This window comes from Xenopus laevis, chromosome 1S, assembly GCF_017654675.1.
Source record: "Xenopus laevis strain J_2021 chromosome 1S, Xenopus_laevis_v10.1, whole genome shotgun sequence".
NCBI classification, from domain to species: Eukaryota; Metazoa; Chordata; class Amphibia; order Anura; family Pipidae; genus Xenopus; species Xenopus laevis.
Window position 1 is genome coordinate 57,707,775 of NC_054372.1, and position 288,358 is coordinate 57,996,132.

A 288,358-nucleotide genomic window follows, 5' to 3' on the forward strand; every position below is an offset into this window, starting at 1 on the left:
CAGTGTTCCCAATACATTTGCGGGAAAAAAAATCTAGATTTTGAGTTGTATTCACTTTTGTAAACACACTGCTTTATTCTAGACACAATTGTATATTATGAGGTAAGTTTTACCTGGGCAATTTACATAGGGAACCATTTAGGGCTGAACTCTACGGACGTTTTTTGTCGGATCGGCTCACAGTGAAAAAAACAGGCAACAAGTCGGATACAATCACAGACAGCAAAATATCATTCGACTCGACGAAGATTTGCAGGTAAAAACGACATTGCATGCGACACAACTGGTGGATGTGAACACAGAAAGCAGCATCTTCATCCAACAGTCTAACCCTGTAATTTTTACCTGCAACTTTTCATTGAGTCCCATTATATTTTGATGCCTGCGACTACATCCGACGAAAAACATCCGTGGCATTCAGCCCTTAAAAGTATTTTTCAAATACGGGTATGGGACCTGTTGTCCAGAATGTTTGGGACCTGGGATTTTCCAGATAATAGAACTTTCCATAATTTGGATCTTCATACCGTAGAAAATCCCAATCATTAAATACACCCAATAAGCTGGTTTTGCTTCCAATAAGGATTAATTATATCTTAGTTTAGATTAAGTACAAGGTACTGTTTGATTATTACAGAGAAAAAGAAAATCATTTTTAAAAATTTAGATTTTTTGGATAAAATGGAGTCTATGGAAGACGGCCTTTCTAGGAAGTCTGTTGGCTATGTGCAGCAAGATTTTTGAGCACAAAGTGCCCTTGCACTAGAAGTTAACAGGGGGCAGTATGACAGTTGGCCATTTCCCTTGCTAAAATACAGGATGGTTTCTCTACCAGCAGCATGTGCTATAAGTGTAGCAGCAGCATCATAGAAGCATGAGGGAGATTAAAATTTGAATGAGTGAATTTTGACACTCGAAAATTCCAATTCTAATTTACTATTCGTCCTTGATAAATCTTCCCCCTAGTAGTAGTAGTAGAGTAGGAGTAGAGATTTGTTGGTATTTATGTTTTTTTTTAGACTTTGATTCTATGAACTAGTATTTAAACTACAACAGAATATATCTTGAGCAAAAAGTACTGTGTATATGAATTTCTACAGGGAAAGAGAAAACGCTAGCACAACAACATCAGCTTAATCGACAATTTTATTGACATTTTAGTTATATCAATCTTTTTATGGCAGAAATATATACACTGTGCCCATTAGTATATTGCGACATTTCAAAGGATGATATATTCACCATGGTGCAGAGGCTTAATAATGGTTTCCTCACATGGCCGTGTGGAAGACAGATTTGGTCTACAGTACTATGTCAGCATTTCATGCTAGTTTTCTTAATTAAGTATATGAAGCTACCATAATAATTGGACATTGATATCAGCACACGATAACTAAATACTGACAGTGGAAGCACATCTAGATATACAGAAAACAAATTGCTTTAATTGAAATGTCACAGATTTCATTGGCAGGTTAAAATGGCTCAGCACATTCATTTGTTTATATAGTGTAGAAAATGGTGTGTTTATCCATTTGTTGTTAGCATTACTCAGCTCACGTCCACTACTGAACAACATGTAGAGTTGTAAAAGGATTGCTTGGAGATTCCCAAGGTTGGATTAATGCAAATGCAAACAACTTTTATTTTTTTTCCGGATGCAGACCAAGAAAAAATGCTCCACCATGCACGCACAGCACTAAAGTAACCAGCCCCTAAAGATGTTCAACAGAACGAAGATGCATCTAATGTTGAAGTGAAGTAAAGCCCCTCATTAGTAGCACAGATACATAATATGATCAATAGAAATCCATTTCACCAAGTTTCCATTAGAAAACATTGACAGACAACAATAGCATTCCCTGCATATAGTGCTGGAAGTTCCCTCTAGTTTATATATTTATATTTTAAAAAATATTTGTCGTTCATCCTAAAAGCTATCTTTTAACCAAAATCATATAGTATGAGCTGGGACACAACAAGTTAGCATCAGTAGAAAGTTGTTGGTAAAATGAAAGCAGTGTAGTAATAGATTTATTAATACCCATACACAAAAATGTAGTTATATTGTTCAACCCTATTATTATAACCCATATCCTTTACAACATACAGTACACAATAGTTTAAGTATTGTTTCAAGACTATACCGACACCAAAAATACATATATATCTTGTAAGCATTATATACCCTGAATGTAAAATTGTACTTTTTCTTAGGCTTATTTATCAAAAAGACTACCTATATTAGCCCCCAATTGTTACCAATGTACACTCGTTAAATATTTATCCGCCGAGTATATAAAAAAAAAATATATAAGAGATAGAGAAAACTACTCCAAAAATTTTTCAGACTATCTAAAGTATATTCAAATTATTTGGAAGGTAATTAACATACAGCGTTTACTGTATTTGATGGTTTAAAACAATGCATTTTGTGCTACACTAAGTTATTTCCCATGTTATGACACAATAGTCTGGAAATCAATCATTCACTGCCTATATATTTATATAGCTATACGGTTTGATTTTCGTAATGTTTGTTATGATCGAGTCTAACAGAAAAACCAGTGGTTGTCTGTGCGTACATTCATAGATACACCCAGATATAAGTTGATTTGCTTCAGAAAACAAACACTAAACCACTAAATGACACAATATTGTAACTGCCTTCTTAGTTTATTGAATCCACTTTAATCGGTATTCTTATTGGAACTGGAATATTATTGACTTGAGCAGGAGTCGACTGCAGAAAATCTATGAGAAGGGAGATGTTACTTATGCAAACACCCTGTTGTTGATAAACAAAGATAATAGAGTCCAAAATTTACCATCCAGTTGTCTTGAATATTTAGACTAAAGGCTTGCAAGGCTTATTAACTGAAAAAGAAAAATAAGGAAGAAAGAAAAAACACATTTTGTTAACTTTTATTAAATTAACAATATTTGTGACTGAATGTACAGTATGTTTGTTTTATTTATTAGTCTTTATCTAAATACAGGTATGGGACCTGTTATGCAGAAAGCTCAGGACCATGGGTTTTCCGGATAAGAGGTCTTTCCATAATTTGGATATCCATGACTACAAATATCATTTTAATATTAATTAAACCCAATAGGATTGTTTTGCCTCCAATAAGGATTAATTATATCTTAGTTTGGGTCAATTACAAGGTACTGTTTTATTATTACAGAAAAAAACAGCCTTCCTGTAATTCAGGGCTTTCTGGATAACAGGTTTCCGATAACTGATCCCCTACCTGTATTATTTTACAGTGGAATGTGATGAATAGATGTAAAGGCTGTGGCCCATGAGGTGCTCTGACCTCTGCCAAATACAGTTATACTTCTGAGGATCTCCTTTCATTCATGGCAATAGGGAGTGCAATATTTGTAGGTTTAATCCTATTTGAAGAGTTTCACATTAACTTGAATGGGAAGCATACTAGAAAAAATATGTGCCTTGTGATCTGAAGAGGCATAGATCTATAACGTAAATAATTTTTCAAAAATACGATTGGAACATAAAAAGACATAATGAAACACGTTTCAACCCACTGTCAGAGAATGGAAGCCTACAGTCGTTGCTACTGGATATTGCAACATGGAATTTGGAGGAACATTGCAACTACTTCATACTATATATGTATTTGATTATAGTCATCACAGAGACATGAAAACATGATGTAAGCACAGGAAAATTTAAGTTCAGGCAAGATTTGAATGATTGCCAACCCTTGGACTGGGGTTGTCTTGGTGAGGGACCTTTTTAAGATTTGAATATTGTCAGGCTTATTTGGAAGTTACAATGGCATAAATTGTCTAAAATATGAAGTCTAAGAATGCAAAATTGAGGATCGTCTGCAGCTACAGGTCTGGTCATTAAAGGTAAAATGTTATTATATCTGGCTCAAGGCAAGCCTTTGTGTTTCACAAGGCTAAAATCCCTATGATACCATTTTTCCTTAATTATCTTAAAATATTTTTAATTTTAAACTACTGTAAAAAAAGATTATATTAATTTATAGGTATGCATATTTGAACACTGAAGTAATCTGTTAGGAAATATAAAGCAGCAGCTTACTGGGACAGGCCTTACTTCGGTATTGTTGGTGAGCCAGAGCGGTGGAAGTGTACATTCTGCCATTTTCCATCACGACGGTGCCACACACGGGTCTCCTCTGACTGCATTGTTTTTGGCATACCAGCAGAATCCAAATACTGGGTGAGACGAATGTATGCTATGCATGCAGCATCTTCTCCAATCAAATGAACATGAGGATTCAAGATGATGGTGTGGACTGGCTTGTTGCTCTTGGATAGCGCTAAAAAGCAGCAATAGAAATGCACTGATTTACTGGAAAAATAGGCACATATTCGTGGAAATTATTTATTTTTAGACATTTTGTCAAGGGGAGCATTTTTTAATTCCTAAAAAAGATACAATCAGAAATAAGCAAACATACCATTTTCAAAATAAAATCGATGGAAGTCCATTCCTTCTACTAGATTTCCCAGAGCTTCTGGTTCAAATGATGTAAGGCCTGGGTCACAAATCTTTCTGTAAGCACATTTAAAGCACCAGTATAACACTTTTTCATTCTTTAAAGTTTATAATTTACAACATTTTGAAAAATATATTTTTTTTTAAAAAAAACTCAGTGCTTGAAATAAAAGATTATGGGAGCAATTAATTTTCTAGTTGCAAAAAAAAGATTTTCTGTAATTCAAGCATCACAGAAAAAATTTAAATTTGAAATTAATACATGTGGCCCACGTGTTGTTGCTGTATATGTTTTTGAAATAGCCAATAAATCAATGAAAATGAGGAATGTTTTTTAAATGACGTTGCAGAGTAGCCTACATCATATCACATATTGTTTGGACAAGAAGCCAAAAGGTGGCTGATCCTAGAAAACCTGTTAACACATGGAAATTTTTTTGATAAATCTGTATAGAAAGGCAGTGAACCTATAACCAATGTATCATATTAAGGACATATACTCTTGGGACCTGGGCTTTTCCACAATTCCCACATTTTTTTCTAGCTGCAATATTGGTGTGTAGGAAGCCAGCACTTCCCAATGGTATTGCTTTCAGATAAGCTACTGTTCTTACTACAACTGAAGGAATTGCAGGGGACTTTTACTACAGATTGCAATTCTCATATCTACCATTGAGCTGTTAACTTGTGTCAGGGAGCTGTTATTTGGTTACATTCCTACTGGTCTGTTGAGAGGCTGCTGGGGGGTGGGGGAGTTCAGTAGTAAAGAGTGGTTGAGTTTATCAGAGGATCCAAAAGAATTGGCACACAGGTATTGCCTGCAGGATAAACCTTGCTAGTTTATTAAGTAAATTGCAAATGCAACGTTTCGGGGTGACCCCGTTTATCTTGATGCTTGATAAAGGGGGTCACCCCGAAACGTTGCATGTTGCAATTCACTTAATAAACTAGAAAGGTTTATCCTGCAAGCAGTACCTGTGTGCCAGTGAATTCTTTTGGATCCATTGGAAGGGGGAACGCCAATTCCTCCATTGCTGTGCTCCAGGTGTTACAACCTGATTTCTCCCCAATGAGTTTATCAGAGTACATGCCTGAGGGAACCTGGAAAACTAACAACATGTCTAGCCCCATGTCAGATTCGAATCCAGGATTCGGTTCGGGATTCGGGTAGGATTCGGCCTTTTTCAGCAGGATTCGGATTCGGCTGAATACTTCCTGGCCGAAGCGAATCCTAATTTGCATATGCAAATTAGGGGTGGGGAGGGAAATCACGTGACTTTTGTCACAAAACAAGGAAGTAAAAAATGTTTTCCCCTTCCCACTCCTAATTTGCATATGCAAATTAGGATTCGGATTCGGCCAAATCTTTCGTGAAGGATTCAGGGGTTCGGCCGAATCCAAAATAGTGGATTCAGTGCATCCCTAAAAAAAATATTTTGCTCTTTTGAAAAATTTATTTCAGTGCACATTCTGCTGTAGCAGCACAATTAAATTTTGTGTTTTGAAAAAAAAAATCCCTTTAATATGTACTGTGTCTCACTATTCTTGTTGTTGAAATAGGACTCTGAGAAAAGTCAGTGCTCTATTTCTGACCTTTCTGGATAAGGAGCTTCCAAAAAAAATCCCATAGCTGAAAGTCATTTTAAGAAAGCATAATGGCAGGTCAGTCACATGGAACATTGAAGAGCACATGCTCATATTTTAATAAAGATATCTAAGTAGGAATGAAACACAATGAAAAAGATAGGTTCTATGTTACTGTATATGTGAAATTGTTATAAACTACATCCATATCTTTCCAAAACAGATTAATTTAACTGATTGTGTCCTAAACAAGGGATGAGTAAATATTGTTTTAAGAATTATTTCAGCACAGAATGTCAAGTTTTCAAAAATTTCTCTGGCAGAACATGACTGTATCCATTAGAATCCATCAGTCATGGAGTGCAATTGGATTTCATGCCCAGCGCAATTCAAACTAGACAAGGCTAAAAGGCAATTATTTCCTATGTTTTATCCATCTGCCAATTAGTGTTAAATAAAAACTGAAATCATCTTAGGTTATTAATGCCCACTTCAAGAACCAGACTGAGCTCTAGTAAACAAAAACCAGTACTAAGCAAGCATAAATACTAGCATCCTTATCGTTCTTAATGTAAATTTTTTTTTAGTAGAATAAATACACGATGATATGTTATGGAAATATCTGTTATAAATAAAATATCACACATTTATATGAAAAGATTTAGACCAATCTCAGCAATAGCACCTAACACTTGGTACAGAACTAAAATCACATACACATGAGTCAGTTCATTACGTCAGATTTTAAAAGTGTTTGAAATAAATATCTAGTAGAATTAAGTATAATTGGATTTGCTGAGGTTTCTTGAAAAAGTTTCACCACTCATCTGTGTGGCTTTCTCGGTTCAGCCGAGTGGTACTGAATTTCTGACATTTACACCCTAAAGGGTAGTTAAGTAGCAGACATCCAATCATAATAGTTCCACTGAATTGACTCAGCTGCAACTCACATGTGTGTGAATATGTGATCCAGTCACAACTGTACCATGATCCTCACTGAAATAGGTGTTTTTCAATGTACATGACTAAAGTGTAAATTGTTGTGCAACTGTCGGGGTGAGTATGTCAAAGTGGCATTGTATTTTTGCGGACAAAGTTGCAGGCTGCCTCCTCTGTTCAAGCATGTTTTTTCCAGTTTGGCATAAATGGCCTTCTTCACACTTCTATTATACCATATGTCTTCTCGTCTAAAACATGCACATTGCTGTCCTCAAGGCCGTCAGGCTGAGCCTAGTCCTGAGAAGTTAACATACTGGGCCATTCTCTTACTTAGCTGTGGTTTAGTCTCCCCACTGTATTGACCCCCTCAATCTTCACTACACTGGACAACATAGACCACATTACTATTTTTATGTGCTTTGGTGTTGGGCCTTTTGGATGAACCAACTTCTGAGTGTTGCTTGGTTTAAAAGACTCAGGAATGTGATGTTTATTTTAGTTTTTCTGATGTTCCAGTCACATATGGAGTGACTAGGTTGCTTCACCTGCTATGATCCTCCCTTCTGTTTGTTATGCTGGTGTCTGTGCTTGACCTTGATTTTGTTTTGACAAAGGTTCGGTCTGGGTTTCGGTCAAAGTTGATGGTGACAGAGAATTGCAAAATGGATTACTTTGTGCATTGTCCCACTGTCCCACTACCATGTGCAGAGGGTGCTGTGTGATATTGCCATTATGGTTAATATATATGTATAACCAACAGAGGGCGCTGTGTGATATTGCAGTCACTGTTATTCTTTCATATAACCAACAGAGGGCGCACTGTTATTCTTTCATATAACCAACAGAGGGCGCTGTGTGATATTGCAGTCACTGTTATTCTTTCATATAACCAACAGAGGGTGCACTGTTATTCTTTCATATAACCAACAGATGGCGCTGTGTGATATTGCAGTCACTGTTATTCTTTCATATAAACAACAGAGGGCGCAGTCTCTCCCCAATCGAACTGTTGGTATAGGAATAATTAAAAGTGATTGCAATCTCAGCTACTGCCCACTGACTCGAGTATAAGCCGAGGTAGACTTTTTCAGCACATTTTGGATGCTGAAAAACTCGGCTTATACTCAAGTATATACGGTCATTGGTAACCTCAGTTTCAGCCAGATAGTGTCAACCAAGTTTGTGTGTTCAGTGAAGGCTGGACCCAAATGTCATCCACATATCTAAACCAATGACTTGATGCTTTTCTCTTGTAAGTGTTCAGTGCTTTATTTTCCACTTCTTCCATTAAAGATTCACTCTGATGGGAAACACAGGCGAACCCCAGGCACAGCCATGTTTTATCTTTAAAATCATACTTATGCTTGAAGTAACTGGTATTAAAGCATAAAGAACACACTCTGGGGCAGATTTACATAGGGTCGAATACCGAGGGTTAATTAACCCTCGATATTCGACTGCCGAATGTAAATTCCTCGACTTCGAATATGGAAATCGAAGGATTTACCGCAAATAGTTCGATCGAACGAAAATCCTTCGAATCGTTCGATTCGAAGGATTTTAATCCATTGATCGAACGATTTTTCTTCGACCAAAAAATGGATAGAGAGCCTATGGGGACCTTCCCCATAGGCTAACATGGCACCTCGGTAGGTTTTAGGTGGCGAAGTAGGGGGTCGAAGTTTTTTTTAAAGAGACAGTACTTCAACTATCAAATGGTCGAATATTCGAACGATTTTTAGTTCGAATCGTTCGAAACTCGAAGTTTTTTTTGATGCCACTTCATAGGACACCATTGTCTCATCAGTCTTCAGTTTTATCTCATGCACTTTGTTGACAAAAGTCCATGGATTCTAAATGGGGTTTTCTTTGTTACCAACTAAAGAAGACGTTTGGATGAGTGGTGAAACAGTTAAGATACTACTAGATAATGTATATCATGACCTGAATTAATGAAAATCTTCATAAACATTTGAAACAAATATTAGATGCCTTCAAACCGTAAACCATTGATAAAATATATTAATGTATACTGTAGAATAATATCTATCCAAATGTATCTAATGCTAGAGAAAAGAGCAATGTGATATATGGCTTTCATTGCACTGAAATCTAAAGCCACAGTGCTAGTCTAAGATGCACATAAAATGTGGGATCCAGAAAGTTCACATTAAAAAACAAACAAAAAAAAAACAAAAATCCAACCCATAAATGCCCTCCTTAGGCCTTTCTCTAGTTCAACCTGAGTTTTGTCTTTTTTTGTTAACTAAAAATACAGTTATCAGAAAATTTGCATGCAGGTCAAATAACTTACGTATAGGCTTCAAAGTCTCCATTATTTATGGCTTCAATAAGCTGCTCTGTAACTTTGATGATTTCTTGTTTGCGGGCTAAAATAAAAGAGCTGGTTAACAAAATTAAATAAAACAATGACACTTTAGTAGCACACAAATTTAAATGCTAAGTAGCCTTTAAGATAGAATATGTATTATATTTAAAATGTTAAAATGCACAGCAGTAAAGAGGGAATCAGCGCATTCTAAAACACATTTGATATACATGCATTTTTCTGTAAGTTTCATATAGGTCAGCCCTGTATTTTTAGTGTTATGGGTCTTTTATGTCCTACTTTGTGCTCCCCCATTACAGCACCCCAATGCAAAAAAATGAGGTCCATACAGAATTACTTTACTGACATGGGTGTATAAGAACTTAAATGACCCCCACAAAGCCCTAATCTCAACCCAACTAAAGATCAGAAGGATAAATTGGAAAGCTCCAAGACAGACCTAACCAACACCACTGACCAACTCTTAAATGCTCTTGTGACTAAATAAAAGCAAGTCCCGCCAACACTGTCTTCGAAAATCTTCGAAAATACATGAGAAGTATTGGCTGTTATAGCAGCAAAACATGGGTCATAGTTGCATTAAAGGAAAACTATACCTCCAAAATACTTAAGTAACAGATAGTTTACATCATATTAAGTGGCATATTAAAGAATCCTATTGAACTGGAAAATACATTTAAGTAGCGATTTGCCTTTTAAATCTTTTCCATCTTTTCCCTTGGGCCCCCATTTTAGGATATTCTCTGTGCTGCCTCAGAAATCACCTGAGCCTTTCCTCGTGAGCAACTTCGGGCAACTTCGGAAAACGAAATGCTTCATGTCCCATCCCGCCAGCAATTTAGATTCTAGCCAGCAGGAAGGCTTTTTGGGAAGGATTAGTCGCCCGAAGAGGCAATTAGTCACCGGGCGACTAAATCTCCCCGAAGCTTCGCATGTTCCCGTGCCCTAACAGGGAGAAGTGAATTTTGTCCTTTAATTGGCTCATGCGACCTAACATGTATGGTTTGTTTGTGTGCACCGTGAAGTTCTTAAAATGGCAATTTTCTATTTAGGATTACCAAACGGCACAGACTAATAAAAAAGTATATTAATATGAACATGGTTTATATACACGAACAGGGGCACCACACCAATGAGGTGAGTTGAAAAACTTGCCTCAGGCAGCTGCGTCAAATAGTTTACCTGGGGTGGCAAAAAGCCGCTCCAGGTACCTTTAAAAGCCGAATTTCCGGTTTATAAAATGGAAATTCGGCTTTACTAGTGTGTGAGAGTGCAATTGTGCTCTCTGCACTAGTGTTGCGGCCTCCTCTCTCGTAGGAAAGGTGAAAGGGCGAAGTGGGCAGCACTGCAGGACTCGCTCAGAAATGTCTCTGTACACTAAGCAGTGTTTTACATATGAGCTGTTATGCAATACATTTTGAGAGAGGCCTACTTTGTTTGGGGGTATGGTTTTCCTTTAATGACCTTGCTTGCAGAATAAGATGTTGGAAAGGTAGTCTACATTTACTAATATGGTCTAATTCATATTATATTATATATGTTCAAGGGTCATATTAAGTTAAAGCAATGAAGTCTGTTGAGCCCATGGGCAGGCTAAGAGCTTGTATCTTGCTTAGATGTCTGCACAGTTCAAGGTGTTCCAGTGTTTTCTGAAAACACAAAGTCCAAAAGCTAATTGCATGATTCAGTGACATCAATTCTTTCTAAGGTTGCTGGACCTCTTTAAATAATATTTAGCACAGTTACATTTTATTATTAAAATGTAACTGTGCTAAATATTATTTAAAGAGGTCCAGCAACCCTAGAAAGAATTTCTTGCATTATAAAAGAAATCGTAATGTATTTTCCAGTACATACAGTGGTGTGAAAAACTATTTGCCCCTTCCTGATTTCTTATTCTTTTGCATGTTTGTCATACTTAAATGTTTCTGCTCATCAAAAACCGTTAACTATTAGTCAAAGATAACATAATTGAACACAAAATGCAGTTTTTAAATGAAGGTTTACGTTATTAAGGGAGAAAAAAAACTCCAAATCTACATGGGCCTGTGTGAAAAAGTGATTGCCCCCCTTGTTAAAAAATAACTTAACTGTGGTTTATCACACCTGAGTTCAATTTCAAAGGTTATAAAGCCATTTCTAAAGCTTTGGGACTCCAGCGAACCACAGTGAGAGCCATTATCCACAAATGGCAAAAACATGGAACAGTGGTGAACCTTCCCAGGAGTGGCCGGCCGACCAAAATTACCCCAAGAGCGCAGAGACAACTCATCCGAGAGGCCACAAAAGACCCCAGGACAACATCTAAAGAACTGCAGGCCTCACTTGCCTCAATTAAGGTCAGTGTTCACGACTCCACCATAAGAAAGAGACTGGGCAAAAACGGCCTGCATGGCAGATTTCCAAGGCGCAAACCACTTTTAAGCAAAAAGAACATTAAGGTTTGTCTCAATTTTGCTAAAAAACATCTCAATGATTGCCAAGACTTTTGGGAAAATACCTTGTGGACCGACGAGACAAAAGTTGAACTTTTTGGAAGATGCGCGTCCCGTTACATCTGGCGTAAAAGTAACACAGCATTTCAGAAAAAGAACATCATACCAACAGTAAAATATGGTGGTGGTAGTGTGATGGTCTGGGGTTGTTTTGCTGCTTCAGGACCTGGAAGACTTGCTGTGATAGATGGAACCATGAATTCTACTGTCTACCAAAAAATCCTGAAGGAGAATATCCGGCCATCTGTTCGTCAACTCAAGCTGAAGCGATCTTGGGTGCTGCAGCAGGACAATGACCCAAAACACACCAGCAAATCCACCTCTGAATGGCTGAAGAAAAACAAAATGAAGACTTTGGAGTGGCCTAGTCAAAGTCCTGACCTGAATCCTATTGAGATGTTGTGGCATGACCTTAAAAAGGCAGTTCATGCTAGAAAACCCTCAAATAAAGCTGAAAGATGAGTGGGCCAAAATTCCTCCAGAGCGCTGTAAAAGACTCGTTGCAAGTTATCGCAAACGCTTGATTGCAGTTATTGCTGCTAAGGGTGGCCCAACCAGTTATTAGGTTCAGGGGGCAATTACTTTTTCACACAGGTTTGGATTTCTTTTCTCCCTAAATAATAAAAACCCTCATTTAAAAACTGCATTTTGTGTTTACTTGTGTTATCTTTGACTAATAGTTAAATGTGTTTGATGATCAGAAACATTTTGTGTGACAAACATGCAAAAGAATAAGAAATCAGGAAGGGGGCAAATAGTTTTTCACACCACTGTATATGAATTAACAGTTTCAATGGTTTTAACATTGTACTTTTACACACAATTGCACCTGAAAGTGTTTGTTTATATCTTTCTGCTTCTTAAGTTTGCTTAACAGTAGTCCAGAATCCTCCAGCTTTGTTAATTAAATGGACTGCAATATTGTTTTAGACGTTAGAGGCTGCAGTGCAGAGACTGTAAACAGCCAGACATATACTGGATTCAATAGTGTGCACAATTACCCTCCGCCAAGGATGTACCTAAACCGAGTCAGCATATGCCTGAAACCCCAGGCCAGTGCTCCTTTAGCAGAAAACTGCACCAACTGCTTCTTCTTTATCCTTTTGAGCAGTAGATTGAAAATCCGAACTTCAACAACAATATGACTATGCAGATTTTCATTCATCCAGGTCATGGTATATCTACTATAGGTAAATCTAAAAACAACTGAACTTGCTGAGTAATCATTAAATACGTTTCACTACCGATCCAAGCAGATTCTTCAGTTCAACTGACTGGTGGGGGAAATTCTCGGCATATAAACTCTTCCATTAATCCAATCACAATGGCACATTGTAACTCTTCAAAGAGGTGACATCGGAAAAAATTCACCATGTCCCTGTGTTTTTCAAACCTAGTAACATACTGAGACAAAAACTGGTACACCCAAAGGATCCAACACCAAAAGAAAAATAAAGCAATGTGGTATACGGAGTCCAGTGTAGCGAGGAGTGCACTGATCTATACATTGGGGAGACAAAACAACAGCTCACCAAGCGAATGGCTCAGCATCGGAGGGCGAATTCTACAGGGCAAGACTTTGCTGTCTTTCTACACCTAAAAGACAAGGGACACTTCTTTGAAGATAGCAAGGTCCAAATCTTGGATAAAGAAGACCGATGGTTTGAACGAGGCGTGAAAGAGGCGATTCATGTCAAGGTGGAGAAACCATCCCCGAACAGACGTGGGGGCCTTCGACACCACCTGTCTGCTACATACAATGCTGTTCTAACATCTGTACCCCGGCGGTTTCAGAACACTTCACACATCCATTCATGCAACTCTCACAAGTAACACCTGTGTCTAGCAGTTGCATGACAGTCCAAATACAATTTTTCTTAAGCACACCACATACTTTTCCCAGGGTGCATCCACTCCCAAGCTGCCTCCAAGTCAGCCAAATTCCTTATCTTAAATAACAGGATATGAAGCACACTATCTTCAGGCTTTGCCTTTAAGACATTTTATTTCAGCGGAATTCACACACAAGCTTTCGGGGGAAAACCTGAGGAAGGGGTTCCCCCCGGAAGCTTGTGTGTGAATTCCGCTGAAATAAAATGTTTTAAAGGCAAAGCCTGAGGATGGTGTGCTTCATATCCTGTTATTTAAGATAGGAGTTGCATGATGCATTGGATAATCCTATTACAGTAACTACACAGAATCAAAACCTTAGACACCCCTTGTCAACAACATACGCTGATTTAGTATACACTAAAAATGACCATATATTACACTAGATGTCAAACAAAAGCCTAATTTCTTCTTTCATCATGTCACTCACATACTGCAATTCTCTATTGATGGACCTTTGTCTCTAGAAATTGCCACAGCTGCAGCACACTATAAATGAAGCTGCCAGGAGCAAACACCTCACCATATGCACCTCCTTCTCTACCATGCCACCTTACCATTCCCTACACTGGTTTCCACTACATTTCAGGATAATATTCAAACTACTAATCCTGACAATCAATGCAGTTCAAAACTATGCTCTACCCTACATCTCTGTACTAATGTCCAATTACGTATCAAACTGCTCATTATAAAAATTAGGGTGGGCTTTGGAAATTTTTAGAAAAAATTATCAAAACTGGCAAACAATATGTGCAACAAATTTACAGTATTGGTCATTGTGCGAAGCATTGCTTGTTCTATAATTTCATATTGTGTTGCAGGACAAACATTTAGGGGGTTATTTACTAAAATCAGATTTTTTTTTCTGGTCAGAGCTTTAAAGCGGAAGACCCTATTATTTTGTGGAATTTTTTTTTCCAGGATTTATGAAATCCTTAGGCTGCTAAAAGTCCAAATAAAAAAAGTACTCCATCTCAAACCTGCCGAGGTCATGTAGAAGTCAGTGGCAGATGTCCCTTTTACAATTGGAGGATATCATTATCTGTGCTGGATTGTATCAAGTTTTTTCTCGCATCAGGTTTTTCGAGTTAATTTCTTGATAAATGAGGTAAAAATCTGGATGGGAGTTTGGTCGAAGTGGTTTTACTAAAATAATAAGATATTTTCAGATTTTAGTAAATAACCCCATTAATGTAAATGTCTCATTGTGCAATTTTGGTTATGTAGACCCCAAGTTAACTTACACTGCACAGATGAAGTAGAGTAACGGGAAGGCTCAGATTTATGCAAATGAGTCTTTGAATGTGTGTTTTCTGTGCACTTTGTTGCTGAATTGATAGAAAGAAACACAACATATGAACAAATGAAAATAAAGATGTAGAGAATGACCAGAATCTTCAGCAGGAACTGCAGGTATGACCACTGGGACACTGTAAAGATGGAGCCCAATTAGGTGATGAGGAGGAAGGAACAGAAGAGGAGGAGAAGTAGCAGGAAGGCTTTTGAGCAGGATAGAAGCTTTTCTTGCTACATTCCTTTGTGAAGGCTGCACTTGGGGCATGCAAAAATGAAGAAGAAGAACAAACAATATAAAGCGCAAGAGAAATCACATGCAACACAAACACGTATGAAAAAAAGATGTGTAGAGAGCGAGAGATGAGCTGTAAAACAGAGATGATAGAATTAAATTATATATCTGTTCAAATGCCAGTGCTGTTTCCATGAAGTAATTACAAATTGTGCATCCTCCAGCTAACATAATGTAAATAGAATCACAAAGGAATGACTATGAATAAAACTGTGTAAGATGTGAAGGAAACGTAAACACGCATGGAATTCAAATTGAATAATAAGCACATTAGATAGAATTATTGCAGAAATTCCCCGTTTCTTCAGTGCAAACATTTAAAACCATAACATACATGAAAAACACAGTAGTACCCCAGCAGCATACTGGAGGGAACAGCACTTCTGCAATGAAGTATATGGAAGCTGCAGGGGGCAACAGGAACGGGATGGGCGTCCCATGTAAGATTAACCATACACTATTTAGTACAACTTAGTTTTACTTTCCTTAAGATTTCTAAGTTCACTGCTTTCAAGGCATCAAGTGCTCATCGCTATTAAGAATATCAGTCACACAGTTCCAGTAATATTGCAACTATGGTTCCATAAAGGAGGGCAATTGGCAGGGATACAACCAGAGGAAGAGTTGTTCCAATGAAAAATTTTGTGTAGGGCTCCTGATTTACATATACAAAACCTATGTGTGCCTGTAATTCTATATCCCCCTACACCTGACCCTTTCATTCTATAAATGTTTATATATATATATATATTCAACATGTCTACATTTTTCTCAATGAAATTTGCACCAGATGTCGGTAACAACCCAAGTAATCCACACATACGAAGAAATCAAAACAAGTCCATACATTATGTGTAATAATGTGGAATGGAACAGGGAATAAGTATTGAACACACGAAGAAAAGGAGGTGCAAAAAGGCATGGAAAACCAAGAAGCCTGCTGAAACCTGTCTGAAAGCAATCCTGTGCAAATTAATATCAGCTGGTTTAATCCTAATTGAGTCCTATTTGCAACTAGTTATTTAAACTCTTGTTCAGCAGCTCTGCAGTTTGAATTTCAACAACTATCTGGTTGCAAGGGTCCAGTATACCCTAGAAACCAAAGAAGTTTAAATGAGAAACCAGAATATAAATAGGAGATGGTCTGAATACAAAGATAAGAAATAAAATAATAATATTGTAGCTTCACATCACAACAGTATTTTGGCAGGTGGAGGTCAAAGAATTAGAAGACGACAATAAATTAATAAACTAAAAAAATTAAAACAAATTGGAAAGTTGCTAAGAAAAGGACATTCTATAAAATAGTAAAAGTCAAATGCAATGGCCACTCAAAAAAGCCGATTCTGAAGCAAACAGGTGGTGTCCAAAGTTAAATGAGCATAGCTAAAAACAGGAGACCACTGAACTGCACATCCAAACCCACTGCATGAGGGAAAAAAAAGGTTTAAGACAATCAAAACATAACTTCTATAAGTCCATTGTAAAGTACTAAAAACACCCAGCAAAATGGGCAAACTGTAGTGGGTAATCCCACTGAGCAACCCATAAAGGACACCTACACACCACACTGTGTTAATTTAGTGTCCTCCGTGTACCTAAAATGAATGATTAATTAAAGTAGAATCAAATGTAGTGAAATATGTGCCAAAAAATAAATATATAAAGTCCAAGCATGGAAGCAACCATATCAACAAGCAGAAGTTCCTAAAGTGGCAGTTAAGCATTCTTCAGCAAATTCTATTGCCCAAATGCAGAGGGTCTATTATATAGTGCCCATATTTAAATGAAATCCTAGCACCATGGGCCAGCTCAGTGGAATCGAATAAGGGTCTGGCAGTATGACCTTTCAAGGAGCCCATATCTGCACCAGTGCAATGGCATTAGGCGGATAAGAACAAACTGCAAAATTGTGTGACCGAATATTTACTAAATAAGAAGCCCATTTGGCACATGAAGAATACCCACTTTTTCTATTCCAATGTTTTTTTTGTTTTTGTTTTTATAATGCATTTTAATAAAAATCTAAAATGCAGGTTTTTGCTATAATTTATAAAGAAAAGAAAATTATCTTAAGAAAAAGTACACGTTACAAAATAGAGAAATACAATTTAATTTAAATAAGCTAGACACAGGCATCTGAACAGATAACTAAATAATTGAAGTGGACCCCTACGTTAATACAAATGACTGCTAGAATTCTGGCAAAATTTATGTTTTGGTGCACAGATTTGTCCAGATTTGACAAACTCAGGACACTCAGTTATTCAAGAATTACAGTATCCTACATACAAATCCACTTTCATAGTACAAGTATGGGACCTGTTATCCAGAATGTTCTGGACCTGGGGATTGGTAAGTGTGTTAGAAGTGAAATATTTAAGAAAAAGTATTTCCAAAGCAAGCACATCCGACATAAATTTGTATGGCTATAGTCACTTTGCATTATACAATTACATTATACCTAAAAGATGAAGACAGTTACCTATACTTCAGGTAAATAAAGAAGCAAAATGAAGATTTATTGTTGAGAAATTCTATTGCCAAAACGGTTTCCTCAATGTTCAGATTTTTTCAAATAAATTTTACACAAAGATAAAATAGTACAAAAATGGCCTATAAATAAAGCTGCAGTTTAACACACTTTCTAGCTTTTCTGTGCTTTTACCTTTTACATCTTCATCTTCAATGGTGGTGTTTGAGCTCTCTGTTGACTCCTGTTGGGAAAAGACAAAAGGATGAAAGAAAACAACACAATTTCAAAAATGAGAACAATGGAGATCTCACTCAGGTGAAATTCAGAACATATGCTTTCTCCATTGCAAAATAACAGAATGGTTGATTGCATACAAAAATACATTCTATATACATTATAATTTAAATACATTAAAATAATATTGTTTTTTTCATGTATAAACTGACAAACACCAATATATGTTAAAATGAAATTGTTTAAGCTTTTGATGTATGTTGTAGTTAGATACGATTTAGATAATAGCCACTATTCATGAATTAATGCAGCTAAACAAACAAACCATTGCAAAGTGAATAGGCATATATTTAAAGGTGTGTTATTTATTTTTTCCACTCCATACCTGGTGTAATCCATAGACACCATTGGGACAAATTCATGTAGCAAAGAATTTCTGTTTTAAAAATCAGCAGTACTCTGATATTTATGTGGCTTTTTCCATGACAATACATTGTACATAAAATGATTTACACAGCTTTATAGTAGCTTATAACACATCTGCTGAGAAGCAAGAAAAGTTGAATCGACAGTTTAAATAAGTCACAGAAGTTTTCTTTCTTGCTTCCTTTGGAGTACATATTTGGATGTACATTACACATGCATTTGTTGGTCTGCTCCTAACTTATTTTATGTGTTCTGCTGAACAAACATTAAAGGACCAGTAAATGACCAAAATATATATTTTCTATACATTAAACGCTGATGCACACATAAGCTGGCCATAAATGCTCAGATTTGATTGATTCACATTGATTATAGCCGTATTGCTCAACCATCTGGGCACACATGACAATTCTGCATTCTTGGTGGATTGTAACACAAAATTTTAGTTGGCTGACCAAAAGAAAATGAACAGGAGGACGAAGCTTCTCTGCATTTACTATGGTTCTGATTGTTTGTGAGCTCAGCCAGAACAATTAAAAAAATACGAACATGGCTATACATATTTATGGCCGCCCATTTGGACCCCAAATACCACACAAGTCAGCACATATAGGGTCACTTTTATCCTGCATTGATAAACATTGTGTTTGTTTCAGAAATATAGTTTGTATAAATAAATTGCAGTGTAGACATGAGGGCAGCCATGCTGAAGCTGCCAAACTAGGGTAAGGGCAAAAAAGATAATGTTTACATAGCAGATAACGTTTAAGCAGTGTAGAATATAGGCCAGTAAGTATGACATCTGTGGTGGGTAAATTATTTGGAAGCTTGTTAAGGGATCACATTTAAAATTGGTGAATTGCATTATGAGCTGTAATCAGCATGGATTTATGAAGGATACAGTGGCGGAACTACCGGGGGAGCAGGGGGTGCCCTCTAGTTACGGCACTGGAAGGATAGGTTATGTCAGACAAATTTGATTGCTTTTTATGATGAGGTAAGTAAGATGCTGGACAGCAGGAGAGTAGTAGATGTGAACTATTGGGATTTTGCCCCAGAAATGACTGCTTTCTAAACTAAGGGCTGTTATGAAGACATTTGCACATTGATAAGAAACGGGCTACAGGATTGGGTACAGAGGGTGGTTGTTAATGGTTCATTCTCTGCTTGGAATAAGGTCTCTTAATGGGGTCCATCAGAATTCTGTATTGGGTCCACTTTTATTTAACTTGTTCATCAATGACTTTGGGGAGGGTATTGTAAGTAGTGCATTGAGGTTTGCAAATGACACAAAACTATGCAGCCCAATTTATTCCATCCAGGATGCGGCATCCTTGCAAAAAACCTGACAAACTGGCAATCTGGGAGGTTAAGTGGCAGATGAGATTCAGTGTTGAGAAATGGAAAGTCATGCATCTGGGATGTAAAAATATGCATACCCGCATATAGACTGCACTAGGCATATCCATAACAAAAAAGGACCTTGGAGTCATTTTAAACTTGGCTGTAGTAAGAAATGCCAGTCAGCAGCTTCAAGAGCAAACAAGGTCTTGAGTTGTATGCAAAGGAGTATAGATTTGTGGGAGGAGGGGGTTATACTTCCACTATTCAGAGTGCTGGTAAGGCCCCATCTAAAATATGCAGTACAGTTTTGGTCTCCAGCGCTCAAACGGGGCATGAACTGGGACTGAATTAGAGAGTGTCCAGAGAAGGGCGACTAAACTGACAAAAAGTATGGGAAATCTATGAGGAAAGACTGGCCAAGTTGGGGTTGTTCATGCTGGAGAAGAGGCACTGGTGATACTATATAACTATGTATAAATATAAGGGGACCATATAATAACCTCTCTAATGCTTTATTTACCAGTAGCTCCTTCCAGCTGACACATGGGCACCCATTCCAATTAGAAGAGAGGAGGTTCAGGAGGGTTTTTTTTTTCAGTGAGAGCTGTGAGGTGTATAAATTTCACCCTAAATAAGTCGTGCTGGCTGATACATTAGATAGCTTTAAGAAGGGGTTGGATGGCTTATTAGCATGTGAGTGAATACAGGTTTATGAAAGGTAGCTCATAGTACAAGTTGATCCAGGGACTGGTTTAATTGCCATGTTGGAGTCAGGAAGGATTTTTTTTCCCCCATCTGAAGCACATTGGAGAGGCTTCAAATGTTTTTTTTTCTTCCTCTGAATCAACTAGCAGTTAGACAGGTTATATTGAGACTTTTAAGGTGAACTTGATGGATGTGTGGCTTTTTTCCTAACTTAACTTACTGTGATACATAGTGCTAGTTTTTCAGCATTCTAAAATCTAAAACAATAGCAATTCAAAATGTCACCATACATTTTTTTTATGCACAGATAATTTTTCGCCAGGGGAATTTCTATTTTGTCAACAACATGGTAAATAGGTTGAGGTTTGGAAAAGGATATTGCAAATTTTGTAAATCAACCCAATGTGTACATGCTTTGCAAGTAGAACACAGCAGATGAATACAGAAATGTATTATTTATGAACTATGACGTATTAGCAATAACTGAACCACCACTGGCCCTCCTATTTCTAACCATTTGTACTATTTTATGTTAATTTTCTGTATGAGAACAAAGATGCTGAATAGATGGAAGAACAGAGTATATCAAGTAAAGAAATATACTTTACAAAAATAAAGAGGTTGAAGGAGTGATGGAAGAAAAATAGCTTGAAGAATTGGCCCATAGCCTAAAGTTTTCTGGTGGGCCCTCGCATCCCATTTCGACCCAGCACACCATTAACCATCCATATTTATTTATGTTAGATATACAAATCCACAATAGATTATTTATTTAAAGGCTGTAGCACAGAAACACAAAATTATGTGAGGGAATTATAATAATAATGTTGTACTCTGTTTTCCAATAAAGTCTTATAGGGGCATTGTTCACTGATAGACTACTATATTGCATAATATACAATGAAGAATAGACCATCAAGTCAGTTCGTGGAAATGCTGCATTCTCCGACACCCTGGGCACAAGAGGAACCTGCAGCTTATAAAGATGCAATTAATCAGTAATTATACTTATGGAGGCATTTGCAGGAGGCACTTTGCACTGCCCTTAGAAAACCAGTGATTCACACATCAGTTCAGATTCACCTGCAGATTTAGCAGAAATATTTTACTGGTCACTCCATATCAGCATTACACCCGGGTAGGCCCCCTCCCATCCCTGCCACTAGACCAGAAAGTCCCTCCCTCTCCAAGACTTTTAAAGGTACCCTCCAGACTCACCTCCATTGTCTTTTTCTTTTCTGTTTCTGCCTTTAGCCTGGAGGGCCGGCTTGGGTTACTTGTTTAGGTGGCTAACCTTTACAGGAGAACATAGGGCAGAGTGAGGAACCCTTCCTCCTTTCCATGTGAGGGTTTGGAGAGTGATATAATAAGGGTTTTTTATGGCACAGAGTGTAACTGCATTGTCAAAATCACTCCTGTTCCTGGAGGTGTGTCAGGTGGGTGGCCTGGAGGTTGCCCATGACACAGAGGATCCTTGGTTGTAGTTGTTTTGCCGTGTGTCAGGAGGTTTCCCCCACCCACCCCTCCGCTTTCTCGAGCTGCCTTCCCTAGGCGTCGGTTAGCATTGATGGCGGGGTTTTAGGATGGAGCTGGGTCAGAGGCGCGAGTCTCAGACTCACTGTCTATCTACTGCCCCAGGCGTTGCATCTCCCTCCTCAGTGCAGCGCCGCACCATTCCTCCACTTCTGCCCCTGCCCTTCCTGTCGGTGCGATGGGGTTGAGGAAGTAGGGGAGGGAATACAGAGTGCAGATGTGTGGGGGGAAACTGCCACATCCATGGGAAACTGCCACATCCAAGGGACGGTCCCCGGTGGCCATTTTGGGGGTGTGGAGTTTATGGTGGTTCTTTTGTTCCTTTTCTTTTTGTTCCTTTTCTTTTCTTACTGTCTCTCTCTCTCTCTCTTCTTATTTTCTCTTGGGTCTTAGCTTGCCAGAAGACCTGCTTCATAAAAAGCTCAAGACCGTGGGGAATCAATTGCAAACGCCCCAATGTGTGGGATGCTTCAAGCTCCCTCTGGTGGGCAGGAAATTTTGTGACACCTGCTGGAAGGATCTTTGCAGGTCTGCTTCTGACTCCTCAGGAAGGTGCAGAGAAAATTTGGAGGAAGACCAGTTGCCTACTATGGAAACATGGGGCAAGAAAGAAGATTTATCAGAGGATATGGGTCTCTTCCCTGGTATTGCAGAGTCTGTTAGAGATTTGGATGAGGACTCTGAGGCCTTGAATGAGTCATTTGATTTTTCATTAGTGTCTCCCCTGATTAAAGCATTGCAACTTATTCTAGGAGTAGAGGAAGAAGTGGAATGTCCCAAAACTATTAAGGTTTTGCCTACTCCTTCCATAAATCGTCAGACCTTTCCCTTGGTCGGGGAGGTTGCAGATCTAATAAAAGCTGAGTGGCAGAAGGCAGCTAAGAAGGTCTCCTTTGTTTCTCCAGGCACTAGGTTTGCCAAGTTATATCCGTTTAAGGAGACAGAGGTAAAAGACTGGACAGTACCTCCTTCGGTTGATCCTGCTGTCATCCACCATGCAAAAAAAGACAACCTTACCTATTGATGATTGTTCTGCCTTAAAAGACCCCATGGACAGAAGGGTTGAATCTGACCTAAGAAAGACTTTTATGGTTGCAAGGGCAGCTTGTAAACTGGCGGTGGCCTTGATCTCCGTAGCCAAAGCCATGTCTTGTTGGATTGACTCCATTGACAAAGCTGTGAATGAGGGGGCAGATAAGAAAGAGGTCTCAGCAAGTCTAGCAGAATTGAAGGTGGCAGCATGTTTCATTTCAGAAGGAGCAGCAGATCGGCCTGCTCTATGGCTATTTCAGTGGCAGCCCTTTGGCTCAGGTCCTGGTCTGCGGACACCTCGTCTAAGATGAGTTTCTGCACTCTTCCTTTTGAGGGCTCTCGGCTCTTTGGAGCTAAACTAGATGAGGTTATAACCAAAGCCTCATGGGGTAAGAGCCAGTTCTTACCTCAAGAGAAAAAGAGACCAAGATTTAAACCTTTTAGGTCTTTCGGGTCCCGAGTAGGGGCGGTGGCAGGGTCCTCCCAACATGCTTCTAGGGGAGCTAGGGAGAACATCAAGGTCTTTGCCTGGAAGAGGGGGCATTATGCCTTTTCAAGTAATGACAAGACCAGGTCGACCCAATAGCGTAAGAAATCTTCCTGACTATCCCTCGGAAGAAGGAAGTGTGGGGGCAAGACTGGGGGAGTTCTATCGTGTTTGGAAAATGGGTTTTGGACAGTCTGACAAGAGTTTATTGTCTGGAGTTTGCTTCAGTTCCAGTAGGAGACAAATTTGTAGTGTCATCATACCCGGCTTTAAGAGAGAAGAGAAGGGTCTTGGATCAATATGTACAGTGGCTCGTAGATGTAAGAGCAGTGGTACCAGTTCCAACCAAGAGAGTTAAACAAAGGAATTTATTCAGTCCTGTTTCTAGTAGAGAAGACCTCGGGAGGTTGGAGACCAATTTTAAATCTCAAGGAGGTCAACAAATTTCTGAAGTCACAGAAATTCAAAATGGAATCCATCTTTTACATAATTGCAGCAGTACTGCCAGAAGATTGGTTCCCAAAACATAAAAAAGGAAGCAATGTATGGTATAGTATGTCTTATATAGATGTTATATAAGTAGTCAAAACCACTCACAATGTTGTCCCATAAATGTAGGCTCAAAAGTATTCTCTCTCCGAACGTTGTGAGTAAGGGATCGTTAGGGAGCGGAGTTGCGGTGTACTAGCGCACGCTGGCAGGCAGATTTCTATGAGGCCGGCTTCAGTGTAGTTCTACAAACAGAAAAGCTTCAAATGGTGATGTATTGCCAGAGCTACAGGAAGGCCCTGCGGGCCAATTAACTTACCAAGCGGTGATGAGAAGGAGCCGTTAATTAATTGCTGGTCTCTCTCTGGAGTTCACCGTTCTTCTATTTCCAGAGGATCAATGAAAAGCGGAGTTGTGCTGTGGATTAGCGCAGACAGACCTATGGAGCCAGCTTCAAGTTTGAATAATGGCGGCACCTCTGCAGGATACATCAGCGTGCTGTAGTTCCTTAATAATTTATCACAGTCTTCCAGTCATGTCGGCTCAGAGTTTCGGGGTAATTGTGGTAATTCAATAAGGCAGATGTTGCGGATTATATTTTAAAGAAATTTATTAAGGAATAATGAAGGCCCAACGCGTTTCGTATCTCTTGATACTTCCTCAGGGGCATCACACGTTACATCACGTTACAGGTTAAATAGGTTACTTAATCAACTTATTAGCCTAATTGGCAATTAACATTAATTTGTTTTTAAAAATGCAAAATTTCGTTTAAAAATACAAAGATGAACCTATTAACTCATATATAATAAATTAGTATATATTCGATAAAATCTATAATTAATTCAGTACTGTGTCATTAATCATTAAATACACTTAAAAGTAGTTAAAAAACAGTATTTTGCGAAACTCCGAATGTGCCCAGGGACAGTGGGCTTTCCAGCAGAAGGATGTTTCTTCCAGCATACTGGAGATCAGGGCAGCTAAGAATGCCCTGTTTTCGTTTGCCCGAGTACTTCAGGGCTCCTCAGTTAGAATGCTAATAGACAACACCTCGGCAGTAGCATATGTCAAGAAGCAGGGGGGAATCAGGAGCAGATTCTTGCTACAGGAGGTTCAGCCGATTGTTTCTTGGGCAGAGAAAAATGTAGTTCTTTTGACGGCAGCCTATCTTCCGGGAATAGAGAACCAGAAGGCGGATTTCCTTAGTCGGATCATACTGTCGATTCACGAGTCTTTGCATCAGGACGTATTTCAGATGCTGGTGGAGAGATGGGGACTACCAGAGATCGATCTGATGGCTTCAAGCAGCAACACCCAGTGTCCGATCTTCTGTCCCATAGCGCAGGCAGTGGATGCACTTCTGCAGGATTGAACTTTCAATCTGATGTATGCATTTCCTCCATTTCCACTCATTTTTCAGACACTTCAGAAAGTGATACAGGACAAGGCCGAGTTGATCTTGACCAAGTGGTCGCACAGACCATGGTACCCAGTCCTGCTAAAACTGGCAATTGCGCCACGATGGCCTCTTCCCTGGAAGAAGGATCTTTTAAATCAGGGGCCGGTCCAACATCCAAACCCTTATCTCTTCAGGCATGGAGACTGAGCGCAAGAGATTGGAGGCTTTATGGTTTTCAGAAGCGGTAGTTTAGACTCTTTTAAGGTCCAGGAAGCCTTCTACTTTTTCGACTTATTACAGAATTTGGGAAACATTTCTGGGATGGAGGCAACAAAAAGAAAAGTCAGAGGAGATTTCATTATCTCAGATTTTGGGCTTCCTGCAGGAGGGTTTGGAGAAAGGCCTTCAATACAGGACTCTAATGGTCCATGTATCTGCCATCTCGGCATTGTCAAATAGATCTTGGGCCAAGGATCCAATGATTAAAAGACTTTTCATGGCTGCTCTCAAATTACGTCCGCCAGAAAGAAGGGCATCAGTGGTTTGGAGTCTTCCCTTAGTGCTGAAAGCTTTGACCTTGGATCCGTTTAAACCGTTGGAGGCTATTTCCTTGTGGTTTTTAACTCTCAAGACCCTTTTCCTGGTGGCTCTAGCTTCCGCCTCAAGAGTAGGGGAACAACAGGCGCTTTCATGAGGCTCGGATAATATCCTGTTTTTACATGATAAGGTTGTGTTAAGACCAGATACATTTTTTTACCCAAGGTGGTGTCCTTGTTTCATCTGAAAAAGGAAATCACTTTCCCTTTATTCAATTCAGATAATGCTGAAGGAGAAGAGATGCGCAAAATTAGTACGTTATCTAGTCCGTTATTTGGAAGTTACAAGTTCCTTCAGGAAATCATAAAGACTCTTCATAGTCCCAGCAGGCTGTCACAAGGGACAGGTGGCTTCATCTTAGACCATCAGTAGATGGATTTGTCTGTGTATTTCCAAAGCATATCAGTCTCAGGGCAAGCTAGCTCCAGAAGGATTGAGGGCGCACTCTTCGAGGGCAATTGCTGCATCCTGGGCAGCATTGGCGGAGGTTCCAACTTCACAAATTTGCGAAGTAGCTTCCTGGTCTTCAGCTAAAACCTTCATTTGACATAATTCTTTAGATGTCTCGGTTTCCAGCAATCATGCATTTGCAGCAGGGACTCACCTTACTTGAGATGTGGACGCTTAGTTTTTGTTGTTTTTTCCCACCCTTAGTAATGGATGGCTTTCTTAAATCCAGGTGTAATGCTGATATGGAGTGACCAGTAAAGGGAGAATTGTTTTCATACATACTGTAATTCTCCTTTCCTGGTCACTCTCCATATCAGCATTCCCCACTCTTGTAGATAAACTTGGTATTAGATAATGGAGGGGAGTCTAGAGGGTACCTTTAAGAGTTTTGAAGAGGGAGGGGCTTTCTGGTCTAGGGGCAGGGATGGGAGGGGCCTACCCGGGTATCATGCTGATATGGAGAGTGAGAAGAAATTCACTGGCACACAGGAATATCAGCAGCAGGGCAAGCCCTTGCAATTTTATTAATGCAGTGTGGAACAAAGTGCTTTGGACTGATAAGACAAAAATGGAGTCATTTGGTCATAACAAAAAGCACTTTGCCTGGTGGAAGGACACCGCATTCCAAGAAAAACACCTGCTACCTACTGTCAAATTTGGTGGAGATTCCATCATGCTTTAAGGCCGTGTGGCTAGTTTACAGACTGGGGCCATTGTGAAAGTCGAGGGTCGGATGAATTCAACCCAATATCAACAAATTCTTCAGGATAATGTTCAAGCATCAGTCACAAAGTTGAAGTTAAAATAAACCTTGCAGCACAGTTTCTGCGCTTGTTTTCCACATACATCCGGATTTTGTTTGATTGACATACGCTTCATTTTGAGACAGAAGCAGTGGAACAGGCACCCTACGTGCTACTGGTGTAAACTGACTTGCTTTCAAAGATAAAGTTACGCAGGGGTTGGACATTCCAGCAAGACAATGACCCTAAACACACTTCGAAATCTACAAAGGCATTTATGCAGAGGGAGAAGTAGAATATTCCCTCGACTTGAATATCATTGAAAATCTATCTTATGATTTGAAGCAGGCTGTCCATGCTCGGCTCATCAAATTTAACTGAACTGGATAGATTTTGTAAGGACGAATGGTCAAAATACCACCATCCAGAATCCAGACACTCGTAACAGCCTCTAGCCTCCTATAGCCTTTAATATTTGCAAAAGGAGGCTCAACTAGTATTCATGTAATATCTCTGTTGGGGTGCCCAACTTTATGCACCTTTCTAATTTTGTTATGATGCATATTGCATATTTCTGTTAATCCAATAAACTTTATGTCACTGCTGAAATACTACTGTTTCCATAAGGCATATTGGGGCTCATTTATAAACAGTGGGCACATTTGCACCTGGGCAGTAACCCTTAGCAACCAATCAGTGATTAGCTTTTTTCAGCCAGCTGCAGGTTGAGCAGTGAAAGCAATCATCTGATTGGTTGCCATGGGTTACTGCCCAGGAGCAAATTTGCCCACTGTTTATAAATGAGCTCCATTATATTATAAAAGGAAGTTGTACTGAAAGCTCAGCCCATGACATACAAAACTCCAAAGAATTAAGAGGGGTTCCCAAACTTTTTCAAATGACTGTATATACATATTTTTCAAAGTTATAGTAATAGCTTACCTATCTTACATTTATGAAGCAATGTTTTGTTTAGCAAGTTTTTAGGTCATTATATTACTGTCATTTTACTAAAATTGCTCATTTAGACTAATAACAAAAGAATGTGCCTGTACTGACATGTAAAATGGCATTTTAAACTGAAGCCCATCCTAAAAAAAATACAAAACGAGCATATGTGCATATTCATATATTGTCATAGTATCTCCATGTGTTGTAACATGCACACAAATAAAAATGAGGAAAAATTGTAAAAATCCTGCAACTAAGTCTATGAATGTAAATTTGTTAAATTCAAAATAATAAGAATTTCAGGTTTCCATGCATAAATAATATATTAAAAAAAAAATTAGAATGAAAAAATGTGAATGCACATACAGAAATGTTCTACACATTGTTATTTCTACTAAATATTATTGGTACTGAGTGGCATAGTCATATGAAATCTAGTTATACAAGTTGCTTGAGGAGGACAGTCACTAAAGAGTAATGGCTCATGGCAACCATTTTATTTTATTCCAGTAAATAGAAAATGCTTTTACATTTTGAGAAGCTATTCTGTTTAGTGAATTTCTCCTTCTGCTTGTAGGAATGAATTTAGTTTTAGTTAGTTTTAAGTGCTTGTTGATGAAATATGCAGATTGTAAAGCAAGATGGAGTTGATTCGTTCTGAATACCTTATTTCCATCAGCAGGATTGTGGATTACTGTAGTTTGGGGCTCCTGAGCAAGAACAAAATGAGAGAGAAAAACAGTTCCTATTGGTGAAATTCAGTTGCACAGGTTGAAGGAGAGCATCAAGAGACAGCTATAGAGGAATGCAGACAGCCCTACAGCAAGGTCAACCTTTTGCATAAAATGCCTTCAACATTATGTCCAGAAAGCAAACTTATGGGACAGGTCTTCTACCTACAAGAACAGCATGCAAGGACCTTATTCATGATCACTATGCTACTAGCAAAAAAAGAGTGTCTCCTCAATATTGAACTGTCACAATTGAGATTCTTATTGATTTATATGCAAACACATCATGGGAAATGTCCATATTAAATTTATGCAAGATCCAAACTGACGTTCTCTGGAGTGAAAGGTTTGGAAATATTGAATTAGCTTGCATACTAACAGTTCTTTTAACGTACAATGTGCTGTATAAATAATACACTTATGCGTATAGCTTTCAGCAGTAAAAATGCCTATGTATAACTGACTTTAAATCATACAATTGAGTTGTATTTTGTTCTATAAAAAGGTAAGTGGCAGATAGATATAAAAAATTCTCTTTTTTAATTCATGTAATTCATACTTTGCATTTTTGTGGCAGTGACTGCCTAGTTTTGGCAAATTTGGTGACACAAGAAGAAATAGGTCAAGGACATGTTTTTCATTTTGTGTCAAAACATCCAATTCTACTGCATTTATTCATAATGTCTATATTGTTAATGATATTTAGTAACCAATATCCATAATGAAGATGTGCAGTATTTAAGAGACATACATGCCCTCGGAAATGCAGGGAAGAGCAAATCATTAATTGGTTTATGTCGCTAAAAATTAAGCACTATAATCTGAATAAGGTCATATTAGTGTTGCAGACTTATGTTAGCTCCCACTAATATCCACACAATGGTTAATCAAAATAAAACGGTTTCACTTTGGACATTTATTAAAAATTAGCTTAGTGCAACAAAAAGCACATTCTACTCACAATGGTAAAACATGCAAATGTCTCAGAAGCACTGAATGCCAATGTGCTTCTGCATTAACTGTACATTCTACTTACAATGGGACAAAACATGCAAATATTTTAGCAGAACTAGCAACCAATAAGCCAACTGCCTTTATTGAAACAGCAAAATACAACAATGTACAAAGAACCTTCCTCACAAAACCACAAAAATAACGGTTAAGAATTTTCAAAGTAAACAGAAAAGGCACAGAAGGCGAAAAGAAGCAAACAGAAACTACTATGCGTAATGGGGTTAAGAGAAGAACTTTTAATACCAGAGGCGGGGTAGGATCTTTAGGGCTGGTTATAACGTTGGCTTTGTTGTTGATCTGTGGTTTGCAGAGAAACAGAAATAGAAAAGGCATCTTACACTATTACTGAAGCCAGCTCACAAATAGGAAAATAAAGGAAAATAAATTCAGCAATTCTTGGTTCTTTGCCAGTCTATTCCAGGCAGTGAAAAGAGAACAGTATAAGCTCTGCTGACAATATACTTCATTATCACATTTATTTAAGCAGTTATATCACATATCTGAATCAAACAAACCAGATCTAAAAAAAAGACTCCCCTGCCCTAAACGGAAAACAAACAATCAAGGCATGTTCAGAACCGTGGTTTTATTCAAACCATTTTGCTGCAATAAAGATTTTTGGTGAGTATCTCATCGTTGATCAGGAATGTTGTAAAAATGTATCAGGACATTGAAAAGGAAGAAGGAGCAATACAGTGGATACAAAACACAGAGTATCATTAAAGAGGTGGTTCACCTTTAAGGTAACTCTTATTATGTCATAGAACAGCCAATTCTTAGCAACTTTTCAATTGTTTTTTTTATTTAGTTTATTTTTTTATACTTTTATAGGTATTTGCCTTTTTCTACTGACTCTCAAATGGGCGTCACGGACTCCCTTCTAAAAAACAAATGATCTGTAAGGCTACAAATGTATTGTTAAGGTTACTTTTTATTACTGATCCTTCTATTCTGGCCTCTCCTAATCATATTCCAGTCTCTTATTCAAATCAATGCATGGTTGCAATGGTAATTTGGACCCTAGTTACCAGATTGGTTAATATGCAAATTTAAGAGCTGCTGAATAAAAATCTAAAAAACTCAAAAATCTTAAATAATAAAAAATGAAAACCAATTGCAAATTATCTCACAATATCACTCTCACTTTATATCACTTTTCATGTCCAGTATGTATATAGTGCTGCTGAACACAGAACATAGAAACATAGGACAAGCAGGCAGCAATACAGTTATAAGATACCAAAGTTAGGACAGAGTAGTCCCCTTTTCCCAGCATGTAGGGTCCAAAGTGCATGGCAAGTGATATGAACAAAGGACTGCAGACCAAGCAGGTGATCCCCCATAAATGAGGAGTTGAAAGGGGATGCTATACCAATAACTTTTCCTAATTTACTGTTTAATTGCTAATGCAATAGCCCAGAGCTTTAATATTGCCCAAGTTTCTAAAATACTTTACTACCTATAATAAGAGCAGCTAGCTCTGATTGAAGTTATGAACTGCCACAGCCAATCAAATCCACAAGAAATCAGACAAACTCAATGGGTGGATTCTCTTTTATGTACCTCAGTTATTCAGTGTGTTATTTTACATGCCCTGAGTTTTCCCTCATTTTACATTGTTGTTTTGTGGTCCCACCTATATATTATGCATAATACATGTCTCTCATTTTACATTTTCCTGGATGTTACAACATTTTTTTTAATCCCCTGAAAAACATAAAGTGGGGGTTCTACTGTAATTATATAAAGGAGTCTAGGAGCTAACTGAAGTATTTGTGTGAAGGCCATAGGGTTCACCTGCCAAACCTTTTACTAAAGGCAATCCCAGACAGTATACTGTAACATTCAGGGCAGGATTTATATAATGGGCACCCCTAGGCCGCGGTCATTCGTGCCCCCGTCCCCTCCCTTTTATTTCCTCAAATTTACATCATCGGGACCAGAGCAAATGGGATTGATGCACTAGAAATGTAAAAAACTATTGTATCTCCTGCACATCCCCAGTGAACCAATGTGGGTGTGATTGGGCAGCATGCCGCCGCCTAAAATCCTGCAGCCCTAGGCCTGGGCCTTGGTGGCCTCTTCACAAATCTGGGCCTGCTAACATTGCAGTGTGTGTGTGGTCAAACTATAACTATATTTAAAAAAAAAAAAAAGAAACTATAACTAGCCTAAAAACATAATTGTACTGAGGTACATTAAGCAACAGTATGTAAACTGTTTATTTCCACATTGCAATTTACATAAAGGCCTATAACTGCAATAATGGGTACAAATGATCACAGCCAACCCCCTGGACAAGGACACAAAAGTGTGTGAAGAGGAAAGTCAATGAAATACTTTACACAAAGAAGAGAACAAACATACTGATCCATATTGCTCTTTAGTAAATGGATGACAAAGACAAAAGGAATGTGATGGCTAAAATGTATCTGGAAAATGATTATTGTCCATTGCAGACAACTGCCATTTTCTAGCTAATTTCTGCTCCTCGTTTATATTTTCTAGTGCCATAACACAAACATGTATTTAAATTTATTTTTTTGAATCATTCCATCCTAAATTTTCTGAAATTTAAAATGGTTTGTGTGCACAACAATAGTAGAAATGATATCAAAATACATCACTTTTGAATTAAGATTTTCCTCATGTATTACATTTCTGTATTCACAAAATAAAATATCTATTTTAGATAAAGGTTAGATTAAATTAGCATTGTCCCAAAACGCCCACTGTGGGGTTGCCCACCCTAGGGCGAACCAGAAAAGTGACTGGGTGTTAAGGTCCGGTGTGTTTAAGTTTTGTGAGAATGACAGTTTGCTTTCCTTGTAGCTCAACGTTAGGCTTAGGCTAATGTAAACACTTACTGTATTTGCTGACCTAGATATGTAAGTGCTCATACAACAATGGTTATTAAAAGGGGGCTGAAAAGTCAGAAACAACTGTTATAATGCACGGGCTGCATGATGGTGGCAATGGTTTGTTTTTCTTGCAAAAGCTCAGCTTCCATCTTGGACACGGTGTACCATCATTTGCATTTACAAGACATACTTCATTTTCAAAACATATACATGAGACTATTATCATAGCCAGACAGGACATTATCTTTATCAATAAAGCCACAGGGTCTGATTGAACCAAATACACAGTAATGGAATGTTTGGCGCCCCTTAGGATCCCCAATATATTGTTTAGAACTTCACTTCACACATGGTACATACTAACTGTGCATGAAACGGATTATATTTCCAGGGAAAGCAGAACTCAGTACAAATGCAATGGAAATGCAGGCTTGGATTAGTAGTGTACATACACTGCCTTGCAAAATTATTTACCCCCCTTGGCTTTTTGCCTATTTTGTTCCATTCCAACCTGTAATTTAAATGTTTCTTAATCTTCTTTTATGTGATGGATCTGCACAAAATAGTCTAAGTTGGTGAAGTGAAATGAGAAAAATATATATAAAAAAGAATTAAATAAAAAAAATGAAAATTGGCATGTGCATAAATATTCACATGAAGCCCCTAAAAAATCCTGGAGCAACCAATTACCTTCAAAAGTCACATAATCAGTGAAATGAAGTCTACCTGTATGCAATCTAAGTGTCACATGATCTGGGAGTGCTAGGCATATACCTCTTCTATATGCATACCCATATTTCAGGCCCTGGTTGAGAGTTTTTTTATGTGATGGGGACAAGGGTGTGGAAAGAAGCTCTGCTCTTTACTTCCCCCTATGTGTCACTCCTCCACACTCTCCAATACATGGGAGGGGGAGCAGGATTAAAAGAACAGTAACACCAAAGAATTAATGTTTGTTAAAAGACAAGACAAACCCAATAGAGATAAACTGTCAAAGCATTAGCCTACTTGTACTGAAGTCTACAACACTGCTGATTCATCTTAATCCTGCATAATTTCTCAGTAGCACAGTCATGCCTTTTAAATACCTATTACTTGCATGACATAAACTTCCTGTAATGCAGCAGTCTAACATCAAGACCAAAACCAGTGATTCTGCGCAATGAATCCAAGCTGGGATTTGCACATGTGCAGATGCTGCTGTAGTAACTTGTCGGCCACCTTTTGACTTCGTAAGGGGGAAAATGATGTGCTGCACTGGTAAAACTGATGTGTTTGATTAACAATAGTTAATATAAACAAACTGCTGTGTAGTAATGCCATTAACAGCTGAAACAGGAGAAAAGGCACAGGTTACACAGATAACAGTATACAATGGGATTCTTCAGACCTTATCTGTTATCTACTGTGCACCCTGTGCTTGAATGGCTGCCCCCATGGCTACATAACAGCTTATTAATATGATCTATAGTTGTGTTTCTGAAGCAAACACACCAGTTTTACCAGGACAAGGCAACACTACATTATATTGTCCTTCCTTTAAAACACTTTTTTGGTGTTACTGTTCCTTTAAGGAGGGCTTGCCTAGGGAGCTTTTCCAGCTTTTCCAGCTTGGCCCAGTACTGGGATGAACATTGTGATGTGAGGGCTCAGTATTGGGTCCACTTTTATTTAACTTGTTCATTAATGACTTAGGGGAGGGTGTTGTAAGTAATGTATCAGTGTTTGCAGATGACACAAAATTATCCAGCCCAATTAATTCCATCCAGGATGTGGCATCCTTGCAACATGATCTTGACAAACTGGCAATCTGGGCAGCTAAGTGGCAAATGAGATTCAATGTTGATAAATGTAAAGTCATGCACCTGGGATGTAAAACTATCCAAGCCACTTATACCCTTAATGGGACTGCACTAGGCAAATCCATTATGGAAAGGACCTTGGAGTCCTTGTAGATGATAAACTTGGCTGTAGCAAGCAATGCCAGTCAGCAGCATCAAGAGCAAATAAGGTCTTGAGTTGTATTAAAAGGGGCATAGAGTCAAGGGAGGAGGGGGTCATTCTTCCACTGTATAGAGCAATTGTAAGGCCCCATCTAGAATATGCCATACAGATTTGGTCTCCATCACTCAAACAGGACATTATTGTATTAGAGAGGGTACAGAGAAGGGCAACTAAGCTGGTAAAAGGTATTGCAAATCTTAGCTATGAGGAAAGCTGGCCAAATTGGGGATGTTCATGCTGGAGTAGAGGCACTTAAGCGGTGATATGATAACTATGTATAAATATATAAGGGATAAGGGGATCATATAATAATCTCTCTAATGCTTTATTTACCAGTAGGTCTTTCCAGCTGACACAAGGTCACCCATTCCTATTAGAAAAAAAGAGGTTCCTCCTAAATATTCGGAAGGGGTTTTTTTAGAGTGAGAGCTGCGAAGATGTGGAATTCTCTCCCTGAATCAGTTGTACAGGCTGATACATTAGATAGCTTTAAAGGATAAGGAAAGTTTAAAACTAAGTAAGCCTTAACAGAAAGGTCCATCTAAATATACCAGTAAACCCCCAAAGTAATGCTGCTCTGAGTCCCCTGTCAAAAGAAACACTGCATTTCTTTCCTTCTATTGTGTACACATGGGCTTCTGTATCAGACTTCCTGCCTTCAGCTTAAACCTCATTGCCCTGGGCAAAAGCATGCTCAGTTTGTTTCTCTTCCCCACCCCTCTCCCTTCTCTACTGTAATCTGAGCCCAGAGCAGAGAGAGACTCAGGCAGGAAGTGATGTCACACCATGTTAATACTGCAGCTCCTATCCTAAACAAACAAAGAGTTTCTAGAGCTTTTTACTCAGGTATGATAAAACATTCTACAGAATAAATATAGCATTCTAGCTTGCACTATTGCAGCTAATCTATTGGCAATAAAATGCATCCATAGCTTTCCTTCTCTTTAAGAAGGGGTTGGATAGCTTTTTAGCAAGTGAGGGAATACAGGGTTATGGAAGATAGCTCATAGTCCAAGTTGATCCAGGGACTAGTCCGATTGCCATTTTGGAGTCAGGAAGGAATTTTTCCCCCTCTGAGGCAAATTGGAGAGGCTTCAGATGGGTTTTTGCCTTCCTCTGGATCAACTGGCAGATAGGTAGTTAATAAAAAAAAAAAAAAAAAAAAAAAGGTTGAACTCGATGGCATGTGTCTTTTTTCAACCTTACTTACTATGTTACTATGTTACTATGACTGCATTATGAATTATATTATATCCTTTTTTATATTTGTAAAATGGGTAATTTTAGGCCTCAACATTTCATCTAAGAAAACAAAATCACAGTCACAATCTAGTGACAATATTTATCAGGGTGGTAATAAACATCTTACTGAAATTGATGCTATCTTCAAGTAGGTACTGGGTCTTAAAAAAAAGCACTGTGAGTAATAGGTTTAAATAATACATAATTACATTACTAATGTGTGTTCTTAACATTCTAATTATTTCACATTGTTTATTACATTTCCCCTTGAATCTGCATTCCTTAAGTGATATAACATCATGGAAATTGTCTGTACCAAGCCTGAAAGCTCTCATTAACAGCCAGCTCGGTATACATCATTCAGTATTATAGAATTAGATAATTATCTTACCTTGACTCCATCTGGTTTCTTCAGTAAACTCTTCGCTGCTGTAAACAAATAAAGAGCTTTTTTTAGTAAGTAGTAACCAATAAGCCTTTGCTGATACGATGAGTGAGGCAGAGGACTTTCTCTGCATACAGCATAGGATTTAATCATTTATTAATGCCCCCCTCTACATCCAACATAATACACCTAAAAAACATACAAGCTAATGCACATTGGATCTATTTTGTCCCTTGATAGGCAACACATTCCAAAATAAATTAATAATATCCACATGCTGGACTTATGGCTAAAATAACTAATTTTGAGTACTAAAAAATATCCTCAGCTGCTATAGCCACATTTGAAGGCTGTGGATGGGAAGTTGTGGATGAACTGGGCTATCATGGTAATTACAAGAAACATTCAGAACAGGATTAAAAACGGCACTGCTGTGCTCAGGAGAAAAGTTCCCTGGGTAAACTTGATTTTTAAAGACGAGGAACACCAACCTGGGGTAAAATATTTGCCCCAACCATTATAATTATATTCTGCTTTGCCTGTCCTTTAGATCTTTTTATCCTCAGAGGCCTCTTCCCTCTAACAGTCTCCAAAATATTCACTACCCTTTTAGCCCTTTTGTTTTCCATCTTGGCATTTAAGTAACATAAACTTAAATTAATCTAAAAAGTATGTAGCAGCATCGTACACCAGAAATGAGCGTATCTGTACACTGGTATTAAAAAGAGACAGAAGAATGTGTCAAGACCTAAATATTCACAACATAGGAAAGCATGCACTGATGCTCTGCATAGAAAAAAAATACTTATTCCAATGCTATCAACACATGCGCAGTATTGCCAAATGTTTATTTTACAGTCTAACTGCAATACTTCAAATCATCTTTTCCTTAGGCTTGCACTTATTCCTTTCCTTACTGGAACTTGATTTAACTCTGCCTTTATACTTTTTTACAGGAACATCCTAACTAATTCCTTTATTGTACAGAGCCCAGCTTCAAATCCTCTTGCTTTCTCAAAATGTTTAATATACCACCATAAAGGAGAATTCAACCATTTAGCCAAAAAACTCTTAACCCCCACCCCCTTAGAGCCCCCTCACTCCCTCCCCCCAGGCTAGCTGCCCCCCCTCCCGTGGAAATGCCCCCAACTTTAGCATTACCCCTCGGTGCAGATTCAGGCATCGGACTTCACCGCAGCCATTTTCCAGGTCTTTTGTAAGCTGAATGGGAGACCAGCAAAGCGGCTCATGTGCAGTTGGCGCAATTTACTGATTTGCGACAACTGTGCATGTGCTAAAATAGATGGAAATTGCAGAAGAGCCAAAGAAGACATGAAGACCCGGAAGATGGCTGCGGTGAAGTCCGATGCCCGAATCTGCACCGAGGGGTGTATAAAGTTAGGGGGCATTTGCCTGGGGGGGGGGAGGGGTCTACGCAGGGTAGGGGTTTTTGCCTAAATGGTTGAATTCTACTTTAATTTGATAAATAAGACTTCCAGTTCCCATACTGCTATTTTTACTATATTTGCTACTGTAAATCAAATTCATTTCCTACTGGCTTTATTATCTAAAAATCAGATTAATGTTATTGCTCAAGTCCAAAGAACTGCAAACAATGGTAGGGAGCTTCAGCTGTCAATATACCTGTTGGGTTTGAGGCCAGAGGAATTAAGAAAAGTACTAAGAGAGGTCTAACTCAGAGGCATAACTATAGAGGAAGGCAGGGTCTGCTTTCTCTATAGCTAACAAGAACCCCACCCCCTTCCCCAGCTGCTCTCTTACCTGTGGCGGGGAAGCAGAGCACAAGTCGGCATGAGGTGGAGAATGGGCAGTGTCTGGTGGGGAGTGGGTGGAGTCGGGGCGGGTGGTGGGCGGAAAGATGGGGATCGGAGTGCACTGGGCCCCTCTGAAGATTTTTTTACAAGGGGACCCAGCTTACTCTAGTTACGCCACTGGTCTAACTTGATGATTACAATATACAACTGATTTACCGAACTGATTTGCAGGGCTCAAGTAACTAAAACACTGGAAAAGCATCCCCAGTTTTAGAGAAAGGTGATTGGTATAACCAAGCAGAAAAGCTGTTGCTCACTTATACATGATATAGATCACACTGAAAATTCCACTACAGGCATTATAGGTGTAGTAATGTTTTCAAAAGTGAAACCGGTTTTAAAATTTGTAAAATGTTGAATTTAGAAACAGTCACTAAGTCTTGTAGCCAATATTATATTATGTTTGCCCTTACATATAGCACTTTCACTTTTTTAGATTCAAAAATACAAGTACTAGCACAAATTCCAGCAATAAATGCTATAAACAATTCAAACAAGTGACAGAAAAAGACAAAGCAGAAATCAAAATGGGCTAAGGATGAAAAAATATTACAGTTTATTGATCTTACCTCACATGAAAAACATTCCACATAAAAGAAAAAATAAGAAAAAGGAAAAATGAAAACAATTATAACCACAACAACATGAGTGAGTAATGTAAATGTCATGCACCTGCAAACAACAGAAGGGCCATATTCAGTGGAATCTCCATCTGGCAATATTGCCTTCATTAGAAGAAAAGCGTCTTAAATCATGTAGCTTCTTCCCATAATAAATACACTAAATAACTGCAGTATTGTGTTTATTAAGAACCACCTACACTACTGTTAAATCTGGCTATACTTGTAGCCATATTATAAGCAATTTAATGGCTTACAGAGCCTTTATTTATTAAGCATGTGGGTGGACAGCTGTGTCTAGGGAACAGTTATTGAATTCCTAAATTGGTCCTACGGGATTATGTTTAGCAAAAGACTTATTATCCATTGAATATGTCCACAATGAACAAATACATAAACTGAAAAGATATAAGTAACCCTAAAGAAAAAAAAAATAGTTTATTTCACTCTGTATGACCACACATTGCCAGATTTTGACAAAATTTGGTCCCAAAATAAAAGTTACCCAAAGCACATTTTGACAATCTCTTTCAACTAAATGCATAGCAGCTCTTTTGGTATGTGATCATCCAAGACATAAATACATGCTGTAAAGCAAACTGCATTGCTTTACTTAAGATGTTGTATGATCTTGATTAACACAAAATAGATCATCTTATTAAAGTAAGACTAGAAAGCACTGAAATGTAAAGATGGATAGAATATCTACAGGCTACTTATACTTGTTTTATTAATAGCACATTTTAAGGACAAAGGAAACAGTAATGTGAATAAAAATGTTTTTAATTAATATTTTCCCTGTGATCATACTATAAAGTCTAACAATCTTAAATGTAGCAATCACATTTTAATATTTCAAAAAGAAAAAAGTGCAGGCCAAATGTTTATGAAAATACAAGGGAGGTAACACATTTAAAGGCCCAATTAACAAGATTACCAAATCACTTTAAATATCAGACACATTGCTAGTAAGCGGGGTTGTTGTTTTTTTTCTTTTGCATCAATGTTGGACAAAAAAAGTAATCAATACTGTATGTGTAAGGGCCCTTACACACGTTCGAATGTGCATCTTTTGAAATGCATGCTAAATGCATCACCACACATATATTGCATTACTATCCTACTTTTTAAAGTGTGTTTTCCTGAGTTCAACATGCATTTCTTCATGTAATGTATAAAGAACATGCATTAGATGCATAAAAATGCAGCATGTTGCATATATAAACTGCCGGTACAACCAGGTACAATTAAAAGGAATCAATTATCTCATGCATTTAGGTGCACTCAAACCTGATTCTTAATCTCCCTTCTAATGTATGAAAAAACTGCCCATGTGCACTGGCCCTTTAAAAAAGATAAATAGAAAATAAAGTATTTGTATACTGACAAATATTAGCAGGCAGACTCTCTTTATAGGAACAGATTTGGGATCCTTTATCCAAAAACCCATTATCCACAGAGCTCTGAATTACAGTTGTGTGTCAATAAGCAAATAATTATATTTTTAAAAATGTTTTTAAAAGTATTTCCTTTTCCTCTAATAATAAAACACCATCAATGTTTTTAATATTTTTTGGCTTAAGGTATGGTGATTCTAATTAAGGAAATATCCCTAATGTGAAAACCAAAAGCATTCTAGATAATAACACCTATACTTGTGCCTACTTTTCATAACACCACAGCAGATTAGCAGAAACAGGAAACCAAACTGGTTTTATTTTAAATGAGCAAGTTGCCAAGTCTAATCACATTTCTCCTTAAGGTTTTTAGAGCTCTCCATGATGAGACACCCAAGTTTAAGGCTAGTGGCACAAGAGGTGTTTTGGCCACTGCCACTGTGCCAGTAGTCTAAGTGATTAGCCAGAGTTGGAAATGTACTTGGGTAGTGTTGTAAAATGTATTTTTATTTTGATAATCATGGGTATGGTCTAATTTGAGATGTATAATATTAAATAAAAAAATCTGTACGAAAAAAACAAGTAAGCTAAAAATGTTTTGGATTCAGCACGTGCATCATTAAAATGTTCAAAGTAATTTACTTGCTGATAAAACGGTCTGCCATTTCTGTTAAAAATTATTCTGTTTTAAAGTTCAAGACCTCAGTATTTTATATACCGCACAAACATGTGATAGACAACTTACTTTAACCTGCAAAAAGAGGTCTAGAACACAGCAATTGTGAGAAACCACTCAGATATTTAAAGAGTTGATTCAACCCTCTGCACACCTGTTACAATTCTGGAGTTTATGGTCTTTGCATTGTCTTTGCATTGTAAAAGTGTAATTTAGAACTAAAAACTACACCATAAAATCATGACAGAATCCCTTTAAGTATGTTCACAATTTTTTTCAGTTCAATTGATTTTAGACCAGAAATAAATACTTTTTTTTAGTGTTTTTCTAAAATTGAAATCTAAAGATTATTGTCCATGTCCCTGGTGTTTCAGCCTGGCAGCTCAGTAATCCAGGTGCAGATACTGAACTGTTACATCTAATTGTAGCAATTATTACAATTTGCTTTATTTAATTGATACATTTCTCAAATACCTCTGTGGAATATTAGCAACTACTGTATCAATTCTAACAGTTGCCTCTAATGAAACTCAAGGATTCAGCTCAGCAGGGTCAAAAATGGCAAATGTATCAACTTAATGTATCAGTTTAGAGCAGTTTACAGAGTTGGCGACCCCCTCCCAGAGCAGCTTCAGAAAGACATAAAAGGTGAAAAATTAAACTTCAATATTAGAAAAATGGTTGCAAATCAAATGTAATTGGAAAAAGTCTTTATTTCTGGTGAAGTATCTGAAACCAACTGAACAGAAAAAGGTGTTGGAAGGTGAACAACCCCTTTAAGTCCTTTCATCTAATTATGATAAACTTAAAATTATGTAATTCCGTATTCAAATCAAGTAACATTTGAATTTATTTGGTGCACATAATTTATTAAGCCTTATTAATCAATACATAAAAGACTGAATGTCTGTATTTTATATGAAAATACATTTTATGGATGGTGGGGGAAACAGCATTCATGGAGGCCTTAATACAACAAGACAGAATCTTCATCGTCTATAGAGTAAATTTTTCATAAAGCAAGTTATGCAATTGAAGGAACCCATAAAGGGACCCCTGACACAAGATATATATATAAGACACAAGTAAGTATACTGCCATTTTCCTGGAACATTTGTAGGGACAATGACATTTGGGAGGTGGCCTGCAATTTAAAGGGAACTAGTAGCATAGTAAAGTTGCACCTAATTGCCCAGATTAAGTCTAGCAATGAATAAATATATTATTATTATTTTACATACCTGAGAAGTTTCTGGTAGCCAGCATGGTAGTTAATATTGCCCCCTTTTGAAAGAAAGCGAAAAGGAGAGAAAAAAAGAGAAAATAGAATTGAAAGTAAAAAATTAAATATGTGCTACAGAACTGCCTCTCCCAATATTCCCTAAACAAAAAATAAGCACCCATATGCAGTGGTGCTTGAAAGTTTGTGAACCCGTAAACAATTTTTATATTTTTATATAACTGTGACCTAAAACATCATCTGATTTTCAAACAAGTCCTAAAAGTAGATAAAGAAAACCTAGTTAACCAAAAGAAACACAAATTATTATTTGGTGAGGTTACAAGACTCTCTCTAAAGAATTTGGACTCCACTAATCAACAGTCAAACAGATTGAGTACAAATGGAGGAAATTTAATTTTCAAAATTCAAGATCATTGTTAACCTACCCAGAAGTGGTCGACCATCAAAGTTAACTCCAACTGCAAGGTGTCTTGTAGTCCAAGAGGTTACAAAGGAACCCAGGGTAACTTCTAATCAACCGAAGGCCTGTCTCAAATTGATGAATGCTGATGTTCATAAGCCCACCATCAGGAGAACACTGAACAGTAATGGTATGTATGGCAGGGTAGCAAGGGCAAAGCCAGTGCTCTCCCCCAAAACATTGCTGATTGTCTACAGTTTGCTAAAGAAAAACACAGCATTCAAGTATAAGAACCTTATCCCATCGGTAAAACATGGTGGTGAGAGTGTTCTGGTGTGGGCCTGTTTTGCTGCATATGGGCCTGGACGGCTTACCATCATTGATGAAACAATGAATTCTGAACTATACCACAGAATTCTAAAGGAAAATCTCAATGCATCTGTCCGTGATTCTCAAGAAACAGTGGGTCATGCAGTAAGATAACAATCCTAAACATAAAAGTTGTCCTACCAAATAATGGTTAAAGAAGAATAAAGTGAATATTTTGGAATGGCCAAGTCCTGACCTTGATCCAATTGAAATGTTGTGGAAAGACCTAAAGCGAGCGGTTCATGCGAGGAAACCCACCAACATCCAAATGCTGAAGCTGTTCTTTATGGAGGAATGGGCTAAACATTCTTCCTAGTCAATGTGCAGGACTTATCAAAAACGACATCAACATTAAGGTTCAGTTATTGCTGCACATGGGGATCATGCCAAACACTGATACGGATTCCTTTTCTTTATACACACACACATATATATTATTGGATCATTTTTTCCAACAAATACATGACCAAATATAATAATTTATGTTTCATTTGTTTAACTAGGTTTTCTTCGTTTACTTTTAGGACTTGTTTGAAAATCAGATGATGTATTAGGTCACATTAATATAAAAATATAGAAAATTTTAAATGTTCACAAACGTTCAAGTATTTCAGCTTGGCTAGAAACAATCAGCACTCAAACCAAAATGCCTATGCACACTGCTGCAGATTAAGTACCCTATATACAAAGCAGCAAAACTATTTTGATTTTTCACTTTTTTTCCCCAATCTATTTATAGAATTATATCTTTAATATATTTACTTCCACCCCCTATGACTTTTACATACTTGCCAGTATTTCTTATCAGTATCACTTTTGATACTTTTAAAGACAAGGTGAATTCGCTGGGGGTGGCAATAATTTAGGTAGCCCAACCCACTTACAAAAAGTGTTTACCCTGGGGTGTTGCTCCTTCTATGGAAAAAAACAAACAGCCTGGGGGAAAAGTAGCACACGCTGCCATTTTACATTCCTGGACATCTCCAGAAGAGATATAGGACTCATGCATGTGCAGTAGATTAAAGCAATATCATGGTACTTCATAGATCTCATTATCACCCTACACAGCACAATTTAAGTCTGGGGCTAGTCTGTCATTTGAACTACAGTGCTTCATTTTGGAAACCGATTGTATATGAGTGTATTCCTATTATCAATAAAAATCAAACTAAATCAAATAACATTTACAACAGTTTTTATCTGAGCATATTCCAGATGTACTGATAGCAAAAGCTGACGATTTAAAGTACCGTAAGTACTACCATTAGTAGACTGTTATGGTTGGGGTTGGTTTCCCTGGAGAAAAGGCAATAGGGAGGGGACATGGGTTTTTAAGTAATTTGTAAATATAATTTCTGTTAAAGAAGTCTTGGCCAATTAGCTGCATTTTGTTCAGAAAAATTGCCATATTATTTGGGAAATAATCTCTATTACCATTAAATGACATTGTGCCAACTATAATAAAGCATTAATAGGTCAATGCAGCTTCTCGATCAACATCAGTTTGATGAACACAGATTGGTTTAAAAATACTTTTTTATTTATTATTTCTTGAGCTAAACAAGGAAAACAAAGATGTGACTGAGTAGGCTATTTACTGTACATGTCTAATTAAGCTAACACAGGCAATTATAGTAAAAGTAGCCAGTGATGGGTGAATCTGATCCATTTTGCTGCGCTGAAGATTTGCGAAACTGCAAAATATTCGTCAAATGCATTGAAGTCTATGGGCGACAAATTTCATTTGAGGTGCAACTATTTTTTTCACCCATTGGAGTCTATGGGCGTCTTTTTCACGGCGAATCTGGGTGAAAACTTTTGCTTATCACTAATGGTAGCAAAAGTGAAAGCAGAACTAATCTCTGTCACTGTTTTATAATAAAAAACTAAGAAAATATTGGGTTTTTTTTTCAATTAAATAAATAGGCAGAATGCATTTTTTATTCTTCTCATTTTGCTGAAAACATGCATATATATATATATATATATATATATATATATATATATATATATATAATTTTATAAATATATTAAATTTCTCATTTTAATTTTGTAAGTTATAATTTTGTCAAATGCTATCACTATGGATAAGTTGCATTGGCATAAAGTTGAGAGATATCCCTATAGAAAGGTCTACAGTTAATCTACATAGTGTGCTGTACCTGTGCGGATCCATTTTACACTTTACTCAAAGGGATATTGTTATTTAAAGTTTTCCAGCAGTTGTGGACATTTATAGGCTCCTTTAATAAAAACACGTGACATTCTAAGTAACTGGAATACATTGAACCGTTTCTTATAGCATTATAGGCAATGCAGAATATCCCAACGGATAAAAAATGACTTGCTTTGCAGTTTCTACATTACTTAAATGATATCCTGTCTTAACACAAACCACTTTCTCCTGTGTACCTTTAGCTTTCTTCTTGCATTGAATTTCTTCAAGCAATCCACAGTTTCCTGTCTGTGCATCATGGAGGCAACAGTAGACCGTTGCTGGAATGATAGAAAAATAGAAACATAGAAACATAAAATTAATTAAATGTAATGATGTTTTAAATCAGATATCTTATCTGAATGTCCCTGTTTTCACGAACCTTCTCAAACCACTCAGACAGGACCAGTGACAGTTACCCCCCCCCCAACATGTTTTCCAACATGTTTTTATTTTTTTAATTTTCTCACTTGGAGCTCTAGCCCATCATTAGCTAAAATCTGCCCCTACACTGTAGGGTTTACATGAAAGCTTGTGCTAAGTAGGTTCTATAACCATCAAACTATATGTAATCTGTAGGTCACTGCACACTGCTAGGATTCAACATTTATAAAATATGATCTAGTAGCCTTCCCTGAGTTGGATGCCAACTGTCCATAAAAGTACTTCACAGAATGTTCAGTGTGCTTGCAATTCTGGTCAAACTAAAGTGAACTTTTTGGACATTGCAGATTGAAGAAGCTGCTGCTGCTACCATTATGTAGTGCACAGCTGCAATCATTCTAGTTATTGCTTTTCTGTAATAGCAATGTAAACTTTTAAACCAGATTTAAAATGTTGGTAGTGACAATGATAAACTTGTAAGACCGTAGCAATAATATCTTCCAACATTTTGTCTGCAAAACTGTAAGCAACCTACAGAAAATATGTAGTAGTTATGAGATACAGCAGAAAAACTTACACAGATCCAAGGATGTCTGAGTGCTTCTGTAGCATTGATACGCTTGGCTGGATTGATTGTGAGCATCTTGTTTATAAGGTCTTTGGCTTCAGGAGTCACTGTATCCCACTCAGGAGATGGGAACTAAACATTGAAAAAATAAGCTGTGTAGTTAATAAAGGTTTCACTCTTGCATTTAAATAAAATCTTTTAAAAAATACCCACTTTTCTCAATTTGTCTAATTTTTTTTTGGCAAAAACTGGTGCACTTGCAATACCGAAATATTGGTGATTTTTGTGTAGAAATGTCCCTATAAATATAACATTTTCTACCTGTGAAAGATACAATCTTTAAGCACAAGATGTCGTGGAACCTTAAAACCCTAAAACAGCAACACAACTTCCTATCATTATATAAGTGTGTATAAGTCCAAAGGATGATAACAACCTGACCAACACAGTTCCAGTGTTGTATGCTTTATGCATATGGTTATTGCTAATGTTTTCTCTGGGTTTGGGAAATGAGCTGTAGACTTACATCATATGCACCAGCCTTAATCTGCTGATAAAGCCTGTGCTGGTCCTCATCCCAGAAAGGTGGATAGCCAACAAGAAGAATGTAGAGAATGACACCTGTATAGCAAACACAGTTTTCATTGTAAGAAAATATGCAACAAATTTCAGTAAATATTGTTACTGCCATTGCAGCGTGAGATATTCTTGTAGGATGATCAGTTACAGTGTACCGTATTAAACACATGAATGGATTTTAGGAGGATCGGAGGTAGAATTCGAGTGAGGACGGGTGGACTAGCTAGGTGATGCCATAACCAATAACGAGAGACCTGACTCCAAACAAGTGAAAGAACATTTGTCTTGCTTGGAATACACAGAAAAAGGAAATCGATAATTTATTGTAATAGCAGTGACCTTCCAGCACCACCGAGAGAGAGTTCATGCTACTGACCCAATCAGCAGATGTTGTGGTATGTGGATTACTTTTTATTTTTATTGTGCTCTGGTTTCCTCCCACACTGTAAAAACGTATAGGAAACATTATTGGCTCCTTATAAAATAGTGAGTTTAAATGTGACTGTAAGCTTCACTTGGGCAGGGACTGATGTAAATTATGTATATCTGTAAAGAGCTGCAGAATATGCCAGTGCTATGTAAATAAAGAATAATTTCTCTAAGAACTTTTTATAGGGAATTATCAGAGAAATGGGTAATACAGATATCCGGAATCCTGTTATCCAGAATGCTCCGATCCCATAGACTCCATTTTATCCAAACAATCTAATTTTTTAAAAAAAATGACTTCCTTTTTCCTATAATGATAAAACAGTACCTTGTACTTGACCCAAACTAAGATATTAATCCTTATTGGAAGCAAAACCAGCCTATTGAGTTTTTTAGGGTCAGATTTATTAAGGGTTGAAATAAAAAATTTAATTAGAATTTTAAAAAAAAAATTTATAGTCAAAACTGTCAAACTTTACTAGGGAATTATCCAAACCGGACTGATTTTTTTTTAAAAAAAACATGGAATTCAATTTTCGAGATTTATCATACTCTGGCCCTTTAAGAATTCGAATTTGACTATTCGCCACCTAAAACCTGCCGAATTGCTGTCAAGTCAATGAGAGAGGGTTCCAGTGAGTAATTTGGAGATGTTTGCAGCCTTCCTGACATTTGAGGTTTTTTTCGGACAAAAAATTTGAATCGAGTTTTATCTAATTTGAATTGATTCCAGTTTCCAACTGCAATTTGTCCGAGTTTAAGATATTCGATATTTATAATAAATAATCTAATATTCGAATTTCGAGTAAAATCAAATTCACATGAGTTAAAAAAACTCACAGGAATTCGAAGTTTGAATATTGATAAATGTGCCTCAAGGTTTACATGATTTTCTAGTACAGAAAGATCCATTATACAGAAAGCCCCAGACACTGAGCATTCTGGATAACAGGTCCCATACTTGTACTTATTACAGGTGTTATGGTAATTTTAAGGGAAAGTTGATTTTCGGCTGTCACAACCAGGAGCGGTCAGCAAAGCCAGCTTATAGATGGGTACAGGGTCATTATATCAGAATTGAATTACTATATTCATCTTTTTTGCAGGTTAGGCACCAGAAAAATGTAACAACCATAGAGCATCATAAACCCATTAAAAATATTTCTCTTTTAAAATTATGGTTTTAAACAATTCAGTCTTAAGAGAATATTTATTAAACGTTATATTGATTTTTCTTGGTGCATCTCATTCTAGATATGAACCCAGAAGAATGTTTTTTGGTATTTTTACATCACTGCATATTTAACATATGTTGCTTGAATTTTGTCAGACGTTAAAACACACAAGAACATTTGTCTTGCATATTATTATACTAGTTTCCCATAAAGTTTAATGATAAAGCAACTTGGGAATACTTGAGATCTCTTGACTAAGTAAGTGATAGAAATATATCTATTCAAACACTGTTGTGCACGTTGCTGAAATTAGATCATGGCAACTCAGGCAATATTATGCAGATCATTTGCTTAATATCTAAATTTCTCAGTCTGCAGGAGTAACTCGATTTGTCTTTAAGATCTGACTAGTTTCATTTTAAGAATAAAAAAGTTCAAAAAAGTAGAGCACTAAACAGGGCAATATATTTTTGGCACTGTTTCAGTCACTGTGACAAAATACACACACACACACACACACACACACATATATATACGATTTACGTGCTGTGTATATATATATATATATATATATATATATATATATATATATATATATATATATATATATATATATATATATATACACACATACACATATTTGTGGGTGTGAATGAATGGATGTGTGTCACAAAATTGTATAACTTAAACCTTATATTTGCAATACTTTCTTTTGCACTTTGCATTCCCATTGAATGCTTACCACATGCCCACATGTCCACTGGCTTGCCATAGGGATCCTTTCGTAAAACTTCTGGTGACAAATAACCTGGAGTGCCAGCAAAACCTAGACAATGAAAGGAAAAATTGGGGATTAGAAGAACTAACTGTTCTATATTGTTCTTGCATTAAAGGCAGGACCGATGATGTGCCCATTCTAGGAATATTCCAGGCCCCTATTCGGCAGTGGAAAAATAGTAAAGCACTTGACAATAGCAAAACAGTTAAAGGAGTCAGTGCCTTGCTGTGGATAGTTTTCCCATATAAATGGAGTTATTTAAGCTACCATTTCAGTTGAGGTGAAATTGGTTTTGTCAAAGACAATTACAAAGTATATCATGTCAATTAAAAGCAGTTAGAGCTAGCAAAAATAGACATATCTTGGGAGACATTTTAGATGGAATTAGATGGAACTGTAAGTTATAAATCAATAGTGAGATTTCAAATACTAATGAATGTATACTTCTTTTCTGGTTACACACAGGCCACAGGAAACCACAAGCAGCTTTCAGTGATTTGAAGTTAGAGAAATGAAAGCAAACATCTTGTTTGTGGCAATGAGTTTGTACATAAAAGCATAAAAGGTTTGAACCTGTGGTTCTATAGTACAGCCTTATCCACAACTTCATTTTGAAGCCTTTTAGCTGAAGCGGGTGCTTAGCTCAGGGAAAAACTACTAGGGATTATAAAAAAGTGGAGCATTCATAAACAGTTCAACTTTTCTTGGAATACATTTACACAAATAGCAGTGCTCTACTTGTACGTGGTATTATTGTTTGGCCATAGGCTGCATTGCATAATATATCAATAACATGAATAAATCATCCAAAATAATAAGAACACAGCTGCAATGATATGGAAGCACAAGGCCTTCTACCACAACTCAAATGAAGAAAAAACCCTGCTCAAATGTGCAGAGTATCCATAATTCTGCATCCAGTTACACTAGAAAAGATACCGTTTTCTCAATCAGTTTATTAATCCATGTCCCGGACACATATTCTGGTCTATTCAAGTACATTTATGTATTTCATTTTAGGGAAAATGGTTATGGGAATTAAAACCAAAACGTTCAGGATAAAATGAACTAGACACAAAATGAGAATTATTCAAGCTATGGCTTGAACGTGAGCTATGGGAGACACTGTCCAACTATAATATGTTATCAAATATGCTTTACATAAATTACATATCATACATACATATCATAAATTATATTAAAAGGGCAATGTAATTTAAAAAGTAGCATATAAATGGTTAAAACTAAGGTGCAAACCACCACTAGTCTTACTTTTTTTGAAACACATATAACATGCAACAATTTTATTACACCCCCCTTCAAAGTGTATAAAGGTAGGGATAAAATATCAATTGCTGCTTACCAAACCATGCCTGTTGGTCCCCTTGAACTTCAATGGCTAACCCAAAATCTGCCAGTTTCACTGCAGCACCTTTCAACTTGCTAGCTAACAGCAAATTTTCAGGCTTTTATTAAACAAGAGAGAGGGAAAGAAACACATTACAATGGGGTTTTTAAAATAGAAAACAGGTATAACAACAGTATTGTATTAAACAAAGAATACAGAATAAAAACATAACAACAAGCATTAAAAAACATAACCATGTAATAGTATCAAATGTATATTAGCAAAACACACCACTGAATAGAATATATTTCCATGCACATTGCCAGGAACATGTGTCACACAACACATACATACACATATATCTTAATAAATATATATAAATTAAATATGGAATCTAAACGTTTTCTTCAATTAATACTGTAAATATGGAAAATAGAAGGGTATATTTATAAAAAAAAGAAATCAGCCCCATAGTGTACCTTTGGCTGATTAGACAATGTTTGAGAAAAAGAAGGGAAGCTTAGCTGGGGCAAAGTAAAATCAATCTAATAGCTGGGGAAATGTTAATGGATGCATTAAATGTAAAAATAATATAAATACGTATAACCTTAAATGTAGCAGAGAGTAAAAGAACACTTTGTTTGTTAATTATATTATAACATGGGAGAGAATTCTGTGTTGTATAATTATGTTGTATCTAATTGCACGTATAGTCTTGTGCATTGCATTATACTGTACCATGCTCCCCATTACATTTGTACAACTTAGCAGAAAGCTTTCAATGAAAATACATTAGCTTTCCCAGCCTGCTGATTAACAATAGATAAAAATAGCACTAAGGTATAATTTTACATGCATCACTGAACATATATTGTGCTTTCGTGTAATAACAAGATATATTGCAACAATGTAGATCCTTTAAAATATTTCAGAAACAATTACTTGCAATAAATTAGCAATGTAGGCATTTTGACTTCTCTTGTCATCAATGGGGTGCCTTAAATAATTTTTTTTTTTTTTTGCATCATAAAAGCATGGTTGTAAAAAAAATACTAAGAATAGATAACCCAGTTTGATTCATTCAATAAAGAGCAGCTATAGGAGAAACAGATCTAGTATATCAAACGTCATATAAGTGGACCATAATAATTCTTTAAATGTTGTTTCAAGTGGACTTCAACAATATTGCCATTTTGTTGTTGGTCTAATCAATATATTTTTCTTGTAACTCCTTTTTCTCTAAATAGTTCAAACCCACAGCACAAGCACAGCATTGGCTAGCTTAAAGCTTACACTATCAGGAATAAACAAAAGGAAGTTTGGCCTTGCTACCAATAAACAAACTTCTACAGATGTGAATAATGTCTTAATCACTGTTAAGACCTGTATTGTCAAATCAAGCCTAGAAGAAGGTAAATAAACACTAGATATGATCTATGTGCTGTACAGAAAACTGATCAGAATCACATTTCTCTATTACCACTCACAAGATTTATTTTAGTAGCAGGGATATTAAACTGGATATCAATATCAGAATATACGTCTTAAAACTTTCAGGCTCTAAGTTCCATCTTGGCCAGGTGAAGTTGATTAAAAAACCCAAAAACAAAAAATAAATTTTTTCAAATTAACTCTAGATTATTTTAGAATATCAGTATATATTAATAGCCTCTTTCTACACATTTTCTGTTGTGTAAGAAATAAAGCAGTTACGGGCAATTAAGTACTATTAACTATCAATAAAAAGCATTATGGATTGTTACTTAATCATGTAACTGTAACTATTTGCAATGCACTGCAATACTAAAAGACACACATTTGTATGGACTGCTTCTCTCAGACTGTGGTTTTTAGGCACGCTTTTGCTTTTTTTCAGGTCAACCTCACACCCAATTTAGTTGCACTTTGTAACCCAATGCAGCACCTGTTAGTGCAGCTACACATAGAAACATATAGATATTTAGGTCTTGTGATGAGGGCCCTTATTTAATCTGTAACCTTTGTTTGTTCGTTATAAATGTATGCAAAGCATTGCTTAACTGCCTGGTGAAAGGAATGGATTCACTTTTCCCCACCTACCAAAAAAAAAAAAAAGTCTGCTGAGAAAAGCAAACCATACATACAATGTGCATTCTGCCTAGGGGCCCGGGCACAAGAAGCGTTGAATCCGCTGCTCTCAGCCTGCATTTTGTTTTTTTGCAATCTGAAAGAAGTGGACCAGCACCCTTTCCAAGCTCTTTTGATATCCACCGAAAAGTACAGCTTCCACTTAAGTGCAGGTACACAGAATGGAGTGGCGGTTGGCCTGAAAATGCCTAATTTCACGTTTATGAGCTGAAATCCACTCTGATCTACTCTGCTCAACTCAACTCTGCATACCTTCACTAAAGCAGAAAAAAAGCAGATTTAAAACAATGGTGTCAACATTCCATATGGCCCCCTGCTCTGTCAACATAAGACAAAAACTTTGGAATTGCTGGTAAATTGTAATATAGTAGCTGTACACTAACAACTTAGAATGCCTTTAATATAGATTACATTTTTTATATGTTCTCTATACATAACATATATCTAAACAATCTATGACCCACATCTCTAACTGTCTCTTAACTATTTCTGTGTGGAAGAGCCAACGCCACCTCAAACTGAACCTAGATTAAATGGGGCTCATGATCTTTCCACCCAAACCTAACCCTTCACTTGCCTTAACCATTGCCTAACCCTTCACTTGCCTTTACCATTACTGTTAACGGTATGACTATTAATACGGTTAATTCAGCATGCTGCCTGGGAGTTAAGCTGGACCAATCCCTCTCCTTTTTTACAATATTAATGCCAAAACCTGTTAGTCTTTCCAAGATACACCCCTTTATTAAAATACTAATACATGCATAGTTGGACTGGGCTGGGATACTGGGAAAATAACTCAGTGGGCCCTACCGAACCAGACTCAATTCTGTCCTCCTCCCACCACTCTACCCAATCTCAATCCTGGCCTCCGCCGAAGCCTTCCCTCCCTCCCTCCAGACCCTATCTGGCCTCCTCCATGCTCCCCCACTGCCCTCCCTCCCCAATCATGTCAAAAATTAAGTACTAAAGATGGTGCATGGGATGCGGGGAGGGCCTGTCGGTAGGTGAGCAGGCAGAGTTGGGGCCTAAGTGTGGGTGTGGGGGCCCCTGGAGTAGCATCCCCTGTGGGCCTCACATTGCCCAGTCCAACCATGAATGCATGCCCTTAGCTTATACCATTTAGACTACTCTTACTAACTGGTCTGGTCTCCCGGACTCCCACCTCTCTCCCCTGCAATCAAACTCTGCTGTTAGAATCCTCTGACTCTCTCCCAAGAGGAAACCTGTTCATCCACTGGTAAAATCGCTATCATGGCTGCCCCTTAAGCAAACAGGCACAGATTTGTGGCCACAATGGCATAGGTTTAGGGCGGCAGAATATCAGGGACGGCTTGCTTTGAAAATTGCCCGTGTGTCTCCAGTGTCAGACTAGTTGTACGTGTGCTCGTGCACACGTAAAGGAAGTCAACGGGTAGGGGACGGGTACGTGGAAGAGGAGGCGGGGAGGGGACAAGAAATAAACCGGGAAAAGGGGATGGGAGTAGAAGGGGAGGGGTGCCCTTTACTCCTCTGCTCGCCACTACATTTATTTACTTGCGTCATTGTACATTTTTGGCCATCTCCTCCACTCATCTCAGAGCCACCATCTTTTCACACCATCCATACAACTGCTGTATCTCATTTAAAACCTTCCTAACTTGTTTCACCATACCTCTTGAATGCTATCCCTAAATTCAGATGTAGTAAACCCTCTCTAAATTGCTTGAAAAAGAATGTCCAATTCTAACTTTTGAAACACTAGAACAAATTCTGTCTTGCCTTTTATTTGTGTATGTATGTCATTCAGCTCAATGGAACAGGGACCTTCTTCTTACTTTGTATTTAGCACATGGCACTTAATCTCTGTATATTTATAATTATTTATTACTTCCCTGCATTGGTCAGTAGACACTTAAAAAAAAGAGAGAAGGGAGTTTCCAGTCTACGAATTATAACCAGAGGTTATATGGATATAATCTGCCATGGTCAGCAATTGTATGACCATAAACATGTAGCTGTGGAAAATAAAAAATGTTTCCAATATAGTTTGTTAGCGAAAAAATGTAATCTATAAAAGCTTGAGTGACTGGATTTCTCACATAACACAACAGGACAGAACACTACGATCTGCTTTGCAGCTCTCTTCATTTCTACGGTGCACAAAATAACTTATTTTTGTGCATACGGGTGAAAAGAAATTAAGAGGTAATGTTGCATGCAATTGAAACCCCTTTACAATTTTTCACCAATCAATTGTAATTTTGTATTCCACTCACCATGAATAAGGAAACACATTATCTTACACATATATCTTTAGCGGATTGTTTTGATAAAAATATTGTTATAAACTGGTAAAGATGGCAATCCATCAAAATGCATTTTCTGCTTGCATTTCGTTCATCAGTCATGCATGCAGGACTTTTGCCAAACATTAGTATACTGTCATTTGCAGCAACTATTTCCACAGCAGCGGTCACTTACCTTCAGATCTCGATGAACCACCCCCATCTGATGACAGTGCAGCACAGCCTCCAGGATCTGCTGAATGCAATGACTGCATGCAAACACCAGGGGGGCTTGTGTTAGTTCCAAGCTTACACTCACTATCTGTACACCATCAGGCTGGGTTAGTGTGTATCACAAGCAAACAACTGGGTTTACATTTCTAGATCATTTCATTTTATATAACTGAATACCTGTTAAATCAAACTTGGCAATGCAGTTTCTGATTGTAGTTTCTATTTTGCAGATTTTGTAAGACTATTTTCCTTTCAGTAGCAATAATACAAATTAGATATACACTCTTAATAAATTAAGAGAAATTTAGAACCAGTTTTTATGCAAGTGTAACCCAACATATTAGGACAGAAGTGGTGTTGATGTCTACAGGCTTCATAGGCCACCATGGAAAACTTATCTCTGCAAGATAATGATCCTAGAAGCACATAAAATAGTAATACATAGTAATGTGTGCGACTCATTATGTGATTCCTACTTCCTTGACAGCCATAATGCATATGAAGCATGCAGACAAGCAAAATGGAAGTATCATGCATTGCTTTTGGTTATATTTTTGGGAGGGATGGTGGAGATGTAGCAAGGCATTCCTCTCCAACCACCTACTCCCACCCCTACCCCCGTTGTTTTAAGCTGCTCATGGGCAAAATATACTGACCTTTAGGTCCCTGTGTACTATGCCATTAAGGTGACAATGATTTACACTTTCTAGAATCTGCTGTATACAATGACTGTGAAGATACAAGGGCAAAATGGAAGGGAGAACATTTTAAAGGCAAATAATTACAGTACAATAAAACAGATGAAAACAAACAAAAATTATAACAGACATTTAAACACTGGCACATTTCAAAAAAATTAAGAGGCAAATTTTTGTACAATTTAACAGTAACAGATGCATGCAAACATTTTATATGTAACATCACAGGTGCTGTCATTTCTTCTCTGACAGAAAGGACCTTAAAATGTACATATTATTCATGGATGGCAATAAATATGAAGACACTCAGTTTTCATATTTTGCACTACACAGAGGGAGGCAGAAATAGTATGTACATTTTAAACACAGTGGAAGGCTGTCATTTAGAAAGAATCCAGGGTGAGCACAGGTGTTTAAACAGTAGGCATAAAATAAATTAGAACTCTGCATGAAAGAATAAAGAAAAAACAATGAAATGGATGCATTCCCTATTCTTCATTTGTTAAGCAAACAGAGATCCCAAAAGAACCAGCATGATTGGTGTTTAATAGCAAGTGGCTGTGACACAACTTTATTAAAGGAGAACTAAACTCTAAAAATGAATGTGGCTAAAAATGCCATATTTTACAAACTGAACTTATTGCACCAGCCTAAAGTGTCAGCTTCTCAATTGCAGCAGTGATCCAGGATTTCAAACTTGTCACAGGGAGTCACCATCTTGGAAAGTGTCTGCAACACTAACATGCTCAGTGGGCTCTGAACAGCTGTTGAGAAGCTAAGCTTAGGGGTCGTTGCAAATTATCAAACAGAAAAGGAAGTTGGCCTGTAAAATAAGATGATGCTAAAAAGCTGATAATAAAATGCTGATGCTAGTTGCACTAGCTTCTGTGCTGCCATGTAGTAATTATCTGGATTAATTACTAATCAGCCTTATATTGTGACATTTCTATTCTATGTGTACTGTATATTGTGAGTAGGTCCCTTAACTCAGTAACTGACAGCAGCACAGAGCATTTGCAGTGAATAAGCAGAAAAAGAAGATGGGAAGGTACTAGGGTTGCCACCTTTGTGCGGCTCATGATACGGGCAGGGGGTGGGGCCATGTCACAGTGTGGGTTAGTAGCGTTGCAGGCCGGTGTGCTATGTCACGTGGGCGGGGCCATGATGTGTCCATCAGCGTTTGGCTGATCACCATGTCAATCAGGGGGATCCTGCCCAGTTTTCCTTATTTGGAAAACCAGGCAGACTGTCTTTACCCAGGTAGCCCTTCTGAAAACCAGGCTGTCAGGGTCAAATCTGGATGGGTGCCAATGCAAAGAGCTACTGGGGCATCTTCAGAGACACAGATTTTCACTGCTAAGGGGCTGTGGTTGCCTTGGGCTGGTACAGAAGCCCACAACATAATGTACAACATTTCTAGCGTACTCCTTTAGTTATGCTTTAATTCTCCTTTACAAGGTTAAAAATTTGCAGATTAATAAAATTAGATGAATGCCTAGATAGACAGACAGATAATTAATAATAATAATCATAAATAAAGGTTCTGGAGATCTGTTCCCACAAATCGAATCATTCAAGCTAGACAGACCTCTCTTGATTCAAAACCTTGCTTCAATTGCTCAAGCAGAAAAGGAACTGGGGATAAAGTCAGTGTCATCATCATCATAATGGCAGCAATTAAACTAAGCAAAAAAACAATTGTGCCTTCCATCTTTAAAACACAACTGACTGCTAAATAGCATAGGGCAGTAGCTCAAAAATCTTCAATTTGGTGGAAAGTTTTCCAGTTTTATCACTTAATAAATACATTTATGTACTGTAGATCAGTCTTATAAACCAATTACTGCAGAAATCTCCTATTTCTTATAATGTACTGATTATGTATGTTATTCTAAGAAAGAAGAATGTACAATAATAGTAAAAATGTAATACATTTCTGGGAGGGGTGTATGTTTGACTAGTAGAGCCCTCTGGAAAATTTTCATGCATTCCTTTTAGGAAATTGCTCTTTGTGTATTCTTCTCCTTGTTGTTGCCAATACGCTGGCGTTCTACATGTGACAGTTGTATTTTGCCTTCTGCTACAGAACAACACAAATTTGTTAATATGTGTACTAAAGGCTTTCAAGCTCAATTTATCATACACAGCCCACTCTTCCTGGCGTTTCTGTTTTAGTAGGAGGATAACCCTGAAACAGAGCGATCTTGCCAATTATGTACTATAAGAGGGAAAATGGTTTGTCAGTGGTATATGTCAATATTTATTGGTTCCTTACAGAAAAGGTTTCCACTGTACACTGCTCTGTTTTAATCAGGTCATACTAAAGCAAATCAAGGGAAATCCAGGAAAAAGTTTTGATTCAATAATACTAATGAAAACCTGTTTTTTTTACTGTCCATGTTGCAGTGCCTGTAATTAGAAGTTTCTTTTGGATGTATACAAAATTGCTGGGAGTAGAGAAGAAGCAGTAATGGAAACAAAAAATAGACTTGTCGATGACCCTTTAGAGCTGCAGTGGGAGCTATGCAATTGGTACCTACAAAATACTGGCTCTGTACAATGTAAACTACATAAGCCTCTATGACAATTTCAACACCAAAGGATGGTGTAAGTTGGGTAACATGCTGCAGCAATGGAACATTTTTATTAATTGCAGTCTATAATATAGCTATGAACTCTTGACTCTTTTCAAACTCTTCAAAGCCCTTTCTCTGATTCTCGTGTAAAGTATCATTACTTACCTGGCATCTGCTTCACTATAGTATTCTCTTGCTACTATGTCTTCAAATAGTTCCCCACCTGTGACTCTGCCAAGATAAAAGTAGACGGTTAAAAAAAAAATGTAAAAATATATAAATGTAGTTATAATTTAGATATTCTGTATGTTGATGTTCCTCTTACTTTGAAGTCATTATGGATTTTTCAACCAAACAATGCCACAGTACAACAAAAGGCAGAAACTGTCAGCAGCTTCACCCATAAAACATTTATAAGTATATATTTTAATATATTATTCATATTATAATGTGCACCAAAAAAATCTTTTGTATATGTTAGTTTCCGTTTGAATGTTTAGGACTTACAGCACTATCCACATTGTGAAACAGCTACACTATATAATTATTGGTTTTGTAGCCACAGAAATTCAAACAAAATTAGTGGACCATTGTGGAAAGGTTACAGAGGTACCTGTAACATTTGTTATAGTAAGATTTACTTACAAGACAGTGTATCTATGTGTACCTATTAACACTCCAAGTATAAGAAACTGGAAAGTGCCCCATATTTAATGCACACGGCTCCATATCCTTCAAGGGAGTATTTTGGCACAGATTATTGTGTCTGACGTGACTTCAAGTGTGTTCAACAATGTGATTGTCATTCAATATTATATACAGTGATGCAGGCAGAGATGGGCACTTTGTCCTCCACTGGCAGAAAAAAACACCCAGTGTGCCACAAGCCTTAGTAGTCCACTCGGCTCAGCAATAAAAACCCTTTTACCACTACAGTAAACAGTGTTTCTCTGTGCCATGTTGCACTTTGTAATTATATACTGGATCATTAAAGACTAATTGCTTTTGTTTTAATGGAAAAGTAACACCAAAAAACGAAAGGGTTTAAAAGGAAAGCCAATATAATATACAGGTGCCCTGCACTGGCAAAACTGGTGTGTTTGCTTCAGAAAAACAACTATAGTTTATATATACAAGCTGCTGTGTAGCTATGGGGGCAGCAATTTAAGCCCAGAATATACAGTAGATAACAGATTAGTACTGTAGCATACAATGGGATTCTTTGGAATGTATCTGTTATCTGCTGTGTAGCCTGTACCTTTTCTCCTTTTTCAGCCTTGAATTGCTGCCCCCTGGCTACACAGCAGCTTGTTTATATAAACTATAGTTGAGTTTCTGAATCCAACATACCAGTTTTACCAATGCAGCACAGCAGTACATTATATTTTCATCACTTTGACATTTTTATTTTTTGGTGTTACTGTTTAAGTCTAGGAACCTCTCTTTTTTTCTTCTGGATCATTGGTACAGCATTATGTAGAACATGCTCACAACTACTAATTGGCCCACCAAAAAATATGGATATATTAATGGGTATTTAAGAGGAGTTAATACACATAGAATGATACACAAGTGAAAAAGTTTTTGCCCCCCGCCATGTAAAGGACAGCATGTGAGCAGCCCACGGACACCCACACGGAAGTCCATTAATGGTGTGCCACTAATGAGGCAATGTGTTATATCTACCACTCTCCCGCAACTCCTCTTCCACTGCAATGGTGGTGCTGGTCCTCCGTGGACCGTAGTGAATTCATGGATCCGCACATACACACACTATTATCTGCAGTCGAGGACGTGGCCCCTCTTTTTATTGTTATACCACCAGTAAGATCAACGTTTCAGGGGGTTTAACCGCCCTTCATCAGGGGAGATATATATATATATATATATATATATATATATATATATATATATATATATATATATATATATATATATATATATATATATATATATATATATAAAATGACAAACACGTTTTTGATTCACTATACATGGAATACTATATGATATACTTTGACACTGCACCCGCAATTAAACAATACCTGTTTTGTTTAAAGGGTAAAGCATTTTTTGGTAGCTTAAGGCACAAATGGGGGAATGTAATAAAAGTCGCAAAGAGCAAAATAATTAGCTAAAATAAGAATAAAACGTCTCATTTCGCAATGTAATACTCTTCCTTAAACTGTTATTACACTGCGAATTTTAATTGCAAATTTTTAATTGAGCATTGGCCTCTTTTAAGAAGTGCTTGAAGGTGTCGTAATCTTTTGGAGCAAACCTAACAACTTTTTCAGTAAGAAGTTTAATTACATTCACTGTGCACTGGCGCTAAGTATAACATTCGCAAACCTTCTTCCACTTTCGGAAGTGGTCACTAAAGGGTTTCCGGGTTCGCAAAAGCTATATTAAATTCACTTAAAGGCAAATTTGTTCGCACAGAGGCAGAACTTTTCGCATTGCGAATATTTTTTCCATTACCGACTTTTATTACATTATAATTATTATTACATGCAGATGCTATATTGTAACATTTATATTATATAAAGTATAAGTATATATGTGAGTAATTCGTGAAGCGGAAGTTACCCTTAACACAAGGATAATACACTATTGGGATTTCTTTTTTTTCCATTTAGGTATTTAAGTGAATCAATCCAACAGCGCACTGTCTCCTGCTTAATTTCCATTTATATTATATATACTCAGTATCTTGTATGCCAGTCTCTAAGTTAAGTTATAGACAGCAGCACAGAGCATATGCAGTGAATCAGCAGAAAAGAAGATGGGGAGCTACTGGGGCATCTTTGGAGGTACAGATCTTCTCTACTAAAGGACTGTTGTTGCCTTGTGTTGTTACTAAAGACCAAAACAGAATGCACATTTCTACCCTACTTCTTTAGTTATGCTTTAGGTCTCCTTGAAAAATAATGTAATTTTAATCACTTCTTTAAATGTGTACCTTTGCTTTACTTGATAAAGGTTAAAAGATCTTCGAACAGAGCTTTTATCTATTACAGTATTGATTTTGTTCTTAAAATAGGCACACTGAACAAGAGATTTTTAATCCTGTACTGACTAACAGTGAATATCCAGGAGACAATCTACATTGTAGTGCCTTGATTAATTGTTACTTAGTGTTAGAATCAATACACTGGTCCACACACACACACACACAAGAATGTATATACCATATACACAAACATTGTTTCCACTTTTATGAATAAAATGGCATTTAAATACTGTACAAACACATAGGCTGAATTACAATTTTTCTTATATCAATGAATATAAAAATGTGATTAAAACATATACTTATTAATGGACAATTAAACGTTTTTAAATTTACAAAGCCCATTAATAAGTTATAGACATGTGTAATATAACAATCACTCACACACATATATATATATATTCAAAAAATAAGGCTATTATACTGTAAGTCACAGGGGAGTTTCATGGCCATATAAAAGCACAAGGCTGAAGCCAAGTGATTTAATACAGGCCACGGAACTCTTGAGATGATTTCTAATATTCTTATATGTTTTAACACTCTTTTGGGATTATGTAATAAAAGGCACTAAGTTTGCCCAGGGGCAGTAACCCATAGCAACCAATCAGCAGGTAGAATTTACTGGTCACCTGTTAAAATGCAAACATCTTATTGGTTGCTATTGGTTATTGCTCCTGGGCAAACTTAGTGCCTTTTATTACATATGGGGGTATGTATTATAACTTAAGTGACTTGTGATATATCATCAATAAGCACTGATTATAAACCCCCGTTGATAGGGATATCAATTACAGGATATTCAGGAGCCATGTCTTGCATTCTTGCACATATATATATATATATATATATATATATATATATATATATATATATATATATATATATATATATATATATATATATATATATATATATATATATATATTGTTTTGTTCTTTTTTATAAGAACAGATTTCTTAAAATTACTATTAAGAGCCTGCAATAAGCTTATACAAGGCTTACATCTTGTGGTCAGCACCCCTTCAAATAATGGACCATCCCAATGCCTATTCTACTGAGCAGCAGTCCGGTTTAGCCCAGCCCCTTCCCTCTGTGAGAAGCTTCCTGCGCCTCAACTAAATGAGGAATGAGAGAATCACAGTAGAGAATCTCCTCCTGATGCACCAGCTTCTTTCCCAGGGCAGATGAGTGTGAATCTGTTGTGTTAGGGCTATTCCACACGGGGAGATAGCGACGCGTTTGCGGTCGCGGCGACAAAGCGCCGCGACAGTCGCCGCGACCGGCGACAGTTTTGTATGGGCGCCTATGTAAAAACGCCTGTGCTAACCACACGAGGCGATGCGCTTTTCAACAGTCGCCTGAAAATGCCTCGCCAGGCTTTTTCAGGCGACTGTTGAAAAGCGCATCGCCTCGTGTGGTTAGCACAGGCGTTTTTACATAGGCGCCCATACAAAACTGTCGCCTGCGCCGGTCGCGGCGCTTTGTCGCCGCGACCGCAAACGCGTCGCTATCTCCCCGTGTGGACTAGCCCTTAAGCTTAGAGTGTGAATGCCAGTGTATGTGTGTGTCATTGCCAGTGTATGTGTGTGTCTTTGTGTGTATCTATGTCTGTGTGTAAATTAACTGTTTGTGTTAATGTGTGTAAAGGCAACTGTGTTTTAAAAAGGTCTGACAAACCCTGTGTGTGTTATAGAGACTATAAATGAACCTGTGTATAGCTGTGTAACTACATTCATTATTGAATCTTATTGGTACAGGTTGGCTGTGGGTTTTGACTACAACCATTCTCTCGGTGCATTTGCAACAAAGCACATTAACCCCTACATTAACTCTATTCACTATCCTCTTTTACCCTTTCCCTTCTCATTCTGCTGAGTTACCCCCACATTCACCTATTTGTCACTTATAACCCTCGGCCTCACTATATATATCTGTATAAATCAAAATATCTATATCATCATAATATATACTTTTGCACCTCACCCCCTCTCCTGCTCCTGTCCTGCATCCACCCCATTGTTTATTTTTGGATGACTTATCTTTTAACCCTTCTGCCACTCTGGAAACAAAGCAACTTTCCCCTAGATTGAAACAGAATGAATAAACATACATTCTATTCTAGGGACATCTCATTGTGCACAACCTCTTCTGTTGTTATTCTACTTTATGTACAGTACAACCCCCTTTTTAAATTTTTCAGGCGACCAGAAAAAAATGGTGTCAAGTCAGGGAAATGTATTATGCGTTATATATGGGTGGGACCACAAAAAATGGTATAACATATGGAAAAACTTAAAATGAGGGTATGTAAAATGGAGGCTTCACTGTATGTATCCAGCTGTAACTAAAACTCTAGAGGGAATAACATTCTACAAACAGCAGGCAAGTAATTTTGTTAAGAAAGTAGAAAATACCAAGTGTTGTCCTGGCAAACAGTGTCACTAACAGAATGGCAATGCTATACATGTGCAACAGTTAATACTTTATGTATTTATAGAAAAGATGTTGTTGGGTTTGTGCGGAAACCAATATGTGGGTACAAGTAATTTGTGTAATATGTTTTCTTCCTTGCCGCCCCCCCCAGAAAATATCCTGCGACGCCCATGCTAGTAACAGTTATCCCTGGCAGCAATTCCATAGCAATCCAGAGCTACTGGTAAAATTCATTCATTAATTGAAGGATCCTTTTTTCTTAATATACGACATTAGAAGATACTCCTCTCTAACACAGTTAATTCCGGTAGATCCTAAAAGCAATGATTAAATCAGGAACAGTTGTATACAGGGGTGAAAGTGCAACACTGTCAATGCATCAGCATTAGAAAGAGCACTCCAGGAGTTGTATTCATAAGCAATAATTGCCTAGTTACATATATTTTCTATGTTGTCAAGTGTGACAATAGTTTTAGGAAAGCTTAATCCTACGTTGAATCTATAGGACACAGTTAAGATGAAACATTTTAGCACATTGTGTACCCATCCTACAATTTAAAGCAAAGGCATTAAGATGTCCAATTTATAAAGTTGCATCAATTTGTACTTCCACAAACATTTCCCTTTAGAGCAAATTCCATTTGTAAAGTTTCCGTGTTTATTATTTAGCAAATGTTTAAGCAATTACACAGTAATTTATGCCACAATTATACACTTAAATTCTCTTTTAAATGTATGAAGTGAAAAGGAATTGTCATGGTTAGTAAACCATGTAAACCAAATTTTACTAACCATACTATTTTTTTTTCCAACCATTTTAACACAGCTTTATAACTACTGGACTGTAACATGTCTCCGTCCTGGAAATTTCCCAGATTAAAATCTGCTGAACTAAGAGGTAACCCGCAATTGTAATGTACACCATGAAAAGCAACCTTGCTTAGCAAGAAACGCTGTAATGCAGCACTTCCACTGCATTAGTACCATACACATAGGAATGGTTAAAAACCGAACTACCAAAGGTCATTGTGTGTTTTATTTACTGAATACATTTTCAAATATATATATATATATATATATATATATATATATATATATATATATATATATATATATATATATATATATATATATATTGTTTGCAAAATATCAGTATCATAAAGCTAACAAGCAATGTTCAGCTTGAAATAAACATTTAGGTTGATGTCAACATTACTATTTTAAGACTTTCATTTTTCAGTTCTTTGTATTTTTGTAAAAACAATTATTCAGCTCTCTAGTTTGCAATTGAAACCAATATATGGTTACTGGGGCCCACTTACCCTAGCAAACAAGCTGAATTGCAGACTGGCAGATAAATATGGGAGAGTATAAACAGATAGGTACATGATTAATATTAACTATGAAAATACAGCCTCAAAGATGTATTTGTAACTGACTTACATCAACCAGATAACTCTTGAAATTACTTAGGAGGGCTTATATAATTTGCTAACGTCTACAAATATCACATCAAAACCAAACCCTTTTTTAACATATGTTTAATGAATAATACTTGTGCTGAATATACTTTTTGCCTGTTGTTTTAATTTATTGTGTTATTTCTTGAACAAAGCAAGGCAAATAGGGAAACTGGAAACACTCCCTGTATGGTTTGGAGTATGTCATGTGTTTTCTATTATCAACTTTGCAAGAACCAAACATGAATTACCTTGTTTAGGTATTGTTAAGCTCAAGATATTCATGATAGAAAAAGAACAAGAAGTTATTAAGGTAAACCCTTTAATAAATGTTTGACACAAGGCCTATGGCTTACAGTCAGTTTCTCTGGTGGATTAAATGCCCCCATTTCACCAATTGTGATAAATGAATCAATAAGAAGCACCCTGTCTGAGGCAGACCTCCATGCAAAGATGCTCAAGCACAGAAGTTCACCTATCGTTGCTCCATATGCATCAAACAGGACACTTTTCATCAGTATTAGTATGGCAGTGAAAGTCAAGTTCCCTTTGTGTCATTAGCATTCATCTGTATAACTGGATGCCAAGTAAACATTTTACTTACAAGTCAAAGACTAAATAATGGAATCCTTCCTCTGATATGCTGTCATGGAGTCGAACTGTCAAAAAAGGGAAAAAAATATTTTAATAAACAATATCAATTTTCTATACTTAATGGCAATAATTTAAGTGATATGTTTTAGACCAAAGCAGAAGATGCATTCCGCTCTTATTTTAGTATGACTGTTCCAGATTGCTAATAATAAATGGTTGGAAATATACTGGAAGTTGCCAGAATTTGGGAGTAATAGGGCAATGACTGGACATAAAAATATGTGGTCCTGCCATATCGGTGTGGGATGTGTGTGTTAAAATAGGAATGTTGGCTGGTATGCTAATGCACAAATCCACAGAAAGACATGCATACGTACATACCATGCTATATTAAAATGTAAGGATCATTATTACATTTGAAATGCTTAAATTGTATTTGTAGGGTAAATGCTATACAATTAGGGGTTTAGCAATACTTTTACATCATTAAATATTAAGTGCTGCCTGAGGACTACATCAATTTTGCTTTTCCAGTGAGACTGGACTGGCAACAATCTTTATCTTATTTTTTCAGGGGGAGCAGGTAACAAACACATTAAATGTATTGATAATTTTCGGCCCTAGCAAGAAAATCTGCAGTGCAAGCAAAGAGTGTGTATATATATATATTCTCATGGGAATCTTCCCAAAATTTAAAGCAGAATTTTGACTTTTGAGGTATCACAGAACAAATCTTGCTCTAGGCCTGGATTTAAGATGAAGTCTGCTGGAGCAGAACATTTCGAAGCAAATTACTGTAGTTATTTTATTTTAATAGCTAAATGATAATCATTCTGCTTAAAAATGAATACAACAATGCCCAAAATGTGTACTGAACTGTCTATTGAACCTTCGGTCTCTTTATGTAGTCTTAAAATGATCATGCTTATTAAATGTATGTCAGAGTATACTGCTTAATTACGGGGCAACAAACACTATTTTAAATTTTAAAAGAATTGTCCATTTAAACAAGGTAATGGCTTTCTTGGGCAGTAGACCAACTGTATAAAGACATTTCCATCTCTGTTTTCTGATGATTATCTCAAATTCTGGAACACCTATAACAGCAAAGTCAAATGAAGTTGCACGCTCAGCAACCTGCATCAGAAGATCATTTCTTTAAAGGGGAACTACAATGAAAATGAAAACATAATATAAGCTTCAGCATACTGACATAAGAAGTTTTCTAAATATAATCTATTAAAAATTCTGTACCGTTTCTGAAATAATTAAGTTTATCTTCACTATCCCTCTCTCAGCATCTGTTTCTCTTCATTCTGTCTTCATGCAGGAGTTGGGTGTCAGATAATCACTGTCAGTTATGGTGGCCATACACAGGCAGATTAAAGCTGCCGATATTGGTCCTTTAGACCTGTGTATGGGGCTTCCGTGTAATACGATCGTTCCAGACCCTAGGGCTGAACATTCAGAATATAGCCTTGCGTTGGTGGGCATATAAGGGTAGGGGCACACGGCGCGATTTCGCTGCGATTCTGCGCTAAGCGAGTTGTCGCTGCGTTTTTTAAGCCGAAATAGCTTTGCTAACTTTGGCGCTGGCGTCAATGCAAATCGCGGCGAAATCGCTGCGCTAATTCACACGCGGCGATTCGTTTTCTATTGTCGTCCGAAGTTGCCTCGCTGAGCGTTTCCGGGCGACAGTAGAAAAAGAATCGCCGCGTGTGAATTAGCGCAGCGATTTCGCCGCGATTTGCATTGACGCCAGCGCCAAAGTTAGCAAAGCTATTTCGGCTTAAAAAACGCAGCGACAACTCGCCCAGCGCAGAATCGCGGCGAAATCGCGCCGTGTGCCCCTACCCTAAGGGAAAGATCCGCTCGTTTGGCAAACTTTTGCCGAGTATCAAACTGTATCTTAAAGCAGCTTGAACACAACAAATATTTATCAGTGACATAAGGAGATCAATTTTCATGGACAAGCAGTTACATACACAGCTAATCACACCATGCACAATGCCAGAAGTCACTGGACTGGTGTAAAGGGAGCAACTCTTGGAATCTGGTACAGTGGAAATGATTCTCTGCAGGGATAAATCCTGTTTAACTATATCAGGTGGATGAATCAGGGTTTGCCAAATGCTAGTCAATGCTACTTGCTTGTATGAATAATTTCAAATGTAAATTTTAATGGACAGGCATAATGGTCTCTTACTCAACTAATAACAATTCCTTATGGTAGGTTAAACAAATCCTAAATTCTACAGAGTACAATTACATGTTGTGCAATTTCTAGAATATCCTTTCCTGCTTTGTCACAATGCAAAAATGCAATGTTTGTGTAGTTTGCGGAGATGGAACTACAAAAACTTAAGTGGCCTGTGCAGAGCCCTGACTGCTACCAAATTTAGGTCCTGTCCTGGGATAAACTGAACTGCCGACTGCGCTCAAGACACATGCCTAAACCTTACTAATGCTCTTGTGACTAAATGGAAGCAAATTCAGTGAAGAGCCTTTGCAGAAGAGTAAAGGCTGTTACAGCAGAAAAGGCCTAACTTGATATTAATAAAGTTAGGCCCATAAATCTTTGGACAGAGAACTTTTTTCTAATTTTGGTTCTGTACATTATCACAATGAATTTTAAATTAGACAACTCAGATGCAGCTGATCTGCAGACTTTCAGCTTTAATTCAGTGGGTTGAACAAAAAGATTGCATAAAAATGTGGGGAACAAAAATTCTTTGTGGTAATGTACAGAACCAAAATTAGAAAAAAATTGTCTCTGTCCAAAGATGTATGGGTCTAACTGTACCTTTGGTTTCAGAATGAGATGTTGGACATGCTCCATATATCATATATGCACACTAGATAAAGGGGCTGTTCACTTGCAAACACTTATTTCAGTTCTTGTTCACCAGAAACTCAATTACGTCCCATTTTTAATCTTTTACTGTTTTCTAATAAAATGGAAGCTTCAATTTTAAATGGAACCTGCTGGCAAAAAATATTATCCCCAACCAAAGGTGCGAGTTAATAGAGCCCGCACTCTGGTTGGGAGTAACAGTATTTTTTTTTTTAAATTGCCCCCTCCAGCGCTAGGACACTTGCACCGGGAGTGCATAATGCTTCTGATATCACGTGTATGTGCATAGTCAGCAAGTTGTGGCATTAGCAGGTCCCTTTCCGTTGCGTGGCCTAGCACTGGTGGGGGGGGGCAATAAAAAAATTGGAGTTTAGGCTCTATTAGCCTGCACCTTTAGTTGTGGATGATATTTTTTGACATCAGGTGCCCTTTAATGTTCCTGTCTCTTGCTAATTATTTGATAAATTTCTCAGCAGCACCTGTGGAATATTAGCAACTACTGTATCAATTCCAACAGCTGCCTGTAATGAAACTCAGCGATTCTGCTTGACAACTCTTTTACTGTTTTAAATTAAATTTAGTTGATACGTGTGTTATCTTTGGCCCTGATAAGCTGAATCCCTGAGTTTCATTAAAAGCAGCTGTTACAATTAATACAATAGTTGCTAATACTCCACAGATACATCTAATTGTAGCAAATTGTAACAGTTCAGAATGTTCCAGGATTACACCAAGCTTCCAAGAAAATATACTTTAAGTAAATGAGGTCCTGTTTATGGACCGGGTCGGACTGAGCCGGAACCTGGGTCCCCCCCCCCAGTGTCCAGCCAGCTAAGTCCGACCCTGTCCATAAAGAGGACCTCATATTCTTACAGTCTATTTTCCTAAACAAGTATCCAACATTGTCTTGAGGTGGAGTGTCTAGTTCTTGTTTGGTCATAAATAAGAACATATTTCCCTTTGCTGTTGATTTAATATTAACAAATGACCTTTGTCTGTCTGTGACTGGCTAAAAGTTCAAGGATATTCTCGCCAATACTTCTGAGAGAATTTTTTTTTTTTTTTAAAGGGTTTGCTCATTTTCCATACACTTCAGTTGTTTTCAGATTGTTTACGATAAACAAAGAGGGTTTCCCCTCCAGTCTGACCCTGTTTATAGCTAATTCAATGCTTATACTCTGTTTCACATTGCCTTTTATTTTGTGTAACCCCCATTAAAATAGAATTCTATAAATTTATTTCAAGAAAAAAAAAAGACACTGTGGGTGGATTTGAACATTGCCAGTGGTCAGCACAAAGTAAGTAAATATGTTAATCTATTTAAGAACTGGAAAGGAAGGCTATTGTAAAGAGCCCTTAAAGTAGAAAGCAAAAAACATGCATAGCATTTTTCAAAAGGGGTTTTCTTTTTACCACAACAATAATTAACTGAAAATACTACTGGACAGAATTATGAAAATGTCAAGTATTATTTGATTCAGCTCTACAATACTGCTGAAATAAATTAATTTTGTGGGTCTGTCAAGACTAATTTTTGGAACTGCAATATTTGAAGCTTGAAGTAAATGTGACCATCTGCAGGGTTGCTGGCTCCATTCATAGCACTGTCCATCTGTCTTTGGCTTGTAAATGTGATGAGAATAAGCCATTTACTTTTTTTAAAAATAATTAAATAAATTCATTATATGCTACGTTACTTAGTTTTTTCCTTTTTCACATTTCAAAGTTGTTTAACTACTTGAATCCATTCAGTTAAGTGGCCTTAGAAGGAAATGCAGTTCAGTGTTACAGGGCCAGTACTCTCAGTCACAATACTAAATCCTTGTCTTAAATAAGATGTCTGCCTTTTTTTTTTGCATAATAAAAGAATATGCAACTTTTCATCGTACATTAGTAGCCATATGTATAGTGTCCCTATTATCAACATTGATTCTTACCATTGAAACAATGCAGCAAAAAACAGCTGATTAACAACTCAAAGAAAAATAACTTTTCAGAGAACAGAAACAAAAATATATAAATGCTACTTTTAATAGCAATAGTTATTTATTAATGTATATTTGAAAGTTGCTTAGAACTGGTATTACTTAAGAGTGTCTGAAGAAAGTTCTGATGTAGGTCACAGTCATCTCATGCCCTGATGTGTCTCAATTTAATACAACTAGTACTAGTAGCATTTTGGGAGCTCTGTCAAAAGGAAAAAGGGGACCCAATGGAGAATTATGTATTATATGCAAACGTGCCTTGCATACAGTTTCAGCACCACTAAAAAAAGTGTAAAAAAAAAAAAAGCCAGTGTAAATAAGTAATACAGATAACACATGAAGTTTCTCAAAGTATAAAAATAACTTCTATATGTTGTAATACCAGAATTAAAAAACAAAAGAGGAAACCAGCCCCCTGACTGCAGAACAACTACATACTTCTCAGAAGAAAATTACACGTTTTCTCCCAAAACAACCAACCAAAATAAACCTTTCCAGAAGAGCAACTGACATATTCTGCACCTGGATCATAAAAACTTGAAATACACAACCTAATATTATAGTCCTTATGTGACATATTTAAAAATGAAAAGGAACAGCCTGTCCTCCATAGAAAATTTTCAAAAAAAGTTTTCATAATCAAGCCTTCAACACATTTTCTGCTTTCAAGAACCTATTCTGAGCTAGGACTCTCTAACAGTGATTTCCATTTTTTTAAATGCATGGGCATTCCCAAACAGGTCACGTGGGTGAAGGCAAACTAATTTTGCTTATTAAACATGTATCTCATATAAATGGATTAATGTGAAAAGGATTCAACTAATGACGTCTTAATATGTAGAGTTAAAAGTACAGCCATAACAATATTTGCTCACTCTGAAGGATAATAAAGCAGCAGTAAGAGGAACTTCAAACGTATAACCACTGTGCTTATTGTGTTAATGTGATCATCTAGGATGAGCAATTTCTCTATAAAACACTTAAAATTGTACAAAATAAACCTATGCAGTGGAATAACAACCATGGGGCCATGGGCAACTACACAATGGCTTGGCCCTCAGGGGCCCAGCAACTGTGGTGGTATTGCTATTGTTAAGGGGATAGTGGGTGGTGCATTGCAGAAAGGGGTCCAATTCTGCACCTGAGCCTGTGTGTGTGTTTAGTTTCACCACTGAACTTATGCCTAAACAGTGCTCCATAAAGTTCACATTTTTTCAAAATAACAGTAGCAGTAGTATACTGTTCATTTTGATGAGGCCAGTGGTACTTGCTCCAACTAACATTGGCACTTAACTGGTATTAACCAGTTTACTAGGATACAAGACCATTATTTTTCCATGAAAAGGCGGCACAGTGGTTAACAGCACTGGTAACAAGGAGTCATTTCTAACTAGGACTATGCAATACTCTCCCTGTGCTTTTACAGGTTTTCTCCCGGTACTTCAGTTAATTGATACAGAAAGATTAATTGACTAATGATTAAATTGACCATAATATGTTCTGTAACTGTGATAGGTGCCTTAGCTTGGGGCAGACTGCTAAGAATTAGGTATTATTTTTGCAGAATATGTATATAAATAACCAATAGTAATAATAGCCTTAACTACACAAGAACCTTAGCCCACTCACTGCCTTACAACAGACATGCATCAGCATGCCCTGCAAATCTATACAGAACAGCCTTCTTCCATGGAATTCTGTGAAGCTACACATTCTTTTGTAAGATATTTTACATAACTTTTAAGGTCAAATATTAAAAGTGGCTAGGTTAAAACGCTTTCCAGCTCTGCATAATGCAGCTGGAAACTGAGCAAGAAATCTGCAAACAGAGATAATAAAAGCCTACACAATCAATCAAACTGACATCTCAGGAGCAGTGGCTTTCTATAATGCAATAAAGAAGCATTTTGCTTTGCCTTGCTGTACCATAGCAACTCCTATTGCTCCATAGTTATTTTTACAGAAATGTTTCATACAATATATACCTTGATGCTGATTTAGTGCATTCTGTTTGAAAGCAATATGACTGAGGGCTCAGTCACCTCAATGTTATCCTTAAGTGTCGTGCAGTTTACAGCTGAATCAACTATTGGATGTGTAAATGAGACACAGTGTCACAGATTGCAACAGTGCCATTCCCATCCACTGAATTTTATTGAAAGATAAATGAATGTTCAGAGAGACAGGGAGTTTAGCATATGTATCAATGCATTGCCGCTAAAGTTTAAAAATCATTTGCAAGAATACCTTCAGTATACAATATTCAGCATGTTGTTTTACTGTCCATGTCTATTCCAAAAGGACACCTACAACACCTATGGGATCTATTATTCAAAATGCTTGGGGAGCGTGGTGTTATACAGATAAGGATTATTAGGGATTTTGAATAACTATATCACTAAAAAAAACATTTAAAGAAGAAGGCAAGCTACCGAAGCAGTTTATTGCCAATAGATTAGCCACAATAGTGCAAGTTATAGCACTATATTTATTCTGCAGAATGTTTTACCCTTCCTGAGTAAACAGCTCTAGAAGCTGTTTGTTTAGGATAGTGGCGGTCATATTAGCTTGTTGTGACATCACTTCCTGCCCAAGTCTCTCCCTGCTCACTCATAGCTCAGATTATAGCAGGGAGGGGAAGAGGAGCAAACTGAGCATGCTCAAGCCCTGCCCTGGAGGATTAAGCTGAAAACAGGAAGCCCATGTGTACACACTAGAAGGAAAGAAATGCAGTGTTTCTTTTGACAGAGGACTCAGAGCAGCAATACTTTGAGGGTTTACTGGTGTATTTATATAGACCTTTCTGATAAAGCTTACTTAATTTTAGCCTTTCCTTCTCCTTTAAACATAAAAAAAATAGGATTGTATTCCTTTAGAATGTACAAATACTGTTTTTGTTACTATTACTAGGAAAGTACTGTTTCATGATAACAGAGAAAATAATTATTTTATACATGTTTAATCATTCTAAGAATGCATTTATTTAAAAATACTTGTAGTATGCAAGCGTCATTACTATCATGTACAAGGTTCTGATTTATTATTTCAGTGCAGAAAAATAGCAACTTGTTTGCACAAGATTTTATGGAATATGGGATTCACATATTTTTGAGCTTTCTAGATAATGGGTTTCCAGATAATATATCCCATATATAAAGAGCAGGTTGCATTGTGTGTTTTAATGTATTTGTAGAGTGGCTCAAGACAAGAAACTTCATATTTTATAAGGTTAGGGCTAAATTATTGGTGCCAGATCGGCAGGGCCTTTGCAGTAAAAAGGACCTGTCCCTAGGGATGAGCGAATTGTTTCACTGTATTTCGTCACGGAAATGGCGCCCACAGACTTCAATGGGAGTAAAAAATATTTGCTGTGCATCGAAAAAAAATAGTCACCCATAGACCTAATAGTCACCTAATGCATTTTGGCAAATTTTTACTGTTGGAGAATTTTTGGCTAAGCACAACGGGTTAACTTCGACCCATCCCTAGGCCTCATAACATTTATATGCCGAGAGAAAATAAATATAGACTAGTTATATGTGTGTGTGCAGTTACAACTAAAAATGTAATAAAGAAACCTAATTATGCATTACTACAAATAATTAAATCAGCAAATGTGGGTTCAAAGGACAGAGGAGCTATGCCAATGAAGCGAGTTGAGAAACTCACCTCAGACAACAGCACACAAGTTAAGAGCTGAATTTCCTGTATTAAAACTGGATATTTGGCTCTTCTAGTGCAGTGTGTACGATTGCCCTCTCTGGAGTTAAAAGGGTGAGCGCCGGGGGTAGAGGGGGCAGCAGCAGGAAAGCCACCTCAGGTCGGCAGAGGGGTCAGAATCGCCCCAATCAATGGAATTATATAAATAATGAACACATACTTTTGCTCACTATAATATTCTGGCAACCTTGTCTGCTCACACTATGTAATTCAACCAAAGAAATGTGTTTGAAAACCAGTCAGAGATAAGAAAGTGGGAATGAGAAGTGGGGTAATGAGATAGGAAAGGCTCATTAAAAATAGACATAAATGAGAACTGCCCTTAAAAGTAACAACAAAACTGAACTGCAAATGTCAAGCGGTTGCTTTCACAACCTATAGCCTTTTATACTGCTTTGATAAATATTTAATAAAAAGCCAAGATAATATGGCCAGGTGCTTACATCTGTTCTCAGGTTTTTGCAGATTAAAAAACGGAGTGTAAAAGGGTCACTAAATGCCATTCAGTTCTAATGCTAGAGCATATTCATCAGAAAAAACTATTTAAAAGAAAAATAGATTTTTTTTCTAATGAGGCAAGATAATGCATTTTATAAAAATAGCCAACATAATAACCGAGCATAGTTTCATTTGTGTACAAAACTTTCCATCTTTAAAGTTGCTATTAAGCACAAGAATGAGCTGCCTAATGATTGCCTCCCCAGAGGTATTCTCTATAGCACAAATCTTATTGTGGTATATATATATATATATATATATATATATAATGAATATTTGCAATAGAGTACATCTGCATTGGATTTTTATATTAAAACAGCAAACCAGCTATAAATCTGCAGAAATGTTATACTCTGTGAATATGAATAAGATATAAACCTGTACTTGATTGTCTAAAGAAAAATATGTTTATATGTATACAAGATTAATTTTGCCTTACAGTAGTAAAAAAAAAAAAAAAGTGGTTTTAGAAATATGGATGTTTATTTTTCCAATTCTTGGTGGCATATCAGACATTTGCCATCTAAATGTGGACATACAATGGCTGCTTACAGGTTATGTCGGCAGCTTATTGGCCCTCTTGATCGTTATGTGGCTGAGAATTGGGCAGATATCGAGCGGGAAGATATCGATAAGACAGGTTTATCCAGTCGGAACAAGGACTGCTGTAGATCGTTGTATTACTGTTATATGACCCGGGTTTGGCGAGGATCAGCCTGATAACAGCCACATCAAGGTGGGCATATCGGGTAAAGATCTTCACACTTGGCAACCTCGCCAAACAGGCAGATCATCAAGTCTATGGCGAGCTTAACACTAGCGCATAGCTCTAAAAATTTTGGAAAAAGAAAGAGGGACAAAAAGATTTGCCATGTAGAGTTAGTTGAAAATGTTTGGCCACTCCCATTCTGTGGCCACACCCTCTAATCACCATGTTCATTTTACAAAATTTGTTTTTATGTGTTTTTACAGTTTTGTTAATGAAGGTGAATTGCCTTTTAAGCTGCAAGTCACAGTTTACCCAAGAGACCTGCTTATCTTTAATTGTTACAATTGTTCCTTTGCTTATCAAAAATTGTTACATTGTATCTAAGTGCACCTGCCACGTATTCTGGAGACAGAACATTTGAGTAACAAACCCGGAACTGTGGGTTGAGCTGTCAAAATCGGGACTGTCCCGGGAAAAACGGGACAGTTGGGAGGTATGCTAGCCATTGATATCATGACCCTTTTATTTGGCCAGGTCTGTTTAATAGGCCAGGAGGGACTATGGTTAGTCTATAGATAAATTATGGCTAACTAGAGCAGAAACTGCAATAAAATGAAGCTCAGCAAGGTCAGTTTATTGTTTTTACTTTTTCTAGTACACTAATTGGGTGTGCCCTGTCTAAATAGAGAAACATGGGAAATAAGAATTGTTTTTAATCTAACCTGCATCTACAGTGATACCAAGGGCCCACCAGAGAACCTGATATGGAGGGCCCACCAATCATTGGTGACCCTTTAGATTTCGTTCTTGCCGAGTATGCCCATAACAGAAAGGTTAATTGTCAACATTTGACTCCTTAATATAGCCTAGTACAGTAGGTACTGGTTTTGAAAGTGATTTGGGTAAATGGGACTTCTGTATTTTCCCTGACCATATTAGTCTTACATTAAACCTTTCCTATCACAAACTTATTTTATGAGTTGGCTTGCCCAAGGGACTGTGTAGCATACATTGTTTTTAATGAAGGACTTTTCACACATTTTGTAATTTACTAATTCTGGTAGAAAAGAACACAAGTAACTTGTAATAAGGTGTGTTTCAGAAAGGTGTAAGGGAAGTACTGGGTTTCTCCCATTAACTAACTAATTTAAATGCTGCACAGATAAATGAGCATTAGACTTCAGGAAAATAAATAGTACCTGCACTGGCAATGCCTTCCCATTTCCTTGCTGTTCTCTGTCCTTACCTTTTGTGCTTTCTGCTCTACCTCCCTTTTCTCGCAACTTTTTTTGCTCTGCAATCATATTAACTCGTTTTTTTTGCTGCAAAATCTCCTCTCCATGCAGGTACTATTCTTGTGCCCTGTTTCCCTTTCATTCTACCGTACTATATCTTCCATAGGCACTTGATGTTCAACTCGACTTGATGCGTCCCCTTCCAAGTTCTGCCCCCTCCTCCTGCCTGCACCCACTTCCGCTCCCCAGCCTTCAAATAATTTAGTAGTTCTCCTGCCAAACTGTCAACTTGCAGAAGCAAAACAAATGCCTTGGAATGTACTCTCTTCGACATAAAAGCACTTCAATCATCAGCGTGCATCAGTAGTGCACCTTCAGAGGCATTTTTTCTGCAAGCTTCGTTAATCTATTACAACAGTTGAGTTCGGTGACCACCAGAATGGGGGCCCATGGGTTTTTTCCCGGTTTCCTGGTAGGCCAGTCCAACTCTATGCATTTATGCAATAATTTGTGGGAAAATACGGACTGACCATGGTGCAACAAAATCGTTTAAACCACTGACTTACCATTATCACATTTGCAGTGTTTAGGGTGAGTCCTGCCCCATCAAATTAGATTAAAAATAGAAAGAAACATTTAACAAGAAACAGAATTATCAGTATTTATTTGTTGAACCAGTTATTTGTTCTTGGTTTCATGAAAAAGAGCTTGAAAGTAAAGCAGACATACAAGAAATCATACTATCAATCTAGGAACAAGTTGTATGCCACAATAACCGTGTGACTCTTAACAGAATACTTCTGTTGACTTTGTAGAGTGTTTGAGACCTCACTGATGACTGAGATAATCCACTAGATTACATTTCAGCATTTCACTCTACAACGAAGGTTCATCTCAAGGGAATTTTAATGAGGACCTTTAGAAAACTGCTTTATTCTGGTTATATATATATATCAGCTGATTGTAAAACATATTATTAGTTGCTATGGGTTATTAGACCTGGGCATACTGTGCCTTTAATTTCATTAACCTAACTGGTCATACACGGCCAGTTGCTTCTGTCAGTTACATGGCAACATGATTTTTAGTGAGTATAGGCTCTTGTTTTGTGTACTACAGACCAATACTGTTATTATTCTGCGATGGTAATTTTTACAATATTGCAAACCTCTTGACGACTTACCAAAATAAATGTATTTTGAAGCATATACTCAGTACTGGAAGCAATTCCAGTAAATATTTTTATTGTCATCCTCTGCCATTGCTTTAATTTCTAAATCTTTAGGTGGCAACTAACAGAAGGTCATGGTTGCATGCAGAACTGTTAAAGGATACATTTCAACCCCTGCCCCTTACCTTCTGCTGACACAGTGAAGCCCCCCCCTTATTTGATAAACACCTCATGGGCCCCTTTGTCCCAGGCTTGCTCCCAGCATGACCACACCTTCTCGTCTCCCCTGGCCAAACCGGATAACTCTAAATTAAGGAAAGGGGGAAGTATGTGCGTTGCGCATGTGTTAGGAGGAGCAGAGAGGTTGGGTGCAGGAGGAAGACCCTTTAGGGGGTTGTGTTCCCATTGAATTCCCTTAAATTCACACTCCTGTTGGTCCTGAATGCCCCAGTCCAATTCTATTCATACCTCCCCCATCTCAGCTTTCTGACTACCTAACATTCGCCACCTTTATTCATTAACTCTACAAGCCACTAAAGATCTAACATCCACAACCTGTTTGTAACTCAATAGGGGTCAATTTACATACAATCAAATTGTGATTTGTTTCCTACGAATCTTGAAAAATTTTTTGGTTTTTATATATTTCTAAAACTTCTTAAATGTATTAAAAGTGAAATACCCACAAAAACCTTTATTAAACTTTGCCAAGGTGCTCTAGAAGTCAGTGGGAGCTGCGCTGATCTCATTGGACTGCTTTTTAATCAAATCTGACTTTTAGAGGTTTTGGGATTTTTTTCTGTTGCTAGGAATTGTTCGAATAACTTGAATTTTTAGAGTTCCTTTAGTGTTTTTTTATGGCCCTGAATAGACCACATGTTCATGGCTAGCTTCATAAATGTTCTTGAATGAAAAAAATAGTCATAAGGTAAAACATTATTTATTTTTATTATATATTATTACTAGTGACCCTATGTGCCAGTGGAAGAAAGATTGGCAATTTTATAATTTGCACCAGTGCTCAGTGTATGTAAAAAAATCTGAAGTTATTTCTGTGGCAAAAAGATGCCACCTTTAAAGGAGAAGGAAACCCCCTGGGCGCAAAAACCCTCCCCCCTCCCCTGTGTTGCTTCCCCTCCCTCCTCCCCCCTTGTTACTTACCCCTCTGCGCAGGTATAGTCCACGGAGTTCACAGACGCCATCTTCATCCACGCCATCTTCTTCCTGCTTTGACCGGCGTTTTGGCGCATGCGCGGTAGGAGCATTTCGCCGGTACGGATCTACTGCACATGCGCCAAAATTCACAAAGTGAAATCGGAAAACTTAGTGGGGCTCATTTATTAAAGCAGCGCAGCGCATAAGTGGACGCAAAAGGTTGTCTGCGCCATCACAAGCGTGATCGCTAATATATTTGCGTGATATTGCGCATAACACAGAGCTTTTGCGATGGTTTTGTTTATGCGCATTGCGCAAAAGATTGGGCATTTATGTCGCAAGCGATGCCGTGGTTGTTAGGGGCGTGGCTGTGGGCGTGGCTACAATGCGCTTGCACTGTGGCCGTCGCAGATTTGCGTCTGTATATGTGCAAAACTGCACCCGGGCAACAGCACCACAATTTTTACGCCTGCCTCTTCGTGGCGTAATAGTAACGCTCTTCAAAATGCGCATTCCTGCCCAGCTGCGCTAGTATATTCAAGATGAACAACCCTTGTAAAGTGCATATTAACCAAGCCTTCCACCCAACATGTTTATATTGACCAAGGTTCCTTTAAGGGTATCAGGTAGGCTAAACACCTTTGCAACCAAACAAATATTAGCACAGAAACAAATGCAGATGCGTCTAAGTGAACGCAAAATGCGCAATATGTGACGCAACTAATTAAAGCAGCGCATTCATACATGAGCACAACTAATCCTTACCTTTGCGGTATCTTCCTGTGCGCACAATTTATTATAAGCACTGCGACAGCTGATACGCAGTTTCACACGTCGCACCTGTCTTGTGTCTACATTAGCGCACAAATCGCACTGTTAAGGTATCGTGCGCTACATTATTAAATACTCGCATGCGCTGGGCAAATGTCTGGCCACTGCGCTCTTTTTAGCGCTGCGCTGCGTTAATAAATGAGCCCCAGTGACTTTTGGCGCATGCGCCGGTCAAAGCAGGAAGAAGATCACTTGGAAGAAGATGGCGTCTGTGAACTCCGTAGACTGGACCTGCGCAGAAGGGTAAGTAACAAGTTATGGGCATTTGCCCAGCGGGACAGGTAGGCCAGGCGGGAGGAGGGACGGGAAGCAACACAGGGGAGGTGGGGGGGTTTGTGCCCAGGGGGTTTCCTTCTCCTTTAAAAGGTGCCATCTTTTTGCCACAGAAATAACTTCAGATTTTTTTACATACACTGAGCACTGGTGCAAATTATACAATTGCCAATCTTTCTTCAACTGGCACATAGGGTCACTAGTAATAATATATAATAAAAATAAATAATGTTTTACCTTATGACTATTTTTTTCATTCAAGAACATTTATGAAGCTAGCCATGAACATGTGGTCTATTCAGGGCCATATTTATATTAAGGCATATAAATAATTTTTTTTAAATTAAAAAAAAAAAAAAAAAAAAAAAAAAAACCCAGCCTCTTCCACAGATTTCCATAGGAAATCCGGTGAAAAAGCTGTGGGCCGTGCTTGTTGGCGGAAGTGACGTCACACGCCACGTAGGGGGTGTGTTTAGGTCCGGTGCCTAGGGCAGCATCGGATCTAAATACAGTCCTGGGTATATTTATTACTAGAGTAGTGCTTTCTCAAAGTTCTGGGAAAAAGTTTAAGAAAACAAGCATTCCAGATGGTAATCCAAATAATGTTTTGCCAAATCAGTTAATCACAGTTTAATTTTATAATGCAATCTGCCTCAGTCGCCAGAAATTTTCTTATTGAAAATGCACCCTGACAGTGATAAATTTGTATAGCAGAGCCTACTCCCAAAGCTTTGAGGGAACGGGTATGGCTGCTGTCTGTCATATGCTTTCTTGTGCTATTCAGATGTTTTACAAAGTAATTCATTAATTATACAGTACTCAATACTAGTGTAGCTTTCTCCCCTTTTCAGCCAAGTGTGCTACATACTGAAGCTAATTCATTCTTGAAATCCATTGGAATGCAGAAAAGCATCAGATTCAGTACCATTCTGAAAACAAAATGTATGATTTTGTAAACACAAGTAATGTATTACAAACTGTATTAGAACACCTAAAAAAGTATTATTAGAATTTATAATGGAAAGCAAAGTTTTTACTAGAGTAAAATGAAGGCAAGGCAAAACATTATATAGAACAGTTTATACCCTCATGTTTAAAACAAATAATCAAAAAAAACAAAACAAAAAGATTTAACATATATGAAGTGCCAACACATTCTTCAGTGCCCTACAATAGAGGGGCACATGCATAAAATATACATATTAAAATGATAGATACAGGAGTTAAAGGGTCAATTTAAAGGGCCTAAAGCTAACTGATGGTATAATCAACCAACAGTATAGGATGAGGTATAATTTCCCCACTTATACTATCAGTTGTGTAATAATTAGGGATGTCGCGGACTGTTCGCGTCCGCCGAATGTTCGCGAACGTCGCGCGACGTTCGCCAATTTGGGTTCGCCTTAGCTGGCGCTTATTTTTGACCTCTCACCCCAGACCAGCAGATACATGGCAGCCAATCAGGAAGCTCTCCCTCCTGGACCACCCCTACACCCCCTGGACCACTCTCCTTCCATATATAAACTGAAGCCCTGCAGCGTTTTTTCATTCTGCCTGTGTGTGCTTGGAAGAGCTAGTGTAGGGAGAGAGCTGTTTAGTGATTTGAGGGACAGTTGATAGTAACTTTGCTGGCTAGTAATCTACTTGATACTGCTCTGTATTGTAGGGACAGAACTCTGCAGGGATTTGAGGGACATTTTAGGTTAGGTAGCTTTGCTGGCTAGTAATCTACCTTCTACTGCAGTGCTCTGTATGTAGCTGCTGTGGGCAGCTGTCCTGCTGCTGATCTCTCATCTGCTGACTGCTGCCTGTAACCCAATAGTCCTTGTAAGGACTGCTTTTATTTTATTTTTTGTTTTTTTTACTTTGCTACTATAAGAGCCCAGTGCTATTAGTCTAGCTGTGTTGGGGAGTGGGACTGGTGTGCTGCTCCTCCTAGTAGTTCACCACTACCAGCACCAACCAGAGTCAAAATTGTTACAAAGTATCTTATTTGCACCTGTTAGCTGTTCTGAGCTCTTTGCCAAAAGCTAATTAAGTTAGCTGTTCAGTTCAGAGAAAAGAGGGACTTTCCAGTACAAAAGAGGGACAGGGGGTTGAGTGGTCAAAAGAGGGACAGTTGGGAGGTATGCAAGTGCCACCTAGCTGTGTGAGCTTTTTCACATTCTGTCTAAATAACAATAATAATTCTGTGTCCGTAAACATCACCTGAGTGATACAGCAGCAATAATATATTCCGTATCCACTACTGTATACGTTGCCCTTGCAGGCATTGTTTGCCCAGTCTTTAACCAAGTGCCACCTCGCTGTGTGAGCTTTTTCACATTCCGTGTCCAGAAACATCACCTGAGTGACGTAGTGTGATTTCTGCCCTTTACAGCACAAAACGCAGCGCTGTGTCAACAATGTATTTTTCAGATACATTTTTGCCCTTGATCCCCCTCTGGCATGCCACTGTCCAGGTCGTTGCACCCTTTAAACGACTTTAAAATAATTTTTCTGGCCAGAAATGTCTTTTCTAGCTTTTAAAATTCGCCTTCCAATTGAAGTCTATGGGGTTCGCGACGTTCGCGAACCGTTCGCATTTTTGACGCAAGTTCGCGAATATGTTCGCGAACATTTTTTCCGCCGTTCGATACATCCCTAGTAATAATGTGATTTGCAATGCCCAAGATATGAAGGATTTTGTCCCTCATACTGACAAGGTATTTTTATTCAAGGATGCTCAACTGCTACCCCTCAGATCTTCTTATAGTTCTATGTATCTATAAAAATTGACAACAAGTTAGAAATCAGTATTTATTTAAATCTAAGTAGCTACACAATGTGACTAAAAAAAAAGTAGAAAAAAGAATTCAAGAGTATACAAAAGTCAGATTTTACCAATGAGATTATGAAAACAAGGATTGAAAAACAAGCAGCCTCTTATGATGGCCATTTTACTGTGAGAAAGGCCAGTCATTTTGCTGTAAGTAGGGATCCAGGGCAGGGTGAACCTCTGGTTGAAATTTAGGGATGCACTGAATCCAGGATTCGGCCAAACCAAATCCTAATCAGCATATGCAAATTAGGGGCAGGACATCGCTTGACTTTTGTGTCAAAAAACAAGGAAGTAAAAAATGTTATCCCATTCCCACCCATAATTTGCATATGCAAATTAGGATTTGGTTCGGTATTGGGCCAAATCTTTTGTAAAGGATTCCGGGGTTCGGCCGAATCCAAAATAGTGGATTCAGTGCATCCCTATTCAAATTAGAATTTAGTTCTCCTTTAATTTATAATTGGTGGTACAGGTATGGAATCCATTATCCGTAAACCCATTAGCCAGAAAGCTCAGAATAAAAGAAAGGTCATCTCTCATAGACTCCTCATAGAAGCAGAGCCAGCCTATTGGGCTGATTTAATATTTCCATGACAAGGTATGAAGTTCCAAATTACAGAAAGATCGGTTATCCAGAAAACCTCAGGTCCAGAGCACTCTAGACAACAGGTGCCATATAACATGTATTTAGATTTGCAGAGCATCACTGGTAACACTAGTTAAAAACAAACACATTATTACTGGTCATATGCATAAAAATCTAAATTCAGATAGTACAAGGGAAAACAAATATCACATATACTTCATCCATCACAACTTAATGTGGGATGAACAAGAATGATCTGTAAAATCCTAATTACAGCCCACAGAAGAAATCTTCATATCTATTCATGCTACCTACTGTCAAATTTTGTGGAGGTTCCATCATGCTGTGGGGCTGTGTGGCTAGTTCAGGGACTGGGACCCTTGTTAAAGTAGAAGGTCAGATGAATTTAACCCAATATCAACAAATTCTTCAGGATAATGTCCAAACATCAGTCACAAAGTTACGCAGGGGTTGAATATTCCAACAAGACAAACACAATTCAAAATCTACAAAGGCATTTATGCAGAGGGAAAAGTACAATATTATGGAATGGCCGTCACAGTGCCCCGACTTGAATATCATGTAAAATCTAAGGGTTGATTTGAAGCAGACTGTCCATGCTCGGCAGCCATCAAATTTAACTAAACTGGAGAGATTTTGTATGGACGAATGGTCAAAAATACCGCCATCCAGAATCCAGACACTCATCAAAGGCTATAGGAGGCTTCTAGAGGCGGTTACATTTGCAAAAGGAGGCTCAACAAAGTATTGATGTAATATCTCTGCTCACATTTATGCACCCATCTAATTTTGTTATGATGCATATTGCATATTTTCTGTTAATCCAATAAACTTTATGTCAGTGCTGAAATACTACTGTTTCCATAAGGCATGTTATATATTAAAAGGAAGTTGCTACATTGAAAGCTCAGCCAATGATAAACAACACTCCAAAGAATTAAGAATGGTTCCCAAACTTTTTCATATGACTATATATCAATGAATTATACTGGAGTAAATTTTTTTATCCACAAACATTTTTCTGTGTTTACTTAAATTTATTTGCACTAAAACAGTTACTTAAGCATGACTGATCCCTAAATTCATATGTATTGCTTGGATTCAGATAAATCTAAGTGCCTAGCCAAAAAAAAAATTACATTTTGCCACACAAAACATGAATATTTTTAATTAAATATTAATGTTGATTTGCATATACAAACTAGGGGTTTGATTTAGTTTGGGGTTTGGCTGAATCCCACAAAAGAGGATTCTTTGCATCCCTAGTTTAATTATTGAAATAATTAAAGTATGATAAATAATGTAGTCATTTCCGTAGCATAGATTTTATTTGACAAATCACTTGTCAGATTGGAAAAAACTAATTTTTCAATACTAGATGGTAATATATATTTAATGAAAATGCTTCTCCACAGTTTGAAAGGACGGGTCTGAGTGCAGATTAATCTTCCACAGAATTCATTAGAATAAAGAAATTCTCTCTGCTACTTTGCTTAAGTGCATTGCATCTGCTCTATAGAGAATCCCTCAGCCAGATAATATATATCGCACTTGTAAGGCAAAAAGGCTGACCAGTGGCAGGCAGTGCCAGCCGGGTTGCCTTGGACATCACGTTGTACGTCATGCCCCGCGCACGGCTGTGCGTGGATGGGAAGAGAGCGGAACCCGCTTGACCATACTAAATTGGGGAATAGGGGTAGGCTGCTTATGAGGTACGTGTCTGGTGTCCCCCAAGTTTTGCGCTCTAGGCATGTGGCTCTTCTGTCTACCCCTAGTTCTTGCCCTGAGGCTGACAGAATTTAAGTGACACAATAACCAAAGATGTTATCTTTTTTTTTTTAAATAAAACTAATTATATGAACCTTTTACAAAGCGTTGTAAAGATTGTGCTTCAGTTATCAGTTACTATTGGGCAATATAAACTAATAATCTGTTAGCCAAGTAATATTCTTTCACATAATTTAGGAGGAGACAAAACTTGCTCAGTCTTAACCTGTGCAAGTTTCAGTTAGGTTCCAAAAGTCAGTAAAATACCCGTTACCCTGCAACTTTATTAATATTAACAAAGACAATAGGGATTTTTTTTAGTTTACTTTTGTTTAGCAACCTTCTGCTTCACTGAAACATACAAAATACCCAAGAAGAAAAATATTTTCTGTCCTGCAGTGAAACACATCATACCATTTCTATATGATTGCTTTAATGGCTATATACAGATCAGCTAAATCTTGCTGTTGCTGGGTTATCGATATAAAATCATGTCAAATATATCAAGCACTGTGTCCATAGCCTCATAGGTCTCTTTGCAACTCCCTATCACTATTCATTCAGTTTTTGTGTACAACATGGTCTTGGAAGATTCAGATCTGTTCCATACTCCCTCCATTTCTTTTAGGATTTATTTATATACTGTTATAGACAGTGATTTACCATGATACTGACTAACCAGAATTGGGACCTTTGTGTGTGTTTTCTTTTTAATTTAATAGAAATCACTTTGACATTTAAGTCTGTTTTTGTTTTGTTAGAGTAAAATACAAAATAAAATGAAATCCCATATTCTATGACAGAAAAAAAAAAATCTTACAAGAGGCCGAGTACTTTTTATAGGCATTATATAGCTGAAATGTAGAGATGTGTTGGCACTGCTTATCAATACATTGTTTAATCCAGGGGTGCCCAGATTTTGTCACTTCTCCATCTATTCTTGCCACCTGATGCCATCATGAGATCTACCTTAAGAACTCATAGTAGGATGGCACAGACGCGATTCCATGTATAAATACCCCCAGTACCCCAATTTCCCAAAATTCATTGAAAGTCTAGGGGTGATGTTTACACGTGACAAATTTTTAGGTGCAACAAATTTTTACCTGAGACTAATTTTTACCCGGTCTGCCAGGAACTTTAAAGTTTAAACTTTAAAGACTGGTAGACCATGATCGTCATCTTGGGCACCCCTGGTTTAATTTCTGAACCAAGCTAGAATAGCTGATTTTGTTACTGCAAGTAAAGAATAGTAACAGACATTTTACTATACTTTTCAAGCACACGTGATCCCTGTGAAATTCTTGAATATGGTGGCATGATGCTCAAATGAGGAGAATAGTAAAAAGAGTGCCAGTCAGTGGGCCAAATTTAGTGATAATTATAGCCATGTGTAAAACATTTTAGGGGTCTTTACAGAATTATGTGCTTTTAAAAACATGGTGGGTTCCATATGTCAGCAAAATTAGCAACATGTACTGTTCAATTGCAATGACCTTACACTACTTCAGCCAATGATTGACATTGCACATGATGATGTTATGCTTGTTTGCCTTTGATCGCCCATAGAAACCTAACCATTCCTACAAATAGTTCTTGTGCTGGCGTTGCTTCCAGAACTCGGCAATGATCACTCAGGTGTAAATCTGGTTATACATGACTATGTGAATAACTTAGGAACATATCTCCAACTTAAGCTTTCTTTACTGCTTTATGAAAGATATTAGTAATTAACCACCTAGTAAATCAAATTTAAAAAAAAAATTGCATTTATTTATTTATCATTTAGAATGATAAAATACATGATAAACTACAAACAAGAAATTTGTAACAAAAGGATCTGAGCTAGTTTTAAAATCGAAATCTTTGCTGTCAAACTAAAGACTTGTGGCTCTCTGACTACAATCATTCCTGAAATGCTTGGTATTAGATGTATGGTTCACTATTAGAAAAAGATGAATAGCACCATTTTTAAGAATTTGTACAACAAAAGCGGTTTCTGATACAGCATTGTCAGATTTATAGATATTTTGGTGATAACTTGAGTGTTACAGTGGCTATTTTTATTAATGCTGGGTAGAGCTTTATACAGTTTGTTATGCTTTCACAGATGGTACTGATTTTGGCTACTGCCTACTCTTAGTTGGCACTTGTTAGTCATTGTGAATTTTTGAGAAGAAGCCAAAATTTACCTTACACAAAAGCCAAAAAATGGTTGTATTGAGTATTTATTAAACCAATTATTTAAAAAATGATCTCTAGTAAAGGGACACCAGATATAAATTATTCTTGCAAAATTGTTGTTAACAGAGCATGATTTCTATTTTGTAGAGACTATAGATATTAAAAATAGGAGTGTTCATGCTGGAACAGTGGCAAATGGAACGACTAGCAGGTGGGATAGAGGGTTGCAAGCGGTGGGAGGGACAGGTGCAAGTGGAGGAGGGTTAGAGTGGTGTGAACAACAGAGTGGCCTAGGGACGCAAAAAGTTTAAATTTAGCCCTGTCCCTAGGCACATACCATTTCTGCCTCAGGTACTGGGTGCATTGGGGGAATGATATTAGTTTGCAGTACTGGAAGTGTGCATGAAATGGCTGGAGGATCTGGAGAACAGTCTTTCAGTGGGTTTGTGTAACAATTCTGGTGTAAGTAAACTTGCAGGATTGGGTGTTACAGGTAGTGAGAGGTAGGGCGCATGAGGTATTGCCACGGGTGCAAAAATGACTTGACCCAGCTCAAGCATTAGCAACTATGATAGAGGTATCCTTACTGTTACTGTCTAATGTTTTGATAATTTTAGAAGATCTCTAAAGCTGGCCATAGACGCAAAGATCAGATCGTACAAATCAAGGATTTGTACGATTTTGGGACCGCGTGTGTCCCGTCATTTTTCGTCCGGTGGAGATCGGTCGTTTGGTCGATCGGACAGGTTAAAAGATTTTGGTCGGTAATATCTCTGCATGTATTGCCGATCGTACGATTTTCAGAGGGAGACTGTCACTAGCTTTGGTCGGACATCAGCTGATCTATTTTTTTGTACTTTATTTGATCGGAATGGTTAATGGCAGGTCTGGGGACGGGGAAGTCAAATTGTACAATGATCCGTACGATCGGATCTTTGCGTCTATGGCTAACTTAAGTTTAGCTTCTTTAACCAGAGAGCACTGAGCTTATGCAGTGCTATTGTCCTGCAAAAGACTGCCTAGCAAATTCAAATATGGGGAGGTGTGATGTAAAGTTTAAAGCCATTGACCATTAACATAGTTACAGGACTACTGATCTTTTTGCCTGGTACAGTAAATTCAGTTGACAAAATAAAGCATTTCTAGCTAAAGTATTTTTCAGGCTTTGGTTTTCTTTAAACACTTGCTGGCACCTGTCACACAGAATATCAAAATTGTTTTAACAGTCCCCATTTCTTGAACTTTTCAGGATAATAAAGTTTAATTTACCAATATTGGGATGCTTCAGAAGACGACAGATTTTTGCTTCACGTTCCAATTTCTGATGATCTATAATGTAAAAGAAATTATATAAGATGACTTGCACTGCTATCAAAGTCATTTAAACATGACCTACAATAGAACTAAAGCAGGATTTACTAAAGCATAAATGTACTCAACAAAAAACACTGGCATTTAAGAAGGGATACACAGAGTTAAAGACAACAAAGGCATCAAGGCTGCTTTTTAGTGCTAGTGGGCATCAGGGCAAAAATCCCTTTGAAGAACACTACAGCAACACTACCCCCAGCCTTTCTAATAAACACATCTGTATATATTAGAACTGTCTGACCATACAGAGCAACATTAAAAATTTAGTAGCAATTTATTAATACCTCCAACAAAAATGCTTGTGGAGGAGAGACAAGCAAAGCAAAAAAAACAAAAAAACATTGTATTATGTTATAGATTGGTCTAAGTACAGAGCAATAGCTCTTTCTTGTTTCTTTATTTCCCTTATGCAACTTTGGAAGCAAAATTAAACAAACCAAATGAAACTGAATCCTTTGCAATTACCCTATATATTTATTGTTATTTTCTATTTCTTTTCATGTAGAGGAACTCTCCTATGCATCTTCCATCCACACCATGGCCTATTTGTAAGATAGGATGCCCGAAAACCATTGATATTTTAAAACTGCAAATTCTGATGAATTTAAAATAGTAAGTGTCATTGTACTCCAAACAACCAAACAGAAAAGGTTTAGCTTTTTTATGAAATGTATGAAAATGACCTCAAAACTTGACCTATATAACCCACATGTCCTTAGGTACAAAAATGAAATACTATCCTTACTGATTTCTTCTATAGGCATCACTCCTTGAACATTTCAATTATTTCTCTTTCATCTGTCTTTGTTTTGTTTTCCCCTATAACTACTAGGACACACAGTCCCCATGGGGAGAAAGCTTGCTGCACAATGAAGCTACCTCTGCAATATACCATCAAATACATAGGAGCCCATTTACTAACAAGCTAATTTTTTTTTTCCACAAATCTCTATAAATTTGTGGTTTTGCTATATTTATAAAAAACCTCTGAAATTCGAGATTTATTAAGTGTAAAAACCACGAAAACCTATGTTACAAAACTCTAGAGATGTTGAGGTGCTATAGAATTCAACAAGAGCTGCACTGATCTTATGGACTGACTTTTTAGAGGCTTTCAGATTTTTTTCTCACTATGAATTGTCCGAAAAACTCAAATTTTGAGAGATTTTTCAGGTATTTTTTTTTTACTGCATCGAGTGCTTTTTTTAGTTTGCACTTTTTATATTCAGATCTATTAATATATTTAATGACAATCGTGGTTTTAAAGTTTGTGAATTTTGCTGTGGCTTCAAAAACCACCAAAATCTGACCTTGTCACCTGTCAGGGCGATGCCACACGTTGAGATTAGTCGCACACAATAAATCTGCTCTACCACAGGTGTCTAATCTCCTACATCTGCTTTCCCACCAGCAGGGTCGAACTGGACATTGGGGGCCCACGGGGTTACAAACCACTGGGTGTCCCTGCGCAAAAAACGGTGTGTATGCACACAGTCCACCACGCACTGCCACAGTTGTTTTTTTGGGGGCCCTCCCAAATTTCCCAGTGTCCCGACGGCCCAGTCTGACCCTGCCCATCCGCAATAATGTAAATCGACAGTGGGAACATGTCATTTTTCTGAGGTACGACAAAGTTTCCTTACAAGGCAATTTTAGCTACTAATTCCCACTGGAAATGTACATTATTATTGGTGGGAAAACATTGGTAGGATTTATAGCAAGTGACTAATGTCAACATATGCCATAGCCTAATCGCATAATGGCTCCTCCCCTTGATTAAAAATGTTCTGAGGCTAAACATACAACACAGCCCCTGCCCTCCCCTCATCTGTCCTCTCTACCTGCCTGCTCCCTCCCATTGCATCCCAGATAGCGGCCAGAGAGGGAGAATTTCTCTCAAGCTATAGAGGATACAGGCCCAATGAGCCCTTGTAACCTATATGAACTGGTCACAAGCAGAGTCAGTCTGTATGTGGTTTATTTCTTTTTGCTACACGTTGCTACAATCCCCTCAAACTTGGTTTTTGAAAAAATTATATTGTTGGCAAAACTCTGTTTGTGCAAGATCTTGTTTCCTTAATACTGTATATTACAAACATACACAGCAGGACACACATCTCATAAAACAATGTATTCCTAGCCTTTTGTTATCTGAAGGGTTAATTTAGCTTATACAATATGTACAGTAGAAGATCAATACTTGGGATGGAAAACAGACTTGCTTGATAGAAGGCTTGTCTGAAACTGACCTAAATTTGTTGATAATTCTAAAAGGTTTATTGAGGTCAACATGTTAAATATTCTGGTTAAAAAAAATAAAGAGAGCATTTAAATAGCCACTAATCTCTTCTGTGAATGAAATGTTATGAATGAATAGTACCAACTGCCATCTGTTACGTTAGAAATAGAACACATATGACTAAATATTCCAACTTCTCTGACCACAGTCTGCACTTTACATTTAAGTACATTTAGATGGTATCTAATTAAAAAAAATATAAAAAACATTCTAAGACACACAAAATATATCGCTGCACTTATGTAGTCACAGGACTTTAAAACCAGCAAATAGTTTATTGCACAGTCCAACATTTCAAACACATACTGTAACCTTTCATTTTTTAAAATGATGATCCAACTATAAAAACATTTTATACAATGAGGAAAAGTAATCTTAATTAACAGGTATTGAAATGTGAAGCAGAATTTAGGGCACATTTAAAGGAAAACTATACCCCCCAAACAATGTAGGTCTCTATAAAAACAGCTCATATGTAAAATCCTGCTTCATGTAAATAAACCATTTTCATAATAATATACTTTTCTAGTAGAATGTGCCATTGGGTAATCATAAATAGAAAATTGCCATTTTAAAAAATAAGGGCCGCCCCCTGGGATCGTAGGATTCACTGTACTCACAAACATACCAACAAACCATACATGTAAGGTCACATGAGCCAATTAACAGACAGAGTTGTGTCTTTTGCTTCCACACTTCTTCCTGTTACAGTTACAGTTGTAGTATTTCTGGTCAGGTGATCTCTGAGACAGCACACAGACCATCAGGAAATGGTGGCTCAAGGCAAGAGATGTAAAAGGGCAATATTTACTTAAATATATATTCCAGTTTGGTAAGATTCTTTAATATGCCTCTTAATATGATATGAACTATCTGTTGCTATTTGTTCATTTTGGGGGTATAGTTTTCCTTTAAAGGGAACTGGTCATCCTGACATGAAAAGCTGTATAATAAAAATCCCTTTCAAATTAAACATGAAACCCATAAAATGTATGTTTTTAATTAAAACATCAATACCAGTTATAAACCTATTTAAAAGTCTCAGCTGTCAATCCTATATTGCCAGCCCTTCCTCTGTGCCTTAGGCATAGAGGTGGGACAGGCCAAAACTTTCAAGTTCTATTCTACACTTCCTAGGTGTCACTGAACACCCCACATTCCCCCTACATAGTCACCATTTAATTGTATAGCCAGTGCATGGGCATCAGGTGCCTCATTCTGGCACATAAACAAGATTTTGTCATGATGCAAAGCTTGCCAAGGTAACAGTATCCACAAAATGGCACCTGCCCATTTGCTGTGATTGTGATTTCCAAAACTAAAAAATAAATAAAAATTTCAATAATATCTATAGTGTATTATCTTGCTTGACTAACATCATACATAGGATTTCGAATTACTGTACTTCTTAAAGAGGAAAGTTTAACTAAAGAAGTATGATGTTTGTACCAGCCAAAGGCAACTATAGCCCTTTAGCTATACCTCACAACATTTTGGAAATGGAAAAAGGGACAACGTTTTGCTGCGCTAAGAGCGGCAAAATTTTGACCACGCCCATTTTTGTGACTACACCCCCTAATTACTATGTTCATTTTACAAAATCAGGAAGGTTATGAAAGTTTTAACACATTTCTGTAGTTTTTATGTGTTATTACAGTTTTGCTAATGAACGTGAATTGCCCTTTAAGCTGCAAGTCACAATTTCCCCTGGTTATCTTAATTTGTTAAAATTGTTTCTTTGCTTATCTTAAATTGTAATAAAAGTATTAAAGTGCACATGGGGAGCATTCTGGGCTCTCTGCCAAAAGCCAATTAAGTTTTAGAAATATTGTATCTTTTTCTGGCCGTTCCATGCAGGAGATCAAAGAGCAACTCGGGACATTTCAGTAACAATCCGGGACTGCAGGTTGAAATGTCAAAAACGGAACTGTTCCGCAAAAAACAGGACAGTTGGGCAAGGAAGATCTGTGCCTCCAAAAATGCGCTTAGTAGCTCCCCATCTTCTTTTCTACTGATTCACTGCACATGCTCTGTGCCGCTGTCACTTACTGAGCTTAGGGATGGACTCATAACATACTGAATGCAGAGCTGTCAACTTTCATTGATACTTACCCAGGAGACTGTTCACAGAGCACATCGGAAAGTTTTCAGCAGCCACAGAAGAGCCGTCATGGCAGTGGGTCAACCCAGAAGTGACGTCACGTGCATGCGCAAATCTCTTCCCTGAAGCCACCGATTTCTACCCGCGCATGCGCACTGTCTTAAAGAGACATCCATAATACTTACTGCATGTGTAAAATCAGAACTTAAACATGCAGCAAACGTGAGACGGGGGGGGGGGTGATGTCCAAAAATAACTCCTGAGAAAATAGGGGGTTCATCTGTGAATATATATATAAATATATATATATATATATATATATATATATATATATATATATATATATATATATGTCACAATATAAGGCTGATAACACTGATTAGTAAATAATTCAAATCATTGGTACAGCATGAATTAGCACCAGAATTTATAAGCCCTGTAGCATCAGTTTATATGACAGACAAACCTAATTTTCTGCTTGATAATTTATGACATCCCCTGAGCTTAGTTTCTCAAGAGCTGCTCAAAGCATAACAAGCATGTGCATGTCGCAGCACATAGCAAAATTCAAGATGGGACAATTTGAAAGCCTAGCTCATTACTGTTCATAGACATGCTGAACCTTTAGGTTGGTTCATGTTCAAGTTAGTATATACAATATGGCATTTCTAGCCATATTCATTGTAGGGTTTAGTCCTCCTTTAAGGTCCCCTATAATAAAGCACACTATGGTTGTAGTGTTTTCGGGTAGATATGATCACATACCAGTCAACACAAAGTCAACTGTAGACAACGCCTGTTGAGTTTGGTGGAGGAAAACTTAACATCAATCAACATTTTTGTGGAATAGTAATGACACTCAGGTTATGGATTTCCCTACCAAGACTTAAAGAATGATTCACTGGTAACCACAAATAGAATGTATGAAAGGGCATCTATAGTTATGGTTTATAAACTCTCTTTAGTGATACAAAAAGGTATTTGTGACATCCCTACAATACTCACTACACAACTGCAGCATTCTAAGAACTGTCTGTCTCAGATTTTTCCTCTTTATGTCAGTTATGATGTATTGTTTTCTTTCAAAAGATGAGTGATATTCTATTACCCATTAATTAAAAAAGGTTTTGTGATTTTGAAGATTTTTCAATGATTTAAAGATATTTAATCCCAAACAAATAAAATTATCATATTATTAAATAAAAGTATTACATTTGAGTAACAAATGCCTATTGTTTGGAAGCCCTGAGTAGTACACAATGAAGAATTAGAACAATTATTATAACAAGTGTCACATTAATTATGCCTCTTCAAACCTACTAGAAATCTTGAATCCTAAAATTGAAGTATTAAGGATTATGTAATTATTGTGTGCACCAACACACAGATATGTTATTATTATTATAATGTAGTGTTGCCACCAGTCACATTTTGAAAACATTTTTGTCCCAGGTTTCAGTGCTTTGTAACATGGACAACTGCTGTGGTTGGGACTTGGGATCTGGCCAATCCTTGCGCCATAGCTACATTAATCTGATCCCAAAAATAAGTGGCCATAGACGCACATATATTATCTTGCATAATATGCTGTGCGTGGAGATGAGCTGAAGGATATTGGCAAAAGACTTGGATATCAGTTGGCTCCTCAATTGGCTCATTTGGCACCTTTGAAAGTGCAAATCGGCCAGGGTTTACAGTTAAATTGCCAGATACAGGTAGAAATCTATTGATTGCCTTTGCCTCTACATAACTGCCACACCTCTGTGACATCACCATCCAGGTTTGTGCCAGATTAAAAAAAATTCAGTTCAAAGTGCAGCAGTGACAGGGACAAGGTAGCCTTGTCCTTACTACTCCCTAACCTGGGAATCCGAACAACGTGCATATTAGGCATGGAAGAAGGGTGGCTTTGTGCCTCCTAAGGGCAGGGTGCAAAATGCTACAGACATAGTAGATTACAGCTTTTTTTGCAGACTACAGGGGTTACAAGACACAAAGGGGAATATTTATTAACATTCAAAATTCTATTTTTCTCACAAATCTGTAAAAAAATTGTTTGTAGCTCTCTCAAACTATATATATATATATATATATATATATATATATATATATATATATATATATATATATATATATATATATATATATATATATATATATATATATATATATTTATTTATTTATTTAATGAAGCCATGCAACTGTGAAAACAATAAATAAATATATAACGATATAAGCCCTTATTAATAATCAAACACAGGAAAATGAAAGGCTCCATTAAGCCCGTCTGGCTCTGATTTATGTATGATGTTATGAAACACAAAATCCCATTTCCGGACTGCAGTTTCGTAGCCACCTTTACTAAAATGGGCACTTCCTCATTTATCAGTACTGTGGCAAACAGCTTTTTGTTGCATCCCATTTCAGTCTCCATATGATGCCTAATTATATTCTAATATAATATAATATGTTTTTGTGGTGCAGTGATTTGACAGCACTGGGGTTTAGTATTGCATATGCACATGAAAATTCCTTTTAGAATTTCTTAATAAATATGGTCTGGATACAATCTTCTCTTTTCGGTTTCACCTTTCTTCTTGATTTTAAGCATTTCTTATTTCGGTCTAACACATAAGGTCTGGTTTATTATAACATGGCTGTAGTCCTATATTCTGCAAGGCCTAGAACTGGGCAGCATGCATTTATGACAGAAAATGAACTAAAAAACACAATTTGACATTAAAAAATATGTCTAGCTTAATTTCATAAAATGTTCATTGTGCATGAGACACATTCAGGATAAATATGAGAGGGAATATAAAGGGCTAGGAGTTGTACTTGTATCCTTGTCTTTACACTAGTTTCAATAGTTATGGAATACATGAGTATGCATGTTCTCGTTTATAAAAACTGTTTGGCAGAATGTAGAACTTACAAAGCTTTCAAAAAGGAAAAAAATGTTTATCTACACATAAAGTGATAAGACGTTTGAGATACATGGAGATAACTACCAAAACATCTACTGGAGAGGTTGCCACCTCTCCAGATTTCACTTGGACAACCTGGTATTTGGAACTAGGGCTGTCTGGGTGAAACCTTCCTATCCGGATTTTCAAATTAGGAAATCCGGACAGGGCATTAAAGTCAATGACATGTGAATCGCTTATTAGCACATCATCAGCCCAATCCATCGTTCCACCTCCCCAACATCATCCGCTCCCTGCCAGTTTTTCCGGGAACATAAAAGGTGGCAACCCGATCTGCTAGTGAGGTGTTAAAGTTACAGTTCAGTGTAAAAAAAAACAAAAAAAAAACTGGGTAAATATATAGTATGTACAAAATAAAAAAATGTTTCTAATATAGTTAATTAGCCAAGAATGTAATCTATAAAGGCTGGAGTGAATGGATATCTAACATAATACTACTCTCTCTCTCTCTCTCTCTCTCTCTCTCTCTCTCTCTCTCTTAAGGTGGCTATACACAAAAAGATCAACCTGTTTGATGACCTAGTCAACAAGTCGATTGCCAGAAAAATCAAACCTCCCTGATTGATATCTTGGCCAGATATCGATCATGAGGCCCGTCGGAAGCCCCCATACACTGGCAGATAAGATGCTGAATCGGTCTAAAGGACAGATGTTGGGAGCTTTAATCTGCACGTGTATGGCCACCTTTAGTTAGTCAGCTACTTTAAGTGGGGCCGCATGGGACAGAACTGTTCAGTGAGTTTGCAATTGATCCTTAGCATGCAGCTCAGGTTCAAAAGCAACAGTTATGACCCATGTGCCCCCACCCCCCTCAAGCCCCTGATTTGTTACTTCCTGGTAACCAATCAGTGGAAACCAAAAGAGCTGCCAAGCAGGAAGTAGTATTCTGTTAGACATCCAGTCTCTGCAGCCTTTATACATTACATTTTTAGCTAACTAACTATATTGAAAACATTTTATTTTGCACAGTCTATTTACCCAGTTTTTATTTTATAATAAACAATTCCTTTAATTTGAAAAATGTCAGTGTTGCCTTTAAGGAAGTCTAACAGGACAAAAGGAGAGGTGAAAGGTGATAACGCACTAGTACAAACATGATCTTTTATTTCTATACAAGCTCTCATTCTGGTGACATGTTCCCAAGAGAATTCCTAAATTCCACATGACTGACTTCAATTCTAATTCTAATTAGGGATGCACCGAATCTAGGATTCGGTTCGGGATTCGTCCAGGATTCTGCCTTTTTCATCAGGATTCGGCCAAAGCCTTCTGGCCGATGGAACCTAATCCAAATCCTAATTTGCATATGCAAATTAGGGTCTGGAGGGAAAATGCATGACTTTTTGTCACAAAACAAGGAAGTAACAAAAAATTCCCCTTCCCGCCCTAATTTGCATATGCAAATTAGGATTCGCATTGGTATTCGGACTAATCTTTTGTGAAGGATTCGGGGGTTTGCCGAATTCAAAATAGTGGATTTGTTGCATCCCTAATTCTAATCATTTATTTATATAGAACAAAAAAAAAGATTGATGCATATTTGCAGCCCCATATTTTTATTTTTTGCAAGTGCATAAATAAAGAGGAGTTTTTTATAACACGTTTATAATCATACAGTAGCCAAGACATTTTGTGCACGGAGTTTAATGCCAAAGCACACATGGCGGATATTCTAGGGCCCAGTTAGGATGTTACAAACCTTAGAAAAATTACTTAATTTTAACATCTACTAGAAATACACAGCATATTTCTTCTAAATTCTGAAAGGTTATGCTTTCAGGTGCAATAGACAGGTGTACAACATGAAAAGGGTCAGCTTGAGAATCAAACAGAATGCATATACTAATTCCTGTCTAATCTTGTTCAGTTCTCTGAAGTTTCAGAAAAAGGCAATACAGTAAACTGAAATGTCATGCAATGATCTCTCAGAAAGCTTTTGCTGTTTGTAATGATATTTATGAAGTTGCTGACTGGCTGTCCATTCTTAGTTTTTAACTAAAAGGGTATATAACAATATATGTATTCCTTTGTGGATTTAAAATACAAATAGGATCCCATTCTGGGCCAGAAGAACAAGAGCAAACATGGAGTTGCTGCTTTAGTAGCATTTACATGAAATTCCACGGTAGTTGACCATGTCACTGTGTGCGGGCAAGCAACTCCTGTTACTTTACACTGCAAATGTGCAGTTTAAAATTGTAGCATATAAAAAGTATTATTTTAAAATCAGCATCAAACACAGTGTCAACACTTTACACCAAATTTTACACCACTTCACATGGCATAAATGTGTTGCCTTAATAAATCCCATTGACTCTAGTTGGTTATGTCAGGTCCACATTAGTGTAAAATAAGGACTGAGCTTTGAAAATTCATTTTCACGATTATTTTATATGAGCATACAGTATATAGGAATTAACCTAGGCCAATTTAAAAGCTGATAAAGGCAGTATAATAGAATATATATTTTCTTAAACTGCCCTACATAAGTAGTACTAATCACCTCAAAAGCTAATGGCCACATTTTTGCCAGTTGTTGTTTGTGCCATAAGAACTGCATTTCTCTGACATAGTACTCTTTTATGTTTTAATGTTTAATGTCTTTCCCCTGAGAGAAGTTGCAAGACAAAATGCTATTAAGAGTTTTATGTGCCATTATCCATACCTCCCAACATTTTGGAAGTAAAAAGGACAAAAACTGTCTTCGCACACAGAACAGCGACATTGTTTGACCATGCCCCTTTGTGACCACACCCCCCTAATTACCATGTTCATTTTACAAAATATGGCAGGTTATGAAAAATTTTAAATATTTCTCATCTAAACTGTTTTTTTGTGTCTCAAAATTGTTACAAAGTATCTTATTTGCACCTGTTCTGGGCTCTGCTAAAAGCCAAAAAGTGAGAAACTTTGCTTCTTTTTCTGGCTGTTCAGTGCAGAGAAAAGAGGGACTTTCCAGTACAAACGAGGGACTGCAGGTTGAGCTGTCAAAAGAGGGACTGTCCCTACGAAAAAGGGACAGTTGGGAGGTATGCATTATCCACAAAAAATGAATTAAAAAGTCTGGAAATAGACTGAAGAAAGCAACCTGAAAGTAAATATGTTGGCATTGAGATAGGCAGTATATCCTAGCACAGAAAACCCAGGCAAAGGCAGACTGACCAATGAAAAAGAACTGTATTATGTTCATCACCTGGATGCTGTTAAGGTAATATGAAACAATGGAAGTGTTACTACACGCCCTACTAGGTAATGACAAGTTTCCTCTATATCAAGTTACAACTGTAAGAATGTTTCAGAAAATGTCTGACTTAGCAAAATGATAATAGGGGTACTTAAAGGAGAACTAAAGCTTAAATAAAGAATTAAGCTAGAAATGTTGTATATTATGTTTTGGGCTTCTGTACCATCCCAATGCAACCACAGCCCTTTAGCAGTAAAGCTTACGGACTCAAAATATACATAACACAAATGTAAATGTCACAATATAAGGCGGATTAGTAATTAATACAGATAATTACTACATGGCAGCACAGAAACCAGTGCAATCAGCATCAGAATTTAATAGTCAGCCTTGTAGCATCAGCTTATATTACATACCAACCTCATTTTCTGCGACGACCCCTAAGCTTAGCTTCTCAACAGCTACTCAGAGCCCACTAGTATTGCAGACATTTTCCAAGATGGTGACCTTCTGTGACAAGTTTGAAGTCCTGGATCATTGCTGCCATTGAGAAGCTGAAACTTTAGGCTGGTGCAATAAGTTCATTATATAAAATATGGCACATATAGCCATATTAATTTTTAGTACTTCTTTAAAAGTACTCTAAAGAAAATGCCCTACTTTAGGATCAGCTAAATATCTAATATGGAAGTCCATGTTTATTATTTAAAATGTGTCATATAAATGTTGCATAGTACTATAACGCAGAAATGTGTGGCCAAATCTCAAAGCAGTCAATCAAGGCAGTATTTGAACAAATGTGCAAGTCACAGAAAAGACAAACATGCATGTAACTGTGCCATGTGTGGCCAGTGGGCACCCATTAATGTATGATATAAATGCAAGGACTTCACTGAAACAATTCGCCATCTTCACCAAACACTTAAAAACACTTTATTGATGAACAGCTTCTTGCAGGGAAGCAGAATTAAGAATGGGGCTCTGGTTGAGATGATAATACAATACTTATTAGTTTTGAAAATTCTGTCTCCCTGTGCCTCCAAGGCCCCTGTCCCATGGGAATGCACACACAGAGTGCCGTTAGCTGTTCCAGGGGGTCCTCTTTCCTCATTTTTCTACCATGACCGCATATACAGTGCTTCCACCATAGGTCCCCAATAACTAAACCTACACACTTAGGGGCAGATTTACTAAGGGTCGAAGTGAATTTGAATTTGAGGGAATTTTCTAAGTAAAAAAAATGTGAAATTCGAAGTAATTTTTTGGATACTTCGTACAGAATACTACGACTTCGAATTTACTTCAGCTTCTATGCGAAGTAAAAATCGTTCGAATATTCGACCATTCGATAATCGAAGTACTGTCTCTTTAAAAAAAACTTTGACTTCAATACTTCACCAAATTAAAGCTGCTGAAGTGCTATGTTAGCCTATGGGGACCTTCTACAACATTTTTCCAAGTCTTTACACATTGAATAAAAATCCTTCGATCGATCGCTAAAATCGTTCAAATCGAATTTTTATTCGACCGCAGGATTGCCAAATTTGTTTTTTAATTCGATGGTCGAATTTCAAAGTTTTTTGTACTTCGAAATTCAACCCTTGATAAATCTGCCCCTTAGTCCCTTACACTGGCACATAATCACCTTAGGGGAGCTCTATCTGCCAACTAGTCAGTCCTAGTTGGGACAACAGACTATCTATGCTCAATAGCCCTCTCTAACTTCATTCCTATAGTTAAGGAGTAACAACTTAACATATTGCATCAGCCAGCCATGAGGATGCATGCAATACTGAAAGTTCAAAACTGTAGAAATGATTGCATTAGAACTCGGTTAACTTCATTTATGTAGCATATCAGTAGCTCAGTTTCTTGTGGTTGACATTTTTTATTCATACTTGCAATGTCTGCTTCTATTGCCATGCCAAATTTCTGGCATCACTCACAATATAGTGCTTTGGAGGTGGGGTGTATGCAATGTTTAGTGAATTGGGAATACAAGTTCATGCAGCTGTACAACCAAAAATCAGCATTTTTCAGAGGGAAATTGGGTTCTGAGGGAAATTGGGTTCTGAGGTTGACACAGCTGTTTTTTATATGGCACAGTTACCTTTAAAACAAGTGTTGTGTAAATCTATTGTGGAAACTTTTTCCCAAAATCAGTATTTTGGGAAAAAGTTTCCAGAGGGAAATTGGGTCCAGGGTTTGACATTGCTGTTTTTTTAAATGGCAAAGTTATCTTTAAAACAAGTGTTGATGAAATAATCTATTGTGTTTAAACAGGTATGGGGAATGAAATAATTACCTAGGTACTATTTTGCATAACTCCCAAAAGGTTATTAGTAGATCCAAATGCAGGTGTATAATCATGTGGAATCTCATGTCACTTATACACTACATTATACTGTAATCAGGGGCGCTCGGCCAATGAGGCAGCCTCAGGCAGCAGCGTCAGATACATTTCCAGGGGTGGCAAAAAGCCGCTCCTGTACTTTTAAGAGCCGAATTTCCGGTTGCACTCTCTGCACTAGTGTTCTTGCCTCGGATGCCTCCCCTGCAGATGGTTAAGCCGGCGAGTGGGGCGGCATTTTGAGGAGCCGCCTCAGGCGGCTTCTTCACCGGAATCTGACTGTAATGGTTTGGATATATTATCTGGGATGCTTGGGGCTTTCCAGACACATTTTTTTGTAATGAGAACGATGACAAAGGGAAACTATAACGTAAACACTATTTGAACTTCCAGAGATAAATATAAATAATTGTTGTTACACAGACACACCTGATTCCACAGATTGAAAGGAATATGTTACCAATAAGAAACAGTCCAACTAAATGAGCTAGTGAAAAAGAGTGGTATATTTTACATTAAGACTAAGAAAACATATCTTTTAGGTGCCATCCACCATATAATCTACACCACTGCCATAAAAGTACCAGTTTCTCCTTTTGATACACACCACAGCAAGTGTTATTAGGAACTCGCAGCATAAGAGCCTTCAGCAGGAAAAGCTTTTTAAAAGAGGAATTGGTTTGCTATTATCACACATTTATGCAAGTTTAGTGAAGGTATTGTTACAGTATTACAATAAAAGCAAGTTAGTCAAAAAACAGTTTGAATAGAATTATAGGCGAAATGATAATGACATAATGTGGAGCTTTCTGAATAATGTGTTTCAGGTAATTGATGTTGATGCCATACATGAAACACCTATAGTGAATCGGTGAACAATGTATTAATGTCAAGAATGATCAAAAGGAAAATGCAATAGGAAGTGGGTGGATAAAAACTTTAAATTGTATCCAGATCCAAACAGCTTTATACACAACCAGACCCCACTTAAAAAACAGATTAGAATGTTCAGACCCAGCCTTGCCTGCAAATAATTAAACAAGCATCTGCGCTCTGGTTTTGTTTTTGTCATTTATGCACCAGCTTTACAAAGGTAGTTTGCATGGCAGGATGGCTGAATAAACATTCACATTATCAGTTGTGTGGACAGCTAGTATTATGACATTCTGCCCATGCAGCAACTACTGCAGCTGCCTAAATATGTCTATTAGGGTTATTATTTTGATTCACATTCTAATTAAAAACAGATATCTACCGTATATAAATGTGATAATCAGATGAGCACAATGAGCACAATATCATCAAGCTGCATATCAAGAATGTAATTCAATAATTACATAATTTAATAAGTGTCAACTATAATACCATTTAATTCATGTTATACAATCTGTAATTTATTTAATATTAACGTTTTCAGATTTTATATATTTATAAAGCCATAAGTATATTTACTTTACCTCAGCTAAAGTTACAATATTTGGTCCTCTAATGCCCATGTATATACAGTAATGGAACACTGACTGGGCAAATCAAAGTTATATGGACTGCTTTGCTTTCTTCTCACCCTGACCTACAAGCAATTGCTTCTGTTTTTATCCTACAATCATCCTTATTTTTTCCCCAGTCCTCCTGGCAGTCTAGGTTTAAAAGCTTCCTGGAAGCCTACCAAAACCCAGAACAAGGACCAAGGTTCCAGTCACAGCTCACACTTCTGCCTAAAACAGCCACCATTCGCTTCAGGAGGAGCCCTCTGCTACTTGGATGCCGCCAGGTCTTAAAGTGAGAGAACCAGGGCACAGGTTCCGGGCAGGCAAGGGAATCAGGGCATACACAGAAGGAACGTGATGAAGCAGAGCATAGTCAGTTGATAGGCCGGGGTCAATAACAGAGGGCAGCAAAGTACCAAATCAGAAACCAAAAATGTAGTCAAGAACAGGCAGCATGGTCAGGACAGGCAGCAATTGCCAACATCAATATCAGGCAGAAGTCAGACATAAGAATCAATACCGGAATCACAGCTAGGAACTTACAAAACAGAACCTACGTTGGGTGGTGAAAATAGAGAGCGTCACGCCCCCAGGTAATCTCACAGTATGGCTGCTTGTAGATTTTACATAAGGAAAGTTGACAAAGCTAACCAAAACCCATAAAGCCATTCCCAATTTTGCATAAAGTTCAAATTGTACTTTATCAATATTGCACACTCCTATACAATACATGATGCATTAGTTCCATCTTATTACAAGTTTCCACAAAAGATCTAAAAAAAGACCTTAAAAATCTTAAAGCAAACATGAATTCCACATTTAGCAACTATAACTAACATGAAATCCGGCTTAAATGACTAAAACAAAGAGTGTGTGTCATTTCTTAAGTAACTGCTGTTATGCATACTTAGTACCAAGAAATAAGAGCTAGGTAAACAAATGTACTTAACCTGGAACAGAGAACAGAAAGAAAACCAAAAGCATAAAACAATATTCAAATGATGAGATGATTTGTCGTTTACAGAGACACATTGCAGTGGCACATTGTCTGGACTGGAATGGTCTCCAAACAAAATGAAAAGCACACTATGTTGGCAACATTTTCAGCAAGATTACATGCCCGGAGTCCAAAAAAAAGATTGATAATGTGCTTCCATTTCACTTAGTTACAATTCTAGGCATTTTTTCATGAAAGGTTTAGGCATTAAATCCCCACATAAAATACAAACATAATACAAAACATAATGAAGAAATCTCTCCACAGGGGATATTTTTAGGCTATCCAAACAATTATATGTATAATTTAAAATGCTGCTATCATAGAACTTAGTTACACACATAGTCCACCTGCACTCATTTAACCAAATAGCCCTTGGCTGATCACAGCCCAATACATGCGTCAAGTGGGGACTAGTTATCAGTTTTAGGCAACTCTGACACAACAATTTAAAATGCTAGAATAAGGGCTACACACAATTTAGGTAGACATGAGCACGACTCTAGGATCATATATAGAATATCAAAGTAGAACAATCAAAACAGCATGTCTTCGAAGACAGCCGAGGATCAAACATATAAAAACAGCAATTAGAGGCAAATGCAAACACATGAAAAAAGCATTATCTGTGAATGGTATACTGCATGTAGTTGCTTATGCCAGCTGAAGATTTACTGTGAAAAAACACTGTCAGGAAAATATATTGTTCTCATCAATGAGCTACAAATATTTGAACTGTGTTGCAAGAAAACTTGCCATAATTCATAAAATACAGTTGTTTACATGCTGCCATGCAATGTAAATCGGAATCATTAAAGAAAAAGGGAAGGTTAAAACCAAGTAAGCTTTATCAGAAAGGTCTATATAAATACACTAGTAAACCCTCAAATTAATGCTGCTCTGTGTCCTCAGTCAAAAGAAACACCACATTTCTGTTCTTCTATTGTGTACACATGGGCTTCTGTATCAGACTTTGTTTTTAGCATAAACCTCCAGGGCTAGGGCTTGAGCATGCTCAGTTTGCTCCTCTCCCCCTCCCTTTCCCCCCTCCCTGCGGTAATCCAAGCCCAGAGCTATGAGTGAACAAGGAGAGACTCAGGCAGGAAGTGATGTCAAAGCAAGCTAATATGACAGCTGCTATCCTAAACAAACAGAGACAGTGTTTACTCAGGTATGGAAAAGCATTCTAACGATTAAAAATGGTGTTCTAGTTTGCACTGTTGTAGCTAATCTATTAGCAATAAAACTGCCTTGGTAGCTTTCCTTCTCCGTTAATCAGCTTTGTGTATAGCATTGTCTGTATTAAATGTATATTCTATGTAACCATAGTAAATTTAAATTGTACTGAAAAAATCCAGAAGGTTGTCAATTTATTGATCTGAGTGCCGTTTAGTTGGATCTTTGGTTTCTCTCCCTCTTTTATATTAAAAGGGTTAACCTACCTAGAAAATATTTTTAAAAATGTTTATTAAAATTGTATTGTTTTTTTTCTTTAAATAAGTTCCTCTGTTTAACATCAACATTTGGTAACTGTAACCCTTTAGGTGTCGGAAAAATTGCACTCAGTGCCAGATGTCTTTTGAACATTTTGTGCTCTTACATTTTAGGGGCATTTTCTGGGGTGATTTAGTTTACCTAGGAAAACTATACATTTTTTCTTTCATCAGAAGCTGAGCTTTCTATATCAGCCTGAATTTTACGTATTTCCACTTCTGGAACAAGATTTAGAGCACCATATACAAAAATAAATTGCTATTTTTCATGATATAGGGATTTATACCAGAAAATTATTTTATTTTAAGTGTCAACTGATTTGGAAACTCTCAAGTGTCTCAAACATGCCAATGCCAAATATGTATAGATTATGGAGATTTCTGACTTCTATAGAACAAAAACTCCCAGCAGTAAATTACCGAATTTCAAATCACTACAGTACAATATGGCATACTTTAACTTCCAAAGCCAAAACATACTGGAACATTAGTTTTACCCCAGGAAATAATATATTTAGTATAAAATAGTACACATTTTGCCGAAACCAAAATGGGTAACCATGTCTTTCTACTCCAAAGTACCAAACATCCAAGCTTTTCTGAACGTAGCAGTTTCTATGAAAATGTATGAAAATTCTGAAAAATCACCTCAAAACATTCACTTTGCAAGTTCTTTTCTCCCACCCAGCATTAGGTACCAAGAAAAAACATCGTAAATATGAATGCCATGGGACAAAACTGAATCACCCAGACGTGGCATGGCACCGCTACTTCCAACTTCATCATGCATTCACAGCTCAATTTGGTGCCCTGACTGTCAATACCGGAACCAAACTGCATGAAGATAGGCTGTGGAACCCAGAAAAAAATTAGTGTCTGGGCTATATAAGATACTAATATCCTCCCTCAATAACCCATTCAGTAAAGCCAAAAGAAAATGGAATGACATTATTCCTACCCTGGATGACGATACATGGGAAGATGCAATAGGAGTACTATACAATTTCCTGATTTCTACCAAAGACAAAATGGTACAATTTCATATTATATATTGTACATATATCACCCCACTTAAGCTTAAGGCCATGGGTAGAAATCCCAATGGAAACTGTCCTAAATGTCAACAATCCGATGCCAGTTTCTTCCACCTGTTATGGTCGTGTCCTTTAATTCATGGGTTTTGGGCCAAGGTAATGGTGTATTAGTCCAACGAAATCCTGCTCCCTGGAATATCAACGCCAGAGGTATGTTTACTGGGGTTAGTTGATGAGTTGGTACCGCTGAACAAAATGAGATGCCTGATGCGCACCCTCCTTTTTTATGCTAAAAAAACAGATTGCTATCAAGTGGATGAGCCCTCAGCCCCCCATGGTAAAACAATGGGTGAAATTAGTCAATAGCAATCTCCCGATGATAAAGCGGACATATCTGGCTAGGCAATGCCAGGAAAAGTTTGAGAAAATATGTGAACCCTGGCTAGAGGCCTGCCCAGAAGCAGACTGATGACCCAATAATACAAATGAATGGGATAATGTATTTAATATGTTTATTCTCCCTCCAGCTACTGTTGTATAGCCCTAATGCTTTTTATGTCCTCTGTGACTAAACCTAAGTTTGTCTACCCCATGTGGACACACTATGTTGTTTTCAATGCTCCAAATTCAATTAGTTGTGGTCCTGCGTGACCAAATATACTGCTTCAATAATACCTTACTGTCGTTTTGTCGTGTCTGTTAAAAATGCAAAATAAAAACCTTTAAAAAAAAATTTGAAAGCCATGGGTCCAATGAACAGTTTGATGCCAATTATGCATTGGATTTCCAAAGTATCTGCTTTTAGAGACCCCAAAAGAAATTAGAACATACAAAATGTCTCAGATGTCACTTCAGCAAATGAATAATCATCACCTTTAATGCATTTTTTGCAGGCTAAAAACACAAAAATATGTTGACCCCCCCTCCATATATTTTTGGAAAGTACATATTCAGCCGAATCTAAAATGTGTAACCATGTCTTCCTACTCCAAATTACTGAGTTGCAATGCTTTGCCAAAATAGGTTTTGATGAAATATCTAAAAATCGCCTTAAAGCTTCCACTTTCTAGAATCTTATCTCCCACATAGCATTAGGAACCATGCTATGCTAAATATGAATGCCAGGGGTCCACTGAACATTTTGATGCCCATTGTGCATAGGTTTACCAAACTATGTGGTGTACAGCGTCCCCCAAATGAAAATATTTTTTTACAGCTGACACTGGCTGCTGCAATAAATGTGCCATAAGACCCCCTAACAGCACGGAGACCGTAGAAAATCATATATTTTTGGAAAGTACACATTCTGTGTACTCACATTCTGATAGACTTTCCACATCTATATTTTAAATAATGATATATGAAAGCCATTACCAATATAAAATTGTTTGCATTACTATACAGTACCTGAAAATTCGAAAAAGTCTCTAAGACAAACTCTTAAAGGGATACTGTCATGGGAAATTTTTTTTCAAAATGAATCAATTAATAGTGCTGCTCCAGCAGAATTCTGCACTGAAATCCATTTCTCAAAAGAGTAAACAGATTTTTTTATATTCAATTTTGAAATCTGACATGGGCCTAGACATTTTGTCTAGGTCATGTGACTTGTGCCTGCACTTTAGGAGAGAAATGCTTTTTGGCAGGCTGCTGTTTTTCCTTCTCAATGTAACTGAATGTGTTAGGGAGCTGTTATCTGGTTACCTTCCCATTGTTCTTTTGTTTGGCTGCAGGGGGGTAAAAGGGAGGGGGGTGATATCAATCCAACTTGCAGTACAGCAGTAAAGAGTGATTGAAGTTTATCAGAGCACAAGTCACATGACTTGGGGCAGCTGGGAAATTGACAATATGTCTAGCCTCATGTCAGATTTCAAAATTGAATATAAAAAAATCTGTTTGCTCTTTTGAGAAATGGATTTCAGTGAAGAATTCTGCTCGAGCACCACTATTAACTGATTCATTTTGAAAAAAAATTATTTTCCCATGACAGTAGCCCTTTAAGTGCACGGCACTGTTATGGGTGCAGCTGTGATTAGAGGCTACTTTATCTCTGAATCCAAGCCCATGCATTTTGTTTTCAGATTCATGTAAATATTAGCATTCATATCTGTTGGACTCACATTCCTGGCATTTTTCCACACCCAGTGATATTTGTGTTTCAATTTGTTAAATACTGGGTGTGCGAACTCAAGGTTCAGGTAATTAAATCAATAATCAAAGTCCTGAACCTCAAAAAACAGTTGAAAGGAGAAACTGGCAGCAAAAAATAAAGACCTTTCTACGGCTTCTGTGAAGGTGCAAAGCTGCCCATACAGTGGCTGATATTAGCTGCCAATTCTACCACTCTAGACAGAGGTCCTATTCAGGGCTGGAACTCGGGGTAGGCAGAAGAGTCACCTGCCTATGGCACAATGGGTTTGGCATGATTCAGTGTGCAGAGTTATGTGAGCATATGAACGGGCAGGGGAAGGTTGGGGCCTGGAGGGTGCTTGACTTGGATGCCCATAACCCTAAGCCTGGCACTGGTCTTATTTACTACCCATGTAACTTTTACTTTAAAGCTCATACTTAATAAAAAAAAAATAACTATAAATCAAAAACAAAATAAAGATGGAACATAAATATTTTACATTATAGGTATAGGTCTTCTTTTAGTGCATTTAGTATTCTTTTTAGTGGCACATCTCGAACCTGCCAATTTATTTCCATTTCAACAAAAGAAAACTGCTTTATGTGACAGATTCTAAATATATCCAGAACTGCTGCAAGCTATCAGAAAACTGAATTGAGGTATCCTTTTCTGTTTCCAAGGGGAATTTATACATGCTTTAGAAAGTAGGTCAAGAATAAAGTAGCAATGGTGCTTCACTTATCCCAGAAATCACAGCAGATTGTTGTTACCTGCAAGCATATCTATATCTATATCTATATCTATATCTATATCTCTCTATCTATATCTATATCTATATCTATATCTATATCTATATCTATATATATATACACACAGGGTCGGACTGGGGGGAGCAGGGGCCCACCGGGACTGTTGCCGAGGGCCCCCCTCCGGCCACCCGTCCCCCCACTGTGACGCGCCGGCTCAGCAAGGAAGCCGCTCGGTGCGCATGCGCAGGCGGCGCTGCTCAGCGCCGATAATTTTTATTTTCCCGGTGTCCCGCCGGGCCAGTCCGACACTGTATATATATATATATATATATATATATATATATATATATATATATATATATATATATATATATATATATATATACACACATATATACATACATATACACACACACACACACACACAGGTATAGGATCCCTTACCGGAAACCTGATATCCAGAAAGCTCCGATAGACTCCATTTTATCCAAATAATCCAAGTTTTTAAAAATGATTTCCTTTTTCTCTGTAATAATAAAAACAGTAGCTTGTGCTTGATCCCAACTAATATATAATTAATCCTTATTGGAAGCAAAACCAACCTATTGGGTTTATTTAATGTTTAAATGAATTTCTAGTAGACTTAAGGCATGAAGACCCAAATTACGGAAAGATCCGTTATCCGGAAAACCCCAGGTCCCAAGCTTTCGGGATAACAGGTCACATACCTGTATATATAAAATCAGCATTCACAATAATATTCAGCAGATCACCAGCAGTCACAATTTTTCAAACATCCATATTAATATAGTATAACATTTATTTGTAGCAGACAAATAACTGCTACAAGTGATGTTTATTTGGTTTTGCAGTACAGGTATGGGATCCATTATCCGGAAACCCTTTATCATGAAAGCTCAGAATTATGGAAGGGCTGTCTCCCATAGACTTCATTTTATCCAAATTTTTAAATATAATAATTATAATTTAAATATGAATCCCCTTTTCTTTGTAATAACAAAACAATAACTTTTACATGATCCAAACTAATATATATAATTAATCCTTATTGGAAGCAAAACCAGCCTGTTGGGTTTATTTAATGTTTACATGATTTTCTATAAGACAAGCTATGAAGATTCAAATTACGGAAAGATCCGTTATCCAGAAAACCCCAGGTTGCCAGCATTTGGGATAACAGGTCCCATACCTGTATAACATGTCTGTTCTTACGAATATCAGTATAGATATGCATCAATTTCTGCTTTTGTTATAACATTCAAGAAACCTAACTACATTGCCTATAATCTTTCCAGCTGACTTGTACCTACCTTTACATGTTTCTGTATATTTTGCATGGTAAATGACCCAGTCATGACAGTATAAGCTCTATGTCCTACAGCAGTACATGTAGTAGTAGCTCTAGGAAAAACGCTTGAGAAGAAAAAGAATCTAAAACAACGACAGATACTATTTGGATCCTAAATCATGAATATGGATGTGGACTACAGGCAATGAAGTCCCTTATCTAGAAGCTGGGTTAAGGGCTTTTCCTGCAATTCAGAGAACTATGCTTAAAAATAAGGCCCTTACCCTCTCTTCTATAGGGTGGTGGGATATGGACAACCTGCTCCCAAATATGGCAAAATGCAAGCTTTGGAACAGAGTTTGTACACCCCTCAACATCCTGGTTTCAGATTGTTCTAGGCATACCTCCCAACTGTCCATTTTTAGAGAGACAGTACCTCTTTTGACAGCTCAACCTGCAGTCCCTCATTTGTACTGGAAAGTGCAGTTTTTCTCTGCACTGAACAGCCAGAAAAAGAAACAAAGTTTCTAACTTAATTGGCTTTTGGCCCAGAACAGCCACAACAGAAGATAAGATACATTTGTAACAATTCAAATGTATCTAGATAAGCAATCTAGATAAGCAAATAAGTAATTGTAACAATATAAGATAACAGGTCCCTTGGGAAATGTTAAGACTCACAGCTTTAAGGGCAATTCACCTTCATTAGCAAAACTGTAATAACTGGAAAAAAAAAACACAGAAATATGTTCAAACTTTTATAACCTGAGAAATTAACCTGAGAAATTTTGTAAAATGACCATGGTAATTACGTGTGGCAACTTTTTTGTCCCTCTTCTCATTTCCAAAATGTTGGGAGTTCTAGGTACACGGATGCCAGCATCATCAATTTATACTTGGGGGAATCTACCAAGCAAACTGCTCCAGTATTCTATTACCAATCAATACTTATAAATTCACATTATTATTCTATTACCAATCAATACTTATAAATTCACAGTCCATGAAAGCACTCACAGCAGACGCCATCCAGCGTCTATCAAAAGGTTATTTATTGGTGTATGGTGTATCATGGTAGATACACCATGCACCCTTTTGATACACGCTGGATGGCATCTGCTGTGAGTGCTTTCATGGACTGTGAATTAATAAGTATTGATTGGTTAGCACCCAGCAATCAACCAAGTGAGTGCCGATTCTCTCTCTCTCTCTCTCTCTCTCTGACGAGTATCTGCACTCCAAGGTCATAATAGAAGCATGGGTCTTAATAGAAGCAGGGGTGCATGGTAAGTCTTGTATACACCAATGTTTTTCAGACCACCACTCCCTTTTATGTAAAACAAATAATCTTTTATTGTTGCATCATTATCCAACGTTTCGGTCCCTATTGGGACCTTTTTCAAGGATGATTGAAAAATGATTGAAAAAGGTCCCAACCGGGACCGAAACGTTGGATAATGATGCAACAATAAAAGATAGCCAGAGGTGCACGATCAAATATGCTGTAGTATATAAGCAGAAGATCAGCACTCTCTGTAGTATGGTGAAAAATATGTTGATTTATTCACACACTTAGATAATATGTAAAAGTCTGTGAATAAATCAACACGTTTTTCACCGTACTACAGAGAGTGCTGATCTTCTGTTCATACACCTCGGTAGGTTTGGTAATTTTGCTTACTGAAATTTAAAGGTAATACCCTTCCAAAAACTTTTTTTGCATAATGAAAGCAATATTGGTTTATCCCTTTCTGTTCTATGCCTTTCTGTTCTATGCAATTTCTTATCCCTATATGGCATCAGTCAGTCAGAAGACTGACCAGAAATGTTGAGAATACAAACAGCCAAAAAGATAGTTTTCAATAGCAATTTTCAAATAAGTGAAAATTCATGTATAATGGGAAGCTTCTTAGAATTATATCTTTCATTATGAAAAAGAGGTTTTAGGTGGACATCCCTTCCTTTAAATACATAACAGTAGCATATACAAATAGTAAACTGAAAGATGGATATATGTATTTCGGTCTTGTATTTTTGTATAAATGGTGGCTTGGAGTGCCCCTTCAACCCAACACTTTGCCCCTACTGCAACAACTCAACTATGATGTGTGTCAACAGGCACTGCAAGCTGCTGAACAATCCTAGAACAGGTGACATTTGTAAGCAACTCACAGCATGGTTGTGTTGGTTGCAGCTTGAAAAATAGTAGTCTGTCTCTGAAACAAGGCACCACATATCCACTCTAAGCAGGTACAAGAAGCCAATAAGCAGGTTAGAGGGAGTTTACAAAATCCCAACTATCTAAGATTATCCCTATTTGGGGGGTTAGATTTCTGCTGAAAAGATTATTCAGCATAAGAGTTAGTTTTAATATCTATATTATATGATATAGAACAGGTGTTAAATGGATAAAGCTAAAAGAAATTAAATAGAACCATCCTTTTAAAGAGGCAAAAACAACCTTTTAAACAGTTCAAACAACAGTCCTATTCATTGAACTTACTGTATATTTTTGAAGGCCTACATGAGTAATTATTGTCTCTATATCAACACATGAAATACAACGTTAACGTTGCTACGCAGTATCTAAGATGATGGGCAAAATCTGTGGAGCTCACCTGTGGATGACAATTATGAATGCTATGAATGTACATGTTCTGTGAAACATAGCACCAGCAATGTGCATATTATGATATGGTTGCCTTTAAGCTCGCAAACTAAGCTTAGTGTAAATAAAGTGAAAAATATGACAGGGTTTATAAATAGATCACTGACCTAGATTTCCAATATATAGAAATAGAGAGGGGTTGCACACTTAGTAGACAAAGGTGGTATTACAAATTTTTTCTTTTATAGCAAAAAAAATTTTTTCAATTCCTTTTAACTGAATGCCTTTTGGTACAGAGATTTGATGAGCAAAACCCTTATTTCACTGTATGCTGGGCGTTTACTCAGCGCAATAACGCCAGCGTAATAACGTAACGTAATAATGCGGGAAGCGTGCGAAAACTGAGTTTTTTTGAGTCTAATTGAATGGAGTATTTATACTTCAGATAGCTTGGAATGAATTCTCCTTGACAAAGGCTATAGTGCCGAAACGTTGGGATGTTCGCATTTTTGGCATGTGTATCTGCTCCCTGTGGTTTGTCTTTTTGCCTTGATCTTGTTACTTGGTGGTATGTATATATTTCTGCTAATACTGTTGTATTTGATATACCAGCTTCTCTGGTATTTACTATGAAAGAAAAAAGATTTTAATACCACCTTTGTCTACTAAGTGTTATTTCTCTCATTGTGTGCAACCCCTCTCCATTTCTAAATACTGACTGTGGGATTACCTGGGGTTCTTTGCACCTCATATACCTTAAAAAAGTATTTTTTCTATTGTGAATGTTGGTAGTGCCCTCCACCACCTTATTTTCGTACTAGATTTCCAATATGGCAGAAGGGAAAGGAGCCAAGCAGAAGCTAAATAAACAAAAACATGGAACCTAAAGGACAAAGAAATGACTGGGTGGTTGGGGAGTAATAATTGCTTTGAAGGCTACCGCATATTCAGTCTGCACAAAATCTAAATACAACTTCCCAGAGAAATAGGCAAATGCTGTCAAAACAAAGAGTTTATCAATCATAGATAATACCCTGCATCATACAGAGGTGAATTCCTCATATGAAAGATGCACTTTGCATATATTCAGCATAGCAAATATAGTATAATACATTGCTTTTCTCATTAGCTTACAAATGATGCGTCTCAGAACCACTCACAACATTTCCACAATAATATTATGTGACCAACACTAAACAGCAAAGGATTTATTAAGTCAAAGAAAGGAAGCAGCTGTATTCAGTGGCGCTGAATCATGTTATGTCAAAAGCAGGTTGCTGGGATGGTAGAGAGGAGAACCTTTAATTTGTTCATAGAGAAGGTTATTTTTTATATATATATATATATATATATATATATATATATATATATATATATATATATATATATATATATATATATATATATCTATCTAGATTAGTCGTTAAACTGTATACATGATCTCATAGTATGATCAGCCAAATACAGTAGTAATGTTGCGACTTAAACAGAAAATTTCCTGATGAAGAAACAAATCACGTGAAGGTGTTCTACATTATTATTTGATAACAATGCATATGCATTATGTATTATTCTTGCGTTTTAGGATTTTGTAAATAGTTAGACTTTCCAACCTTTTATTCAGTTCCCCCTCATCAGATCTCATATAACAAATCAATTCCCCATGATCTATATGGACAATCTAGTCCACTTTCCAATGTATCCCAGTCATTGTAGCCATCATACTGCATATTAATAATGCACAAATATAGCAGTCTCATAAAAATAATCTTTAAAAATAATATATATTCATGTATCTCTGATTGAGGTTTCATTCTAGAACATAAAATGCATGCTTATTTGGAAAACAAATTTAGATGAGCTACTGTTATTACACAACATGCTCAGTCTTGCGTCTGTTTTGCTAGACAACCACCCCTCGGTAAAATTTATTTTTCATGCTGCTTTTTACTTTAGATCTGGACATAACAGAACATATTTATAAAACCTAGCATATGTGGGCTTCACTAAACTGATACAAAGAGACATTTTCGAATTCATGTGAATTATTTTTAACTCTAATAAATTTGAACATACTTGAAATTTGATTGTGGGGGGGTTATATAATAAAAAAATAGAATATGTAAAACTGGAATTAATATTACCGTCCCTAAAACTCATAACGAATTCATCTAAACTAGAATCAAGTTTTTTCACCGAAAGAACTCCAATGTCAGGAACTAGTAACATGTTCAAATTGGTCCCTGGACCTCTCCCATTGACTTACATGAACTAGGCAGGCTGTCCCATATGTAAAACATTTAAATTGTGTAATCACAAAACAATGCCTTCTTATGCATTCACATGCAACTGCAAGATTCAAAGTTGCATCAATTCGCATGGTTTGAAATAAAGGTATTTTAGGGTGCTTTGTTGCTTATGGGGTAAGCATTCTGTGTGGCACTGCCCTAATGCTTGGCACATGGTCTCTATTTTTCTGTAATGCGAAGCAGCAAGTCTTAAGGCTACTAAATAAAACAATTTTAAAAACCCCTACACTGATTTCAGATTGCTTAGCGAACATCAGATACAAAGAACTGACCTATAAGTACAGACAGAAAGCAATTGGTCAAAAATAAATTATTTTAATAGGATACTATTAATGATACAATACAAAACAGCATCATGCAGCCATATGCTCTAGGTCAGGGGTCCCCAACCTTTTTGATCCATGAGCAACATTCAGATGTAAAGAGAGCTGGGGAGCAACACAAGCATGAAACAAGTTCCTGGGTGAAGGCAAAATAAGGGCTGTGATTGGCTATTGATGGCACCTGTGTGGACTGGCAATCTTCTGGCAGTACATCTGGTTTTTATGCAACCAAAACTTGCCTCCAAGCCAGGAATTTAAAAATAAACACTTGATTTAAGACCACTGGGAGCAACATCCAAAGAGCTGGGGAGCAACATGTTGCTCACGAGCTACTGGTTGGGGATCACTGCTCTAGGTACCTAGTAGTAGTGCAAATGTAGTAAAGATTGCTCGGCACCAGTAGTTCTTAAAGGGGTTGTTCAACAACCAAACATTTTTTTTTCCGGTGCAGTTGTTTTAAGACAGTACACCAGAAATAATAATAAAAAAATAGTTCTGTTCTGTTTTAGTATAGCAGTTACATAATTTTTCTCAGCAATCTATGCAATTGTTAGCAACTACTGTATCAATTTTAACAGTTGCTTTTAATAAGCCTCATGAATTATTCTCAGCAGAGAAAAAGATAAGAAGAGTTTACTTTATAAGAAGAGTTTACAGTTTACCCTGGCCCTCTCGTTTTCTCCGCCTAACCTCCTCCTTTGAGCTCCAGCAGTGGACAAACACCCCTACTCATAAGGATGGCCACTTTCTGGATCTAGTCTTTACTAAAAAAAACTCTCTCTCTGGTTTTAACAGTGAACCCTTCCCAATCACCATTTGGTTACATTTTCCATCTCTCACTCTCCGTGCCCACCTTCCTCTTCCCCTACTGTCTTAGTTTGAGATACACGTGACTTTGACCTTCCAGCCTTAGCTCAGTCTTTCAGATCCAGTCTCACTTCCTTTAAGGAAACGTCTGACCCTGATACCCTGGTAAGTGAATATAATCACATACTATCCTCAACAATTGGCTCATTTTCCCCTTTACAGGCTAAGCGTACACATGCTCAAATTCTGCTGAATTCAAAAACCAGATTCTTGCGCTCCTGTACAAGTTCTGCTGAACGTATGTGGAAGAAATCCCGCAGTGGCGGAACTATCGGGGGAGCAGGGGGTGCGAGCGGGCCAGGGCCCGCACCCCCTCAGGGCCTCCCGGCAGTCCGCGAAGTCCGCGCGCAGCTGCGCGACGCATACCCCGGACAGTTTCCTGGTGTACAGAGGGGGGCGGGGGCCCGGCAGCGTGTCCTGCGCCAGGGCCCGCCCAGTCTTGTTACGCTTCCGAAATCCCGTACAAAAGCAGACTTCATTCACTATACATTTCTACTGTCCTGCCTCAATTCTGCCTTGTCGAAGGCCAAGCAAGAGTACTACAGTACCCTTATTAACGACTATGAAGATTTTCATTCATCCAGGTCATGGTATATCTAGTATAGGTAAATCTAAAAACAGCTGGACTTGCTGAGTAATCAATGAAGACGTTTACGTTCTGTGCTTGGCCTGCTGTTGTTCTCCCTGTACACTCTGTCTTTGGGAGATCTCATCCGATCATTTGGCTTTAATTATCATCTGTATGCTGATGATACCCAAATATATTTATCTACCCCTTCATTAACAGCTGAAACAGAGGCTCAAATCTCTAACTGCCTCTAGCTTACTCAAATTGGATGAACCAGCCCCACCTCAAACTCAACCTAACAAAAACTGAATTTATCATCTTTCCACCTACTCCCCGTTTTACTATAGCTATTGATGGCATGCTCATTAACCCTGTCAACTCAGCACGCTGTCTGGGGGTAATCTTTGACTCCTCTCTCTCCTTCTCTGATCATATTAACACCACTGTCAAAACCGGTCACTTTTTCTTGCGCAATATTGCCAAAATCCGCCCCTTCCTTTCACCTGATACATCCAAGACGCTCATGCATGCTCTCATCCTATCCAGACTAGATTACTGTAACCTTCTACTAACTGGCCACCCTAACTCCCATCTCTTCCTCCTACAGTCTGTATCAAACACTGTTTAAACACAGTATTTGTTGGGCCTATATCTTAGCCACAACATCTGCACCCCAGCATTTATCCTGTGGTTTTAACCAGTGCTGGTACATTTTTTATAAGGTTGGGTTAGAATTGGGTGAGTGTAAAACCTTTCTGGCCTGTGCATCAATACTGCTTAGTACAGGGGTGTACAAAAGGTAAATCGGGATCTACCAGTAGACCTTTAGCTGGTGATCAGTAGATCTCAAGACACTGTCAACAAACAGCTTGTCTAAATCACCCTCCTATTCATTCAGGTATGGATTAGGTAACTTGAGAAATAATTGTTTGTAGAGTATAGCAAAATACATTTTCTCGTAAATCAATATTTATGTAATGTTTTCCATTGAACAGAATGCTAACAATGTTTTTATGGATGTAGATCATAATGTGACAACATCACTAAAAGTAGACCCCACATTAGTAAAGTATGGGCACTCCTGGCTTAGTACAAACATTCAATTTGTTTTACTAAACTAAACTAAAATGTACATGTTTCAATTGGCATACATAGTAACAAATACAAGTAACATGCTACCGTAATAAAACATCCAGGAGGAACAGCTTGAGGGGTTTGCAGAAACAATAAATTGATGGGTGTAGGTATCTTAAGAAAAATGGCAGTTAGTTTAGTTGCTCTATAATCTCCTAATAGATGTTCTTTCTGAACTGCATACAGCAATCTTATTTTTTCATTTCTTAATTTTTTTTTGCTTTTTTCAAGAACAAGACTAATAATAATAAAGCATAATAAAATATATAATAATAATAAAGCATAAAATACAAATGCATTTACTAATGCATGAAAACATTTTTAGAAAAGAAAAAGATCACAACACAAACATTAGAAATGTTTAACACACACCAGATGCAAAAGAAAAATCTGATATCAAATGCAAATAATTCAGAGAGCTCTTTGGCTACTTGAACCACAAAATTATATTCTGAAGTGGTTAAAATGCAAATGAGAGTTTACACTGGTAACTCTCACTAGATTTCAAATATGGATATCATGAAGAAGCTCCATCTGCTCCCGTAGCTACATTATGAATATGCAGCATGTGTATCATGGCAACACCTGCATTTACACTTGATAAAAACAACAACCTATCCACTGAACACTTCACTAAAGCATACGCATTGACAAGAACTATGGAGTACAAAAAAAACTCTTGACACAGAGAGACAATATGCTTTATTCGTGTACTACATGTATCTCTTATTGCCCTTTCTGATGTGTAACTTTGAGAAATACGTTGAAATGGTTTATTGATAGAAGGCTGCATGCAACATTTCTTGTCTATTTTTACTTTAATAGCCTGAGCAACACAGAATGGAATGGAATTGTCACACATCAGTTCCAATTATATTAAATATTGAACTAGTGTAAATGGCAAGTACGTGAAGTTATTGGCCATAGACAATAACATTTTTGAGGTGATTAGAACTGGTGATTTGCCAAGTGTAACACTACTTCTGTACCTATACCCTTGGTCTGTGAAAGAGTTGTTAGATAGACTGGTGTACGGAAGATATTGGCTTTCGTTTTCCGAAGTCTCCCAAAGTTTCCTCATGAGGCAACTTCGGAAAACGAAGCACTCCAAGAGAATTCAAGCCGGCGATTTTCATTATAGCTGGCGGAAGGCAGGGGAAGGCAGTTTGGGGAGATTAGTCACCCTGAAGAAGAGGAGATTTGTCGCTGGGCAACTAATTTCCCTGAATCTGCCTGTGTGCCCTGACCCTAAAGGACTAATGATATAGAAAGAAGATATACCACTTTCCAATGGTGGTCAGAGCAGTATAAGACAGAAATCCCAAAATACTGAACTTTTTTAATCATCAGAAGTCTGATCACAGTTGACTTTGCTTTTTTTGGAAGGACGTTTAACAAAAAAACGGAATAAGATCCTGAAGACTTAAGACTTTTGTTTGCCTTTGTCTGAACTAACAGAAAGCAGATCCGGCACAGGCTGAACTTGGAAAAAACATGTCTTGTTTTATCCTAGGAAACGAGATAAGTATGAAAGCTAGTAGACAAGTGAAAGAAAGTAGAACAAATGCCTTCCTTTTCCAACACTTCTTTATTCAGAAATACTTTCAGAAACCAACAAAACAGCTTATAATAATGGCAATGTCCCTTCAAGGTCTGACCTATTTTCACATTTTAGCAATCTGTTTACTAACCACTGATTGGTCTTTAGAGTATCAACCAAGAACACTTTGCTTTTCATCAGTATATCCTCCCTATTTGTTACTTGAGACAAGGGCAGCAATCAGGGGTAGAGAGTGATTTATTTAATGCCAGGGGATGGGAGGTAGCAAAGGTTTTAAAAACAAAGCAATCATACATTAACACCTATAATGAAATAGAGAAAAAGTTTTGTTTACTTAAAAGAAGAGGCAGAGCATACTGTACATTGGCAACAAATTTACAAAAAAAAAAAAAAGAAATAGAATACAACTTTAAAGATACATGTTCTAAAATTAGTCTAATTACAAATTAGAATTGCTAACAATGATCAATTCTTAATGCTTACCTCTCGCAGACAGCTTCTTGGTGTTTATAATTTTGGCAGCATACTCCTGTCCTATGTTGATCTTTATACATCTTCTCACCACTGAGAATGCTCCCCTACAAAATAAAAGTAATCAGTATAAAAATTCCTTTTGTAAACTAAATTTTGTTACAGAAAATGTTATACTAATGAAAAGTGGTTGTTAGTAGACCCGTGGTATTTTTAATGCTCATTTCTTACTAAGAAAAGATGTAGATTTAAAATTGCTCTATGACATGGGCCTTTCAGAGAGCACAGAGCCTTAAATGTGTAGTTCACTATTACAGTAATGTTTAATGTTGTAGAATGAATACCTCCCAATTTTCTGGAAATAGAAAGAGGGACAAAAAGATTGCCATGCTGAGCGTGGTGACATTTTTTGACCACAACCCTTAATTACCATGTCCATTTAAAAAAAAATTGTAGATTATGAAAGTTTGAACACATTTCTGTGGTTCTTAGGTGTTATTACAGTTTTGCTAATGAAGTTGAATTGCCCATACATCTCTATACAAACATAACTTAAGCTTTTGAAGCTTTTGAAAAGTAAATATAATTTCAAGCAATTTTGCAATATACATCAATTAAAAAAGGGTTTGGAACAGTTCCCTAAGCCTAGTACCATGCTGATCTGTCTGACTACTTTGCTGAGCTGGCTGACTACTATTACTTTATATCAGCAGCCATCTGTCCTTAGCCTGCATCCTACAAACCCCACAATTTCCTGCACACGTGATTTCAATAAGGAACACAACATCCCAGTGCAATGCATTGTGGGTTATGTAGTTCCTGCATGCTTTCTGTAAGCTGTGGAGAAGTTGTTACAATTTGTAACATCTGTGTTTAGTCCCTCCTTCCCTGCCAGGATTTCAAATGATGCAGAAAGAGAAGAACTGTTAAACAGCTGGATTTCAGCATAGAAAATGGCATTTAGTCATACTTGTCCATTGTGTTATATGGACCTCTTTATAAAATTTTGGTTTAAAAGATGGAATTCCCCTTTAAATTACAAGTCACAGTTTCCCCAAGAGACCTGCTTGTCTTTAATTGATTATCTTAAATTGTTACAACAGTATCTATAAGTGCACCTTCCAGTATTCTGGGCTCTCTGCCAAAAGCCAATTAAGTTACAAACATTGTATCTTTTTCTAGCTGTTCAGTGCAATAGATCAAAGAGAAAGTCGGGACATTTCAGCAACAATCCAGGGCTACGGGTTGAGTTGTCAAAATCGGCAGTGTCCCATGAAAAACAGGACAGTTGGGATGTATGGAATGTCCTGTTTTAGAAACTTTTTGACAGCTCCTCACTTGTTACCGTTTTTAATTATTAGCCTTCCTCTTTTACCTCTTTCAAAAGAGAGTCACTGTTCTCTATTGCTAAAAGGCAACTATTGTATTGTTATATCTAATTATATTTTTCTTTTCATACCCTTTCCTCTTCCATTCTCTCACTCAAACCACCGCCTGCTTGCTAGGCTAAACTGGGCCCTAGTAATGAAATAGCTGCTAAAATGCCATAGAGTTGCTGTATAAAATGCTAAATAATGTAAATAAATATAAATACCAATTGCAAATTGTCCTATAATGTCACTGACTACATCTTCTAAAACAGTGCTGTCCAACTTCTGTGGCACTGAGAGACAAAATTTTTCCGGCCTCAGAGTGGAGGGCCAATAATTGAAGCCAGTGTTGACCACTCTCTGTTTTTAAACCACACCCATGTTATCACAAGACCATATCCGCATTAATTGTGGTAGCACACAAAAAAAACAAATGGTTGGTGCGCACTGCTGGGACATTTCTTATGTGAAAAAACTTGTCATATTAAGATATACCCTTAAATCCATATGCCTCCTCTTCCCCTTGGATAACACAGTATTCCCAACACCTTAAGGGCCCCTAACAATAATTTATTTTCAAATGTTAAACCCCCAGAACAAATACCAGGCTTATGTTCCACATGCAGAGCAGGGCACACTGAGGCAGAGCAGGGCACACTCAGGCAGAGCAGAGCACACTCAGGCAGAGCAGGGCACAGCCGCAGAGCAGAGCACACACAGGCAGAGCAAGGCACACGCAGACAGAGCAGGACACACACACAGGGAGCATAGGGAAGGCAGAACAGAGCTGGAGACACTGATCAGGACCACTCTAATATGTACTACATACAGTGACACAGTGCTGGTGCCCTAGTTTCATTCTGGGTTTCAGGTGTGAACAGTACAGGGTTTTAGGGGTGTGAACAATAGAGGTGTCACAAGTGAACTGCCCCTTTAATCACAATGTAGTTCGTTATCAAAAGGAAATAAATGCTGTGTCAGTTATTTGTGTTGAACTAATACTTGTCTGTATACTTCAATTCTCCTTAAAATTGTTGGCTGGCAGGAAATCTCCTCTCCCACAGTTGATAAAGTGCCTGACAATACCTGCCTCTTCACATTAGTTGGAATCACCACATGTAAAACACATTATATTTGGTGATCATAGAAAGAGTTGTTTGCTTGTAATATCTGCTGGAAAATCTTGTTGCCATGGCTCAATGATATACTTTGACCCTGGGCCAAATAATTGCACAAGCCTGATCTGGCCCACCACCTGGGTGGCAAATTCAGGCAAAGACCAATTAATATCTAATCAAACAAACTAATCTTTTTTTCACAAACTTAAAAGTTGAGGTGGTCTACCATTAAGGTGAACACAATTAAAATTAGGCCCATCACCAAATGCTATACATCAACCCTATTAGATAGCAATACAGCAAGTCCAGTACATTGAAATAGTGCTAATTAAGTAAATCTGTATGGGGGTACTTTTGGGCTAGTTGCACCTTATATAATATTTTGAATATGTTTAAATGTATTTCTATTGGTGTGCCCTCCATTGATTTGTATTTCTGCACCTTTAAGCTACTCCAGTTTGAGTTAGTTTGACCAAAGTCAGATCCAGACAACTCACACCCAATATGGTTTCATAAGACCCATTACAATTTGATCTGAATACAGTACAGGAGAAAAAAAGAAGAGGGCACGCATGGAAGAGGAGAAAAAGTTAAGGCTAGTGCCACACAGGGGTTGAAATCAGCCAAAAGATTGGATCTGCCCAAAATTGCCCACCTCAAGGTCACCAAAAGAACAGATCTTATAATGTTTGGCTTATCAATGCAAATGAACTGTCTTCAGTAAGCAGAGCTGGGTAGGGGGCAGTAAAAATCCTTCTATAGGTTGGCGTATAAATGAAAGGTCATTGGCACATGCAGTTGTAGCGGATCCACTCTTTGTCCCATCTCAATTGATCTGAATTAGATTCTACTGCCTCTCACGCAGCTATCGGCCCAAATAAGCGGGAAGCATCTTCGGGCCTACCGCCACTCTATCCGACTGCACACAAGTGGAAGCGGGGGCATGGGGTGGATCCGTTTGCAAAAAATACACAGGCTGAGAGCAGTGGAGCCTACACTTCTGTGTGTATATGGTCTAAGCAATACTCCAATCTACTGAAGGTAACCGTCAGCTTAGGTCAGGTATTTCTAAAAGAAACAAAATGTGCAGTTCTCCCTTACTAATAATAGTGTCATGTTTCTATTAATGACAGAAAAATGTCAGTATTAGTTTAAGCTGTGTCTATATAGCTTTCTCTATTAATACTGATAACGTATATTATATGACTACAAAGGCCTGTCGTGCTGCAGTTGTCACAACTAAGAAAAACTGAAAGACATCAGTTCTTCAGTCCAAATGGACAGATGCAGTATGCCTGTGAGTCAGTTTCCTTCAAGTCAATGAACATGCATATTAAAACTGCCTTTACAGTACATTTTGTGGTCATATTCTTCCTACTGATTTGTAGTGTCATGAATTAACCTCTGCTAATGTTCACTTAAATACCTGAATTATTGTATTCTAAATAGCTTATCTGTTACATGCTGTGAAAATGTAGGCCCTACAGCTACATTTGAAAAGCAACCCTGATAGCTACAGTATATTGTAGATTATTAATGCATGTACACAATTGTACCAACCCAAGATGACGTATCTGAATGCACACAAAACCATTTAATATTGTGGTGTTGTATTTGCCTTTAGGACTATGTGTGGTGTTTATACAAATGGCCTGTAGATGTCACTGTGCCCAGACTTATACTGTGCATACTTCCTGACAGCTTTAAAGTGAAAGTTACTGTTGTGTAATGGCTGCGTGAGAGCCTGCTAATAAAGCACTGTTATACTCAACTCATCCTCATTTACCCAAAACATAACACTATGAGTTATAATTTCCATTCCCTGGCTGTCACCACCTCCCATTCATAACAATATAAAAACACTCTGACTATGCAGATTTTAACAGTGTGAAGTGGTGCCTAGTGATGAGCGAATGCGTCACGTTTCACTTCGCCGAAAAATTTGCAAAACACATTGAATTCAATGGGCGTCGAAATAATTTTGACGCAATAGACAATTTTTATATGCGTGATTTTTTCCAAAGATGTACGCGTCAAAAAGCTACAATCAACTTGCACCAAAAGAATCCCCTGCGAATGCTATTTTTAAGCCATGCATCAGAAATGACACAGTTCGCATTCTGAAAATGTTAGCTGGAAAAATGTGGACTCGTTTAAACGCATAGGGTGGCGTTGTAGAGGGTGCAACTTGCAGCTGTTGCTATGATGCTGGAATTATGGGGGAAAAAAGCAGCAGTGTGGAAAGAATCATGGCGATTTACGTCCAACAACTCCATTTTCCACATATCTGCGCTGTGTTTGCAAATAAGGCTTAAGCTCCCCATAGATGCGACGATTCTTCTTGCCTAACGACTGATTTAAGGGAAGTCCTTCGAAATTATCGTGCGGTTAGTGGGATTCGAGCGATCATACGATACATCTTCCGATTTTTCGGCCGACATCTGTCGGGAAATTGATCGGCCAGGTCAAAAAATCTTTGTCGGTCCCAGTGCAATCTATCTATGTTTGCAGGCAGCTCCCCTTTGTTTTCCTGGCAAATTGGTCTTTTTAGTTGATGGTAAATTCGTACGATTTTTCCGAAAAGATCGTGGTCTCACGATGTGGATCTGATCTTTTAAAAATCTTAACATCTATGGCCAGCTTTAGAGTAAAGTAAGGTTACTCACAAGTGGAATATATCTCAGCACAGAGACACTAAATAAAAACAGACGTCTACAAATTTTTAGGCCTTGAAATGCTATATGGGCATGAATAAGCAGAAAAAAAAATGGGGAGCCACCATTGGTATCTTCAGAGGCACAAAACTTCACTGCTAAATGGCAGTTGGCATTGGCCTGGTACAGAAGCCAACCACATACAGTGGTGCTTTCTGAAACTTTTAAAATATTCTATATTTTTATATGAATGTGACCCAAAACATCTCCTGATTTTCAAAAAAGTTCTAAAAGTATATACCCCATTTAAACAAAAAGTATTATATTCAGTCATGAATTTATTGGAAAAAAAAAAAGAAGATCCAATAACATATCTGCATGTGGCAAAAGTAAGTGAATCCTTAGGTTTATCAAATAATTTGAAGGGGAGTGTGTTGTTTTTAGTCAATGGGATGACAATCAGTTGTGACCAGGTGAGACCCTGTTTTATTTAAAGAACGCGGATCCAGCAAAGCCTGATTAACACATATAACACATTTGTGTATTTGCATCATGGCTCAAACAAAGGAGGTGTCTGAAGACATCAGAATAAGAGTCATTGATGCCCAAAAAGCTTGAAAAGATTACAAGACTCTCTCCAAAGAGTTTGGACTCCACCAATCGTCAGATAGATTGTGTACAAATGAAGGAAATTCTAGACCGTTGTTACCCTACTCAGAAGTGGAAGACCATCAAGGATAACCATCTGCAAGGTGTCTAATAGTCTGAGAGGTTACAAAGGATCTCAGGGTAACATCTAAGCAACTGAAGGCCTGTCTCACATTGGTGAATGTTCATGAGTTTGGAACCTTATCCCATCTGTGAAACATGGAGGTGGGAGTGTTCTGTATTGGGCCTGTTTTGCTGCATCTTGGCTTAGACGGATTGCCATCATTGATGGAACAATGAATTCTGAACTATGAATTGTACAGGAAAATGTCAAGTGGTCTTTCTGTTAAATCAATCTCAAAAGACAGTGGGTCATGCAGCAAGACAACAATCCTAAACAAATAAGTCGTTCTACAAAAGAATGGTTAAAGAAGAATAAAGTGAATGCTCTGAATGGCCAAGCCAAAATCCTGACCTTAATCCAATTAATACAGTTGCCGCAACGTTTAGTTGCAGTTATTGCTGCACAAGGGGGTCACACCAAATGCGACACTAAGTGAATACTGATTCACTTGCTTTTGCCATAAGCATATATGTTATTGAAAGATTTTTTTTCAATAAATACATGACCAACTATAATCATTTTTGTTATTTAACTAGTTTTTCTTCATGTACTTTAAGGACTTGTTTGAAAATCAGATTATTTTTTAGGCCACATTCATATAAAAATATAGAACATTTTAAAGGATTTACAAACTTTCAAGCAGAACGTTTTAGTTCACCTTTATCTTAAACTTCAACAAGGGAAATGGTCCTGTGTTCTTAAAACATACAAACGACAAAACTTACTTTTCATTATTATTACTACCAGTCAATATAAAGGTCTCCTCAACTGTCCTTTTACTGACAACATAACATTTGGTCAGATGATGCACCTAAGTAGGAAGAACAGGTGACTAGAGGTACATTGGGTCTGAAGTACCAACCCTTGCCTCCCACCCCAATTGACACCTACAAATCCATTATTTTCTGTGATGCAAGAACTAATTAATTCTGCTAAGGCCTCTAAGGTTCCTGCCCTCAGCCTAGTAGCAGCTACAAATTTTAGAAGTCCTGCAAGCTAAACCGAAGAAATGTATACTTTCTACACAGTCATTCATAGCCTTCTGCTAACAGTAAACAACTGGCTTTCAAATCACCAAGGTGGTTGTCATACAGCTTCTGCCAAAAATACCCAATGGGCATTCTCCGCAAAACACACACATGTATTTTAAGTGCAGTATAAAGAAATGTTCAGGCCCGGATTTGTGGACAGGCCACCTAGGCCTAGGGCGGCAGGATTTTAGGGGGTGGCATTCTGCCCAGCCACATTTGTTAAAAAACTCTGGGGATACGCAGGAGATACAAACATTTTCTGTGTGCAAATACCCATCGCTCCGGTCCCGATGAAATTTGCATGAAAAAGAGGAGGGAGGGGACAGGGGCAACGAATGGCAGCTGGCCTAGGGGCTCCAGCTATGTAAATTCGGCCCTGGAAATGTTATACTACAAATGACAAGCACAATAGCCAGTATGCTACTGATGAAGAAAATAATGTTACAGAAAGGGAACAATGATGTATTTTTTCTCATCCTCTCTTTCCACTTTGCTATACGTATGTTGTAAATTGCACTGATGTAGATCGTTCCAGAATGTGCCAGTGGTTCCCTAGATCCTGTCAATGACCCCCCTTTCCTAAATGCATAAACAGTAGTAGTCCTTTAAGGCAGTTGTCTTTACAAGTTCAATGTGCTTCATGCAAGTGAATGATGGATGCTGTTGTCTTTACAGTGCTAAAAGTCAGCATTACTATGGAGCCCTAGTTTTAGAGATAAGACATAGTGAATACTGCTTTGCATTAGAATGGAGAGTGGCTATCAGGTAATATCAGCAACAAAAAACATTATTATTTTAGAGAGTATTGTTTCTGTGGGACCTTGACACCCTAAAGGGTACACCACAGCATCAGGATGGAGTATTCTCCCATGTCTTTGTCAAGAGTGAATATTTATCATTAGTGCGATTATGTTTTGGGCAATACACAATACAGAGATCGATAGATAGGTGAAGAATGCAAGTGGCCAGACACAGTGAATACATCAAAAGAGGCAACTTAATCAGTTCTAAGGAAAGCAAGATGTTTCCACACTGACCTGAATTTCTGTAGTGTGAGTCACCAGCGATGATAGCTGGAAGAATTCCCTCATTTCCCCTGAGAAATACAAGGTATCCAGACTATGTTTCCGAGCCACTGGATGAAGCTTTGAATCTGGCCAACCGCATTCTCTCTATATTGCCAGGCAACATTGGCCTCCAGCAGTTTATTACATTTTTTGTTATTTATAGTCTTGGCTTTTTGTCCTTACAGCATTTCTCGTTGCTGAACATTCAGTGCATGGCATCTATTTTGGTATAAAGCCTCTGTTGTTAAAGGGGATTTCCACCTCCCATAAAAAAAAAAAAAATGTTTTTTGCATAATGAAAGAAAATAGTATTAAGAAAAAATAGGTATTTGTAAATTCAATCTGTCTGGCTTTGAGTTGCCATCTTTTCTGGAAAAAAAAATACAAACCTTACAATAGATTTTTATCTTTCTTCCCTATTAATAACATTGACACCAGGCATCTTTTTTCAACACCAAGGCCGTTAAAATACTGGCCAAGTGGCAACCCTAGTCTGGCTACTTATGTTCGCTGCACTTCTGGTTGTGCCTGCTGAAACCATGTAGCAGAAGAAAGCTACTTCTACAGAGTCACACAACCAGAGAAGGATAAACAAACATTGCTTGCTTTTGCGATTACATTAACAAATCACTTTGATTTTTTTAATTTTAAACATGTATTAAAAAGTTGAATTTTTTCATTATCTTTTCTGGATAGAGGTGTGTAAAGAATATACACGGTAGGGATTCCCTCTGCTGTAACCTCACAATTGCTTTTCCTTGCAGTCCAAGAAACAAGTTTTCATCCATGTGCTTTTTAAACGGCACACTTCCACTGGCAATACTGATAACACAATGGACTATTTCCTGGCACAAGCCTCCTAGTGAAGATAGGCACAATCAAACATACTTGGGCACAGGCTGGGTCTATGCGTCACTTTTTCCCCACATATGCTATAAATAAATGAATTAGGCGATTAACCATTTCACCAACAGAGCGACAGAACAGGGTGCTGGTGTCGGCTGGACCGAGAAGCGAACCATTACCAATATAAATGGCCTGTGTAATATTTATTTCGATCATTCTAATACAAGAGCATGCCAGGTGTCTGCCATACCGATCACGAGAAAAAGAGCAGATCAAAAAGAACATACATGATATAACATTGTTCTTCCCACAAAGTTCACCTCTGGGCAAATGTTTAAAAAAAAATGAAATCAAATGGGCATCTAGATATGCTGCCCCTACAGCCACCACTAGTGGACAGAAGGGGGGGTGTGTGTGTGTGTGTGTGTGTGTGTGTGTGTGTGTGTGTGTGTGTGTGTGTGTGTGTGTGTGTGTGTGTGTGTGTGTATATATATATATATCCATAGATATTATATACACACTCACATATATATAAATGTATACACACACACACACACATATATCTGTGTGTGTGTGTGTGTATAATATATATATATATATATATAACAAAATAAATCTCTCAATCAGAAATATGAAAGAGCTAGTGTGTGTGTGTGTAAGCCAGACATGCCCAACTAGCCCCTTTGCTGTTGATAAACTATAACTCTATATAAGGCTGGAGGGCTACAGGTGAGGCGCTACTGGGCCACAAACAATACAGAGATATATATATGTATATATATATATTTATATATCTATATATATATATATATATATATATATATATATATATATATATATATATATATATATAGATATATATATATATAGATATATATATATAGATATATAGATATATATATATATATATATATATAGATATATAGATATATATATATAGTAGTGTATGTGTATATATATAGATATAGATATAGATATAGATATAGATATAGATATAGATATATATATATATATATATATATATATATGTGAGATCTAGCCGCTTACTTTCCGAGCTCCTCGAAGAGCTGGTACTCATCCGTAAACCTGGTGCAAGTAGTTGAAGCCATGCCTCCTCCTCCTGGTCTCACTGCTTTTCTCCGCTGCTGGTGCAGGGTCGGGGTGCTAGGCAAAGCGCAGCAGCGCAACGACAGGCAAGAGAAGCGGCAGCGCCGGGATCCTGAAGTGGCGGCAGCAGCAGGGCGCAGAGTCGCTCCTAACCTGAGCCTGGGGATGATGCTTGGCTTTCCCTCCTCCCTGTACCCCTCTCCTCCTCCTCCACCACCTCCTCCTCCTCCTCCTCTCCGCCTCTCTGCACGCAGCAGGGTCACTGCTCTCTAGTTCTTAGCTTTGCCTTACTGCCAGTGTCGTTGCTTCACTTTCGCTTCCCTGTCCCTGTGGGGAGCGCGGTGCAGCACAACAGAACGTAGCGCTAAAATGACAGTGTCACAAACAGCTGCTGGTTCCTTTTAACAACGCGATTTAAAGTAACACATCAGGTCAAACTATAAACAAGGCGAAAACGCGCCGCAGGTGGGTGAGCGTCGCTGAAATACGACGCTATGAGTCCTTTAAAAAAAAGCGCAGGCTAATGGATTTATGTCGCGACCCGCTGTCTCTAATGGCAGCCCGTGAGGAAAGAGCTCACAGTTATGTTATATGCGGGTTATTAGTGCTCTGTGAGTGGTGTATGAGCTGCTCGCTCGCTCTCCCCCCTCTGCTGTTCTGTGGAACGCGCCTCCCTCTAGCGACTCAACAACAGCAGACGCGTCCACTGAGATATCGGACGGGGTATAATAACATCATCATCCCTTGCTGCGTGTTTCACCGGGAAATCCCTCTGTTTGTTATTCTCTGACTGGCGGTTGAGATAAACATTGTTGGAGCAAATTAGCAACGTGAAAGATACAGGGCGCCAGTACTTCTATATAATAATGACGGTACAGGCTGCATCTAATCAGGAAGGTCGCCTATGAATTGTTTCCCAAAAAAAAAACCCCAATACATTGTAGCTGTAGATCTCATATATGGGGAACTGTGTGTCAGCTACAGGATATTTGCTCCGTACACGAAAACTACACCCAGTGGTGTAACGAGATGTTATTCATTTTAGGGCCCCAACATATCCACAGGATGTCCTGTTTTACCAACATATATCGAAATTGCTCATTAATTAGGTCCTCATGGGGCCCCCTATACCTCCTGGGCCCCCCTGCAGCCGCAGGGTCTGCTTCCTCTGTAGTTGCACCCCTGACTATACCCCCCCAACAATGAAGTCTCTATAAAAATTATAGTGCATAAAACAACTTATATGTAAAACCCTTCTTCATGTAAATAAACCATATCCATAATACTATACTTTTTATTAGTACGTGCCAATGGATAATCATAAATAGAAAACTGCCATTTTAAAAAAATGAGGGCAGCCCCTTGGGATCCTAAAATTCACGGTGCACACAAACAAACCAAACATGTTAGTTGACCTGAGCCAATTAACAGACAGAGTTGTGTCTTTTGCTTCCACGCTTCTTCCTGTTACAGTTAGAGTTGTAGTATTTCTGGTCAGGTGATCTCTGAGGCAGCACACAGATTATCACAAAATGGTGGCTCAAGGCAAGAGATGTAAAAGGGCAATATTTACTTAAATATATATACCAGTTTGGTGAGATTCTTTAATATGCCACTTAATTTAATCTGTTGCTTAAGTATTCATTTTAAGGGTATAGTTTTCCAGCAATGCCCCTTCTAAAGCTCATTTATGAATGCAAGCACTAGTGCAAAATGCCAAAATGGATGCAAAATCATGCAAGCATTGATCGATTCAGACAGGCATTTAGATCCATGCGTACCTCTTCGGCCTGTTAGTTATGCACAAATGCACTCTTTTACACAAGGGAATCCTGGAATTACATTCACCATGACCAGAACTCCCTTAGTGCAGGCATGGACTGGCAATCTGTAGATTCTGGCAAATGTCAGAGGGGCTACTGCAAGATACCATAGACCAGGGGTGTCCAAAATGTAGATCCGGATCTACCAATAGATCTCAAGACACTGTCAACAAATAGCTTTTCTAGCTTTTATATAGCACCCTTGTGTTTCATTATTTTCGTTCAGATATTTATTATTTTACATAATTACATAAGGTTACATACCAATATACATTTACTCATAAATCAATATTTAATATTTTCCATGCAACAGAATGCTAACAATGCTTTTATGGATGCTGTGTCAGACTGGGACACCAGGGGCCCACACAAAAACCTTAGACTAGGGGCCCACCAAAAACAACTTAGACCAGGGGCCCACTGTCAGTTCTATTATTCTTCTTATCCTCGCTCAACCTAATTCTCCTAGTCTCTTTTCTTTACATATTATAACCCATTATTCCACCTATTTAGCCTTTTTTTCTCATAGAAATAGGGAATGACCATGAAATAGGCCGAATGTTTAGCAACATGAGGACCCACTGACACCTTGGCCCACTGGGACTGTATGGATGTAGATCATAATGGGACAATTAAGTAGTAGTAAAGTATGGACACTCCTGCCATAGACAGTCACTATTAAGCCTGTGAGGATTATTTGGGCCTGTGTGTACTTGGAATTAGGGATGTAGCGAACGTCGGAAAAAAAGTTCGCGAACATATTCGCGAACTTGCGCAAAAATGCGAGCGGTTCGCGAACGGTTCGCGAACCCCATAGACTTCAATGGGAAGGCGAACTTTAACATCTAAAAAAGACATTTCTGGCCAGAAAAATGATTTTAAAGTTGTTTAAAGGGTGCAACGACCTGGACAGTGGCATGCCAGAGGGGGATCAAGGGCAAAAATGTATCTGAAAAATCTGCCTGTGTGTGCTTGGAAGAGATAGTGTAGGGGGAGAGCTGTTAGTGATTTCAGGGACAGATGATAGTAAGTTTGCTGGCTAGTAATCTGCTTGATACTGCTCTGTATTGGAGGGACAGAAGTCTGCAGGGATTTGAGGGACATTTTAGCTTAGGTAGCTTTGCTGGCTAGTAATCTACTGTTCTCTTTAAACAACTGCCATACGTTGACCTTGTAGGCATTGTTTGCCCAGTTTTTTTGGACGCAGCCACTGAAGCACAGTTGCCAGAAAAAATATGCCATATAAATGCTGAAAATAGTCATTTTTCGCCATAACGTTGACCTTGTAGACATTGTTTGCCCAGTTTTTTTGGTTGCAGCCACTGAAGCACAGTTGCCAGAAAAAATATGCCATATAAATGCTGAAAATAGTCATTTTTTGCCATACGTTGACCTTGTAGGCATTGTTTGCCCAGTTTTTTTGGTCGCAGCCACTGAAGCACAGTTGCCAGAAAAAATATGCCATATAAATGCTGAAAATAGTAATTTTTTGCCATATACGTTGAGTCAACGTATTTTAGACAGAATGTGAACAAGGTCACACAGCTAGATGGCAGTTGGTTGAATAACACACTGGGCAAAAAATGCCTACAGGGCAAATAATGCCTAAAAGGTCAACTTATACACTACTACAGCGATGGATACGGATTACGTAAAATATATTATGGCTGCTTGAAAAAAGTCACTCCGGTGTTTTTTCTGGAGACGGTAATATTATGGATATTTAGACAGAATGTGAACAAGGTCACACAGCTAGATGGCAGTTGGTTGAATAACACACTGGGCAAAAAATGCCTACAGGGCAAATAATGCCTAAAGGTCAACTTATACACTACTACAGCGATGGATACGGATTACGTAAAATATATTATGGCTGCTTGAAAAAAGTCACTCCGGTGTTTTTTCTGGAGACGGTAATATTATGGATATTTAGACAGAATGTGAACAAGGTCACACAGCTAGATGGCAGTTGGTTGAATAACACACTGGGCAAAAAATGCCTACAGGGCAAATAATGCCTAAAAGGTCAACTTATACACTACTACAGCGGTAGTAAAATAAAAAAAAGTAAAATAAAAAAAAAATGAATATTAAAAAAAAAAAATTAAAGTTGGTGCTGCTGAACTACTAGGAGCAGCAGATTAGCACACCAGTCCCACTCCCCAACACTGCTAGACTAATAGCACTGGGCTCTTATAGTAGTAGTAGTAGTAAAACAACAAAAAAATAAATAAAAGCAGTCCTTACAAGGACTACTGTTATTGCAGCAGTCAGCAGATGAGATCAGAAGCAGGACAGCTGCCCACTGCAGCTACATACAGAGCACTGCAGTAGAAGGTAGATTACTAGCCAGCAAAGCTACCTAAGCTTAAATGTCCCTCAAACCCCTGCAGACTTCTGTCCCTCCAATAACAGAGCAGTATCAAAACGATTACTAGCCAGCAAACTTTCAACTGTCCCTGAAATCACTAACAGGCAGCAGCTCTCTCCCTACACTATCTCTTCAGCACACACAGGCAGAGTGAAAAAACGCTGCAGGGCTTCGGTTTTTATAGGGAAGGGGAGTGGTCCAGGGGAGAGCTTCCTGATTGGCTGCCATGTACCTGCTGGTCTGGGGTGAGAGGGCAAAAAAAAGCGCCAACAATGGCGAACCCAAAATGGCGAACGTCGCGCGACGTTCGCGAACTTCCGGCGAGCGCGAACACCCGATGTTCGCGCGTACAAGTTCGCCGGCGAACAGTTCGCGACATCTCTACTTGGAATGCCAGGAACTAGTTTCAGGGGCACTGCACCAATGAGAAGAGCCATAAAACTCATCTCAGATGGCAGTGCAGAGCATGTTACCAGGGGCTGGAAAAAGCTACTCCTGGTAACTTTAATTTGGCTCTTCTAGTGCAAGAGGGCTTGTCTAGTGCAATATCAATGCACCGCTCTAGAGCAGGAAAGGTAAGTGCTTGGGAGGGGTGGCCTCAGGTGGCTTTTGACATAGAATCTGTGCTGACTATTTTAAGTCTCAGTCCAGACCTACCTTAGGCTAGTGCCAGACATAGTAGACCTACACCTAAGAAGAAAAGCAGATAGAGAATCCATTCCGCTGCTGTTTGTTGTGCTTGCACCCTAATACATTATATGGCCCAGGTACAGGCAGACAAGTTGGATTTCAACATCCAGGTACAGGCACATCAATCAACAGAGGAGGAGTGTATTCTCGGCCTGGGCTACCCTGCAGGCAGAGGTCCACTACGTCTGGAATTGGCCTTAGTGCATTGTGTCAATATCCACTTGCGACTGGCTTGTGGCAAGTGAATGTGGTACTAATGCTGTTATTGATTCCATATTGAGGCACTGACAAAAGTCAACCACAAACGGGTGCTCTGTTTTATCCAGTGCTGTGGCTCCACAGGTAACCTCTGTACCAGATATGATGCAGTCAGACATTGCAGCCACTAACTCTCCACACTACCAGGTACAGAGATGGGGCAGTGAATGGCGGACGGCTTTGTACAGTTGGAAAGCCTCTCTGGGATATGTGCCACTTACCTTTCCTGCACAAGGTGTAGAAATGTCAGCTGAGAACAGTGCACAATTATGAGAAGGCTTTGGTTATGGCCCTTTGAGAACCAGCTGCAATGCAACACTTCGGCGATTACAGGAAGAACCACACACTGAGAATTGTGGTTTTCATAACATTCAGTACTGAACTGAGTGTATAATCTATATACAGTGATAAGGTTGCACAATGTGCCAGTAATTTGCTTCCAATTTTACCCACACCATTCTAAATCTACTCCTATATTTTCTAGGGAGAGATAACTGCAAAGAATCTGCCGTTCCTTTTATTAGCATGCAGCATAAATATCACCACTTCAAAGTTGTATTCCTATCAATGCTTTCTGTCTGTATTTGCATTGACTGTGCAGTGTAAACCCTTTTGGCCTGTTAGCATCAGGGAACCAGATATTTAAAAATGTAAAAAGCATTTAGCTGTCTGGAATAGTTCAGTCTGCAGGGAACACTCGGTGCTAGCACTTTCTGTAGGGAAGCAATTATTTGCATACCTCCCTGCAACATTTATCTATTGCTTAAAACTGTCCCAGTGTCATTTGTTTTATGTAATGGAGTAACTAACTACTCTGCTTGCAACAGTGTCAGTTTACTGTACTGAGGGAAAAACATTATTATTATTATTATTTGGAAAGTGCAGTGGACAGGGTGATCTAAAAAACGCAATATCAAAACCTCCAGTGGGGCTTGTTTACTAATGTTGCCTCAGACATTCTGAAAAGTGAGGCTTTTATTCTCATATTTGACGAATCCCCAATCAATTATATAAACTGTGCAACATTAAGATGAACAAGGTAAACACCCAGTGCCACCGAGCACATATTTTCTAGCATTAGTTGCAACAGTTTGCCAAATTGTTATTCCCCTTTAGTATTGTGGGAAGGGATGTTTGACAGCAAATGTTCTATCAGAACAACTTCTCCAAGGACACCAAATTGCTACATGTGCAATAAACCTGAAAAAGGTACACTGGTACACAAACAACTGCTAGTTACCAGGTTAATAATTGGCAGCTGCAGTCTATTAAGCACATCTACTTCTCAATCTCCCAGAGTTAGTCCAAACACACCCAAGAACTATGGTTCATCACGCAGCTTCACCTAGCAATCCCTCCTGTGGTAAGGAGTATTATCATAACACAAACTATGATATGATAGAGATATATATATATATATATATATATATATATATATATATATATAAAGACAAGTATTTAGCAGCACTCACTGTATCTTCAGCTTAACAAGTGTGGTTGGTGCAGCGCCTTTAGGGAGACTTCCGTAGGCTTCCCATACAAATACAGAGTAGACAAGAAAAAGGCAGCACTCGTTATATCAAAAAGTGAAAAAAGTGTATTTGAGTTAAAAGTTCATTACAAGACCTGTTAGTGGCAGAACATCTCTCCGCCTGCGACGTTTCGGGCCTGCAGCGTGCCCTTTCTCAAGCATAACAGGATAATGTCAGTAACACATGCCAAACATTTAAACATCTCAACAGGAAATGACATCAGGCTCATTAGCTATCAGCATTTTTAACCCATTCTCTGCCATCCCTGTTGTTACATAGAGTCATAAGCAATTCACCTCTGGGAATTCCAAAATCAAATCTAACACACCTACTTCATGTCATGCTGCTACATTGTATCACAGAAATAAATACAGATCACAGTCCCTATTTAACCCGGATGGTGCCAGTGTCTTCAACCTGTGAATCCACCACACCTCCCTTTGCTTTAATTTTAATTCCCTATTGCCTCCAAATTTGAGGGGTGGAATTCCCTCCAGAACCATGTATTTTAATTGGTCTGCTACATGGCCAGCTTCTAGGAAATGTTTGGAGACAGGTAGTCTCATGTTTCCCAAATTGATGGAGGATTTATGTTGAGATATGCGTGACTTGACCATCTGTGTGGTTTCCCCAATGTATATGAAACCACATGGGCAGGTCAACGCATATATCACATATTTGGACACACAAGTAAAATGTCCTCTCAATGATATCTTTTCACCCGAACTGGGGTGTATAAAAGCTTCTCCTTTAATAACATGTGAACATTGTACACATCCCAAACAGGGATACATCCCTAATTTTCTCCTTCCTAGGAAGGCATCACTCCGCTTGGATTGCGTTTTGACCTCAAACGAAGTGACCATACCACCGATAGTTTTACCCCTTCTGTATGACATGACTGGAGGAGCCACAAATTCTCCTATTTGAGGATAAGCTTTGCTTAGAATGTGCCAATGGCGGCGTAAGACTTTCCCTATGTTGTCACTGGAATTACTAAATTCAGATACAAACGGAATACGTTTGTTCGCCGAATCTGTATTCTTCCTGCCTGTCTGTTGTGTTACATTGCTCGCAATCTTCTTTTGTGCCATTTGAAGCACTTTCCCAGGGTATCCCCTATCCATAAATTTTTTGCACATTAATTGACGTTGTCTCGCCCTTTCTTCAGTGTTACTTACAATTTTGTCAACCCTCATCAATTGGCTAATAGGTATAGACTTTTTTGTATGTGGTGGATGGTTACTATGGAAATGGAGAATCTGGTTACGGTCGGTGGGTTTTGTATATACTGATGTTTCTATCCCATTCATGGAATTCCTATACACAAGTACATCTAAGAATTGTATCTTCTCAAAATCATAAGACAATGTGAATGAGATTGAAGGATGCATCGTTTGCAAAAAACCGTGAAACCGCGATAGGGACTCAGCGTCACCCCGCCACAGCAAAAACATATCGTCAATGTAGCGCCACCAGGCAATTACATGCTTGGTGTAGTCTACATTGCAATATACATGCTGTTCTTCAAGTTTAGCCATAAAGGCATTTGCATATGACGGGGCGGCGTTGGACCCCATCGCGGTTCCACGGAGCTGCAAGTAGAACTGATCTTTAAAGGTGAAGTAATTACATCTTAAAATAATATTCAATGAATATTCATGAAGCCTGATGTCATTTCCTGTTGAGATGTTTAAATGTTTGGCATGTGTTACTGACATTATCCTGTTATGCTTGAGAAAGGGCACGCTGCAGGCCCGAAACGTCGCAGGCAGATAGATATATATATATATTCCCTTTTAATTGCTTGAGCAAAACAGATATTGGTGGCGTGTGTTGCAGATGTCAGTCTCAGAGTCTTCACTAAACATGATTGTTCCACCCACACAGCACTGGAAAACCAAATCTACTGTTAAGATCTGACTTTTAATATATAGAACAAAGAAAACGGACTGCTACTGCTCACCGCTATTCCTGACCAGGTGCTCTGTCGAGCAGTGTCCCAAATGCGAACATCAAATGAACTCGAAACAGGCAGACGGCACTTCTGGAAAGGGTTTTATTGGGGTTACTGCTGTAGAACCTTACGCGTTTCGGGAGTAAATCCCTTAACCTATGATTAAGGGATTTACTCCCGAAACGCGTATGGTTCTACAGCAGTAACCCCAATAAAATCCTTTCCAGAAGTGCCGTCTGCCTGTTTCGAGTTCATTATATATATATATATATATATATATATATATATATATATATATATATATATAATATGCGCTATAATATGCAATAGATGGAGTGAGATTCTTCTTGTGATGTTGAAAGCACATTTAATTAATGCAATGATATAACTATTGATCACTAAATTTAATACACATTTGAATATTATAAACTGATATTTGGACTATGAACAAAAATATGCTCTATGTGGCCCTAATATTAGGACATAATAAACAACATATACATTGTACTTTGTAAGATGTCATAATAATATATATATGTGTATAATGGAATTGGTGGCCATCCAGTTTTTTCTCTTTTTTTTTTATTATTGATCTATTACACCTTGTTCCCCCCTTTACATTCTTAGTTAGAGACGCTGAAAGGTATATGAACACTGCTATAATGGTGTGGGATATGAAGTAAATATATTTTTATATATATTTTAAGACTATTAGAAAGTTGCATGTTAAGAAAAATGTTATGTCCTCTATATTAATTTTCCAAAAAATGTAGTTTCAAATCATTAGAATTCGAGATTAGAAAAAGTCCTAACTTGAGCCTTATTGCTCTGCCATACACATATAACAGTTTGTGATATAACAGATATAATTAATAGTATTTTCTCCTATCATCAACCCAGATAATATATAGGTTGGCTTAGGATGGGGCAAATTTAAACTCCACAGTGTTGCTCTCTCTGAATGTACTGAGTTAAACATAAAGGAATTGGGTCTTGGCAAATAACAATAAATCCTAAAATGTTATCAGAGAATTCGCTGTATTTGTGTAATTGATAATATTTTCACAAATATAAAATTGATAATATTTTCACCTTAAGACTTTTAAACTATACTGGCCCAGCAGTATTTAATAGGTGTTGTAAAGAGTACCACTAGAGAATCACATTGTATTATTATTATCACTCAATATAGTGCCATACAATCTCTTTCCTAGGCTGTTTCTTGTGGCTCTTATCCACTTCCATGTGAGCCAAGCAGAAGCGCAGGAGTGATCACATTTTTAGGTTTTTCTGATCATATTTGATTTATTTGGTATACAGCCTTGCATATAATTAGTATAGTTATATCTCAATAAAGATAATCATATCTACTGCTTCTAGGCAAGCCTTGTAGCAAACCTTCTGCTCATCATAAAGGGATCTAATTCCTATATGTAAGAGATTCTCTGGGAACAGTAAACTATGAGGCTAATTAGATCACTTTCCTTTTTTGCTGTAATAATAAAACAATACATCACACTTGATTTAAATATTATTATTATTAATTATATACTATATAATTAATCATTATTATTCATGTTTAAATAATTTTTTAGTAGGTATGAAGATTCAAATTACAGAAAGACCCTTAACTGGAAAACCCCAGGTCCCAAGCATTTGGGATAACAGGTCCCACACCTGTACTGTTAACCATTTAATAAGATATTGATTCTAATTGTATTATGGCTAAAAGGGCTGGTTTTCAGGGAGCAAGTGAAGGAGGGGTAGTCTGTCCTACACAGGGAACAGCTCCTGAGGATGAGAACATGTTATGCTCTGAGGAAGAGTGGCAGGGGTGCTGGGCAGTAATAGCTAGTGATGGGCGAATTTGTCCCATTTCACAGCGATGCCGGTGACAATTCATTGACACCGGCGCCCATTGAAGTCAAAGGGCATCTGGTAATCGTCGCCAGCATCTTAATTGTCACTGGCATCAACTGCATCAGTGGTATCAAAAAAAAGAAGCCAGGGAATTTTCACGACAATTGCAAATTTATTTCGCTGTGAATTTGCATCTGGCGAATAAATTTGCCTATCACTAGTAATAGCCCCTGCTAGGCAAAATATGAAAGCAAGGTACAGAATTGGTGGGCAAAGATAGACTCGAGTTAAGACATGGTCTGGACAGCCAGGAAAGGTTCCCAGGTTTAATAGTCTGGCAAAAGTTTAGCAGTAAATAATCAAGTGCATGGAATGGCTCAGTATCACAGAGGGTTAGTTCTTTACAAAGAATTGTGAGACAGAGGGTCCTTAAAAGGAAAATTTCTAAGTGATGAGAAAAGCCTGGTGTACAGAAGAAGCTCAGTGATTCTGGATTGAAGAAAGATCACCTGAGATTTTGTTCCCCTGATAAGCCTAGAATTATTATCATGTACCGTATATACTCGAGTATAAGCCGAGTTTTTCAGCATCCAAAATGCAATCGAGTTAGCGGGCAGTAGCTGAGATTGCAGTCACTTTTAATCATTTCTATACCAACAGTTCGCTTGGGGAGAGACTTATTAAATGAAAGGATAACAGTGACTGCAATATCACACAGCGCCCTCTGTTGGTTATATGAAGGATTAACAGTGATGGCAACATCACACAGCACCCTCTGTTGGTTATACAAAAGATTAACAGTGATGGCAAGATCACACAGCACCCTCTGCACACAGTAATCCGTTTGGCAATTCTCTGTCACCATCAACTTTGCAAAGAAGTCCGGTTGATCGCTGGGGGGGTCGCTTTGGCAGAATGTGCGCTGCTGGGAGACAGGGCTGTAGTTGTTGCTAGGCTTATACTTGAGTCAATAAGTTTTCCCAGTTTTCGTAGGTAAAATTAGGTACCTCGGCTTATACTCGGGTCGGCTTATACTTGAGTATATACGTTATGTATAAAGTGCCAACATATTCTGGCAGCTGTGCAGTACAATAAATGGGCGTATACATTGATTAAATTTACTCCATAAATATACTGTTTTAAAGAACCAGTATGCAATTATTCACTTAGGGGCCGATTAACATTGATACTTTTTGTTTTTCCACAAATCAAACTTTTTGTTTGATCATGTATTTAAATAATACACTAAAACCACAATTTTTAATAATTTAATATGTGTAAAAACCCTGAGAAACTAATATTAAACTATGCCATCTTATTTATTCATACTTTTTATGTTCAGATTATTTAATAACTAAGGAAACATTTGTGCGTTATTAAATTGTAAGTTTATTCGTGGTAAAAAAAAAAAAAGCTCTAAAATTACACAAATGCTAATTATGATAAATAAAACCTTTAATCTCCTCATATTGCTTGCTGTAATAAACAGGGGGACCTTTTTACCTCTACTGCTTACTGGCAGCCCTCACCATGTGACCTTTTTTTGCATTTTTTCCAAGGATTCTCCTGATTCATAAATATATCATGTCTGTTATATATACAGTATAAGCTCTTAAGAATGCATTGTTTAACACTTCCAAGGAGTAACTGTGTGCCAAAAAAGGATCATGCATTTCAAATGTTTTCAACAAAAATGCCTAATCTTTACTGCATTGCCAGCAGAGTCATTAAAACTGGTCAATTGAAATGCCCCTAAACTGTATTTGGGATGGCAAGACTTGGCTCTCAACAGGTAGTTGAATACTTTCTTTCCTGTAAAATTGTGGTAACAACCTTCTTCCAACACCAGATAAAATAAATATAAAAAATCAATTCCTCACTACTAGTGAACTTTAGATTGAGATTGTGACATTATGGGGCATATTTATCAAGTTTCTAAAAACTTCCATCAACTCGGAATTTTGGGGGAAAAAACAATCAAAATGTTTGACCTGCAAACGTGAATCAAAAAAATTAGATTTCTAAAAGTCCACCAAATGACTCCAAAATTGGTTGTAGGAGGTCCCCCATAGGCTAAAACACCAATTTGGCAGGTTTTATATGGCAAATAGTCAAATTCGATTCTTCTTAAAGAGAAAGTACAGGATAAATTTCAAAATTCTAATTTCTAATTTTTTTTAAACAAATCGAATTTGAACTATTCCGTAGTCGAATTACACTAAAATAAACTCAAAATTAGAATTTAAAAATTAGAATTTTCAATTTGACCCTTGATAAATCTTCCCCTAAAAATTGCCATAGAATCACTGCAGGACATCTATATAAAAAGAAGTAACTATGGGGGGTTGTGGATGCACACCTGAGGCCAATTTCAAAAAGTTTAAAGCCCTGTCTAAATAATTCAAGTAAATATGCAAGTGCATGTAATTTTGAAACAGGGTTTTTTTGTTACAAAGTTATGATCATAATATTGATAAGCCACCATACCATGTCAAGGTAAAACCCCACATGGTGGTCCCTAACTTATTTATCTCTAATCATAGTAAAAAAGGAATATTACCTCTCTGTATAGTACCAATTCTTTATGTAAACATCTCCTGTGCCTTGGTTTCAAACTCTGTGCTAAATCCTCCTCCGCCAACTGCTGAGCGGCTTTTAAGAGGGAGAGACTGCCTTAACCAGTGCCCATTTTAGAAAGTAGAAGTAAGGTGTTGTAATTAAAAACAAAGTAAAGTGATATGTGCAGTATCTCTTATATAAAAAAAAGACCCACATTTTTAAAAATATGAAAAGATACCATATCACCTTTAAAATAAAACCCTTCATCTCCATATTACAGTCGTTATAACACTCCAAATGAAACTCTATAGTTTTCAAACCTTGGTTGTGAGGTATACAAGTGTGTAACCCCACCACATACAGTGGCCCAACTTTATTCAGTGTCCCAAACAAAATCATCTAATATATGTAGGACATGTTAAGTGTCTCTCAGATAAAACCTCAAGGTACAAACACATCTATTAACTCTCATTTACCCCACACAAGAAAGGATTGGTCTTTCTTCAAGACAACATTTACTCTTGTGTATTTTGGGAGGTGGTAGAAAATGGGAATATTGGGTTGCATAGGGAAACATTATAAGCCCTTAGACAAAATGTTAGTTGATCAGGGATGAAAGTTTTTTAGACAGGTTTAATCGTCTTTTTTTTTTTTTTGCAGCATATATTTCTGATGATCCACTTATCTTCCTCTTTCACACTGGACTCTTTTCTTTCTTTTTGTAGTTCCAGCTTGCTCTTACTTTTTCATGATCTCTAGTTGGCTGTGATGTTGCTTGTAAAGCCTTACTCTCACAATCACTCTGTGAGGAAACAGAAGAGGGAGAAGAGCAGCAGAAAGTATCCTTGTCCATATGAGTCATCAGTGCATTAAAAGAAGACATGCTAAGGAAGCCCCGGAAATTTTAATATAGATTTTGGTTTTCTGTTCACAAAACCACATTGTGACTCACACATGTTAACTTTTACTTTTTCATCATCTCTCATGTCTTGATGGTATTACTTAATTTTACTTTCTATAACCAAATCCTCCTCTTTCTTAACCTTAAATGGATGCTGTCATGATATTTATGACGTAGTTTTTATTTCTAAATTACACTGTTTACACTACTAAATTCCTGAACCAGCAAGTGTATTTTTCTTTAGTAATATTGGTGTGTAGGCAGCCATTTCAGGTCATTTTGCCTGGTCATGTGCTTTCAGAAAGAGCCAGTACTTTAGCATGGAACTGCTTTCTGGCAGGCTATTGCTTCTCCTACTCAATGTAACTGAATGTGTTGCAGTGGGACCTTGATTTTATTATTGAGCACTGTTCTTAGATCTACCAGGCAGCTGTTATCTTGTGTTAGGGAGCTGCTATCTGGTTACCTTCCCATTGTTCTGTTGATGGGCTGCTGGGGAGGGGGGGTATCACTCCAACTTGTAGTAAAGACTGACTAAAGTCACATGACTGGGGGCAGCTGGGAAACTGACAATATGTCTATCCCCATGTCAGATTTCAAAATTAAATATAAAAAAATCTGTTTGAGGAATGGATTTCAGTGCAGAATTCTGCTGGAGCAGCATTATTAACTGATGCGTTTTGAAAAGAAGACAGTTTTCCCATTTAAGCATCCCTTTAAGCATCAAGTTCTGATTGAGCTTGTCACAAAGAATATATTTTACTATGTTCATGTCTTGTTGAACTTGTGTCCTTATCTTTAAACAAGATCCTTCTTATAATTGATCAATGATTGCATCAAGTTAATGGAACACTCAGTTAAGACTGCATTCCACCTCTAGTTATAAGTGTCTCCAGCCACCTTATCGCATTTACCTGCTTGTCAATATGGAAATGTATACCTAGCACAGGTTATGTATTACATTTTTTTGTATGTGAAAGGACGAGGAGAGAGTAATTCTTCCACTTTACAAAGCACTGGTAAGGCCCCATCTATAATTTGCTGTGCAGGTTGTCTCCAGTGCTAAGTTGGGGTTGCATACTCTGGAGAAGAGGCGCTGATAACTATGTATAAAAATATAAGGGGAACATATAATACATATAAAAAGGGGGGTCCAGGATTTTATTGTGCCAAAAACATCACAGCAAAGGCCTTACACGTTTCGTGCCTTGGGGGCACTTAGTCATAGGCTAAACAAACACTGAAACATATAATACTCTAATTCTATATTTACAGCTAGTCCTTTCAGTAGACACAAGGGCCAATTTTGAAAGATTTTTACAGTGAAAGCTGTGAAGCTGTGGTGCTCTCTGCCTGAATCAGCCATACTGTCAGAGACATTGTATAGCTTCAAAAAAGGAGTGAATGGCTGTTTAGCAAGTGAGAAAATACAGAGTTATCGAAAATAGCTCTTGGTATAACGTTTTATCAAGGGACTGTTCAAACTAAGGCAAATTAGAAAAGAAGGATTTTTACCTTCCTATGGATCAACTTGCCTAGCGGCTGCGCATGTGCATTAGAGTGAAAAGCCAAACTTTAACAAAAAAAGTCAGCTATTTCGTTCTACTGTGCATGCACCTGCCCCGGGAAATTTGCAGAAAGAAGAAGCCAGAAGAGGATCGCTCTGTGGTGCTCACTAGAATAACCCAGGGCTGGTGCAGTTTTCTGCTGATAGGAGCACCGGCCCAGGTGTTTCAGGTAAGTAAATACATTCACGTGGGGGTGCCTAACATTTGGCACTCCCAAGTGGGATACGACTTTACTTCACCTTTAAAATTTTCAGTTTGCACACAGTAGTCTCTGGATGTCAATATGTTAATATTGTCCTCTTTCATTTTCAGTGGTTGTCAGGACAGTGCATTGCTCAGGTGGTGCTGTGAACACTTTCATAGGTAATAGCCAAAATCACTTAATTACTGGAGCAGGAAAGTTCTCTAATAAAATATTCTGCATAAATTCAAAAAATTCCTTTTTTCTTTTTACTCCTCTCCACTTTAATCTCAACATCTAAACACGTGCAAAATCATTACCTGAGAGTAGCATTTGCAATGGTTATTATATAGTATTAAAGTAAAATATTATAAATGCAAACGTATTATTAGCAGACCAGCTTTCATTATTGATTCCTTTCAGATTCCTAAGCAGTCAGTGCTTGCACAGCAAAAGACAAATAAATACAAAGGTTATATTACTGAAGAAAAAAATATCTTTTGGCAAACCTTACCTGCAGGGAATGCATTAACTTGATGCATTTTATTGTTATGAATCTAATAATATTCAGTAGTTTTTACATAGTACTATGCCAGGTAATAGCATGTGCTAGAGAACTGGTAAATGTGATCGCATTCTAAACCACTCCTAACATAAACTAATAGAGAAAAATACCATACAATATATAGTGAATAAAGTACCCCCTCTTGTAAAATATAAGGATATTATAAGTTACCGAGGAGTTTCATGACCATATAAAAACACGAGGCCGAAGGCCGAGTGTTTTTATACAGGTCATGGAACTCCGAGGTAACTTCTAATATCCTCATATTTTGCAACTGGGGGTACTTTATTTATTATAATACACAAGTTTCAGTGAGTCATGTGACAGAAATGACATCAGAACTCACCGTTTATAACTGATGACATCAGAACTCACCGTTTATAAGGATATCATTTACAAGATATTCATGGCTTTTGTGTATTATACAGATATATACAAATAACCCTTAAATATAGGCCTAAATTACTGAAGCAGTTGCTATAAAATGTTCTTATTTGTCCTGGAGTCACCTCTGCATCTGTTTTTTTTCCTTTAATCCATATATGGGTTTTTTTTGCCCTAGTTCTGTAACCAATAGTAATTAATATTTTATTACAGTTATTGCAATGAGACTAAAGAAAGGACATTTATTTGTTATAGGCTATTTACTGGAAATGTGCACACTTAGGGGGTTATTTTTAAAATCTGAAAATTTGTAATTATTTTCTAGGAAAAAATTTTGATTTTCCCCTTTATTGGCAGAGACACACGTGGAGATTCAGGGAGATTTCGGGCGACTAATCTCCTCGAACTGCTATCCCGCTGGAGATATCTATTCTAGCTGGCGGGAAAGCAATTTGTGATTTGTCGCCGGGCGACTAATCTTCCAGAATCTCCATGTGTGTCTCTGCCCTAAAACTCCAACCAGAAAAGAAAATCTTACTTTAGTAAATAACCCCCTAAATGGTCAAAAATATCAGGACACATTTCTAACCAGAAGTATCTGGACACGTACTTCATTAAAATGACATGTACTCAGTTACAACATTCCATGCCGAGTTCTAGAAAGTCAGAAGGTTAATTGCTAAATGGGCATTTTTAAGTTTTAGTGGCATGAAAGTAATTTCTAAAACTTTTAAAGGATATTTTGGCAAAATATATCCTTTCCCACACCAGGTGTCTCTTTATCTCTACTGATAAGCTTGCTATAATGTGCCTGATAAATAATGTTAAACATTACCTCAGTGGTAATGTGATGTGTTGTTCAAGCTTCACACATAATAAGATAATAAAGAAAAGATAATACAAATAAGAAAAAAATTACTCGATTTCTTAATGCCAAATATAAACAAAAATCAGTTCAATAGTTTAAGGCAGTCCAAGCCTAGGAAGCAAGGGCTGGGGAGACGCCATACTCCACTAGTATCGCCGCACAGGATTCTTTAGGAGTTGTATCATTAAGCAGCGTCAAACCCATTTCAAGTGCAGTTACGGTGCCATCACAAGTTCATTGGTGTGTAGTCAAAATGAAGGAGTCACTTTATTAGTCAAAAAACTATCAGAAACAGCCCCATCACAAGCTCATTGGTGCACAAACGGAACTTAAAAGTCACTCCACTGGTCCAAGGATCTATCAGGCCAAGTGAAACACCCCAAATAGAAACAAGTGGAGATTGATCAGTCTGACCAGATCAACAGACAATTCCATGGGCATCAAAGTCCACCATCTAAGCATTTTACTGTGTTGCAAAGATGAAATTCATTCAACAAATTACTAAATAAATTAGAAATATATTCAATAGTGTAATAAATACATTGAATAAACAAAAAATGTATAAATTAACAAAAAAATTGAACATACAAGCTTGCTTTAATCAATTAAAGCCGACAAACCAAGTTCCCAAATCTCGAATGTTTGAAATGTATTACGCATAAACAGCTCAAAAACATCAGCATGGCTGATACATTAGATAGCTTTAAGAAGGGGTTGGATAGCTTTTTCGCAAGTAAGGGAATACAGGGTTATGGGAAATAGCTCATGGTCCAAGTTGATCCAGGGACTAGTCCGATTGCCATTTTGGAGTCAGGAAGGAATTTTTCCCCCTCTGAGGCAAATTGGAGAGGCTTCAGATGGGCTTTTTGCCTTCCTCTGGATCAACTGGCAGATAGGTAGTTAAAAAAAAAGGTTGAACTCGATGGACATGTGTCTTTTTTCAACCTTACTTACTATGTTACTATGTTACTAAGTACTAAAAGCTGGCAAATTCATGTAGAAGTTAATAGGAAATGTCCTAGCAAAATTCAAGTGATTTGAGTTTTTTTTTTTTTAAGTCATTGGAAATGAGTAGATTGCATTCCTGATTTATTTTCATGTTTTTAGGCAATCAAGTTTTTAAGGTTCAAGCTATTTAATAAAAAGTGAATATTCCAGTTTGTTGAGTTTAATTTTTTTGTTTTTTGCTTTATAAAGAAAACTTGAATTTTCAAAATTTGATTCCTGATAAATATGCCTTCTAGTATTGTCATTATTCAGATGGACAATTTAATTTTGAGAGCTTTATTTTGAAACCATAGTAGGGATGTACTTGCATATTAGCATAGCATGAAAACAACTACACTGCACAATTTAAATCTAAATTTAACTTGGATTATGACAAAAGTAAATATCGGGTTTTTTTTGCCACTTATTAAAACTGTTAATGTGTAAATCTAATGTAAATCCCTGTTAGTACCTATTAAAAATAAACTCTTCAGTCCAGAAAGCAGATTTAAAAAGTGAATTAGATATAAACAGTGGATCCAAAAAATAAGATGGCTTTAGATGTAAATAAATCTGATGAATATTGTATTTTGATAATAATTTTTGCTCATCCATGACTAAGCTTCCCACTGCAGCTACAGAAGATTTTACCACTTATCATGGGCTGCATCTCTGTGTCATCTAATTGCTACTTCGTCTGATTTCAACCCTCGGTTATACAGAGAAGAGAATACACAGGATGAATAACCCATATAGTGTGGATGTGGACTACATTTTAAATGGCGTATGGAGTATACCGTATATACTCGTGTATAAGCCGACCCGTGTATAAGCCGAGGTACCTAATTTACCTAAGAAAACTGGAAAAATGTATTGACTCGTGTATAAGCCTAGGGGCCCCATGTCAGATTTCAAAATGTGAATATCGAGACATAAAAGTCAGCTCATTTTTACATTTAAAAGAAATGATTTAACAGATAAAATCATATTGAGAAGTTTGTAGACAATTTTGTAGACAATTTTGGGCGCCGCCATTTTGGGAGCGAACGCCGGCAGGGAAGGACGCGCCGCCCGGAGCTCCTGGACCTGCTCCGGGCGGCGATCGTGACAGTCAGTCACAGACAGTCCTGCTGGGGCCGCGGAAGGAGCGTATCTACGGTATGACCCGCGTATAAGCCGAGGTTGAGTTTTTCAGCACATTTTGGGTGCTGAAAAACTCGGCTTATACGCGAGTATATACGGTATGAGCTACAGTAGTTTGATGTTTCAGCAACTGCTTATAACATGTTTCGATTGCATATTAATTGGTACATCCATTTGCTTTTCTCCTACAAAAAAGATAAATGTGACATGTTGCAATAAGTGTATTGAAATCTTTCACAAGAAGTTTACAAATCCCCTGCATGGCATCAATGTGTGGCTTCTATTAGTGAGCCAATAGGGCACATTTATTACAGGTAGAAGCACAGTTGCTGACATTTTAAAGGGGCATACAATTTGTATTTTACCCTCTGGATTAAATGCCCCCCCATAATCTAGCAATGCACCAGAATAAGATTAAGATTAGTGATGGGCGAATTTGCGCTGTTTGGATTCGCTGAAAAATTCACGAATTTCACATGAAATTTGTGAAACGGCGCCGGTGTCTCGTTTTTGACGCCGGCGGCAAAATTTTTTTTTGATGCCGGCGAATTTTCGCGGGCGTTTCGCGCATTTATTCGCTGGCGACGAATCTCGCAAATTCGCGCCTGCCGAAGGAATTCGTCCATCACTAATTAAGATATTTTACCCTGAAACCATTATCGATAAAATTCTAATATACTCTTTCACATAATATCCTATTTAAACAAGTAATCATTTTTCAACTGATTTTCTTTGTGTGTTTAATAGTAAGGTAATACATTGATGATTACTAAGGTAGACACCCATGTTGATGTCAACGTTTTTTTTAAATTAAACATTTTAAATATGTAAAGAATTCCTTCAAGAAACCACAGGTCAAGCTTTCTGGAGAATAGACAACATAATTTTTCATTTGAAATAAAAACAAGCTATTTACATATCTAGTAGTTCCATTAAAGCAAATTGACTCAATGGAACTTGTCAGGACAAAATAAGAATGTTTGCACAGCGTACAGTGTTCTAGTCTGCAAACACTGCCTGGCTAAATAATAAAGCTTTTAAACATATGGTAAAGAGGAGTTAAAACTGACTCTTATTGCACAATATCATTCACTCAGCAGCAGCCCTTCTTGCTGGAGTTTTACTTCTGGAAATTAGGAGCAGACAATATCTGATGGCTATGACTCTAAGGGGCAAATTTACTAAAGTGCGAAGAGGCTAACGCTAGCGCAAATTCGCTAGCAAGACGTCATTACTTTACATCGCCGATTTACTAACAGGTGCTGGAAGTGGACCTACTCTAGCGCTACTTCATACCCTAACGCCAGGCAAAGTTGCGCTATGGCGAAGGGACGTAACTACGCTAATTCGCTAACTTGCGCATTTTGCTGAACGTTACCTCTTGCACCAGACTTTACTTTGCCAGGTCAGACCAGGCGAAGTTCAATACAATAGATAGGAGTTTGTCCAAAAATAGTTGAAATTTTTTCTAAGTCCCAAAAAACGCTGGCGTCTTTTACTTTTTTAAGAGTGAAAGGCTGAAAAATAGCGTAAATTTTTTTGGGGGTACCCTCCTTCCCCCCTACATTTCTTAACATATGGCAACTCATCGATACAGTGGTCACATGTGTAGGGCAATAGAACACCTTTATTTTATTCTTTAAAGGTTTCCTGGGCTTGTGTAGTGTAATGTAGTTGCTACAACATATACGTCCATTATATTTTAACTTTGTGCCGTATGCAAATTAGGCATAGCTAGCGTAACTTCATTTTGCGTGACGAAATAATGGTAGCGCAATTTCGCTACCGTTCGCCTCCCTGAGCACAACTTTGCATTTTAGTGAATTTGCGTGGCGCTGGCGAAACTACGCATGGCGAAGTGCGGCGAAGCTATCGCTGTCGCAACTCCGGATCTTAGTGAATTTGCCCCTAAATGACACCTCACAGCCTAGCAGGTGATATGCTAAAATTGAACACCTAGTTCCACCGTTACTACCTGGAATGCTTAGATGGAATGCTTACGTAAAATTCATACACTGAAAATTAAGGATCAAAAATTAACTATCGGAAAAAGAAGACATTAGTAGCATCCTTGATTATATTGAAAATGGTAGTTATTGAGATATGGGCATTCATTTATTAGAGAGAGAAAGAACGCATTTAGAGGGATACCTCAAGAAATGAGGGGCACCCATACTACCACAATTAAAAATTAAATAACTAATCTATTTAAAAAAAATAAATTGAAAAAAACAATATATTAATAATTTATTTATGCTTTACCTCATAAATTATTTAAAAACGTTTCTACAGAAATCAAGGCAGTTGTTAGCTCATTCTCACCTTTTTAATGTTAAGTAAATGTAAACATTTTATAAGAAAAAACTAGGAGCACTGAGGTCTAATTTGCAATGTACTCAGTCTCCTGAGCGGTTAGTGCTGACTCTTTATTTTGGTATTTTTTACACAATATACACTCAAGGGGGAACGAGTTTTAGAAGAGTCGGAACAAAGGAGAACTACAAGGATCTTTTGGACAATTTTTATATGATTTAAAAAACAATAAATCACCATGCATGCTGGAAATAGGGGTGCACTTTTCTGATGGTATGCTTACCTTTCCATCGCTATATGATTCCCAGTGCCACATAAATTGTGGTGCAACAGGATCCCAGACATAACATCTCACAAGCCTCTGCTTTTTTTGAGAATCATCTTACAGCTAAGCTTTATATTTGCAAGTGCTGGATCCCTGGTCCTTTCAAGACCTTCAGTAACCTAACCTTTCAAAAGGCCCTACTGTTCCTTTATATTAGGTCACCTTCTAGTGAAAAACATGAACCAATGTGGAACTGTAATGCATGGGTTGTGGGTTGCTCAGCAAACTATGCTATTAGAGACTACATCATCTGGAAAACAAAAGCATTGCATGTTTACTACTAAAAACACCTTAAGATAAAGTAGAAATAATCACACTAGTCCTGCAGCAAGCTGTCAAAGAATTATAATCTTAAAAAAACCAAAAAACACAAATGATAACTGAATTACATTACAAAACCAAAATATTAGCAACACTGAACTATATGCTTATTTCTATAATAAGCAATGTAAGAGTTAGTCCTTAGCACTAGGCAGCTAGCATGGCTTAATTCAGTCATCTTTTGCTTAATATAAAGTCTATTGATCTGCTTACTTGGCCATTTTTCACAGTTCATCTGTAGTTTGTTCTTTATTTCTCAATACAATGTAGCAATGTATCATCATTATTGAACATTTCAGGTCTTTATTTTAGTCTATTATGTATAGCACAGCTCACAAAACAAAGAATTGTCCATTTTTAAATGATTAAGCACCCATCTTTGTTTAGTTTTTAACATAATCTTTTTATTGAAGTTTTAATTTGCAACAAGAAAAACAGAAAAAAGAAAAAATGCAATAACATTCATTATGCCATACAAATTTGCAATAAGTTACCATCAAGGAAACAATCGTACAATAATGCTATTGTTATTACACCCTGTCAGTATTATGCACTTAGGGATATTTTATAGTTTTCTAAATCATACTTACAAAATATCATATTGTTCATATATTATATAATTGACCCAATTATTTTCTATTACTTCTAATTCCCTTGTACTTGCAAATTAACGCGATTTGTTGTAATCCAGCTCAACCAAGAATCCCATTGATTTTTATTACAGTTTGTTTTGTGTAAGTTATTTTGGAAACGTTTTTCCATATGAATAGGATTGTTGACTCTTATGATAACTTCCTGAACTAACGGTTGTGAAAGAGGTTTCCAGTAAAGAGGTTTCTAGCTCACCCTTCTTTGTTGTAATGCAGTGGAGACATTTAAAAAAAATATTTAGTTTACCTTACCTTCCACGATTTGGACACCTTGTTTCTTTCCTTCATGGCTGTTGAGATGATGTTAAAATCAGCATCAGGGTTTGCAGAAACTCCAATAACTGTAGAAAGGTTTAGTGGTGGAAAGATAATACTAATTATAAGATACACTATCCCCAGCCTGTGAAGGGGTTATTTGGCTAGGCAGGCTCTTAGAAACATTTTAAACTACTTAAAAAAATTGCTAGGATGATAAATCCTACTACCTTACATGTTTTGGTATTGGGGGAAAATTAACATGGGAGCTATTATTTTGAAGTGAAGTTTACATATTCTACTTTTGTCCCATGTCTGTCTTTTCTTCATCTCACCATCTAAACTTGAAAGCAGTAACTCACAAAAAATATGTAGGGTTTACATTTCTAAATGCATGAAAACGGAGATGAATGTTTACCAGTAATAGGTTTATTCATTCCCATGGAGACCACCAATTTTTTATAACATTAATTATGATTGACCCTTTTTAATATTTAAAGGAAGTCTTCTTTTGTAACATGAAAAACAATCACACAAACAAGTGTTTGTTAAATAAGTGTACAGTGCTTCAGGTCTTATCATCAAGTTACACAAGGAAAAGCGGCGGCAAGTAGAGATGTCGCGAACTGTTCGCCGGCGAACTTGTTCGCGCGAACATCGGGTGTTCGCGCTCGCCGGAAGTTCGCGAACGTCGCGCGACGTTCGCCATTTTGGGTTCGCCATTGTTGGCGCTTTTTTTTGCCCTCTCACCCCAGACCAGCAGGTACATGGCAGCCAATCAGGAAGCTCTCCCCTGGACCACTGGACCACTCCCCTTCCCTATAAAAACCGAAGCCCTGCAGCGTTTTTTCACTCTGCCTGTGTGTGCTGAAGAGATAGTGTAGGGAGAGAGCTGCTGCCTGTTAGTGATTTCAGGGACAGTTGAAAGTTTGCTGGCTAGTAATCGTTTTGATACTGCTCTGTTATTGGAGGGACAGAAGTCTGCAGGGGTTTGAGGGACATTTAAGCTTAGGTAGCTTTGCTGGCTAGTAATCTACCTTCTACTGCAGTGCTCTGTATGTAGCTGCAGTGGGCAGCTGTCCTGCTTCTGATCTCATCTGCTGACTGCTGCAATAACAGTAGTCCTTGTAAGGACTGCTTTTATTTATTTTTTTGTTGTTTTACTACTACTACTACTACTACTATAAGAGCCCAGTGCTATTAGTCTAGCAGTGTTGGGGAGTGGGACTGGTGTGCTAATCTGCTGCTCCTAGTAGTTCAGCAGCACCAACTTTTTTTTTTAATATTCATTTTTTTTTATTTTACTTTTTTTTATTTTACTACCGCTGTAGTAGTGTATAAGTTGACCTTTTAGGCATTATTTGCCCTGTAGGCATTATTTGCACACTGTTTTCTTCAACCCGCCATCTAGCTGTGTGACCTTGTTCACATTCTGTCTAAATATCCATAATATTACCGTCTCCAGAAAAAACACCGGAGTGACTTTTTTCAAGCAGCATTCATATATTTTACGTAATCCGTATCCACCGCTGTAGTAGTGTATACGTTGACCTTGTAGGCATTATTTGCACACTGTTTTCTTCAACCCGCCATCTAGCTGTGTGACCTTGTTCACATTCTGTCTAAATATCCATAATATTACCGTCTCCAGAAAAAACACCGGAGTGACTTTTTTCAAGCAGCATTCATATATTTTACGTAATCCGTATCCACCGCTGTAGTAGTGTATACGTTGACCTTGTAGGCATTATTTGCACACTGTTTTCTTCAACCCGCCATCTAGCTGTGTGACCTTGTTCACATTCTGTCTAAATATCCATAATATTACCGTCTCCAGAAAAAACACCGGAGTGACTTTTTTCAAGCAGCATTCATATATTTTACGTAATCCGTATCCACCGCTGTAGTAGTGTATACGTTGACCTTGTAGGCATTATTTGCACACTGTTTTCTTCAACCCGCCATCTAGCTGTGTGACCTTGTTCACATTCTGTCTAAATATCCATAATATTACCGTCTCCAGAAAAAACACCGGAGTGACTTTTTTCAAGCAGCCATAATATATTTTACGTAATCCGTATCCACCGCTGTAGTAGTGTATACGTTGACCTTGTAGGCATTATTTGCACACTGTTTTCTTCAACCCGCCATCTAGCTGTGTGACCTTGTTCACATTCTGTCTAAATATCCATAATATTACCGTCTCCAGAAAAAACACCGGAGTGACTTTTTTCAAGCAGCCATAATATATTTTACGTAATCCGTATCCACCGCTGTAGTAGTGTATACGTTGACCTTGTAGGCATTATTTGCACACTGTTTTCTTCAACCCGCCATCTAGCTGTGTGACCTTGTTCACATTCTGTCTAAATATCCATAATATTACCGTCTCCAGAAAAAACACCGGAGTGACTTTTTTCAAGCAGCATTCATATATTTTACGTAATCCGTATCCACCGCTGTAGTAGTGTATACGTTGACCTTGTAGGCATTATTTGCACACTGTTTTCTTCAACCCGCCATCTAGCTGTGTGACCTTGTTCACATTCTGTCTAAATATCCATAATATTACCGTCTCCAGAAAAAACACCGGAGTGACTTTTTTCAAGCAGCCATAATATATTTTACGTAATCCGTATCCACCGCTGTAGTAGTGTATACGTTGACCTTGTAGGCATTATTTGCACACTGTTTTCTTCAACCCGCCATCTAGCTGTGTGACCTTGTTCACATTCTGTCTAAATATCCATAATATTACCGTCTCCAGAAAAAACACCGGAGTGACTTTTTTCAAGCAGCATTCATATATTTTACGTAATCCGTATCCACCGCTGTAGTAGTGTATACGTTGACCTTGTAGGCATTATTTGCACACTGTTTTCTTCAACCCGCCATCTAGCTGTGTGACCTTGTTCACATTCTGTCTAAATATCCATAATATTACCGTCTCCAGAAAAAACACCGGAGTGACTTTTTTCAAGCAGCCATAATATATTTTACGTAATCCGTATCCACCGCTGTAGTAGTGTATACGTTGACCTTGTAGGCATTATTTGCACACTGTTTTCTTCAACCCGCCATCTAGCTGTGTGACCTTGTTCACATTCTGTCTAAATATCCATAATATTACCGTCTCCAGAAAAAACACCGGAGTGACTTTTTTCAAGCAGCCATAATATATTTTACGTAATCCGTATCCACCGCTGTAGTAGTGTATACGTTGACCTTGTAGGCATTATTTGCACACTGTTTTCTTCAACCCGCCATCTAGCTGTGTGACCTTGTTCACATTCTGTCTAAATATCCATAATATTACCGTCTCCAGAAAAAACACCGGAGTGACTTTTTTCAAGCAGCCATAATATATTTTACGTAATCCGTATCCACCGCTGTAGTAGTGTATACGTTGACCTTGTAGGCATTATTTGCACACTGTTTTCTTCAACCCGCCATCTAGCTGTGTGACCTTGTTCACATTCTGTCTAAATATCCATAATATTACCGTCTCCAGAAAAAACACCGGAGTGACTTTTTTCAAGCAGCCATAATATATTTTACGTAATCCGTATCCACCGCTGTAGTAGTGTATACGTTGACCTTGTAGGCATTATTTGCACACTGTTTTCTTCAACCCGCCATCTAGCTGTGTGACCTTGTTCACATTCTGTCTAAATATCCATAATATTACCGTCTCCAGAAAAAACACCGGAGTGACTTTTTTCAAGCAGCCATAATATATTTTACGTAATCCGTATCCACCGCTGTAGTAGTGTATACGTTGACCTTGTAGGCATTATTTGCACACTGTTTTCTTCAACCCGCCATCTAGCTGTGTGAGCTTGTTCACATTTTGTCTAAATATTGATAATATTATCGTCTCTAGAAAAACCACTTGAGTTGCTTTTTTTCAAGCAGCATTCATATATTTTACGTAATCCGTATCCACCGCTGTAGTAGTGTATACGTTGACCTTGTAGGCATTATTTGCACACTGTTTTCTTCAACCCGCCATCTAGCTGTGTGAGCTTGTTCACATTTTGTCTAAATATTGATAATATTATCGTCTCTAGAAAAACCACTTGAGTTGCTTTTTTTCAAGCAGCATTCATATATTTTACGTAATCCGTATCCACCGCTGTAGTAGTGTATACGTTGACCTTGTAGGCATTATTTGCACACTGTTTTCTTCAACCCGCCATCTAGCTGTGTGAGCTTGTTCACATTTTGTCTAAATATTGATAATATTATCGTCTCTAGAAAAACCACTTGAGTTACTTTTTTTCAAGCAGCATTCATATATTTTACGTAATCCGTATCCACCGCTGTAGTAGTGTATACGTTGACCTTGTAGGCATTATTTGCACACTGTTTTCTTCAACCCGCCATCTAGCTGTGTGAGCTTGTTCACATTTTGTCTAAATATTGATAATATTATCGTCTCTAGATAAACCACTTGAGTTACTTTTTTTCAAGCAGCATTCATATATTTTACGTAATCCGTATCCACCGCTGTAGTAGTGTATACGTTGACCTTGTAGGCATTATTTGCACACTGTTTTCTTCAACCCGCCATCTAGCTGTGTGAGCTTGTTCACATTTTGTCTAAATATTGATAATATTATCGTCTCTAGAAAAACCACTTGAGTTACTTTTTTTCAAGCAGCATTCATATATTTTACGTAATCCGTATCCACCGCTGTAGTAGTGTATACGTTGACCTTGTAGGCATTATTTGCACACTGTTTTCTTCAACCCGCCATCTAGCTGTGTGTATTATCGTTTCCAGAAAAACCAACTGAGTTTTTGTTGTTGTTGTTGTTTTTTTAAAAATAATGCCAGGCAAAGGCAGGCAGGCCGTGCTAGGGGCCGTGCTGCTATGCAATCCTGTGGCCCTAGCAAATTGCCCAGTTTTAAAAAGCCAATGACCCTGAACTCCCAAAATGCTGAAGAGGTAGTTGACTGGCTTACACAGCACACCCCATCCTCTACCGTTTCTAACTTTACCACAACATCCTCCTCATCCTCCACTGCTATGGCCACCCCACGTAACACTTCCTCCACCACCGGTGCCCCTTCTTCACTGGGGTCAGAGGAGTTATTTTCCCATGAGTTTCTTGAACTGAGTAATGCGCAACCATTATTGCCAGAAGAAGATGAAGGAGATGAGGACCTTACACCAGATTTAATTCTGGCAGAGAACACGATAGAGATGGACATAATGAGTGATGAGGAGGAGGTCCCCGCTGCTGCTTCCTTCTGTGATGTGTCAGAAGAAATTGATGCATCTGAGGAGAATGATGATGAGGAGATTGATGTTTTGTGGGTGCCTAGTAGAAGAGAGCAAGAGGAGGGTAGTTCAGATGGAGAGACGGAGAGTCAGAGAGGCAGTAGGAGAATAAGACTTAGAAGAAGCAGGGAGGACAGCCCGCAGGGATCAGTAGGGCAACAACATGTATCGGCACCTGTGTTCAGCCGGCCAACGCACCCGCCATTGCCGCCAATGCCGCCAACTTCTACTGTTACCGCCAGATCGCACACTTCCAAAAAGTCAGCAGTGTGGGATTTTTTTAATGTGTGTGCCTCTGACAAAAGCATTGTAATTTGCAATGAGTGCAGTCAGAAACTGAGCCTTGGTAAGCCCAACAGCCACATAGGTACAACTTCTATGCGAAGGCACATGAGCGGCAAGCACAAAGCACTTTGGGAGCAACACCTCAAAGGCAACAGGCAAACTAAAAGCCACACTCCTTCTGGTCCAGCATCTTACTGCTCTACCTCTGCTCTCCTTGACCCGTCTGAACCACCCTCCACTCCGCCTTCCACCTTGACCACCTGTTCCCATTCCCAGTCATCTGCCACCAGCCAAGTTTCTGTGAAGGCCATGTTTGAGCGTAAGAAGCCAATGTCTGACTGTCACCCCCTTGCCCGGCGTCTGACAGCTGGCTTGTCTGCACTCTTAGCCCGCCAGCTTTTACCATACCAGCTGGTGGACTCTGAGGCCTTCCGCAAATTTGTAGCAATTGGGACACCGCAGTGGAAGGTACCCAGCCGCAATTTTTTTTCTAAAAAGGGAATACCACACCTGTACCAACATGTGCAGAGCCAAGTTACCGCATCTCTGTCACTTAGTGTTGGGCCAAAGGTCCATATGACTACTGACGCATGGTCCTCCAAGCATGGTCAGGGCAGGTATGTCACCTACACTGCCCACTGGGTGAACTTGGTAATGGCTGGGAAGCAGGGAATGGGTAGCTCAACAACAACAGTGGAGTTGGTGTCACCGCCACGGATTGCACGCGGTTCTGCCACCACCTCTACTCCTCCATCGCTCTCTACCTCGTCTTCTTCTTACTCTGCTGCTGGGTCCTCCTTCTCCTCCTCCACACCTGTGCACCCCCAGCTCCCCCTAGGCTATTCGACGTGCCAGGTACGCCGTTGTCACGCTGTCTTGGGGATGACGTGCCTGGAAAGCAAAAACCATACCGGATCTGTACTCCTGTCATCTCTGCAGTCACAGGCCGATCGGTGGCTGACCCCACACCAACTGCAGATCGGAAAAGTGGTGTGTGACAATGGAAGCAATCTGTTGGCAGCGTTGAGACTAGGCAATTTAACACATGTGCCCTGCATGGCACATGTGTTAAATTTAATAGTCCAACGTTTTGTCTCCAAGTACCCAGGATTCCAGGACGTTCTCACCCAGTCCAGAAAGGTGTCGGCCCATTTCAGACGTTCCTACACAGCCATGGCACGCCTTGCTGACATTCAGCAGCGCTACAACATGCCAGTCAGGCGTTTGATTTCTGACAGCCAGACTCGCTGGAATTCAACGCTCCTTATGTTGGAACGTCTGCTGCAACAACAAAGGGCCGTCAACGAGTACCTTTTTGAACTGGGTGGTAGGACTGGATCTGCACAGCTGGGGATTTTTTCCCCCCGTTACTGGGTGCTTATGCGCGATGCCTGCAGGCTCATGCGACCTTTTGAAGAGGTGACAAATATGGTCAGTCGCACCGAAGGCACCATCAGCGACCTAATACCCTTCGCTTTCTTCCTGGAGCGTGCCGTGCGACGAGTGACAGATGAGGCTGTAGACCAGCGTGACGAGGAGCTGGAAGCGCACGATTTCTGGTCGGAATCACCAGAACGAACCCAGGCACCTGCTGCAACGCAGGGAGAGGTGCCAGAAGTGGAGTCAGAGGAGGAAGGTGGCTTTGTGGAGGAGGAGGAGGAGGACCAACAGGAGCAGGCTTCCCAGGGGGCTAGTGGTGACCTTTTGGGGACCCCTGGTCTTGTACGTGGCTGGGGGGAGGAGACCGTGGATGATGCAGTCCTTGATAATGAGGAAGCGGAGATGGATAGCTCTGCATCCAACCTTGTGAGAATGGGGTCTTTCATGCTGTCATGCCTGTTGAAGGACCCCCGTATCAAGAGGCTTAAGGAGAAGGACCTGTACTGGGTCGCAACGCTACTAGACCCTCGGTACAAGCATAAAGTGTCAGAAATGTTACCAACATACCACAAGTCCGAAAAGATGCGGCATTTACAAACCAGCCTGCAAAACATGTTGTACAATGCTTTTAAGGGTGATGTCACTTCAGGAACTCATCAACATTCCAGGGGCAGAGGTGCCAGTAATCCTGCCACGAGCACACCTGCAAGGACAAAGCCCTTTGGCCAGTCTGTAACGTCAGACATGCAAATGTTTTTCTGTCCAAGGCAGCGCCACAACCCTTCTGGATCCACCCTCAAAGAACGCCTCGACCGGCAGGTAGCGGACTACCTGGCATTAACTGCAGATATCGACACTCTGAGGAGCGATGAACCCCTGGACTACTGGGTGCGCAGGCTTGATCTGTGGCCAGAGCTGTCAAAATTTGCCATGAACCTCTTGTCTTGCCCAGCCTCAAGTGTGCTCTCAGAAAGGACCTTCAGTGCAGCAGGAGGGATTGTAACTGAGAAGAGAACTCGCCTAGGTCACAAAAGTGTCGATTACCTGACCTTTATTAAAATGAATGAGGGGTGGATCTCGGAGGGTTACTGCACGCCGGAAGACTTGTTCTGACTTCTATGCAGCTGTCCTTCTCTTCAAGCCTCATGACTCCACACACAGCTGTCCTTTAGCGTCCTCCTCCTCCCTCCGCCACCGTTACAAACTAGGGTGCAAACCCTACTGGTTTAATTTTTTCTGGCCTCTGTGCTTCAGTGGCTGCAACCAAAAAAACTGGGCAAACAATGTCTACAAGGTCAACGTATGGCAAAAAATGACTATTTTCAGCATTTATATGGCATATTTTTTCTGGCAACTGTGCTTCAGTGGCTGCGTCCAAAAAAATGCATATTTTCAGCATTTATATGGCATAATTTTTCTGGCCTCTGTGCTTCAGTGGCTGCAACCAAAAAAATTTATATTTTCAGCATTTATATGGCATAATTTTTCTGGCAACTGTGCTTCAGTGGCTGCGACCAAAAAAATGCATATTTTCTGCATTTATATGGCATAATTTTTCTGGCCTCTGTGCTTCAGTGGCTGCAACCAAAAAAATTTATATTTTCAGCATTTATATGGCATAATTTTTCTGGCAACTGTGCTTCAGTGGCTGCGACCAAAAAAATGCATATTTTCAGCATTTATATGGCATAATTTTTCTGGCCTCTGTGCTTCAGTGGCTGCAACCAAAAAAATGCATATTTTCAGCATTTATATGGCATAATTTTTCTGGCCTCTGTGCTTCAGTGGCTGCAACCAAAAAAATGCATATTTTCAGCATTTATATGGCATAATTTTTCTGGCAACTGTGCTTCAGTGGCTGCGACCAAAAAAATGACTATTTTCAGCATTTATATGGCATATTTTTTCTGGCCTCTGTGCTTCAGTGGCTGCGGCCAAAAAAACTGGGCAAACAATGCCTACAAGGTCAACGACGTTGACCTTGTAGGCATTGTTTGCCCAGTTTTTTTGGCCGCAGCCACTGAAGCACAGAGGCCAGAAAAAATATGCCATATAAATGCTGAAAATAGTCATTTTTTGCCATACGTTGACTCAACGTATATGGCAAAAAATTACTATTTTCAGCATTTATATGGCATATTTTTTCTGGCAACTGTGCTTCAGTGGCTGCGACCAAAAAAACTGGGCAAACAATGCCTACAAGGTCAACGTATGGCAAAAAATGACTATTTTCAGCATTTATATGGCATATTTTTTCTGGCAACTGTGCTTCAGTGGCTGCAACCAAAAAAACTGGGCAAACAATGTCTACAAGGTCAACGTATGGCGAAAAATTACTATTTTCAGCATTTATATGGCATATTTTTTATGGCAACTGTGCTTCAGTGGCTGCGTCCAAAAAAACTGGGCAAACAATGCCTACAAGGTCAACGTATGGCAGTTGTTTAAAGAGAACAGTAGATTACTAGCCAGCAAAGCTACCTAAGCTAAAATGTCCCTCAAATCCCTGCAGACTTCTGTCCCTCCAATACAGAGCAGTATCAAGCAGATTACTAGCCAGCAAACTTACTATCATCTGTCCCTGAAATCACTAACAGCTCTCCCCCTACACTATCTCTTCCAAGCACACACAGGCAGATTTTTCAGATACATTTTTGCCCTTGATCCCCCTCTGGCATGCCACTGTCCAGGTCGTTGCACCCTTTAAACAACTTTAAAATCATTTTTCTGGCCAGAAATGTCTTTTCTAGATGTTAAAGTTCGCCTTCCCATTGAAGTCTATGGGGTTCGCGAACCGTTCGCGAACCGCTCGCATTTTTGCGCAAGTTCGCGAATATGTTCGCGAACTTTTTTTCCGACGTTCGCTACATCCCTAGCGGCAAGTTACTCAAGTTTATCATCTGCAAATATAATATATTTTCTCGAAAGTTGGCAGCACATGATGTGGTTGCCTAAGTAGGGTGGTGGTGGCTGCTACAGTGGAATTCATATTGATAAAGGGCAATTTTTATTTCACCAGTTTGAAAACATACAAATATGTGCATAATAAGCAATTGCCACACAACCAGTCTGACTTAGAAGGCAGTTAGGGTGAGATTTAGGATGAACACTTTTCAGTGCTAGATATTTTTGGAACTTTGAATGACTTATATATCTATAACTCTATAATGAAACTAGGGGCCCTGACCAAATGTTGGACATCGGGGCTGCCTTGAACAAAAAGTTCAAAAAGCAATGCTGTATAGTGTTCTTCTTCTGCTTGTGTGTTCCTTTATTCATATAATCATATACAGTATACTGTATTATAGTAACTCACACAAGCAAAAGGACAATGTTTGTGGAGTGCTCCAGTAATATTTCAGCATGTGTGTAAATAAATATCAAAATATATTTCCCTTTATTTCTCTGAGTAGATAAAACAGGGATCCTAACAAGTTTAGGGTGCAAGTGTGACTTGATAAAAACAGGGATCCTAACAAGTTTAGAGCACAAGTGACTCTTCTAATCAGTATTTGAGCAAATATAATATGTTGCATTTATTCTGGAATCTTAATTCCCTTGTTATAGATGCAAGTTCAGTTTGGGCAAAGTAAAATGAACTTATGTGTGTTTTTATTTTTAATGAGAAGTTACTTAACATTTCCTGGCAGAATAAGCCATATCACAGCATGTTAAGGGCTGTAGTTTAGAAACATATTATTCCTGTCTTATAATGGATGTGTGCTAGTTTTGTGCAAAGCCACTGGATGTCAGAGGAGCTTTTTATTTTTAATTATGAGTTGCTTCAATGTAATGTCAACAATCCTCAACAAAAGAGCAAAACGTCAACAAAAGAGCAGAATAATGTAGGATGTTGTTCAGCATTTCCTAGATTTGGAGCATTTAGTCAGATATTGTACTAATGAAATTACATTCTTTAATATTGAGTTTTCTTTTCTTTCAATCTTACAGCAAACCATACAGAACTTTACAAATCCAACACTACGCCCAACAATAAGGGATATTCTATTTGATTGCCTCCAATTCATATGGGTATGTATCTTAGAAGATCTATACCATTTACAATCCCATTAATTTTTTGCTTAGGAATGCCTAGGAAGATCTGTGCATGGTTTTTTTTGTTCAAATTCAACAAGCTTAGAGCTTTGAGGAAGCATGGGTTTATGACCTCAAGACGCCCCATATGAGTGGAACCTTGGGATTCCCATTCATCCTCCATCCAAGAATGGATTGTTCAAGATGAAGAGAGACTGTCCATCACCTGTTTCCTTTATAGGAGTTGAGGTTGGTGCTAAACCACTTCTTTATGTATTTTCACTATCCCATTATGCATGGGGAATTCTGTTTTTTATAGTATATAAATATATTATATATTATTATATTATAATATAGTGTAGTACACCCTAGCTCTTTATGGATACTGGTGCCATAAGTAGTTTTATTCCACTGAATAAGGGGAACAGTTATAGGGTCACCATGCATTAATATTTTTTGGGGGGGTGGGGAATGGATGAAATATATTTACATGTTTTCAAAGGAATAAATACTGTTTAAGCACCTTTATAAACAGTTGACGTTTGAATGCACATAATGTTAAAGCTAATGTGTATATTGCATCCCTTACAGTTTGGATACCAAACATAGATACAAAAACAGCATGAATATAAAATATTTGCAGTAAAGATTTTAAAGATATATAACAGGCATATATTCTTGAGTACTCAGTGTACAATTTGAATAATTATTTTTCTAAGTATTCAGATTAAGCACATTCACTTACCTCCTACACTTGTTTCTCAGCTAAGCTCACTATGCCTAATCACTAAGTGACTTTAAAAAATAAATTTCCCCAGAACTTCCATTTTAAACCTCAGTACTATACTGCTCTTTATCCTCTTACATACAGTAGTAATTTACCAAAGCTGAGGATGATTATGTTCTCTAGTAGAGTATAGCCTAGCTGCAGCATGATTTGCTAGTGTACTATTGCAATATTGTGGCTTGTTCTGTGTCTTAGAAATCAGATAAGATCACAGCAGGACAGTTTAGATTAAATAAATTCTAATAGGGCGTGGGAGAGTGATGTTTTATTCCAAACTGCAAGCAGCGAGAACATTTAGGGAGTAAATAAGGTATTGTCCTGCAGGCTTACAGATGGCTCGATGCACAATCATTTCCTTACAGTATAAAGATACTGAATTTCTCATGCTACAGCAAAAAGAATCATATTCATTGAGTTACAGCATAGCGACATAGTATTCCTTACAATAATGTTCACCAACAAAAAATAAATATTACAAACATATAAAGTATAGTACATTTTTGGGACATGTTATCCAGAATGTTCAGGACCTGGGGCTTTCGGAATAATGGTTCTTTCCATAATTTGAATCTTCAAATCTTGAGGCTTCTAGAAAATCATGTAAACATTAAATAAACCCAATAGGCTGGTTTTGCTTCCAGTAAGGATTAATTATATCTTAGTTAGGATCGCTGTTTGATTATTACAGAGAAAAAGGAAATAATTTAAAAAAAAATTGCATTATTTGGATAAAATGGAGTCTATTTGGAGCTTTCTGAATAACAGGTTTCCATATAATGGATCCCATACCTGTATTTAATACAAAGACTGAGAGGCCTGTTTATAAAAGTTGAGTGATTTTAGAGGTTTTTGAAACCACAAATTAACTCATTTCTACGAATGTCAGTCATTTATAAAAAGATCCAAACTGAAAAAGGACAAACAGGAAAAAGTTGCACAAAAGTCTTGAAAATTTCAATTTTTTCAACTTGTTACACAATAACTAAGACTTTTTCACTTTTTTTACATAAAAGCTAGTGTCAAAAACACACGAAAATCTCAAAATGCATGTATTAAAGAAAGATCTTTTAGTTGTAAAAGGGACATCTGCCATTGACTTCTACATGATTTCAGCAAGTTTTAGCTGGAGTTTTTTTGGATTCGGAATTGTTGCAGTTTTGTCGCAAAATAAATCCAGGAAAGTCACACTTTTTCCCCCACAACTGACAAAAAGCCTGACCTGAAAATGCCGCGGTTTAGTAAATCGGCCCCTTACTGTCAGCTTCCCTTACCCACACTTCACTCTTCACTGTACCGTCCCTTCTCAAACCAATGCACTTTTGTATTTATTGACATGCTTAAATTTGTATTTGATCATGATCTTATTAGAAAGTAATGTAGGAATCCATAGGATTAACTTCAATGGCTTGGTCTATCCCCTATTTAATATATCCTTCTATACCTGTACCTTGGTGGGTTAGTATTCCTCATTGGCCCAGGTAGTATAAGATCATTAAGCTTTAATAAAGTGACTGTAACACCCTGGTTCTTCCTTTTTTGGCCTCCATATTTTGACTAAGGTGGATGTCTGCTGTATCCAGCTAGTTGTTTGAGCATGGGTTATATGCGACTCAAAACACTTCAGGCTAGGGCCTTCGCTACATGGAAGATTTCACAGGTGGAGTAGTATACCTACAACAATCTCGCTACTATGTTACACCAAATAAAAATAATGGGCGCCAGGTGATTCTTGTGATGAACCAAAAAAATAACAGTTTATTTGTACAAGACAAATTAGCCCATGGTTTACTTACAGAGGTCAAGGCATACACAGTGCTTTATCAGACTGAAACAGGTTACATGACACAGCAGAGAAAAGTGAGTCCCATCAGGCAGGGTAGTCAAGTTGTACATCAATACCATCAGCAGGTATACCTCAAAGTGGTCCGACTCCCACCCAGTGGAGTGGTCAGCGAGAACAATTCTAAGCCTGACGCCTATCCACTGTGGCCCCTTCACTAAAGGCATTCAAAAGCCTTGGGAAGCTACTCCCTGCTACAATCCTCAATGGAGCTCCAGCTGCTCTTACTATCTGTCCTCTCTACCTTACTCTCCTAGAGAGTCTATGACAGAACTAACCGTGTTTAGCTAACCTCATTCACAGGGTTTCCTTCTCCCCGACTCAGACACTAGAGGACCAGGTCCCTCTAGGGCTAACACTTTACTGGGCCTTGTTGTACCCAGACTCAATGGGAACAAACAATTGATCAGGACACCAGCAGCCAAAGAGGAAGATCTACCCCTTTCCAAACACTATATGGAAGTATGGCAGGAAGTGATCATTACCCCTCTCGGGCAATAACCTGAATATGCAAATACTTAAACTAGATGCATGAGCTTTTGCCCAGTAACTAGGGAAAAGCATAGGGAAGTAAAGCCATATGGGCACATTAGCACTATAGGTCCCTATATAGAAATCACATGTGCAGGGAATTTTGGGGTTTGGAGGATGCAGTCTAAGGACAACTGGCTGTTGATACAAAGTAACAGTAGTCAGCCAGCTCAGCAAAGTAGTCAGAACGATCAGCAGAAGAGCAGGGGGCTAGGCTTAGGGAACTGTCAGAAACCATAATTGATGTTCTGTATATTGCAAAGTTACCTGATTATGTTTACTTTTCAAAAAGCTCAAGTTATGTTTTTGTGGAGTTTTCTACTGTGGGGGGATCAGGACCACTAGCTTGTAGCCTAAAAAGTTGTATCTTACAGCTTGCCAGACTGTCCCCACAGTCATGCAATATTGTTTTGCTCTCTACTTGAATACTATCTATCTATCTTTATCAAGTGATTGTGAGATTGGATCCAGTGGAATATGGTAAATAAACGGTTCTACCTGTTTTAGAACCTATGTCCTTACACCCTGTTGCAGCAAACTAGAGGTATAGTTGCACAACACTGCTCCCTTCCTCCTACACATTGTGAGGGCCCGAATGAGAAAGTTAGTCCATTGTAATGGATGTTCTACCGACCTAAACTAGAATCCACTTTCTGGGACAAGATAGAGTTACAATACAATATTTTTTTTTCGTTAAAAGCTCTGAAAAAAATTACTTTCTAACCATGTCCCCAGAGAATAATGGGACCCATTGGACATGCATACAAATACCTTCCAAGTAAAGAAGTAAAAAGAAAGGAAATTATTAAGTCTTACAGATGGTTACTGTATCAAATCACTATTATAATCTCTCCTTAAAGAGCTAACTGATACAACTGCACCACAGTGTGTCTTTGAATGACAAGGAAGAGAGCTAAGCAGCTTTCTCGTATTAGATAGCTGGCAGATGGCAACACACAAATCAGTTGTAACCCAGTGATTGTCAGCATTGTTATGTCAGATGGAGATATCTCAGTTCTAGCATCAATGCCTGATCTACACACTTGTCTGGACAGTAGGTCATATAATGGGAATGGAGTAAATGAAAGGGGGATGAATTCAATGGAAGTTCGATGTGTTGGGGCTTCATGGGCATTTTGATCACTATTAGCAGGTCAAAATGCCCCTTTCCACCTAATAGCTCAGCTAATGTTATTAAAGCTTAAGTGTAAAGGAAATGTCTTTTGAGAAGATATTCACCCATCTCAGTTTAGTGACTTCAGTAGCATTCAGTAACATTAGTGACAGGACAGTGTTTTTTCCCCAACAGCAGTGATTAAAATGCCTTGTGTGACACAAAAGCACAGGAAAATCAGGTTTGTCTTTACTAGTTATGTTCGCTGGAATGTTTTCTTATTATAAATATAATATTGTGTAAAACATATTATCAGAAATTAAACTGCCTTTACTATTCCATGGTTTAGAGCAAAGCCACAGCGATGTTTCGAGTTTGCAAAAGAGCCGGGGAATAGCTCAAAAGGTTGCGGTGTCTTTGGCCTAAACCATGGAATAATAAAGGCATTTTTAAGGAATTGTTCAGTATAAAAATAAAAATGGACACTTCTACTGTTGTTTCGTTTATGTATGACTCTTTCTATTTTGGAGTATATTGATTTCTGGCTGTTACGATGTGAAACACTGTTGACTCGTACTTATAAGTTTGTCATTTTGCAAACTCTAACCATAGGCAAACTTGTATGAGACACTGTAGATGCTTGCTCAACTGTTATAGATGTATGTTACATGGTACTACTGTTAATGTGTTTACAGCTTTGTATCGCTGATAATTTACAATAAAGCTTTTTTGAAACTAAAAAAAATAAAATAAAAAAAAATAAAATAAAAATGGAGTAAACAGATAGGTTGTGCAAAATAAAAAATGTTTCTAATATAGTTAGCTAGCCAAAAATGTAATGTATAAAGGCTGGAGTGACTGGATGTGCAACATAATAGCCAGAACACTACTTCCTGCTTTGCAGCTCTCTTGGTTTCCACGGATTGCTTACCAGGCAGTAACTACTTAGTGGCTTAAAGGGAGGCCACATGGGTCATATATGTTGCTTTTGAATCTGAGCTGCATGCTAAGGATCAATTGTGAACTCACTGCTGTAGGGATGGGCGAATTTTTTCAACTTGTTAAGTCGCAAATATGACGCCCATAGAAAAAATTTCGCCGCGCAACAAAATATTTTTGATGGCCATAGACTTTAATGGGCGTTGGCGACATTTCGCGGGCGGCAAATTTTTGGCGAAACAAAATAGGTCAAATTCGCCCATCCCTACTCACTGGATAGTTATGTCCCATGTGGCCCCCTTCCTGTATGAACTGTAAGGATTGCAGTTTTTCTCCATTCTTACACTATAATCACAATAAATGAGCCCTACTGTCTTTATTACCCAATAATTTATTAGAGCCTGCTGATTGGTTGATGTGGCATATTAGACCTTGAGCAATCACTGCATATTTTCTTACATTATCCCAGTATTTTTCCTACTAAATAAGAACTGCAGAAGGCATCTGGAATTTGCTAGTGACTATGATACTAGTAATATTTTTAAGCTACATTTGTTACAGTAAAGGTACCTATAGCAGTTTATCAGATCTTTGCTTTAGTTATCTATCCTTGTAATGGACGTGTCAAACTCAGATTCTAGCTACTATTGACAAATGCATCAGTGCAGTTTTAGCTTTAGCACTTCTATTATCCCAAGAATAAAATATTGAGCCTACAGCTCAGTGCATTTCTTTTATGTATAGCTACATACTTTGCAGAAATTAAAGGGGACCTGTCACCCAAATATAAAAAGCTGTTTAGTAAAAGTCGCTTTCAAAATAAACATGGAACCCATATTTATTTTTTGTGAAAACATCCATACTTGTTATGAACCCATTTAAAACTCTCAACTATCATATTTTGCCTGCCGCTCCTCTATGCTTAAGGCATAGAGGTTGGGCAGGCAATTACTGTACTTTCACTTTCCATTTTGCACTTCCTAGATGTCACTGCCCTCCTCACATCCCCCTTACTTCTCACTATCTATTTGTGTAGCCAGAGTATGGGCATGGGCGTCAGGCCCCACATTGTGGCACATATATAAGATTTAGGCATAATGCAAAGCTTGCCTTAATAACAGAGCCCTCAAAATGGCTGCTGCCTGCTTGTTGTGATTATGAATTCCAAGACTAAAAAAAACAAGATTTAAAGGACAAGGAAAGTCTAAAATAGAATAAGGCTAGAAATGCTGTATTTTGTATACTAAACATAAGCATGAACTTACTGCACCACAAAGCCTAATCAAACAAATGATTTATGCTATCAAAGTTGGCCACAGGGGGCTGTCATCTTGTAACTTTATTATACATCTTTGCAAGACTAAGACTGTACACATGCTCAGTGTGGTCTAGGCTGCTTAGGGATCGTCATAAACAAAGCTGCTTGAATTCTGCATGGCTGGTAAGTAAGACGGGGGCTCCCCCTGCTGTTCATAAGTATGATTGTTTCCCTGCTCAGCAGTTAGGGACCATCTGACAATTCCTATCCACAGCAGTAAATGAAGGGAGAATTTCACTGCATACAGTCAGGTTTCTTATAAAAATGGTACACATTTTTTAATTAAAGTATATTGGAGATAGGTTTCTTTTTCATTAAAGAAAGTAAAAATGGGGTTTTATTGTTCTGCCTTTCCTTGTCCTTTAAATAATTTTTATAGTGTAAGTAAAGTTGATTTTGCTGGACTTACATCATATAATAGGATTTGATATTGTTTCTTAAGGTGACAGGTCCCTTTAAAGCAAAGCATGCTAACCTGTAAATGAATTGAGCTCTTACATATAGATCACTTTGCCATCGGTTTGCCTACTTTCATTCAGTGCAGAATTTACTGAATATACAGGGTATTGCCTTCTCTCTGAAATTGTTTCAGCACAATACAATGGTTTGTAGGAGATAGTGTCCTACACATTAAAGGGGTTATTCACCTTCAAAACATTTTTTTCAGTTCAGTTGTTTTCCCAGAAATCAAGACTTTTTTCAATTATTTCCATTATTTTTTTACTGTTTTTCCAAAATCTAAGTTTAAAGTTGAATGTTCCTGTCTCTGGTGTTTGAGTCTGGCAGCTCAGTAATTCAGGTGCAGACTCAGGTACTGAACTGTTACAATTTTGCAACATTTAGTTGATACATTTCTGAGGAGCATCTCTGGAGTATTAGCAACTATTGTATCAATTCTAATAGCTGTCTGTAATGAAACCCAGAGATTCCAAAATGCTCAGCAGGGACAAAGATAAGAATGTTTCAACTAAATTTATCATTTAGAACAGTTTACAGCAGGGGTCCTCAACCTTTTTTCTACCCGTGAGCCACATTCAAATGTAAAAAGAGTTGGGGAGCAACACATGCATGAAAAAAGTTCTTCTTGGTGCCAAATAAGGGCTGTGATTGGCTATTTGGTTGCCCCATGTGAACTGGTAGCCTACAGGAGGGTCTGTTTGGCAGTGTATCTGGTTTTTATGCAATTAAAACTTTGCCTCCAAGTTGGGAATTCAAAAATAAACACCTGCTTTGAAGCCACTGGAAGCAATATCCAAGGGGGTTGGTGAGCAACTTGTTGCTCGCGAGCTACTGGTTGAGGATCACTGGTTTACGGGGCCAGTGACCCCTCCCTCCCAGAGCTGCTTTAGGTGAAAAATGACACTTTATACTTCAATATAAGAAATACAGTCACACATAGGGGCAGATTTATCAAGGGTCGAAGTGAAATCGAGGGAATTTTCGAAGTTAAAAAATTCAAAATTCAAAGTAATTTTTGGATACTTTGACCATCGAATAGGCTACTATGAGTTTGATTCAAAGTAAAATCGACTATTCGATAATCGAAGTACAGTCTCTATAAAAAAACTTTGACTTCAATACTTCGCCAACTTAAACCTGCCGAAGTGCTATGTTAGCCTATGGGGACCTTCCAGAGCATAGTTTTGTTTTTTTTATTCAAAGAAAAATCGTACAATCGTACGATAAAATCATTCGAATCGTACGATTCGAAGTACGATTGGAGTACGATCATATGATTATACTACGATCGGAATACGATCGTGCGATGCAATAAATCCTACGAATTTGACTTTGAATTTCATAGTATTCAATTCGATGGTCGAATTTCGAAGTATTTTCCACTTCGAGATTGATAAATCTGCCCCATAGAAAATAGAAAGTATTAACGTCGTTATTTCTGGTGATCTATCTGAAAACAACGAGTTGTTTGAAGGTGAACAACCCCTTTAAATAGCATTGTGCAATAACTATCAATATGTAACAAAGATTTACCAAAGAGAAATAGCAACGAGAAATACAGCGCATACAATCATCAACCCCAAAAAACTATAAATAATATAAGCAGTAGTTGAAGTGTTATCAATATTTCACCAGTGGTCACCATTGTATAAACCCGTGGATAAAACAGAAAAACTAGCAGAAAAAGTGCCCATACAGTGATACTGTAGTAGAAATGATAAAAACATGCTGAAGGAATTCATATATTATTATACAGGTAAGGAAAAAAGACTTTAATAATAAACCCCCAACATGCATATAAACAGTTGCAGTTCCTGAGCACACTGTGAGAAGTGCAATTTCGCAGTCTCAGTTACAGTTATAAGGACTCACGGAAGCAGCAGCTCAGGCGTCTGTAAGTATTACACATAAAATGATTCACCATGTCTTCCTCTCCTGACATTAGACAAGGGCTGAAACTGAGAACCTAAGCTTTAAGTCATTTTAATAGGCCAATATAAATGTATTTTGCATGGAGTGGGTAGCTCTTAATCATAAGCTACACTAATTAATCAAAAATACTTTATTGCTCTTTCTATCTGCTCAAATCTCAGGCACTTGAGTTTAATTGTTCTTATTTTCTGCATTAAATTGCTTTAGATGAGATCACGTCTGTCTTCTAGATTATGTGGCAGCACTTCACTGACAGGCTGAACTCAATTCATACTGCAATTTCATTTGCTTCCTGTAGGTGGCTCAGCAGTACCTCATTGCTTAGCAGTAATAATTAACGGCCTGGGACTGACCCTTTAGCCACAGAGTCAGGGCAGAGTGAAAGATTCAGTCCAAAATTGAGTGGCGAATAATATATTAATGCTGTGCTGTTCTTTTTGCAAAAGATGTAATAAATATATAGCGACCCTGTTCTTTGCAGTGGGATATTCTTGGAATTACTGATCTCATATCTTATCAAAACTGCATTGGAGCTTCCATTAAGGGTTATTATGATTTTCATGTGTAATTGTATTTTTATGGATTATCGTTTCTATGAATATTATTATGTCAAATACATTTTGGGTCTATTAATGCATTTTTAATGTTTCAGAATCAGCCCAATGAAACAGTGTATTTGTAAGAGGCTAAACTCATTCCCACAATGCCAAAATTAACAACAATTAATATGTTTGACCTTACACGTAACCTTGTCATCCACAGTACTTCATTGCTAGCTATATCCTCAGAAAGATTCACTCCTATAGCCTTCATTGTAGTTGCTGCAGGGGTTATGGAAACACTCAGGCTTCTGGAACTAAGAGGGCCTGATGAAATAGAGATTTAGAACCAAAAACTGCTACCTGAACTGGTCAAAGAACAATACGCTATGGATGCTTTAAAGGGATATTGGTAGACAGAAGGTTAAAAATGAAAAAGGATCTATAGTACTGATTGCAATGCTTTTTTCAACACATAAATGTTTATATAATGTATATTAATAGCATTAATAATTGACAGCTAGATGTGCTTTCAGCACAAAAATGCAGTATTACAGTATTGTCTTAATTATTATAAATCAAATTAAAGGACAACTAAACCCTATGTGGCTAAAAATGCCATTTTATTGCACCAGCCTAAAGTTTCAGCTTGTCAATAGCAGCAATGATCCAAGACTTCAAACTTGTCACAGGGGGTCACCATCTTGGAAAGTGTCTGTGACACTCACATGCTCAGTGGGCTCTGAGCAGCTGTTGAGAAGCTAAGCTTAGGGGTCATCTCAAATTACCAAACAGAAAATGAAGTTTGTCTGTAATATAAGCGGATGTTACACTTCTGATTATAAAGTCTGAAGCTAATTGCACTGGTCTCTGTGCTGCCATGTAGTAATTACCAATTACTATCAATTACTAATCAGCCTTATATTGTGACATTTAGGGGCAGATTTACTAAGCTCGAGTGATGGTTCGAATTTCAAAAAGTTAGAATTTCGAAGTAAATTTTTGGATACTTCGACCATCGAATAGGCTATATTTGACTTTGAAGTATTGTCTCTTTAAAAAAAACTTCGACTTCATACTTCGCCAAATTAAAGCTACCGAAGTGCAATGTTAGCCTATGGGGACCTTCCAGAGCACGGTTTTTGAATAGAAACCCTTCAATCCATTGCTAAAAATCATTCGAATCGTTAGATCGAACGATTTTTATTCGACTGCAGGATTGTGTAAATTTGTTGAAAAAACTTTGAATTCGATATTCGAATTTGAAGTTTTTTAATTCGATGGTCGAATTTCGAAGTTTTTTGTACTTTGAAATTCGACCCTTGATAAATCTGCCCCTTATAGTCTATGGGGCATATTTACAAAGCTCGAGTGAAGGATTCGAATTAAAAAAACTTCGAATTTCGACCATCGAATGGGCTACTTCGACCTTCGACTACGACTTCGACTACGAATCGAACGATTCGAACTAAAAATCGTTCGACTATTCGACCATTCGATAGTCGAAGTACTGTCTCTTTAAGAAAAACTTCGACCCCCTAGTTCGGCAGCTAAAAGCTACCGAACTCAATGTTAGCCTATGGGGAAGGTCCCCATAGGCTTGCCTGAGTTTTTTTTGATCGAAGGATATTCCTTCGATTGTTGGATTAAAATCCTTCGAATCGTTCGATCGAACGAATAATCCTTCGATCGTTCGATCGTAGGATTTGCGCTAAATCGTTCGACTTCGATATTCGAAGTCGAACGATTTTAGTTCCTAGTCGAATATCGAGGGTTAATTAACCCTCGATATTCGACTCTTGATGAATCAGCCCCTATGTGTACTGTATATTGTGAGTGGGTCCCTAAGATCAGTAAGTGACAGCAGCACAGAGCATGTGCAGTGAATCAGCAGAGAAGAAGATGAGGAGCTACTGGGGCATTTTGGAGACACAGATCTTTACTGCTAAAGGGTTGCGGTTGCCTTGGGCTGGTACAGAAGCCAAAAACATAATGTACAACATTTCTGCCCAACTTCTTTAGTTAAGCTAAGTTCTCCTTTAAAGATTCTAAGCCTTGACAGGCAGACAAGTGTATTTTAACTGCTGCTTATGCCCCATATGCCTGAAATGATTCATAATATAAAGCCAAGTGTCATTTTTTTACAATACACAAATATGTCCATGCAAGATGATATATACAAGTAATAGGCTGCTAAATGTATTCGTACAATTTGTAGAGATCCATGAGGATTATGGTGTTGGAACATATCAGTAGTAAACACAGAGGGAAGATGAATTTCAAAAACTGCGACAAGAGACCAATTGGATTTATAAACAATAAACAGCATATGGTCTTAATCTAGAATTGGACCGTAAGGCATTTTCTTGAAGAAATGTCCATACACCGGCACATTTATTTGCTATAAAACATAATGGTGTTTTCGGATACCGCGTCTTACATTAAATTATATATATTGTACTTACAGTATAACTTACAGATATTGTACTTGCTAGTGAATAGTGGGTAGTAATTTTCTTTCAGAGGTGCAATTTTTGCCTAAGAATTGGATGCCATACTATAATTTGTAATCATCTTTACATTCCATGTTTCATTATAATTATTATTAATTAATTATTATTAATAACTAAAAGACTGGATCTGCTGCCTAAGGAGAATTATCTATGCAGTGATCTCTGAAAGAATGTTTGTATGCCTAATAACTAATGAGGAGTGGAATTGCCCATTTCACTGAAAAATTTCTGAAACAATGTAACATTTCACCAAATACAGTGGAATCAATAGATGTAAAAAAAACATGGAGAGTACTGTTAATAATATTAATGTTAATTAATAAATTAATTAATGTTAATTAATAATATTAATGTTAATTAATAATACTGTTGCCATTTTTTTTCTTGTGGTTTGTTTTTATCACAAAACCCTGACTTTTTTCTGGTGAAATAAAATGTATGTCAAAATTCCAGTACAGGTATGGGATCGGTTATCCGGAAACACATTATTCAGAAAGCACAGAATTAGGGAAAGGTCATCTTCAATAGACTCCATTTTCTCCAAATAATAAGAATTTTTAAAAATGATTACCTTTTTCTCTATAATAATAAAACAGTACCTTGTACTTGATCCAAACTAAGATATAATTAATCCTTAATGGAAGCAAAACTAGCCTATTGGGAATGTTTACATGATTTTCTAGTAGACTTAAGGTATGAAAATCCAAATTATGGAAAGATCTGTTATCCAGAAAACCCCAGGTCCCGAGCATGCCGGATAACAGGCCACATACCTGTACCAGTGTGCCCAGCACCAATACTTATGTGCCACATACCTGTACTGCCATTGGTGTTTTTTCCCATGCTAGAAAACACTTTTTTTTCCAGTAGAACTCATGGCAAAATTCCATCTCACATTTGCCAAATTTTTCACCACTTACTAAAAATTTGCTCATCTATGGAAAAACTTGCTGTTCTATGGACTTAACACATTTTAAAAATAGTGACATTTGACTTGACGCTTATGCTAATAATGGACTTTCAAATCTGGTCCTTTAGAACTAAGCAGTTCAGCAGAAGCCTAACGTATGATCACATAATTTATTTAGTTAAATATTATACTTGCACAGATACATTTACATTTTACATCTGGTTTTAATGTACAGTATGCCTGGGGAACAGAAATGACTATTACATTCACACGCATTTTTGAACGTGAGCTCACACAGAGAGCTGTTGGTAATTTAAATAAGCCACCCTGAATTGAAATTCAAAAATGAAACAGACTTTTTTTCTAGCCTCTTGCTAAGGCTATAAATATAATTCTACTATACTTCCAGTTTGAGCATATATAGAATGGGAGATACAGGTTTATAAACTGTAAATCAAAGGGCAGATTAGTGGCATAATTACTCAAATAAACTAATAGGGTAGACAATCAGTAGGTGTTGAAGAATAACTATTTTGATGTTGCTCTTCAAGTTGAGCTCTAAGCCAATCACAGGACTGCCTACATTCTAGTGGCTAGTATGTGTGCTGCATCACACACCATATTTTTTATTGTAATGAATGGTGTACCTCTACAATATGTTGTGCCTAGGGTTTACCAGGTTTTGCTGTGACATAGACACCAATGTATGTGCAGAATATGTCACCGCCATAAAAGGTTGTGCGGAAAAATACCCATTGACTTCACTGCATTTCATGTATTTTAACTGTTTCATGAATTTGTTGGCAAAGAAAAAAAAAGGACAGATCTTGTGCTGTATTGTGATTTATTGCACCTCTAAAGCCGTCTTTAATTTAGGGAGGAAGCAAGCGAATAATAGGGTGTATGAGAAAAAGCAACATTGTGAGGAGCATCAATGAATGGAAAGGAAAAAGCAAAAGACAGACGCAAATACAATTGTAGAGGGTCGGGATCATATAAAATATAAAAGGGAGACAGACTTGTGAAAAGACACAAAGACAGACATAATTATGAAACAAGAAAAATACAAGAAATGAAGTAAAATATGTTGCAAGCTTTTTAAAGCCAACTGCAAGTAGAACAATGAATGCAACAATCTGATTGGTTGCCATGGGTTATTGCCCATGGGCGAATCTGCCCAGTGTTGATAAATGACCCCCAATATCTGCCAATTCCCACAATGTCTGCAGCAAGTGTTGTGCGACTACCATTGTCGTTACACTTAAAGGGGTGGTTCCCCTTCAACTTTTAGTATGTTGTAGAATGGCAAATTCTTAGCAACCTTTCAATTGAAGTTCATTTTTTAAAATGGTTTTTAAATGATTTGCATTCTTTCAAATTGGAGTCACTTATATCATCTAAAACAAACGCCCTGTAAGGCTACATTTTTATTGTAATTGCTTTTTATTGCACATCTTCCTATTCAGGCCATTTCCTGTTCATGTTGCCGTCTCTTATTCAAATCAGTGCAGGGTTGCTAGGGTCATCTGGACCCTAGCAACCAGATTGATGAAACTACAAATTGGGGAGCTGATAAAAAGCTAAATCACTCCAAAACCACAAATAATAAAAAATGAAAACCAGATGAAAACTGTCTCAGAATATCATCCTCTACATGATACTTTAAGTTAATTTAAAGGAACAGTTCAGTGTAAAAATAACTAAACACTTATGTCGCATGTGACCCCCTTAAAGTCACTGACTAACTCAGAGTTAGAGAGCTAAAAAGCAAAAAGTAGTGTTTTATTTTATTATGACATCCAGTCACTCCAGCATTTATACATTAGATTTTTGGCTGACTAACTATATTAGAAACATTTTTTTGTTTTGTACAGCCTATTATTTACTATGTATCCAGTTTTTATATTTACACAGAACGGTTCCTTTAAAGAAAGCCATCAGCTGAAAATAGGTCTATATTCATGAATATTATATAAAGGCAGTTTCATTCTGTGAACCACAAAGCTCTAAACAGATGTGTTATATAGATGAACAGTCTGTCAGGCTGAATAAAGGGTCAGAAATCCCGACTAATAGAAAGGCGACTGAAGAGGAAACTCATCAATGTTCACTCTCACATAACAGCTTGATCTCTATGTGACACTTCTATTTCTGACCTTTTTATGGCTCTCTGTTCTAGTTTATCTCTATGCTTTTGTCAAGGCCATATAAATAATATCAATATATAATTCAATATCACAGCCAACATTTAAAGCGGTTTGGGTTTGTATAACTCTCTCATATTAAACGATGCCCTGGATTACCATCAGGTATAGTATCAATTATCTATAAACTGGTTATTATTATTCTTATTTCAGAGCTTTCTGAATAAGAATGTGTCCTATTTAAACAATTCCTATTTTTTCCAAAAGAGAGAGTAACTTATACTTGGTTAACTGCCATATTTTTTTAGTATTATTTTATCTGTAATTCATAGAGTATGTACAGTAATTGTTACTCATTCACTGCTCAACAGAGCTTACAATCTATCATGTTCTAAGTACATAACCAAGTGACGATCCCGGAGATGCAGCATTATGAAGGACTTTCCTTGTGCGGAACACATAAAAAAGGGCATTCCTCTTTGAGTTGGCTGTTGTCGGATTTATGCTCCTATAGTCCTCCAGGGATATAAGATTCTCAGCCACGATGAGTAAGTCCCTCTTGGATTTAAATAAATACTTACTCAAATCGAGCCTTGCCCCGAAGTTCCCCCTGGGCCTGACTTGAACCAAACAGATTCTCTCAGGAAATTAACCAGACAGCTTTATTTGAGGTATACATTAATACAGAGTATTACGAAACAGAGTATTAAATAATAGCTCACACGCCCTGAAAGCTCGTGAGGACGTTGGGGGACAATAAGCAATAAAACAGATGACTATTTAACCATTTCTTCTTCCATGGGGCTGATCCAGAGAGATCCAATCATCATTCTTGTTTTAGCATAACTGTGTCACTATTTCCATCTTAGGGACAGACTCCCAGTCTCAGTACAAAAGCCAAATAAGGTACAACTACTGTGTCAGCAGAGTGTCCAGAATGGTATCTATGCTGTAGTTTCTGAGACGATGTGTCTTGCTTGGCCTTGCGCTATACTTGTGACATGAGACAACAGATGTATTCCTTGTTCTGTGCAAACATTCTACATTCTAATAACAGAATGGCCTTTAACCTTGAGCTTCTTCTACAATACAGCAATTCTGTAACTAGTGTTGTGTTCTATAATCTTTGTTCTTTGATAATAACCACTTATGGCTTAAATCTTAAACTCTGATATCTACAGCTGTGTCTTGCCACACTTTATTGTGATGATTGTGTGGCCATTTGAATGCCAGAACTTTATTGATCTTGTCTGTTTGACAAATAAAGGCAGTCCCCAGGTTACATACGAGAAAAGGTCTGTAGGTTTGTTTTTAAGTTGAATTTGTATGTAAGTTGGAACAGGTACATTTTAAATTAAATGCAACTTAGACAGATGTTTGTCTTAACATAGTATTTATTTTTAAATTTCTGTGCTCCACAGTAGACAACACATGCCAGAGGGGTTTGGGGCGGGTGGTTTATTAAAGCTAAATGCTAATAAAGGCCAAGCCTACAGTATGTTACTGTAATAGCCTCTGTTTGTAAGTCGAATATTTGTAACCCGGGGACTGCCTTACTTTGTTTGGCACAGCATTTGGACACCTAAAAGGACCTGGTTTGAAAATACAGCATGAAATGTGCCCTTGAGAAAGCAAGTCAAAATGCGTATTGGACAGTTGGTGGATCCGGACTGAAGTTAGCTGGAACAGATAGGATTTCCCACTAAGACATGATTTGTTCCCTTTTATCATCGGTTACAGTTGAATCTCTCAAGTCTGTGACTCCATACATAATTGCATGTATGTTAAATGGTGCAATTGAATGCGTTGCAGCTTGTGGTAACCGGGTACATGTGTATGTGGTGACTGTGATATTCAAGGATAATTATATTGTATAGGTGGGGGCACTTATATTATAAGGTATTGTCCTGTTTTCCCCATTTCTATTTTTAATGTGTAATGTTTTTAATCAATAAAGGTGTGTTTTATATGGGTTCAGGGTCAGACTGGGCTGGCAGGACACCGGGAAAAAACCTGGTGGGCCCCCGTTCCAGTTCCGCACCATGCACTTCTTGCTCTTGCCAGTCGCGGCAAAAACACAGTTTTTGAGCTATGAGTTTGTTAAGGGGGTTTTCCCCATTTCTCGTGTGGGTTTTTTTTTTTGGTTTTGCATTTTTTCCCCTGGGGGTTGACTCGCCACATGTGGGGCTAATTCAGGAAGTCTCTTAACCGTTGATATATATTTTTTCCATTGTTGGAATGGTTCTGGGATTCCCTACAGGTCTGTAGTGTAAACAGTATTATATTCACACTAGGGTCAATTTATGTATGTTTTTAGGGTGTGGGAAGAAACTACAGTACCCAACACAGATTCAGGTAGAAAATACAAATTCCTTATAGATAGTGATCAGGTCAGAATCAAACCCAGCACCCAAGAGAGAATTATTACCCATTGAGCCACAAAATTCTACTCTGGATCAATAAGTCTACCAACTTACAATAAAAAAATTCCAAAAACTTGAACACCTGTTTATATATTTTATATCTTTTATATCTGGAACGGTCTATTTCCTATGACAGACGAATGGCTAGTGTCAGAGAGTTGATATCTATTACCCCAGCCCTCTATGATGCCATAATGCTATAGGACCCAAGGCAGGATGGACTATAAGGGCTAATGGTCAACTGTGGACAATAGTCACTCATATAAGTTATACTAGGCCATACAAATAAATGATCTCTACTCTGTTACTTAGAAGAGTGTCAGCATAGTGTCAGAATGTCTCTTATGGCCATTTGCAGAAGTGTTGCTCAATTACTGGCTTTACCACAATGGCTAGGTTTAGCCAACAGACGTTTACGAGGCTGTGGACAGTTGGAACCAGAAAACTCTTATGTTGTAAAACTGCACATCTTATAGGAATGTATAAATGTATATGCCAGTAAGTCTCCTTGCCAGACCACGTATGGCATTTCCGTGTACCCCTTGTCACAATTACTGTAAATGCCTTCTGAAAGCTATAACACGCTTGGACCAAGAGGTGTGTCTTTGGTGAGTCCTTGGGTGACGTTCTGTGTGTTAATCCAACAGTTTACCCAGACAAAACTGTTATGTTGTATTCTGTGTGAATAAATTGCCTGACAATTACTAAAGATTTTCCTTTACTGAGTTTTGTCTTACACTAGGTCAAAATGGTACTACTAAAAATACCATCACACCTCCCATTAACGTCTACATGAACTCTCCAGCTTTTTTTAGATGACACATTTTTACATTCAAGGATTTTCAAACCTACTAAATCTTAAACATTAGAGTTTTAGAAACCTTTATTTGAATCCATGGGTTTTAGTGCTAAAGAGACTCAACTTGTCGTATAAATGATATGCTATATGTTATAAAGATTATTCAAATATGGAGGACATAACATCTATTTGAATAGAACTAAGTGTTTCAAATTCTTGGACAAATGTGTGAATCCATTTGTCACAGCAGGCATGAATGAAAGAATAATCTGCCTTATAGTATTTCTTAGTTTCTCAGCAGGCAGCCGCAGCATTATTACTGAACACTTGTGGCACAGCCCCAATCCCCAATTTTTCCTGTTGCATATTTTATGAATATAATCACAGGATACAATCACAGAATATACTGGCTGAGACACTTCAAAAAGGAATGAAGAGAATTTAATGCAAGGAAACCAGAGAACATATGTAGAGGGATGATTAGATGTTCCCAGCTATTTTATGAAATAGCTCATACTAAACTATGCCAGGTAGACTAGATTACTCTAGCGTGTTTTCACATTAACAACTCTGGAAGTCAGGTTTGGACTGGGCCGGTGGACCCAGCTGGCCAGACCTGCTCCCCACCTGAACCCCCGGCAGTGCTGCCAGAAGTGAGCGGTCAGGCTGGTCCTCAGTCTGCTTTTATCAGCAGGCCCAGAAACAACCTGGTCAAAATTAGAGGGCATATTTAACAGGCCATACAGTGTTCCCCGATCCTAGCAAGGGCTGTTAGCTGGTGATCGTTGTTCCCTCGGATGGGAGTGGCATCGTCCCCTTCTATTGAGCCATTCGTGAATGAGAAAAATTCGGATATAGAGAAATTGCAGTGCCATTATATAGGATTGGGCCTTTAAGCCTTGTGTCCCTCAGCGCTGCATTCTGGTCCCTGAAGTTGAGGAATTTAAGTAGAAATGGTTTTTGGGGTGCTCCTGGTGGGGGTGGACTGGGGGGACTCAGTGGACTCTTTCCACCACAAATAATGGGGAGAATGTGTCCACTCCTAATACATCCTGTAGCCCCTTAGTGATAAAGGCCTCTGGGTGCTAACCTTCCACTCTCTCAGGGAGCCCCACGATTCAAACATCACTCCTCCTTTAGTCTGTTTTCCAGGTCCTTGGTTTTTTCCATCAGTGCTTGAATTTGCTGCTTCACTGAGGTCATATCATTGTCCAGGGAATTGACAGTGTCTTTTAGAGATGAAACACAGGTTTCCACTGCAGTGGTGCAGTCTCTCAGATTCTGAAGGATTGATAGGTCTACCTTGATCCCTTCCAAGTCTGCAGCCTTGTTCGCACTGCTAGGTCACGTTCCGCTTTGGTGCTCAGGAGGTGCTGGAATGCTGGTTTTGGGCTCAATTGGTAGTGGAGGGCCCCTAGTGGTGTCTGGAGGGGGCATGATGAGAGCTGGGCTTGTTGTGGGGTGTAGATGGCAGTGGATTGCAGTTGGGACCTTGGGAGTGCCTTGAAAATGCATCTGCGCTGCTGCTTGGCTGGGCACGCCCCCCCCACCCGTCATCACTTTTAATGCATTTCACCACAAAAAGCATTCTATTCTAGTCTATACTGACTGTTTGTTTTCAGCTCTTACAAGTGCCTATGTCAGGGGGCCTTACTTTAATTCTGAACTTTCTGGATAATGGGTTTCTGGATATCAAATCCCAAAATTCTAGACAGTTTGGAGAAACCACTCCTTTGGTAGTAGCGGCTTCATGATTTACACAGATAAGAGACAGGTTCACGGGGTTCCAAACTGATCTCTGATTGTGTTCTTATTTCACACAATTTAGGCAGAAGAATTAAAGTCCCTATATTTTCTCCATGAAGCAACAATTAGCAGTCTTGCTGGCAAAGAATCTAGTGCTTTCAAAGGACTCGCAGTCACAACTAAACTCTCTCAGCAGTTTGCACCTCACTCCCAAGGCTTTAGGGTAGCAAATAATATTAGTAACCAGTCCTTGCTACCAGGAAATTCTGCCTCTTAAAATCCCTGATATCTAAGAGGAAACTATTTGTCGAACAAAGCTTACCTTGTTTAGCAAATGACTCACTGTTTCACGCAGTGTTTTCTCAATTCCCCAGAACAGCTCCAGTTGCTCACCTTTTAATTACAGGTGATAATCGTCAGCCCTCATGCCTGGACAGACCCTCATTACCACAGCCCTCTGCACTGCTAAAGGATTCTGGGAGGGATATACCTTTATTCTATCATTTTCCAAGTTATCACTCTACAACAGACACATTTGATTACATCCTAGTGTTCTATAGATGTTTGAAAACAAAAAACATATACAAATATTGGACCTGTTATCCAGAATGCTCGGGACCTGGGTTTTTTCCTGCTTAGTCTCTTCCTGTTCCCTACTGTTCCTAGTGTTTTCTGCAACAGTAGTACATGTACCTTAGGCCTTATGTTACGGTTTAACATTTATTTAATTATTTTTAATATTCAGTAAATCAACACATACTACTTATATTTTGGAGTTACAGTATCAAAGCAGATTTATTTCCAGTTTATTGGCAGTTAGGAGCAACAGTAAGACAAGGATAATGATTCCCAAGGAGGCTCAGAGATGCTGATTGACAAGCTGTGATCTACTGTTACCCATTACCAATATGATCAGATAATGCTATTAACAGAGCTATTCACCCAGTGGGTTCAGAAAACTTTGAAATTAGAATTTCATTGCATTCCCTCTAATTGTGAGCGGTACCATTGCCAAGGCATGTGATTATATACAATATGGGTGTTTTTTTAAGATAAACCATTTCCAGCTTATCACAAGGTCACTGTATGTTGCATATAGACAGACCATTCTTCTATTTCTTTATTCATTTATAGTAAATCCTTTTTTTAGGATGGAGCATAACTTGCTGCTGCCCTATAAATTAATTACGTTGTATTATGATGATTTCAGACAAGTCTTGTATGCTTATTATGACGCATTTATATGGTAAAGATGGTGGCTCAGCTCCCTGTCTATAAGAGCCTTTGGGTGAGCATCCCAGAGGAACTCACTACACAAATATATTTGACTAACAAAAAAATCAGAGTCAGAAATGGCATTATTCCCACCTACCTCTACCCCCCCCCAGGGGGCAGCAAGATCCCTGTTATATGAGTCTAAGGTGAGGAATTAGCCTGAGGGGTCTACTGAAATATGTGATATGGTCTAGGAGTATGAGAATTACAGCCTATGCTAAGTAATAAAATCTATTGGAGTCTCTATGGCACAGTACTCATGTAAACCTGAGCTCTATTGGGTACAATGCCATTAAAGAGACTTGGGTCAATTAACTCCTTTATTTCCAAATGATAAAATATACAAAAGGCCCAGATTCGTGGGCAGGCCACAAAGGCCTGGAAAAAGTGTGGGGGGGGGGCATTCTGCCTGCAGACCACATCACCACTGGAGGACTGGACATGAGATTTCAACAGAGGTTTGAATTCCACACCCACCCAGTTCCCAGTGGAAGAGATTGCAATGGGCAAGAAGAAGCATGTTGCTGTGAGGGTAGGGTATGGGAGGGTAGGGTCCGGTGCTAGGGGAGCAGTCTCTTCAAGTCAAGTCCTGAAAATGCAGCATTTAAGAACTCTAATGTAACGAGTTGTATATTCTGTAAGGTGCAGTATATACGCAGAGGGCCTAAATAAAAGGTTTGATGAGGTTGCTTTGCTGCCTACAATTAGTAACCACACACAAATAATAACAAATAAAACACATAAATCTAACCCTATTGTAGACACAGTATGCAGAGCCAGAGCTATTATTTTCAGAAGTCGTGCCAGTATAATGGTTTTAAATAATGAAGAGTAAATCTTGTCTCTATTCATCATGTTGCTGTTTTTCCTACTGTCCTTGCCTGACAACCATCTGCCAAGTCTTTGCAGTTCTTCTTAGTCCCTTGTGATCACTTCAATGTCAATCATGTATATGGGGGATTGAAAATATTCCAAAGGCCCAATAAAACCCCTTCATAATGTCACATCCCAAAGCAAATAGGAATGCTGCAGAGTAGATATTAATTTTGAAATAATAAAGCACATAGCAATGTGACTGAGAGATAAAAAACAAAAAAAACTAAAGGCTGCCCAGATTGCTTGATGGCTGCATACAATTGTATAAGGCTCAGTCATCCGTTTGAATGGCACAGATAAAGAGGGTTAAATCTGATTGTCAGTCTCTCAGTGGGTACTTGGAAAACAATAATTAAACACTATTGACAGTATAACTCAATGAATTAATGTCTGCATTTTCGAAAAGGCAGCTTATACAGCCTAGAGCACTTCCATATACAGCATTTAATCACAGCCTCTTCAGGGAAATAAGAAGCACATAAGTAGAAGTCATCAGATACACAGGAGATGCCAGTAAAGCACAGCTTTGGTCCTCATTAAAGCTTTCTATTGAACAGAACCAGATTTTTCTTTCCTGCTTTAATATATGAGGTCACACTGCCTGGGTCCAGTCTTGGCTCCTGAAATATTCTCTATCGCCTAGAGAAGTAAAAATGCTGTTAGAGTTGTTCTGCGAGGTAGTGCTGTGAGGACAATAAAGTGAATTTTATTCAAAGTATTAAATGAAACCTACAGTATTTATTTATACAGTATATTCTTAAAAGGATTGACTATAATACCCTTTCTTGCTGAATGTTTGCACTGCCTGCAAGTTGCAAAATCAGTTTCTTTGTCAAGGCAGTTAAACAGGGAGATCTAGCTAGTCCTTTAGCCCTTGCCTTTCCTATTAGATATCCAGGTCTGCGTGGGCTCCCCTTGTCAATGTCTAATTAGCCCATCATTCCGGGCAATGGGTAGTGATGGGCGAATTTGCGCCGTTTCGCTTGACGCCGGTGCCCATATTTGACGCCGGATTTTCGCGGGCGTTTCGCGAATTTATTCGCTGACGGCGAATCGCGCAAATATACCCGTGAATTCGCGCCTGGCGAATAAATTCACCCATCACTAGCAATGGGATGACAATTCGGACAATAGTAGCGTTTACTTCTTTCACTTGAAAATGTACTACTATAATCCCATGTCATTTCTTAATCCTGCAGAGGTTGATGGTTATGGCTTTCTTCTGATAATAGTCCCATCATTAAGAACCCTACCTGAATTTGCAGGTCTATGACATAGTCAACCTACTCTAATACTATGACTTTTCTAGGTTCTGCATGGTAAAAACATTAAGGGGGTGATTTATCAAGATTAAATTAAAATTTTTGCCACAATTAGAATTTTTTTGCACAAAAGCCTATAAACTCTACAAATTCAAGTTTTTATTACAATCAGATTTTTTCATACATGTGAGCTTTTTTTTCAAAGTAGAAAAAAACCTATCAAATTAGATTTTTGATTTTTGATAAATAAGCCCATTAATAATTTAAGCATTTTAAGCGTCTGTAACACATAAGCACTAGTTGTCCCTTCTCCATAGGTATTAGCTTACATTTTAAAATCCAAATTCTGTCTCTTTAAAAAAGAATACTGTACATCAGGGTAAATAATAGACAGACGAATACAGTAGGTAATGAGGGCCCTGTAAGAGTAATTCTTCCTTAAGTTTTTTTAAAACTAGATTTTTGAAAAGTGGTAGAGATTTTCTTAGTTTTCGCTTCATAATTAATTCTGCTATTGTTAATTTCTTGATGATGATTTTTTTTGATACCCCATATATAAGCACACTTATGCCCTTCACAGTATTCTTTTATATAGAACTCAATGAAAATAAAAACCTTACTGCAGGTATTGGACCTATTGTCCAGAATGTTCGGGACCTGTGGTTTTCCAGACAACGGGGACTTTCCATTATTCAGATCTCCATACCTTAAGTCTTTTAAACCCAATAGGCTGGTTTTGCTTCCAATAAGGATTAATTATATCCTAGTTTGGATCAAGTACAAGGTACTGTTTTATTATTACAGAGAAAAGGAAATCATTTTTAAAAATGATTTGCTTAAAATGCACTGTGTCTGAGATTACCTTCCAGTAATTCGGAGCTTTCTGGCTAATGGATTTCTCAATAACGGATGCCCATAATTACTATGAAACATCCTGGTAGACCCAAGAGGCAAATTCATTTTTATACCTGCATCTCTCTCTCACCACCTGATACCAAAGATGGGCAGGTTGTCACTGGTCTATAAAGGATCCCAGCCTGGTCTGAGTTGGGAGAGAGTGGTTAGAGTTGGGAGTTTGTTTGCAACACAGAGTAAATGTTAACTTCATTATTCCATCATTACAATATGGTTGTAATATCTTTGAGGATTTGTATTTTGTATTTGCACGTTTGAGTTTAGATGATTGCACAACCTCAATATTTCATTTCTGTTATCTTTAAAAGCAACTATATTTAATTAAATTGTTTCACTTTTACTTTGTGGAATTATACTCGCTTTAAATCTTTTTTCCTCTGTTCGAGAAATTAATTATGGTAGCAGCTAATTGCCCCACGTGTGGGCCTAACACTTTCATGATTGTGGGGGATGGATTTGAGGAGGTAGAGATAAACTATGACTGCTGAAGTCTAGTCAGACATAGTAATTGGCGAATAAATTCACCTGGAGTGAATTCGCTGTGAATTTCTGCGTTTCGCCACCGGCAAATAAATTCACAAAACTCCCCTATAAAATTTTGCTGACAACAAAAAATTTTGGATGTGTGTCTGGAAAGTTGCTAGCGTCAAAATTGCTGCACTGCAACACTATTCGGACGCCCATTGACTAGAACACTGGCGTCAAAACTGATGCGAGCAACTTTTCGGCCGCGCGTCCAAAATTACAGCAGGAGTCAATTTTCAAGTTTCACAAATTTTTCGACATTTTGCGAATTTCGTGGGAGAAATTCGCTCATCACTAGTCAGACATGAGACTGGTGACTTAAGAATGAATCACTAAGGGATTGGTTACATTTACTTTACTAGTCTTGATGCAACTGTATCAGAGGCTGTTGAAAGGCAATATGTATACCTCAGTATTCACTTGTAAGTGGGATCTGCTGGGATATCACAACAGGGCTGGAATTTGATTATAAATCAACTAAACTAAAGTTAGTTTAAAATTAGATGTAACTGGGAAGTGGATCTGGAAGATTCAAGATGAGTAAAGGAAAAACCTTCCTTGGCATTATATGCAGCACAATAGCCACTCTCTGTAACATTAGCCTTCTCGTCATGTTTGATCCAATACTTTAAAAGAATAACCTCGCCTTCACAGTATCTGCTGAAGTTTTTCATACCTAAAAAATATATACCCAAGAGAAACCAAATAAATTCCACATTATGCCAATATTTATCCAGCAACATACATTTTTTATATTGTCTATTTACAGCCAGCTTGCTATTTGCATATCGAATGAAAAATGTAAATGAACATTAAAATGGAAAAAAAAAAAACATTGCCCGTGATGTTCAGTTATGATAATCAAATTTGTCAGATCAAAGATGTCCAGACTGTAAATCAGTTAAGGTCTCTGCTTCAGCCACTTCAGCCTTCGTGATCGGACTTTAATGCTGGAGCCAACGTGGCTCAGTTCTGTTGACTGACTGTAGTAATAGGAAATTCACCATGGAGAGGAAACTGGTAAGGATATTCTAGCAAAAACAATTATGTAGCAGATTACACCAGAGGGGGATCGCTTTGGATTACATGCGTGGGAGTTGACATTTGTCATCTTCTTCTTTCATTTATTTTGCTATCCTTCTCTTTACAAATATTCCCCCTGTTTCTCCTTTGCATCTATATTTAGACTACCTTTTCTTCCTTCTAAATTATTTCTCTGTCCTGTCCCTTCTTACTCCTTGTTTCTTTTAGCCAGTCACATCTTTTTAATCCAAATGGTCTTTCTCACTTATAACTGTGCAGGAGCCGATTTACTAACATTCAGATTTCTAATTTTTTCATGAATCATTTACTTTCTCTAAAAATGTATGTTTTTTCCATATGTCTAAAACTCTATAAATATTCTAGATTTATACAAAAAAGAAAAGAAAAAGAGATGACCCATCTCATTACATCTTCCCATCCATGTGTTGCACAAACTCCAGTGAACTGTTACTTAAAACGTAACTTTTAATAAAGCATTAAAAACCATTGTCTAGATAGCAACATTAAAACAGAGGTTCAATAGGGGGCTGATAGACTGATTAGCAAGGGGTAGGAGGGGTGAAGTCACTTGGGAGTGACGGTTGGTTAGAGAGAACCGATAAATAGTATTAAATGTTTGACCATTGATCACTCTATGTATCTATAGAGTCCACCAAATATTAACCCCCATCAGGCCACCCCTTCACCCACTTCAGGATCCCTCCCTTCAGGTGTGCGGTCGACCTGCTGATTGATTATGGTATCAAGGCCTAAATTGCATACGGTTCTTACAGTAACCAGGTGTATCAAGATACTAGTAGCGAATTCTCTAACCCACGGATCGTCCGATGAACCAACCCCTTCACCCTCCAGAGTCCCCTCCCGATCCGGTCACCCCAGCTATAGATTCGTTGTCCCTATCAGACGCCTACCTAACCTAAAGCTAAAAATGCGCCTGACGTGCATTTCACCCGCTAGTTTGCGGGCTTTATCAAAGGCATAAAGCCTTCGGTTCATCGGACTATCCGTGGGTTACAGAATTCGCTACTAGTATCTTGATACACCTGGTTATTGTAAGAACCGTATGCAATTTAGGCCTTGATAATCAATCAGCAGGTCGACCGCACACCTGGAGGGAGGGATCCTGAAGTGGGTGAAGGGGTGGCCTGATGGGGGTTAATATTTGGTGGACTCTATAGATACATAGAGTGATCAATGGTCAAACATTTAATACTATTTATCGGTTCTCTCTAACCAACCGTCACTCCCAAGTGACTTCACCCCTCCTACCCCTTGCTAATCAGTCTATCAGCCCCCTATCGAACCTCTGTTTTAATCTTGCTATCTAGACAATTGTTTTTAATGCTTTATTAAAAGTTAAGTTTTAAGTAACAGTTCACTGGAGTTTGTGCAACACATGGATGGGAAGGTGCAATGAGATGGGTCATCTCTTTTGCTTTTCTTTTTTGTATTACTAATTATTTGACCCTGCACACTATCCTTTGCGTCAGATGGATGGTGCTCCGCAACCTCTAACTTGTTAAAATTTAACTCTTTCCTTAAACTCTTCTAGATTTATAACATCACAAAAACGACATAAAACTCTAATACAAAACTTTGCCAAGTGAAACCAGCCAAGGTCAATGGGAGCTGTGCTGGACCTATTGTTTTTTTTTGTTTTTATTTATTCAGACTTTTATAAGTTTTTTATTTTTTTGCTAGTAATTGTCTGAAAAACCAACATTTTTAGAGACTGATCAGATTCAAATCAATGGAGCAGGGGCACAGAGCAGATCAGCTTCTCTCAGCCTGCAAACATACGCAGGTTAAAAACAGCCAGAGCCAACAGCCTGTGTGCTCATAGCCTAAGAGTGATTCATATGACTTAGTGCATAGTTCAGCATTTTCTTCCACTCACACTTTTTATATTTGGATCTTTTAATTTAATTCCATGGCCTTTGTGGTTTTAGAGAAAACATGTTTAACGTAGTTTCAAAAAGTTCTAATACCACTAAAATTTGACCTTTAATAAATGGACCTTTAAGTGCTACACTGGTGTACTAGGGGCCTATCTGAAACCTTAGACTGCATGCACACCCCTGTGAGCCCACTCCTCCTTTAGAAACTTTCTTTATTCTCTTAATAACTTCTCCCTACATAATATCATCTTTCTAACCTCTCTTTCTTCTCGTAAAGAAATGGAGGTAAAATGGGGTAAAGAGATATTCAGTTAAAAAATAAATTTATTAGTAGAAAAGTTAAAAATATTGCTTCATCTCCATCCACCCTACGAGTTTCACACCCCTCAGGGTGCTTAGTCATGGGCTGGTGGATGGAGATGAAGCTATATTTTTAACTTTTCTACCAATAAATGTATTTTTTAACTGAATATCTCTGGTCTTGTGGATCCGTTCGAGTGCTGGTCAGCCCTGCTTCCTTATCTTCTGATCTATTGACACAACCCTTAATGGGAACCGTGTGTGTTGGACCCATTTACTAAAGCACATTTTTGTAAGATATATACATCTATTGGCACCGATATTAGTAATTGTGTTTTTTGGTTTAAGTAGGGGGTGCTCTTTCCTTTTCTTGAATAACCAGTAATAGTTTTAGGGGTAGCATAAATGGGTAGGATAAATTTATGTCTGCGACCACTGCAGATTCATGATAGAGAATCCATGACAATAGGTGAAATGAAAGATATGAGAAATGTTCTAATCTACTCACTTAACCAGAAAAAACAGTTTTAGACATAAATCCCTATACGTAAAAGGCACTAAAACAGGTGACCAATGAATGTTACCTTCTGATTATTTGTTATGGGTTACAGCACTGGGCAAACTTTGTCATTACATAAATCCATCCCTTACTGCATTGTACTGTAAGTTGGACACAACCTATTTGAAGAGGGGAAGCTTGCTTTTTATTTAGAAGCATTTAAAATGACTTGTTGCTTGTACCTTACCTATATGCCATTTCCCATATCAGGAAACCGGAGCTAATTTATAAAATCACAATAATTTAAATTCAGCTGGAATTTTAGTCCAGCTAACAGAATAAACAAGTAAAATACAATAATAGTAGTAATAGTGTTCATTTGTGCTCATTGCACTGCAGTGCTTGTACTGTGTTCTAGTATGTGATACTAAACCTATATACAGTACGCCTATAATATTATACAAAGTTATCCTGTTGTCCAGTTTTCCATGTTGTTTATGCAGCAGTTCTAAACTGACTGCTTTCCAAATGTTGACTGTTTTGGTTTCCTTATCAATAGACCATAATTGCAAACAAACTCTTCTGAGCAGTTATTTAAAGATGCATTAACATCAGCATGATTTTTCTGCAGTGTAACAGGAATTTATTTGTGTGAACCTTTTCAGCAAACTGAACTTGGCATAAGCCTCAAGATGCATAAAAACAAAAGGTGCATGAAAAGTTTTCACAGTACAGTACAGTGAGAAAAAAAAAGGTTTGTAGTACATATATTAATTATGAGAAGCCTATCTCCCATAACTCCAATTTAATCAAGTCTAATTTTGAAAGATTACTTTCCTTTAATAAAATAATAAAACAGTACCTTGTACTTGATGGCAAGAAAGTTGCATGAATTCATATTGGTGGCAAAACAATCCTATTAGGTTAATTTAATGTTTACATGACTATGTCGATCCAAATTACAAAAATATCCCTTACCCGGAAAACCCTAGGTCCCAAGCATTCGAGCAGTGTCCAAAAATGTGTAGAATGCAAATTGCAAATGTATTTTTTTATTGTGCTTATTTGTTGTAGAACTGTAAAGGGGGCATAACAAAATATTTGACCCCCTTGATATATTTCAACCCCCTTTCTCACTTCCTCTGAAAAAGACAGCTTTTTATTTAAACTACAAATATTGTGAATTGTGCTTATACTACAGCTGTACCAGGTGCAGGAGGAGAGACAAAAAGCCATAAGCAGCACACCATATACACCTGGATGTAGTCAAAACTATTTAATTTTTTGGTTAAGGCACAGTGATCCAAATTATGAAAAGTCCCCTTATTTGGAAAACCCCAGGTCCCAAACATCCCCAAGAGATGAGATAATAGATCCTATTGAATAATGGTTTTTACAGGTAACATCATGATTATCATGTCCAAAAATCTGTGCTCTGTAATCATGAATACTACACTTGAAACCACTTTTAAAAATGTATTGTACAACTTGTGATAAAGAATGACAAAAAGACGTTATTTTAAACTAACCTCATTGGCGCAGCGCCAAAATGTTATGGGACTGAATGCTCCAAAAACATTAGTAATTACAGTAGCTCTCCTAGGAAAATGTGTCCACAGTTTAGTTTGGTCAGTGTCACTCAATATTAATACTGTTAGAATGAAATGGAAGCAAAAAATAAAACATTGCACTTATCTTACTTTAGCCATTCAGAAATACAGGTTTTTGAATTTTTTTGTTGCTAGTAATAATCTAAAAAACTTGAATTTTTAGAGGTATATTTGTGTATTTCAGCACTTTTTTTTTATTTGTAAAGGCAAAAATAAAATCCAATATCAATCTCTACACAGTCGCCGACTGCTCTACAGGGAAACAAACAAAGCTGCTTTGAGTTCTGCATGGCTGGGAAGTATGGTGGGGGCTCCCCCTGCTGTTCATAAGCATGATTTTTTTCCCTGCATAGCAATTAGGGACTGTCTGACAATTCCTATCCATAGTTTTCATGCAGATGATAGCCCTATATACCTTACTTACTTACTTACTATTTTTTATGGTATTGCATATGTTTAAATCATTTAAATCGCTATGTTCCAAAACATTTTGTACATAAAAATAAAATAATTTAAATATAATTTTTTTACAATACAGTTATTTTTTTAAAATTGTGACATTATTATAATAACATTATAATAACATTATTATTTGTCTCATTTAACATCATCAACACTTGATTCCTTTGGCTTTGAAGTTGAAACATAAAAAACATGATATAGAGACGAAACATGTACTGAGGAATTCAGTATGTACATTTATCATTGCATTTCATTTAACAAATTCAATTTATATTTCCAATCTGCTGTATTTGGAGCATCATTGTACAATAATTCCACATCATTTTTGACATGTTAGGGCAAATTTATTAAGGTTCAAATGGCTGAGCTAATTTACAAGTCAATGGCAGAGGTCAGTTGAACCATTTGAAGACGTTAATTGCCTTCCTAACACTCAAGTTTTTTTTCAGAGGAAAACTCAATTTGAATTTGATTATATTTCAGTAACTTGGATCTCCATATGCTATTACTACTAAAATATAATTTAAACTTTAAATAAAAACAATAAGATTGTTTTGCCACCAATAAGGGCTAGATATATCTTAGTTAGGATCAAGTACAATATACTGTTTTATTATTAAGGAGCAAAAGGAAATCATTTCTAAAATGTTGAATTATTTTTTAAAATGGGAGTCTATGGGAGATGAACTTCCCATAATTGATTGAGTGTTTCTGGATAACGGATTCCATGCCTATAAAACAATTCCTAATGTGCCAATACTGTATGTATGTGCATCATTAATACATAGACTTAACAACCAACAATAATTCTTATATTCTTATAGACAATAACAAGGGAAATATGATCCTATTCCAGGAACCCAAAAAAATCTATCAAAATATGCTTTAATTTTACACAAAACAGGTCAAAGCAAACATATGATTTTTGCTATGGGTTAGTGGTCTGGTGCCTCATTACTACAAAACCTCTTTATAGGTAGTGATGGACGAATTTATTCGCCAGACGTGAATTTGCAGCGAATTCCCGAGATTCTCGGGCGGAGTAAAAAAAAAATGGATGCCGGCGTCCGTTTCGCAAATTTTCCGTTTCATGAATTTTGCAGAAAATTTACGAATTTTCCGGCAAATTCGCCCATCACTATTTATAGCTAATACTGACCCGATGGATAAAATCATCATTTATCATCATCATTTATTTATATAGCGCTGTCAAGATACGCAGTGCTTTATAAAATGGCTTTCAACTTGCCGAGTACACTGGAAAGCATTTTTCTGTAATTCAACATTGTATATTTTGATTCAAAAGATTTCTGATAAACTTTCTGAAAACAACAGAACTGAAAAAAAAAGTGTTTTGAAGGTGAACAACTCCTTTAAGGGGCATAAGTGAAATGCGGTTCCTGAGTACAGTGTAGCACTACTACATCAATTATACTTGATTATTTGTTAAGGCTGATATTCTGAAGTATGATGCTTGCCATTCTTCTCTGACCCATGATTTCTAATATTATTATTTAAAAAAATTAATTATAGAAAAAAATATAATTTCACTTTCATTTGATATGTTTTTTATGGGCAGAAATATTTTTCTGCTAGCACCATTTTATTTTTACTTTTCACTGGATCTATGAAATCACTGAAACGGGTTGGCAACCAGAATATTGTTGTTTCCTATGATTTCGTTTTTTCTTTGTCTTCTTAGATTTTTTTGCATTATTATTCTTTTGTTTTGTGTTGTCTTTGTACCATGGACCCCATACACCTCCATTAAGTTTAGGGTTGCTTTTTGGATCTCTAGGTGGGTACCGCACTGGTACTGCAGTTTTATTAAACTGTGCAAGTCTTCTTAACAGCTGCTTTACAATATCAGGGTACCTCTCAGATAGATCTATTCTTTCATATGGATCAGCTGTTATGTTAAAAAGCCATACAGTTTTCCCGCTTGCTAGAGTCACTCTTTCATTGTTCCAGCGGTTGGTTCCTACATTGCTAAAGCTTTGGGGAGGAATCCAATCTCCAGAACCAGGATTTCCTGTTAGCAATTTCCAATGGTTTACTCTTATTGCTGATTGAATTGCAGTGTTCCAAATACCATAACCTGCAGCCCAAGAGCCATTTCTTGCTTTAGTATACATGGGGTCGATATTGTGCAGAATTTCTAGTCTTGGGGAATGTTTTCCTTCACTTATAGTCTCCCAAATATCATAGCCATCTAATTGTGTTTCCTCATCAATTTCCCCACCTGCCAAAGTGACTAATGTTGGAAACCAGTCTGTTATATGAACAAGCTCTTTACAAATAAAACCTTTCATTTTCAAAATGGGGCTATGTACAAATCCAACAGCCCGTATTCCCCCCTCCCAGTATGTCCCCTTACTCCCACGTAGTGGCCAGTTGTTGCCTCCAGCCATTGGCTGGCCACCATTGTCTGATGAATAAATTATAACACTGTTGTCATAAAAACCATATTTTTTCAAAGCAGTTGTTACATTATTAACGGCATCATCTAAACATGACAGCATGGCAGCATACCTTCTCCTGTTTTCATTGGTTATTGAGTTATAATTTTCCATGTAATTTCCAGGGGCTTGCAGAGGAGAGTGAACTGCTTGATAAGCAATATAAAGGAATAAAGGATTGTTGGGGTTGTGCTTGGATAAAATTTGCTGGACTCTTTGTGTATACATTTCTGTTGAATAAATACCATTATCCTGATCCCAAGCGGCATTATTATTCTCATAAAGGTCATATCCACATATACCAGGGCTGTCACACTTATAATGATTGTAGTAGTCTCCACTACCCAGAAGTGAACCAAAGAAAGAATCAAATCCCCTCTGAGTTGGCATGCATTCTTTCTTATAAAATCCTAAATGCCATTTTCCAACCATATGTGTCTTATAGCCAGCCTTCTTGAGTTTCTGAGGCAGTGTCATATTGTTCAGTGGCAAACAGTTAGGCTGTGAAGGTCTTATTATAGAATGCTGAAGACCTGTGTGGATCTGATACCTGAAAGAGAAAAAAAAAAAGTATTAAAAATGCTAAAGCTAGTAAAAATACAAATACAAAACAGCATTGCTATTTATTTTCAGAGTAAGGGTCAGATTTATCAAAAGTTGAAGTTACGTGAAATTTTTTCAACTCTAAATTTGACTCACAACTCAAATGGGAGGTTATTTATGAAAAAACTTGAACATCTAATATTCAATCAAATAGGAACGACCTGAAAATTTAATCAAATTCAAGTTTTCCTCCAAAAAAAACCTTGAATGTCGGGAAGGCAATTAACATCTTCAAATGGTTCAACGGATCTCTGCCATTGACTTGTACATGAACTCGGCAGGTTTAAGGTGGCGAATATTCGAATTAGAACTGATTCTATGGTCGAGGTGTGATAAATCTCATATTCAAATTCAAATTTGAGTTAGTAGTTTAAAATTAAAATTTTGACCAAAAAAAGTCAAAATTCAAATTTGAATTTACCATTCAAACCTTAATAAATCTTCCCCTTAATATTGAAAAATAGGTACGAAATCCAGAAACCAATTATCCAGAGAGCTCCAAATTATTGGAAGGCCATCTCTCACACTTCATTTAAATCAAATAATTCAGATTTTTAAAAATGATTTTTCTCTGTAATAATGAAACAGTACTTGATCCAAACTAAGATATAATTAATCCTTATTGGAGTAAAGTAAGTTATGGAGATCCATATTATGGCTTGACCCCTTATCCAGAAAACCCCAGGGAGCCAGGCACCATATCTCTTCTGCTGCCTTCCCATAGTTCAGACCCTTGTTTTCCCACCTGCAGCATAAATTCTCATATCCTGGATGTATCTTTGGCTCGTGCACTCGTCTGTGCTAGTTGCCTAGGGGGCCTGGCCAACTGGTAGCATCACCAGAAGCAATGAAACTGATAATATTGCAGACAAAAATATTTTCCTTATGGCGGACACTCCAGTACTTAATATATATTATATTCTGGAACAATCTTCTCAACCATATCTGAATATGTATAATAAATGGTAATGAAATCACAGTTATTGCGAGCCCCAAAAATTACGCTAACTTCATATAGATATTAAAATGCACATACAAATTAAAATTTCCAATACAACATACTGTCTAAGGAACATTATTGCTGGTTGCAACATATGGCAATTAGATTACATTTCTATAATTGTTTAGGCATATTTCCGAAATGATCAGCAACTTTTAGTAACAGGAAGTGTTTGTATTTTCCAGCAAAAAGTCAGTAATCAGTTTAATTATTCCCTCCTGTTTTGATATTTGTGGTACTGTATACATTTTCCATTAACTTCATGAAAACTAGCAGTCTAATTTCAGGCAGTGTTCTCTATGGTAATTGTAAGTAGCATTTATCATACATCAGAATGATGAAGAGTGCAAGATTATGTAGAAGAATAATATATTAATATAATACAATTAAAGCTGGTAGCTGGTGATGAGCAAGTAGTGATTTAATTGCAGGCATACAACATTTTTATGTCCACTACAATTGCTTGTGAGTGTGGTGATGTTATATCTTTAGCTCCAGCACAACAAATATTTGCAGCTAACAAAAAAATAAAATCATATTTCTATTCCAGGGAATTTCTCAGAGACCAGTTTAACCCTACGCAATATGTTGGCGCTATATAAATACATGTTAATAATAATAACCCTGACAAATACAGTAGGTATGAATGAGATGGAGGATGTGAGCTAAATATATTATGTGCACAGAATTGGCCCCACAAACTACGTTATTCACTAATCACTAATGTGTATTGTGATAAAAAGATAGCAATAATAATACATTTGTAGCTTTACAGATGGGGTGGCTGATGGGGTGACCTACCATTTGAAAGCTGGAAAAAAACTATAAAAAATAAACAACAAAGACCAATTGAAAAGTTGCTTAGAATTGGACATTTTATAACATACTAAAAGTTAACTTAAAGACTCCCAGATATGGTGAATGGCAGGAGTGCCCATACTTTACTAATGTGAGGCCTACTTTTAATGATGTTGTCCCATTATGATCTGCATCCACAAAAGCATTGTTAGTATCCTGTTCCATGGAAAATATTACTTAGGGGCACATTTACTTAGCTTGAGTTAAGGAATAGAATAAAAAATACTTTGAATTTTTTTGGCTACTTCGACCATCGAATTCGCTACTTCGACCTTCGACTACGACTTTGAATCGCATGATTCGAACTAAAAATCGTTAGACTATTCCACCATTCGATAGTCGAAGCACTGTCTCTTTAAAATAAACTACGACCCCCTACTTCGCCACCTAAAACCTACCGAGCATCAATGTTAGCCTATGGGTAGCCTTGATGATTGTTCCAGTCTTTTCTTGATGCCACTCCATTGTGTGTAACTGTCACGACCGGCACCCGATACCAGAACAAATGCCAAGCACCCTGGTCTCGGCTCGGCTTCACCAGTAGTGTGACCACTGTTGGGCTTCGGGAGGAGCCCTCAGCTTACTTGGGTGCCACCTGGACTTAACGAGGGGTGCAAGGCAAGATGTTCTGGCTGGCGAAGGGGCACGGCAGTTAGCAGAGTCTTTTGGGCCGAAGGTCACGGTACAAATGGAGCAGGCAAGAGAATCGTCAGACAAGCAGAGTCGAGGCAGGCGGATATCAGAATCGTCAGGCAGGCAAGGGTCAAACCGAGTTGTCAATCAAGGGGTTAAGCAGGTAGAGTTGTCGTAGGCAGGCAAGGGTCAGGATACAGATTTCAGAATAGTCAGGATACAGGCAAGGTCAAACACGGATAATCAGACAGACGAGATTCAGAACAGATGCACAAGGCTCAGGAAACCACTAGAAACAAGTTCTATCACGGGCACTGGCTGGGGGTCAGAATGGGCCTTAAATACATTCAAAATTGGCACCAAAACGAGCGTCAAAACGCGCTGACGCAATCACGCCAGCGCGCCTGTACCTTTAAGAGGCGCGCAGGCGCCGCGCGCGCCCTAGAATCTCAAGATGGCGCCGGATCAGGAGTGCGGCGGCGTGGCGGCCGTCCACACCGCCGCACCCTAGGTAATTTTATTACAGTAACTCTCTCATCAGTGTTTCTACCAACTTACTGATTCAATATAACACACTTGGGAGGAACCATATTGCTTTACTTGTAAAATACTGCCTAGTACAACACACCATCATGTTTAGGAGCCATGTGTTAATTTATGGCTGAGTTTCCATATACATGACCTAACAGTCTCTCTAGACTAACATGAAGTCAAAAATAACTGATGGTTTTTTTTAGCTGAGAGTCCTTAGACTAAAAAGTGTTTCAGTTTGGCCATAAGTCATGAATCTAGTTCAGTTTAGGAACCAGGAGAAAAAAAAAGGGTTTTCCATTTATCTCTATAATCGTTCTTTTAAAGTAGAGCATTTGCACCAAGAGTAATTTCTACCAGTTGAATTAGTAGCATAAAAAGTGGTAAACAGTGAGACTCTCATGAATTGTTCATCTTGTTGATGTCTAGCACTGGCCCTAGGTCAGCATCTACTCTCAAGGTTTTCGAGCTATAGGCAAGTTTAGTTTAGTAAAGGCTCAAGTAACACTCATGTATAGTAAAGGTGGCCATAGACGTAACAATTACGATCTTTCTTGGAAAAGATCTTTCCAAGAAAGATCGTTCATTTCAACACACACGTGTAGAGCTGAATCGTCAGATATACAGGTAGAAACAATAGAATTCTACCTGTATCTGACGATTCAGCACTTAACTAACAATGGCCGATCAAAATTTTCCATCCAGCCCGATCGATGAGCCAAACGATATCCAAGTCTTCTGCTGATATCGGTCAGCTCGTTTCCCACCATACACGCGCCGAATATAGTACGAAAATTTGTTTCGTACGGTATTATCTGTGAGCAGGGCTGGAACCAGGGGTAGGCAGAGTAAGCACGTGCCTAGGGCGCAAAGCTGGGGGGGCGTCAGGCACGTACCGCCTCTGTCACCTACCTCTAGTCCGGTTCCCTTCTCTGCCCGACTAGCTGTGGTATTTTAGCATTTTTGCTCTTGTGCACATGTGCAAGAACTCTAATCAGCGCATGCGAACGGCCATTCGTGCATGCTAAGCCGGCGCCGCGACTGGCCGGCTTGCCTAGGGCGCCTGGCCAGCGCAGCCCGGCTCTGTCTGTGTGTCTATGGCCACCTTAAAGCCTACATTTTGTTAAGATCTAGTCTCCTTGGTGCTCATTTAAAAAGCATTTTCATCAGGGGTCTAACTGCTTTCTGCAGCGAATGTTGTACTAAAATCTGGAGCTAGATGCAGAGTGCAGCACATTTGGTTGCAAGACGGTGCTGAACTTAACATCTGCCAGTTTCCATGTTTTATTTTCATAGAACATGGCTTCACAGCACATACAATGATCTACAGAAACAGACTATTTCATGTCAAAGTAAAAACAGATCTCTGCAAAGTGATATAACTGCTTGCATATACTTATATAGTGCGTACTTTCATGTTCTATGACAATAAAAAATGGAAAAAGGGGTCAATACTCTTTATGGCACTGTATAACTTTAATATTAGTGCTGATGAAGAGGGATGACATTGCTTTATGCTGATGTGAAATACAGCTAGAACATAGCAAGGCCCTGCTGTGTTACTTCCTCCTACTGAGCTGTAAACATAAAATTCTGGTAATTGCTTTGGGAACTAGTGGAAGCTTGTTCCACAGTGATGAATATGAAATCACATTTCATACAAGAAAAAAAAAACCTAAACAAATGTATTTCAATTCATGTCACAAAATAAACGCACTGGAGCTGAAATACAAAAATCGTATTATTGAATATTGATTGCTGTGTCAGATCCATTGGATGAAGGTTTACAGGCAAATCTTCCTGTGACATTCCTAATTAATCAAGTTTCCTTCATAATCAACGTAGAAAAAATGAGGCTCTCGTACTTGATTAAACACTTAGAACAGTTCATGGTCTGCATATATATTGCTGCTAGAAAAGAGGAATTAAAAGACGTTTGTTAAAAGTACGGAGCCTATTCATTCAAATTAGAGCCATTTTTTCAGATGCGGGTGTTCTGAAATCTAATTAGAGATATATATTAAACAAAAAGCTCCTCAGAGTTCAAAAGGAAAAACGGCAGGTGTTTTTTCAACATTCAAGTTCTTTTATTGTTTGAGCTTTTTTTATAACAGTTTGTAAAAAGAAATGGAGCAAGTTGATTATCATTAATAAGATGGAGCTTTTCAAGTTTAAGTTTTTTTTGTAAAAATGTGCAGAGCTCGCTCCAGGTCTAGTTATCCATAGCAATGTTTTCTATGTGATGATTGGTTGCTATGGTACAAAATATGTGATTACATAAAGCCATAACACAATAAAAATTTGAAATCAAAAGAGGTCTATACAATGTTACTGCCAGGTAACATTCTCCTTAATAAAAGTAATATTCTCCAACCTTAACTTTGCTGAAATCTGGCTAGAGCTGAATCTAAATACAATACCAAAATCCTTATCCAGGAAACCACAATATTTAAAATTGTATGCCTCTTTCTTTTAAACTAAAACAACACTATTTGAATGAAATGCAAGTAGATAATGAAGGTTGGCTGCAACATATTAGACCACACTCCTTAAGTTGATGTAGTTAAAAAGTATTTATTAAGCAAAGAACATCACAGCAAAGCCTTACGCATTTTGAGCCTTAGGGGCACTACATAGGCTGACTAGCATCAAACAATGTAGTCATATTTAAATGAAAAAAGGACCAATCAAAATCGTGTTCCAGACAGCCAATCCAAAAAGACAGTGGTTGGAAAGCGACCAATTGGAAACATGTTTAGAATGACCAATCCAAAGCACCACTATTTGAATGAAATTGCTAAATTAATTCCATTTCATTTTCTTTCATTAAAACATGAAAATGAATTATTGAAAAGTCTGTAAAATCATTATACTTTAAGGCTTTGCTCTTCAAGTTCCTAAAGGAAATATTGAATTTTACTCATAATGAAAGCAAATAATTCAGTTATGCAACACTCACATGCTCAGTGGGCTCTGAGCAGCTGTTGAGAAGCTAATCTTAGCGGTTGTCACAAATTATCAAGCAGGAAATGAGGTTGGCCTGTAATATAAGCTGATGCTACAAGGCTGATAAATTCTGATGCTAGTTGCACTGGTTTCTGTGCTGCCATGTAGTAATTATCTATATTAATTACTTATCAGCCTTATATTGTGACATTTCTATTCTATTTGTACTGTATATTGTGAGTCAGTCCCTAAGCTCAGTAAGTGACAGTAAAAGCAGAAAAGAAGATGGGGAGCATCTTTAGAGACACAGATATTTACTGATAAAGGGCTGTGGTTGGCTTGGGCTGGTACAGAAGCCCAAAACATAATGTACAACATTTCTAGCCTACTTCTTTAGTTAAGCTTTATTTCTTAAATAAAACTTACATTTTTCCCATCATTTTAATAATAAAAATTCAACAAAACTCCCATCCAATATCTATCTTAATTCGGATAGAAAATTGTCCGCAAAACTTTCTGCAAACATGAAGGCAAAAAATATGTTCCAGCTGTTAAAAAGAAACCATCTGCCATTGACTTCAACATGACTGACACATTTTAACTAATTTCGCAGGCCTTGAATTTTTGCCCATTCAGTATGGGTTATTTTTCTGCTAAAATTTGAAATATTTATTGAAGATTTTAGATAGCTATTTGTGCAAGGAAAATTGATTATGAGTAAGTGGTAGGTTAAAAGTTTGGTAACAGTACCATGTAAATCTTACTTATATAAAGTTACAATGCTTTTAATTGGTTTTAATGATTAATTTTTACTTCCAGCACCTTTCACAGGGTTCTTAATTGGACTACACCTCTTGCACATTGGACTATTTACATGGACTTTAAGGACATTGTTATTCGATTTAATGTTCACCTTTAGGGGGAGGGTGAAAATTGGTAATGAGGATCACATTGAGGTCATTTCCTGTTTGTATGCTTTAAAAGTTTCATTGAGCATTCTGTGTATTACACTTGACAAAGAGCCAGGAGGCTCGAAACATGTAGTGCGAAACATAAATAAATTCACTTGAGCAGTTTTTCTGCCTCTCAGGCTCTTCCTTGCCTAAGTCCAGTGTTCCTTGCCTAAACCTTATTGTTCCACATTTTAACTAAGGTATTGTTGGATTCATTTTTAGTAGTTTTAGCGTATAATAAAACTCAATTCCCCACTCTAAAAATACTGATTTTTTTCCCCTTTAAAAATTTTCAAACTTCATAAATAGGCCCATAAGTATTAGGGTCATTATAAAACCGTGAAAAAATGGAAGAAAGAACCATTTGATTTGGCTTGAATTAAGTCAGACAAAAGAATACTTGCTCCTGAACAGAATGTAACTTTCATTGTATAACATGAACTATTATCATGTTAAGATAACCTTCCTCATACTGAAGTAAGAAACTTCCTAAATACAATCGTTTAAAAATTCTGCATTGTTTCTGAAATAATCAAATATATATTCACTATTCCTCTCTCAGCATCTGTTTCTCTTCATTCATCTTCATGCATGAGTTGGGTGTCAGATGAATGAACCAATATATCTTATAGGGGGGCTTCCTTTCCTAGCAGATATATTAGAGCTCACTCAAATAACTGATTCCAGTACAAACAAAATCTAACAAAATAACTGCCTTTTGCACAAATCCTGCATTTGGAGAGACATGATGTCTGGTGGTTTTAATAGAGTGAGCTCTAATACATCTTCTAAACAAAAGGAGTCCCCCTATAAGATATATTGGATCATTCATCTGACACCCAACTCCTAAATGAAGACAGAATGAGGAGAAACAGATGCTGAGAGAGGAACAGTGAAGATAAACTTGATTATTTCAGAAACAGTACAGAATATTTAATTGATTGTATTTAGAAAGTTTCTTATTTCAGTATGATGAAGTTTATATTAAATTCCCCTTTAAGCTCAAGTGGTCCATAAACACCCATGGCAGTAATATTTTAGCAGCAGAACCAACTTCTATATTAACCTAGTGTTATTACATAGTAGTAGCTTACAGCAAAGTGAATGTAACAGCCCCTTTTTTTAAGTGGAGTGTTTATCACAACCAGGGGTGCTTCGCTAATGAGGCAAGTTGAGGCTGTCGCCTCAGGTGGCAGCACCCCACTAGGTACCAGGGGCAGCAAAAATGCTGCTCCTGGTACTTTAAGAGTGAATTTCCGGGGGAGGGGGGGCAGCAGCAACTGCTGCTGCCTCAGGCGGCGGAGGGGCCAGGATCGCCCCTGATCACAACTGTGTATTCAAGTTATGCTTTATTTATTCTTTTTTATGGTTTATTCACCAGTCCTTTGGGGAAGAAAGAAATTAATGCCAACTAGAATAAAATTACAGTGATGTCTAAATATTTAAGAGAAAGATGAGACAGTCTCCTATATATTGTTTATTATATTCTGAATCAGTGGTGTAAGTAGATATTACTGGGCCCTATAGCAAATTATTTTTCAGACCCCCAAAATATTTAGCGGTTGACTTGTTTTACCAATATTTATTGAAACTGTATATGAATTAGGGCCTTGTGGGGCCCCCCTCCCTACTTCCTACCCAAATAGTGCATTATTCCAGAAAGGGTCGCCAGACAGTAGCAGAGCTCATTGGAGCCATCTTCCAGATCTCCGTTCTTCTTCGGAATTCTCTTCCTTCCCTTCAGCAATGCTCCAACTGTGCATGTGCCAAATATGGTGTTCCTTTACAGAAGAAGACTGAAGACCCTGAAGATGTCACCCATGATCTCTGCTGCCCTTCTCTGCATAAATAAGTGAGCATGCTGTCCAGGGACCCTTTCTGGAATAATGCACTATGCGGGTAGGAAGCAGGGAGGGGGTAGTAGATGGAGCTTTTCTTATTGGGGGGTTTAGTTCTCCTTTAAGAATTCACCAACTTTAAATTGTTTGCTAACAAATGGAATCTTCTTTTCTAGACAAGTTAATCATGAAATACAGTAGCTTGAGAACATAAATTAAAATGTGTGCACAAAAGTATTTTATGCCCACATAGCTAACATGCCACATGCTGAAGAATGTGCAATTAAAGTCCTAATTCATAAGCCTGCATTCATATCATAAACTATTATCTTTTGATGTTTTAGTGTCTAGACTCAGACACTGTACATATACAAATAATTTTATCACTGGACATGACTAAATGCATTATTAAAACAATTGTACACTAACAATGTTAATTTTTCATGTAAGCTAAATTCTTTTATTTTAATCTCACTATCGAGTACACGAAAGGGACTAAATGCCTCTCAGTACCAAGCATTCTTTCAGTAGGGATACTACCCAGCTCCCAGAAACACTTATTTTATATTAAAAGAAAAAGATTGCACTGGGGAACGTTTAACTGGTATAAAACTAGCCTTTTTGGAGCCATGAACAAAATACAGTGCAAGCCATTCAAAATACATAGTTATTGTATAATTTATCTATATCGACAGACACTTAACACCTCCTGTGTAATTGCGTTCCCTTTACTGCGTATCTCAATAAATATAATAATTTACACCCTCCTGACCAAACATTAGGTCGACCAAACACCTAAAACAATATGAAAAAGAATGGACACCCTCAGATCTGCATAGTCACACTCCTGGGCAAACATAATGCCATCTGTTTCCTATGGGGGTTGTTGCCAAATTCAATTCTGTTATGTGCTTTTTGTCAATGAAGACTAGACTTATCTAAGGACTTGGAGAAGACTGAATGAAAAAGAATGAGACAAGTTGCCTCAGGCAGCAGCGCCCCAATAGTTACCAGGGGCACCTGCAAAGGCTTCGCCACACTTTGTACCACTTTGTCAGGCGAAAATTCGCCACCACTACACCAATTCACAAAAACTTGCATCTCTGCATCCAAAGTTTCGCTAGTGTCAATTCGCCAGTGTAAGCATTTCATAGCAAGCTTTAGCCAACGTTCGTTTCTGCCTAGCGAAACTTCATGGTATACTTACGATTAGGTCACAGGTACATATAGGTCATATATGTGTCTTTATTAGTAATGTTGGTGAAAATGCCACTTATTATTAAAAATGTCCAAGGAAGCAAAATAAAGAAAAAAAGAGATCATCTCATGTCCTAGACATGAGCCCACCCTAAAACAAATGTTGCATGCCCCTCAAATGGTTAAAAAAAGGTTAAAACAAAAATGTTTAATAGTTACAACTTTTAAAGACAATCCTGCTTTAAAATATGAAAAAACGCCATCATTTTAATAACTTTTCAGCATACAGGATACGATGTCACTGACATAAGATTGAGGAGGATCTAGCTTCATCTTATCAGTTCACCAGGTCTAAACTGGCGAAGGAAATTCTGCGAAAGAGGTAACATTCTGTAAAATTCGCACTTTAGTGACTAATGATCGTTCACCTGATCAAAAATTTGCCTGGCGATAGGGCACGAAACTAAACTAGCGACGGTCTCTTTTGCTAGCAAATTGTTCTCTACGCCTGTTAGTAAATTGGCGATGTACCTGCGGATGGGATTTCTGGAAAATTTTCGCTAGCGACTTCGCACTTTAGTAGATCTGCCCCTATGAATCCAGATAAAAATGTATAATCTCTGCAAGGCAGTTGTAAGATTTTTTTTAAAGCGGACCTGTCACCCAGACATAAAAAGTTGTATAATAAAAGTTCTTTTCAAATGAAACATAAAATTCAAATTCTTTTTTTATTAAAGCAATCATAGGTGTTGTAAAATCATTTTAAAATCTCAGCTGTCAACCAAATATTGCTCAGTGTGGGTGTCCATGTTAGGGTACAATCCTGCTCATAATGTCCCTGCTTATTTGTTATGTGTATGTGTTTGACATAGGATTGGGGTTGTCTACAGATCTTTGGTTTAATTAACAAAATACTAAGGGAATCTTACACAAAAAAAGTTAATAACCCTCAAATTTGTATTCTTTATCATTCTTCCTTACAAATGTTATTAAAGCAGAAGGAAAGGTGAAAACTGCAGTAAATAAGCTTTATCAAAAAGGTCTATATAAATACATCAGTAAACCCTCAAAGTGATGCTGCTCTGAGTCCTCTGTCAAATGAAACACCACATTTCCCTCTATTGTGTATACATGGGCTTCTGTATCAGACTTCCTGTTTTCAGCTTAAACCTCCAGGGCTAGGGCTTGAGCATGCTCAGTTTGCTCCTCTCCCCCTCCCTGTTGTAATCTGAGCTCAGAGCTATGACTGAGCAGGGAGAGACTCAGGCAGGAAGTTATGTCATAACAAGCTAATATGGCAGCTGATATCCTAAACAAATAGAAACAGTTTCTAGAGTGGTTTACACAGGTATGGTAAAGCATTCTAAAAAATATAAATGGCATTCTAGCTTGCACTGTTGTGGCTAATCTATTGACAATAAACTGCCGTGGTAGCTTTCATTTTGCTTTAATCATCCACGCTTATGTTAAACTATTGCTCTGCCTTAAATGTATTAAAGTGACAATGACACTAAAAATTTTCTTTTCCAAATATTAATCTACTAAAAGTAACATATAGGTCATGTTGATCCTTTTTTGCCGAGAGTTCTGCTTTTGTATATAATTACTTGAAGTTCCTAAACCTGACTGTTTTGTAAACTGACTGTCCCTTCTTAACTTGTCAGAGTTTCTTATGCTAACGGATTCCTGCTGCACAAATATGGCAGCCCCCTCATAGAGGAACATGGGGGGTAAGAAAGGTAATGTAAAAGCATCAGACAAATACTTTTAGGGCAAAATTTTAAATAGCATTTAAAGATAATCTTATGGTGGATATAAAAAAGTTTATTTTCCGATGTCAGTATCTCTTTAAGCTACTGTAGTCTACTTTTTAACAGTATACTGTATCTATGTGTTCCATAAAATGCAAAACAAAAACTCCTTCTGTCTCCAAAAATGTCTTTTAGTGGTTTAAAAGTGTTCATAGCTTTAGCTTTGAATATTTTATAAGTTATCGTTTTAGAAACAGATTGGAAGAGGTCATTTTGTTGCTTGGCAACTGGTGTAAAACTGGAAACTGTTACTTGCCTACTAAAAGAGACTTTAAAATACACTATTATTAAACTGCCTATTTTTGTCAACTGCGATTGCAGGTCAGCTGATACGACTTCTAGGAGGGTTTAACTGAAATTAGTGGTCTGACGGTTGACAGCTAAAAATTATTTTATTTCATAATTACAGCATAGAATAGCTCTGCAAATTAGATAATATGAAGTTCATTTGAATGTCACTTGGCAGTATTGTATAGAACTATAATTTGTTTTCATGGGGCAAAATGTTTGTCTTTAATTAATAATATAAAATAAGTTGAGTACATATTAAATAAAAAATCAGTTATAGACATAAAATATGAAATAAAAAATATTAAATATTGAATCAAAATCCAGTAATAGACATAAAAGACACCTAGTGGCACAAACAAAATACATGTTACAGTATATCATGTAATAGGGATGCTGTATAGAGCTAGAATTACAGCACAATAATGATTAAATGCCTACTGTTTACTGATAATATTCCAGCTATATTAGAAGGGTCATTTATGAATAAAGCCAATTGCAGTGGAGTAACAATAGAGGCAGCAGACCTCACAGTTGCAGAGGGCCCGGGGAACAGGGGTACTTAGACAACACGGTCTGTTGCACATAAATTCCCCCCCCCCTCTGCAGCAACTTTTCAATCTTGAAAAAGTGCACCCACTGCAGCACACGAGTGAGGAGCACAAACAGAAGGTGGGTGGGCAGCATCTACTAGTTACTCCACTGGCAAATTGGCATGCTTTTCACCAACAGTGCAGAAGATGCATGGTTGCAACCGTGAGTGTGCTTGATTGCAAATCAGGTGCAGGCTGCAGCTTACATTTTCATAGTGGAGATAATGGGGCAAATTCACTAAGATTCGTAGTTGCGCCAGCGTCCGCTTCGCCGCACTTCACCAGGCGTATTTTTGCCAGCGCTACGCAAATTCAATTAAAATCCGAAGTTGCGCTCAGGGGAAGCGTAAGGTTGCGAAGTAGCGCTAGCGTTAATTCGCCAAGCAAAGCAAAGTTACGCTAGCGATGCTTAATTTGCATACGGCGCCAAATTGAAGTTACAATGGAGGTATAAGTAGCAGCACTACACAAGCCTGGGAAACATTCAAAACAACAAATACATTTTTTATTTTGCCCTACACATGTGCCCACTGTATAGTTAAGGTGCCATGAGTTAGGAAATGTAGGGGGGAAGGAGGGTAGCCTCAAAAAAAAATTTTGATCTTTTTCAGCCTATCACCCATAAAAAAAGAAAAAACGCCAGCGTTTTTTGGGACTTAGAAAAATTTTGAACTTTTTTTGAAGCAATCCCTATCTACTCTATTGCACTTCGCCTGGTCTGAGGTGGCGAAGGAAGTCTGGCGTAAAAGGTAGCGTTCAGAAAAATGCGCGCGTCAGTGAATTTACGTAGTTACATCCGTTGCGCAAATTCGCCAGGCGCAAGGGTGCAAAGTAACACTAGCGAATTTACGCCAGCGTCTGTTAGTGAATCGGCGAATTACCGAAAAAGCGCTACGCTAGCGAATTAACGCTAACATGCTAAGGGCATGTGGTGTTAGCATGTGATTCTTTTATCTGCAAATCTGCTGCTCCTATTGAACCTCGCTGTGGGAAGCCTGTAATTACTGGTATGTTTATGGTGGGGGTAGCTTCCAGTTTCCCAGCATCAATACAGACAGTAGAAGATGCAGGAGAAAACCATGGTACTTAGCACTACTATATGGAAGTGTAAAGAGCAAGTTTGGATGCAAGGATATAAACCTGTGTCACTTTTGGCCCCTTTGTTGATAAAATTACATTAATTTGCATGTGATTCTCTGGGCTCAAGCCTGTTGCTCCTATTGATGCAGCCCACCATGAGAATTCTTGCACATGATTCAGTGGAAGAGGCAGGATAGAAACAGGAGCATGTTTGGAAATTACCATTAACGAATGACATCAATATGTGCAACATTTGCACCCATTTCTGTGTGTGCTGCATTCATAATAGACCCTCGTGTCTTGAATACTCAAGAAGTTGACCTTTATTGGTTATAGATTGTAATACCCAGCATCCCCAGACAGATGTTCAGAGCAGCTGCAATGGTAACATCTGATTTACATTAATCTTGAAAATGATTTGCTTGGTAATTATTTTGCCTAAAATGCCCCTAATCAGGGATGAATTGTCACTGCATTGTAATGAATAATATAACAAAGCCCGCATTACATTACAGCTAATTTGAGCACATTTCTGTAGGAGCTGTCCGCCCACCAGCTAGCAATTGCAAAGAAATATTTTTAGCTCTATACATAATGAAGCAAAAGACTGCAGAAGAAATGTCTGAAAATACATGAACAATTGCACTACAAAATAAAACTGTTCATATTAAATTACTAATAAAATCAAGCTTATTTTGCAAAATGTCTTTGATGCAACATTAAGAAAACCTGTCTTTTATCATAGTTTATTATTATTCAGTGAATGTCAGTCTCCTTCCATTTTCTCCATTCTAGGTTGTTCAGAATACTGACAACTGAGTAGATATTTTTTTTTAGTATCGTTCTTCATTTTAGCCAGAACTAGTCTGCACTAGGGCCTTTCGTCTTTTGAACCAAGGCTCTCATCCCAAACTGACACTATTTTTTGAAAGTCAAAGACCGTCAATGAGTGTTGTAAGTTGTAGCTCCAAAACCGATAATTGCAGAATTAAACCTTCTCATCTGAGAGAGCTTTGCTTCACTGCATTTGATGATCATTGTTCACATATTAGACATCTATGAAGGCAAAAAGGGAATGGTGAGTTTTGTCTCAAATAACAATAAACTAGTCATTTAATACTTTTCATGGCATCAGTGTGCAGTCCAAGCGGAGCGCCTATCTAAATATTTACTTGGCAGTTCCCACATAAGACATTCTCTAATGCTTTGTGTTGAGTCTCGGTGTCATGACTAACACAATTTTTCTAGGGGCCCTTCGACTGCCTCTGGAACAACAGTTCCTTCCAGTAATGACAAAGGTTAAGACTTTCATTAAAGACAAGTATTCAACAAAATGCAACACTTCAATAAATCACATGATGGGTTTTATTTGCCTGTGAGGTTAATTTTGCTTCTGGGACATTTATATTGTGGGTGTGTAGACAAGTTTCACATTAACATTTTCTTATATAAATAATTCATTTCTTACCTAGGAAATAGAAAGATATAAATAACCTCAACTTGATTCATTCAGAACTTTAGCTTTCCTGGTGGTGTAAATATTCCTCTTTGGTGATGTATTTATAGGTGGATTACAAATGTTATTGTTTGAAAATGTCAATTGAATTCTTTAGTACTGGGCAACCTACAATACTTAAGCTGTTGTAGATATATAACTTATATTAGCTACGGGCAGATACAGAGTTCTTATTCATGAAAAGCTGGGACTCAATAAGACCATGTCTGTTGTGCAATTTAAAGGCACAGTATGAACAAAATGCATATCATTTTGCCTCAAGCAATATTACTGCCAAAAATCTGCCCACATTCTACAGACAGCAATAGTGATGATAATCAAACTCTGAAACATTTGTTCTTTCCTGCTAGGGAAATATATTTCTCCAAATTAGGTCGGGACTGAGAATTAAAATAGGCCCCAGGTACACAGAGGCCCAATCAGCCCACATAGAGGCCCAAACAGCCCCCACCAGCCCACTAAATACTGACTTTCTATGGCACCTTACAGCAGCCCCTCTGGCATTTGCCAGAACCCACAGATTGCCAGTCCGGGCCTGGTCCAAATTTCACAGACAGTTTGCAAACTATTTCTTAAAGTATCTGTGACTGTATTTCCACCTCAGATTTTTACTTTTGTTTTAGAATACTTTTTTAAAATGTACCATTTTCCTTTTTGAGGTATTAAATGATTAAGTAAAGGTTCTGCTGCTTGGTGCAAAGATTTCAATGTTGACAAATGAAATGTTGAAGAAAGGGGTAGATACAAGGGCACAATTATTTAAAGGACATCTCTGCATTTCAGTACAGATTGTCTTGTACTGTATTTTGGATTTGCTATGACAAGCTTTAAAACCACAGAGACTGATTGTTGGTGCTCATCTGTCAGGAGAAGCAGTGATAGGGACAAATCACCAGATCATCCGTTTTCAGTGCCCTGAACAGGGCTTAATCCTCTTTAATCTCTTTTATTGGCAATTAGAGCATTTGGAGACTGACTATAGAGCTACAACAGGATTAGAGGAAACAAGAGAGGGAAGACAAGGTTTGGTTCTTTCAAATTAAAAAAAAATGCTTGTTTTTGCTTATTTGGAGAGGATTACACAGCTTTTATCAACTTCGCATTGGTGAAATATAACACTCTACCACTTTTTGTGGTTTCACAGATGTCATTCATGAAGACTTGTGTCTTGTTAGGACAAGTCATTTGTTTTCTTTTGAGAAGATGAAAGCATTCCAGTGTTACCACTAGATAAGCCATTTATTAGAATAAAAGAGATACTGCCACTTAGCACTGAAATGGTAAGGACAGACAACAATTCTCAAGACAATGCTTTATGATGTTGCCTACTTAGCCCTTAAGAGATATTCACAGGGTTATTTGGCCATGGCAATTCAGGGGTATGCACTTTTTCTTCACATCTGACCCTTACTGATTATACCAACATGAGCCTACTATAGTAGGCTCAGCATAGCTTGTATGCAGCATAGTATGGGAGATTTGTGAACAAAAATTCCTATTGTTAACATTATCTGAGATTTAGCAGAAATCAGCTTCGACCTTATAAATCACAACAGAAATATAACACCCCCTAAGGGTATCTATTCTGAACAATGACATAAGAACTTTCATCTTATGCTTTTAGGGTTAGGGCACACATGCAGATTCGGGGGGAGATTCTGCCGGGCGACTAATTTTCCCGAATCTGCCTGTGTGCCATGACCCTTAGGGTTGCATACCTAAAGGAGTGCTGAAAATGAATAGATAGAAATTAAAAAATTTTTAACCATAAACTGCAACTGGAAATACTCCCATTTTTAAAACTAAAAATTCTACCTATTTCTAGATAACCTTTCAGCATTATAGGGAAGGCAGATGCTTATGTTCACTTGAGTAGATGGTCCTGCAGAATTGCTGAAGACTTAAAAGTTAGTCCACCTTATAGGCAGGTAAAAAGAGTTATACTGCTTGTAAAATAATTAGGGATGCACCGAATCCACTATTTTGGATGTGGCTGAACCCCCGAATCCTTCGAGAAAGATTTGGCTGAATACCGAACCGAATCCTAATTTATTAAAATTAGGGTGGGAAGGGAAAAACCATCTTTGTTTTGTGACACAAAGTCATGCGATTTCCCTCCCCTTGAATTTGGCAGAGGAAGAAGGATTTGGCCGAATCCTGCTGAAAAAGGCAGAATCCTGGCCGAATCTCGAACCGAATCCTGGATTCGTTGCATCCCTAAAAATAATGGTTAGTATCAGAAGAAAATGTTGCCTTTCCATTGTGTAAAGTTTTGTGCAGTGTCTTTATGCAGAAAAGCAAATTTTAACAAGCATTCTGTATATCACCAGCATCTTTTTATATGTAGCCCAAAATGTTAACAAAAATTATGAGATATTTTGGACTGTTATTTCCAGACCGATTTTATAAGTCATTCAAAGTAATTTCAGAAAGATAAAATAAAATTTTGAATACAATTGTTATATCAGCCTTATCTCATGAAAAAATATCTAGAATATAAACAGTTAAAATTTGTTACAATTTCTGAAACAAATTGCAGTTCTGTTTTTCTAAATTCTCTCTTCGTGCAGGAGAGTTTGACTGACAGCTCTATTACATCATTGCTCTGTGTTCTCCAATTATATGTTGAGATAAGTCTTTTTTACATAAGATTATATTTTAATTTCTGCAATAGTTCCCCTTTAATATATATTTTGCATACATTTTTCTTGTTTATGTACTGTACTTTGCATATGAAAACAAGTAAATACTGTATATACAGTAATTGGGGACCACTATCTAAATCCCACCCTGTATTTTCCAGTAAAATTGGGTTAGGCCCCTTAGCAAATTCTTCTTAAACCGATTTCTAGATATATTACGCAGGAAACTGTATGTAAAATATGGAAAGAGATGCAAGAGAGTTTAGTTAAGTCTGAACATTCAGAAATACTTTACTTTTATAATATATTAACCAGACACAGTTCAGTTTATATTGGCTCTGGTTTCACACTCAATTAAAAGAAGCTGGAAGACAAAAATGTAATTCATTTTCAATGTCATCATGGTTTAAATAAAAAGCCAACAAAAAAACTGCTGATGTATAAAAGGTAAAACATACAGTATCTCTGGAATATTAAACCACATGATATCTGCAAACTCAACTAAAAGACCATATTAAAAAATGTAAAAAATGTAGTGTACATCAACTTTTCTAACCATGTGCAAATTCCAAAAACCATGTAGGGTAGTCATAGTCACCCATCTTTTGCTTTATTTATTTATTTGCTTTATTATAAAAGGGCTGTTCACCTTCTAAATGCTTTTTTGCGTTCAGCTGGTTTCAGATTGTTCACCATAAACAAAGACTTTTTTCAATTGCTTTCCATCTTTTATTTTTTACCGTTTTCTTAAATTTAAGTTTAAAAGTTTCAAGTTTCTAGTGTTTCAGTCTGACCGCTCAGTGACATGCTAAACCGATACAATTTGCTACACGGGGAGGCCCATTTATCAAAGGTCTAGTTTTGAATTCATCTGAATTTTTTTAAATTTGAATATACTCACAATTTAACTGGGAGATTATTTAAGAAAAAAAATACGAATGGCTACTATTCAATCGAATGCTAATTAGGACTGTTACCATGGTAGAGGTGTGATAAATCTCACATTCTAATTTACATTCGAATAGGGGATTAAAATTTATGGGCAGATCAAAGGTCGAAGTGAATTTTCAAATTAAAAAACTTCGAAATTTTAAGTATTTTTTGGGTACTTTGACCATCGAATAGGCCAAATTCGACTTCGACTCTAATTGAAAAATCTTCGAAAATTCGACCACTCGAAAATCGAAGTACAGTCTCTTTAAAAAACTTTGACTTCTACTCTTCGCCACCTAAAACCTGCCAAATTGCTGTTTAGCCTATGGGATACCTCCTAGAACCTGAGGCTTTTGGGCAAGTTTTGAGAAGTCGAAGGTTTTTTAAGAAAAAAACGTTCGATCGTTGGATTTTACTTCGATCACACTTCGATCGAATACGGACGTTTTCACTGCGAAAAATACTTAGACTATCGAAGTACTCAAATTCGATGGTCGAATTTCGAAGTTTTTTTACTTTGAAATTAGATCCTTGATAAATATGCCCCAAAATGTGTGAATTTTTAAACTTGAAAGTTTGAATTTAAATTGACTATTCAAACCTTGATAAATCTGCCCCTTAGTTGATACATTTCTCAGCAGTGTCTGCCTCTAATGAAATTCAATGATTCTGCTCAGCAGGGACAAAGATAACCAAGGGGCCCATTTACTTAGTTCAAGTGAAGGAATAGAGGAAAAAAAGTTCGAATTTCGAATGGTCGAATATGGATACTTCGACCTTCGAATATGACCTTCGACTTTGAATCGAACTTAAAAATTGTTCGACTATTCGATAGTCGAAGTACTGTCTCTTTAAAAATTTCTTCGACCCCCTAGTTTGCCACCTAAAACCTACCGAGGCCAATGTTAGCCTATGGGGAAGGTCCCCATAGGCTTCCTAACAATTTCCTGATCGAAGGAATATCCTTCGATCGATGGATTAAAAGGATTATTCCTTCGATCGTTCGATCAAACGAATTGTGCTGAATCCTTCGACTTCGATATTCGAAGTCGAAGGATTTCAATTCAGCAGTCGAATATCGAGCATTAATTAACCCTCGATATTCGACCAATTTGCACCTAAATGTATCAATTTACAGTTGACGACCCCCCCTCCCAGGGGGTAAACAATCTGAAACCAGCTGAAATTAAAAAAGTGTTTGAAGGTGAACAACCCTTTAAGTAAATCACCAGGAGAAAAGGGGGAGCTAAGGTAGCAAAGGCTGATCTTGAGTAGCTGTTTTATTCTGACTACTGCATTTTGAATAACTTTTTGAAGATCTGTTTTTACTCTGTGTTTGCTCCAAAAATGCACATATGTCTATGGCTTTTCTTTTGCTTTTGTTCTGATTAATTTTCTAGTCATTTTGTTCCTGATATATGGTCCTTATGGCACACTTCACTCAAAAATTAAAACAAAAAACAGTAGAACCAGTAGTGCAAGAAAAAGCACAAGTCAGATACTGTTTTCGGAAGCTATACGTTTTAAAGTCATTGGATATATGTAATTAATGAATATTGGAAAATTGCTGAGAGTAACTCTTTTCGTTATACAAAATACTATATATGGGGGTACAACCACTTTAAATATTAGGTCAGTTTGTCCCATTAAATAATGTGTATGTGAAGCTTTCTTCTTATAATATCTGAATGGTAACACCAATCAGATATTAGGGCAGTCACTCAATTGTTGTTGAAGGTAAAGGTCTATGTGGACTCAAACTATCATCAATCTTTTCCCCTAATTAAGGAGCTGTACCATCCCTTTCCGAAGCTACAAATCCTTTGTCGTATTAAACATTTTCCTATTTTGAGTTGACCTTTTACTTCCTATGCACATACAGTATTTCTTTTTAGAATTAAATTTTTCACATGTATAGCAATAACACCTAAAGTAGTCCCAGATAAGACAGTTTTGGTCTGTTTTGTTGACTTAGCTACAGAGGGAGATTATTCTTCGGCAAATTGTATAAGGTGTTCAGGAAAGATTCCCACACCCTCACAACCCATAGTGTAAAAAAAAGGAAAAAGCCTTCCACCTTAAGCTGTATCTGCATTTCTTCTAATTTCAATGCATGCCCTTGTGTCTGGTGGTAAGATCTTTTGGGGGATAAGAAAGCCCTGCATTACGGAAAGGCCATTTCCCATAGACTCCATTTTATCCAAATAATCCAATTTTTTAAAAATGATTTCCTTTTTCTCTGTAATAAAAATACAGTACCTTGTACTTGATCCAAACTAAGATATAATTAATCCTTATTGGAAGAAAAACTAGCCCATTGGGTTTATTTAATGTTTAGAGAGAGAGAGAGAGAGACAAGCAAAAAACACTAAACGCAAATCCCTCAAATGTTCTTGCATTTGCTCACACTGAAAGTATTTTTGGGATTGGCGTGTGGCATTAAAATTCTGTTATGAACAAAGCTGCCAACAGCTTTTGCCAATAAACCTAAACAGAAAGAACTTAAAACTTGAAAAATATTAATCCCTTAATAATCTTATACTCAAAAGAAACTAACAAATTTCAAAACGTTTTCATCCTTAGCTCAGCGCAGTGTCCCCTCCCAAGCTGTGATAACCGTCTACAAAGCAAATTGTGGGACATAAAGAACATTTCAACATATAATAATTTGTTTCAGGTTAAATGGCCACTAATCAAATAAGGTACTTGTGTCAATTTGTCAGAATGTTTTGTAGTGCTTTTAACACATGTATTGAGCAGATAGTGTGGGGCACATTTACTAAGGGTCGAATATCAAGGGTTAATTAACCCTCGATATTCGACCATCGAAGTAAAATCCTTCGACTTCGAATATCGAAGTCGAAGGATTTACCGCAAAATACTTTGAACAATCGAAGGAAAAATCGTTCGAACAATTCGAAGGATTTTAATCCATCGATCGAACGATTTTCCTTCGATCAAAAAAAGGTTAGAAATCTTATGGGGAAGATCCCCATAGGCTAACATTGTAGCTCGGTAGGTTTAAAGTGCTGAAGTAAGTAGTCGAAGTTTTTTTAAAGAGACTAATGAATGGTCGAATAGTCGAACGATTTTTAGTTTGAATCTTTCGATTTGAAGTCGAAGTCGTTGTCGAAGGTCAAAGTATCCTATTCGATGGTCAAAGTACCCGAAAAAAACCTTCAAAATTCGAAGTTTTTTTACTTCGAATCCTTCCCTCGAGCTTAGTAAATGTGCCCCTGTGTGTTGCATAACACAAAATGTGCCAGGATTTTAATTTGAAATAAAGCCATTTGATTAGAATTGATTAGAAGAATGTTTTTTATTCTTGTTTGTGCTCAAATTTGTTCTCTTTGTGAATTTTATTACAGTTCCCCCTTATTATCTGTATTACATAGCCCCACGACTCTGATCCATTACTCTTATGTCTCACCATGCCTTATATAGATACAAAACACACAGCTGTATAATATCGCTACCGTTAAGTCTACATTTTTTTGATGGATATCAGGTATGTAACCCAACAAACTGAGTTTATTTGCTAGGTCTAAATGAGCAAACTGCACTTGCAACTACAGTTATTGGATCCATTATCTGGAAACCTATTATCCAGAAAGCTCAGAATTACATGATGGCCTTCATCCATAGACTTAATTTTATGGAAATAAAAATAAATAGTAAACCTAGGGGGTTATTTATCAAACTGATTTTTTCTCAAGATTTTCTGCTACAAATTCCGATCAAATTCGCTCTGGTTTTTTACGCTTATTATTACATTTTTCCGAAAATTTGCTTTGAGGGAAACAAAAAATCTGATTTTTTCATCTGAAAACTCATGCCTTTTGCCCAAAAACGTCAGGGTATTTCACGAAACCCAGCGCACATCAAAAAATCATTGGGACTTCTCATACTGACTTACATGCAACCTCGACAGGTCGGAGATGCCGGATTTTGTGATTCTGACTTTTTCATCCTCGGGGTTTAATAAATTCTGAAAAATGTGTGATTTTTTTTAAAGTCTGATTTTATTATAAAAATCTAAATTTTTTCAGGATTTTTGCATTTGGAGTTTAGTAAATAACCCCCTTAAGGTATTGTGACCAAAAGAAAGATCCCTGATCTGGAAACCCCCAGCTCTCAAGCATTCTGTATATCATGTCCTATACCTGTATATTGTGCATTAAAAGCAGGTGGGTTCACTGATTACGGTGATTTAATATTCATTATTAGGATATGCAGCTTTCACAGTGTATTTCATTGTAAAGCATCCAATGTATCAGAGAACGTATAGAGGGTCATTCGTAATCCCAGGCGGTAAGGACAGGGCCCTAATGCAGCCTGTGCCTCTTGCAGTTCTGTATGATGTGCCTCTAAATGGCCGAAAAGTGGGTGGGAGGGGTTAATGTCTTATGTGCCTCCCCCCGCTGCCAGTTCTAGGTGCAGTCTGCAGGTGCTCTGGAATGCTATTTGTATAATAGTGTATCTATGTATGCATGTTTAACTTTATTTGTAAAGAGCTGTTAAGGAGCCGCAGCGATGTACAGTGCATAAAAGTACAATATATATATAAAAGTATAAATGGGGGAGACAAATCACATAATAAATATATACAGCATCATAGGACAAAGAGCTTAAGTGCTATGTGGACATAGTGGGAAGGAGGTCCCTGCCCCATAGAGCTTACAGTCTAAGTGGATGGGAGGCTAACATACAGGTACAAATTGGAGATGAAAAAGTGCACAAGGTAAGGCATAGTCAGTAGGGACAGGAAAAATCCAGGTCTCCTGAGACACATACAGTTACATTGCGTAGGAGAAACAAACAGCCTACCAGAAAGCAGTTCCATCCTAAGGGCAGGGGCACAGTGGTCAAAGTGCAAAAATATGACCAAAGTGCAGCCTATTTTTTATGTCTAAGCCCACTTTGTGTTTGTTTTTTTCTGTTTTCTTTTTTTGTTTCTAAAGAAGTGACAATTTTCACTAGCCTATTTCTGGCCTACTCTGCAGAATATGGCCAAAGCCAACATTCCCTCTATGCCAAACCTGTGTGTACAAATACACAACACATTCCAATGCAGACAGAGACCAGTGTGTGAAAACTAGTGATGAACAAAATTTTGTCTCCAGGCATGGATTATTGGCATCTGAAAATATTTTTTGCAACACTGCGGCAAAATGTAAATAAATCTGTGACAAAATGCCCATAAACCCCAATGTATTTTGCCTAAAAAACAATCAACAGAACAAAACGCCTGTAGACTCCAATGTATTCTGCACTGAAACAGTCACTTGGGAAAATGCCCACAGACTCCAATATATTTTGCTCAAAAAATGTTGGCAAAAAAAGAAAAAGATTAGCGTGAAAAAAAACATCCATTGACTTTGATGTGTTTCAGTAATTTTCCACTGTTTTGCAAATACTGCTTGAAGTGACAGATTTATTAGTGAAAGCTCATCCAAAAAAAAAAAAAAAATTAAACATGGAAACGTGTACACTTGATGCATACAATTACACTGTGTTCTTGAGAATAATAATGTGGAGGTTTTAATAATAATACTAATAATAATAATACATTTTAATAATACATTGTAATAATACATTTTAATACTAATAATAATAATAATACAATAACTGAAGTTCACCTAATTTAGGCAGAGACACTAGTATTTATATGGTGGCAACAATTTCTGCTGCTCTGTGCAATACAAGAAAAGTGATATGAGAAACCATGTCAAAAGATCCAATAAAACTTTCTGCAAATGAGGACTAACTTATATTTAATAGTTTACAAATTACTATAGTCATAAATTACAAAGGGAATCTCTGTAATTTTCAAAGACATGCACAGTTTCTCGCTTAAAAACATTTATTGGTGCATATTAACCACAAAAACTAACATGTCAATGTACAATTCACACACACCACAAAGCAGTGTCTCCCCCCCAGTCTGCCTACCTGTTGTTAGCCACACCCTCCTGACGCGTTTCGCGCTATTGGGCGCTTTATCAGAGGAGCGCCTTCATCATCCTCTGATGAAGCGCCCAATAGCGCGAAACGCGTCAGGAGGGTGTGGCTAACAACAGGTAGGCAGACTGGGGGGGAGACACTGCTTTGTGGTGTGTGTGAATTGTACATTGACATGTTAGTTTTTGTGGTTAATATGCACCAATAAATGTTTTTAAGCGAGAAACTGTGCATGTCTTTGATATTTACCTTGGTTTAATTGGACCTGTGCACAGTACTCGCTGTATAGACAGCAGCTACCCCATAATTGATTTTTGTTTTAATCTCTGTAATTTACAGTATGTATTCAGACACTGAAAAATTGCAGAGCAAGTGCCAAAACTCAGGCCACACAAGATGCATTAGTCCAGCCCTGACACGGTGCATCTGAAACATTATTAGAATTCCTTAGTTTGTCAATGAGCCCAGTAGAGTTGCAGTCCTTTTTTTGGCCTGCAACAAAAGAGTTGGGAACCCCCTGATAGTAATTAGTCTGTACAAACTGTGCCTTTGTTTCTTCTGTCAATAAAAACTGATGGTAAACATTTGTAGTGCTAATAAAGGTCTGTTTCCGAATCCCAACCATGAGTAAGAGTAAGAATTAATTTAACTGTGTCAACATGGCAAAGAGCTGATTCTGTTTTTAAGATGCTGTACTAACCAAAGGAAGCAGAAAAAACAAAACCAGTGGCCAGGGCTGGAACTAGGGGTAGGCAGAGAAGGCACGTGCCTAGGGCGCAGTCACAGAAGGACGCATTTCTCAGGAAGGAAACATTTTCAATGAACTTTTTTTCGTTTTTAACAGTTTTACATGACCTTCAATAATAATAAAGTTTATTCTTGTTGTGAGAAACAGCTGCCTGCCCCATCTTCCTCTGGGAATGTTTGGTGATGTTAGGTGTGCTGTGACTGGTGGTGAAGGGGGTCTGCTGCTTTTATTCTACTTTTATTTATGTGTTGTAAGATTTTTTAAATTGAAGATGTTGAGGTGGCACTTGCCTAGGGTGCCAAAATACCATGGTCTGGCCAGTGACCACCTATAAAGTCTTTCTCAGTAGAGGTTTTTCCAAAAATGCCCAACCAGTAGTTGTTCAGGGGGTTCTGGGCAGTGTCGGGCTGGCCCACTGGGATATCAGGAAAACTACCGGTGGGCCCAGGTGTCAGTTGGCCATTTTGCTTCTAGCCTATTTCATAGTCATTCCCTATTTATTTATGGGAAAAATGCTTAATAATGGAAGAATATATTAAGTAGATATAAAAGACTAGGAGAATAAAGAAGTTGAGTAAAGAGACAAGGAATAAGAGTTTGGAAAGTGGGCCCACAGTCTAAAGTTTTCTGGTGGGCTCCTGACATCCCAGTCCAACATTGGTTCTGGGACCTATTTAGGGAAAGTCAGAGGGTCACAGGTTGAGTATTCAGGGCTTGCAACACTTTTTAAATGCCCTTAAACGGCATAAATGTTCAGCTTGCGCACAAATGGGTTTGTCCCAACTACATTTCTCCACCTGAGATTCTGTCTGTTATAGCCAAGGCTACTGGGAATTTTTTGTTTTGCTACAGCTGATGGACTCTCAACTAACAGTACATGTTTTTAGTGTATGAGTCTCACTTTCTAAGGGCAGGACTCCATGGAAGATTCCGCTGCCCAAAAACGCAGGCGTCACGTCGGATGCGACGGAAATAAGGTAAGTAATGCTAATGTCAGATGGTGTTGCATTGTTGATGCGACAAGACAACGTCTGCATCCGACAGTCGAGTCGCATTAATGATGCGACACGATCCGACAATAGCATTACTTACAGTACCTTATTTCCGTCGCATCCGACATGACGCCTGCATTTTTGCGAAGCGCGTCGGATCGCGACGGAATTGTCCGTGGAGTCCTGCCCTAAAAGAGAGGCCAGTCACGGGATTTGAGCTTTTGGGTTTATTTGGGGGCAGGAAAATCATTAACAACTAAAGGGATTTGACCTGTGTTTTCATAATGCAAAAGCAAAGTCTCATGTTTTTATTTATCCGCCTTCAGCTGTCATAGAATGCTGGGACATGTGGTTTAACAACAGCTGGACAGTCACAAAGTTTTAACATCCTTGATTTAGAGACTGAAAAACATGAACTTTGACTTAACAAAACGAAACACAGAAAAGAATTACAGTAGATGCAAAATTATGTTACAGCCAAAGTTATTGCGATTCACAGAGAGTCATTCCAGGAAAGGGATCAGTTATCTGGAAACCCTTTATCCAAAGAGCTCCCAATTCTGGAAAGGCCGTCTCTCCATTTTATCCAAATAATCCAAATTTTTAAAAATGATTTCCCTTTTCTCTATAATAAAACAATACCTTGTACTTGATCCCAACTAAGATTTAATGATCTGTATAGGGGCCACATCATTATTAGCTGTCTAATTATTAGCTCTTTAGCGGTTATTGAACTAAGAATGTCAGAGCCCCAAGATATAAATGGTCCCATGATGCTTTTGCCAGCCCCATGCATGTGAAACACCCCTCAAAAAAGACATTCATTTATGGGGTCCAATGCTTTTTTTTAATTTTTGCCAATACCCATACTGGCAAGTGTAGGGCCTATGGTAGTTGCCCTTGTTTGCAGCTATCCCCCCAAAGGTCAGCTCTTTTAATACAAAAAAACATATTTGTGGGTCTCCTATAATCAACAGATCACTTTTTCTTGCACAATAGGATATACCTCACAAACTAGTCCAATGCAAAGTATTATGGTATACAAAAAACACTGACATTCAGACAAGTTCTGAATTGGATACTGGATTTGGTGAATCCCACATTTTAGGTGCAGATTTATCAAGGGTCGAATTTCGAATTTGAAAAACGTCGAACTTCGAATTTAAAACGACCAACCGAAATTAAAGTTTATTTTGGCCGAATAGGTCAGTTTTCGATCAAATTCGAATTGTACGAATACATGATAAATTTCGAAATTCGAATTTTCGAATTCTAATCGAATTTGGAGTATTAGTTTGTTGAAGTACACAAAAATTAGCTCGAAGTTCAAATTTTTTAAATTTGAATTTTCACTTCGACCCTTGATAAATCTGCCCCTATATGAACAGCACCTTTGTTATACAATATTTAATTTGCTTTAGTTAATCTAAAACAACAAATATGCTGCTTCTGGCAACTAACAGCCTGCAGGTGAGTAACACTGAACAAATCCATTACTCGGGAGATATTCTTAAACAGTTCTATATAGATAGATAGACTTGATTATTTTCCATTGGAAAATGGGCGTTTCAGCAAGAATCAAAATGGTTTAGGTTTTATAGACAATTCTGCAGCTTGTTAGACACTGGGCATAATTTACTGTGCACGGAGTAACTAAAGAGCTAATGAGATCATCATGTACCATATCCACCAGTAAGAGATTTCCTTTTAGAAGTACATGGATTCAGAGATGAATCACTGCTCCTAGTTTAACTCTGACAACAATTCCAGAAAAAAAGCAAAGTAGTGTGAGGTTTAGGCTAATAAAGTTCTGCTAAGGAAACATGGGATGCAGCAATGAAAGCACAGGTATGTTACGTTACCTTGACTTTTAGATGTGGAAATGAGTGACTAGATTCCAACTGTTACAACTTACAAATATACTGAATTCTAATTGGAATGCTTCCAGTCACAAGCAAGCTAGGTTAGATGATGGATTGTGAGAATGCATGACGGGGTACATTGGCGAGTTGACATGTTATTGAGTACATATATGTATTACTGAGGCACATGAGTGCATTGTATGGAAAAGGGATGAATGGTGATACTCACTTCCCAGTGATAAACTGGCTTCTGGATGGGGAACAAATGGGCTGGACATAGTAGTTCTCCAGTCTGACACCTTCAGAAGCTAACTTGTCCAGTGTGGGAGTTCTGATTTCGGATCCGTGGTAGCCTATATCTCTGTAGCCCTGGTCATCAGCCAATATGAAGACAATGTGGGGCTGGTGTCCAATTTCCCTGTGCGGAGATTCTTCATGGGACCCTTTGCCTGCTGCCTTTTGATCTTCCAGCACAGAGTTGGCGTGGTCCCAGGACAGGTATCCATAAGCCATGAGACTCAGGGCAGAGAAGGCAGTGAGCACCCCCAGCATCTTTACTCAGTCTGTTCCATTCAGCAGCAGCAGCAGGAACTCATAGCAGGTCAGCATGCTATAAAAGCCATAGGCTGCTCTGGGGTCAGTGCACTGTCCATCTGGTTGGGATGCCTTCACCCCACCCCCACCCAAATATATGCAAGTTTAGGTGAGTCCCAGCTGAGCCCCTTTGTTGTACTACAGACTATAGTCAGTGAATGGAGCTCTTTCTACTCTCCAGCAGAGCCACATAGAGCTGTCTGTATGTAGGCACATCTCAGCTCAAGGAAGCTGCCTGCCTGTCCTGCTTGATGATCTTGTACCCCTCACTTCAACATCTCCCCCAACTGAACTATGTAACAGCAGCTCTCAGTGCAGCACAAAGCCAGTCTCCTCCTCAGCCTGCGCCGCAGTTCATCCCTTCTCTTGCTGTTGCTGCTGCTTGATGCCAGCCGGTCAGTCACCAATAAAAGAAGCAGTAAGAAAAGTGCTCGGAGTTACAGAGAGAGAGACTGCTGGGTTCCGCCCACCAGAGAGAAATTATTAACAAAGTTGGGATGTGAGTGTCTGTCAGGGGTCCCAGGTTTTTCCTTCCATGTGCTGAGTGATTGGAGTGTCAGGGCTCTTGCCTTTCCCTACTGCACATCAGGCTCACACCATGCTCTTTTATTCCAAACAGTCCAGACAAAGGCACTATTGGGGCTGGAACTCAGAAAGAAGCAAGTCAAGAATCTGCAAACTGTATCTTTCTGTTCCCTGTTGGGAAACCAGCAGGCACCACTAGCAATCCCTCCCCTATTGTAGCTTATCCTGAAAATCTGGAAACACAGACAAATCTGTAACAGACCCCTAATACACTTCTTATATAGCTAAAGCAGTCTATGAGAAAGGGCTGCAGAAATGGGGAAAGAGCAATGAGCCCTACACTGGGAATGGCCCCCACAGATCAGCATTGGGCACAGCAGAAACAAACCTTATTGCAACCCCCTATATTCATTTCTTCTTCTGAGGGTGTCTGATACAGTAACACTTTATATCAGTATGAAACATGTAGATTACAGCTGTTGTTATATTACAGCTTTGGCTTAGGGGGGGAGTCTGAAATTTGTAGTTCAATATTATCTGTATGAGAGCTCAGTGTATTGGAGTGTATTGCAGCATCATTTTGTATCTACCCCAATTATTTTTCTTTTTTTTTCCAAGTCACAAACAGTTCATGTTGTGCATTCCATGAATCAAGCACGTCAAAACTGTTACTGATTAGTTGTTGATAAGACACAACTCCCAGCATCCCCTGACAGCTAAAGACTTGCAGAAGGGGAGTTTGCTTATGAGTTGTTATTATGGAAATACAGGTAAAACCCAATTGTTTTTATGAAATTCCTATGCACCAAAATACAACCCCAAAATGCCACCCTGTCGTTTGTCAGAAGCTTCTTGAACTGTTAAAATATGGCAAGAGAGACTCACCCCATAAAGGGTCATTTATGAATGCAAGTGCAGAATGAAAGTACAATTTTGAATCATTTTTGACTTGTTGCAGAGTTTCCCCCAAAAACTCCAACATAATTTAGACCATGGGTGGATTTGTGTCCTCCACAACTGGGCCAGATGCATTAAAACTGATGCAACTGCATATGTAAGGGCTCATCATACCCATGCACTCAGTCAGTTTAAGGGCTCTTAAACTCGGGCGTTTGATGTGTGTTTAACACGCCTTTCAGACGCAGTTTAGAGCTGACCAAAACACATTTGCGAAATGTTGTATCTTCTTACACTTAACTTGTGTTCAGAGACAGTAGACAGTTGCGTTTGGAACTTACAAAAACACATTTAGCTGTGTTTGAAAAAAAAAAATGTATAAACTCAATATGCGTTTTTTTGCACTCAGCAAGCATTTGAAAATCTCAGAAAAAAAAAAAAATGCTCATGTGCAAGAGCCCTAAGGGCCCTTACTCACGGGTGTTTGAAGCTGTGCTCCCCTGAGTTCCAGTTTTATGCATTCAGCCACAGGGTAGTGCAGAAGTAGACACGCAGAATTCTTTTCAATGCGACTGTACTCACACAGACGCATGTAAGCGCCGAACGCAGGTTGGGACGCAGCATGTTACATTTTACCTGCGTTCGGTGCTTACATGCGTCTGTGTGAGTACAGTTGCATTGAAATGCGCGTCTACCCCTGTGCTCCCCTTCGGCTGAATGCATAAAACCGGAACGCAGGTGAGCGCAGCTTCAAACGCCCGCGAGTAAGGGTCTTAAAAAAGTTCAGCCGCAGTGTAGCTTTCAGTATGGGGCCATAATGAAGAGTTGGCTGCGCTCTTTCCTGCACTTCCCTGTAGCTAAACGCATTTTAACTGAACGCAGGGGAGTGCAGGGAAAAGTGCTCGTCAGTTTGAGTCCTAACATAAGTTCCAGTTGTCAGAGTAATGATTGTGTGATTTGAGTGATCAATGTTATGATGTTTGCATGTGATTCTTTGGGTGCATTTCACCTACTGATGCAGCCTTAGTGTAGGAAGCCTAGAATTATTAGTGATGGCAGAAATAACTCCAGAGTTCCATCAGCTTAATAAGCACACTCGACTTGCATGTGATTCAGCTGAAGATACAGGAAAAGAAGCACAACTATTCACAAGTGCAAGGAGCGTGTATGAACACAAGTACCTTAAACAAATAGCACAATGCACACAGCAACTGTGTCCATCTTAGTGTGACCACTTTTGTGGCTGCAACAGTTAATGAGCCTTGTCCTCTAACTGGTGCGTTATTTACCAAAAACAAATATATCCAACCTGAGTCTCTTCTGCTGTAATTTAGCAACACCTCCCAGGAGTCTCAGCAAGCAGTCATGGAAGCTTCACTCAAATAACAGGCAGAGAAATGTAGTTTTCTCTTTCATAATATGGACTTTATCTTCTCTAAAAAAAATGTAATGAGCACTAAAGTGCAGCTGAAGAGCTTGAATATTTTTACTGGTGTTTGTGATACATTGTGTATAGATAATGTACAACAGGCCTAAATCCTAAATATTTTCTGGGATATTTCTGCCAACCATCCTTCCAAGCCCCGCTATAAGTGATGTCATGCACAAGTACAGTCTCATGCGTACGCATGGTAGTATTTGCAAACATTTTTGCACCAATTCTGCATAAACTTGTTGCCATTTAGGGCATAAAACAATGTACAATGAGCCCCAAAACATTCATAAACTTTTAATGTATTGTTTTTATTATTTTATCAAGTAATGCCATTTCTGTAAACCTTTCTATATAAACCTAATACCACCCCATAATCAACACAGTAACCTTGCAGGACCATTTCAAAGTTATTTTTCACTCTTTGATGAAACGGAGTAGCAGTCTCCTTTAAACCAAACTACACACCTGCTTCTTTCTAATCCATCTAGTCTTACCACCACTGGTGTGACTTAGTTTGGAGTCTTCAAATGAAAAGAAGTGCTGGAAGGGAAATGGCTAAGGGCTCTTACTGAAGAGCGGTTGTAGCTGCGCTCCCCTGCGTTCCGTTTTTCTGCGTTCAGCCGCAGGGGAGCGCAGGAATAGACGCATTAAATTTTTTCCAATGGGGCTGTACTCACACAGGAGGCGAACGCAGGTTGAGACGCAACATGCTGCATTTTTCCTGCGTTCGGCGCCTACACGCGCCTGTGTGAGTACAGCCCCATTGGAAAAAATGTAATGTGTCTATTCCTGCGCTCTCCTGTGGCTGAACGCAGAAAAACAGAACGCAGGGGAGCGCAGCTACAACCGCTCGTCAGTAAGAGCCCTTAGCCATTTCCCTTCCAGCACTTCTTTTCATTTGAAGACTCCAAACTAAGTCACACCAGTGGTGGTAGAAAAACGGAACGCAGGGGAGCGCAGCTACAACCGTTCGTCAGTAAGAGCCCTTAGGAATCTCCTGCTAGATCTTAGGAATTTCCAGTTTATTGCTACAATCAGGAGTCCAGCTGTTTAGTGGACAAGTGGAGAATTTCCACGTGAACAGGGTTTTAAACATGGTTTCTGAATGATTCATCCAATGTTTACATTCCACAGAAGGGAAATTAAAAAGTGGTAAACAAAATAGATACGAGAAAATGGACAAATTCATACTGTACTGAGTATTAACCCTTTAAGTGCCACAGAACGTAGAATCTACGTTCTGTGGAAAAGTAACTTGAAATGCCACAGAACGTAGATTCTACGTTCTGCAGCACTTCCGGGTTGTGGAGCGGAGGAGCGGCTGTTAGAGCCGCTCGCTCCGTTCCGCTTCGATCCCCTGCCCCTAGGCAACGAGCAGAGCAGGGGATCGAGTGGCCCCTGGGGCGCGATCGCCCAGGGGCCCAAAAGCAGCAGCAGGCACGTGTTACTTATGTGTCCTGCTGCTGCAGCCTGCACTGCGCCGTTGATCTCCGCCCCCACAGCACAGGAACACGAGGATCGTCGCAGATGTCTTCCTGGGACCCCTCCACATCGTGTGCAACAGTCTTCAGCGACTTTTTCAGGTTAGTGCAACAATTACACACACAAACACACCAACACACACTTATTACAGTAATACACACTTAGATTCACACTTACACATACATTTTTGGGGATTGGGGGGGTCACTTACACTCACTGCACTTACACACATGTGCACACGCACACACGCGCACATAACATGTAATTTACCATTTGTACACACGCACACGCACATACATGGCATTGTGGCTTTTTTTTTTTTTTTCTTATCGCATCGTCTCTTTTTTTGGCTGAAAAAAATGTTTTATTGCCATTACGAATAGCGTATTCGCTAACCGTACTGTGCAATATCTTTTGTATGTTATTTCGGTGATTATATTGCAATTTTGGGTATTTTGGTGCATTTTTAGCCATTTTATTGAATTTTTAGCCATTTTATTGCATTTTCAGCTCTGCATATGTTGTGTTCACTTGTTTCTAGCCGTATAACCTGTTTGGCCCAGCTAAAATATTTAAACTGTGATTCTGACGGCCGATAACACTATTCTGGAAAAAAAACATTGATTTTTGTGGTTTTATTGGATTTTTTTTCATTTCACTCTTTACTGCCTTATTTTGTTTTGCCTTGTAAATTTTATCTACTATATATCCATTTGGGGGTCTCTGTGCGCCACATAGTTTGGTATATCTATGCATATTGGGCATCAAAGTGTTCCGTAGACCCCTGGCGTTCATATTTAGGATGTTTTATGCTGATACATTACGAAATGTGGGGCATATAATGGGGTAAAATTCAAGCTTTGTGACGATTTTCAGAAATTTGATAAAAACCGTTATGTTCAGCATTGCTTTGCAGTTTGGCAGTTTGTAGTAGAAACACTTATTTACCCATATTGGATTCGTCAGAATGTGTACTTTCTGAAAATATATGGTTTTCTGGGGTCTCTGTACTGTTAGGGGGGTCTAATGTCGCATAATACACACACCAGGTGCTTATATTGCAGCAGCCAGAGCGTCAGCTGTGAAAATGTATATACACTATTGTCATTTGGTGGTCTCTGTGCGCCACATAGTTTGGTATATCTATGCATATTGAGCATCAAAGTGTTCAGTAGACCCCTGGCGTTCATATTTAGGATGTTTTATGCTGATACGTTACGAAATGTGGGGCATATAATGGGGTAAAATTCAAGCTTTGTGACGATTTTCAGAAATTTGATAAAAACCGTTATGTTCAGCATTGCTTTGCAGTTTGGCAGTTTGTAGTAGAAACACTTATTTACCCATATTGGATTCGTCAGAATGTGTACTTTCTGAAAATATATGGTTTTCTGGGGTCTCTGTACTGTTAGGGGGGTCTAATGTTGCATAATACACACACCAGGCGCTTATATTGCAGCAGCCAGCGCGTCAGCTGTGAAAATGTATATACACTATTGTCATTTGGTGGTCTCTGTGCGCTACATAGTTTGGTATATCTATGCATATTGAGCATCAAAGTGTTCAGTAGACCTCTGGCGTTCATATTTAGGATGTTTTATGCTGATACGTTACAAAACGTGGAGCATATAATGGGGTAAAATTCAAGCTTTGTGACGATTTTCAGAAATTTGATAAAAACCGTTATGTTCAGCATTGCTTTGCAGTTTGGCAGTTTGTAGTAGAAACACTTATTTACCCATATTGGATTCGTCAGAATGTGTACTTTCTGAAAATATATGGTTTTCTGGGGTCTCTGTACTGTTAGGGGGGTCTAATATCGCATAATACACACACCAGGTGCTTATATTGCAGCAGCCAGCGCGTCAGCCGTGAAAATGTATATACACTATTGTCATTTGGGGGTCTCTGTGCGCCACATAGTTTGGTATATCTATGCATATTGGGCATCAAAGTGTTCAGTAGACCCCTGGCGTTCATATTTAGGATGTTTTATGCTGATACGTTACGAAACGTGGAGCATATAATGGGGTAAAATTCAAGCTTTGTGACGATTTTCAGAAATTTGATAAAAACCGTTATGTTCAGCATTGCTTTGCAGTTTGGCAGTTTGTAGTAGAAACACTTATTTACCCATATTGGATTCGTCAGAATGTGTACTTTCTGAAAATATATGGTTTTCTGGGGTCTCTGTACTGTTAGGGGGGTCTAATGTCGCATAATACACACACCAGGTGCTTATATTGCAGCAGCCAGCGCGTCAGCCGTGAAAATGTATATACACTATTGTCATTTGGGGGTCTCTGTGCGCCACATAGTTTGGTATATCTATGCATATTTGGCATCAAAGTGTTCAGTAGACCCCTGGCGTTCATATTTAGGATGTTTTATGCTGATACGTTACGAAACGTGGAGCATATAATGGGGTAAAATTCAAGCTTTGTGATGATTTTCAGAAATTTGATAAAAACCGTTATGTTCAGCATTGCTTTGCAGTTTGGCAGTTTGTAGTAGAAACACTTATTTACCCATATTGGATTCGTCAGAATGTGTACTTTCTGAAAATATATGGTTTTCTGGGGTCTCTGTACTGTTAGGGGGGTCTAATGTCGCATAATACACACACCAGGTGCTTATATTGCAGCAGCCAGCGCGTCAGCCGTGAAAATGTATATACAGTATTGTCATTTGGGGGTCTCTGTGCGCCACATAGTTTGGTATATCTATGCATATTGGGCATCAAAGTGTTCAGTAGACCCCTGGCGTTCATATTTAGGATGTTTTATGCTGATAAGTTACGAAATGTGGGGCATATAATGGGGTAAAATTCAAGCTTTGTGACGATTTTCAGAAATTTGATAAAAAACGTTATGTTCAGCATTGCTTTGCAGTTTGGCAGTTTGTAGTAGAAACACTTATTTACCCATATTGGATTCGTCAGAATGTGTACTTTCTGAAAATATATGGTTTTCTGGGGTCTCTGTACTGTTAGGTGGTCTAATGTCGCATAATACACACACCGGGTGGTTATGTTGCAGCAGCCAGCGCGTCAGCCGTGAAAATGTCTATACATATTGTCATTTGGGGGTCTCTGTGCGCCACATAGTTTGGTATATCTATGCACATTGGGCATCAAACTATTTAGTAGACCCCTATGTTTATATTTAGGATGCTTTATGCTGGTAATGATACATGGACAATACGTTGCTGGAAAGTTGAAGCTTTGAGGCAATTTTCAGATATTTCACCAAAACCGCCAAATTTGGCAAAGCCTTGCGACTCAGTAGTTTGGAGCAGAAAGGCATGGGTACCCATTTTAGATTCTGTAGAATGTGTACTTTCCAAAAATGTATGGGTTTGGGGGGTAAACATATATTTCTGTGTTTTTACCCCACAAAAATGCAGACAATGTGCTGATTTTTCATTAGCTGACGTTACCCACAGGACAATTTGTATGTGCTAACTTCATTTTGGGGCCTCTAAATGCCATATACTTTGGTAAACCTATGCACAGTGGGCACCAAACTGTTTGGAGGACCCCTGGCAATCACAATTTGGGTGCTTTTTTGTGATACGTAATGATACATGGGTGATATGATGCTGGATAGTTGAAGCATTGAGGCAATTTTCAGATATTTCACCAAAACCGACAACTTTGGGAAAGCCTTGCGACTCAGTAGTTTGGAGCAATAAGGCATGGGTACCCATTTTAGATTCTGTAGAATGTGTACTTTCCAAAAATGTATGGGTTTGGGGGGTAAACATATATTTCTGTGTTTTTACCCCACAAAAAATGCAGTTAATGTGTTGATCTTTCATTAGCTGAAGTTACCCACAGGACTATTTGTATGCACTAACTTCATTTTGAGGCCTCTAAATGCCAGATACTTTGGTAAACCTATGAACAATGGCCACCAAACTGTTCGGAGGAACCCTGGCAATCATATTTAGGGTGCTTTTTCTTGGTGCATAACGATACATGGGTGATATGGTGCTGAGAAGTTGAAGCTTTGAGGCAATTTTCAGATATTTCACCAAAACCGACAATTGTGGGAAAGCCTTGCGACTCAGTAGTTTGGAGCAGAAAGGCATGGGTACCCATTTTAGATTCGGTAGAATGGGTACTTTCCAAAACTATATGGGTTTTGGGGGGAAAACATATATTTCTGTGTTTTTACCCCGCAGAAATGCAGTCAATGTGTTGATTTTTCATTAGCTGAAGTTACCCACAGAACTGTTTGTATGCGCTAACTTCATTTTGGGGCCTCTAAATGCCAGATACTTTGGTAAACTTATGAACAATGGCCACCAAAATGTTCAGAGGAACCCTGGCAATCATATTTAGGGTGCTTTGTCTTAGTACGTAATGATACATGGGTGATATGGTGCTGGGAAGTTGAAGCTTTGAGGCAATTTTCAGATATTTCACCAAAACCGACAACTTTGGGAAAGCCTTGCGACTCAGTAGTTTGGAGCAGAAAGGCATGGGGACCCATTTTAGATTCGGTAGAATGTGTACTTTCCAAAAATATATGGGTTTTGGGGGTAAACATATATTTCTGTGTTTTTACCCCACAAAAATGCAGTCAATGTGTTGATTTTTCATTAGCTGAAGTTACCCACGGGACTGTTTGTATGCGCTAACTTCATTTTGGGGCCTCTAAATGCCAGATACTTTGGTAAACCTATGAACAATGGCCACCAAACTGTTTGGAGGAACCCTGGCAATCATATTTAGGGTGCTTTTTCTTGGTGCGTAACGATACATGGGTGATATGGTGCTGAGAAGTTGAAGCTTTGAGGCAATTTTCAGATATTTCACCAAAACCGACAATTGTGGGAAAGCCTTGCGACTCAGTAGTTTGGAGCAGAAAGGCATGGGTACCCATTTTAGATTCGGTAGAATGTGTACTTTCCAAAAATATATGGGCTTTGGGGGTAAACATATATTTCTGTGTTTTTACCCCACAAAAATTCAGTCAATGTGTTGATTTTTCATTAGCTGAAGTTACCCACGGGACTGTTTGTATGCGCTAACTTCATTTTGGGGCCTCTAAATGCCAGATACTTTGGTAAACCTATGAACAATGGCCACCAAACTGTTTGGAGGAACCCTGGCAATCATATTTAGGGTGCTTTTTCTTGGTGCGTAACGATACATGGGTGATATGGTGCTGAGAATTTGAAGCTTTGAGGCAATTTTCAGATATTTCACCAAAACCGACAATTGTGGGAAAGCCTTGTGACTCAGTAGTTTGGAGCAGAAAGGCATGGGTACCCATTTTAGATTCGGTAGAATGTGTACTTTCCAAAAATATATGGGTTTTGGGGGTAAACATATATTTCTGTGTTTTTACCCCACAAAAATGCAGTCAATGTGTTGATTTTTCATTAGCTGAAGTTACCCACGGGACTGTTTGTATGCGCTAACTTCATTTTGGGGCCTCTAAATGCCAGATACTTTGGTAAACCTATGAACAATGGCCACCAAACTGTTTGGAGGAACCCTGGCAATCATATTTAGGGTGCTTTTTCTTGGTGTGTAACGATACATGGGTGATATGGTGCTGAGAATTTGAAGGTTTGAGGCAATTTTCACATATTTCACCAAAACTGACAATTGTGGGAAAGCCTTGCGACTCAGTAGTTTGGAGCAGAAAGGCATGGGTACCCATTTTAGATTCAGTAGAATGTGTACTTTCCAAAAATATATGGGTTTTGGGGGTAAACATATATTTCTGTGTTTTTACCCCACAAAAATGCAGTCAATGTGTTTGATTTTTCATTAGCTGAAGTTACCCACGGGACTGTTTGTATGCGCTAACTTCATTTTGGGGCCTCTAAATGCCAGATACTTTGGTAAACCTATGAACAATGGCCACCAAAATGTTCAGAGGAACCCTGGCAATCATATTTAGGGTGCTTTTTCTTAGTACATAATGATACATGGGTGATATGGTGCTGGGAAGTTGAAGGTTTGAGGCAATTTTCACATATTTCACCAAAACCGACAATTTTGGGAAAGCCTTGCGACTCAGTAGTTTGGAGCAGAAAGGCATGGGTACCCATTTTAGATTCTGTAGAATGTGTACTTTCCAAAAATATATGGGTTTGGGGGGTAAACATATATTTCTGTGTTTTTACCCCACAAAAAATGCAGTCAATGTGTTGATTTCTCAGTAGCTGAAGTAAAGTCCTGATCAATTTGGATGTGCTAACTTCATATTGGTGTCTCTAAATGCCAGATACTTTGGTAAACCTATGCATAATGGGTATCAAACTGTTCAGTGGACCCCTGGCAATCATATTTCAGGTGCTTTTTCTTGGTACCTAATATAGTTTGGGATATGCGGAGCAGCAAAATAAAACCTTTGCAATGATTTTTCAGAATTTTGAATTTTTTTTTGAAAAAACCGCTATGTTCAGACAAGCTTTTATGTTTGGTAGTTGGGATTAGAGAGACATAGTTACCCATTTTGTAATCGGCAGAATGTGTACTTTTCAAAAATGTATGGTTTTCTGGGGTAAACCTACGGTTTCAGGAGTTTTTGCCTTGGAATCTAAAGCATGCCGTTTTCTGCCTTAGTGCTTTCAAAATTCGGCAATATACTGCCGGGAGTTTTTGAGGTACAGAAGTCCTAAATCTCCCTAAAACTATACATATCTGGTATTGGCACGTTCGAGAGACATAAGGCTTTCCAAATCAGTTGGATTTTCATCCGTAAAATGAAATATTTTTCTGGTATAAATTGATATACGATGAAAAATGGTAATTTTTCATTTTTTTTTGGTATTTAGCACTATAAATTTTTTTGCACAGGTGGAAATACATGAAAACTCAGGCAGATTTAGAAAGCTCAGTTTCTACCGAAAAAAAACAATGTATAGTTTTCCTAGGTAAACTATAGGTTTCCCCTCAGAAAATGCCCCTAAAGTGAGAGAGCACAAAATGTTTCAAAAACGGCTGGCATTTCGCGTAACCAAAATGTGAAATTCTGCTGGCACTTAAAGGGTTAAAACATATACTCCTTTAATTCTTTTTAAAATTATGTGAATATGGTTTTTTTTTTTTTTTAAAAAAAAGAAGTCTTTTTTGCCCACCAAATACCAAGTATAAACTAATAAAAATGTTCCTTGAACAACATAGTGGGTCACAAAGGGTGTAGGGAGGCAGAAAATGACAAGATAGAGGACTATTGTTGAAGTATTTAGAATTGACTGTAGCAGGGTAAGCTAGGGTCAGACAACTGTGGATCTCAGCCTGTGTTTCTTCACAGGCTGAAAATCCACTCCTCCTGGGTTGGACTGGAGCATTGGGGCCCATCAGGACTGCAACCTGGTGGGCCCTGCTTGCAGTCACAGGACCCCTCCTGACTTCCTCAACCGCGAACCCCCCTCCCCCACATCCCAACTCCGATGCGCCCAACACATGCACAATCACAGCGGCACAGCCAATTGGGGGAGCAGGTCTGGGCTGTTTTTTTCCCGGTGTCCCACCAGCCTAGTCTGACTCTATGCTCCTCCACTGCTCGTTCAGTCCTGCTTTGCCTACAACCGGAAGCATTGTCTCCACTCTGGTGCAGACAGACGTGGTGGATTTCTGTGCCAAAATGTGACATTTTGCTTTTCACTCTGAAATCCACTCGCAGTTCCAAAGACAAGGGGAACAACAGGGCAGTGGATTCTCTACTTGCGGAGAATCTGCAATGGTATGCGTCGTCTGGCCTTAGCTTTAATAGTAGAGTGAATGACCAAATAATGGGGGGGAGGATTTTAATTAGACAAGTATTTGTTGTGAGGTAGGCGTTATTTTCTGCAAAGCTACCAAGGTGAAAATGACAGGACATGATCTAGAGGATTTGGAGAGTAAAGGAGTGGGCTGAATCAATAATAAAATCCTGCCATAAAGATGTGATGGAGATATTTTTTACATAAATGAAAATACCAGGGACAGATAATGGTAAATTTACATGGCATATAGGGTGTTTAGTTAGTTGTAGGTCTACATCAACACCTCATGCTGTGATAACAACACGTTATGTTTAAATTTTAATAGTAAAGGTATAGGATCTGTTATCCAGAAACTTATTAGACATATTAGGTATATTCATACCAGAAAGCTTCCATAGACTCCATTATAATTAATCTAAATGTTTTAAAATTAATAAAACAGTACCTTGTATTGATCCCAATTAAGATATAATTAATCCTTATTGGAAGCAAAATCAGCCTGTTAGGTTTATTTAATGTTTACATGATTTTATAGTAGACTTATAGAATGAAGATACAAATTACAGAAAGATCTCTTATCTGGAAAACCCCAGGTCCTGAGCATTCTGGATAATAGATCTCATACAGTACCTGTGTATGTTGGGTCTACAACAGACTATAGGGTAAGGACTGTGCTAACCTTCTGGTTTGCTTGCGGTGCAAAGACTTTTGGTGATGTAGACCTTCCAATATTAATTAAGATTATTTTATTTATTAGGAGTTTCACTGAAACCAGTTTTGAGTGCTGTTCTGATAACAAATGATATTCTGCCAATGTGTTTTGACTGTATTATCACTGGCAGGGGCGTAACTACAGAGGAAGCAGACCCTGCGGCTGCAGGGGGGCCCAGGAGGTACAGGGGGCCCCATGAGGTTCTCATTGATGAGCAATTTGAACATATATTGGTAAAACAGGACAAACACTGGATATGTTGGGGGCCCTAAAATTAATTTGCTGTAGGGCCCAGCAACATCTAGTTACACCACTGATCACTGGAATTATTTAACATGGAGTCTGCGTTATTTTTTTGGAGGTAACAATCATTGGTATCAGCCCATATAAGATGAGAAATATTCCAGTAATACTTGTGTTTTGCACTTGCCCTACACAATGTTTAGCTTTAGGCAAGCTCTCATTATGATTTCTGGTTATCCAAGTATTTTTTAGAAAAAAAGAGGAACTCTTCTAAGAACAGAAAGATCTGAGATGGCAGTTTTTTTTAACCACAAAATAAAGAGCTGCCTTTGCATTTTTTGCACTTTCAGCATTGGTGATCTTTTCAAGAGCATACAGAGCAAAATGACATTTCTACATCAATCTTGGATTGTAAGGAAACATGTTTTAAGCAGAGTAGAAATAAACTTCATACTAATTAGTGTGAGCTGCAACAACCGCTGTTTCATTATGATGTTCTGCTAACAGATTCCCTTCACATCTGCAAGAGGAGCTTCGATAGGCAAACTGTCCATAGCAACAGGAAGATTATCATTTTCTGCACACATGGATTTTCTTTTTAATTTAGTGGTAAATTCACCCATTTTTTTATATGCATCTAATTTTGTTATGATCGGTGTCATGCTGTAAAGTCCTGTTAAATCTGGTTGGATCTGTGGATGTTTTGCCACTGACCACATGTATAAACTAAAATAAATGTGATTTTTGTTTTACTAGTAGCATTAGGGACAAATGGGATAAGTTGGGCAACATAAGGCAATATACAGGTATAGGATCCATTATCCAGAAACCCATTATCCAGAAAGCCAGTCTTCCATAGATTCCAAACTTTAAAAAAAATTCTGTTTTTCTCTGTAATAATAAAACAGTAGCTTGTACTTGATCCAAACTAAGATATAATTAATCCTTATTGGAGGCAAAATCAGCCAAATGAGTTTATTTAATGTTTACATGATCTTCTAGTAGACGTTGATCACCTCCCAAACACCTTTTCAGTTGAGTTGTTTACAGATTGTTCACCATAAACAAATACTTTTTTCAATTGCTTTCCATCTTTTATTTATTACCAGTTCAACAAAATTTAAGTTTAAAGTTTAATGTTCCCGTCTCCGGTGTTTCAGTCTGTCAACTCAGTGATCCAGGAGTAGATTCTGAAATGTTACAATTTGCTACATTTAGTGGATAGATTGAGTTGATACATTTCTCAGCAGTATCTGTGGAATATTAGCAACTATTGTATCAATTCTAACAGCTGCCTTTAATAAATGTAGGGATTCTACTCAACAGCTAAAGATATCAAATGCATCAACTAAATGTATCAACTAAATGTATCAATTTAAAACCGTTTACATAGTCAGCGTCCCCCTCCCCCTCCAGAACTACTTTAGAAGGTGAAAAATTAAACTTTACACTTCAATATTAGAAAAACAGCCACAAATAGAAAATAGAAAGTAATTGGAAAAAGTCATTATTTCTACTGATCTATCTGAAACCAACAGAACTGAAAAAAAAGTGTTTGAAGGTGAATAACACCTTAAGGACAGAGACAAACACTTAGATTCTGGGAGATTAGTTGCCCAGCAACAAATCTCCTTTGCTTTGGGGCGACTAATTGCCTCTTCTTTGGGGGTGACTAATCTCCCTGAACTGCCTCCGACTGGCTAGAATGTAAATCGCTGGCGGGATTGCAATCGGTGTTCTGAAGTCGCCCAAAGTTGCTTCACGAGGAAACTTCGGGTGTCTTCGGAAAACTAAGTGCTCCAAGTGCCATCCCACTGGCAATTTACATTCTAGCCATTGGGAAGCAGTTCGGGGGGAGATTAGTTGCCCCCGAAGAAGTGGCAATTTATCGCAGAGCGACTTAATCTCCCTGAATCTGATCAAATGACGATCCAAATTACAGAATGATACATTATCTGGAAAACCCCAGGTCCATACCTGTACTTCATTCTATACGCTCAGCCCAATATTGTTCAATTTTGGGCTAAAGAAGAATTAGCAGTAAATCTGCATTGAAGTGCTCTCCTTTCGTTGATTGATTGTGCAGTACTTCATTCTACCCTATTGTTATAGCATTTTAATTTTTGCAACATAAATGTGGCATTAGCAATAATTATTTGTAGAGAGCAAAGGGAGTTTACAGCACTGACTCTTTCTGAGGTGAGACTGAGTTAGAGATAACAATGAAATAGTACATTTTTCAAAGGGCGCAAATTGCAAAGGTAACTGTTCATCTGCACACCCATTACCTGCAGGCTATTTGGTAGGTGCAAGTCTGAATGCCTAGAGGTGTAATGTGCTAAGGGACCCCTGTATAAAAGTCTGACAATATCAACAACAAAAGTATTACTTTTTGTGCTTTAAAAATAAGATCAATTCACAAGATACTCACTACAACAGGCACTGTAAAAACAATATTACTTTGATTACTTACAGACTGACAATTGTAGATGGAGTGTGTGCAGAGACATTTGTTCTAGTGCCAAATCCACACATGGATATCTCAAGTAGCATTTTGTCTTTTGGAGGTACTATGTTGCTAAAATACATTTCCTTTACAATGAGGCATCTCTGGAAGTATTTCCCTACCCATGAAACACAATTCATATGTCTTTGTTGCAGAAGACACAAGTGCACCACATCTGGTTTTTGTAGAAAAAAAATCTATACAATAAAACAAGCGATGGCTTGGAATTCTGCCAGAATTGTTTATTTTCTTTGAAAAGCCCTGCTACTTATATGTATGCTTAAAATTATGCTACTGACTCCCATACATTAAATTCAAATATGCAAAGTAAAGACAAGCAATAATTACCTCTCAGGAGTAGGGTCGTCTTTACTTGTGGCACAACCCTATTTTGAGTCTGCAGACCCATTGAAAATGATGAGTAAAATATAAATTTGATGAATTTTTTTTCATTTTCACTTGTTTATTCAATCAAGTTCTTAGATTCAAATTTTTTAATATACACATACACACAGCCTTTTTTTTCCATGCGTTCTCATGCAGGGCCTTTTTAATGTTTCCGCCATAAGAGAATGTAAGATTAACCCATAAGTCCATATACAGCACCAACATATGCCATAACTTTGTACAATAAATGCGGGTATCCACTGAATATACAGATTTACATACAAAAATAATAACTGAGAATGGATTCAAGACATAAAGTGGGTTCCAAAAGAAACTATAACCTACTCAAGTGTTATTGTATGGTATAATACAAAAAACTATCACACACATATAGTATATATGCAAACATGCCAACATATAGCAGCTCTTAATCAATGACATGCTATTTAAAAATATACTTAAATCACAGTACTTAACAGGTTATAAATACTATGCATAAGGGTCCTCAGTAAAACAATTCAAATTAATAATGACGTTCCCTAAGTTTTAGGGCACCTCAAGGTCTCAGCTCTCCTCAGTGCAGACACAGGGGGGCAGATTTATGAAAGGGCGAAGTGGCCGTCACTAGCCACAATTTGCCAGAAATCCAATCCGCAGGGACATCGCCATTTTACCAACAGGCGTAGAGGAGGACAATTCGCTAGCGAAAGAGTTAATTGGTAATTAAGTTTCTCGCCCTATCTCAAGGCAAATTTTCGCTCAGGCGAACGATCGTTACTCAAATTTACTAAAGTGCAAATTTTACAGAACATTACTTCTTTCCCCAGAGTTTTCTTCACCACCTTAAATCTGGCGAACTGATAAGATGAAGCTACATCCTCCTCAATCTTATGTCAGTGACATCATATCCCGTATGCCGAAAAGTCATAAAAGTTCTAAAAAGCAATGGCGTTTTTTCATATTTTAAAGCGGGATTGTCTTTAAAAGTTCAAATTATTAAAAAATGTTTTAACATTTTTTTTAAACCATTTGAGGGGCATGGATGGGCTCATGTCTAGGGCATTAGAGGATCTATTTTGTCTTTATTTTGCTTCCTTCACACAGGTGAGTGTAATCAAATTATAGACCTGAATTCTCTGCAGGTTAGTGTTCATTAAAGAACCAATATAATATAAACAACCACCAGAGGGACAGGGAAAGTAGAGGATTTTAGGACCCTGTACACTCCAAGCTAACCAGTTCAGATGAAAATATTAGATAGAGTTCGTGAAAAATAACTTAAAACGTAACTTTTAATCCACATAAGTTAAAAGCACACCCGCACCCATACAGACAATGCCGAGTCAGTCTCGGCATTGTCTGTATGGGTGCGGGTGTGCTTTTAACTTATGTGGATTAAAAGTTACGTTTTAAGTTATTTTTCACGATCTTTATTTTGCTTCCTTGTACATTTGTAATAATAAGTGGCCACTTCAAGCATTTGCACCAACATCTCTAATAAAGACATATATACGACCTATATGTACCCGCCCTATTGAAATTGACCTAAGCACAAGTGTACTAACGAAGTTTCGCTAGGCAGAAATGAATGTTAGAGAAAGTTCGCTATGAAATGCTCGTGCTGACGAAACTACGCCAGCGTTTGGCTGCAGAGACACAACTTCGCAATTTAGTGAATTAGTGATTCCTATGACTATGAATTACTGAGATTTGCCAATTTACCATGAGCAGCTTCAATCTTTTGATGGAACAAATAGATATAAATTGTGAAAGTACTATATGTGCATCCAGTTGACTGTATCTACACAACATTATTATGGGACTAGTGGGGCCAGGGATTAGATTTGTACTTGTTTGTATAATAATAGAAAAAAACACACTTTTCCACCTGTAAAATCCCAATCAGTCTAATGTTTAATAGCAGTGACCTAGTTATGTATATGAATGTGTCCATTTAGTTGAACTTTTTATGAAATAAATTAGAGCTTCTAGTTCATTCCCAATTTGCCTTAGAAGTGGGGGAAAATTCCCCAATCTCAAGCCATTATGTCCATGCTGAGAGGGACAAAGCTGTGCTACACATTCCTATTGGCATAAGCTGCTTGTTGCCAAAGTGTTGCAAACAATGTATCTACTACTTAAATTCCACATTTCCTCATAGACTTCCATTCAGGGCTGTTTTAAGGCTTTGGTGAGCCCTGGGCAAAGAGCTAACTCGTGGGGCTAACTAAGATCACTAAAACATTGCCAATGAACAGAAAGTATCTGCGACTAACAGGCTACCTTGTCTGTGCTTGTTGCCAAGAGAGAAGCAATTCTGAGAAAACAAATCTTATTACTGTATGTAGTGGAACTCACTGTTCATTAAAGAGGTTGTTCCCTTTAAACTGTTAGTATGATGTAGAGAGGGATACTCAGGGACAATTTGCAATTGGTTTTCATTTTTTATTATTTCCCTTTTTTAATCATTTAGCTTTTTATTCAGCAGCTCTCCAGTTGCCAAACGACCCTAGCAACCACGCATTGATTTGAGCATAGACAGACAGTAGTGACTACAATATATTTAGGGGCAAATTTACTTATCTCGAAGGAAGGATTAGAATAAAAAATACTTCGAATTTTGAAGTATTTTTTTGGCTACTTCGACCTTCGACTACGACTCGAATGATTCGAACTAAAAATCGTTCGACTATTCGACCATTCGATAGTCAAAGTACTGTCTCTTTAAAAAAAAAATTCGACCACCTACTTTGCCACCTAAAAACCTACCGAGCACCAATGTTAACCTATGGGGAAGGTCCCCATAGGCTTACTAGGCAATTTGGGATCAAAGGAAAATCGTTTGATCGATGGATTAAAATCCTTTGAATCGTTCCATTATTCCTTTGATCATTCGAACGAATTGCGCTAAATCCTTCCACTTTGATATTTGAAGTCGAAGGATTTAACTTTGAGGGTCAAATATCGAGGGTTAACCCTTGATATTCGACCAATAGAAAATGTGCCCCTAAATGTCAACGATCAGAATTGGGAAGTCTGTGGCAAAGTGAAGTCTGTGGCAAAATTGGCAGGGTCTCATGAGATGGCCACTCACCGCTTCTAAAAATGGATCAGGATAGATGGACAAGGTGCGTGACTCTCTCTATGGGGCAAATTTACTAAAATGCGAAGTGGCTAACGCTGGCGAAAATTCACCAGCGTGACGTAATTTTGCCACTTTGCAAATTTACTATTAGTGACCCTGGCAAAAATTCACAGCGAAGTGTATAGCCTAGTGCAACTTCACACCCTAACGCTTGTGAAGTTGCACTCTGGTGAAGGGGGCGAAACTACATAAATTTACTACGATTTTTTTTTTTCCCGTATGTTACCTCCTTCGCCAGAGTTTACTTCGCCAGGTCAGGGCAGGCGAAGATCAATAGAGTAGATAGGAGTTTGTAAAAAAAAAAAAAACTCCTATCTACTCTGGGTGATAGGCTTAAAAAGAGCAAAACAATTTTTTTAGGGTACCCACCTCCCCCCCAAAATTTGTTAACATATGACACCTTACATATACTGTGGGCACATGTGTAGGGCATTAGAACACCTATTTAAACTTTTATTAAGTTTCCCTGGGCTTGTGTAGTGTTCTGTATACGCTGCAGCATAAATGTCCATTCAAATTTAAATTTGGCGCCGTATGCAAATTAGCCTTAGCTAGAGCAACTTCGCTTAGCCTGACGAATTAACGCTAGCGCAACTTCGCTACCTTTCACCTCCTGAGCGCAACTTTTTTTAGTGAATTAGCGGCGGCCAGGCAAAAATTCACCAGGCAAAGTCCGGCGAAGCCTGCGCTAGCGCAACTCCGTAGGTTAGTGAATTTGCTCCTATGAGTGTACGTGCCTGGACCTGGTTCAGCAGCTGGCTGGGGTGAGTTGTGAGTGTGCAGACTACACCCCGGTGGTGGTGTGTGGTCGGGTAGCACCATAGAAGATCAGAAGGTTGGACCATTTGGCCTTGGCTCATGGCGGTTAAGTGCAGCTGTATAGGCACAGGCCAGCACGGCGTGTGACGCATCAACGCGATGCTCGACTCCACCTCCAGGATCCCTCTCTGCACTGCAGCAGGCGGAGATTCCTCTCTGCCTATTTATACTTTAGCCAGTTTCCCACACATCGGTGGCAACTTCCTCTTCACACCGGGTGGTGGTGGGGGGGGGCAAAAGCAGAGAGGATCGAACGGGAAACAAAAAAAAAAATTTGTAAACAAAAAAAAAAGTTTGCAGTCAACAGTGAGCCCCCATACAAGTGGGCCCTGGGCAGATGCCCACTTTGCTCGCTTATTAAAGTGGCCCTGCTTCTATTGAGTTTTCTTGAGAAAAAACAGGAGATACGTTTATCCAATTGAATTGAATATGGCCTATTAGCTCCTAGTAGTTAACTAAATTGTCTCACATATTTAAGATAAGATGTAATGTTTAAGTATGAAATAACATAATTTTGGAAACACACTCAAGCAAACAGATACATATTTAAAGAATATACACCGATTGCTGTTCCATTCCCTTGTGTACTGTGTTGTTCATTCTTCGTGGTTACTAATTGAGTTGAACAAAATATCACTCCATTTAGGGCAACGTGGAGATAAACGACAACATGAGGTTGTACTTATATTTCACTGAACTGAATCTGAGTCTTGGATCGACCCCTCGTTTGCCACAAATGAATGAGTGTACTTAAAAGTTTCTTTTCAAAGGAATCAGGATTTCTAAAAACAACTGTTGGAAAATGTTGGAAATGAACAAATCATGAGTGATGGCAGGAAGAAATATTTCAGTTACTTGCTTATTAACCAGCAGACATACAGTACAGCAATTCAAGAATACCAAATGTGAGTCAAAACCCCCTGTAACAAGTTGTGGAATAATACTGAATACTTGCCACTTCATTGCATAGGAGCCAACCTTTCTGCATGATTTGTCACTTTTCTTTTTTTAACCTTAGACATCATTTTCCAAAAAATATGTCATAGAATATAGTTTTTTGAGAGATTTGTGGACAGGTCGGTGAATTATCTTTATTTGTGTGTTCAATTTTTATTTTATTTCACAGTATTTCAGAATGATACCTGTATTATATCAAAAGGTAAGGATTTTTGTTCTGTTGTGTTAAGGTTGCGGTACAGAAAACTGCCAAAAATAAATAGCCTAGCAGTTCTAAGAGAATTATATCTAATCCAACTGAGCTGGGATGAAAATCCTGTTTTATTTCCCCTATTGATTTTCTGGGAGCTCATAATTTATGAGCTCAAAAGGCCACTGTAAATAGCAAAGGCCATACTTTTTTTTTTCTTAAAGCTTTCTATATAATCTAATCAAACTGTAGACTGACTGGAACAGTTTGTGCATCCAGGTATGTGAAAAAAGCAACATGTACTAGACTGTTGGGGCTGCATGTGACTAGGCCTTAGACTTAAAGGGATACTGTCATGGGAAAAACATTTTTTTTTCAAAATGAATCAGTTAATAGTGCTGCTCCAGCAGAATTCTGAACTGAAATCCATTTCTCAAAAGAGCAAACAGATTTTTTTATATTCAATTTTGAAATCTGACATGGGGCTAGACATATTGTCAATTTCCCAGCTGCCCCAAGTCATGTGACTTGTGCTCTGATAAACTTCAATGACTCTTTACTGCTGTACTGCAAGCTGGAGTGATATCACCCCCCTCCCTTTCCCCGCCCAGCAACCAAACAAAAGAACAATGGGAAGGTAACCAGATAACAGCTCCTTAACACAAGATAACAGCTGCCTGGTAGATCTAAGAACAACACTCGATAGTAAAAACCAATGCCCCACTGAGACACATTCAGTTACATTGAGAAGGAAAAACAGCAGCCTGCCAGAAAGCATTTCTCTCCTAAAGTGCAGGCACAAGTCACATGACCAGGGACAGCTGGGAAATTGACAAAATGTCTAGCCCCATGTCAGATTTCAATATTGAATAAAAAAAATCTGTTTGCTCTTTTGAGAATTGGATTTCAGTGCAGAATTTTGCTGGAGCAGCACTATTAATTGATGCGTTTTGAAAAAATTTTTTTTTCCCATGACAGTATCCCTTTAAGACCTTTTCCCACTGACTGAGTTTGGTAGAATTGCAGGGATCATGAGTCAGACTGGACCAGCAAGACACCAGAATATAACCTTTTGGGTAGTGATGTGCAGGTCGTGTTTTTTCCACCCCTCACCAGCCCGATATCCGACCTTCAACCACTCGCACCCGCCCAAGCCTGACACTTTTTCTCCAATTAGTAACAGTACAAATCTGAGATGAAGAGGCTCAAGAATTGAAGGACAGACAATGTATTAGTGGTAATGTTTAGGGTTCATTGATATAAAAACTACTTTCTACGGTTCTAAAGGAATCATTAACCCTAACTCAGTAGAAGAAACCCAGTAGGAGAGGTGCCTTGACAACATTAGGTAGTGGTGATATATAAAGCCGTTTTGGCAGTGGTTTGACTAATGCTTTTTTTTAGGGAGAGGTGTTATCATATTGAGCCCCTATCCAACGTTATTTAGGCCACAAGTCCTAAGGGCAGAGACACGCTTCGATTCAGGGAGATTAGTCGCCCAGCGACTAATGGTGTACTGCCAAAACAGAGCCTCCTGTAGGCTGGCAGTCTATATAGGGGCTATCAAATAGCCAATCACAGCCCTTATGTGGCAACCCCCAGGAACTTTTTTCATGCTTGTGTTGCTCTCCAACTCTTTTTATATTTGAATATGGCTCATGCATAAAAAAGGCGGAGACCCCAACCTTATAGCATCAGATACTGAATGTATCATATAATTATGTACCTTTATGTACAGTGCAGCAGAATATATTGATACTTTATGAATGAATATAATAATAATTTGATCCAGGGACTGGTCCGATTGCCATTTTGGAGTCAGTTAGTAATTTTTTTCCCCTCTGAGGCAAATTGGAGAGGCTTCAAATTTTGGAGTCAGTTAGTAGTTTTTTGCCTTCCTCTGGATCAACTAGCAGTTAGGCAGGTTGAAATAGAGTTAAAAGGTTGAACGTGTGTCTTTTTTCAACCTAACTTACTATGTTGACAATAATATTGTATATTATAGGCAGCACAGTACTAAATATGCCTGTCAGAGCAGCTTGGGGCTCTGAAAAGCAAATACCGATTACCGAACCGGTCAGTGAACTGCAACTAATAACCAGAATGCCAGAATCGGTGAACCGCCCAAGTCTAATGTAAACTTCAGCAAATAGGCTTTTATTCTTTGACTTTCCTGCTGAAATCTGGCACCTTTTCCCCCCAATAACATTTACTGCCTTTATGAATAGGACCCTCTTGTATTTCCTTATGAATAGAGTTAAAAAGTTCACATTAAAAAACATATATAACCAGTAATGATCTACAAAGTAGATCATTGCAAATGATGTGTGAGGAAAACAAGATTTAAATAATTTGTATATAGTTAGTAATGTTTATTTTGCCTGACTAGCACAATAGAAAACAATATGAAATGATTTATTATGGTGACAGGTTCCCTTTAATAAACACTGTACTTCTAAGTTTAAAAGGGATCCTGGAAATGTCTTTGTTCAGTACTTAATAAGAACATCACAATATTTGCGACAATTACCAATCTTATTTATTCCTAAATCTACACAATCAACATACAACATTATGTTCTGTTATTTATTGTTTTTCTGTGCTGTTCCTACAACATGTGATCCTGTTTCCATGCCACAAGCACATACAAAACACAGTTAAGCAATCGTTTGCCCTATGAGAAGAATCATAAACCAAAAACCATGAGATCAAACAAATAGCTTTCAGGTAGTGTTCTATTCAGAAACAAACCCAATAATACACATGGCCATGAGAAGTAGGAGTGTGTCTTGGTCCTTTTTCATTGCTCATACTATAAGCCGATAACTGTCCTTTTTATTTGTGATATAGTGAAAATAGTGCTTTCCTATAAGTTCCATTATTACAAAAGTTCAAGGATTTTTAAACTTTAAGTAAAATAAATTCAGATTAAGGGCAAACTATTCAAACCCCAAAAATAATATAAAAATGCCATCGCATATATACCTACATTATTGAATGACTTTATTCTGAACTGCCCTGAATAAATGCATTTCTAAGCCTACGTTTTTAATTTCTGTTGTTTTATTCAATGTTCTCTTATTTTAAATGCAGAGAACATTTCAAGCCTTCTTCCTATGCACTTAGGAACAATTTGCTCTTGGTTATAGAGCAGGATTACAAATGCAGCCTTGAAGGCTTACTTAACTCTGATCAAAGAAATTGCTTCCTTTCTTTAATGTCTATAAAAAAAATGAAAACTTTTTCAGACATCTATTAGAATTATAGTTTCTGCAAATAAAAAGTCACTTAGCTGAAAAAGTACTTCTGAAACTTTTAAGGACACATGTATGGATGCAATATGTTTTTTCTCAATCGTTTCGATTATACTAATGAGATGTTCAATGTCTGGCTGGAGAGGGAAGGAGGTAGAAAGGACATTTCCCCCTGGCAAATTGACCTAACAGAGTCGAGTGGAGTAAGCAGATGGAACTGTGCAATATTCTGCTGCCAAAAGAGGTGGAAAGGTGTATTTGATGTTATAAATTAATTGTACCAGGGAATTTAAAGACTGCCATCCATCACATGTATGTTGTAGTATGATGTTGTACAAAGTGCAGTGCTACAGTACTTGGCAGTTCCACAGATTTTTGTATATTTAATACAAAGGTGGCAAAAGTAATAAAAGTCGTAAACTGAAAAATAAGAACAGAAATTCACATATTACAATGTAACATTCTTCATTAGACAGTTATCACATTGTGAACGCAGAGTGCATTTTTAATAAATGCTATTCTTTTGGGGGCAAAGATCATTTTTCCAGGTTCACAAAAGCTATAGTTAACTTATGCAAAGAAAAAAATCAATAGGTGCCAAATTTCGACATGATGATTTTGTTCTGTTTAATTTTAGGTGGGTGGGTGTGTGTGTGTGTGTGTGTGTGTGTGTGTGTGTGTGTGTGTGTGTGTGTGTGTGTGTGTGTGTGTGTGTGTGTGTGTGTGTGTGTGTGTGTGTGTGTGTGTGTGTGTGTGTGTGTGTGTGTGTGTGTGTGTGTGTGTGTGTGTGTGTGTGTGTGTGTGTGTGTGTGTGTGTGTGTGTGTGTGTGTGTGTGTGTGTGTGTGTGTGTGTGTGTTTTTTGTTTTTTTTTTTACCCTGGAGCACTATTCAAGCACTATAGTTCTTTCAACCAAGACTTTCCAGATTTGATAGTGCCTTGAAGATATATGACTGTAAATATTAGCAAAGCCGAACAAATCCAGTACAAGTAAGTTGACCCAAGAATGCCACATTTTTTGAAAGTAGACATTATGACAAATTCAGAACAGGTAACAAAAAAAGCCCATACAAGTACGTTTACCTGAGAATGCCATATTTTTGGAAAGTACAAATTATGACAAATTGTCACAATTGTCACAATCTGCCACTGAGGACAGATAGGAACAGGGGCGCGCCGCCAATGAGTGTTCCTGCCTCCCCTCCCGACAAGTAAGTCAGCGAGGGGGGGCGGCATTGCAGGAGCCGCCTCAGGCGGCGCTTAGGTCTGAATCGGCGCTGGATAGGAAGAAGGGAGTCTGTATACTGGATAACCCAGGGTATAACCATAAATAGGAGAACAGAGTTTGAAAGCAATGAAAAAGTAAAAGACTTAATTAAACAAGGTGCAAAATAGTAACCAGTGAAAAAGCTGAATAACCTGGGATACCAGCAGGCAAAACAAAGTCCATTCCAAACGCTTACAGCGAAGGTCCAATAAACAAACTGAGGTTGAGACAGGCAGAAATCCAGAGGGAAAGAGCAATCCAAGGTCAGTACCAGGAGATCCACATGAAGTAGGCAGGGGTTAATGAGAATGTCCAGAGAGCAGTCCAAGGTCAGTACTGGGAGATCCACACGCAGAAAGGGAACCAGGAACAAGGGTACAGGAACAGGGAGAGGACTCAGAGACTAGGAACTATGAACAAGGCAAGGAACAAGGAATCCCAGGGTAGATCTGGCTGGGGAGCTTAATGATCAAACAACCGGGAGTTGCTTGTAACAAAATTGTTAATTTGCAACAGTTGAAGTTAATAAGGAAGGAGGGGCAAGACAACAGCAGAGAAATAGCACAAGCCCATCAAAATCATAAACCCACACTGACTCTAAGGGACCCCAGTGGCTCAGGAGAATGGTTCAGGTATGGTTCAACAAATAGACAAGGGTTCGATTCCTGGTGTTTCCTGACACAAATTCATAACAGGTAAAAAAAAAAGTTTGCTAAATAATGAAAAATTAAAGTAAAAAGACATACTGTATTTAACTGCAAAGTGCAGAGCCTGTTGATGCATACCTTTGCTTTATTGGGGAAATGTAATAAAAGTCGGTAATGGAAAAACTATTCGCAATGTGAAAAGTTATGCCTTTGCGCAAACAAATTTTGCTTTGCGCAAATTTAATATAACTTTTGCGAACCCGAAAACTGTTCTGACAGTGGAAGACCGATAGTTTGCACGAATGCGCAGTCAAAGCAATAAAACTTCTTACTGAAAAAGTCGTTATGTTTGCTCCAAAAGATTACGACACCTTCAAGCACAAGTGATGAAATAAAATAACAGTTTAAAGAACAATATTACATTGTGAGATGTGGATTTTCCCCTTTATGCCTTCTATGCATTTTTTTAAGGATTCCTAAGTACCAACCCCAGCCTGCCCTCATGATTACAGTCTGGTGAAACACATTCAACCCTGTATACATGGGAAAGGTGCGGGTCTTTGTGCAACGTGGTAAGGCCCCTGGAAGCTGTGCAGTCCTGCAATTTTCAGAACTTATGGTATTGTAAGTCTTACATAAGAACAGAATGATCTACAATATGCATGAAATTATCTACAGTACAGTATTTGCCGATTTACATATAAACATATTTAGATTTATTTGTGGTAGACTTCCATTAATCATGACTTTCCCAAGTATATCGCTAGAGAGGATTAATCAGACCAAAATGTTATAGTTATGCACCTGCAGGTGTGATTTTTTAAAATACATGTTTCTAAAGCTTTGCCTTTCTGTATAACTTTAGCAGCAACATCAACAAAGAACTGGCTAGAAAATTAGACTACCTATTGGTGCAAGATCTCACCATATGAATGATAAATTACTTTTGCACTTCAAGTGGCAACACTGACCACAGACTGAGTTACAGAATAGACTTATTAGCTTTATGAGTTTCAAACCTCTCCTTATTTGTAATCATTGTTGATATTTTGCCATTCCCAGACAAATCCTAATAAATACACTTATATCTGGTACATGCCTTTACATTTTTTACCAAGAAGATCCAGAAAGGGAATGTGGATTCCCACAGAACAAGGCCAAGCTTATTATGATCCAATATGTTTTCACAATCTTTCAGAAACAGAGAAGCATTGGGTTGGAGGAAGCTGTAAACAGAGAAAGAGAAACAATTTTTGCAGCATTTTCAGCTTTACAGGGGCTATTTGGAGACCATTGCTTTGGGTCCTGTGTTATATAGACCACTGACTGGGAAAAAATGGATCTGCTACTATTTTCAGGGCCAGGCCAAGCCAACCTGACTCCATAGGCAACCCTGCCGTCCTTCACGCCCCCTTCCGTGGCCAAATTCAAACATCTGCATGCATGCACAGTAGCAAAGAGGAGGACAGGAGGGGGGAGCAACACATAGGAGAGTGACAGAGGGAAGGGAGGGTAGAGCAACAGAGGGCAGTGAACATGAACTAGGAGTAGGAGAGGGGTGGGGAGAACAGGAGGGGGAGGGGAGAGTGACAGAGGGGATGGGAGAGCGACAGAGGGGAAAGTGATGGAGGGGAGGAAAGGGAGGGAACGGAGGGGGGGGGCAGAGCAACAGAGGGCAGTGAACATGAACTAGGAGTAGGAGAGGGGTGGGTTGGGGAGGAAAGGAGGAGGGATAGGAGAATGACAGAGGGGAGAGTGATGGAGGGGAGGGAAGTGAGGGGAGAGTGATGGAGGGGAGGGAAAGGAGGAGAGAGTGAGGGAGGGAAGGGAGGGTAGAGCTACAAAGGACAGTGAACATGGACTAGGAGTAGAAGAGGGGTGGGGAGGACTGGAGGAGGGATGGAGAGTGACAGAAGGGAGAGCAACAGAGAGAAGAGTGATGGAGGGAAGGGATGGGATAGTGACGGAGGGGAGGGAAGGGAGGGTAGAGTGACAGAGGGCAGTGAACATGGACTAGGGGTAGGCAGAATACACTTTAACAGGTACTGTATCTGCCCTACACCCCCCTATTCTTGCACCCTTGGCAGGTACCTCTTCTGCCTACCCTTTGTTACAGTCCTGCCTATTGTATTTAAATAGGACTGTGAATTTATATTTATACATTGATAAACATGCAGGAATGTGTAAAAAAAAAAAATCATTCAATATTACATGGTAAGAGTTGTCAGTTTCATCTGCTCTTAAAAATCTGCTCATTGTGAATATTTCTATGTACAGACAATTTTTCATTTGCACGCCTTCAATATAATAATATTTGGTGTACCTACAGCATCTCAACCACCATAAAATACACAAATGGTATGTTTTATAGTTTGCACAGCATGTTACATAAAAGTTATTTAGTGCCAATTATTTACACCTTCCCTTTTCACTTAGAATTTGGCCACATATTCTGGGAAAGCTTATGAATGTCAATTTGTAAATATGGGAAGAGTGCTGGAACACAGATGTGTTCTGTACTGGGCACCACATGTCCTTACATGTATACAAATTACAAGTACTGGGGCAGAAACCTAATAATTGTAGAAAGAGCACATGAAAAAGTTCAAACAGGATGTGATACCACGAATATTTTCACTTACAAGAAAATAGTCCAACACATGCACTTTTAGCATACACTGTTCTGTCTATCTGCATTCTTTCATTCTGTTGAAACATTTTTGGCATTATTACTTATAACTGAGGGGATGCAAAACAAAATTCTTGATTTAGCATTAGAAAAATATACTTACATTCCATTATTCGTGAATCATAGAAACATCACCCTGTTTACTGCTTTTCTCTGCATATTCAAGGAGAAACTAGTAAATGTCTGAAAATAAGTCAAATCTTGGCTTGATTTCATCAGCATAGTTGGCTTCAGTGAATCATTTAATAATTTATAGGGTATCCAATATGTGTTTACTGTATGGAAATACAGGTATGGAATCTATTATCCAAAAAACTGTGATCCAGAAAGCTCCATATATGGAAAGGCTGTGTCCCATAGACTCAATTTTATCTAAATAATCCACATTTTTAAAAATGATTTCATTTTTCTCTGTAATAATAAAACAGTAGCTTGTACTTGATCCAAACTAAGATATAAATAACCCTTATTGGGAGCAGAACCAGCCTATTGGGTTTATTTAATGTTTACATGATTTTCTAGTAGACTTAAGGTATAAAGATCCAAATGACAAAGATCTGTTATCTGGAAAACCACAGGTCCCAAGCATTCTGGACAACAGGTCCCATACCTGTAGTTGTACTGCATCTATGTTTATATATCTATTTGTATTGTATTTTCATAAAACAATTAAAATTAAGCATTGATGTTTAGTTTTTATTTTGCATTTGTTAAAGGGTAAATAAACCTTTAAAATAAGTGTGTAAAATTGAAGAGAGTTTTATTCTAAGCTCTTTTGTAATTTACATTCAATATTTATTTTCTTTTTATTCCAAAATATTAAGGCATACATTTGCTGTTAATACGAACTAATTTTGTTACAACAGCACCACCTGCTGGTCAGTTTTTCAACCAATCTCAATTTCAACATTCACTTATTTTAAAAGTTTACTTATCCATTAATAACTCGGTGTGCTTTTTACGGATCCAAATCCCTAACCAAATCCAGGTCCTGAGCATTCTGGATAACAGGTCCCATAACTGTAGTTTATTAGACAACGAACGTCTGGAATAGCTGCAGGCCATTGCTATGCGAAATGGAGCGTAATGACCTGTGCCTGTTTCATTATTTCAATGTTCCCTGATGCTTTGCCTCTACCTACCCCTTAAAAGGGAAGTAAAGTCTAAAATAGAATAAGGCTAGAAATGCTGTATTTTATATACTAAACATAAACATGAACTTACTGCACCAAAAGCCCAATAAAACAAATGATTTTTGTTTTCAAAATTGGCCACAGGGGTCACCAACTTGTAACTTAGTAAAACATCTTTGCAAGACAAGACTGTGCACATGCTCAGTGTGGTCTGGGCTTCTTAGGGATCATCATAAATGATCAAAACAGCACAAGTCAAATAATATCTGCCAGAAGCTGATACACAGGGCCGGAACTAGGGGTAGGCAGAGCAGGCACGTGCCTAGGGCGCAAAGCTGGAAGGGCGCCAGGCACACACCTTCTGTGCCTCTCCTACCCCCTAGTCCAGTCCCCATTCTGGCCTACGTGTTTAATGTTTGTTTTGTGCATTTCGCGCATGCGCACTTGCGGCTTTTCGCGCATGCGCACTCGCGTTTTGGGAGCTTTGCCTGGCCGGGTTGGGCCGGCACTGTCGATACAGTAAGACTGATTAATAATCAGAATATACAGACTGTACTGGGTCCTGTGTTGTCATGTAATGTAATGCATATTTTATAGTTTTAGTATTCTTTAATACAAACTTGCTCCAACTCTGCAGAACCAGTGTCTGTTGCAAAATAATCCTCCAAATAGAATTCCAGTTTATCTGTTTAAATCTGGCTCCATGATCTTTGTCCCTGCAGCTGAAGTTGGAAACAGTAAAGGGGATGTAAAGGCAAAAATAAAACACAATACAAATCTCTACACAGTTGCCGACTGCTCTACAGGGAAACAAACAAAGCTTGAGTTCTGCATGGCTGGGAAGTAAGGCAGGGGCTCCCCCTGCTGTTCATAAGTATGATTGTTTCCCTGCAGAGCAGTTAGGGACCGTCTGACAATTCCTATCCACAGTAAATGAAGGGGGAATTTCACTGTATACAGTCAGGTTTCACATTTTGTACTTAAAGTATATTGACGATATGTTTATTTTTCATTAAAGAAATTAAAAATGGGATTTTAATTTTTTGCCTTTACCTGCCCTTTAACAGGCAGTACTTCTGAAGTTGGGGAGCACCAATGATCTCAGGGTGCAAAGGAGTACAGTACCTACTGCATGATCTATGGCAGAAATACCTTGCACCTGACTCCTCTTTACACAAATCCAGCACATGGTGCAGAGCACAGAGGAGCCCCTGCCACAAGTCCAGTGGGAATGAATGAATGAGGTGCAGTTTTGTGCCCCTTAATGCTCCTGTCCTGCTGAATTATTGTTAAATGAAGTCCTTTATTACTAGCATTACAGAAAAGACACACAATAACCTCATGGATCATATCGGTCATGAAAGTTACCCCAATTACAGCTAGTGTTCAAATCAAAACCAAACCAAGTCTGCTAAGCACATAATTAGGAAGCCAAACTTAGCAGATAATCTAGGGCAGTATAAACTGGAGGCTACAAACTTTCCTATTGCAATAAATAAGAAAATGAGTCAGTACAGTAGCTAGAGTTCCATTGTTCCAGGGCAAAATTTGTGCCAGATCTTGCTCCTTGTCAACATAAAGCCCCATACCTGATTACCACTAATCTATGTGTTATTCTCCCTTCCATCCCCTTATCGACATCTTCCCTTTATACCATAATATTTCTTGATACTTCAGTAGTGATGGGCGAATAAATTCACCAGGCATGTATTTTTCAGCGAAACGAGACAAATTCACCCATCACTATACTTGAGATGCGATTTTAACGAGCTTCAAATGAATGAGCAAATCTGAATGATATCATTGCTTTGCAGTGACCTTTAACCTTTTAATATTAAATTAAAATTGATAACCTCATTCTGGATAAGTACTGTCTGTTGCAATAATAGTTTTAGGATCAGATCCAATTAAATTTGCTTAACACTGGGCCAATTCTAATCTCATCCTCTCCGGAAAAAGCATATGTGTGAAGCTAAATTATGTAATTCAAGACAGATGTATTGTGAGCTCTTATTTTTTCGGCTTGATGTAAGCAGAATTTCCCACAACACAGTTCAAACAAAAGAAAAAGAAATGGTTTGACAATTACCTTTTTATGGATTGCTGCAGGTGATGTCTCTCTTTCTCAGAAGTTCCTCCTACTGTGGTTTGGCAGAAAAGAAAATGATGGCGTAACTCCTAGACACAATCTGCAGGAAGATATGAAATCCTTTTAAAAGCTTAAGATTTTAAAGCAGTTCAGGAAAACGGCACTGAGCATTTTTCTCCAGGTTTATTTATTATGTATATTTAATTTGTGCCAGAAATGTTTGAACCAGATTACTTTAGAGTTTCTAAGAGTCATTGGTCGGTATCACACGTCAGCTAGGACGGTTTTCTAATGAGAGTAATGGCAAAATATTGCAGCTGTTTGCTGATGTTAATGGAACTGCAAAATGTTATGAGAATGATAGAAAACAAGAAACAACTGCGAAATTGGCAAGAGTCTGACATGTTCTCTGTGTTATGGTAGAAAGTGAGTAGTTATATATATTAAGGTGTTAAATTGACACCAGAGTCCAATGCAAAAGTATGTGTTTTTGTGCCTGTTATTCCTAAATTTCCCTGTTTTAAATGTCCCTGTTTTAGTTCATACTGATCAGTTGGCAATTTATGTATTCAATATTTCCCCAAACCTTGTAAATCTACTAAGGTGCAGATTTATCAAGGGTCGAATTTCGAGTTCATGGAAGTTTGTAAAAACTCCCATAAACTCCCATGAACTCGAAAATCAGAGAAAAAAGGACCAATCGAAATTTAAAAAAAAAATTAAATTCGGGTGAATAGGATCGACCTGCAAACCTAATTTGAATCTAATTGGATTCAAGTTTTTTCACCAAAAAAAAGATAGATTTTCAGGATGTCTCCAAACAACTCCAAATTGATTCCAGGACGTCCCATAGGCTAAAACAGCAATTCGGCAGGTTTAAGGTGGCAAATAGTTGAATTTGAATTCTTAAATGGTCAGTACATAATAAATTTCGCAATTTTAATATTGCAAACTGGGATTCACAAAAGTACTTTACAGAGGTGGAGGGTGATTTTTTTTGGGGGGGGGAATTTGATTAAAGAAATTTCCTACACAGATTCCTTAATAATATTCAAGGGCAGTTCCATGGATATTACTCCAGAACACTAGGCAGAATAAACAAAGTGGCAATTTCATGTAAAATACCTTTCTGAAAATCTTTCAGGATAATTGTTGTACCAGTTTCATTAACAATAACTCAAGAACACAAAACCATTCTGTTTGTGGAAATGCAATGGTGTTGGTTTAGGCTTCCCAAGCCTATTTCCATTCATGAAAAAAAATTTGATCAAGACTCACCTGTTGCATCGTTCCTCCCTACACTCTGCTGCCTATCACGTCTCACTTGGTGCTCTATTACAAGCACTCCTAATCAATTAAGCAAGCTCCAAACTGGCACTGTGGAGAATAAAATGCATCATGCTGCCAGGAACGCACGGCCCAATATGTTTTGGGCGAAATGTCATTTATCCTAGGCTACGCAATATACTTAAGTCGCATTAAGCCCTATTTTCCTAGCAGCCTTTTGAATAAGCTACAGCATTTTGTTCACTGGAGTACCATTTTGGATTTTAAGTATATTAATTTCTTGCTTCATAGCAGCCCACAGGGAATGCCAGTGAGGCTTGGGGGCAGATTTACTAAAGAGCGAAGTGGCTAGCGCTTACGTCAATTCGTTAGTGTTGCCACCCGCAGGGACATCGCCAATTCATTAACAGGCTCTAGCGCCAATTCACTAGTGAATGAGACAGTCGCTAGCACATTTAAATTACCTGTCAGATGCAAATTGACTTAAGTGCAAGATCACTAAAGAATTTTCGCTAGGCACAAACGAATGCTAGCACAACTTTGCTATGAAATGCTCGCACTGCCAAAGTAGCGTTAGCGAAAAGTCATCAGCATTCGGTGCCCAGGGCGCAGCATTCCATATTAGTGAATTAGCATAGTGGTAGTGAATTTTTGCCTGGCGAAGAGGTGCGATGTGTGCGAAGCGGTTGCTGGCGACAATTTACCCTTTAGTAAATCTGCCCCTTGACCTCAACTGGTGACACCCACCACAGGTGAATTGACACCAGTGCAGTTGAGTCATAATGCCTATACCAAGAAGCCAGGCTGGTCCATACGCACCACTTCACCCAATGCTTTGGCAAGTTAAAAGGCCCACTGACATTGGTTTAGGTCCATCCTGCTGTGAAATGAATTGCTGGTATAGACTTGTTCCTGACTTTCCCCACACTTGTGGAATATTGTACAAGTTGCAGTGGATGCCCACTATTATACTGGAGTTCTGGGTAAACTGCTGTTTGGTTGACATGTGAAGGTGAAAAGTAAAGAACCAGGACACATAATGATCTGTAAACTGCCTGTACCTTGAGGCGCCTGACCATGATCCAAAAAGGAAGAAGAGTGAAATCTCTTATTCCATACAATCTAGTCACTCCAGAATGCCAGATAAAAGTACATTTCTGGCCACAGCGCAACCATCCAAGATGGCGTCAGAGGCCTTCCTTCCTAAACCCTTCAGTAAAAGCAAGTCTTGACATCAGTGTTTGCAAGGCAAATGTATGTGCTTAGAATAGAACCCTCATCAATTTTACATTCACTTATTTTCAAGGTTTACTTATCCTTTAAAACCTTTAGAAATGTAGAGCCACAATGTTTTATAAAGCAATATAACAGGAACGTAATTAACTACATCCTTGATATTTATTTTTGAGGAACTCAGATTGCTGTGCAATTTAAGAAAATACATGAAGCAGTTTTATCACACACCAAAGAATCACTGATTTGAACAACATAGTGAACTTCAATGCATTTAATTTATAGTGTTTGTGAATATTGCATTATGGAGACTGCAAATTCCTCCCATTACACCTCGACTAATCCAATTTAAATTCATTTTATATTCTGTTTTTATTATGATTATCCCATAAGTGTAGTTTTAGCTTCTGATCTAAGCTGAACGAGCAGTCCCGCTGACTTTAATGAAAAGTATTTTATAGAAAAGATCATTGTGTTCTAGTAATAACTAAAACCTCAAACCTGAATTCATGTGTACTCCTGAACAAAACAAAACAATTTCTGTATCTACAGTCATAATAGCTGTGCAATTTTATGTCCCGAGTGCTGATTTATTTCTGTTTCTTTGTTAGAAAATATAGCATTGCTACATGTGTGGGACTTTGTGTTTGAAAGAAATGGAAGGTTATAAAAGAAGCCACTTTACCCGTGTTCAATAAGTTGTGACCTTGTCAGATAATTATATCAAAGACTCTATATAACCTGAGAGAACAGAAGTTGCAAGATGTCCTCTCTATTTTAAAGACAGGGTAGTTTAAAATGTACATTGGTTATTGCATGCTTTTAGAAACTGGGGTTTTGTTTTAGGTAGAATAGAGAAGATTTTACATTCTTTGAATTCTCTGGTAGGGAATTTCCTGCTTTTGTTAGAAAACATTTCATTTTGTGACAGTTTTGATACACGTGTGAATGCCACATCATGCCGAATGGATAAGAGAGCAGAATGTCTATGGGTGAGACATGAACACTGCATACTAGATTTACACTACACTAAGGGGCAGATTAATCAAGGGTAATATTGAAAATTCCTTATTTTTAAATTAGAATTCTGGGTGTATTTTAGTGTAATTCGACTAGGGAATAGTCCAAATTCAATTAGAGTTTAAAAAAAAATTGGAAATTCGAATTTCAAAATTTTTCATGACTGACCTTTTTTTTAAAAAATTATTATTTTTTTTTGGTGATCCTATTCACCCGAATTTAAAAAATTCATAAATAAATTTAAATTGGTAATTTTTTTTTGAATTTCAAGTTTATGGGAGTTTTTGTTGTAGAGTGATTTTCCCCTTATTTAAAAAAAAAAACACATGGACTTGTGTGGATATTTCTTCTCTGCAGAGAAAATAAGAAAAAAAGATTAACCAAAGCTTACTTTGTTTGAAATTGCTGTGTCTGTTTTTCGTATGGTACTGTTGGTATTTATATCAGCTAAGCTGGATGAGAGAGTTCACTGTATTACTTACCAACAGGAAAATCAGCCAAAGGTAAAGAAGGCATTGTTTCTTATAAGGCTAACATTTCTAATATAAAATTCAATCAGAAAGAAAGATAGAGACATGTTCTCTCAGCTTATTTTTTATTTCTTCGAAATAAAAAAAAATATAAAAGTAATAACCTGTATAGTTGCTTATAGCTTATATCTAGAAATCCCTTTTCTTTCTAACACAACATATAGCAGTAAAACGCATGTTGGAGAAAAAAAGGGAACCATGACTTATCTAATCAATAAATAAATGGGATTTAAATAAAAAAAAACTAAAAGCTACATAGCGGCAGATGATCAAGTTCAGATCCTACAGAAGAAGTGAGTGAACTTGTGGCAGCAGGTAGAATCCAAGTTAGGGCAAGGGGACCCCATTAATGAATACTAACTAGAGATGGGTTAGATCCTGCCCTTTTATTAGACACCAGTGGGATCACCTGACAACATGGAGCTGGTCACTGCTCCTGTATAACTATAACAAACAAGGGAAAGTTGTGCTCACCACTAATTTTTAAAACCATTAGGCGGGGGTGCAATGATAGCCAACTATAGTCTGGTGTCTAATAAAAGGGCAGCCAAGTTTAGGAGTTTTACTTTGAAAGCAGCAAGTAAGTTGCAGGTAAAACTTAGTCCCTTTGTAAAATGTATAATGAAGCAATAGAATTCTTAATGAATCAGATGAAAATTAAGCGTAGGACTGGCCAGATATGGGATGACTTTGAAGTAGTTGGCCAGCTTAAATATATTGCAATATATGGACAAACAATCCCTGTTTTGTTTAAAGGGTAAGGCATTTTTCAGTAGCAGTATGCACAAAATGTCTCTGTCTTAAATATATTGATAATGGGTTGAGTGCAGAGGACCTCTTGTATTTGTCTATTTGTATTTTGTGGTCACAGCACCCCCACCTAATGGTTTTAAAAATTAGTGGTGAGCACAACTTTTCCTTGTCTGTCTAATTTCAACCACAGATCTACTGTATATAACTAAAATATTCTGTTTACTTTGTACAGTGATTGATGAAGACAATGGCAGACACAACCACTTCTAAACAGTCAATTGAGAGCCTCTTCAGCTGTGACATAAGGGGGCAAATTTACTAAAGGGTGAAGTGACTAAATTTGCCCCAAGGTGTTTAACCCCTCCACCCAATGTCTTTAAAGCAAAGTGCATGTGAAACAGCACACAGCACCAGAAATTGGGATTGTAGCAGGGCCCCTGTACCTCTCTTATACTCTACACTGGTTTCTATGAACAATAACTCCAGATCCTAAACATATTATACAGTATGGGCAGAAGTAGAGGCACCCAAAATATATTAAATACAAGACACAGAGGGCAATGGCACCACAAATACATTAAATACAGCGAGAGTCAATAATTTCCCCTTACCCTTTTAAAAACCAGGTTTCCTGAAAGCTGAAGAAGATCATTGTAGAGAACTTCAGTATAAGGTTTGTTGCTAAACATGTTCCCATGTCCCACTGAGAAGTAGACATGAGAATAGCATCCAAGCAGGAGAACCCCTGTTTTCCTATTATACAGGTCGCATAGTACATTGAGTAGGATAAACAATAGCTTATCTGAAAGCAGTTCTATTGTGTAGTGCTGGCTCCTTGTGAAAGCTCAGAATCAGGCACAATGCACTGAGATGGCTGCCTTCACATCACAATTAAGGTTGTCATAGACGAACCAATGATATTGTTTCATACAATATTTGGTGCATCTATGGCTGTCACAGTCACCCTAAATTCAGAACCGATGCTTAGCACCCTGTTCTCGGCTCTTGCTTCCACCTTTAACAGCCGCCTTTCACCTCGGGAGGAGCCCTTAGCTAATCGGATGCCGCCAGGTCTTATTAAGAGAGGTGCAAAGCAAAGGGTTCTGAACGAACAAAGGGGCACAATGGTTATGCAAAGTCTTTTGGGCAGAAGATCACAGTACAAGGCAGAAACAGACAGAAAGTAGTAGTAGTCAGATCAGGCCGGGTCGGGGCATAGTTACATAGTTACATAGTTAAATTGGGTTGAAAAAAGACAAAGTCCATCAAGTTCAACCCCTCCAAATGAAAACCCAGCATCCATACACACACCCCTCCCTACTTTTTTTTTTTTTTTTTCAACAGTTAATTACATACATTCCAGTACAGCAGCATGAAAAATAGAATCTTAAAAGGAGCATCCCATCATACAATTGAACCCCAATCGATTAAAATTCCCTTAAAGTGATATTATTAATAAGTGTCTCAGTATACAGCCAGTATTGTTACAATTCACCATACCTATACATGATACTTGTGCATTATCAATTTAAAATACCAGTGTTGTTTTAAATTACTGTTGTGAATTTAACATATATTATTAATAACTTATATCCTTCCATTTATTAGTTCTTCTTCCCCTTTAAAACCAAGTGGCGATGCTAATAGTACTAAATAAGAAGGAAAAATAATTAGTTAATGCCAGTGAACAATAGTGCCAGTGCCAGTGCTAAAATACCCACCAATTACTTGTAGTACTGCGGCGCATTGCCCTTGTTACTTAACCCATATTAACGCCTTGTTGTTTAGTGCTCGTGAATTTACTCATGATTAACAAGTGCAAGTGTTCTTTAGGGATGTTGGTTCCCTACCAAAAAAAAAAACAAAAAACCCCCAACCCTATTTGTTCCTTCCAGAGCTCAGCTGTACCCAGTTAAAACACACCCTCACTACATACAAAAATAAAAAGACAAACCCAGCGACAACACAGAGACATTTACAAAAGAAAAAAAAAAAAAACCAAAAATCCCCCAAAAAGGGTGAGGGAGGGAATTCACTTATCTTGCTTTCATGTTTAGTATTCTATCGCATATCTTCTTGTCGCAATTATAAACAAATAAGATTCTCCCACCAATACAGGCCCAATCCGCATATTATTAGGAGTAGAACAATAGTAGAACAATAGTACCTTCTTTCGCCCTCACATAAAAAGCAACTGTTGCCACCATAAATACACTATATTATGCCACCCCCTACCTTCTGCCCATATTATATGCTATCTCTTATATAGGTGCCTCCTCAAACTGACATATTGTTTCCACTTCCTAAAAATTCCCCATCGGATTAATATCCAGCCACGATTCCCATATTCTCTCAAATTTCCCCATACACCCTCTAGCCAGATAAGTAAGTTTAATAGACCGAAGTATTTTATTAATTAAATTAACCCATTGAATGACAGTGGGACTATTTTTACCCATCCAGTTCATTATCACCAACTTTTTAGCATAGAACAGTATAACCCTCATAAGTGTTCTAGTTTTGCTTAAGGGTACAAGATCATCCACCAATCCCAATAAACAAATTTCCGGGGAGTGCACCTGGGGAAACGCTAAATTATCAGCCAAATACTGTGACACATCCTTCCAAAACTGCTGCACTGGAGGACAATGCCACACCAGGTGCAGAAAAGATGCATCCAACTCCTGGCACCTTGGGCATCTGGCTTCCAATTCTCTACCCATTAACTGAAGCTTTTTAGGGGTTATATATAATTGATGGATAAATTTGTATTGGACCAGCCTGTCACGCAAAGAAATTAAATCACAATAAAGTGAGTCAATAGCCTCCTCCCACTGTTCCCCACTAAGAGCAGGAAATACCTTTTCCCAACGCCTCTGGGCCCTACTAAATGGTGGAGGAATAGTACCTATAACAGTGATCCCCAACCAGTAGCTCGTGAGCAACATGTTGCTCTTCGACCACTTGGATGTTGCTCCCAGTGGCCTCCAAGCAGATGTTTATTTTTGAATTCCTGGCTTAAAGGCAAGTTTTAGTTGCATAAAAACCAGGTATACTGCCAAACAGAGTCTCCTGTTGGCTTCAAGTCCAAATATGGGCTACCAATACACAATCACAATCCTTATTTGGAAACCCCGGGAACTTTTTTCATGCTTGTGTTGCTCTCCAACATTTTTTTATACTTGAGTGTGGCTCATGGGTAAAAAAGGTTGGGGACCCCTGACCTATAAGTATCTGATAAAGCCTAGAAATCAATTTATCCCTCTTTGGATCTCGAAGTATTACCTCTACTGGAGGAATATTGAATTTCACCTCCAGAGTATCAAACTGAGCTTTAAAGGCATGGCGTAGTTGGAGATATCTAAAAAACCCTACATTTAATTAAAATTCTATATACCCATACCTATACTAACTATAGAGTTTAGTATCACAATAGCCTTTGATATTATGTCTGTCCAAAAAATCATCCAAGCCATTCTTAAAGGCATTAACTGAATCAGCCATCACAACATCACCCGGCAGTGCATTCCACAACCTCACTGTCCTGACTGTGAAGAACCCCCTACGTTGCTTCAAATGAAAGTTCTTTTCTTCTAGTCTAAAGGGGTGGCCTCTGGTACAGTGATCCTCTTTATGGGTAAAAAGTTCCCCTGCTATTTGTCTATAATGTCCTCTAATGTACTTGTAAAGTGTAATCATGTCCCCTCACAAGCGCCTTTTTTCCAGAGAAAACAACCCCAACCTTGACAGTCTACCCTCATAATTTAAGTCTTCCGTCCCTCTAACCAATTTAGTTGCACTTAGTCTCTGCACTCTCTCCAGCTCATTTATATCCCTCTTAAGGACTGGAGTCCAAAACTGCACTGCATACTCCAGATGAGGCCTTACCAGGGACCTATAAAGAGGCATAATTATGTTTTCATCCCTTGAGTTAATGCCCTTTTTTATGCAAGACAGAACTTTATTTGTTTTAGTAGCCACAGAATGACACTGCCCAGAATTAGACAACGTGTTATCTACAAAGACCCCTAGATCCTTTTCATTTAAGGAAACTCCCAACACACTGCCATTTAGTGTATAACTTGCATTTAGCAGGCAGAGTATAAACAGAGTCAGGGAGGCAAAGGTCAAACCAGGAGATCAATCAGCAAGGATACGGAATAAGCAAAGTCGATTACCAGGCAAGGGTCAGGATACAGAGGTCAGGATCGTCAGAAGCAGGCAGGGGTCACAACAGGTAGTCAAATCACAGAATATCAGAAGCTCAAATAGCACAGAAGCACCAGAAACTCGCAAGGAGATAACCTATAAAGCAGCCCAAATCCGCCTTTTAAACGATTTGAATTTCGCGCTATTGCGCAATGACGTAATCACGCCAGTGTGATTGTGCACAGAAAACCCGGAAGTGCGCCCCGCATGCGCCCCAAGGCAGTGCATCACAGGATACCGAAGGATCAACACCACACGGCGGGAGTCCCCGCCGGCCCACTGGACCACCAGGGTGAGTGGCCCTTACATTGGCATTAGATGAGACGACAGATATCGGCAGAAGACTAGGATATCGGCGGCTCGTTGATCGGGCTGGTCGGGAAATTTGGTCGGGAGCCTTTTAAGGAGCCTGAACATCGGCCATTGTTAGTGCTCATTCGTCAGATACAGGTAGAATTCTGTTGTTTCTACAGTATTTGTATATCTGATAAATCAGCTCCAAGACTACTAAAAACAAACGATCTTTCCTGCAACCATTGGTCACAGGGAAGATCATAATTGTAACATCTATTGCCCTCTTTACTAGTGATGGGCGAATTTGCGGCAGAAAAATTCTCGAAACTGCGCCGGTGTCTCGTTTTTGACGCCGGCATCCGTTTTTTTGACACCAACGCCCGTTTTTGGCACTGACTTTTTAACGCCAGCGTCGTTTTTTTTTGGACGTCGGCGACAATTTTTTTTGACACTGGCGAACTTTCGTCAGCAAATTTTCGCGCCCGTTTCGCGAATCACGCAAATTCTACGCGAATTCGCGCCTGGTGAATAAATTCGCCCATCACTAACCTTTACAGCTAAAATACATCTGTTGGTTCAAGAATAACATTTTAAATGGTAGAGTGAATTATTTGCCATGTAAACAATTTGAAATAAAACCACCCCCTTACAAATCAGAATTGAACAAGATTATTGACATGAGTAATTAGGCTACATGGCATACACTCCATTATATGTTAGATAGTAGAAATGTCATGAAAAAGGCAAATTCCTATTTCTTACACAGAACCAAACTAAGAAAAAGACCCCAGCGTTATACACAGCAAACATGTTGATGACATCGACTGTTAGTATCTTATTCTGTACATTACAGATTATTCCCGGGAGTTTGAAAATGTCAGGAGAGATGATGAAATAAAACAAACAATGGAAGAAAGCAAAAACATATTTTCCACACAGAGACAGATTAATTAGTGACACCAGAAACGCAAAGCCAGCATGTTGTTGAGGAACGACTATGTCCGGGACTTCAGAGATCTCTGTTGGGGCAATTTGCTGTCATTAGCTTACTCTGAAAGAGAAAGAGAGCTTGTATTTAAAGAGCTGCTTCTCAGTGGAAATACAAAGTTGACAGACATTACACTGGTAGAATAAACAAAATGCAATGGAGATTGATTATTTAGGGAGGTCTAGTTATTGCCTGGCAAAAAGGAAATGGAAAGTTTAAAAGCAAAGGCAAATTATATTTTGGTTTTCTTATTTTAATCATGAATGAAGCATAGCAAGGCACAATGTACTAATGATCATTTCCTAAAATGGTGCGTATGGGTCCTAGGGATCAGCAGGCGTGTGTTGCTGTACTCCTTTCGATGCACATTCATAAAGGCTTAGGGGAGACTTAAAGGAGAACTAAAGCTTAACTAAAGCAGTAGGTAGTAATGTTGTACATTATGATTTGTGCTTCTGTACCAGCCCAATGCAACCACAGCCCTTTAGCAGGGGAGATATTTCTCCAAAGATGCCCCAATAACTCCCCATCTTCTTTTCTGCTGATTCACTGCACATGCTCTGTGCTGCTGTAACTCACTGAGCTTAGGGACCCACTCACAATATACAGTACATATAGAATAGAAATGTCACCACATAAGGCTGATTAGTAATTAATATAGATAATTACTACATGGCAGCACAGAAACCAGTGCAACTAGCATCAGAATATAATAATCAGCCTTGTAGAATCAGCTTATATTACAGACAAACTACATTTTCTGCTGGAAAATTTGTGACAACCCCTAAGCTTAGCTTTTCAACAGCTGCTCAGAGCCCACTGAGCATGTGAGTGTCACAAACACTTTCCAAGATGGTGACCCCCTGTGATAAGTCCTGGATCATTTCTGCTATTGAGAAGCTGAAACTTTAGGCTGGTGCAATAAGTTCAGTTTATAAGATATGGCATTTTAATCATATTCATTTTTAGGGTTTAGTTCTCCTTTAAAGAGACATCTAAAAATAACCTTTTCTATTAGCTATCATAACATTGTCTTTGAATGCTATTTATAATTTTGCTATAAAAGTATTCCCCTAATGATTTTATATTACCTTTCTTACTACCCTGTTCCTCTATGAGGGGGCTGCCATATTTATGCAGCAGTAGTCCGTTAGCATTAGAAACTCTAACTGACAGGTTAAGAAGGGACAGTCAGGTTGGCAAAACAGTCAGGTTTAAGTAATAATTACTTAAAAAAAAGCAGAACTGTCAGCAAAAAACGATCGACGTGACCTATAGGTAGCTTTTAATGTAGATGTAAATATTTTGAAAGGAACATTTTTAGTGTCAGTATCACTTTAATATCAGACTGCCATTGAATATTTTTGGTGTGCAGTGTGTGGCAACTTAAAGGGGCAATATGCCCTCTTGTTCAACATATGTTCAATGAACAGGGCTTGGGCAAATATTTTTGCCTATGGTTTCAGCATCATTATTTCTTGATGTAAAAAAAGGGCAAACATGGAAACTAAAGCTAGTCCACCTGTTGAGGTAGCTAATTCGATTACCAATATAAAACCCCATCTCTTCTGCTGCTGAATTTCAAAGACCTGTCCAGTGTCATAACTAGAGTGCGCCGAGCTCCTCTGAAGGTTTTTTTTGCAGGGGGCCTGGCGCACTCCTATCGCCATCCTCCTGTCCACTTCCTGCACCGCACACATCCCGCCCCCACATTCCACCCAACTCCGCCCACTTCCTGTCCAGACTTGCGTCCCCTTCTTCAACAAAAAGAGTGCAGCTAGGGAGGAGGGGGTTTTCTTATTAGCTATAGAGGAAGCAGACCCCACAGTCCGGGGCCCCTTGTTCCCCAGGCCCCCCTGTGACTGCAGAGTCTGCTTCCTCTATACTTACGCCAATGAACCTGTCCCACAACATATCACAATGTCTGCTTGACAATATGTCAAAATAGTCAGGTACATAACAGGGGGGTCACAGGGGCGGGGGAACATTGGGGCCCAGACCAGGGAGTCTGATGCTGCTGCAAAAAAACTCCGCCCCCAGCCACCTTCTAATTTAAAATTTGTGAACCACGCAAATCACTGGGAGGGAGAAATGGGTGGGATGCTCTGCACAATGCCCTGGCCCCTCTGGAGATTTTTTTTTGATGACAGGCCCAGCTATGGTTAGTTATGTCACTGACAGTAGTTAATTATAATAATAATGTTAAATGATAGAGATAAATCCTGAGGAATGAGCTGTTGAAACTGTTGGTAACAATACAGATATTACAGTTAGGTTATCAACCCACATACTGTAGTACTTGAATAGATGCAAGTTGGTCTAGAACCCAAATGTACAACATTCGAAAATTAATATTTTCAAACTAAAACTACAGTCCGTTCGAAAAGCAAATAATTTCTCCAATGTCGGCAAACATTATTTTTTTAAATACTTAGAATACATATTCAACTGAAAAGAACTTATCACCCAAATATATCCTTTTTTTAATTGCTTGAAAAAATAGTCATGGTCTTGTGATTGAAGTGTGCCCTTGTATTGGAGTATGCCATTGTTGTCAAGGTGAAAGAACAGAAGGCATATCTGACTATTGGACATCTGCACAGTGTTCTGCAAATTAGTTCTGTTTGCTTTTTAAAGAAGATCTTTGGTTTAAATAAAAGAAGTTCAGTTATGTCCATGTAACAAGAAATAATAGGAATAAAAGACAATTGTATCTTTATTCCTGATGGACTGCGGTTCACTACATAAAATTAGAAATGTGTTTTATGGTATAATTTAGCTGATATAAATGTTAAAGGGAAACTGTCACTATTATAAAATAAATCTCGCTAAACTGTACTGGATGCTTAATACATTTTCAGAAATATTTGTTTTTTGAAATATAAATGGCTTATTAGCAAATGTTCTCTAAGTAGTACAGATTGTACCTCCTCTGGGTCTGATTCCAGGGTTGATTTAAGTTTGGGGCAAAGAAAAAACATTTGATCTGGGCCCCAGAATCAACAGGTTGTTATCTGGGAAACCACTAAGCACAAGTACAAAGGAAAAATAACATTGTCTAATAAAATGTAGAATATTTTCAATATATACATCAGGGAAGTTCAACACAACATACAGTACATGCAAGAGGAATGCACAGGAGAGCCACTGGCTAAACTTCCAGAAATTAATGTTTTCTTTTGTGTTTTTATCCAATTTTTTGGACTTGCCAGGGTCTCCTTCTCTATGGCCATGTCGTGATAAAGGAAAGGAAGAAAAGGAAGAAAGGAGCACCTCAAAATCGGAGAAAGAAAATTATGCTTCATAAAGGGGTAATCTTTATAGACAAGATTTTTTCTTGATTTGAAGATAGATAACCTTTCAAGAATACTGTAAAAAAGTGCAACTGCAACACATTATGGACAAATTATGTCAAAGAAATTCCAGAGTCTATTTGAATCATGTGGATGAACAACATAATTTCCTTTTTTACCTGTTAATTATTTGAAGCAGGTGCAACTTGCCTTTTAAAGGAGAAGGAAATGTGTTTTTACTTGGGAGTGTCAAAAGTTAAGCACCGCCAAGTGATTGGATTTACTTATCTGACACCCTGGGCCGGTGTTCCTTTCAGCAGAAAACTGCACTGATCCGGGGGTTCTTCCACCAAGCACAATGGAGCAATCTTCTTCTGGCTTCTTCTTTCTTCAAATTTCCAGGGCAGATGCATGTGCAGTAACATAGTAACATAGTAAGTTAGGTTGAAAAAAGACACAAATCCATCAAGTTCAACCTTTTAACACTATTTTAACCTGCCTAGTTGATTCAGATGAAGGCAAACCACCCATTAAAAGTCTCTCCAATTTGCCTCAGAGGGAGAATAAATTCCTTCCTGATGGCAATCAGACTAGTCCCTGGATCAACTTGTACTATGAGCTATCTTCCATAACCCTATATTCCCTCATTTGGTCAAAAGCAATCCAACCCCTTCTTAAAGCTATCTAATGTATCAGCCTGTACCACTGATTCAGGAAGAGAATTCCACATCTTCACAGCTCTCACTGTAAAAAAACCCTTCTGAATATTTAGGCGGAATCTCTTTTCTTCTAATCAGAATGGGTGACCTCGTGTCAGCTGAAAAGACCTACTGGTAAATAAAGCATTAGAGAGATTATTATAGGATCCCCTTATATATTTATACATAGTCATCATATCACCCCTTAAGCGCCTCTTCTCCAGTGTGAACATCCCCAACTTGGCCAGTCTTTCCTCAAAGCTAAGATTTTCAATACCTTTTACCAGTTTAGTTGCCCTTCTGTGTACCCTCTCTAATACAATAATGTCCTGTTTGAGTGATGGAAACCAAAACTGTACGGCATATTCTAGATGGGGCCTTACAAGTGCTCTATACAGTGGAAGAATGACCCCTTCCTGCAGCGAATCAATGCCCCTTTTAATACAGCTCAAGACGTTATTTGCCCTTGAAGCTGCTGATTGGCATTGCTTGCTACAGCCAAGTTTATCATCTACAAGGACTCCAAGGTCCTTTTCCATTATGGATTTGCCTAGTGCAGTCCCATTAAGGATGGGTATAAGTGGCTTGGATATTCTGGCATCCCAGGTGCATACATTTATCAGCATTAATTCTCATTTACCCACCCGCCTTTTGTGTAGAAATGAATTTAAGTGGATTTAAAGGGGAAGTTAACCCTATCTCACTATTCATAAAAAAGGAACTGAGTAATTAATGAAAGGGGAGCACAAAAAGGTGTTACACTATATAAACTATATATATATATATATATATATATATATATATATATATATATATATATATATATATACTGTATATATTATTTTTATTTTTTTTCTTGTCTTTTCCTGAGCTTCTTAGGGAGCTCTGTTTCATTATATTTCTGATTAATCATTATTTATACCGGTTGGAGAACAGAAAGAAACGGCTAGAGGATTGAATTTCGGGAACTCCTTGATAGAAAAGAACTTTGTTATGTAACACAGTCTGCTTAAATTAAGAGTGAGTGTCCTTTAGCCCCATCTCCACATAACATATTCTGCAGAACAAAAAGATAGAAGCAGTGAAGAATATTTTCCTAATTCTCAATGATGCAGCACTTCTGGAAGAAGGGATTTCAACGTAACTGAAATACACTGCAGAGTGAAATAATGTTTATTTTCTTCTGCAAAACATTTGTATCTTTGGAAAGCAGAACATTCTGTCTGCCAAACACACGGCATTTGGACTCAATAATAGTGAAGTCATATACAGAAATATGGAGTCCAACAGTTTTAAAAAGATATATTTATCCATTTGTGTGTTTGTATTTAGAGCTACTCCATTTTTTTCATAGGATAAGTTGACATTAATGAGGTAAATATCACAGAAAGAACACAAACTAGGACATTCAAAAATTTAAAAAATAAAACATCACTTTAGTAATAAAACTATTCAGACTTGAGAAATGCAAGTAGTAGCCAGTAAAAACCAATGTTATCGCCAAGAAATTCCTTGGGGAGGAATTCAACAATATATATTGTAGCTACATATTTCCCCATTTCATGTATTTTCTAAGAATCTCCATTAAAAATGCAGTTGTGAAAGCTGAAAAAAACCCTAAACCTTGTGCTGGAAGTGGATTGTAGAAATGTTAAGGGGATGTTACTTTCTCAAACAGCATGTCACACCAAGGGGCAAAGGTCAAATTAGAATTTCTGTGAATTTTTTTACTTGAATGTAAAAAATTTGAATGTACTCAAAACTTGAATGTTATCTTATTTTAAAAAAAACTCGAACATCTAAAATTCGAACAAATGTTACTAACCCAAAAACTTGAATGGAATTCGAATGAAACTTGATTCGATTTTTTTGACTTGAATGTCAGGAAGGCCATTAACATATTCAAATGGGTCAACGGACCTCTGCCATTGATTAGTAAATTAATTAGTCAGGTTTAAGGTGGTGTGGTGTGAGGAATCTTACATTCAAATTTACCTTCGGGTTGGTGCTTTTAAATTAGAATTTGTGAGTAATTCGAATTTACTATTCAAACCTTAATAAACCTGCCAAGCTTTGTAACTAGGTCACAAAGTTGACATAGAACAAAGCAGGGAATTTCTATGTTCTTCCTGAGCTTTTGAGACTTTCCCCTGGGTTTTAGTTCAAAAACTGGCAGCAGCATTGGCTTTTGATGGAATTGAGCCCAATGTGTACGTTTCTGTGGTAGTGAAATTAGTTTGTAACCTCCTCTGGGGAAAGGGATGTTTTCCTTGTAAAGAAATTACTAATATAGTTGCACAGACATAACTAGGATAATCATGACAAAATTCATGTGACACAACAATACTATACATATTAGGTCTCATTTAAAAGTGTACTGTGAAAAATGCAATTTGGGATGCAGGTTGCCATGTTTTTTTTTACCCACATTGCATCATTTCCCCTATAATCCTGTTATAATTCTGGCTGCTAGAAGAAGTTGCAATTGCAGCAATGCTTTATTTTCAGTAGTTCATACTCCTTACAATTTTATCAATTCAAGAAAGTCACTACGGTTGAATTTTAAATATCTAGTAATGGTCGTGGGTCTGTACAGAGCGAGTAGCCTCCCTGATACTTAGGGAGACCCAGTTATAAATAATGTATTATAAATAATGAATGTATTCATTAGCACAAGAACCCTGTGCAGATGCAGAATCTGATAATACACGCATCTAAACTGCAGTCCTCTTTCTTATCCATCAAATTTGTCTTTATGTATATGAATTGAAATTGGCCGTGCACCCCTGAAATCGCTTGTTTGGAGTGCGGATACTGAAGGTATATCACTATATATATATATATATATATATATTTGCTGTTTATATATATATATATATATATATATATATATATATATATACATAGTCCATGAACGTTCAGCACACCATGACGGAAATAATGACCCAGGTGCTACTCTCATTAGCAGTATACAAAAAACAAAAAAGTGAGGTGCACACCAGGAACGTTTCTTAAATGGTTAAAAAAGTTAAATTTTATTTAATGCATTTAAAAAAAGGTCAACGTTTCGGTCTGTGTCTAAGACCTTTCTCAAGACCATACATCTTGAGTCTTGAGAAAGGTCTTAGACACAGACCGAAACGTTGACCTTTTTTTAAATGCATTAAATAAAATTTAACTTTTTTAACCATTTAAGAAACGTTCCTGGTGTGCACCTCACTTTTTTGTTTTTTGTTTTTTATATATATATATATATATATATATATATATATATATATATATATATATATATATATATATATATATATATTCTACAGTCTGGTCATTTCCCTATGGGACCAGATTGTAAATTATATCCTTATAAATGGTGCGTTCTGACGTCAGAACGTGCCGTTTATAACAGGGGCCCCAGGCTGCAGAATTTGATGCAGCGAGTTCGAATTTGACGCGCGGAACGGATGCCGTTCGTCCATAATGGATACTGGCTCGTCAGCAACGCGCAACCAGAATTTGATGCTGTCGGCCTCGTGCTTTTATATGGTCACATAACTCCTCGTGACTTATAATATCTTTATAAATTACAGTAGGGGGTACATTATCCACTATATATATATAAATTCAACACTGTTTTTAAGAATAGGCAATCTTCCATATGGAACCTAGATGGAGACTACATTTCAGGCAAAACAAAGGTTTTACATTTTACAGTTAGTAGATCAACAGTGACAGCAAAACCTCTGAAATACACTCCAGCAATATAAAGAGAGTATGTACCCATTATTGTACCAAACGTGTAATATATGTGTATAAAAAGCTGCTATTGGGTATTTTTTGTTAAGATAGCCAAGTATACCATTTAACAGTTTAAAAAAATTAACATGCTCTAAATTTTGGGGTACCTGCTGCATCAGCCCCCTCACTATAAAAATATTCTACGTCATTATAAAAGGAAGAGGTGGGGATTTACAATACAGTATAACTAGACTGGAAAAAATGGTTTCTGCTGGGTTACATGATGTACAGCACAACTGTTAAGTATTTATTCTAATTTCTAAAATTCAAGATTGTGGACCTATGGGGTTGCCCAAGCCACAGTGGCTATGGACATAAATGGCAACATGGGGATAATTTTAGGGAGGGTTAGAGCAAGATACACTGAGAAGGGAAATTGTAAGAAATGTTTATTTTTCTTTAATGTAAATGACCTGCCAGTAGGAACATAAAGATGTATATGTGAACATTTACTACCGGTACTAAGTACAAAAACACACCATGGAGTGTTTTCCCAGCATCATTGTGTCCATCACAAGTAATAGCAGCATTTGAACCTAATGTTGCAGGTAGTTGCTTTGTCTTATGAAAGTAAGTACAGGGCATTGCCACCTGCCACTCACTAATTTGCACATCTGAAAAATGTCCAAGTCAGGGGACAGGTATGGGGTTGCATTTGCGCCTTCCCTCCTGTGCTGACCCAGGAATAAATTATTCCAAAAATCTAATGCTTTCCTTTGAATCACTGAACTAATATTTAGTTGTATAAGCAGTGTTTCTGAGAACAGCTACACATCTGTGTTGCATGGAGTCGACCAACTTCTGGCACCTGTTACATTCTATAATTCTTCTGCATTTCTTGTTTTTGCATCAGAAACAGCATTTTTGATGTCACCCCATACGTTTTCTATTGGATTAAGGTCCAGGGATTGGGCTGGTCACTCCATAACATCAATCTTGTTGGTGTGGAACCAAGATGTTACATAGTTACATAGTTACATAGTTAAATTGGGTTGAAAAAAGACAAAGTCCATCAAGTTCAACCCCTCCAAATGAAAACCCAGCATCCATACATACACCCATCCCTACTTTTAATTAAATTCTATATACCCATACCTATACTAACTATAGAGCTTAGTATCAGAATAGCCTTTGATATTATGTCTGTCCAAAAAATCATCCAAGCCATTCTTAAAGGCATTAACTGAATCAGCCATCACAACATCACCCGGCAGTGCATTCCACAACCTCACTGTCCTGACTGTGAAGAACCCCCTACGTTGCTTCAAATGAAAGTTCTTTTCTTCTAGTCTAAAGGGGTGGCCTCTGGTACGGTGATCCACTTTATGGGTAAAAAGGTCCCCTGCCATTTGTCTATAATGTCCTCTAATGTACTTGTAAAGTGTAATCTCGTCCCCTCGCAAGTGCCTTTTTTCCAGAGAAAACAACCCCAACCTTGACAGTCTACCCTCATAATTTAAGTCTTCCGTCCCTCTAACCAATTTAGTTGCACGTCTCTGCACTCTCTCCAGCTCATTTATATCCCTCTTAAGGACTGGAGTCCAAAACTGAACTGCATACTCCAGATGAGGCCTTACCAGGGACCTATAAAGAGGCATAATTATGTTTTCATCCCTTGAGTTAATGTCCTTTTTTATGCAAGACAGAACTTTATTTGCTTTCGTAGCCACAGAATGACACTGCCCAGAATTAGACAACGTGTTATCTACAAAGACCCCTAGATCCTTCTCATTTAAGGAAACTCCCAACACACTGCCATTTAGTGTATAACTTGCATTTATATTAGTTTTGCCAAAGTGCATAACCTTGCATTTATCAACATTGAACCTCATTTTCCAGTTTGCTGCCCAGTTTTCCAGTTTAGACAAATCACTCTGCAAAGTGGCAGAATTCTGCATGGAACCTATAGTTCTGCACAATTTAGTATCATCTGCAAAAATAGAAACAGCACTTTCAATGCCCACCTCCAGGTCATTAATAAACAAGTTGAAAAGCAAGGGACCTAGTACAGAGCCCCGCGGTACTCCACTAACAACACTGGTCCAATTAGAAAATGTTCCATTTACCACCACTCTTTGTAGTCTATCTTTTAGCCAGTTCTCTATCCAGGTACAAATACTTTGTTCCAGGCCAACATTCCTTAATTTAACCAGTAACCTTTTGTGTGGCACTGTATCAAATGCTTTAGCAAAGTCTAAGTAAATCACATCCACTGCCATCCCAGAATCGAGGTCTCTACTTACATTCTCATAAAAAGAAATTAAGTTAGTCTGGCAAGATCTATTACGCATAAAACCATGCTGGCACAAACTCATAGTATTATGATTTGCTATGAAGACCAGTATCTTATCCTTTATTAACCCTTCGAAAAGCTTTCCTACCACTGACGTCAGACTAACTGGCCTATAGTTTTGAGGCTGAGAACCATTTACTGGTGTGTTTGGGGTCGTTGCCTTGTTGAAACATCCATTTCAAGGGAATTTCCTCTTCGGAATAAAGCAACATGACCTCTTCAAGTATTTTGATACTGAAACTGATCCATGATTCCCTGGTATTTGATAAAATAGGCCCAACACTATAGTATGAGAAACATCCCCATATCATGATGCTTGTATATTTCACTTTCTTCACAGTGTACTGTAGCTTGAATTCAGTGTTTGGGGGTCGTCTGGCAAACTGTCTGCAGCCTCTAGACCCAAATAGAACAATCTTGCTTTTCTCAGTCCACAAAATGTTGGGCCATTTCTCTTTAGGCCAGTCAATGTGTTCTCTTTGCCATTTTTGCTGTATGTTAAGGCTCTAAAATATATGTTAATAATAATAATAATAATTCTTCAATCCATTTGGTCATTTTCCATTTTCTTCCATATCTTTCAGGATTTCACCATTTTAAAGCATTTAAGAACATTCCTTTAATATGGGCCGTAATTGACACCTGTTTTTTCACAGAATGAATGACCTCACTAATTGAACTTCACACTACTATTATTTTGAACACGCTGTTATTGTGAGCACTGGTATTATATTGAGCAATTAATGATTCAATTACACAGAATCAGCAGCATGCATGTCAAGACTGTTGGGTCTATTGGTTTTCTATGACTCTACTACACCTACTAGTAAATTATTAGCTATATATTAGAAATATAATTTCTATAAAAAACAGTGATAGATCAGGTTAGTGATGTCGAACACAACTGTATATTTATAAATCACAGAAATACTTCACGAAAGACTATTTTATGTTCTCTTTTCCTCCATCCCACTTCTCACTGCTCCATAAATAGAAATCAGTAGGTATTTAGAATTACTCACAAACAGGAATCTGCACATTTTAAAACACTCAACGGCTCATTAGGAGCCAATTATTGTGTCTGAATTACACACTTACATAGGCATAAACTGTAGGATATAAAAAGATACTTTTAGATTGAATGGATGCAGGAAGAAACACAGTAAGTGGTGCTTGGAATTCTAGGAGAGGCAAAGAAACCCTTGCCGTGAATTTTCTATTCTATCTGCATGTTAGAACTTGCTTTTGCCAAGATATAAATAGCTTACATTTTAATTTTTTTCATAGAACCTTTTTTGAAAATACAGAAACAGAAATATATTTCTTGCTCCCATTTAAGAAAGTTTAAACAGACTGTAATATAACATAGTAAATTAGTTTAAAAAAACATCCATCAAGTTCAACATTTTGGGGCCGATTCACTAAATTCGAGTGAAGGATTCGAAGTAAAAAAACTTCGAATTTCGAAGTATTTTTTGGGCTACTTCGACCATCGAATGGGCTACTTCGACCTTCGACTACGACTTCGAATCGAAGGAATCGAACTAAAAATCGTTTGACTATTCGATAGTCAAAGTACTGTCTCTTTAAAAAAAAACTTCGACCCCCTAGTTCGGCAGCTAAAAGCTACCGAAGCCAATGTTAGCCTATGGGGAAGGTCCCCATAGGCTTTCTAAAGTTTTTTGGATCGAAGGATATTCCTTCGATCGTTGGATTGAAATCCTTCGAATCGTTCGATTCGAAGGATTTAATCGTTCGATCGAAGGAATAATCCTTTGATCGTACGATCGCAGTATTTGCGCTAAATCCTTCGACTTCGATATTCGAAGTCGAAGGATTTCAATTCCTAGTTGAATATTGAGGGTTAACTAACCCTCGATATTCGACCCTTAATGAATCAGCCCCTTTATGTCTAAATGAAACCTGCCAAACAGCTAGTTGATCCAGAGGATGGCCAACCCCCTCTCCAATGTGCCTCAGAGGGGAAAAAAAATCCTTCCTGGTTCCTGTTACAAAACACCTTGGACTGATACTGTGATTATATTTGTAAATTATTGATCTTTAAAAATTTTTTACTGAACAATGGTTAATTCTACCTGTGCTATTTTCTTCCTTTAGCTTTTTTATTTCTTTTATTTTTCAACTTTCATGGTCTGAAATCTTGAGCTTATAACTTTATCTCATTTTGCAGTGGCCTTGAGGCCTATACTGTACAGTATATTGTAAGCTTGCAAAATCTAATAAAAAAGATTGTTTGAAAAAAATCCTTTCTGACCCCAAAAAGAAGGGCAATCTAGTAGTAACGCCACTCACTTGTATGCAAACATTAGCCATGCCCAAAACCCAGAATTTATTTCCACTATTGAATACATTACATTGAATGTACATTGAATTATATTGGATACAATTTACATTATTAGTTTGTTTTTATTCAGGGAAATATAGATTTAGCCAAGAGTGCCAGGCACAATAAATATGTGAAGAAATAGAACCGTTCAATGCAGTCAGAAGAAATCCCATTTGTTCCATCAGCCCAAAGCTCCACCCAGCCAAGCTCACATGTGCATGCAACCCTGCAACTCTGTGAGCCAATAAACTAGCAGCTGATACCTTTAGTGCAATGGTGCACAGGGTGTATTAGGAACTGAACTTCAACATACTGCCCAACAACCTGCTTTTTGCATGCCTGGATCACTGCTTTAATCTTCCGCAATGCCATTAAGGTCCTCCATTGCTGTGGTTCCTATGTGCCAGCTAATCTCAGTGCCACAAATCTCATCTAGCAAGATTTTTGGTGCCACAACTACACATATACAAGCGATGTAAAACAGCACGTAGCTGCCTTGTGTGACAAAGTGATGAACAAGGAAGGGTGTGTGCACATTTAAAGTATGTGGTTGCAGTCTATAGGGCTGCCATCTGTCCGGTTTTGATCTAGACAGCCCGGTTTTTAGAAGGGCTGTCCGGATCAAAACTAGGTAAACCATATGATTGATGCGGCAATAAGCCAATCGCTGATCGTCATAGCCCCACCCCTGACACAACAACCCACCCCTGCAGCATCACAACTTGCCTCCATTGCACCATGGCCCTTCCCACTGCACAGATTCAACTGGGCCAAAATGTGGCAACCCTAGTGGCCTATGAGGAACTTTACAGTGATTGTCTGGTACACTGCAATCATCATCTTGGGCACCACTGATTAAATGTATGGAGATCCCTTATGTGGAAGGCCCCAGGTCCTGATCCCATACCTGTAGCAGGTGACTGCATGAGCTAAAAAAAAATAAAATAAAAAAAATTCTATACCAGAATTGAAACTATGACTAAAGAAACAAATGCAGGTACATCAAAGAGTATGAAACTAATTAACATAGCACCTATTTGAAACCAAATGAAAATATCTGAAGTTCATATATCTCAAACATTTTTAAATAATAACATCAATACAATTATGTATTTTAATGATTTACAGTTAAAGATACAACTTTACAACAACCACAACTCCAAACTTGCAGACTTGTTTCATCCTTGTTGGATCTCATCAGCAGAAAATATTACAGACAGCTAGCAGCACAAGAAGGGCATTAAGAGCAGAAACAGCAAACGGCAAATGTTTCAAAACCAAAACGACTATGATTATCATTATGAAATGATGATTAGCTGTGCCAGCTCTGCTTTATCTAATTTTTTTGATAAATATAACAAAAATATTTCTCACAGATGATTTTTAAAGGAAAGCTATACGACCAAAAAGAAATACTTACACAACAGATTTATTACATTAAGTGGAATATTAAAGAATGTTATCAAACCAGAATATATATATATATATATATATACACACCACACACACACACACGACTTTCTGTACAGCTTAAAAGTGAAAGCTTACTGTTGTGTAATGGCTGCATGACTCTGCTAATAAAGCACTGTTATACTCTACTCATCCTCGGCTACCCAAAACATAACTATATATGTATATATATATATATATATATGTATATATATATATATATATATATATATATATATATATATATATATATATATATATATATATATATACAGTATATTGCCCTTCTGCATATTTTTCCTTTGACTCCCCATTTTATAATATTCTCTGTGCTGCCTCAGAGATCACCTGACCAGAAATACTGCAGCTCTAACTATAACAGGAAGAAGTGTGGAAGCAAAATAAAAATGATTTATTTACATGAAGCATGGTTTTACATATGAGCTGTTTTATTAAATATATTTTTATAGAAACAAGGGGCTCTCCTTTAAGTTTAATTGTACATGTTTAAATATTGTGCTGTGTGCATTACTCAGACAACCATTAAAATGTTAATTCTGTATTCTACCATAGGATCTATTAAAGGCCCATTTCCATTCTTTATACATACATATATCCTTTGTTATACAACGAAAGCTGTTTTAGGTCTGTTGATTTCTATCTAATACAGACCTGGAAAAAGGGTTGAATTTTTACAATGCTATCTATGAAAAAGGAATGCATTAGATCACTGAAGGCTTCCACAAGCCGCAATAAACAGTTTCCTGGGTCATTCTTTATGTTTCTCATATAAACCTTTACTGTCGGAAATAGAATAGGTTATTTACCAGTTAAGAATCTATTTGGCGTTATTCCCTGATAAATAATGGCTGAGATCTTGCCTGGAAGGACTTGTAAAGACAGAATAAAAGTAACTGAACCAAGCCAGGCTTGTGTTATAACTTATATTATGGCCCTCAAGCCTTTGCTAATATTTTGCACACATATATTGTAATTGAGCCTATGTCAGTACTCATGAGGGTGCTTTAACTCATTCACTGCCAGAATTCACACTTTGGTTATACGTACGACCAGATGTTTGTTTATTTACTTTAGTAGCATTTCCTGAATGAGGTTGTCAGAGGATTTTATTTTACCTAGCAACAGTGTTCTTTTTTCAGGACAACCTAGCCTTTCAAATTTTGCTGGAATCTTTGTGTAATTCCACATCTGTAATGATACAGTCTTCTAAATCCCTGAAATATGGGGAAAAAAAACAACATTTTTATAGTACAGTGACATATTTAAAACAGTTTTTTTGCACAATATTTTATATGTGAAAATACTGTTTTGAAAAGACCCACATCTCTCAAACATGCCAATATCAAATATGTCGTTTATGGAGATTTCTGACTTGTTTGGATAAAACACTCCCAACATTACATTACAAATTTCCAAAGAACTGTTCTAGAAGGCAGCAAACTTTAGATTCATTGACAAAATTCCACTAACAATAGGTTTACCTCATTTCCAGTGTACCTGTGCAACACTGACTATGAAAAGTATGTGGAGCAAGGTGTGGGAAGGGTATTAAACTCACTCACTGAAACATGTTTATTGTAAAAAAAATAGTTATTTTAACCCTCGCTATTAAAATGTGATGATAGGGTCTCCTCAATGACTTATATACAGTAGGCCCCACGCTGTTGCTTACATAGACTGTTTCTGTAAGGGGATTTTAGATGAGAGGAAAGAGTTACTCCTCCAAAACTTTCCCCAATTCTTTCTTTCATTCTGTACTTGTATCCCATTGTGACCAGCACCCTTCCCTTTGTATATCTAGCGTATAAAGACAACTGCAGTCAAAGAACAGTTATGGATAGAATGTTGGGACCCATCCAGTGGAAAGTTATAATTTTGATTCTTACAGTTTAAAGCATTTGACAAAATATTTTCCAGACAGTGAACCACCCATATCTTTTTGGCTTCTGAAACTTTATTTAGTTAAGTTCAATCATTTCCATGTCATTGGTCAATTATTCACTTTTTCACATCTTTGGTGGACCAGATCATAATAAAATGATGATAATGATGATATACAAAGAGGACTGTGAAGACTGTGGCCATAAAAATCTGTTGTGGGTGACATGAGGCCCACAGTACTGACGTTGAATGCCTCTGATGTTCTAACACCCTACAGGACTGAGTTTTGCTGCTCAATGCATTTTAATATAATCTGATGAATTACTACATTTATAAAAGCAATAAGTGATTTGCTAATCGGGTTTCCTGAATGTTGAAAAAAATCACTCACAGTAAAGAAAGTTTTAGTAACTCATAAAGCATAGCATACACCCATGCTGTATAGAGATTCAGAAGCTCTAAACATCAAAACTAATTGTAAAAAAGTTCATTCATCCTGGGTTTCACTTCAAAATGTACCTGGTGTGAGGCAATTAATTCTATATAATAAACTGCAATTTGTGCTTATTATATTAAATTATATGATATTATATGTTTAGCCTTTATTATATTTACCTTATTACTTCTTCTTTGTTAAATACTCACAAATATTACAAAAACACCAGGGACATGGCTACATAAAGAGTATAGATATGGAAATCCAACATCCCAGAAGCTAAAACATTTAGAAAATGGGTTTAGAGGGTTTAGAGCTTTCTCCCCACTTTCTCCTCCCTTTCCCAGCAAAAATTGTGTCCTGAGCATTCCGGCTTAGTAAGTGTACAGCAGCTTCTAACTAGAGATATTCAAAATACATTAAGGGTCAGGGAAAGTGAAATGCGATCTAAGTCAACTTCTTAACAAAGAAATGCAGTAAACAAAATTGGATGTGAAGACCAGGGGGCAGATTTACTAAAGGGGGAAGTGACTAACGTTAACAAAAATTCGCCAACGTGATGTAATATCGCTACTTCGCCGATTTAGTAATGAGCGCAGGCGTAACTTTGCTAGTGAAGGAGATAGCCTCTAGCGGTCATTCGCTCCCTTACGCCTGGTGAAGTTGCGGTCTGGCGAAGTGACGTAACTACGCAAATTCACTAAGATGCGGATTTTACTAAACGTTACCTCTTGTGGCAGACTTGGCTTCGCCACGTCAGACCAGGCGAAGTGCAATAGAGTAGATAGTACTTCCTCAAAAAATAGTTGAACATTTTTCTAAGTCCCAAAAAAGGCTGGCGACTTTATATTTTTCAGGGTGATAGGCTGCAAAAGAGTGTACATTTTTTTCTGGGGTACCCGACTTCCCCCCTACATTTCCTAACATATGGCACATAAACTATACACTGGGCTCATGTGTAGGGCAATATAATAACTCGACTTTATTGTATTTGCTGCAACATATACGTCCATTCAACTTTAACTTCCCACGTCTACAAATTAGGCAACGCTAGAGCAACTTTGCTCCGATTGCCACAGTAACGCTAGCGCTACTTCGCCAGCATTTGGCCCTGGACTCAACTTCAGGATTTAGTGAATTAGCGTTGTCCTGTTGAATCTACGCCTGTTGAAGTGTTGCGATGTGAGTGAATCAGACACTAGCGCAAATTCGGCATTTAGTGAATCTGCCCCCAAATATTAAAGTGAACCTGCCAAGTGTTAATCCTTTTGCCTGTTTTAAAGACATGGCTACAAGAAACATAACCTGGAATAAACAATGTCTATACAGCCCACCCCATGGAAAGGCAAAAACACAAAAAATGTACAGTACACTTATTTTAATATCTTCCCCTTAAATGTGTATAAATGAACCCTGAAATTTCTGTAAATGATTTCAGTGCTGCGACTGAACTACTCAGTCTTTCTGCCTCTGTGAATGATAACACAAGATTTTCATCCCTATGCAGGCAAACTGATTCTCATAGAAACACTAACAATTGATCCTAGAT

The 288,358-nt window shown here is 37.9% G+C and overlaps 2 protein-coding genes across 26 annotated transcripts; both read right to left on the reverse strand.

The window, feature by feature from the left end:
- Positions 1-1,128: 1,128 nt before the first annotated feature.
- Positions 1,129-131,237, reverse strand: camk2d.S (calcium/calmodulin dependent protein kinase (CaM kinase) II delta S homeolog). Of its 25 annotated transcripts, none has more exons than XM_041574316.1 (21): positions 130,923-131,237; positions 121,030-121,124; positions 88,954-89,013; positions 65,885-65,939; positions 58,540-58,605; positions 55,757-55,829; positions 50,488-50,590; positions 49,089-49,172; positions 46,690-46,784; positions 46,173-46,295; positions 45,409-45,492; positions 42,226-42,268; positions 36,463-36,500; positions 30,208-30,261; positions 28,885-28,929; positions 18,019-18,067; positions 15,007-15,090; positions 9,339-9,414; positions 4,464-4,558; positions 4,097-4,322; positions 1,129-2,877 (listed from the first exon to the last, which is right to left on the reverse strand). In XM_041574316.1, exons 1-21 carry the CDS (start codon positions 130,982-130,984, stop codon positions 2,874-2,876), a joined length of 1,614 nt encoding a protein of 537 aa, XP_041430250.1. In that variant the 5' UTR covers positions 130,985-131,237; the 3' UTR covers positions 1,129-2,873.
- A 64,990-nt stretch (positions 131,238-196,227) lies between these two features.
- Positions 196,228-228,812, reverse strand: arsj.S (arylsulfatase family member J S homeolog). Its single transcript, XM_018243361.2, has 2 exons — positions 227,814-228,812; positions 196,228-199,149 (listed from the first exon to the last, which is right to left on the reverse strand). Exons 1-2 carry the CDS (start codon positions 228,134-228,136, stop codon positions 197,766-197,768), a joined length of 1,707 nt encoding a protein of 568 aa, XP_018098850.1. The 5' UTR covers positions 228,137-228,812; the 3' UTR covers positions 196,228-197,765.
- Positions 228,813-288,358: the final 59,546 nt, after the last annotated feature.

Excerpts from the sequence above, each read along its gene's own strand:
- camk2d.S (XM_041574316.1), bottom strand. The coding sequence starts at position 130,984 with ATGGCTTCAACTACTTGCACCAGGTTTACGGATGAGTACCAGCTCTTC. Across the intron at positions 15,091-18,018 it reads TGAAGATGAAGATGTAAAAG|CAACAAAGTGCACAGAAAAC; the intron begins GTAAAAGCACAG and ends CTATCAATTCAG. Across the intron at positions 4,559-9,338 it reads GGAGACTTTGAAGCCTATAC|AAAGATTTGTGACCCAGGCC; the intron begins GTAAGTTATTTG and ends ATGTGCTTACAG.
- arsj.S (XM_018243361.2), bottom strand. The coding sequence starts at position 228,136 with ATGCTGGGGGTGCTCACTGCCTTCTCTGCCCTGAGTCTCATGGCTTAT. Across the intron at positions 199,150-227,813 it reads AGCCAGTTTATCACTGGGAA|GTATCAGATCCACACAGGTC; the intron begins GTGAGTATCACC and ends TTTCTCTTTCAG.